General features: G+C 39.5%; 14 protein-coding genes and 3 long non-coding RNA genes across 20 annotated transcripts; 6 read left to right on the forward strand and 11 right to left on the reverse strand.

Annotated features, from left to right (window-relative positions):
• Positions 1–6,363: 6,363 nt before the first annotated feature.
• On the reverse strand, positions 6,364–26,100 carry LOC105391693 (peptide transporter family 1). Of its 2 annotated transcripts, none has more exons than XM_048632650.1 (13): positions 25,936–26,100; positions 16,127–16,205; positions 13,915–14,056; positions 13,462–13,548; positions 12,962–13,236; positions 12,593–12,675; positions 11,328–11,492; positions 10,848–10,973; positions 10,244–10,366; positions 9,109–9,437; positions 8,754–8,976; positions 8,072–8,308; positions 6,364–7,744 (listed from the first exon to the last, which is right to left on the reverse strand). In XM_048632650.1, the coding sequence occupies exons 1-13, from the start codon at positions 25,969–25,971 to the stop codon at positions 7,595–7,597; spliced, it is 2,055 nt and encodes a 684-aa protein (XP_048488607.1). In that variant the 5' UTR covers positions 25,972–26,100; the 3' UTR covers positions 6,364–7,594. The 2 variants fall into 2 exon arrangements, with proteins under 2 accessions (XP_048488607.1, XP_011561518.3); XM_011563216.3 differs by lacking the exon at positions 25,936–26,100 and adding an exon at positions 18,275–18,442.
• Positions 26,101–28,919: 2,819 nt separating this feature from the next.
• Positions 28,920–30,278, reverse strand: LOC125491234. Its single transcript, XR_007268199.1, has 2 exons — positions 29,889–30,278; positions 28,920–29,318 (listed from the first exon to the last, which is right to left on the reverse strand). It is a non-coding gene; the product is annotated as an uncharacterized LOC125491234 (long non-coding RNA).
• A 2,048-nt stretch (positions 30,279–32,326) lies between these two features.
• Positions 32,327–36,639, reverse strand: LOC125491262. Its single transcript, XR_007268208.1, has 3 exons — positions 36,508–36,639; positions 33,313–33,521; positions 32,327–32,816 (listed from the first exon to the last, which is right to left on the reverse strand). It is a non-coding gene; the product is annotated as an uncharacterized LOC125491262 (long non-coding RNA).
• Positions 36,640–42,319: 5,680 nt separating this feature from the next.
• On the reverse strand, positions 42,320–48,593 carry LOC125491313. Its single transcript, XM_048632942.1, has 4 exons — positions 48,497–48,593; positions 47,682–47,834; positions 45,248–46,424; positions 42,320–42,436 (listed from the first exon to the last, which is right to left on the reverse strand). Exons 3-4 carry the CDS (start codon positions 46,361–46,363, stop codon positions 42,320–42,322), a joined length of 1,233 nt encoding a protein of 410 aa, XP_048488899.1. The 5' UTR covers positions 46,364–46,424; positions 47,682–47,834; positions 48,497–48,593.
• Positions 48,594–52,262: 3,669 nt separating this feature from the next.
• Positions 52,263–53,548, reverse strand: LOC125491320. Of its 2 annotated transcripts, none has more exons than XR_007268224.1 (2): positions 52,964–53,548; positions 52,263–52,751 (listed from the first exon to the last, which is right to left on the reverse strand). It is a non-coding gene; the product is annotated as an uncharacterized LOC125491320 (long non-coding RNA). The 2 variants fall into 2 exon arrangements; XR_007268225.1 differs by having other exon boundaries at positions 52,898–53,548.
• A 1,094-nt stretch (positions 53,549–54,642) lies between these two features.
• On the reverse strand, positions 54,643–62,729 carry LOC105391689. Its single transcript, XM_048632727.1, has 11 exons — positions 62,589–62,729; positions 62,270–62,356; positions 60,865–60,949; positions 59,998–60,230; positions 59,421–59,547; positions 58,788–58,977; positions 58,240–58,369; positions 57,532–57,616; positions 56,860–56,990; positions 56,280–56,364; positions 54,643–55,598 (listed from the first exon to the last, which is right to left on the reverse strand). The coding sequence occupies exons 1-11, from the start codon at positions 62,658–62,660 to the stop codon at positions 55,513–55,515; spliced, it is 1,311 nt and encodes a 436-aa protein (XP_048488684.1). The 5' UTR covers positions 62,661–62,729; the 3' UTR covers positions 54,643–55,512.
• Positions 62,730–62,878: 149 nt separating this feature from the next.
• Positions 62,879–77,559, reverse strand: LOC105391688. Its single transcript, XM_048632726.1, has 12 exons — positions 77,226–77,559; positions 75,573–75,684; positions 75,398–75,496; positions 75,015–75,123; positions 74,611–74,729; positions 73,838–73,965; positions 73,275–73,410; positions 72,519–72,652; positions 66,682–66,814; positions 66,086–66,217; positions 63,901–64,013; positions 62,879–63,079 (listed from the first exon to the last, which is right to left on the reverse strand). Exons 1-12 carry the CDS (start codon positions 77,352–77,354, stop codon positions 63,011–63,013), a joined length of 1,413 nt encoding a protein of 470 aa, XP_048488683.1. The 5' UTR covers positions 77,355–77,559; the 3' UTR covers positions 62,879–63,010.
• Positions 77,560–77,714: 155 nt separating this feature from the next.
• Positions 77,715–78,693, forward strand: LOC125491209. Its single transcript, XM_048632648.1, has one exon. It carries the CDS (start codon positions 77,851–77,853, stop codon positions 78,361–78,363), a length of 513 nt encoding a protein of 170 aa, XP_048488605.1. The 5' UTR covers positions 77,715–77,850; the 3' UTR covers positions 78,364–78,693.
• Positions 78,694–80,543: 1,850 nt separating this feature from the next.
• On the forward strand, positions 80,544–137,705 carry LOC125491254 (F-actin-monooxygenase MICAL3). The gene is made up of 29 exons (XM_048632772.1): positions 80,544–80,677; positions 89,462–89,641; positions 102,046–102,222; positions 102,682–102,849; positions 103,412–103,496; positions 104,211–104,398; positions 104,995–105,165; positions 105,604–105,801; positions 106,513–106,717; positions 107,041–107,217; positions 107,561–107,728; positions 108,282–108,421; positions 108,747–108,816; positions 108,887–110,208; positions 111,692–111,817; positions 112,582–112,719; positions 118,478–118,606; positions 120,778–120,867; positions 121,317–121,471; positions 121,998–122,216; positions 122,867–123,021; positions 124,179–124,285; positions 125,617–127,503; positions 127,911–128,192; positions 128,901–128,930; positions 130,363–130,486; positions 132,069–132,209; positions 133,599–133,683; positions 133,985–137,705. Exons 2-29 carry the CDS (start codon positions 89,468–89,470, stop codon positions 134,019–134,021), a joined length of 6,948 nt encoding a protein of 2,315 aa, XP_048488729.1. The 5' UTR covers positions 80,544–80,677; positions 89,462–89,467; the 3' UTR covers positions 134,022–137,705.
• Positions 137,706–139,155: 1,450 nt separating this feature from the next.
• On the reverse strand, positions 139,156–173,515 carry LOC125491255. Its single transcript, XM_048632773.1, has 11 exons — positions 173,298–173,515; positions 163,971–164,159; positions 155,807–156,019; positions 153,966–154,398; positions 152,169–152,377; positions 151,612–151,788; positions 151,139–151,318; positions 149,631–149,810; positions 149,001–149,311; positions 147,363–147,553; positions 139,156–139,611 (listed from the first exon to the last, which is right to left on the reverse strand). The coding sequence occupies exons 1-11, from the start codon at positions 173,341–173,343 to the stop codon at positions 139,275–139,277; spliced, it is 2,466 nt and encodes an 821-aa protein (XP_048488730.1). The 5' UTR covers positions 173,344–173,515; the 3' UTR covers positions 139,156–139,274.
• On the forward strand, positions 146,045–202,074 carry LOC125491253. 2 transcript variants are annotated; one of them, XM_048632771.1, is made up of 5 exons: positions 146,045–146,416; positions 197,938–198,196; positions 199,954–200,076; positions 201,299–201,430; positions 201,736–202,074. In XM_048632771.1, exons 2-5 carry the CDS (start codon positions 197,939–197,941, stop codon positions 201,817–201,819), a joined length of 597 nt encoding a protein of 198 aa, XP_048488728.1. In that variant the 5' UTR covers positions 146,045–146,416; position 197,938; the 3' UTR covers positions 201,820–202,074. The 2 variants fall into 2 exon arrangements, with proteins under 2 accessions (XP_048488728.1, XP_048488727.1); XM_048632770.1 differs by lacking the exon at positions 146,045–146,416 and adding an exon at positions 196,478–196,605.
• On the forward strand, positions 178,389–180,175 carry LOC125491250 (KIF-binding protein-like). Its single transcript, XM_048632767.1, has one exon. The coding sequence runs from the start codon at positions 178,527–178,529 to the stop codon at positions 180,150–180,152; it is 1,626 nt and encodes a 541-aa protein (XP_048488724.1). The 5' UTR covers positions 178,389–178,526; the 3' UTR covers positions 180,153–180,175.
• On the reverse strand, positions 183,482–192,710 carry LOC125491251 (Y+L amino acid transporter 2). The gene is made up of 11 exons (XM_048632768.1): positions 192,637–192,710; positions 192,187–192,521; positions 189,455–189,557; positions 188,872–188,987; positions 188,322–188,447; positions 187,645–187,744; positions 186,931–187,099; positions 185,706–185,906; positions 185,067–185,216; positions 184,536–184,707; positions 183,482–183,674 (listed from the first exon to the last, which is right to left on the reverse strand). The coding sequence occupies exons 2-11, from the start codon at positions 192,389–192,391 to the stop codon at positions 183,613–183,615; spliced, it is 1,404 nt and encodes a 467-aa protein (XP_048488725.1). The 5' UTR covers positions 192,392–192,521; positions 192,637–192,710; the 3' UTR covers positions 183,482–183,612.
• LOC125491252 (cytochrome b-c1 complex subunit Rieske, mitochondrial-like) lies at positions 193,020–193,952 on the reverse strand. The gene has a single exon (XM_048632769.1). The coding sequence runs from the start codon at positions 193,869–193,871 to the stop codon at positions 193,059–193,061; it is 813 nt and encodes a 270-aa protein (XP_048488726.1). The 5' UTR covers positions 193,872–193,952; the 3' UTR covers positions 193,020–193,058.
• A 2,035-nt stretch (positions 202,075–204,109) lies between the features above and the next one.
• LOC125491285 lies at positions 204,110–208,181 on the forward strand. Its single transcript, XM_048632858.1, has 3 exons — positions 204,110–204,495; positions 206,734–206,867; positions 207,162–208,181. The coding sequence occupies exons 1-3, from the start codon at positions 204,291–204,293 to the stop codon at positions 207,252–207,254; spliced, it is 432 nt and encodes a 143-aa protein (XP_048488815.1). The 5' UTR covers positions 204,110–204,290; the 3' UTR covers positions 207,255–208,181.
• A 9,986-nt stretch (positions 208,182–218,167) lies between these two features.
• On the forward strand, positions 218,168–221,492 carry LOC125491329 (forkhead box protein C2-like). The gene is made up of 2 exons (XM_048632976.1): positions 218,168–219,095; positions 220,840–221,492. Exon 1 carries the CDS (start codon positions 218,221–218,223, stop codon positions 219,079–219,081), a length of 861 nt encoding a protein of 286 aa, XP_048488933.1. The 5' UTR covers positions 218,168–218,220; the 3' UTR covers positions 219,082–219,095; positions 220,840–221,492.
• A 12,651-nt stretch (positions 221,493–234,143) lies between these two features.
• LOC125491314 (juvenile hormone esterase-like) lies at positions 234,144–235,844 on the reverse strand. Its single transcript, XM_048632943.1, has one exon. It carries the CDS (start codon positions 235,842–235,844, stop codon positions 234,144–234,146), a length of 1,701 nt encoding a protein of 566 aa, XP_048488900.1.
• Between the last annotated feature and the right edge of the window lie 19,838 nt (positions 235,845–255,682).

Genomic DNA, 255,682 nt, shown 5'->3' on the forward strand with positions numbered 1-255,682 from the left:
ATCAAATTAATAGGATAACATGAATACCAAAATCTTCATAAAATAACATGTCCAAGTAAGTATCCCAATGTATAATGTCCATATCGATAGACTTGAAAAAGTACAAAGAAAGTTTATGAGGCATCTCAACTTTCGCAACTTTAGCATCGTAAGTGATTATGCAGAGTCTTGTAGGATGCACCATTTACTCCCCCTGTCTGAGCGTCGAACTGTATCAGATGTTGTTTACCTAATCAAGATTGCGAGAGGCGAGGTTGACTGTCCTGAACTGCTAAGTAGGCTCTTATTCCGCTGTAGTAACCTTAAACATAGAAATAAACTTTTTATTTTGCGTCTTGCGTGACAAACTGTGTTTTACGGCTTGTTTTTGTGTAAGTTCGAACCTGATCTCTCACGATACAGGTGTTACCTAGTGTGAGGATCACAGTGTGTTGTGATTTAAGTTAAACTTTTAAATTTTAATAAAGATTTTTGCATTTTCATTTTCAAACATACTTTTCATACCGCAGCGGTATCTACTAACTATAGAGCCAACTCATTGATCGTGCGGTCCTGCAGGACATTTAATAGACTGGAGCGTGAAGTTGATCTGGATCTATTTACAACAAGTATTGCAAAGGTGAGGCGAGCTATTAGTTCATTATTTTTCAGTATAGGTGATAACCCTTAGTATAAGTTTATTTATAAGTTGATTGATATTTTTGTATGTATACATAGTTAGTTTTTAGTTGGTGTACCTATCTTGTTTTTTGTAAGAGCTTACAATTAGTATTTCTTTTATTAAAATAAAATAAAATAAATAAAATAAGTATTTAGTCCGCAAATCAAATAATACAGACATCACCCGTACACACCGAAATCCGTAACACAACCGAGCTGTGTTATTCGAAAACTTTTCGGCAGTTAGAAAAATCGTATTTTCACATCTCTATTTCCTGCAGAATCAATAAAGGTTCTGCCAACGGCAGGCCTGCGGGGGACTACAGGGGGTGTCAAAGGCAGCGGGGGGAGAGGGGAGGGGATGGTCGTGTTTCTGACAGCCTCCAATAAAACGCACGCCACTGTACCATAAAGAACCTTCCAAGTGTATAATCAAATGTTAATGGACTTGAATGAAACTGTATTCGTGAAAGCCTTTCTTTTATGAAAGTGAAAACTATATACCTTATAAGATGAAGGAAAACTAGTTAAGTACTTACTTACTTATAATAAAACACATAAATAACTATAAGTGGGTAACTAGGTAGTAAGTAAGGAAATAAAAGCTATTTTACAATAAAAATTACATCAATAAATTGAACAGCAAATTTTATACATGTATGTTACCTATGTATTTTATACATGTATTACTGCGTCGCGTCGGAAGATCCCAAGTACTTACCTTGACCATAACACATAAGAAGACAAGTTATCTATTATAGAACATCTATTGTGCTTAAACACGATCGATACCGACTTCTTCAGGTCATTGTAATGGGCAAGGTTGAAGGGAAAAGATGTCGTGGAAGATCGTCGCCGCGGAAGGAAGTCGTGGCTCCGTAATATAAGAGAATGGACGGGTGGCCAGCGTAGAACAGCTGATGCGCTTGGCGAAGAATAGAGAGGAGTATGAGAACTGACCGCCAACCTGCAGTAGTGAAGAGGCACAAAAAGAAGAAGAAGAAATTTTATAGTGTTACATTTTACTGCGTTGCTTTCTACATCTTCTGAAAATTATGAAACAGAGCGTTTCATATCAATTAGGTATGTTACTTGGTACTATATGGAATGGACCTACCTACATAATATTTTAATAGTGATATGGTACTTAATTAGTAAATAATAATAGTCATCGCATAACCGTAAAAACAGTGTTTTTATTCTGTAATATATAGCTTTAGAAGAAATAAACTTGTGATACTTACTTCACTACTTGCTGTAGTACCTACTCATGGGTTTTGTAAGTCAAAAGGGAATATGCCCCACCCTCTTCCTTATATCGAATACGCTTTTTCAAGAAAATACCTATTGACAAAAAATATATTAAAAATTAAATCAATCTACATTTCTTATGCTCTTTTAATCAATATGCTGCTCTTTAAAAGTACTTACTTAAAACTGTAGGTACCTAAGTTTAGAGACTGAAATGTTATTATTATACTGTTCTATATACTACCTCCACTTCTTCCCTCAAATTCATACACCATATTAAAAAAATACAACAAGGTTAAAATTGACTTTGAAGTATCTAAAAGCTCGGGGGTTTGTGTCTATACTATTTATTTATTTATTTATTAGTATTAGGGAAACAGACAGTATCATAATACAATAAATTAAAGTTCTTATTTAATACATAGACCAGTAAAGTTTCCACTATTAGATAGAACTTAAACTAAGGCAATAAGTTAATTATTAAAAAAAAAATATTAACAAAGTTGTAAATACAAGTACTTTTTACCAAAACAGAAACTAAATTACATCTAAAATTAATTTCTTAAATTTAGTATAATTTGTTTTTTGTAAATATTAAAACTGAAATGAAGTGGATCTAAATGGTTAAACTTATTATTATAATTCTTACAAGCTCTATATAAAAATGAATTTGCAGCGTAATTAGTTTTGACTGCGGGCAAACTAAAGAAGAGTTTACTTCTAGAATTAACGCGAGGGCAACGGTAACATATATTATTTAAAAGATATGATGAATCAATTTCATTATTAAGTAATTTATAAAGAAACAACTGATCTCTCATATTGCGTCTATCGGACAGGCTATCAATTTTATTTGTATTAATATTATTAAACCTAAAATTAATATGCTTCAAAAATTTATTTTGAATTCTTTCCAAAGTGTTTATATAAATATCGTATTGTGGATTCCATACAGTGGACCCATATTCAAGAACCGAGCGGACAAAGGAGTTGTATAGTTTTATCAAAGTAGAGGATTGTTTAAAGTCTCTACCAACTCTCAAGATGAAACCAAGCATTCTATAAGCTTTACCTGATACTGTCTCAATGTGTTTATTAAAAACAAGTTTATGATCTAAATAAACACCCAGATCTTTGACCTCCGTCACTCTAACCAAAGGTTCATCTTGCAATTTGTAGTTGAATAATATAGGTTTTTTTTTTCTAGTAAAAGATATAATATTACATTTTTTAGCATTCAATTTCAAAAGATTATTACTACAATAGGAACATAATGCATTAAGATCATCCTGAAATTTTTTGCAATCGATTTCACTATCAATAATTTTAAATATTTTGTTATCATCGGCATATAGCAGAAAGTTCGAATGTTGGAAAATTTTAAATATGTCATTAATAAACACATTAAACAAAAGAGGGCCAAGATGCGAACCCTGTGGGACGCCAGAAGTTACTGGTACAAACGAGGAACAATAACCTTTAATAGTGACAGCCTGGCTTCTATCACTTAAATAAGACCGAACCCATCTAAGAAAGACCTATCCCTATCTTCGTTCTTCATCCACCTTCAAACATAAACTAGACCAACCAACTCTTAAGACTAAAGCTATCTTCTGCCCCCACTCCAGCAATGGCGGTGTCCCCCCATCAGCCGGGGCCAATCAGGGGGGCACTGGAGCGTGCCCCCGGCCTCACACAAACACTGCTAGTTCACAGGCACTAGAAGGTACAGTGATATGCAGTGGAGACGAGTGAGTGGGACTATAGTGGTGATAATAAATAGAGCGACCGGGTTATGCCACTCTAGGGTGAATGAAATACGGCTTTATAAGTAGTTATTATGTGATGTGTGAGTTAAATGATTCTGAAACAATGAATATTTTAACGTTCCTTTTCTCAGTCTTATCAATATTAACGAATTTCCAAATCTCCATGTTGTTCAGACTGACCCCTTGAGGTATCCCCTTTCAGCTAGACTGTCTTATTTTTTATAGCAATCTCTAACTGACAACCTTTGGATGGAAGCAAGTGAGTCTACATATAACCGATTTGAGTGTCACCCTGTATAGTAACTACTGCGACAGCGGGCGCTGTGCCGGGGGCGGGTCCCCGCCGCCGCCGCCGCCGCCGCCGCCGCCGTCGCCACGCGCGGCCCCACATTACCCACGAAGCTGCTCCGAATCACCAGCGGCTTGTAATTTCATTGTGCTAATTTATAACTGTGCTCAATTGCCGTGCTGAATTACATGGGAATGGAGAACGTTATGCTAACCTTCGGAGACTTGGATTTGGAGCATAATGTAGGTATCTACTTACTAGGTAGGTATCTACGCCGCCTATTTTGTTATGTTTATGGTTTATACCTACATAGCTATACTTAAATAAATACTTAATAAGTTTATAACTTTTCAATAGTTTAACAATAATCTTAAGTAAAACATTTTCAACAGAGTTGGTAAAAGGTTTGTAGGTCGTTGTAATATTAAATCACTGACCCAAAGATTGTAAATTCTTGTATGTGATGTTTTTTCGGTTCACTTATAGGTAAATGTTCTACAAACTTTTTGTAAGCTCTATTACCTAATAGGTACTTACCTACCTACGGGGAGTTACAGTTTTCGATATCCTAATAAAAATAGAGAAAAGGATACTTGTAAATCTTTAATAAGTTTAGTATTTCCTCGAGTTTGAAATCAAATTGGAAATAAAATTCAATCAGCATTTTTATCGGTACCAAAACAAATCCCATTTAAATCTACAAATCCAATTCGCCGCCCGTGCCCGAAACCGACAAACAAACTTTAAAACCGACGAGCATCGGCTCAGCACACACTAGAGCAATCGGTGAGAACTTTAAATGGTTTGCGAACACGTGGTCTAAACTGTACCTCACTTACCCTACGATTTTAAACCCACATAGCGTCTAAAATATGGGTGGTTTTAGGGTGCGCTGGGTGAAGTTTGGCCGCGTGTCGCCGCGTGCGTGACGCGTGCGTGGCGCGTGTGTGGCGTGCGTGCGTCCAAGTGTTCGGAACATGTTGACGCCTAGGCGCGCCGTTTTTCTGACGGCACTTAATTAATCCATGTCGCGACCTACTTGTAAATATTATTATTAAAGTCGACCGGAACGGGCGGGGGTGGTAAGTCAAGTTTTCGCGAATTGATTTCGTAGGCATATGCTGGCCAATTATAGACTGCAGATCCGTTGTTTGAAGGTTGGCACGTTTAGATTCGGTTCTGAGGAAGAAGGGGTCTGTTACGTAGTGTTATAAAGTTACTTATAAATAACTGAATACTTATTGGTTGCGAAATAAACCATAAATACAGTTTCGGAAAGAAAGATTACTTACATTTTATTCTAAACATGTATGAAATCACTCATCTACCTATCACAAATTCTGTAACTGAAAAACTCCATACCTTTTACAATTATTGCAGGGCCCGCCGCCCTAAAGCTCCTTTACAGTTGTTTTATGGGAATAAAATCTCATGGGTATATTTAGTTTAATGTCAGTAAGTCTTAAAACAATTTGCCATGGTTAATTTGTGGTAGTTCCCAAAGGTCGGTATTTGCGAGGGGTCAAAAGACCCCAATCCACTTTTGTTAAGTAGGGTGTTTATATTTGGTAGGGTTCTCAAACTGTTTCCAAAATCTGTAAAAAATCAATAGGTACGCGAATTTCAATTTAAAATTTTACTTATAAGTAAATAGCTGATGAAGAATATTTACTGGGAATTGATGTGATGGATGTATATTTAAACAATAGTTAAGTAAATAGTTTCATACTTTCTATACTTTTTACTGATGTAAATGGGTCATTCTGTATTTGATTCTAAACTAATAACTTTGCTACATCTTGCTCAATTAGTTAAATTTAATGTCACTGAAACCCGGAATGGTGTAAGCGCGTAGTAGTCTAATATAATTTGACTTTATAAATATTGGTTTAAAAACGTCAGTTTTAGAGCCGCTGGTCGCTGACAATGGGAGCGTGCATCCGACTTGTCAATAATTGCGTATAATAAATGCTTAAACACAACAAACAGACCATCGGGGCCACGTTCACAAAGGGGTGCGGAATCACCCCAAAAAACTAGCGGAAATATGCACAAAATACGTAATTATTTTATTTGTCATTGGCCTGGTGAGTGTAATTTCGTTGTGAGTTGCCATCGTTCTCATGAATGTTAATTTGTACTTAAATAAGAACCCTAAATAATTGTGTGAAAAAAATATTAAAACTTACTCACTTAAGTAGGTACTTAAGTACCTACCTATTTTATCCTACGTGAATTTTTCTATGGGAAATTAGCTATAGAGTAAAAAATATATTATATTGACTTCGTCGATGATCGAAGATTGACTTACATAAACCGTATTTTTAACCCTAAATTGTAAATACTTACCCTACAGTAAGTATTAGTACTTAGTAGTAGTAGTAAAACATAGAATCGTCTTCATAGACCAGCGGCCTTTATTGATTAAATTATTATTTACATACATTTATATTTTCAGTAGCATAACAAATTCTATAAGTAACAATAAAATTAAGTCTGTGATTTATATTAAACAAGGTATTACTATGTATTATGACCAGACTTTAACAGAACTTTACCTATGAAAGTGTACAAAACCTACCTAAATGATGAAATATGAATTATTTGTCGAAACTCTTTAGTTCATTGCCGTTATTAGTCTTTAGGTAAGTTATCTACAAGTTCGTATAAAATACATATTTACTTAGCTTTAAAAAAACGTTTGCTTTGCATGAAAAACCCAAATAAGTAAGTACTTACTATGAACACTTAACATTACAATAACATTAACAATTATACTTATTCACAACAGTTTAAAGCTAATGATTGTCGGCCTTGGTCTTCGTACAAGGCGGAATGTATCATACTTAAGTATACCTTAGAAAATAGAATGAACAATCCCAGGACAGTAGGTACGGTCAGGTGCAGAGAGACCTGACCCCCCTCTCATAGTAACAATGTTTCTGAGAGGGGTAAGGTCATTCTGCCCTTAGCTGTACCTGTACTTACTGCTAAAAATTGTTTCAGCTATATGAGGTACTTGTACAAAGAATGAAGGTATCTTTATTATTATGATTATCAAGTCTTTCAGTGTGATCGTCCTAAAATTTATTAAAAAATACTGTCAAATCTACTACTGTTAAAGTCCGGTCAATGCACAGGGACAAATTTATTACCTAAAACCGGTAGGTTTAACGCGAACCAATAAAGAATCGATATGAAAAAGGCGGTGATAACATAAATCTATTTCCATATCGCTTCTGTATCTTCTCGTCTTATACTACAAACCTACATAACTATAATACAGTTAATTTTGAAGGCACAAATAGAGAAAACTCAGTAAAAATCATAATTCATTAACAAAAATACAATAAACAGTAATTTTCGTTCGTTTCTTTAAACAGGAAGTGAACATTAATTTTATTTATGTTGCATACATTTGATGCCAGGTGACAAGGGACCTTTACTTTACAACAACTTTAATTAAAATTAATTTAATACATATAAAGGCAAGCAGTTTACTTAAATCGGTACTTTTACCCTTTGCGCTATTTGATGCAGTAAGAGATCTATTGAAACGCACAAAAGTCCCTAACTTTAACCGCATGTGCGTTGAACAAATAGTCCTAAATAAATAATTGTCACTTTAGCTCGTTTTCTCCATTTTGATGTCTTCGGTGGGCGCCAAGTCCTCCGTACTGGACTTGGTCTCGACGTACTTGTACTTGAGGGCCATCCACGTGAATATCATCATGTCCAACAACATGAGACCGGCGAATAGGAAGAACTCCTTCCACTGAAACAATAGACAATTAAAGATGAGTTACTAAGTATAAGCAAATCTAAATCGGAGAAGATTTTAAAACTTATAACACATGTAGAGATTGCTGATTGCATTTATCCAAACATTATTGGTCATCACAGGCATCCATTGAGTATGGAGGGTACATCCGAGTCCGCGTTGTTCTATGGTTGCACGGCATTTCGTGCCGCATCGTTCGGTTACAGACAAGACAAGAATGCTTTTGAGCCTTATATTTTCCAGCCAGTCTTCGTCGTGTTTTTTACCGAATTCAAAAATATCAGAAAAATAAATAAACCATTCACCAAAAACGTTACCAACCTGTGCATCCAAGAAGTTTCCTTCCACCACCAGCACCACAATAAGATTCCCGAAGGCCACGGTCAGTAGCCAGACGGATTGGAGCACAGACTTCATGGAGGCGGGAGCCTGGGTGAAGGAGAACTCTAGACCGGTGACGGAGAACATGACCTCGCCCATCGTCATCACGACGTACTGGGGGACCAGCCACAGGATGTGGACCGAGTTGGGCGGAGTGATGGTCACGGGGTTCGCTGACTGGGGAGAAAAGGTGACATTTTTATTACATGGAATTAATACTAATTTAGCGAGATCTAGTAGTATGCTTAAAATTTACGTTATTTAAAAAATTATACGTAACTAAGTATACGATCATTTACTTTGTCTAACTTTGCTAAGCGCTAGTTATGAGTCCTTTATATACAAATAGACGATGGTACAGATTAATAAGTTCGAATTCCATCTAAGAATTCGTTATGAGTAAAGACAGGGTTCTGGTGGGGATTATCGGAAGCGCAGTATGATACTATGTAATTGCTTGTGTGGAGCTTCACATAAGATGATGCACCTCATATCACATCATGCCCCGCGTGCTTTAACAACCTGTCATGACCGCTACCGGTTGGTTTTAAAATTCTAGATTCGAATGATTTAGTAACTCAGTCATTTAAATGTGACCCAAAATCAAGACGATAGCACTTACAAATCTCCCACTAGCGTCTTCATACAGGTTGATGGTGTAGACAGCACCAGTCTCTAGCTTCAACTCTGTAAGCACGGTGTCTCCTGATACTATGACGTCATAAGTTCCTTTCTCCAGGATTTTCTGCGCAGTGTCTGTGCTCTGGACGACCATACGGGTCTTGTTCTTCTTGGATACTGGCTCGAAGGTTATTTCTACTGGGCTTCTCACGTTGGATAGGATTCTGGGAGATATAATCCACTATTAGACATTTTGTTACTATGACACAATAATGGTAGCTAAGTGTTATCAAGATTTTAGACCTATTACAGCTAAATAACAACGTATTACGAAGAGAAAAACGGTATGCACTAACCTGACACCAACGCTATCAATGGCCTTTTCATTGTCATCCACAAACTCGAACAATCCCTCTCTTCTGACAAACACGGAGTTTGCTGTCTTTTCTTTCAACTGGAACTGACCGCTGTAGGCAATGTCAGCACAGGCAGGGTTGGAGCTGTCTCCAGTGAGACTGTAGGAGAAGGAGGTGGACCCTACGGCTTCTATGTCCAGTCTCTCATAGACCCCGAGTGGGCCAATGTTTGAGGAGATGTTGGCTCCAACCATGGTCAAACTGCAGTCGAAGCCGTTGTATACTCGCAGTTGAGCCAGACCGGACGCGACTGGGGTTCCGTAGGTTGGCTGCGAAATTAGTTATTGTGAGATGGATTCCTAAATTATTATAATGGAAATTGTATATATGTAATATTGCGAAACGCTAAGCACTACGTGTTTGGTATATTTTAAACATTTTCCTCCTCGGTAACTATACCTAATTAGCATGACTTTCAGTAGGTATCTTTGTAGATAATATACAATTATACATCCCGTAGGTACTATGTATCAGTCGAGTGTTAAGCATGTGCTATGTGTCTGCTAACTGCTATTGTTTTTCAGTTTAGGTAACAATAACTAATCATTTTATCAAACACGAGGCAACTCTTTATCGGTTAATGTCATTGACTTACATTATAAAAGTACCTGAGTTAAGTGTTGGCATCAGTATACGAACAAATATTAGTAAATTATGCAGTCAAGTGCAAAACAACATTGTGCATACACGCAATGACTTTGATAATACAAATATCTGGAGATAAAAAATATCTAAAAGTTTTAAATCCATAGCGCTATTGAGTAGATGATTTTTTTTCTTGAGATAACAGCAGCAGTGGCAACTACTGGCGAAAATTCGATCAAGGTCGGGGTCACCAATTTGCCTACTATGATTTAGGCAAGAGTAAACGACACAACTCGATGAGTAAATGATCTTATTGCTAAGGATGAGACCCCATTGAAGCGTTGTGTCGCTTTCTCACAAATCAACGGTTTTAAAAAATATAATGGCAGTGACGACGCTGTTACGACGTAACGCACCAATGGACATAGGACTCCGTTGGCCTTGCAATACTATGAAGAAGAAGACTATCTTGAAGAGTTCCCCAACTCACCACCAGGTTGAGTTCGACGACTCCGGAGATGCAGAAGGCGGCGGCGGCCAGCACGCCCCCCCAGATCATCTTGTGCAGCGGCTTGCGCACCAGGCGGCACCACGACAGGAACGGGTAGATCGCCTGGAAGATAACAATATAAGTTATTAAAATTAGATCGGAAAAAAGTTGTTGGAATACATAGTTCGGATCTCATACAATACATGGAATATCTTACCACTCAAAATCTAGAAGTCTAGAAAGCAAGAGAATTTATGATTGATAGTGTTAAGTGGCAAATTAATATGCGCCTATAGGTGCAGGATAGAAGCCTGCCTGGATGGCGTATCAACTATTCTTTGTGATACTATGCCGACTCGCTAATCCTTTCACCATTGCACTGAGTCTATAACAAACCCTAGACCCCTGCCCAGAACTGAATTTAAAACCTAGATATGTTAACTCACCATCACGCAGTAGCCCAGCGTGGCGCGAATTGGTCCAAGCAATAATAGGAAGGCAGTTTGAATCTTGGGGATATGCTTAAAGGTTCCATTTGAGAGAGCCAGGTGCTTACATCCCCATAGATAATATAAGAGAATAGAATAGAATAGTAGGTACTTACGACTTCAAACAGCGGTATAAAGATGAGGATGAGCAGCGGGTTGAGCACCTGCATCTGGTCGGCTTTGAGCTGCCAGCCGCCGATGTCCTGCCGCATGCGGTCCGCCTGGAACGTCCATCTGGAGCCCTGGAGACAGGGAGATGGGGTTAGGGATGATGGAACTCATGGGATAATGGTTACGGACGAGTGAGCTGGGTGTAATGCAAGAACCCCTATAAAAATACACGATTTGAGATTTATTCCATTCTGCTGTAAGCAAGTATTTTGATATTTGATAGCAAGATGCAAGATATTTTGCACCAAGCTGTCTATGGACCATGATCGGAAAAAGTGGCAGATTTTCATGAGACTCTTCATGCGCCGATTCGGGTTGCAAAGCAACGTTATCGACGTCGATAAAGTGGTATACACGATATTTCTATCAACGTTCATAACGGTACCTTATTGACGCGATAATAGTTCAGTTAAGTATAAATTTACCTGCTGATCAAACAGAGCCCAGAATACGGGCAGCGGTATGAACAGCACCAGCACCCGCAGCACGGCCTTCACGTCCTCGATGAGGGCGCGGTCGAAGCGGTCGTCGGCGTGGTCCAGCCAGTGGGCGCGCTTCTCCTTGCTCTTTATTGAACGGACTACTCCATGCTGGGGGTACAGAAAATGGGTTAGTAGTTTGTGTTGTTGTCGATGAGCTTATCGCTTCGGGCCTGTTCAACAATATCTGGCTACCGGCGGGATAACAGGCATGCTTTCTTGGACGATGAAAGCATGTCTTTTATCCCACAGGTAAGTATTATCCAGACCTTGGGAATCAGGCCTTAGGTAGTAGGTAGCCTGTAGTAGACAAATAAGGAGGTGGTGCGGACTTCTAGTGGTTTTTGTCTAGCAGAGGATGTTTAGTGGCTGATGATGATATTGAGCTGAAAGACAGGAAATAATAATATGGGGGATTGCTGTCGTGTCTTCGGAATACCTAAGTAATAAGTACCTACAGTAATGAATCATATCTTAGACATCGTAGTGCATGTTGTCGGATAATTAGTCTTGAATACTTATGTTTTTTTTCTAAAGTATTTACCACTCATATCTGGATATCTGGTAGGTATAGGCAGGATGTTGCATGAGAACTGTCGTAATCTAGATAGGGGTGATAAGAACTATTGTCCGTTGAGTTCACGTGACTTTGGTTCCTTATAATACAATTAGTTATAACGTTAAATCCAAGTGCATTATACGGTATAACGTATTTACCTATTGATAAATACCTACGTAAGCAATGTATGTAAACAATAGACAATAATATTTATCATTCAGCGGCTGTTTCAACGTAAACCTATTTATTGGAATTCGCCACATTTAACGGATGACTAACGACCTATAGGTACAATTATAAGATAATCGTACAACTATTCCAGTAGTGGCAAATACGTATGTATGATCATAGAATAACGAGTACTAGTATAGTACTACTATGCTTGTTATTCTATGGTTTGATAAATTGATGATGAAATGGCAAAGGAAAGTGTGCAGTTGCTGCTATCCCAATGTTATTTGTGCTGGGAACAGCACCAATAACATTGGGATAGCAGCTGTTACACAGTTACACGCTTGTTGTAGAGGGGGTTGCAAAAGGGGTATACTAAGCCGAAAACTACCCTAAAATGAAATCAAAATGTCAAAACTCTAACGTTGAAATGTCAAACTTTGTTGCTCACGTGTATTTTTACTATTGAGTGGATACTTACACCGACGCAGCTGGCGACTTGACCGATCACGTTTCCTGAAGGGTTCTTTATCACGTACAGAGGCTTGCCGATGTAGAAGAACACTGAAAATAATTAACTTAGTATTAATGTTTAAAATTAAGTATTTTCACGTGTAAACTTCGTGTAAAGCAAGTTTTGCATTGGCCAAATTACAAATATCGACTTTTGCAAGTAAATATTGTTGAAATTTAGGCTTTGGGCTTATATTATTAAGGAAGTATGATCATGAAAAATGCAGTAGTATAGCTGTTTAAACCAGAGCCAAAAGTCGATTTATATTGTTGTTGAACCCCCTCTATAAAACCCTTCTTTCTCGGTCTAGGGTTGAAAAAACAACACAATACTCACCAATAGAGACGAGCATCAAAATACCAGGAACGCCGAAAGCCAAGGAGTAACAGCTGTTGTCACCGAAGCATTTGATATCCGCTCTTAAGATCGGAGTCAGGAAGGTGGAGATAAGACTGCCGGCGTTGATGGCGAAGTAGAAGAGAGAGAAAAAGTATCCGAGGTACTTCTCCTGCTCTGGTATCTTGAACTGGTCGCCTCCGAAGGCGGAGACGCATGGCTTGATGCCTCCGGTGCCGAATGCTATCAGCAGCAGAGCCAGGATTGTGAACTCCCTGCAAAGTAATCTTGATTGTAGTTTATGGTTTATGTGCTAATATACCAGGGATTTGAGATAAAATAGCTTTAATTTTCTTTTGATTCAAGATCCTGATTTGGTCAAAGTTCAGACTTTCAAATCAAGTGCACCTCAAACAAGCGCATTCAATTTCCATCAGTTTCTAAAAGGCTCAGACACATACGCGCGCGTAACATATGATGCCATTTGTCGGTATACTTACATTTGCGGGAATGGCACTGCTGGTATGGCGGTGACTGATATGAGCACGCTGCCTAGTGCGTACACCAGCGATAGGTACAATATTGTCCTGAAAACATAAAACAACGGTAAAATTAAATAAGTGCAGATGACTGATAAGTGATAAGCTAACAATTCACATTATGGTCTCGGGATATAGCATCGTGCAGCCTGCTAAATGCCTACCTTAGACAGGTAGCCGGTGGTGGCTGGAACAGGAGGGAGTAGAACAGAGTGTTGCGCCGCTTCAAAGAAAGATCTCAGCACAAGCTTGCTTGTGTTCGGGTCCACCAACCAGCACTACGCCAGCGTGGTGAATTGGAAGCAGACCCATGCACCAGCCCCAGTGGGGATGTGATGATGGGTTGTGATTAAAAGAAAGATCTACCTATATCCAGCAGCAGTCGCTTACACCCAGATCATGAAGTATAGGTACCTGAACCGCCCCAAGCAGGCGTCGGCGATGATGGCGCCGATGACGGGGAAGAAGTAGGCGAACATCGTGAACACGTGGTAGATGACCGTGGCGCCGTCGTCCGAGTAGCCCAGCTTGTCGCGCAGGTACAGGGACAGGATCGCTGGAATATACGACACCATGTATAGTTACCGTACCACCAGCAGTTAGCTATTAACAATCCATAAGCATAAGGCGACACGTCGCCTGTCAAAAATCTGTCTGATCCATAAAAGTTACGTAAGATTTGGCAAGGGTGGTGGTAACCCAAGAGTTGGGAAGATTTGACAAGCCAGTCCGTTGTGGTAACCCAAAAGTAAGGGGATAAACATTTACAGGGTGTCAAAAAGAGGGAGATTAAGGGGATGACTTAGAGGATAATTATGATTAACTTTCGTTCTAAGAATTTTGTAAATTCGTGTACATAGAGTTAGAGTTACTGATCACCCCCAAATGATCTTATCTACTCTTTACTTTGAGTTTAATTTTTATATTTAAATGTATACTGAATACAATTATCAATTAATTCGGTTATTTTCATTTGTTATCCTCGTCCTTAGTTAACCTTCTATGCGATAGCTACTGCTTCAGAATATTAAATTTGTCGATGTACTGCATTGGTGCCTAGTTGATAGTAACTTAGGAAACCAGAGCATATCGCCAGCAGTAAGCAAATAAGACATCCAAAATAATGGGCAAATTACATAATACAGAGCCGGGCAATGAAAAAGTTCCACTCACAAAATGCCGACACCAAGCGACCCCAATTTTTTCAATGATTTAATTTAAAATTAGGACGATTTTTAGAAGAAGATTTTTAGTTGTTAATATCCTGGTGCTCTGTTAAATGTACTTCATTGCTGCAGAAGACGTCTTTAAGCTAGTCTTTTCCGTTCAGAAGTAATTTGGTGATTTTCTCAGTGGAACCTTTCTTTTCATTGCCCGTGAGTGTAATAATAAATTATTTAATAAGTACTTCAAAATATCTATTACGTATGAGTGTCTAAGAATTCCCGCGACCATTGAGCAGCCTGAAAAGCTTTTCCGAGGAGAAATTCATCACGATACGAAGGCATGTCAATGTACTCGACCGAATTGGAAAGTTTAAAATGATTACAATTTTTATACGTAGGTACGGTGGCCTGCGCCTAAAAGTATACAGGCGGAGTTTTTAAAATAGCGATTCCTGATGATGAAGGGACCAGCTACATTTGTTATAAATACGGGGACGTGTTGTGTGTGATGTGTGTAGCAGTGCTGTTTATGTGGATGTGCTTGAGCAGCATGTGAGCTTGAGATTGCTATTTTAAAAACTCTGCCTGTATACTTTTAGGCGCAGGCCACCGTACCTACGTATAAAAATTGTAATCATTTTAAACTTTCCAATTTGGTCGAGTACATTGACATGCCTTCGTATCGTGATGCATAATGTAATCCTATCCTCACATTACCATGTAGATAAATGTCAAGTGGCTATACCTAGGCATAGTAGCCTTGACACAAGCCTTCAAGCGTGACGACACTTGATAGCATCTTCCTTGAGGAAGCAACATTAGAATATAATGGACTAGGCAGTAGATAATGTACATGTAGATTGTTCTATTAATAAACGCAGGATATTATGTGTAAACAAACTATGCATCTACGATGTTGTAATTAATATTTATGTGGTCCACCAACCCGCACTAGGCCAGCGTGGTGGACTAAGCCTAAAACCTTCCTTCACTGGAAGGAGTCCCGTGCCCCAGCAGTGGGGACGTGATGAGACGAGATGACTCATAACAACGTAAGCATATGTACCTATACTTAGTTATTTATTTGGTAATGGGTTCTTAATTTTAGGGCCAATTACACAATGTCTAGTTAATGACTACCTGTGGGATGAAATATATGCTATCACTCTCTGTAATTATGTTTTAGACAGTGACGACATGTGATTTATTATCCCACATTTAGAGATATTCATTTATTCATTGCAACTATGCTGGTGTTACACTGTTCTTAAATCTATGCACAGATAAGTATCCTTAACATAGCCCCCTTGCAGGGCATAGCAACTTTTTCTTTAAACTAAATATTACATTATCCTGACATTGTGAAACAGGCCCTTAAAGTAGTAAAGTACTAACCCCCATTTCTTGCTCAAACGCATTCGTCTTAACACCTTGTACATCAAAATAAACATAGCACTTACTTCGCATGCCATAGTAGGAAAATCGCTCGCAGAACTCATTTGTGACGATGAACAGCACTGACTTTGGGTACGGCAGCTTCTGGAAACAACAAGAAAAACAAGTTCATTTAAATATTCAAAATTTATGTTTTCAAGACACTAAAAATAAAGTTTGCCCGCGAATTCATTAAAAAAAATAAAAAATATGATTGAATTAGTGCACAATTTACACACAAATTGATAAGCGAAGTCTTTGGCGACAAAAAGTCAAAATTAGAACACCAAGATGTGGCTAGCAAGCCTCTTCTAAATAGACAGGTCGTGCTATGAATTATGGGGGGTGTGTCTTCAGAATCTACTTATACCATTTTTTTTGCCTAACTGCCTTCCTTAAGACTTAAGGCGGCAGAGGTGGAGGCTGATAACATAGGTAGTAATAACCTAATTATAATTAAGGCTATGTCCAGCGTGAGCCAGTGGGTACTTAGTACTTTTTTAAGACATGTAGTACTACAACAAGGTCGTTTCTAACAAAGCGTTAAATAGATCGCTCGTTTAGATTTAACCTAAATAGATACAGCCGTTTCAACCATTACAGATAACGTTCAACAAGTTAGACGAGCCAATAATAATTAGCAGTTTACGAGTCAATTACTGCATTTCGAAATATAAATCGATCGATTCATGGGAACTTGGTGAACCGTTCGAACCACATAAAATAAATACTTACTTAATTGACGAATAAAAACCGACATTAGATTTTATATAAGTACTGAAAGGTTTTAAGAAACGAAACTTTAAAAGTACCTAATATTTAAATAAGTGTACCTACTCGCAATCACATACTTATCCAAACATGTGTAAAATGTCCTTCGCTCATAATCATTAAAACCTATATTATGTAGTATTCCTGCCGAAATTATACAACGGGAAAAACTGGTTTTCCCACCATGGGATGGCGATACACAGAAAATACACCATATATTTAACAAAACTACACAGTATTCAGATGTGTAATTCATGTTTTACGTTTGCAAATTATAGAGGGAGAATGAGACCACGAATGCACTCATTCCCAGGACTAAAAACACACGCGAGTCCTCATACCCACAAAGTAGTCAAAGTTAGGTCATCACATATTTGTAAAGACATGTCATAAATGACATACATAACTTACTTAAATCATTATCAATGACCCTTTCAGAGTATGTATGTACTTACAGGTGTTGCAAAGGTTTCGGCTTAGTATACCCTTTTTGCATCACCCTGTATATCACTATAGCTGCGCTCGAAGATACGCGGTAGGTTACCTATACATACATACAATGATCAGTGACAAAATCCAAAGGCACTTCTTAAAAATAGCCACTTGAAAGTAAAATACTTTTATCAGAATTTCGCAAGCAAGGCAGATGCAAGATTACTTAGTAAGACCTCTTTTTGATGTCAAGAACCTTTGCAATCTATTGACAACCATTCAAGATACTAAATAAGTACAATCATATCGTTGACAAGTTATGTTATGTTGTTAATATTATCTTTTAGTAGGTACTTTGGCACAGTGGTTGCCTTATTGCAGTTTGAAATAATTTCATAAATTTTCTCCCGAAGAATTTACGATTACTACTCAATAATTAAGAAAGGTAAAACCACCATTACTCACTGTAGCAAATTAGGCAAATTAATGTGCTCGATAATAATTATGTCAGACAGAATTCGATCTAAGCAATGCGTAGGGTCTAATTTAAGTATTTTATTTACTAGTCGGTGAAAGAAAACAAATGAAACGTTCGCTTGCAGATTAAATACATTTGAAGAACAATCGCTATGCAAAGACCTCTAACTACCATTTATCTCGATTCTACCTAATTGAAATACCCAATGGTACCTATTAGAAATGACGTAGCCATTAAGAATTTCACAGTTTACCAGCTTTAAGTGCCTCCTATAATCATTATTTGCATAAAATATCAAAACTCATACAACGCTGTTGTCTCCCAAGATATATCGATAAATATGATAAATGTTTTACCACCACACAGAGAAATTCTCTGAAAATAACTAACTTATCCATTGCTGGCAAAATTATTGGATTATAGCAGCCTCTTATCTGACAGGCACAAGTGGTAGTTAAACACATACGAAAAGCTTAGTGCAGAGATAACTCACTGGCTTGTCGAACTCATCTCGTTTCTTCACAAGTGGCGTGTCACTGCCGTCACAAATTTTCACTTTATCCGGTTGCATAGTTCTGCTATCACTCGACGTTTCGTACTGTTAAATAATACTTTATGCCGCGCCAGGTGACAGGTAGTTATCAGATTGTTATGTAAAACGTTTGATATCTCAAATGGGACTGAATCACTTGTGTGCTTCATGGCTGCCGACCTCGCGATCAAATGTTTGTTGTCAGCATTAGTTATATGTTTACTATTTGGGATGACTTGCATGACTTGTTAATTATTTTATTTGATGACCGCACTGTGGTGTGAAACTGAGGTCCAAAAAAATCATCAATTGGTACGTCGTTAACGATTGGACTTAGAAGGACTACTACTTCATCTGATTATTTTCGAAAAGTGGTGTACGAGTACTACGAGTAATGTGACCCATTTAGAGAATGCTCTTCTTAGGCACTTACGTCTCAGTTAGATTACTGGTAGCTGTCATGCAAATTATTCTAAGGACCTGTAACATCATTGCCTGCGGAACCGCTGGCGCCTAGAACTCTCATGAACTCTGTTGATCGATTATATTGTTGATTATGTTTCCGCCGCACATGGTTGACCCCGCAGACACAGGCGGCGGCGGCGGCAACCTCCTTTTCTTTGCCCAATGATTGACCCGAATTGCTTGAGCTCGTTCCCAATAGCAAACGGTTTGCTGGTGCTATGCCATCCGCGAGCACAATAGTCACTGGATACAATAAAGCGAAGATGTCGGATCATCGTTACTAAGCAAGGTCTTAGCTCCAATAGTAGGAAAGTAAAAGCATAAAAGTAAGAGTGATATAATTGTTGTAAGTATCTATTTTACTATCGCCTTATTTGGCAAAAAATATATATTATTATTATGTAGTTCTACATCTTCTTAATCAAGTCCTAAATTCTGTTGAGTTATAGTTGTGACTGCTATCGCTAATATAGTTTAATAGGTATTAGGTACCAGTAATTTGTTTTACTTATCGCCACAAAACCATGAAAAATCGTTAAAATTTGCGATAATGCAAAATGGTGCTGTCTATGTTTTGCATAGTTAAGTGACTACTTATACTGTATATGATAAATATAATAATATGAATGTATTACTTAAATGTTATTTCGTATAGAATGAAAACAGTCTTGAAAAAAGTCTTGAAGATAAGGTAAAAGTACCTACTTATATGTATTTTAAACTCAGGTAGACTAGAACATACTATAGCTGTTCTAGACTTCTAGTTATTAGATAATTAACTTTTTCAGGTTCAGTTGTTCCCAACTACATAAACTAGCGAACTGAAAATGTGTGTACAAAATTACAACAACAAACTAAGTAACCATTTAATAAAATTACACTGACCGAAAAAATATTCCTAAAAACGGAAACTGGTAGATAATAATAGCTTTAAATTATACTGGTTAAATAATAAAACTTTGTTCATTTCGTAGGTACTAGTATTACATGAACACTATTACTGTCTTCTACGTGGTAAGTACCTATATCTACGAGTGACAAATAAAATAATGATTATGTTTATTACAGGTAGCTACTGCTGCGGAAAGACTTTGGGGAACAAAAAATTGAAGATTATACCCTGCTATACTCGGGACAGGAAGAGAAACACGAATACGGTGTTGGTATCCTGCTCACCAGAAATGCCCGAAACAGTCTGCTTGGCTGGAAACCGGTGTCGGACAGAATAATCACAGCACGCTTCAAGTCCAAAGTGAGAAATATCACAGTAGTACAATGTTACGCGCCTACTAACGCAGCGAAACTGGACAAGAAGGAAGCGTTCTATGATCAACTCTCGCAAGCATTGCGAACTATTCCGAAAGGCGATATCGTGATTTGCATGGGCGACTATAACGCGCAGATTGGGGACGACAATCACAACATAGAGTCGTGGGTAGGGAAGCATGCGTTAGGAACACGAACGGAAAATGGCAACATGCTCGTAGACTTCTGCTGTGAATTTGATTTGGTGATTGGAGGATCGATATTTCCACATAAAGACTGCCATAAGGTATCCTGGGTCTCTCCTGATAGACGTACTGAAAATCAAATAGATCACGTCATGATAAGTAGGAAATGGCGACACTCTTTATTAGATGTCCGCAACCGAAGAGGAGCAGACGTAAACAGTGACCACCATCTCATAGTGGCAAAAATCCGCCTGAAGATAGCAAAGGTGCAGAGTAAGACAACCACAATATCTCGGCGTTTCGATGTTTCCAAACTAGAGAATCCTGACAGGAAGCATGAATTTAGTGTGGAATTACACAACCAGTACCACACGCAGAGGGTTGAAGAAGCTTCAGTGGAGGAACAGTGGAGCGCTGTTAAAGGTGTACTGCTCAATTGCTGCGAAATGTTCTTAGGCCACAGTAACCCGCAGAAGAAGGAATGGATATCCGCTGAAACATGGAATAAAATATTACACCGAAAATCCATCAAAGAGAAACTTAATGCGGAAAACGACCAGAACATCAAAGAGATCCTTGCCTATGAATATTTTGTATGTGAAAGCGACATAAAGCGCAGTGCTAAGAGGGACAAACGAGTGAGAGCTGCATCGATAGCCCGAAGAGCGGAACTGGCGGCGCACGCAGGACACACCAGAGAGCTGTACCGTGCCGGAAGAGAGCTTTGCAATAAACCACCGACAACGCGGCCAGTAGTAGACAAAGCAGGAAAGGTGCTCACTACGCTGGAAGAACAATTGCGCAGATGGCATGAGCACTTCAACGAGGTCTTCCACACTCTGGACAATGAAGCCGCAGCAGAGGCTGACAGCGATGTCGACCTAGAATGTGATGTTCTAGACATCAAAGTTGATCCTCCGGACAAGGCTGAAATTGCACGTGCCATCAATGGCCTAAAGTGTGGTAAAGCTCCTGGAAATGATGGCATCCCAGTGGAAGCATTAAAGGCAAACGCGGACGTAACAGCTGATATACTGTTGCCCCTGATGACAGCGGTCTGGGAAACGGGCCAAATACCTGACAGCTGGAAGGAGGGCATTATAATTAAGCTACCGAAGAAAGGTGACCTGTCCCAATGCTCCAACTGGCGAGGAATCAACCTGTTGCCGGTGTGCTCCAAGATTCTGAGCAAAGTCCTGCTAGACAGAATGAGAAGCGCAGTTGACTACACGCTGAGGGACGAACAGAGTGGATTCAGAGCGGGGCGATCTTGCACCGACCAGATCAACGTACTGCGAGTGATTCTGGAGCAGTGCAATGAAATGCGGAAAGAACTCTATACTCTGTTCGTAGACTTCGAAAAAGCTTTCGATCGGGTGAAATGGTCTAGCATTTGGCGAATCCTTAGGCGAAGAGGTATACCGGCCAAGGTTATACAAATAATCAAATGCCTTTATGAGGGTTCCTCTTGCCGAGTGATGCACAAAGGCCAACTAACAGAACCGATAACAGTCACTGCCGGAGTCAAACAGGGCTGTTTGCTGTCCCCCCTTCTCTTTCTTGTAGTCTTGGATGACGTGATGCGCAGAGTGAGTAGTAAAGAAGAGAGGGGACTACAATGGTTGCAGGATAAGACCCTCGAAGACATAGACTTCGCCGACGATCTCTGCTTACTCGCGACGTCTCGTGACGATCTTCAGTCCAAGACCGATGACCTCGCAAACGTTGCTGCTGAGGAAGGCCTGCGCATCAACTGTAGCAAGACCAAAGATATGCGCCTAAATACCTCCGATTCAGCCCCCATACGTGTGAACGGCGACGTTGTCGAACAAGTGCAGCGTTTTACCTACCTGGGGAGCGTCGTGGACCCACTGGGCGGAGCGGAGGCGGATGTAGAAGCACGCATCAACAAAGCCCGAGCTGCATATGCGCAACTGAAGCCTGTTTGGACGTCTCGCATCATCACTCGGCGTACCAAGATCAGAGTTTTTAACTCCAATGTCAAGTCAGTCCTCCTGTACGGGTGCGAGACATGGCTCGTTAAGAATGAAGTAACCAGTAGACTTCAGGTGTTCGTGAACAAATGTCTGAGGCGCATACTGGGGATCTACTGGCCACGAACCATATCTAACGCAAGACTGTGGGAGATGACTGACCAGACACCCATTGACAAGGAGATCCTACTCAGGAAATGGCGCTGGATTGGGCATGTGCTGCGGAGACCAGACAATCACCTGTCCAAACAAGGGTTGAAATGGCAAACGAAGGGGAAGAGAAGGCCGGGCCGCCCTCGTACCACCTGGAGGCGGTCAGTTGAAAAGGAGGCTGCATCAACTGGTCTCGGCTGGGACGACCTGGAAGCGGCCGCGCAGGATCGGGAGAAGTGGAAATCCTTTCTTCGAGCCCTATGTCCCTGATGAGGGATAAGAGGATTTCATCATCATCATCATCATCACTGCTACTGGCATCTATTGTTTTAAGAAACAGTAGCAGAATATAATAAAGTTTAGTACTTACTTAAGTATTCTTTGTTTAAAACAACTGCCGAATTGCTGCACTAATCTTTACAGATTTTTACTGATAACAGGAAGGTTACTCTATATGACAAAAAACGACGTTTCGGAGCGGTTGCTGCGCGGCCATGACTCTTATCTCGCCGATTGCACGACAGCTCTCGTTCGTTCGTTATTCGTCAGTATAGAGTAACCCACAGAGTCAACATTTTTTTCTTATGATTGCTAACAAACTTTTGGAGTTCGTTTATTTGGGTAATCTTTCAGTAAACTCTTTCTACAACTATAACATACTACATAACCTGTCCAATTTTATAATACTATCGGGAAGGCGTGTAGATATCTAATGGAAATTTAAACCTTTTCAGCCTGCGGAAAAAAATACTTTCTACTTTACTTTTACGATAAAGTACTTATACAACAACTACTAAGAACGCCTATTTTGTCGCATCGACGGACGTACACCCAAGTTATCCTATAAAAAGGTTCCGTAGTTAACTGTTGAGACAAAAAAACTACAATGATAAATCCGATGCGATGTGATGTCCAACAAATGAATGTAAGTACACGTTTAACGTTCCTAAGTACTATGATCTGATGATTTCAATTAATGACGAGTACAATGAGATTGAATAGTTCCGTAAGTACCTACATTAATTTAATGGGATTCCCCATTAGCGAATGTGGCGCTGTCAATTTGCTCAATATCTATGGGGTTTTATTTAATAGAGTAAACCATGATTATCCTCTATCATACTCAAACTTCCAGTCGCAACTATACCTACCTACTATTATAGCTATCGTAGTCAAAACTATAATTTAGATTTTTTCATAGTGTCCAAACATGGAATTTTTTTACATAGGTTCTATTTGATCTTTTCCACAATCTAGTATGTCACAAAGAATTAAGTACAAGTACTATGATTTCGTCATAGTTATAATCATAAGTTTAATTTACTTATATGAACTTATGTTAATGTTAATACCTCGAGGTACCCTACTTAGGTACCCCAGATTTGCGAATACTTGGCACGTACTTGACCGGATTTCGTTACATAACTTGGACAGTCATACATATATAGTACCTATGTATATTGGTAGGTATACATAAACAATAAACAACACAGATTTGATTGCGTATTCTTGGCGTGATATAATCTGGTCCACGTTTTATGCAATGAAATGACTGTCTTTAGCTTGTCTTGCATTTTTATTATGTGCTATACTTACTTATATCAAGCCGTGGTAACAAGTGAGAGATATTAAAAAAAAAAAAAAAATTCCATAGTAAATGTCACGTGACCAACAAAGTTTCTATGGAAAATGTTTTTTTTTTTTCACGTATTTTCAAATTCTGATTTCAGATTCGGGCTTAGATATAACATGCTACACATGTAGGTTTCGGCTTAGTATACCCTTTTTGCAACACCCTGTATAATGGTACTTATACAGGTTGATGCAAAAGTGGTAAGTACACTAACTATTACTAAGCCGAAAGGGGTTGACTCAGGGAGTCATTCTGATTTTTTTTAGAGAACAAAAGTTTTTCAGAATGAAAAACTGAACCCTCATTCCGCTTATTACTTAAGTATACCACTTTGGGTTGACACACTCATCATTCTAAACACCTTTTATTTGACATTAACAAACTGATTCATAGAAATGAAGATATATTTCTCAGCTTATGAGAAGGCCGTCAAAGTTAATCATCGATTAAGAATTAAATGTTTATTATCAAAATAATAATAGCGGCGCGTGCCGCGATAATAGATTGTTTGTAAACTTCGCGAGTCAGAAGTTGGCGCCAAAACCAGGCCAAGTACAACCTGTCTGTCCGTTGCCGGTCCATCAGTTTATGTAGATTTTTGCATTCAGGTATAAGGCTAATTGAGTAATAAAAAGAATACTTTATTTTGTCAACAAAGTCTGGAAAAATTTGGTTTGTTACAATAAAATGTCATCGGTGTGGACAAAAACAGGAATTACTGGATTATATTTTTATAAGTATTTAAAGGTTACAAAGTTATGTATCCTCACACAGTGTTTTAGCTTAGCGAAAAATATGGCACGATACCGAACCAATGTCGCTAAAAACATTAGATATTGCACTTGATTTAATTCTTTTAACACTCTCATATAAATCAAAGACATTTGGAAACAAGCATACCTCCTCATGCATTTAGGGAAAAATCTAAAAACTTGCTAATTAAGTAGGTACTAAGTACTTAAATCTTTTTAGTAATTAACTGTAGTCTGTACTGTAAACAATCCGCACATTTAACTTTTCCAGCTATACCTACTAAAGATGATCAGAGTAAAAGTTCAATGAATTTTCGTGTCTGTTCGATTATACTCATAAATAACTAAATAACTCAAAGATTGATCAGTCAACGCTTGCGCTTCAACAAATGAAGTATTTATTGTCGCATTAGGAATGCCGAGTTGTCCTGAATGCCGCATCTCAACTGCGGCTGCGTTGGGTAAAAACATGCACCTTCATGCAGTCTTGACCATGACCATGGGCTGGGCTGGTCTATGTAACTTACTTACTACTAGTTCACAACTTTACTAGGTATCTAATTACTTATACATTATTTAGATATTTAACCAGAATCCAGTACAAACTTATGTACAATCTCATACATATCTTCATGTTTATTTATATTAATTAGCGGTGTTAAAGTCAATATACAAACAGAGGTAATGTTCAAAAAACAGATGTTGTCTTGGTCGGTAAACGTTTCTTTGATTTAAAATAAAGTTTAGTTGTAGCTTAGTATCTTATCATAACTCAATAAAAACTATATGAGTTCCTATGTATACGTCGATCTTATTCGTCGAGCACATTTTATTATGTACGTAAGAAATAAGTAGGTGCATTTATTCTAGGATCAGCGATAATCTAATTTGATACGTTTACCTATTAGACATTAGTGTGGATCTGTGGATACAATCACGATCTCTCCCTCACAGACAGCTGAATATAAGATGATGTTTTAAGATTGCATTTTAAACCCATTATTTACCTTCACACCGACATAACAATAAAAGCCGCATTTAAAGTACGTTTTAAACGTTTCTTACGCGCAAAAACTTATCATTAATTCGCACATAAAACAAAACCCACTCAGTGAGTACATTCGCAATTAAAGCGTCGGTAATGTCGTTACGCATTAAAGAGAAACAAGCATACCTGGATGGCCCCCTCCACAGTGTTCAAGACGACCATTTTCACGGGTATTTTTACACTTTGTTTATTTGGAGAGATCGCGTGGTGGCGTGTCGTGTAGCATGCCGCGCGGTGTGCGCGCCGGCGGTCTGGCCCACTGTGCGCGGCCGCTGGTGCCTCTGTCTGTGTCTCTGATGCTCTGACGCAATCACGACGGTCGCGGTATCGCGCGGGCGCCTCTCGTCTGATGCTGTTGAGGTAGCCGGTAAATGTTGTGGTACGAGTATGTTGGGAATTCTGTTCTGGATACGTTCTTCTTTATGTGCTTAGAATTTTCAAGAACAGACGTTTATTATACGTTTTGGAATGGTTGATCTACCTTCAGAGCTTCAGAGAGACCACCATCCTGTCCAGTGGCCACATTCCTTTGCTCTATGGAAAGCGTTTTGGCGGAACTTCCAACTTGGTAAAGGCCTATGTCCAACAGGTGATGAAAGTCCTAGGTCGATGATGAGTATCGGTATGCTACACTGCTCAAAATGTATGTGAAGTGAACGGATGATTACAAGATCAGTGAGGAACAGCCCGTTGTCAGCGGGCACTTCTCTCTTAATTACTTTAATCTTTGTCCGTCCCATTGAGTTACGAGAGTGATGGAACAGAGAGTGCTCTTGTGTACTGAGCTGACATTTCACCAGGCACGTAATACTGTTGGGCAGTTATCGTTATCAATAAGACTGGCCACCGTGGAAGTATGCTACGTAGGAGGTAATTAATTAATGATGGGCCCTAAGTCATATTATTTCTTACGTGACCTACCGAAGACGGTAACAAGTATATAGTATTATAAAATTAAACTTAAATGACTATAAAGATTTATTTCACCTAAGATTGGGATATAATAAACCATGATTCCTGATTCCTGTTGGACGTGTCCACGTGTCCATGAAAGAGGACACGCTGGACTATGCTTGGAGTCTCTCTGAAAGATCGCATCCGGAACGAAGTAATCCGACAGAGAACTAAAGTCACCGACATCGACATAGCTCACCGAGTTAGTAAGCTTAAGTGGCAGTGGGCTGGTCACATCTGTCGAAGAACCGATGACCGATGAGGTAAACAAACGTGCTCTAGAGTGGAGGCCGCGACTAGGCAAACTAGTGTGGGACGCCCTCCGGCTAGATGGGGTGACGACTTGCGAAAGGTGGCTGGTTATGATTGGATGCGGAAAGAGGAAGAGGAAGAGGCCTACATCCAGCTGTGGACTACTATAGGCTGATGATAATGATGATGATGATGTGTCCATGTGCCTGAAACTAGGTACCTAGGTAGGACCTACACCTAGTTATTTTTGCATTAAGTACTTATTTTTTGAAGTCATTTTGATTTATGTTTTATACTTATATGTAGATGTTTGTGAGTAGTTAACTATTTTAATAATCTTTACCACTTACAGATCGCCGAACACTCATTGTTCTTCACTGTCAGCTCAGTACACAAGAGCACTCTCTGTTCCAAAAATACGATTTATATCATCACCTTATATTTTTTGTCATTTTTTAAATAATTTATTTAAATCATTGTTATACTGATTAGTATGTTTTTTAAATAATGAAACATAGTTATATGTATACGTCACAAGCGCAGCCATCCTGAGTAGGTGTACTTACAAAAAGCTTACGAATTAGGCTGGGGATACTACGTTCCCAGTAGGATAACTGTTTGCCCGTCACACCAGTACTATTATACCTACATGTGTAAAAACCAACGTTAGCATAGCGTACGCCATTAAATCCAGAGGGCATGGTGACTTTGTGCAATTCATAGCAATAAGTTAAAAGTTATCCTTTATTATTTTTAACTCAAACTATAGCACATGCATATGTCGTCACATCAACCTATCGATCTATATCGCAATACCTATTTGATGTTGATTTATAAAATCAGACACTTGATATCACCTAATTGAGACCAGATACCTATTACTGATAACAAGCTAATATAGATTATATCACAAAGCAAGCTTATATTTACTAAGTTCTTACTGATATAAATATTTGTCAATCTCGAAAATGTTAAATTATAATGAGAGGTAGAAACTTACTCGGTTAGTTTAGAGCCTGTATGCAGTACTTATGTATTTATCTACTTATGAATCGTCATGTAAAATATAATAAGGCATAAATAACATGCTCCCGAAATCCAATCACTGTCAGCTCATATCACGATTCGTGATCAATAGCATTAGATCTCTCATACAAAGGTAAAAAAAGATTTTATTTGAGTATGTTGTTTATCTACAGGGTCGTCATCATCAGCCTATAGCAGTCCACTGCTGGAAAAAGGCCTCTCCCAAAGCACGCCACTGGATGGCATCTTTAGCTTTCCGCATCCAATCATAACCAGCCACCTTTCGCAAGTCGTTACCCCATCTAGCGGGAGGGCGTCCCACAATACGTTTGACAGGGTATATCATGTTAATAGGTACCTATTTTTTAGGACCATCATATTTAGACCATTACTATGATTATTTGCATAAGTGAGGTCTACATAATGTCCAACAGTAATATTTATCTGATTACGATTATTAAATTATGAACCTCCTGCGTTGAAAAAATCATATCTTTAACTCGTTGCTAGTTCGATAAAATCTTATCTTCAAGGAATCTGTCACTGATGACCACTAGCTATATAAAATATATGTACTTAGCTACCGTGCTACGTTTAATTTAAACATGATCCCAATCTTTAAAACGTGTAATTCGAATATTGATTAAATCATTATCGATTAATTACATAGATTAACCTGATGTTTACCTGCTTAAAAGGTACTTATGTAATTGGCAGATATTATACCTTATTAAATATGTATCTATTACATAGTAATAGTTTAGGTAAGTACATATCTATCAAGTGTGTACTAGGTGGTAAAGATGGATATTGGTCCATTGATATTTATAAAATACTTAAACACAAAGTAAGCTCTAGTAAATAAATATGAAATTAAGTATGCTTCAATTAATTTTATTAATCGTTGGTAGATTTAATATAAAGAAAATAGTAAGTATATTTTTGAATCGGAAACCATCGAAGACTAAGGAAACCGTTGACTACCTAGTACCCGACCTCCTGACGCCCTCACACTTGCACTTATTCAGCCCGCAATACATCTCACACTTCTCCACCTCATTTATCAGATAGACCGGGAAGTAGATGGCTAAAACTCTGTACACGTGTCGCGTATAGAGGTAGAGGTTCCTTGGAGCTCTTGCGCGGAGGCACAGTTTGAGGCAGATTCCTCCTCCGGAGTAGATCTTGAAGAACTGGCCTGCGAGAGGGAACAGCCAGGCGGGGAGGATCATGGAGTGTGGGCGGGTCTTCACCAAGGCGGTGGCTGGCATAGTTGGCTGGAAGAGTGGGTTTTTATGAAGTTTTAAGATCCTTTACAGCTGGTAAAATGGTAGGTATGCAGGTGAGTATAATGGTAGCCTCGTATCAGTATGGAGGAGATGCTATCGCATCTATTCTAGTGAATCCAATTCAATATGTGTTGTTCCAAATTTCGAATGCCTATGCCTAATCAGTTGTCCGTTCATCTAGTAAGCCAGGTGAGGTCAACGGTCCAGATCAGACTAGCCGTGACATCGGTCACGCGACGTGATCAGCAAGTGGCCATGGTATCACTATTACATCCAACCGTCTGTACTTATACCTAGTGGAAGTAGTATTTTCGAACCTTTATCACATACAAATTGGTATTTACATAGTATTTATGTTTACACCTAATAGCTATGTGATGCTGAATAATAAATAACTATGACATGAAGGTTCCTTCTACAACTTTATACTTCTGTACTTGTAACAAAGCGCCTAACAAATTTTCATGAGCAATCCTAAGCTATGTGAAAGCGTGGTCGACGGCAGACATATCATCTAGCTAACGAACTAGAGAAACACACAAAACTGCATCTGCCTACCATAAAGCCCCTACGAGCAATAGAAGCAGCAGGCCTTCCTAGGCGCGGCTGGCACCAGGGTGCTGGGATAAGTCTGCGTGGACACAGTCTTCTTCACGAAGGGGTTGTAAAGGAGGGCCTCCGGGACAGCAGTGCTCTTGAGCTCCATGTTGATGCGGGCGAACGCGTCCCCTTTCTCCTCCTCCTTACGTATTAGGATGTAGTACGGTCGGAATTCGTTGGATGCTTTCAACATTTTGCCCTTTTTTTGTGTAAAGTAAGGTTTGTAACTAAAGTAGTTTTTTATATTTTCTCACTGAAGAATTTTGTAGATTTTTGGGACTTTAGAAATTGCTTGATGTACTTATTCTCAGAATAATAACATTAATCACATGACTTAGTGTTTTTTTTCCTCAGTGCACATGACAACAACCATTGATAACCATAGTGGAAGTAATGGAAGTAGCCTAGTCTATGAATTCCTCTATAGTTTATTATTCTGACTTTCCCAAGACTTTCCTTCTTCATACAACCTCCATATACAACATACAACAAACATGTATTACTTCTTCTGAATACACTATAGACCAGCCTTTCTATAAGCTAATGTGGCCGGGGGGGCTGACTGTACCGTTCAAGGTCCAAGTACCGTCCAAGGTATATCTGAGCCCGAAACTGAAATGAGAATTTCAAAATTCGCGAAAAAAAAGAGTCATTCTCCATAGTACGTACGTTCATTCACGTAACCAACATAGTTTCTATGTTTTTTTCTCGCAAATTTTTAAATTCTGATTTCAGTTTCGGGCTTAGATATACCATGCTGCACATGTAGGTTTCGGCTTAGCATTCCCTTTCTGAAACATCCTGTATAAACATGGAAGTAGTACGTATGGATGGATGAATGTTTAAAGATTATCTCTTTGATATTTAGGTATGTAAGTATAAATAAGTACGAAGCTGAAAAAGGAAAAAATAAGAAGAAATAAGACCCCTCTAATGGGGACAATCGGACTCCCCGAAGCACATTACCTCTGCAACTGCATTACCATTACCCCGAAGCTCTTAAGGCCCACATTCAGTACCAATCCGGCGGATATGTCGCTGTGGCGACAAGTCTGCGGACTAATCAACGTGTGAATGGGTAGGTGGGTAGGTGGCGCGGCGCTCGTCGACTACCCAGCGAGCGCCGCGTGACAAATAGGTTATGTGCCTTGTGCAAGGTTCAATAAAGTTGACAATCGACTGGACTGCAACTCGGGACTCGTGTAGTGTGTGGGCGATGACGGATTTGTCCACGGAACGGTACGGCTCGGGGCTCGGGTGCGGTGCGTCAAGTGAAGGCGCTGCTTTAAAATCTGCTAGCTGAAGTGGCTGTGGGCCGGGCATAGGTACTATATGCCAAACCGATAACCGGTTAGGCGGTAAGTGGAGACCACGAACAGGGCAGCGCAGCGTTGGACGCCCTCCGTCCCGCTGGATCCAAGACCTACCTGGTCTACTCCTACTCTCACAGAGTACCTGGGTTAGCCAGGCCATAGAGGCCAGATGAGGATTATGAGAAAGGTCGAGGATGGAGTCACTCCTAGGGGAGGCGACTATTTCCATCAGTAGTGGACGATTACGCGTTGATGATGATGATGAATTGATGATGATGAGCAGTTAATGAAGACTTATTATGTATACCTATGGTTAAATGGTTATAAAGAGCTCTATGAACAACAACAATACCAATTAGTGTATTAGTTGGGTATTGTAATTCGTAGACTGAGATAAAAAAATAGAAGTACCTATGTTTTAAAATGCTGAATATTTTAACTAGCCTTTTTAATTAGTGTTTGCAGGATTTATTTATTTTATAGGCTGTTAATAATCGATTAACGAAGCAAAAGTGAATAGGCAGACTAAATAAACAACAAAAATATTGAATAAACATTTATTTATTCCCAAGGTGATATTTTATTATTTTATTTTTAAACATTGTGTAACATAGTTAGGTTTTTAAATTAACGTGCCATTAAACCTGAAGGGTTTGTCTTGACAAGTATTATGGTGACTAGATTTAACAAAAATAGATTTCCTTTAGATATTTTGCTAAATATAAATAGGTATACAAAATTTATACAATTACTTTGTAAAATATACCATGAGCCCTATGACAACTGTCAAAATTCGTATAGTGCCACAAACTTATCTGTTCCGGTGAGAGCGAACTAAATTGGTCCATATAATCTATGTCAATATGAAATTCATTAGTACAGTAAGTAATGAGGTATGGACCAATTTAGTTCGCTCTCACCGGAACAGATAAGTTTGTGGCACTATACATATTATTTGTCATTTGTTCGTTGTCTGTCAATCAAATGTCATAGGAGTCTTATTTTTATTATTATAAATAATTTATTGCACATAAAAACATTGTACAAAGGCGAACTCAATGCTAGTAGCATTCACTACCAGTTAACCTTTGGTGATGTCGAGAAAGTGGTTGGTAGTGCGATAGGCTGAGAGGAGAGAAGTTTAGTGTACATAATCGAATGCCGAATTTGCCTATGAAATGCTTATTTCACAAATATAGCCAATAGAAGTTTTGGCAGATACGAATAGCCAAGTGGGGCGATAGCATAAGATCATGTAATTGAATACTGCGTAAATTGACTGATGTTTCCGGTCTAATGCCCCGCAAACTTTTGCCTAAGTACCTATTTGTTAAAAATGAATTTTTATTTTTTTTATTTTTAAAAGAAAATTTGTTAAATACAAAAATACAAACTGAAATCGTTTTATAAGTCTTTCTATTTCCATTCTGAGGTTTCTATAGTAACTTAACTTAACACTAACTTACTAACAACTTAACACTAACTTACTTAACACTAAGTCTGTGACGGGCTTTATAGACACTGTGTTTAGCTTCCCAGTTCATACTTGGAATAAATTTTCTTGGAAACTAAGCTGAAAAGAATAAAAAACATATATTTAGATTATGTTCACTGGAATGAAATAGTAGGGTATGCGAGAGGATGCCCAAATTTAAAGAAGAGAAAGTGTAAGAAGTCGCGGTTTCATAGCGGAACAGATATTGGCTCTCATTCGTGAAGTTGTCTGTTCAAATCCTGCCATTTAAGTAGGTATAGGTACCTATGTCCTACGAATGAATTCTTTTGAAATAAATATTTAACTAGATTCTATTTATACCACATACCGTTTTCCTTCACCGTAAGAGGTGAAGGAAAACACCGTGATGAAACCTGCACATTGTGCTCATTCAAAATCGCCGATACGGTTCGCGACGTATCACGTAACAGTAGGTATACAAATGAATAGGGCATAGGGTAAAGCGGGTGGCTCGCTTGCAGTTACATGACTCCCCCTTCGGGGATTACAGTCGTGAGTCGTGAGCATTATGTACTTATGTAGAAAGTATACATATAAGAATGGCGGTACGAACCTTTCAGTGTTCAATATAGGGTGTGATCGTAGGCGGAAGAGTCCGAAGTATGCGGAAGAGTAGCTACAGCAGTCAGCGGTGGCTACAGCAGTCAGCGGTGGCTACAGCAGTCAGTGGAGCAACAGCGGTCAATGGAGCGGCGGGGCGGTTTCGTATGCGGGCGGCGGGGCGGGCGGTGGCGACTTAGGCGGCTTCCATAGCGGAAATAACTGCAAAAATAAGTAGGCGTTTTAAAATTGCAATTTGTTCATAAATACAATAAGATACGCTTCGAAATATTAAGGATACGAAAAACAATTAAATATTCTAATATGTTTTCAATAACAATACAGTTTAACAAATCTATGCATCTACGTACTTCGTGAGTAGGTATATACAGGGTGGCCCAAAGAGTGACGTCCAAAGGAAAATGTTTGATTCCTTAGGACAAGGGGTAGCCAAATCACCCCCATGTATGTTCAGCAATTTTTAGTAGTTTAGGAGTTATGATTTTTTTAACTAATTTTCTACGAAAATCGACCTCAGTGGATCAATTATGTTTTATTATTTTTTTGGATAACTTTTTTAAATTATTTTTTATTTTTGTGTCATCCTCTTAAGTTGTTCTTTTAACCATAAAAGTTTCAGCTTCCTAGCTGTAATGTAAGTTAGTTATTTTTATGTCGAAAGTTCAAATTATATCATCGAGCTAGACTGCTCTGAATTTTCAACTTGAAATTAAAAATTGAACGAGATATTCTCATGGTCCCTTATTAATTTTAAAAACTCCGCAAGGTTCCAAAATTACATTAAAATAAAAATAAACTATTGCTTAATGGGGTATTATTTGCAGAAAACCGCCTTCAAAGGTACTTGGGTGGAAATTACCTCATTAGTCAATTGTTTCAGAAAGTTAAAGATTCCTGTTATGTCATTACTAAGGACTAATTCAGTTAGAAAATGTATAAAATTAAAGGGAAAATAAAATTATTTACTATTATTTTTTATTAAAGTTACATTTTTGAATGTGAATTCTTAGTAAAATGTTTATGTCTGAGTTGTAAGATTTATGAGATAATTGTATTATTAATAATAAATAAATAAACTCAAATAATTCTTTTACAAATTTACTCACAATAAACTTTCAAAATGGCGACCTCCCACAGCAATACACTACCTACATCTACGCAAGAAATTTTCTTTAAGTCAAAAAAGTGACAAATGTAAAAAATATGACATCTGTCAAAAAGTTAAACATGTCAAAAAAGTAACTTTTCTCAAAAATGTGACATCTGTCAAAAAGTGACATCTGAATGAAACAGAGAAGCGTATAGGCGACTTAAAGAAAATTTCTTGCGTAGATGTAGGTTGTGTATTGCTGTGGGAGGTCGCCATTTTGAAAATTTATTGTGAGTAAATGTGTAAAATAATTATTTGAGTTTATTTACTTAGTATTAATAATACAATTATCTCATAAATCTTACAACTCAGACTTAAACATTTTACTAAGAATTTACATTCAAAAATGTAACTTAAATAAAAAAAATAGTAAATATTTTTTTTTTCTAACTGAATTAGTCCTTAGTAATGACATAACAAGAATCTTTCAACTTTCTGAAACAATTTACTAATTAGGTAATTTCCACCCAAGTACCTTTGAAGGCTGTTTTCTGCAAATAATACCCCATTAAGCAATAAATTATTTTTATTTTTATTTTATTTTGGAACCTTGCGGAGTTTTTAAAATTAATAAGGGGCCATGAGAATATCTATTTCAATTTTTAATTTCAAGTAGAAAATTCAGAGCAGTCTAGCTCGATGATATAATTTGAACTTTCGACATAAAAATAACTAACTTACATTACAGCTAGGAAGCTGAAACTTTTATGGTTAAAAGAACAACTTAAGAGGATGACACAAAAATAAAAAATAATTTAAAAAAAATATCCAAAAAAATAATAAAACATAATTGATCCACTGAGGTCGATTTTCGTAGAAAATTAGTTAAAAAAATCATAACTCCTGAACTACTAAAAATTGCTGAACATACATGGGGGTGATTTGGCTACCCCTTGACCTAAGGAATCAAACATTTTCCTCTGGACGTCACTCTTTGGGCAACCCTGTATATCTATGTTCCCGCGCGCTTCGCTTCGCCTTAAAAAGGTTTTTCCCGTGGGAATTCCGGGATAAAAAGTAGACTATGTTCTTCCCCAGGGTCTAGACCGTATGTATACCAAATTTCATTCAAATCCGTTCTGTAGGTTTGGCGTGAAAGAGTAACAGACAGACAGACAGACACAGTTACTTTCGCATTTATAATATTAGTTAGGATTCTACTTTCATTTCATTCGCGAGCAAAGTTCCAGTGAGAAACCTCTTAATCACTCCTAAACGGGAAAGACTAGCTTAATGACGCCGATGATAATGTCTGCAATATTGATGTACTACATACCCTATAACGGTTAACTGCGCATCAGAATACACTCACGGGCAATGAAATAGTTCCATTGAGAAAAGCACCAAATTACTCATAAACGGAAATGGGTAGCTTAACGACGCCTTCTGCAACATTGAAGTACATTTAACAGAGCATCAGGATATTACCAACTAATAACGTTAGTATTTTGTTCAAATTTTATATTAAATGTTTGAAAAAATTGAAGTTGTTTGGTGTCGGCCTTTTGTGAGTGATAATTTTTCATTGCCTGTGAGTGTATTTATTTATATGCAATATGCAAGGCCAACCAAAAACGTAAATATTGTGTTTAAAGTATTATTAAATGTACCTACTTACTAAAAATGTAAGCCATTTAGTGGCGAAAATTTTGTAAATCTAACTATTTCATTGCTCGCTAGTGTATTACGACAATTTGAGGGTAGTCAGAAAGGTACCTGCCTACATTACAGTACCGCATAGCGTTACGTTAGGCAAACGGCAATCCTACATAAATTATGGCTTGCATTATAATTTTAATGCAACCTTTAATACGTAAGTATACATCTAGGAAAAAAATTGGTAAAGTCAGTCATTTCATTTATAAGCAACAAATAATAAAATTGAGGGTAAGTATGAAATAATTACTCGGTATCGATCTGCGAATATAAAACACAAGTGCCTACTGTATTGGGTAAATAGGTTCGTTGGAATGACATGAATTATTGTAACAATTGTTAATAAACTACCTAATAATTAAGAAAAGTTTCAATTCTTACCTGTTGCTTCCAGCGCGCCTAGATGACGTTGATATAATATAAGTAGGTATGTGATGTTTCTGTATCTTTTTGATTAGTGCATTTATTATATAACAATTAATTAAATTACCTTTCCCTAGTAGGTATCCCAAGTGAAAGCCGCGCCGCCGCCGCAGCCGCTGCGCCGCCCGCCCGCCGCCGCGGTCAACCAGGGAAAGGGTGCTTTTCCACCAGAGATGTGCTATGCTACGATGCTATGGATGCGTTTGATATCCACCAATCATAATTATTGGTGCACATAGCTTAGCACTGGTGGAAACGGATTCAACTAAGATATGTTTTTTGTATGGAATGATGCGTGCTATGGATGTGTGCTATGGATGCGTGCTATGGATATGTGCTATGGACCATCGCGAGTGGTGTAGCTATGGCGCCGCCGCCCCCGTCGTTTCCCTACTATCGATACATAGCATAGCTCGAGATGCGCATCTTTCTCGCACAGCTACTTTGCGGCGGCGCATCTTCGTAGCGCATCTTCCTCGCACAGCTACCTAGCGTAGTATTGGTGGAAACGGCCACATATTTTCGTAGCGTAGATATCACATCTTCGCAGCATAGCTGCATAGCACATCTCTGGTGGAAAAGCACCCTAAGAAGGAAACGTGGCCAGCCTTGCCGGACGATGCCAAGCCACCCATCCCCACTTCAATAGTGATGGGACCATGGGACTGATGGTGGCACGCGGAAAGAGTTTTTAAGTCCATCTATAGTCATGAAAATAAAGATTTCGATTTTGCAGTCTATTTACCATTGTAAGTTATTTACTTAATTACTTAAAGATAAAAAATTTGGATACTTATTTGTAATGTCAATGAAGGTAGGTATTTACCTAATTTCTTTCGAACAGATTTGTGCTTAAGTACCTAAAGGTCTATAATCGACCAAACACAAGATAATTAGTTGGGATTAGAATCCATTTCCGATTTCATGACTTTATAGATGGACTGTAAGCTGTAAGGTGTTTCAAACCTGTTGATACAATAAAAAGTTTACATTGGAGGCTATTTCAGGCATTCGCAAATTTATTACAGAAACGACATTATGAAAAAAAAATCTCATCTCATCTGGCTGACGGGAATAGTAACGCAAAAAACAACAGTAGGTAGGTAGGTATCCAGCTACCAAGAATGCCTATATTCAGGGATATGTTCCGACATGTTCTATTGTTGAATAAATGGAGTCGTCCCGACAAATCCAACGGTCAACGGATATTAAAATAAGTATAAATAAAGGGTACTTAACAAATATTTTATTATATCTGGAACGTGACTGATAAAATGACTAGAACATTTTGTGCTTCGGACGGTACGTAAAACTGTTAAACCATAACAATATACGAATAACCATAACGGTTGCTGTTTTGGCACCATACCCAAGGGAACTGCCAACACGTCGCTATAACAAAAAATAACACACACAGACCAATTGAAAACCTCCTGCTTTTTTCAAAGTCAGTTAATAAAGATAAAAATCAAGTAAGTAACTACAGTCGTTTGCAATAGAAACCAACAATCATGTAAACAAATATGGCGGACTGACATTGACAGCGTATTGTTTATGCCCATAGTGATGTCATAGTGTTCTAATTAGATTAAGCCCCTGTTCCACAATGTCTGGTTAGTCGCTACCTGTCGGATAAAATACATGCTGTCACTGTCTAAAAAATAATAACAGAAAGTGACAGCATGTATTTTATCCGTCAGGTAGCCACTAACCAGACATTGTGGAACAGACCCTAAATATATAAGCCATAGACTATAAAATAAAACTGATTATATATAAAAAAAAGTGTTTATTAAAACAAATTTAAATCTTCGTCTTCGTCATCATCACTATCAGTACCCGTATCATGAAAATTCGAGCTAACGAATAGAATCGAATGCGAGTGCGACTACTGTCAACTTGACAGCACTTTCGAACACTTTTTACCTTTCGAATGAGTTTCGAAAAGAATGACCACAGAGTACATAATATTATTCTGACAATGACCTATGGAATGATAGCTGTCAAACTTTCGCAAATCTATACACCGCCATTTTGTTGTTGACAGGTTGACAGCACTTGCGAATAGACTATCGAATAGAATATGCTGCGGTTTTTCGTGATACGGGTACATAAGTGTCGCCGGTGACCGTAATTATAAATGGAACCACTATGTCATCGCTTGCCATGTCTAAAATGCCGTCGAGCTTTTTCATTTCTTCCTCTTCCTTTTTTCGTTTTGGTTAATTATATTAAGCTCTTGAATTTTTTTAAAATTGTATTCAAATAATATTAAATTAAAATAATTTATTAAATTAAAAATAAAAGATAACTTCAGATTACGAACAACACTAACTTTTCAATGACTTATAGAGTTCGATGAGTAAAAAACTAAGATGACAGCTTGTCAAATACTTCGAAATTTTTACGTTGCAAATGTTTTAACAAATTTAACTTATAAATACAAGTTAAATCGTGTTGAAGATAATGTGAAAACAATGGTGTGTTCGTTGTAATCAGACTATGTTCATAAATTGATCGAAAATGTATGTGATTACGGAGTAATCGTGACAATTTGGTTTGTTTACATGATTGCTGGTTTCCATTGCAAACCACTATAGGTAAGTACTTAATTATTTGAGGCTCGTGCGGACAACAACAAGCACTTATTAAACTATTGATGCAGGTTGCCCCATCACTAATTTCCTACACTGATGACGCTGCCTTTACCTACCCTCGTTCTTTACACATTGAACTTATTATTCATCGACACGACGGTAAAAAGAAAAATAATACTAACTTTTCTATAGAAAACAAAGTCCCTAAATAAAAATAGATTTAAAAAAAATAATTTCTTTGACAGATTTCCGAATAATGAAGATCAGAATAAAATATGGCTAGATGTTGTCCCGGTGACACAAAACATAACAAAAAATTCCATTGTAGGTATGTGGCCTTCACTACAAAACAGAAGACTTCTATACAGCAAACTCCCGACAGTTATTGAAAGCCGGCGCAATATCGATTCTGTCACTCCTGTCGACATCATAGTCACTCGCATCTCGCATCGCATAGAACAACGCGGACTCGGGTGTACCCTCGGGAAGCGTCATAGCGTCATAGCGATCTTTCTTGATACAAAAAAGTCTGCCAATTTTTGCGGGGGGAAATTATACGTTTACCTTGATTATGTCTCATGGGACATGTCATTATGAGTTTTAATTCCTAGCAATAAGGGATATGCGAAGAGACATTTAATTATGAACACAGTGTCGTCATTCTTTCTTGCCATGGATGTAACAATTATCGATAAGTGTGATCGATGAATTCGAGAACATGGGTTGGAAATACTTATTTGAAATTATGAATTAAACGTAGCATTTAATTATATAACAGAATATAACTTAACTATAACTAAAAACCAATAGATAAGTAACAAATAAATAACACACATAATATAGGATGTAGATGACATGCTTCCAAAAAAGGTAACCATATTTTGTGATTTACTGGTCAAACTAATCAACTTTTGCTCTACGACTAAAATGTTTTTGCTGCTCCATAGAACCTTGGTACGTTACGTGTTTTTTTTCTATGGGGAGTACAAATATCTCGACTTTCCTGAAGTCGATGAACAAAATGTCTCATGAGTCAACCTTTAAGGCTAACCTCACCACTTTAGCAATATTTTGTATAAATTCAAACAAACCTAAATAAATAAATAAATTGTAAGATCCTTTAACTATGACCTTTTTTGTCGATCAATACATATCTACTTACCGGTACATTACTATTGTATTTTTTTGACATTGGTTGCTAGGCAACGGCTAATAACAATAAACCATGACCAAATCTGTGATCAAATCCGGGATCCGGATATTCTATGAATTCAAGCTGTCATTGTAGTATGTAAACAAATCATTTTCTATGAAACGAACGCTTTGCCAACTAGATTGAGTCTAGGAGTCTAGTGAAAATTGAGACTGCAACTAGTTTTTATAAATCGGTGGGCCTTTCTGGCCTACCACCCCGGCAGAGAGGAACGTCTGCGTATTTCGTCTCCAGACCATTCATACTCAATGGTCACTAGTGTCTATTGAATAAAACAAAAAATACATAACTATTCTTTTCCTAAAGCCGCGTACACACCGGGCCAACGAACGCCAACGAACGTTTTGCGTTGGCCTTCGTTTCAGCAATCTGCCCTGTATTTATGTTAATATCCATCGTTGGGATAACCGTTGGCGTTCGTTGGGCGTTCGTTGGCCCGGTGTGTACGCAGCTTAAACCACTGCCGTGTAATTCCTGTTTTTTATATGTATATAAAGTTGTATGTAAATATGTATAAAAGTTGATTACGTTTTTTATTATTATTTTATTCCGTACGGTAGAATTACCGAATAATAAAAACTAATTCAATAAATAAATGTCTTTTATTTGAATTTGTCATGATCATGATCTACTATATAAACTATCGCCGTCCTTGACAATCGCAAAATAATTTACATTTGCTATCTAAGCACCCCGCTTCTATGCAACTCCGAAGTGTGACGAGATTTTGACGACGTACGGTAGCGATTGTTTAGTAGAATTATCCATAAATTACCTTACCGACCTTAGGCGGGTGGCGGGTAGTGGTTGGATGAAGAAGGTCGAGGACCGAGTGTTGTGGCGCTCCTTGGGAGAGGCCTATGTCCAGCAGTGGATGATTATTGGCTGATGATGATGATGATGATCCATAAATTATCTAGGTACCTACCTGTCCTACCTATATAGCAATTTTTTTTTTGGTCCCAATTTTTGATCACAATAATATATTATTAGTTACAACAAGTCCCCAAAGTCCCACGTAACACAAATTTTTTGGTCACCTTATTAGAAAGGGACAAACGGCCTCTTTACTACACCTCCTGCTCGGCTCGCTTTTGGGTTCCGAGTACTCAGTCCTGCTATATATACAAAGTCCTTGGTACCGTCTCACCCATAGACTTTGGTAGTTGGGTAGTATATAGTATATACTAAGTCTATGGTCTCACCCATATTAATAGGTTTTAGCTTAAGTTTAGGATAGATCATTTTTCATTTTCATCAGATGTTGCTTACAAGCACAAATAAAATAATACATTGATCACACATATATTCCATTTAATAATAAAATTTGGATAAGTAGTTCATAATTTCATATGTTGTACGGCTAACTACGATTTCAGACTGCAATTGGGACATCTCTTTCTTGCTTCCGAACTAGATTTAAACAATTCCTGCATTTGCCTCAAGAAAGCCTTCTTGTTCACTTCATCTTTGAGCTCCTCTTTGTCTTGGAGTTGCTTCAGCACATCATATACTTTAGAAGACACAACAAGTGGCTTTCGAATGGCAGGATCCTCGTTTGGAATGGCAGATCTACGGTTCCAACTGGTTTTTTGCTCCTGTTTTCATGAGACAGATAATAATAATATTAAGTACCTCTTTATCTTTATTGGCACATAATGTCAGGTGGTAGAGGTGACATGCACAGACCCTGGGGGTGGTATTCGCAGGCAAGGGTAGTGGAAAGATATTAATGGCAGTTTATAATTGGTACTCAGTATATTATCGTAGATTAGATTGGAATAAGAAAGAGCTGGAATAGACGAACCCAAATAACGGTGATTCGTCCACTAAGTATTACCTATTAGATATTTTGTATAAGAATGAATAGATGCCTAGACAAATATACTAAGGAATTAAGTTACAGATAAATATCTGTAGTGATAGAGTAGAAAGTAATCGTATTGCGCAATCGTCAGGTCTAGTGGTACCCCCCATTATTGGTACCGTTAATAAGTTTGTACATAACCCTCTTGTTAGGACCGGGTACTTTCATGAACGGTTTCATGGGTCCCATTGGGGCGCGACAGTTGGAACACTGGAACAAAGGAAAATTACGTGGAAACAAATGAAATCCGAAAAGTGTTGTAAATAGGGATTTTTTCCGTGCGGTTTTCTTCAAATCATATTGTTAATTTTGCTAACTGTGCTAGATGATATCTCCCTTTTTAGATTAAAGACTAGTAGTTATATAACTTTCGTTAACTTAAACATAAAAATAAATAATAAAATATAACTTACCATGAATATGATATCTTATTCCTTCAGTTGACCGCCTATAACCTACCCTAATCATCCTCATAGCCTAAACTAACTCTATATAAGTATCTACTAGGGTTTCTGCTCGAGAAGATTCGAGAAATTTGGCTTGGTTCGAGACGAGATTTTTTTTCTAATACTATTTTCTTTGTTATTAACTTGACAAAGTAAAAAAAATGAGATTTTGTGTTTTTTTTTTAAATTAAGGTATTTTTCTAAAGGTCTTCTTGGAAAGGCTCGAGAATCGAGAAGACTCGAGAATTTGGGCTCGAGAATTCTCGAAGCTCGAGAACGAAAACAGGTCGAGAAATCAGAAACCCTAGTACCTACCTACTTGTATGTAATTAAATGGATCTTCTTATGTAGGTAGGCTATAATTATGTGTCCTAAACGTTGTTATGGGTGTAGTGTAGAAGTAAGGTGTTTTTTTTATCGTGTATATCTGGCAGCGGCTCTGGGTTTGTACCTGGCCGAGGTAGGAATTCAGGCTTTCCCCATAGAACCCTAGGTAGGGTGCAAAAATATATAGTTAATTACCTCATGAAATCGAGGGTATATTCAACAGTGACTGTAACAACCTAACGGATTTTATGTAGGTACTTAGTTCTATTCTAATATTATGCACCTATCACATTAAAAAGTTGAGTGAAGTAGGGGTGTTTTTTTTATTATAATACCGGATTGAGTCTACCGCGGATTAACCGTTCCAGCATACTGCAGGGGGCCTTTAAACAAATAAAACATAACAAATGTAGTATTTCAGTAATATCTGAACCTTATAAGTAACAACTAAGTACTTGTGCCGCGTCATACTTCATAATGCCTACCGTAAGTACAGTAAATTGATAATGTTTGTGGGAGCGAGAGTAACGTCAGAATGTAGAATTTGAGATATTAACAAGTAGGTGACCTAAGTATACCTACCTACAGTAAAATGTTTATGGTAGCGGGATTAATGCTAAAATTAAAATGTTGCATTTGCATTCCGCACGAAATTAGTAATGTAGTAATAATAGTACAATAGTGATTAAAATATACTTACAGCGTTAACGACGTAAAATGTGACGAATAAAATCGTCAAAATAAATAAAAAGTTTCGAAATGGTGTCATTTTGAAAAACAAATCGATGGATTCTGGCCAACTTTATAGGATAAAAGCAATAAAGACTTTATAGGGGCTTTTATTATTTTCGATAAGAAACTTTTATGTTGTGGTGTGGCAATAGTAATACTGAACAAGTTTATTATTGTGATACTGATGTTAGTAACGTACAGCTTGGGTCAAAGAAACCCAACCCCTTTCAGTGTGACATGAGACCTAATGTACCCTGTGTTGCGAAGCGGGACTGTATACGCTTGAATTATACGCTGATTATGTATTTTACTGCACTTTTATTAATTATTAGATGATTAACAATGCACACACGTAGGTAGGTGGGTAGAGAGAGAGAGAAAGTATTGCCAGACGACAAAATAACAATATTAAAAATATACACTGTGTTGGTGTTGCCAACATGCTGCCGCCTACAATAATTTACTAACAAATAGTTAACGAAATACAATTTTAAAAATCTGTACCTACTACTTACAGTTAGGTTACACTTAAGTTACAATAGAGACATTGACTTATTGGTATGTACGGTCTATACATAAGACACTAAACACATTAAATTATTACACATAAGGAAAACACACATTAAGTACATAGTAAAAATAACAATTATACATCTAAAGGAAGAGCACACACTTTTAATATGGATCGAGTATGGGTTTTTCCATTAGCAGTTCTTACTTCTACGGCCCTAACGTGGCCGTCATGACCAGGGTATGTGTTTACCACTCTAGCCATTGGCCAGAACATGGAGGGAACATTATCCTCCTTTAAAATTACCAATGTACCTATCTTAATATTAGGAGCAACATTTAACCACTTAGGTCTATTTTGTAACACATTGAGATATTGTTTGTGCCACATTTTCCAGAATGATTGCTTTATTTGCGTACATAACTGCCAAAATTTTAACCTGTTTTGTGGAACATCTGTTACATCATTTTCTGGGTACATTGTGAGGGCATTTCCTATCAAAAAATGACCTGGGGTCAGATAACTATAGTCATTTACATCACTTGAAGACATTGGTAGCAAAGGTCTAGAATTAAGTACACATTCTATCTCTACTAACACAGTATTCAACTGTTCATAGGTTAGTTGGTGACTCTGTACTACTCTTCGCAAATGGTATTTAGTACTCTTTACAGCACCCTCCCAAAGACCTCCGAACGTCGGTGAGCGACTGGGAATAAAATGAAAGTCAATCCCTTTTTCAGCTGTAAATTGCATAACTTTACTTTGGTGGTCTTTGGAAGAGAACAACTTATAAAGTTCAACCAACTGGTTCCTTGCCCCCTTGAAAGTGCTAGCATTGTCAGAGTAGATTTCTTTCGGCAGGCCTCTTCTTGATATTAGTCTACGTAGGCACGCGAGATAGGTATCGGTTGTGAGATCTGAGGCTAGCTCTAGATGTATTGCCTTAGTGGCAAAACAAACAAACACACAAATGTAGCCTTTACCTATGACTGATCGTCTCACGCGCGAGAGCTTTACATTTATAGGTCCTGCGAAATCTACTCCAACTTTCTCGAAGGGACGGCTCAAAGCAGTCACCCTGCCGGCCGGCAAGGAACCCATCAGCTGCTTGGAAGCTGTGGCCTTCTGCCTGAAACATTTAATACATTTATTTGTAATTTTCTTAACATACAATAAGCCGTTAGTAATCCAGTATTTCTGGTTTATATTTGACAATAACAGCCTAGGTCCGGCGTGTAGTAAGCGTTCGTGTTCTGATCTTACCAAACACTCTGTGACGTACGATTCTCTAGGTAATATAGCCTGATGTTTTTGTGCGTACGGTATACTAGCGTGGTGTAACCTGCCGCCTACACGCAGAATACCTAGGTTGTCTAGAAACGGATGCAAACTTAATAACGAGCCTTTGACGCATTCATTTTTCTTTAAACTTTCAATTTCATCCTTAAAATATAACTCTTGTTCATACTTAATGAGCAACATTAGCGCAGAGTTTAATTCTGTACTCGACAAAAAATTATGCGAGACCCTACTGCCTTTTAAATTATTAATAAATCTTAACACATAGGCTAAGACACGTACCATTTTTTGGATGCTGGAATATTTGTGTATACCTTGCAATATGTCGGTCACTGGACGAGCCGCAGACCCTACGTTGGAGGAGATCGCTGCGCTGGCTCTGCTCTCAGGTAATTCTGCAGGTAACTCTATATTTTCATCAAACTTGTACTTACTGTCATGCATAAATCGAGGCCCATGCCACCACATATCGCAGCCACTAAGCTCGTGTGGACTGACGCCCCTGCTTATATAATCGGCGGGGTTCTCCTTGGTGTTGACATACAGCCATTGACAGTCAGCAGTATTGTTAGTTATAGCTTTCACTCTGTTCGCCACATAAGCCGTCAACTTCATCACTTCAGTCCGTAACCAAGCCAACACGATTTGGGAATCAGTAAACAAGTAAATTCTACTTATCTTTAGTTTCAATTTAAGCGTGTTTGTAACCTTAGCAATCAACACAGACAAGAGTAGCGCAGCGTTTAATTCTAAGCGTGGCACGGTTAGGTTTTTATTCTGGAGAGGATTTATGCGGGATTTCGAGCAGAGTAAATGCATATGTACTTTACCTTCATTGTCGGTGACGCGCAGATACACACAGCAGCCGTATGCAGTCGAACTGGATGCATCAGAGAAGCCTATGAGTTCAACTGTATCTGAATCAGAGAACTGTACATTTCTATTTATATAAATCGGATCCATTTTAGCAAGACTAGATAAAAATTCTGTCCACTCTGATTTAATGTTATCGTCAGGCGTGGAATCCCAGTCTGATTTGCTGGACCATAATTTCTGCATTATAGACTTAGCCTGTACAACTATAGGTCCTACAAAACCCATCGGGTCATAGAATTTTCCTATGTACGCCAATATTTCACGTTTCGTAATATTATCTGCATCGCATGATTCTGGACTTACTATCTTAAACTTGTCCTGATGCACAATCAACTGTAAACCTAAGGTTTTTATACTACAGTTGTCATTCTGAAATTCTAACTCGTCAAAATGCCGTTCAGTTGAGGGAATATCTTCTAATATTCTACTGTCATTTGCTGACCATTTATGTAACTTGAAACTGCCTTTTTTCAGTAACTGCTGAAGCTGTGATTTTGCTTCTACTATCAAGTCTAAATCACTATTTGAGAACAGTACATCATCTACATACGTGCAGTTGTTTAAAATGAACGAAGCCAAGGGCAGTTCGCGCTCATTATGCATAGCAAGCTCTTTTAAACACCGCGTGGCTAGATAACTAGAACTCTTCAGCCCGTAGCTTACTCGATCCAGCCTAATGCACTTGATGGTCTCGTCGGGTATAGTTACCGAAACGGAACAAGAGCAGTATGTCGAAAAGATCTCTCTGTACGGTCGGTCCGTTTAGCAGTAAATCGTTAAGCGATACCTTCTTATTTGTTTTCATTGAGGCGTCGAAAACAGTACGCAACTTAGTGGTCTTACTGTCAGGCTTGAGTACCGCATGATGCGGCAGAAAGTACACTGCGTCCTTACTAAGCTGGTAGCTCTCAATGTCTACGAAGTGCCCGTGATTTAAGTTTATGTAATCGTGTATAAACTTCTGATACTCTATGAAAAGGTTGGGATCTTTATGCAATTTCTTTTCGAGGTTTAAAAACCTTTTTAACGCGAAATGAAATGAATCTCCGAGAGCATCGTTTACATCTTCTAATGGCAGTTTCAAGGGCAAAGCAACCTCAAAACAATCATCCTTCAACTGAACAGTCTTTTGAAATACATACTCGCAGAGCTCTTGCTCTGAAGACTTTTCATTATAAATTTCTGGAACGGACTCACTCTTCCAAAAATTCGTTAAATTTTCATTAATATCTGACTCACATGTGCATTTAAAAACTGCTACCTTATTGCAGACTTGTGTAGGCAGGCTTCCCCCGATTACATAGCCGAACTGCGTGTTGATGAGCTGTGGATGCCGGGCACCTGGCGCCGAGGGCTGCGCTCCCCTAGGCGGCGCTGCAGACTCGTAGATCGTCGACTCCGGTGGCAGCATAGCCTGGAAAAAACAGTCCGCTCCCATGAGTAAATCGATTTGACTGGGGATATTAAAGTCTTTATCTGCCAGCCTCACATATGGTGGTATCACAAAGTCTGAGATATCAAATTTTCTCTGTGGCAGCTCACATGTGATCCTTTCGACTACATGACAAGTAGTCGATAATTTAAATGGATTGACTAAGGAGTGTATATCGACTGGCACACAGCGCTTCACGCTGGCTTGAGTGTTGACAATCCCTACTATATTAATATTACTCTGCAGGGGCTTTAAATCTAGCAGCTGAACGGCTCTTTCAGAAATGAAAGAGAGCTGCGAGCCACTGTCTAGTAGGGCTTTGAAAGACATCTCTGTGCCATCTCGAGCGAGAAGCTTTACTTGTGCTGTGGGCAAAAGTACACTATTAGTGGTCATTTTTTTATTTGCCGCCAATGAGGCGGGTGACGCAGCGGCCTGCGGTCCCTCCACTTTATCATTATCGCAGTGTAGCAGAGTGTGATGTTTCTGTTTGCACTCTGCACACCTAAAGTGGAACCTGCATTTTCCTGAATGCGTACCTAAACATACATTGCATATTCCCTTTTCCTCTGCAAACTGTACCCTTTTAGTGGCAGGCATTAACTGGAAGCTCTTACATAGATATAACTTATGGTTTGACTTACATAGTAAGCATGATGCCTCCTGCGCTGCAGTGTACGCTACCGGTTTGCCCGTGGATGCTGGACGCTGCTCCTTGTGCTGCCGATGGCTGGTGTGTCGTGGTGGTTGTGACTGGCCACAAGCCGGCCCCACATTTTCCAATGCCAGTGCTTGCTTGTCAATAAACTTGAGCAGGTCCTCCACGGTAGGGTCCATGGTGGTGTCTCTCTCCATTTGGTAGGCTCTCGATGTTAGGAGATCTAATTTGCGGCAAAGTATAAGAAAGAAAGAAAGAAAGAAAGAATTTATATATTTATAGCATCCCAATATTTAATGTTAGGATCTAAATTTGTTAGAGCAGCAATCTCCTGCCTAACATTTGAACTAAACTCCCTGAGACCTGTCTCTGTCGACTTTGTTAGAGGCCTCAGATCCAACAGTGTGCTAATGTGCTCATTAATTATCCTAAATCTATTGTTATATCTATCATCTAACAATTCTAGTGCTTTTTTATAACTTTCGTGCGTCAAAGGTAAGTTTTTGATTAGTTGCAGGGGCTCATCCCTGAGATATGCACGCAAATAATACAATTTTTGTACATAGTCTATTGACTCATTGTCATTTATCACTGAGTTGAACAAGTTAATGAATGGTATATACTCAGTAAACTTACCACTAAATATAGGTACATTGATAGGTGGTAGTTTTAATTTGGAAATTGGAGCAGATGGAGCTGAAGGCTTTGGTTCCTGGCTATTGCGTTTGTTACATTCTGCATCAAGTGTGGCTAAGATGTGGAAAAACCTTTCCTCCACGACTGAAACGTCTTCATCGTCCTTCTCGTCAAGTTGTAAAATATCGACATTGCACTTTTCATAGCTCGAAAACGATTCCAAAGCACGGTTCTTTTTGACGAGTAGAGCTTCGGTTGTGGAGTTTGCCACATCTTCGTCACTGCTAACAAAGTTATAAAGCCTAATCTCTTATCTTTAATCTCACGGAATTCTGACAGTTATCAATTTTTGACATGTCAGAGATCACAAACCTTTTTTGGCTGGGTACTTTTTTCAATACGAGTTCAATACGATCAGTTGTATCCGGACAATTTTCTATATTATATTTTTAAATATTTAGAATGATGGTCTTTACGTTAGGCGCAAAAGAACCACGACGACGCTTCTTTCTGGGAGAGAGAAAGTCTGACTCTTGTGCTCTGTCAGATGAGGCGGCTTCCTGGGAAGGGCCAGGTTGTGGCTCCATAACGTTTATAAAAATCAACAAACTATCACAACGCGAAAGGTCAACGATAAGAAACCGGCCAAGTGCCAGTTGGACTCGCGCACTGAGGGTTCCGTACAAGTCTACTTACCTGAAATATTTTTCCTTTTAATTTCATCATTATGTACATCTATATGAAATATTAGCTTGTTACCTTTAACCGTTTCTGAGAAAAAGGGTGGTGACAGACAGACGGACAAAAATAAGGGTTCCTTTTTTCCTTTTCAGGTACGAAACTCTAATACATAGGTACCTAATACCTATATACCGAACATATTATGTACTTACCGAATTGAGAATCTTTTATTTGAAATCGATTAAAAAGGTTTGTTATCCCTGAATTTAGTAGCAAGTGATGCCATGCTAAAGAATAAAATTAAGTAATTAAAATTAATTCGATACAATGGTCGTGAGTCGTGATTTTACTTAATATTATAAATGCGAAAGTTTGTGAGTATGTGTGTACCTTTGTAACTTCTTCACGTCAAAACAACTGAACCGATTTTTATGAAATTTCAATGCAGTTAGCTGACACCCTGGATTAACACATAAGCTATTATAATAGCTTATGTGTTAATCCAGGGAATTCCGCGATAAAAAGTAGCCTTTTTTTCGCGCAATTCCCACGGGAACCCTAATTAAGGTGAAGCGAAGCTCGTGGCAACAGCTAGTATTGAAATATTTGTTATTTTTGTATTACCTACTTCACTTGAGCAAGTAAATATTTGGATTTATGTTTTTCTATGAAAACATTAAAAAAAATATTGCCCTTAAATGGATCCAAATTTTACCTTTTTTCGGTGAAGATGTTTTTTAGTGGTATCACTAATGAAATGTCAGAATTCCGCGGAATTAAAAATTAGAGTATAGTTATGTTACCTTTTGTGTAACGCCTTCTTGACACAAGCTCTTGTAACTTCTCCATTTTTACTTATTTACAAACAACAGAACACAGTTAAATCTTTGGTTATAACACAAATACTTAAGTTCTTAACAAATTTACACAATATAAGTTACTTTTTCAATGATTTAAATCGCAAAAACTAATAAATTAACTTCGACGCAAAGTTGTTGAATCCAACGAGAAAATTTTTTGACAAGTGAAAAAAGTAAACCGTCAGAATGGCCGCCGATGTTCGCCGCTTGGCCGCCACGCGTAGTTCCAAGGCTCGCCGCTGGCGCTAGTTGTCGAACTTGCTGTCCCTAGCGCTCAGAATATTCACCCTGCTTGCTTGACGTGTCGCGTTCACAGACTATGAACCTCGTAACTTGGCCGACACCACTAGCCGACACGAAATAGCGCGTTCTCGCCGATTCACCGTCGTAATGGCGGGAACCTGATGATGAGCGCGAAGTCGTCGCGTCGTCAAATCTGCCAGATTTGATGTCTTTGTATGATCGTAACGGCAATGTAACGGCACTAACGCACTGCACTGTCTAGTTTTTTATGCACTGGCTTGCTGGACCGACACGAAATCGCGCACTCGCCGAACCGAAGACCCGTAGAAATAGTGGCGGGAAATAGTTGGTGAGCGCGTCGCGCCGTATTTGTTCTGCCAACAGCTCGTGATTTGTGTATCCCCCGTTGGATCCTTTAAAGCCGAAGGACCATGTTGCGAAGCGGGACTGTATACGCTTGAATTATACGCTGATTATGTATTTTACTGCACTTTTATTAATTATTAGATGATTAACAATGCACACACGTAGGTAGGTGGGTAGAGAGAGAGAGAAAGTATTGCCAGACGACAAAATAACAATATTAAAAATATACACTGTGTTGGTGTTGCCAACACCCTGCAAGGGTTATGGTCTTGCTGCTACCACAATTTTTCAATCCAAACCAATTATGAGCCCTATTGTCATCCATGAACATGACACTGCCCAGTTTTTCAAAAGTAAATCTACCATATGGCATTAACGACAAACAAATCAATCACAGCGCTGCTGGTCATCCTGAATTCCTGTTTTGCGTGGCGTTTTAAGTAGTGAAACCGAAATTAAGGGCGGCTTGCAAGAACGTCTTAAAACTCGATTTTGTTCAACTTAAGCTCAGTTTAAGCGTAAATCAGCAAAATCCTCTTGCACGATCTCGATTTAGTGTCAAATCTCGATTTAGGGAAACGTCAAAATTAAACTGGCAATATCTCGGTTTTACGCGTAAATCGAGATTTAACTTCTTTGTCAAATGTCAAAAGCAATCTTTGAAGTATTATTTTTGGTTGTTTTGTTGTTAGTAATTAGAATTTCTAGTTAACTTACTCGGTAATATCAAAAATGTTTGAGGCGATGGGATATGCTCCCAGCCAATGCCAGCACTCTATGCAGTTGCGGAAGCCTCCAGACTACGTCACACCTTATAGAGTGCCCTAATGCCCCAAAGTGCAGTCAAGGAGACCTGATGAAGGCCAATGACCTCGCAATAAGAGTAGCAAAACACTGGAGGAAGTTAGCTTAGTGCATTTACACGATAGAATAAGAAGAAGATCAAAAATGTATTACTCAGACGACGATAAAGAAATGATTGAATATTTGAATACCCCTTACTTTTATAGGAGGGTTAACTACTAAAATAACAGATTTGTTTCGTGCTTATCGAGATGATGAATTTATTAAAAGCTTTCGTCTTACAAAGAATACCACAACAATGTATATAGACCAACCTTCTCGTGCCTTACAGTCTGGGAACAATGCAAGAACTTCGCTGATCAATAACTATTTTGCAAGGTTATAGCGTCACCAGTACCAAACACCAGTTGATTTAAAAACATGTTTATTATTATTAATTACCACTGTATATTATATACCTAAATCTTAAAATATGGCTTGTTGTTTTATTTTGCTTGATGATTGTTTCGCTTCTTTACTTAAAATATTGAATGTTGTTTGGCATTCTTCTGGGGGGAGATTAACATCAGCCGACACCGTTTCCCAGTCTTGTCCATGGAGCTCCACTGTCTGAACTACAGACGCGTGTAAAACTTTGCTATCTAGGTATATCTGCAAACATAAAAATCCAGTCATAAAAATTAGAGTAAATCACAGTACTCTAGCTACCTACATACTTTATTACCTACTATTATACAATTTATTGCCAATTTTATTTTGTAAGTAGCCATATGGCTAGATATAATAATAGAACTTACTTGATATCTGCATTTTTTCACTAGAGTGCTGTTTTTTCGTCTTTGTTTTCAGGTTTTTGTACCTACCAGTAAATTCTCAGTAGTTCTGGGTATATAAGTGGTGTTGGCGTTATATTATTCTTTCCTCGGCATCTTCCAAGCCTTCTGTTTTTCGGCTACGGTCTAACCATCAGTTTTTTTTTATTTTCAATTATGAAATTATATTTGTCTACGAGGTTACATAAAAGCATACTTTCGTCACATGTAAAATTGGGTGCCCGTTGGTGTTTTTTACCTTCCATTTTTATAATTTATCAATTAGGTATTTATATTTCGGTAACTGCACATGGTTGTTTGTTTATCAAGTGACAGTAACAGTCGGTGACTGGACTGACATGTGACGACAAGTATATTTCATTTCACCCAAAATATTAGCCTACTTCATTGGAAACTATCAAATTTTAAATCAAATAGTGTATAACGAATTGTATAGACCGAATGAGAAATTGAATGATATCATAAACTAGGTTTTGTTAAATCGTTTTAGAAAAACCATGGCGCAAGACAGTTTTAAATCGTTTTAAATAAAAATCAGTTTAGTGTTAAGAAACGATTAGTAAAGCTATGCTTAGGGGTTCTTTTCTGCAAGCCGCCCTAAGTGCCACTTGCACAAACATTCAAGGGCCACTTGCACCAACATGTTAAATCTCGATTTAGTGTCAAATTTGATATGGACTGACGTTTCTTAAATCGAGATTTGACACTAAATCTAGATTTAATATGTTGGTACAAGTGGTCCTAAATCTAGATTTAGGGCGGCTTGCAGAAAAGAACCCCTAAGCATAGCTTTACTAAACGTTTCTTAAGACTAAACTGATTTTTATTTAAAACGATTTAAAACTGTCTTGCGCCATGGTTTTTCTAAAACGATTTAACAAAACCTAGTTTATGATATCATTCAATTTCTCATTCGGTCTATATACGATTCGTTATACACTATTTGATTTAAAATTTGATAGTTTCCAATGAAGTGGGCTAATGTTTTGGGTGAAATGAAATATACTTGTCGTCACATGTCAGTCCAGTCACCGAGTGTTACTGTCACTTTATAAACAAACAACCGTGTGCTAGAAATATAAATACCTAATTGATAAATTATAAAAATGGAAGGTAAAAACCACCAACGGGCACCCAATTTTACATGTGACGAAAGTATGCTTTTATGTAACCTCGTAGACAAATATAATTTCATAATTGAAAATAAAAAAACTGATGGTTAGACCGTAGCCGAAAAACAGAAGGCTTGGAAGATGCTGAGTAAAGAATAATATAACGCCAACACCACTTATGTACCCAGAACTACTGAGAATTTACAAGCAGGGAACAAAAACCTGAAATGAAAAAAGTGTCAAGTGAAAAAATGCAGATCCCAAGTAAGTTCTATTATTATATCTAGCCATATGGCTACTTGCAAAATAAAATTGGCAATAAATTGTATAATAGTAGGTAATAAAGTATGTAGGTAGCTAGAGTATTGTGATTTACTCTACGGGCTAACGGATTTTTATTTAGATTTTTATGTTTGCAGATATACTTAGATAGCCAAGTTTTAGACGAGTCTGTAGTTCAGACAGTGGAGCTCCATGGATAAGACTGGGAAATGGTGTCGGCTGATGTTAATTTTCCCCCAGAGGAATGCCAAACAACATTCAATATTTTAAGTAAAGAAGCGAAACAATCATCAAGCAAAATAAAACAACAAGCCATATTTTAAGATTTAGGTATATAATATACAGTGGTAATTAATAATAATAAACATGTTTTTAAATCAACTGGTGTTTGGTACTGGTGACGCTATAACCTTGCAAAATAGTTATTGATCAGCGAAGTTCTTGCATTGTTCCCAGACTGTAAGGCACGAGAAGGTTGGTCTATATACATTGTTGTGGTATTCTTTGTAAGACGAAAGCTTTTAATAAATTCATCATCTCGATAAGCACGAAACAAATCTGTTATTTTAGAAGTTAACCCTCCTAGAAAAGTAAGGGGTATTCAAGTATTCAATCATTTCTTTATCGTCTGAGTAATACATTTTTGATCTCCTTCTTCTTCTACCGTGTAAATGCACTAAGCTAACTTCCTCCAGTGTTTTGCTACTCTTATTGCGAGGTAATTGGCCTTCATCAGGTCTCCTTGACTGCACTTTGGGGCGTAAGGGCACTCTATAAGGTGTGACGTAGTCTGGAGGCTTCCGCAACTGCCTAGAGTGCTGGCATTGGCTGGGAGCATATCCCATCGCCTCAAACATTTTTGATATTACCGAGTAAGTTAACTAGAAATTCTAATTACTAACAACAAAACAACCAAAAAGAATACTTCAAAGATTGCTTTTGACATTTGACAAAGAAGTTAAATCTCGATTTACGCGTAAAACCGAGATATTGCCGGTTTAATTTTGACGTTTCTCTAAATCGAGATTTGACACTAAATCGAGATCGTGCAAGAGGATTTTGCTGATTTACGCTTAAACTGAGCTTAAGTTGAACAAAATCGAGTTTTAAGACGTTCTTGCAAGCCGCCCTAAATCTTTCATGAAATGAAACAATAAATACTAGTAATATGCGTGTATTCCCGCTTCAGCTCATGTTTTGACCCTGCTGGAAGTTTCCTTGCGCTTGTGCGTCGCGCCCAAACTGGTATGGACCGAGATTCGGCTGTCCATCTGGAAACAAACAAAAAAAATATATAAATAACTAGCTGTTCCCGCGAGCTTCGCTTCGCCTTAAAAACTTTTCCCGTGGGAATTCCGGGATAAAAAGTAGCCTATGTTCTTTCCCAGGGTCTAGAGCGTATGTATACCAAATTTCATTCAAATCCGTTCATTAGTTTTGGCGTGAAAGAGTAACAGAGTTAGACACAGTTACTTTCACATTTATAATATTAGTTAGGATTAGGATTATATTATTATGATGAACAAATTGTCAGTAATAGTAATGATTAAAAATCCTCGCTTTCTCGAAAAAAATACATTCGAGTCTGACAATTCGAGATCAAAAATAGATACAAAACAACTTATAACACCACTCAATTCTCGTGTGGCTCTGACTGAGTCGCCTCCGACTACCGCTTCGGGGATTACGGTTGTGTGCATAATCCAACACTGTTGAGTCCAAGCTGAGAGCTGCTGCTTCCCCTATGCCCTGTGTTTATAGATTGTTAGCTAGATGATGGTATATCATTTATTTATTTATACATACATACACATCATAACAGGTACACAAAAATACCCAAATTTTAACATACCTACCGGCACTCACTTTCATACTTCTCTCTAACATTCCCTTACATACATTCATCAGAGTATCATCAAAGAACTGTTTATGCAATAGGTGTTGGTACTGACCAGGCCCGTCGGCTCCCAGCCTGGTGGCGTGTATGCCCTCGTTGGCAGGGTCTCGGACATTGGTGCGGAAGTTGGCTGGGTGTATCTGGGAATTACATTACGTTACATAACATAACAATGTAGAATGAATAACGTTAAGCTATAGATCGCATCCAGTGGCGTACTTTGGGAGAGGCCTACGTCCAGCAGTGAACTGCTAAAAGCTGATGATGAGAATTAATAACGATAGAGAACTTATTTTTCTTTTCTATCATCTTGTAAATCTTGACAATGCGTTACAGGCGCGAGATGGTGCTTTGCAATACGTTACGACAACATTTACGGCGCATTACAATGCAGAGGTTAAAATAATTCAAAAATAACACTACCTAAGAAGAAGTATGTTGTTAGCTATACATACAACTATAGCTATGTAATATTAGTGACTATAAGTACCTATGTGGTCCACCAACCCGCACTAGGCCAGCGTGGTGGACTAGGCCTAAAACTCTTCCTTCATTGGAAAGAGACCCGTGCCCTAGCAGTGGGGACGTGATGGGTCGTCATGATAATGATGATGATGATGATGATGATAGGGTACCTCTCCGTCGTTGCGCATGAGGTCGGGCACGGCGGCGGCGGCGGGGTAGCGGTTGTAGATCCCGTTCAGGTTGTAGTGCAGGTTCATGTCCGGCCCGATGTTCGCCTTCAGCAGCTGCTCCCATATGCCGCCTGATGGAGGTGAATAAAGTTAGGTATAGTAGTAATGGATAATGTTTGGATTTCGTGTTGGGTTAAAATTAAAAATTAGCGACGAAATACGAAGTCTCAATATACTATTATTAGCTAGCTTTCCTGTCGTCCTCTTGCTAATTTTCTTCAAAATAACCTCTAATCATATCACTCAAGCGTCTGAGATGAACCTAATACCAGCCCAGAACCATGCAGGGGAGACACTTTTAGCACTTCATAAACTCAATACGCAGCCGTGCAAGATGGCCGCCATTTAATCAAGAAAACTTATTTCTAACTAGCTGTCCCGCGCGCTTCACTTCGCCTTAAAAAGTTTTCCCGTGGGAATTCCGGGATAAAAAGTAGCCTATGTTCTTTCCCAGGGTCTAGACCGTATGTATACCAAATTTCATTCAAATCCGTTCAGTAGTTTTGGCGTGAAAGAGTAATAACAGACAGACAGACAGACAGACAGACACAGTTACTTTCGCATTTATAATATTAGTTAGGATGTACCCACTATGGTTGTGGCTTTGCTTACCCTTTTTATTGTTCGTAGTGACTGGCCTGTGCGACTGCCACGGATACTCCGCGTGAGCTTGGAAGTAAATGGAGTACGTTGACAACTGAAAACAAAAGCGTTGTCAAAAACAGACAATCAAAGAGGAGCGATATGGATAATATGGATAATGAGGACGTCGGAGGACATACTTTGTTTTTGACGAAGAAAGTGGCACCTCAGCGAAAGCTATAGTGAATCATTTTGCCGTGAAAATTTTATGAATAAAGAAAATTTACTTTTTTATTTAAGGAAATGGACAAACCTATGGAAACAGAAACTACAAGCTATGAAAGGGCTCAGTGGAATCGTTATAGCTATGCCAAAGTACCGTGTTTTATGTGAAGGCTTCGTTATGAACATCGTTTAGATAGATAGATAGATAGAATATTCTTTATTTGTACACACACACATAAAAGAAACTTACATAACTTAAATACTATAAACTATGTACAAAAATGGCGGTCTTATCGCTTAAGCGATTTTTTCAAGACAACCTTAGGGTGGAAGGATATTTTGATTAAAGAGGGGTCAAGTGTACTAAATAATAATAAAGGAAAAATTAAAATAATGATTTAGCTTAGTGTAATGATAACATGAGGCATCTCATCCATTTCTTTTACTACTGGACAGTGGACATGGCTTTCCAGTGACTGTGAACACATAATATATCTCTTTTGCCACCCATACCGGTGTATAATAAAGCGAGAGCCAGTACTTCCCTCCTTGGCCCACGAAGGCGGTGTCATTGCCTTGCAGAAGCCTCGGTGGTATCTCCTGATTAGGAGATTCAGGGGAGATGCGCAGGTTGCAGCCGTACCTGGGAGATTGTTTGTTGCAAATTTTTAGGGTGAACGTAAAACAGATGGGTTATGGTCATAATAAAACTCTGTACTCGCTTTTTCTCAGGATGCAGAAGGTTTGGAGGTATGCTCCGAAATGTTTCCTTGTGGAGGTATCCTGGTTAACGAAATCCGTTTTTATGGGTTTTGTACACAGCATTTTTAACTTGTAGGTTGCTTTTCTATCAACTTTTATAAGATACAGATTTAAGCCATTATAGTACGCACGGACCAACTGACTGTTCGAATGCTATTTTTCGTAATGTGTAGAACTCTCGGAAAACGTCAGCCAATCAACGAAATCGGATCATGTTCATACAAGCATTATACTAGCTCTGAGAACCAAATGTACTCTTATCGTATAAACATTCCTTTAACGAAGCCAAATGAACTTACCAATCAGGACAAGCCTTCAGTATATCATACGGTCCTCTGTAGTACTCGGCCCTACGGACCACGGGTGTCTTTATGTTGTTCCGCTCGTTAGGGTCGGTAAGGTTGACCCTCTTGATCTTCACGTCTCGGCGTTCGCATATATAGTCGTAATGGAACTTTGGGATTGATTCTCCGCGTCCGCAGTATGCGGCTAGAGCAGAAAATTATATTATTAATGGACACGATATAAAAGTCATGTGAAATAGTTCATTTAAGTGTATGAGGTTTGCTGCAAATAGCGATCTCTAATAGGCAATATTACGGTAAGCTCCAATAGTAAAATAATTAGCTCGAAGTTGTATATCTTGAAAATGTTGTGTATCTTCCAAAATGGCGGCCATCTACGCCGTGCCACCCTTTCCCCTTTTCCCCTCGCACCACACCCCTCACCTCCAAGGCGAGCTAAAAGGTGTAATCTACACATTGTCTAAGATACATCTTGTAGTGTAACTGATATTATAATGCAAAGGAGTATGTTTGCGAAGTTTTTAGTCATTGGTCTACCTCTGGTTCTTTCATAAGACGGGAGACCCGTGCCCCAGCAGTGGGTACTTGGGTTGTGATGATACTTGTTACTTGTGAGTAGGTACTTACTCTTATAAGTCCCGTCTAAGGAGTGAACGGAGGCGTACTTGTCTATGCAGTAACGATACCCTAACGGCGTCGGGTATCTCAGGTACGGAACTCGGCAAGAGAACCGATTCTCTTGGTACAGCGCACCCTGGGTTCAAACATAGGAGGGTATGTTATAGATAGGGTATAAATTGTTTGCTCCCGAGGTTTAGAAACTGAGGTGCTGTTAAAAACAATTGAACCGCTGGTAATAGAAAAAAAAACATTTACAAGAGCATGTTTCCTCTACGTTTCTTGAAAAAAGTCGTTGAGACATCACCAGGGATTTCTCAACATCACATATTTTCAAGAGCATCTTGGAAACAACTGGCCATAGGTCTCTCTGACTATGTATTAGCGATTCGGTGAATAACATAAAACTTCGGTGAATAAACAAATAGGGTATGATAGCACGGTTAAGCACTGTCATTGGCTTCAGGGTTGTAAATGGTAGAAGCTCTCCAATTATTTCGAATATCATCCAAGTAAACACGGCATTTCCTTCTGGACCAAACACACTGTCCAACAATACCGTCAAAATAAACAAACTAAACGTTACCTTGCAAATAACACTGCGTCTGCCGGGCGGCCTAGAAACCCCTCCAAAGCAGTAACTTCTAGTTCCATTGATCATGATCTCAGTTACTCCTATATGCGATATGAGCGTGATGCCATTGATACCGGCTAGAGCAAAGCGCTGGAGGCCGGCTCGCTTGCGAACTTCAACGTTATTCTTCATACTCATAGTGTTCACTATCGCTTGCCAGCCGTAGACGAATTCGTGCATTGGACCTGGGAAGAGGGTATTGTCAGTAGCATTATTTAAGAATTCATCACTTTTAAACTTTTTGATTTTAAGCTAATTATTGTAACTACTTAATTTATGGGACTATAGGTCTAAAATATACTACCTAGTTATATTTACAGATAAATTATGTATGCCTGTATGTCTCTAAGTAAGTAAATTATAATGTGCGGTAATAAAGAAACGGTTTTCTAATGGCTATTTAGAATTTAGACCGTCTTGCAATGAAGAGTGAGCGCTATAGGATAGCAGTAAGAGGGAATATATTATTTATGCCTTTTTAGATTCGTTTGCTTATTAGCACGACTTATGCAGATCGGTCTCTACATTTGAATCGAGACAATCAATCCATTAACAAAACTGGTCAATTTATGAAGTGTGACCGGGACAGATATGCATTTATAATTAATATTTATATGGTCCAGCAGGATTACCACTTACAAATCTTACAATACAATACACTTTATTTGCACCAAGAACAAAAATGTCAAAAACAAAACTTAAAAGTAAAAATATGCGGCCTTATTGCTTAAAGCAATCTCTACCAGACAACCTTTGATTATTATTACTGGCTGGTGATGGTCCCATTTGCAGACCCAATTTCCCTTCCAAATCACTCACCAATTCCGAAACTGTCTCCGTCCAGAAAGTTGAACATCTCTCCGAAAGAGTCGGGCATCATGCCCGCGATCACCGGCGAGGACTCCTGCCAACAATGTCCTCATTACATGGAGGTCTCGACCTAAGGGTGCTTACATAGAGAATCGGGTTCCCCCTGTATCTACCTGTACCGGTAACCTGACTATGCGAAAGCGCTCATGACATTTAAAAATCCGGGAAATGCTCCGTGTGTGAGCGCTATCGCATTGTCAGTGAAGCGAGCACCGGATTCGATACTATTTTCGAATCCACACGAAGGGTCACTTTTACCAAACGCTAAACGTATTTATTGCGTAGTACGTACCATGAGGTACCTAGTGACATTAGGTACCTTCGGCACTCAATGGGTTAAATCAAATTTTAAATAAATTTTGTACTAACTGACAGACGTATGACAGGCTACTAAATACGTTTAGCGTTTGGTGAAATTCCACCTAACATATGGAAAAAACAAATGTCACTTTTGGAACTAACTTTGCCTTACATTTTGACAGTGACAGTTGACGATACGCAACGTTAACGGAGGTTCGAAACTTGTGTTCGCGACTCTGGTTACCGGTACAGGTAGATACAGGGAACCCGATTCTCTATGTAAGCACCCTAAGCCGCGCTACGCTTTGTGTTAGAAGTAACGGTATACATTTGACATACACACAATGATCACGACTGTAATCCCCGAAGTGATAGTCAGAGGTGACTCTTTTTCACTGTATATTTGTTTTCACATGATAGGTCGTACAATACACTAGGGTACACATCTAACAAGATATGCAGGTATTCTTATAAGGGCTGATTTTTTTAATGGTCAAATAAATGTTATCTGAGGAGTAAAATTGTTGCTGCCACTGTCTAACACAAACATTCAGTCACTACAGCATCAGAATAGCTCCTCAGATAACTTTTATCTGACTATTGAAAAAACAGCCCTAAATCAATAAAAAGTATTTTTTAAATGCAAATGAATCATCGCATTTGAAATTGACGGTCAAATGGTGTAGTGGTTAGTGGCCCTTACTGCTATGCCGATGTCCCGGGTTCGAATCCCGGCTGAGGCAGATATTTGTTTAAAGACAAATATTTGTGCTCGGGTCTTGGGTGTTGATATTTATATTTAACTAATATGTATCTATTTATATATTTGTGTAGATATAAGATATATCAGCTGTCCGATACCCATAACACAGGCTCTGCCTAGCTTGGGGTCGGATAGCCGTGTGTGAGATGTCCCCACATATTATATTATATTATTATCGAAACCACAGAAAATATGTAATCATGTGGGGTAACTTCAATATTAGTTAGCCCTGAGTATTATAGAAATAAGGTTTATTTCTAGTCTTTAAAACTGTAAGTAAGTGTAACATACCGCGCTGGTTTCATCGACCAAATTCGAAGGTAGTATCGGATTCCTGGGACTGGTGAAGTCGTGCATTCCATCGATACTTTTCTGGGTCTGAAAATAGAGTTGATATTGTAGTTGTAGTCTTTGGTTGAGTTATCTACTAGTTTTCTGATAAACAATAACAGTGTTTAAATCAAATAAGATCCCGAATATCCCCTAAACCTGTAATCTAACAGATTTTTACAATTTCAATCTAATGCAGTGGAATTTTAGTAGTTGACAAACTCATCTTTTATATTTTTTAAATGTAAAAAAATGATATCTAGAATGAAAGGTAACTTACTTTTGCTTTGTGTGAGTGGGCCACAGCCACACATATTGCTAGAACTAGCACAATCCGCAACCATAGGGGCATTCTGAGGATCTAAATTATATTGCAAATAAAAATATGTTTAGGACAAAGCTTATCGTTACTAATTGAGATCGTAAAGTTATACTAAATTGCTAACAGTCAATTACTTTAATTGGTATAGGAATTTTATACTTCAAGTAATAGGTAGTTATAGTCTGTAACTTACTATAGATTTATATGTGAAGTTATCAGAGGTGTAAGTACATAAAGCAAACAAAAAGTTAATATGAAAACATGTTCCTATTTTATTTTTCTAACCAAATTAAAACTAGTCATTTGACATGGTAATTAATATGCTATATCTATAATCTAGTAAACATAACGTAAATTCGGATTTCTGCAGTTTCAGCAATTCACATGAAAGTTCCGATATTGTGTTCCGAGCGAAGATGCTTGGTCAGCCATTCGATGTTTTCAAACACCTGCAGACAAAATGTAACTTTAGAATAAGTAGCGCTACATAAATGTATGCATTCTGTCTGTATTGGATATACGCCCTTATAGCACTGTACCTATCTGAGTGGCATGGCAAGCGATTTATCACGATTCTATATGACACATGTACATACAGCTGAATAGATATTTAGGCTACCCGAAAACATTTTAATTTCATGATCCGTTGATGGATGATACGAAAAATATCCTTACCTACCTACCTACAGGGATTATTATATACACTGTATGTATCGATAAAATATTACTAATTTCATCTATCGTCCACCCATGAGTCTTATGACCAAACGTTTGGGCACGTGAATTCATATGTGCCCTCTGCGGATTGTCCATACTAACTCTTATGCCTCTTATGCTGAGTGTACTTAGGCTCCCTACGCACAGGCCGGAGGTTTGCTTAGCGCCTATAGCGCCTAGCGAGTCACCAAGCGAGTAGCTCAGTAAAACGAACGTTCCTGAATCTTCGTGAAAGGCCGCATTGATACACGCTAAGCGACTGGCTAGGCACCAAGCAAAGCTTCTGCCTGTGCGGGCGTAGCCTAAAGGTCTTCGCACATTATAACAATTCACCGGCGACTCGACTCTATGCTAGACATTGATATTTAAGCCCTGTGTCATATGTTCAAGGTTTAATTTCAAAAAATATTATAAAGTAGTAACAACGAGTGGCCTACGCATCGTATGATCGTACACTAAATGTCTTAAAAAACTAAAGTAGTGTGAGTAGAGTTGCTGTCGCGTTGGCGTGGAGTTGTTATAATGTGCGAAGACCTTTAGGGTGACAACTCACGCTGTCGCAGTAGATGCAGGGCAGCAGCCGGCAGCTGTGCGCGTCGCAGTGCGTCGCGAACTGCCGCGCGCTGTCGCACGACTCGCCGCACGTGTCGCAGAGCCATTCGCGCTCTGGAGATGAGAGATAAAATATTTTATTAGTTTACTGCACGAGGACTAAGGTTACCGACTAAGGGCCAGTTTTTTGATCCCTAGTTAAAAAAAAAAAAAAATTCAAATTTGAACTGTTTATTTCATAAAAAAGGTTAATTGGATAAATTAGTAATTCCCGGGTTTAATCTTTACATATTTGAGATTTTTATCCCTGGGAAGGTTGCCCTCATTTACATAACTATGTGGTTATAATTAAGTGCCTTATCAATACAAACATAGTACAATTATCATTCTGGTTAATTGTACTATGCTATCTATCAGTTAACTCAACCATTGGTGAAAAATGGCTACCATTGGTTAAAAACCAAAGCAATTCGTATGCAGATGTCATGCTTGACACGTGATTTGACTAATGGTTAAAGTGGCCTAAGTGCCACATTGCTGCGTTGCGTCACGTCGCCCCAAAGGAACGATCGTCCAAGCATCCCAAAAATTGTATGGCAGCGACGTCACTGCGACGACGCAATGCACTAATGTGGCCGCACTAGTGTGCTGAAGTGGCAATGGGCTGGTCATGTCTGCGGAAGAACCGATAACCGTTGGGGTAGAAGAGTTCTCGAGTGGAGACCACGAACCTTCTGCCCACTGGACTGACGACCTTAGGCGGGTAGCCGGTAATGGCTAGATGAGGACGGCCGAGGACCGAATGTTTGGCGCTAGCCTATGCCCAGCAGTGGATGATTATTGGCTGATGATGATTTATGCACGCATACTGCATTTTCCATATTAACATAAAAAATAAAGCATGCCTAGAGAATAAAGTTAATTTTCCCTTGAAAACCAACGTATGATGGATAAAATGTATGGATTTGACAGGTGTGTAAAGTATAAAGGCTATAACACCATACCGCTATCATCCAGGTCTTGATCCAAGTCGTCAGGGTCGTAGGTGGCCGACCCCGGGCTGAGCCCAGCGCAGCGGTCGAGGCTCGACTCCGACTTGGACTTGCGAGATTCATGCGGCTTAATAAAGGCACAGCTCATATAAACGTAACGTAAACGGATCGCCTTCATTTTTTTCTGACAACCAAGCGTTCGCGAGCTTGCGACATAAGAAAAGAAAGGCGATCCGTCTACCTTACGTTTATATGAGCTGTGACCTTTAGCTCCAATTTTTCCATAGTCGGTTAGATCGTAACCAGGGATTAGTTAATCAATGGACAACATTTCAAAAAACTAAAGCTGCTATAAATCGAAAACCATTTCGAGATTTAGCTCTAAAGGCCACAAAAAAAATGTTTTTGTATTTTTTCGATGTATCATTTTCGAGAAAATCATAAAATAGTAAAAAAGTGCTGATGACGTCATGCATCAGGTGCGATGCATTTTGATGATCAAAGCCTATAGATTTAAAAACCAAGTAACTGTCACTTTCATTTTTGATTGACGTTGACGTTTTATCGTGACGTTGTTGTTTATTTGGGTCATTTTCATTAATTCTGTTCTGACACTTTCTGACTATTTTTTTTATTTATTATTAAGAGATGACCTCTATATAATATGTCCCAGAGCATGCCACCGCCTACACAGCTGAAAAAATGCTTCTGCTTATTTTTTACATGATAAGTACCTACTTTCCATCATCAGAAATATCAAGGTCATTTGAAAATGACCCATTTGTTGGTTGGCATGTAAACAAAGTTTAAATGTCACTTGTCAGTGTCATTTATGTTTTTTTGCGAGACTCAGGCAATAGACAAAAATAAAAATTTTGCCTAATATGTGACGTCACTTCCGGTTTTAAAATAATTAACTTTAAAGTTAAAAATAACATGCAAAAATTTATGTATATACAAAATAAAAAAATACGGGTCCCCTAATTTTCTATAAACTTTCCGAATAACTAATAAAAATATAGGGTAAAAAAAATGAAATGTTGTCCATTATACGTCATCTCCATATTGAATTCTTGACAGATGTGTGAAAAGCCAAGCAATAATCCCTGGTTATGCTCTAAACCACTATGGAGAAATTGGCACTTATGCTGCTTTTTCCTATATTTTACAAGTATAAAGGCTATAACTCCATACCGCTATCATCTAGGTCCTGATCCAAGTCGTCAGGGTCGTAGGTGGCCGATCCCGGGCTGAGCCCCGGGCAGCGGTCGAGGCTCGACTCCGACTTGGATTTGCGAGATTCACGCGGCTCGTAGTAGGGGCACGCTGGAAAATGTGTGTGGAGTTAGAATTCTGGTGAAATCAAGTGTGATAATGTTTTATTTGGACAGTAAAATCACGTTACTGAAATATTAGACAAAAATGCGTCAACGGATGCCATTTTAAAAAGTAATGAGTTACCCAATGTAACACTGATTCGCTATTTTGGTTAATTCAACCCCCACCCCGTTTGTTCCACCTGCAATCTGTAACATTTACTCCACGCCAACCAGGTGACTTTTTATATTTACGATACTGATATGCAAAAGGGCGTTTAGTAAGCTGAAAATGGGTGACGATGGTGGTTACCATCGTCACCCATTTTCAGCTTACTAAACGCATTTTAGCAACCTGCTTGCCTAGCACAGGGCGCAAGACGCGCACGTCAAGACTTTACAAAAGTGCTCGCTCGCACGTCGCGCATATCATGCTTGTCTTACGCCCCGTGCCTCCCTCTATAAAGACACTACCTCCGTGGCCCACGTGTGTGGAGTGGAACACGACGCGCACGCCGCCCACGCTCTCCGTCACCACGATGTGGGCGGGGCACGCCTTGCCCGTCTTGTAGATCTGCCGCTCGGGCGCCGGCCGGATGCCTTTACCCTGTAATGAGGATATCATAATGTCACATATTATACAGGTTGTGGCAAAAAGGGTGATGCAAAGGGTGTTGCAAATACTAACCCGAAAGGGGATGACTCAGCGGGTCATTCTGAACAACTTATGTTCTACGAGTTTTGAACAGTAGAACAAACATTGCTCAGAGTGACCCCCTCAGTCAACCCCTTTTGGCTTAGTATACCCTTTTTGCAACACCCTGTATAGGGTACTTAGACGAGTTCTCGAGTGGAGACCACGAACAGGCAAACGCAGCGTGGGACGCCTTCCTGCCCGCTTCCGGACCGACGACCTTAGACGGGTAGTCGGTAGTGGTTGATGAGGAAGGCCGAGGACCGAGTGTTGTGGCGCTCTTTGAAATGAAATGAAATGAAATGAAATAGGTTTATTTGCACGAAAAGTGGTACAGTATAGGTGTTTAAAGAGTTTACATTACAATAATATAGGTTCCTCACAATTCACCTGTTAAGGCATGCAAAAAATTGTCACAAAGCTATACACTATAATTCATGTTAATTTTAATGTTAGGTATCTTAAACTAACATTATTTACATAATTAAAACTTAAGTAGGTGTATTAGAATTTACAGTTATTTACGATATTATAAATGTAAGTTAGTTTTATTAGTTATTCGATACAAATATGATTAAAGTTAAGGTACTCTTCGATGGAATAGAAACATTGATTCACAAGCCATTTATGCAATTTCTTTTTTAATATGATAAGGGGATGACTCTTCAATGGCGCTGGTAATTTATTATATATTTTAATTAACATTCTGTAACAGCTGCGCTGGCAAAATGTTGTTCTACATGGGGGGTACACTATTTTGTTTGGATGACGAGAATTCTTTTTTATGTCATCATACCATGTGAACAAGGTTCTATGTTTGTGAGCAAAACACGCCATTTCGTAAATGTAGAGACTCGGCAATGACAAAATATTCAAGTTTTGGAACAATGGTTTGCAAGTGTCTCTAGGGGCTGCACTGCAAATGGCCCTTATACACCGTTTTTGTACAATAAAAACTCTATTGATGTCTCTGGCGTTTCCCCACAGTATGAGTCCATACCGCAGAACTGATGCTACATAGCCGTGATATGCTGTAAGTGCTGTAGACTTATCAGCGGTATTTTTTAGCCTGTGTAGGGCGTAGACAAAGCGGTCTAATTTGTTACAGACTTTTACTATATGCGGAAGCCATGTACATAACTCATCCATGATTATGCCCAAAAATGTTGTAGAAGTTGTATTTTCAATAATTTTATCGTTACATTTTAGTGTCATATTTAGTTTTGTCATTTTGTTGTTTCTGAATTGTAGATATTTTGTTTGGTTTTCATTAACTTTTAGATTGTTTGCACTTAACCAGTTTGTCACCTTATTAATAGTAGTATTTATATGATTTTCAAAATTAACAATGTCATTATTTTTTATAACTATGGAAATGTCGTCTGCGAATAATATACACTTATCATTTGTGATTTCAGGTAAGTCATTGATATATATTAGGAATAGTAAAGGCGATAAAATCCCTCCCTGTGGAACACCATAGTTATTTGTTTCGGGTGTAGAGCTGTGAACTACCAGCTCTCTGTTTTGCGATAGTGTTGTTATTTGCACTATTTGTTTACGATCCGATAAGTAGCTGTTTAGCCAATCGCGTGCTATACCTCTAATCCCATATTTCTCGCATTTTTCTAGGAGCACTTTGTGGGATACAAAATCGAACGCCTTAGACATATCGAAAAATACAACAGCTACTGGCTTTCCTTTATCGATATGCTCTACCACTTCAGTAATGAGTTGGAATCCAGCTAGGCTCGTAGATTTATTTTTTTGGAACCCATTTTGCTCTATTCTTATAGTGTTATGTTTTAACAAAAAATTTGTTACACGTCCTTCCATTGCTTTTTCGTATATTTTAGACAATATGCTTATAAGTGCAATGGGACGATAGTTGTTAATGTCAGCTTCGTCATCTTTTTTATGGAGTGGCTTAACAACAGTAAATTTCAAAGCAGTCGGGAATTTGCCCGTAGATAGAGAACAATTTATTAAATAAGAGAGTCAACTAAGTAGAGTGCACATGACTTAATAATTTTTGTGTTAATTTGGTCAAGACCTACTGAGTTGGTCACGTTAAGAGATTTTATAATGGTCATAACTTCTTTGCTGTCGCAGGGTTTTAAGTATATAGAATCATGAATAGATGTTTTCTGTTTTATTTTCAAATTGGTGTTTTTTGATTTAGTTTCGCTATCGATAAATGTTTTATTGAACTCTGTAGCTATGTCAAGTGGGTGGGTCAATGTTTTATTATTTAAATTAATTTTTTCTATATTGTTTTTTTGTTGATTTTGTCTGTTTTCTTTTATCAATGTCCAAACTGCCTTACATTTATTTTTTGAGTTGTTAATAAGTTTTTTACTGGCCATTACTTGTGCTTTGTTAATACATTTTTTTAATGTTTTTGAATATGTTAAATATTTACATTTATTTTCTTTTGTTTTACTTTCATAATACTTATGACGTAGATATCGACTTTTTTTGCATGCTAGTTTTATACCTGGTGTGACCCATTTTAAGCCGTTGCGGTGTGTATTTATTTTAACTTTCAAAATAGGAAAGCAGAGGTGGTAAAACAGTAGGAACATTTCTTTGAACTCTACAAATGCTTCGTCAGCGTCTTTAATTTTGTATACGTGTGACCAAGAAAGTGAGCTTATACAATTTATGAATTTGTCAATGTTATCTTGGCTGTAGTCTCTTTTTTTAATATAGTAATGATGGTTACTTGCTTGTAGGCATGTTTCGGTAGGAAATGTCATCAATTGGCATGTGTTGTGGTCAGACAAACCGCTTTGTACAGTTTGCGATGATTTTATGTTAGAGATGTTACTGGCAATGTTGTCGATACAAGTTTTTTGTCGAGTAGGTTCCTTTATGTGTAATTCAATATTATGGTTTATTAATAAAGCGATTAGTTCTTTCGTCTCTTTGGTATTTTTTAAGATGTCAATGTTTAAATCCCCGCATAAAACAATATTTTTTGTGCGTTTGGTGTTTAATTTATGTAAAAGACTTTCCAGTTGGGTGAAGAATGTGTTTAAATTTGATGAAGGCGTACGGTATATACAGATTACAATACATTTAATTTGTGGAATCTCTATTCCACAACATTCAAAACATCTCTCGATAGAGAAGTCTTTCAGAATTGGAATTTGTTTTGTTTTAATCTCGTTTTTAACGAAAATACAAACTCCGCCCCGTTTTTGAGTTTTGCGTGAGTATGATGACGCCATTTTATAGCCAGAGAGATGAGCATTGCTTTCGCTGCCCTGCTTGATAAATGTTTCACTTAGGCAGATTATGTCAGTATGTATGTCTTTTTTGTCGAGATCGCTAAGAAATATCTGTACTAGTTCACGTTTACCTAAGAAACCTGCGATATTTTGATGGAAGCATGTAACATAATTTTCTTTACACTGAGGAGGGACGAAAAAAAATGTTTTTGTTTTGATTAGTCGGAGTGTTTATAAGTTTGTTTGTTACCATTTTCGTGATTGGAGTTGGGCTTGGCAATTTGCTATTTTGTGTGATATTATTTTTATGAAATAATGATTTGATGTTTTTTATAAAACTATTATCGTAGTCTCTACAGTCAATAGAAAAGTTTATGGCTTTAGCAGTTTGTGCAAGGTAAGCTTTCCTGCTTAAGAAGTCAGGATTAGAGTCCAGAAATTCGCAATTGGGGAAGCTTCCGCATACTGTTTTAAAAGTGCTGTTTATCATGTTTTCATTAAGGTGAGAGCTTTTGAAGACTCCTAGTACAATAACTGAGCAGTTTTGACATAATTTCAAGGCAAAGCAAAGTTCTGCGGTTAGTCTCGTAGGATTTGTGTCGTTTTCTCCCAAACATAGCACCACTAAGTCTTCATGCTTAAAATTGATAGCTCTCATAGATCGCACAATTTCATCGGATTTTGCATTCGGTTTAATAAATGAGAATATCTGGTAGTCTTTGTATGGTGAGTCTTCTCTATCTATTGATATTGCTTTCGCTAGTCCTCTACATTGTTGAGAACCGAAAAAGTATATCTTGCTTTTCGAGTCCGGTTGTGTCATCTTTGATTTATTTAAGGTTTCAGAAACTGCGCTATTTGACTCTTGACGTCCATCAACCAAATCTTGTATCTTTGCGCTGGTAGAGTTTGTAGAGTTGTCCGATATTAGACTCGTATTTTTAGATTGGTCCTCCACGTCGATGGTAAAATCTAGTTTCCTCTTATTTATACGTTTCTTACGGGATTTTTTTCCTGATTTTTTTGTTGTGCTTATCTTGTCATTGCAGATTTTCTTTAAAGTGTTTATTTTAGATTCATTACCTTTAGTCTTGTTTCGTAGTTCGGTGTTTTCTAGAGTTAACCTGTCAACCTCTGCGTTTGCGCTTTTTAATTGCGTTTGTAAATCGATTATTTGCTGTCTTAGTTCCTGAACTTCTGATGGGCCACCATCAGTAGATAAATCGGGCAGACTTGTAGTTTCGAAGTCTGACTCACAAGTGGCGCAGCTTGTCTCGCTATCACTCGGTGTCAGAACCTTTCTATTATTATTTTTATAGGTTGCATAGTCGTCACGTCGGCCATGTGAGTTACTGGAAGCTCCTTGGGAAAGACATGCGATGCATATGTATTTTTCTTTGTGTTCTTTTGTCATAAGACAATACCGTTTGTCGGATACATTCTGGCAGTCTAGGCAATATGACTGTTTGCAGCTTTTACATAAAAGTGACTCGTTTTTCTTTAGTAGCATTTTGCTGCATCTGTGGCATGATGTGTTTGCATAATTTTTTTGCCGTTTATCCATGTCCTTTTATTATTAAAATAAAATTTATGTTTGCGTGCCCTCTAGTGGCGGTTTTGATGCCAATCACCTGTATATTCAATTTAGTGCCCTCTAGTGGTGAGTAGCAAGATTACTTAATCACCTATTGATTATATGCCAGGTTCACTAATTACAACCTTAGTAAAGCAGCTAGTTTAGTAGTTCTGCGTTCTTCTACTAGATGTCACTGAGTTGTGTTATTTATAAAAATTTGAATATTAGGATTCGTTAAGTCCAAAGGTCATTTGTATTGTACACAGGTTTTTGTAAAAATTCTTGGTGTTTATATGCGAAATTGATCACTTTGAGTATTTAACTGAATTTACCTTGTGAGTTATAATATTGTCACTTTACACTATTGTTGATATTATGTGTTTATAATTTGGATAATCGAAAAGTTATCAGTATATCCTTTTATAGCACTTTTTAACACTTTTATAAGTATATACACTGAGATAACACTATCACTTATTATTTGGTCTATCCTGAGTATTTCAATATAATTTTTTATTGATTCTATTAACTTTTACTTTGTAAACATTTAAATTTACGTGGAGTTAATGTTACTCGTGACACTAGCGCCCTCTCTCTCCTTTGGGAGAGGCCTATGTCCAGCTGTGGATGATATTTGGCTGACGATGATGATGACATATAATATCATCCATCAGTATCAGTGTCAGTAAAATCATCCAGTAAACTCGGCAGGAGTCGTTAATTTTTACTAGCGCTAGACTACACAGCATTATTCATTCTTAGGTGTCAAACGTGGCTTCTCCTCTAAACATGGTAAAACCAGTTATACCTGATACACATAGACCCCTGACTGCGAGCACATGTAGTGAGAGCGGAGGCCCTCGATGGTGTGTTTGCTGGCCGTGGTCTTGCGGAAGCGGCACCGGGTCTGTTCTTGTACCTGGCTCTTGTACATTATGAAGTCTGTAAGGGTATTATGTAAAAAGCTTTAGAAAGTTGATTGAAATGGGGAATCAACAGAAACGGGAAATTCGTAAGACAACATCGACTTAGCTCTCAAGATTTTTAGAGCTATGTCAATGGTAGTAGGTCGGCCATAATTTATGTCGGGGAGAGGGGGGAACAAAACAATAAGGTAAATAAAACTACCTTAGACAAGAGGGTCGGTACTTTCGGTAGTGTTTGAGTGCAATAGCCGGGTTTCCACTAGACGGATCGAATCACGTTGAATCGTCTGGTGGAGATCCGTGGTGCAGCTGTTTTGTTGTTGTGTGCATTAGCGCGAAAACGATTGAGAGTGTGATTCCATTCCCTTTCTCGCCCGTGAAATCCCTTTGTCACGGGCTAAAAGACCGACACTGATCGGAGCGAGAGAACGAGAAACCCATCACACTCGGGTGTTCTCGGGTCTTCTTGGCGTGAGTCTTGATAAGGCATAACGTGGTCTGTCTGTCTCGCTCGCTCACCGTCCATGGAGGGGAACTGGAGGGTCTCCACGTGCTGCTTCAGCCGGGGCTGGTCTGTCTGTCTCTCTCACTCAGTCTGTCTGTCTCTCTCACTCAGTCTGTCTGTCTCGCTCACTCACCGTCCATGGAGGGGAACTGGAGGGTCTCCACGTGCTGCTTGAGTCGATGCTCCGTCAGCAGGTGCTGGTCGAAGTGGTGGCCGTAGCTGACGCGAGACTCGCACAGCGGACACTGGAACGCCTTGCGTTTCTCCACCTACCGATAGTAAAACATAATATTTATTAACCAAATAAAGAGGTGGTGGTGGTAAGGTCTCGGCTCACATTCGTGGCCGTGGGTTTGAATCATTCATAATGTATTTATACCACGTATCACTCGGTGAAAGAAAACATCGCGAGGAAACCATCCGTCATTGGTTGGTTTTCAAGAGAAACCAATTTTAGTTACCAAGCATAAGGATCTGTCAATCAAACGACATTGGCATCTTACTATATTTTACAAAGTATAACTATTACCATAACTGTTACTAAAATATTGGTAAAGTGAACACTAAATCCTAAACTTGTCAAACCTGCATTTCAGAATTCAGTCCTGTTCAGTCAGGTTTTTATATGAACTGTATGAGTGAAATCAAATGAATTCATTATAAAAACATGAAAGGCAAACGAAAGTTTGTCATCACCTCGTATCCATGAGCCTTCCACAGATGCTTGTTGAGTATCTGCTGCTGGCTGAAGTCCTTATTGCACACGTGGCACTGCTTACGCTGTCTCGGGGTGAACTTCGGGGCTTGCTCCGTGCTCAGCTTCACTGGAATATAGGAGATGGTGTTAGGGTTGCTGGTTGTGGTGATGTGCCACTAGATCTATGCTGTGTTAGGGTGTGTCCAGAAAAGCGTAATTTTGTGAATTGTGAGTTGCGTATTCTGATGCGCGGGGCGAGGGGGCGGAGAAGTTACACGCTCCCCTCGTCCCCTCGTCCCCGCGCCCATGTTTCTGCCGGAATACGCGAATCACAACTCACAAAATTACGCTCGTTCAGCCTCACCCTTAGGGTGCTTACATAGAAAATCGGGCTCCCTGTATCTGCCTTTACCGGTAGCCTGATTATGCGCTCATGACATTTAAACATCCGGGATATGCTCCGTGAGTGAGCGCTTTCACAAAATCAGGTTACCGGTACAGGTAGATACAGGGAACCCGATTCTCTATGTAAGCACCCTTAGGGTTACTTTGACTTTGCGGGCGGAATGAGTTAAGAGTAAGCACCATTGGTGCGTTTTATGCCGCTCGGCTTCTAATCGTCTATACACTGAAAGCAAGCTTACAGCTCTTTTAACATTTATTTGTTCTTGTATAAAATGGCCTTCATTATGATTAATGTCCCTGTCTCGTAAATTGAACAGTAAAGTTTATAAAAATACAAACTACTCAGCCTATCTCAAAGAAAACTCACATCCATGTTTCATCCTCAAATGCGTGTAGCAAGCCTTGCGCCCGCTATAAACGTTCTCACAAAAATGGCACGGATACTGCTTCGATTCGCCCCCAATAGTACCGTGGATACCATGACTTCTGCAGGGAAGGAAGGGAGAGAGAGTAAAGGATTGAGGGTAGAAGGGAGTAAAGGAGTGAGGTAAGGAGGGTATGTTAATGGTATATAGGGTAAGGGTAGAGGGTAGCTTTCCTCAAGAGTGATAAAGCTCTTGAGGAAAGATGATTTGATGGATGTATAATGTAAGGTAAGAAACAGTTACAGCATATCACAGTCTTTTTCATTACCCTGCCAAGCTGGAGAGTGACCTATGCTTACAACAATTTGTAGTTTTTTGTGGGTTATCAGGTTACTCCTCTTACTACCTTTCCTTATGCTCTTTCAGGGTTCTGGCGGAGGCGAATACGGCTGCACACATGTCGCAGGGATGCCTGTTGTCCATGTGACTGCACAGGCCCACACGTATACCACTGGCTGAAACCAAAACCAAGTTTATCTTTCTGAAACTATATAATAGCTAGTTTATCATGTGACTTTTTCATTGTTTTTGCAGCACCAAATGTAATACAGACTGTATCTACAGTGCTCATTAATATGTGTTTATGTATAATGAAATGAATTATCATGAATTATGGTTTGATTAGAACTGTCAGCTAAAAGGAGCAATATAGGGTCTGCAAGTAGGTGACAATTAATGGTGCCATTTTTCTGCTGCAATGATAGTAAAAGTTTAAAAAAATAGTTATACCCTTGGTTGAGTCATCATCAGGATCATCATCTCCTATTTCTGGTTTTACTTCAGTTTTGTCATCGGCTTCTAATAATTCTTCATCAAGATATTCTTCATCTAAAAAAATAAGAAGTAAAATATGTATGGATTTTTAACATATGGTATTATTATAAATAAAGCTAATGTTGCTTACCTTTAATAACTTGCACCATGTTAATAGTTTTTAAAGTTAGTTCTCTAAATGTACATGCGTTTTGTAATTTATGAGCACATGTGGAGCAAATAAACTTCAGCTCATCAGCTATCTGAAAATGAAAGCCAAAGTGATGTTCAAAAGGAAGGATTTACCATCTAACCATTTTGCTTAAAGATAATGATAATTTGCACTTGCCCTTATATGTCGGAGTAAGATAATACATCTCATAAAGGCCATTTACAAGAATTACTCCTGTAAAGTGACACATAATGGCCTAATCTCGGAGGATATCGCCGTGCACGCTGGGGTCCGTCAGGGCTGTCTTTTGTCGCCCTTGCTCTTCCTAATAGCGCTAGACGGAATCATGCAGAGAGTAAGCAGCAACAGTCGACGTGGAATTGAATGGGGAACCTTCAGTGTATTGGAGGATTTAGACTACGCCGACGACCTCTGCCTGCTAAGCCACACACATGCACACATGCAAGCCAAGCTCGATGCTCTCAGCCAAGAGGCGGCGAAAATAGGCCTGAAAATTAACATCCGGAAGACCCAAGAGATGCGAACAGGTGTGCAGAATATGACCCCGCTGCAGATCGATGGTGAGGCAGTGGAACGCGTTCACAAATTTACCTACCTCGGCAGCGTTGTCTCAGAAACAGGAGGCACAGAAGAGGACGTCATTTCGCGGATTGCCAAAGCCCGAGCTACTTTCGCGCAGTTGCGACCAATATGGCAATCACAAAAGTTAACCAGAAGAGTCAAACTGAAAATATTCAGGTCAAACGTTAAGTCCGTGTTGCTATATGGTTGCGAAACGTGGAAGGTAACCAAACCCATCTCGCACCAGCTTCAAGTCTTCGTGAACCGATGCCTTCGACGCATACTCCGAATATACTGGCCCAATAAAATCTCCAACGACCAACTGAGAGAACGGTGCCACGATACCCTGATCGACCAGCAGATCAAGCGACGCAAGTGGAACTGGTTTGGCCACACCCTCCGAAGAAATTCTGACCACATACCCAAACAGGCGATGGATTGGAATCCGCAAGGAAAGAGAAAGCGTGGCCGTCCCAAGCAGACCTGGCGACGCACGGTAGTGGACGAAGCGAAAAAGATCGGGAAGTCTTGGAGTGAAATCAAAGGCGAAGCTCAAGACAGGTTGCGATGGAGAGTCACTGTGGACGCCCTCTGCCCCATCCAGGGGACATAGGATACTAAGTCAAGTAAGTCAAGTTATATGTCGGATATTAGGACCAGCGCAAGGCTTGAGGGGGTCATTTTGTTGAGCGGTTTTGTTTTAAATCAAAATCAGAATCCCACTTGGTATCGCAAAAATAAATGTTACATTGAAACAGAGGTACCTACAGCTAAAATTGTAAGTGGGTATATTATACATACTGACAAGTGTTTTTTCTAAAATAAAGTTTTGATTATAATTAGGGGATTTAGGGGTCAAACGATAGGTTGCCTTTTGAATTACTTACACACTGTAGGTAACTAATTGTTTATTATTATTTTTAGTTTAAATAGTTTAGAACAAATTTACCAAGTTTTCTTTTAATAAAGATATAAGATTAATCTTATGAACAATTTTAGTTTTTTGTCTTGTGAAGTCCTTCAAAAAACTATTTAAAGTTTTATACGCACCTTAACATTGAAACAAGTTTCAAACATTTTCGCGTAGGTTTGAGCATTTTCTCCATAAACAGTAAATAGGTCACATAAATCTTTAGTTTTCATGCAGCTGATACAACCTTCAAACTCTTCCACCTCCATATTCCTTGCTAAACCTATTTGGAATTGGATATGCAACTCAACAAGGAGACTAGACTTGCATCAATATTATTATTTTTCAAATGAGTTCTTGTTTCTAGATCTTGCTTATATTGACATTTTTTTGTTTTTCTGTTGATGATTGTTTAGTCAAAAACAAAATAAAATCGAACAAAACAAAACAATACGAGAAAATTAAACATAAACGGTACGATTATTTTTTTCACAGAATCTCAGAATAAGGAGTAGGTTCTGCCGTTTCATTCATTCTTTTACCATGTTCACAGAGTACTTTGTTAATAGCGTTGTTCTATGCTCTTTTGCTCTTATAAAACTGCTGTCATATGTCAATTCTATTTCTATGTCAACTTGACAGTTTTGTAAATTCATTTCATTTTAGTTTTTGTTTTATTTTTACTAATCTATCTATCTAAATAAATTGTTTCTAAACAAAACGGGATACCACTAGAAAGATCTCTAGTAGAGGTTAATAGGTACCATGTCTTTTACTCGACGGTTTTGTTGTGACGACGAAACAGGCGAAACAGTGACTTACGCTATCAATAACGAAACGGGAGAACCCTTGATTAACAAAATTCCAGAGCTTGTCTACATGCCACCAGCTTCAGAATCAGAGCCAGAACCCAGGAACATTCGCGTAAATTTCCGGAGAGGTTACAGCACAAATACGAAAAAGTTTCGTAATTTACAAGCAAATATCTTGGCCGGATCAAACACTATAAGTTACAGGTTACTACTGATACCAACCATGTTGTTTTTCCCTGCATTATTGTGTGCTATGTTGATGATACTGGAGATATACCTCCATGTGAGGTGTCATAAGAAGAATAAGTGTTTAAAGGAAGGGAATATGTACTACCGCAGTCCATTCCATGCAGTGACCAGCACATTCTGTGGTGCGTGCCGGGAGTCGGAGAGCGCCTGCAAAGTGGGCCAGATGCAAGACAAGCGTCGCCACAGATATGACTATTTTAGGGGTTTGGCCATGTGAAGAGTTGGTCTATAGTTAATTGTAGGTGTAAGTGTTTTTTTGGGGTTGGAATAAAAATATACTTCTTTCTATATAATAAGTCTGAAAAACCTATTAGACTAAACTTTGGGCTGGTTTGCAAAGTATGTAATGTATTTTTAAGCTTTATCTTTATTCTCATTAATTTGAATCTCATTTTAAAGGTCACAAATCACATTTTATCCTGTTTTATTGAATAAACTTTTAAAGGTTGTCTCACTCTCTAAGTTCTCAGTAAATATTGTTTTTAATTTGAGAAATAGATTTTTATATCAAAATATAAGTGTATTCACTGTCAAAAGTTTAATGTAATGAAATGAATATGAAATAGGTATTTATATAATTATAAAGAAAGTACATACATCAATCAATCAAGATGAGGCACCTGTTGTGAATTTTTACAAGTGTAAGTTTTACTGTTAAGTATTTTGTACAATAAAGTATATTTTATTACATAAGTATATATTTTCTTTCCTGCCATTTTCCCAAGAACACAGTACACACATAGGTGCGGACTACAAGCACATCTAACTACCTAATGGAATTTACAAGATATGAAATCACCATATTTCCAGGACGTTGTTCGGCACATCATGAACTGACTATAGGCAATAGAGGTCATGGGAAGTATTTTCCTATATCCAGACCTAGATATCCAAATTTTTAAGAAGGAGATTATACAGTCATATAAACAAAGGAAACCATACAATAAATTAAATTGTAGGTCTGACTATTCAACTACGCAGTAGTAACTTGTTAGACCTAAGTTAGTTTTAGTTTTTTTATTATTATATTTACAAGATATTTACTTAGATAAGTTTTCTTAAAAAAAAAATTAACAAGGTACAACTGCAAGGCAAGGCGCATCTAAGGGGGATGCATTCGGGAAGTTATAAAACAATTAAGCTACCTATTTATTTTATTGTGGTTTTGTTTCATTATTATTTTTTTTTTTTTTTTTTTTTTTATGCAGCCTGTGTCGTGTCCCACTGCTGGGCAAAGGCCTCCTTATAAACTGACCACCGTTCCCGATCATGTGCTTCCTTCGGCCATTGAGGCAAAAACCTGTCGAGGTCGTCCCGCCATCTCCGCCTGGGTCTTCCGCGTCGCCGACGTCCATCACTGGGCACCCACTCGGTGACAATTCTGGCCCACCGGTCCGGGTGCATGCGACAGACGTGGCCTGCCCAGGCCCACTTCAGCTTCGCAGTCTGTGCGCCCACATCAGTGATACGAGTCGAGGAGCGTAGCGTGGTGTTCCGGATTCGGTCTATCCTTCGTACACCAAGTATAGTACGCTCCATCGCTCTTTGGCAAACCTTGAGTTTGGACTTCTGATGTTCGGTCAGAGACCAAGTCTGTGCGCCGTAGGTTAGGACAGGCAGTATACACATGTCGATGAGTCGGCGTTTGAGTGTGAGAGGGAGAGTGCCCTTCATTAGATCTTTCATGGACCAGAAGCTCTTCCAGGCGTTGTTAATGCGTCTTTCGACTTCTTTGTCTTGCCTGTTCTCGAAGGATGCTATCTGGCCCAAGTAGATATACTCATCGACATATCCTATTTCCTGCCCGTCTACCACGACCCTACTTTTGGCGCTATTGGTCATGACTTGAGTCTTAGACCTATTCATCTTCAGTCCCACCTCAAGGCTCGCCGTGCTAAGGTCTTGAAGCATTTGTGTCAATTCTGATGCGGACGAAGCAAACAAGACTATATCGTCGGCGAAGCGTAGGTTTGTTAGCATTCTGCCACCAACGTCTATACCCTTCATTATAATAAAATAAATTTAATTATCTATTCAAGTAGGTATATCCTTGATAAAGCTATCGAGATTAATCAGAAATACTATTAATAATAACTTTAGCCTTATAATAAGTTTTGTTTTATTACTTATACACAAATTCATTTTCTTTCGATTTCATCAGTTTTATGCATGGAAGTAATAGAAATGGTTTTATCTGAGGGTTTTATGTATAAAACTAACATTATTTATTTTTTCTCTATGTATAAAACTTGATAAAACTAAACAAGACAAATCCTCTACCGCCACAGATTACAACTGATTTACTTATTCCGAGGAACGTACGTACAGGAGACCATAGAGAAACTTTTGCATTCATTCATTCATTTGTCGTATTTAGTTTCTCTATGGTCACACTTTGTCTTTGGCCGGTCACTCACTGTCAATCCCAGTCTCGGTCCTTTTCTATTCAAAATTCGTTTTCGTTCATTGAATATTGAGTAATGGTTGTGAGCGCAGCAAGTGTTTTTTATTTATTTAGTGGATAATTGCAGGTAAGTTTTTCAAAACAAACTTTTACAACTCTATATTGAATAATATCTACAGTAACTGTAAGAATTATGATTAATTCATCTCGTGTAACTCTCACTTTGCAGAATAAATGCAATGCAATTATATTTACTTTGTGTCTGGTTAATCAGCCCAGCATGTTATTCAAGGAATATGACGATCTCTAGTGTTTCTGTTTTGCTGAATACATATTTTTGTTAAGTATCATTTCAGTTATATGTATAGCTCTGCAGTTAATTATGAGATAGCAAGTTGGTTGTTGATTGTCTGGTGTGTTTTTTTTTGCAATTACAGTGATTCATCAACCATCCAGATAAAATTTTGTGTATCACCTTGCACTGCATTGTTAAAAGTGAGAGATTTCATACAAGAATAACCTAACAAGGATATATGTATATAAAGCATTCTACAAAATCTTCTTGTTTTAACATAGTTATCAATTTGAAAACAAGGCAATTTAAGGGCATGAAAACTAGTTTTAAAGTTCAATGAAGCTACACCATATACATCTCTTCAGATATTTTGTGGTACACTAATAATCTGTATTTGAGGTGAGGAAAGTGTCAAGATTGACTAACAAAATAATAAAGTCCTGAGGGATTTAGAGGAAGTCATGAGTCTTATAAACAAAATTCAAGTCTTTTTACAAAAGATCCAAAATTCTGAAGAACTCGAGTTCTGAGTCTTAGTTAAAAGATTAAAGTCCTGAAAAAAACCTGGTTAAGAGCATGTCGGACACACACATGAATGGGTTTGATGGCTTGAAACCATTCACTTAGGGCAACTGCACATCATAAGTTATATAGGTCGAGCTATATAAAAATAACGAAGTATAATACGGAGTCCGATATAGTTTTTGTTGAAAGTACAACAGTAACTTGGGTATATGAATATTTCAAAAGTTAAAGGGGGCGGGGACACTCAAATTTTAACTTTACTGGGAGGCAATTTTTGTTGTATTTAAAGACTGCTTTGTAAATTTTTGAACTATACCCCATACAGTGGGGTATGTTTAAACTTTTTTTTCAAACTTACTTTTCACTGTATGGGAGAGGAGGGTAAAAATTAATTATTTTTCAATAGATTTAAAAACCAATTTTGATTATCAGTAAGTATACATAATATCTCCACCTATTTTCGTGAAAATTGGTGCAGAAATGGCGGAGAAAGAGCCAGGACAGACGGACAGACATGATGAAACTATAAGGGTTCCTAGTAGACTTATAGAACCCTAAAAAGGACTGAAGTATCAAAATAAATTGGTACTAAAAGACTAGAGTCTTTCACCAACACTTTGTATCGACCCACAAAACTTTTCACATGCCATTTTTATGGCCTTTTCGGTGTGTCGCCGTTTCTCCATATTTTATGTTGTTGTAGTCCCATGGCACCCCAGAACAGAGGTTCAGACGGTCTCCACTAACTTCCGTCACTTCCGACTATCTTCAGCTGTAATTTTGGCCTAGCTCCAGCTTTGTCCAGCGGCAGATAATGCAATTTGCTATTATTCTACCCTATTCTATTCTCTGTGAGGGTGTAAGTACCTGCACCAGGTTCTCTCTTTGCGCTGATATATAATTTCTTCTTGTTAGTAAGAAAGAAAAGAAAGAAAGACTTTTCGCTTTAATTCGCTTTATTTGTAATATTTGTACAATAAAGAGTTAAATAAATAAATAAATATATCTTATATGAATCCTAACTTCCTAACTAATATATAATATAATTGCGAAAGTAACTGTGTCTGTCTGTCTGTCTGTTACTCTTTCACGCCAAAACTACTGGACGGATTTGAATGTAATTTGGTACACATATGGTCTAGACTAGAGATGCCACGAATATTCGGCAACTATTCGGTATTCGGCCTATTCGGCCAGTTTTTTCAGTATTCGGTATTCGGCCGAATAGTGCGTACTATTCGGGCCGAATACCGAATAGTAAATCATGTAAAAAATGACTTGTTATTTTAATCAAAATTGTGTACTAATTTCCAAATCACAACATTTTAGTACTTAAAATTAATCAGTATTAAGTTGTGCTGGATAAAAACGAGCATTTCAGCATTTGGTAGCCCACGATTGCGCTTTTCATTGTAACCATCCTCAGAAAATAACCTCTCACTATAGACGCTATTTCCAGGTGAAGAAAGATAAGTTATTGCAAATTTCAAAAGGTTCGAGTATTGTTTTTTGTTTGCTGACCACCACTTGTAAGGATCGGACATCCGATCTAGGCGAACTATTATCAAATAATTCCGCTCGTTTGCCACAGCATTCTGCCTCCTAATAATAAGAATTTCTCATATAATCTGCATATAATCTGTAGCGACTTCTTGCATGCAGTTCCAGGAACAAAAAAAACAGGTTGTAGCGCCGAATATTCGGCGGCCGAATATTCGGCGCTTCGGCCGGCAGCGTTGCCGAATATTCGGTATTCGGTATTCGGCCAATTCACTATTCGTGGCAACACTAGTCTAGACCCTGAGAAAGAACATAGGCTACTTTTTATTTCGGAATTACCACGGGAAAACTTATTAAGGCTAAGCGAAGCTTGCGGGAACAGCTAGTATCTTATATTCTTCAAAATTCAGCTATTGTCCCATAAAATTTTCCGCAACTAGTTGACTAAACCTGCACATGTATGTGTGTACGTACAACCCGCTGCGAACCAGCATGGTGGGCAATGGCACAAGCTCAGGTTGGCTAAACAAGGTTCCAATCGAGTGACTCCGCTGTAGGGACAACATAATAGAATGGAACGTAAAATGACCTACATTAGCGGCTCTCGCAGCTAAACTTTTCTCTCGGCTCACATTTTCCCGCATCTTGCTCGCAGCATAGTTGCCGAATTTATTCGTTAGGAATCCGGTAAATGTTAGTGTCTACAAAGCAGCTCTTGCCTACACCGCCGCGCTCTTTACCGCTTTGTGTTGAACACATTCCTTTGTACACGTTTCGGCACTATAATTATCATGTTAGGAACCGCACGAACTCTCTAGTCTTCATATAACTTGTCAAATACCTTGGTAATCTTTACGTCCTCTCCTAATTTCAAGAATCATAAAAACTTGGATGTGTCTTGCACACTCGGTACCGCGTCGTGCCAACTCAGCCAGCGAACGTTACCAACACGAAAACTAATCCGTAGCAGGTACATCGACAGTCCAACATCAGTACTGAGAAGACAAGCCAGTTCACCAGCAGCGATGTATTGTCAATTCAATATCGTTTTGGTAAAGCCGAGATGGCGTGAATACGGCACCTGCCCACATGCTTTCTGCGCACGAGGCGTCATTACAGTCATTAACCATTTAGGAGGTGTTCACGAGATGGTCACTGTCAAAAGGAAACCCACATTAAATTAGCGAAATACGAGGCATTACAGACTGCATACATACATGCACATCGTCACAGCTATATGCTTTTCTACCACACTTTCACTCAATATTTACATAATACGTTCCTTATTTTATTCATTGAGAGACACCTCTGTTTTCAAGTCCTATAATGTATGCGTGTTATATTATTATAATAATGTTACCCTCTGAGATGAAATTAATTTGACGAGACGCGTCTTGTATGCGTGGGCTTGTCTGAAGGGTTAGAAAATAATTGAAATCGATTTTGTTCACATAATTTACTTCGCGGAAAATTTGCGACGTTATCAGCAATGTTTTAACGAGCGAAGATTTAATTTCTATTTTGCCTGAACCTGCTCAACGAGAAATTAAGTTTCATAGGTTTAGAAAATAATTACATACAGTCGATTTTGTTTTACATGTTTTCTTTCGCAATTTTCGTAATAACATTGCGACATTTATTATTGTTATATTATAATTGTCGTCGTATCATAAATTTGGTTTCTACCCTAAGGTAGGTTTTTAGGGTTCCGTAGCCAAAATGGCAAAAACGGAACCCTTATAGTTTCGTCATGTCCGTCTGTCCGTCTGTCCGTCTGTCCGTCTGTCACAGCCGATTTACTCGGAAACTATAAGTACTACAGTGATGAAATTTGATGGGAATATGTGTTGTATGAACCGCTACAAAAATATGACACTAAATAGTAAAAAAAAGAATTGGGGGTGGGGCCCATGGGGATACATGTAACTGAGGGATGAAATTTTTTTTTTCGATGTACATACCCGTGTGGGGTATCAATGGAAAGGTCTTTTAAAATGATATAAAGTTTTCTAAAAAACATTTTTCTTAAAGTGAACGGTTTTTGAGATATCAGCTCTCAAAGTCGTAAAAAGTATGTCCCCCCCCCTCTATTTTTATAACTACGGGGTATACAATTCTAAAAAAAATAGAGGTGATGCATGCTAATTAACTCTTTCAACGATTTTTGGTTTGATCAAAGTATCTCTTATAGTTTTTGAGATAGGTTGATTTAACTGTAATTTTGCTGCTACGGAACCCTTTGTGCGCGAGCCCGACTCGCACTTGGCCGGTTTTTGTTTTAGAATTCTTAATTCCACCTTAAATAGATCGATAGGTACATCATATTTACTTAACAATAACAGAACCTGAATTTTATTCCATGATAATATGAATTATAGCAGATCTTACGAAATAAATTTCTATGTACTTAATTAACAATTAACTTTTCCTATTAGACCAGTTATTCTTTATACGACTGCTCTGTAATTTGCAATGCGTAACCGACTTGTTACTAAATTTTTCTTATTACGTGGTATGGACTTCCTTATTTGACGAAATAAAAGTGCTTTACCGTTTTTACTTTTTAATTCTAAAAAATATTCTACCGGCGAAGCGCAGATAAAATTTGAACACATGAAAATAGGATGTGTGTTCTATTTACTGCAGATGTTATTATTAGTAGTGTGCCGGTGTCCTGCATGTAAGAGTGCTTTGTGTCGTTTTCCTGGTTCTTTGTTCAGTTTGTAATTGCACTATTCACGCTGCAGCCTTGCGCCGCACTTGAAAGCGTTTCCGAACGCGTCGATTAAACACACTAAGGGCTCCCGCACACGGGCCACCGGCCACAGCCACAAACGCCGCCACGAGAAGCGTTTGTATGGAAACGATTTGAAGCGTGTGGCTGCCACCGGCGTCAACCGTGTGCGGCGAGTCCATATAAAATGTACGAAAATAACAGAAAATATGCCAGTGGCGGCGTTTTGTGGCTGTGGCCGGTGGCCCGTGTGTGGTAGCCCTAACGCGTCACCATGACCGGAGCATCTCCCGAACGGTCGTGGGTTTCGATTCTCGAACACCGGAGTGGCTCTGGCTCGGTACTGTCTAGTGTTAGTTTAGATTAACGATATGCGAACAAGATGGAATGTCAGTGCAAAAGAAACGTCTCGTGACAAATAACACCCCACTTCTACCACTGAGTTCTTACTTTAAATGCGTTCGGTTTGAATACTTGTGACTTTTTTCATTGGTACTATAGTTGTCATTAGGTTGAACTTAAAACGGTTTAACAGTAACCCAAATGCGGTCACATTTTTCGTTTGTTTTTGTTAGTGACACCATCTTGTTCGCATATTGTTAATCTAAGAGCGTCAGCGATTAGCGGCCGGACCGGAGTCGATATGTTGCGCTTTACCGCCACCTTGCCAACCCGTGGGAGGGTATTCTAATTTAAAAGATTAGTTAGCGGCTGTAGGCGCGGACCGCACTCGCGCCGCCGCCGCTATCGCTTACGTCACCGCTGCACTGATCCACTGCTCCCATTTTGCTGGATGAGTAAATAGCTGCGGTCTCATGCGTTCATTTTATTCCACCGGCCACTTCGGTCGGAGTCAACGACCACTTTAAGAAGTTGATTCATAAACAGCACCGCCTTTGCATTGTGTACTGTTTAGGAGCTATTTTGCATTTTAATTTGCTTTCTGTCATGTTGTGAAACACGTATCCCAGAAGGCTAGACGCGAGGGTTGACATGCATGATTGGACACGTGGCTACTTTCGTTTCTACGTAGATTGCGCAAATGTGGTTCTTAAAGTCGAGTGGTTAACGTTGGTATTTTTAGTTGTAGCGTCATGAACCTGTTGAAACCTTTTGGACGCTCCACTAAAGAGTTGGCAGACTCTCGGGCTTAGTGTCGACGCCGATATTGCTGTGTAGGTTCGCTATTGTCTTCAGCTGTGTCACTTGTTTCATTGTCATGGGATTCCAGCTACCCTGTGTCCGCTTTCACTCGCTATACTTACCTAAAATGTGTATAACTTTGGCCGCCGCTGGCTTGCTTCTGTATTACAACAACAACTATAAACACTTCCCAGACTAGCGATAAACTGTACTCGTAAACTTGTGCTGGAAACTTCCTAGTCAGTCGAGGATGTCCGCCCCGACTTTGGCCGAGAACTTGAGAAGCTATTTTCAGTGTGCTGCAGTCTCGTGATGGAAATGGGTAGTTCGATTACTTGCTCGAACTTTGATGGATGAGATGCAATAATAGACTTGCTAACTGCGATGCGATGGCAATCAATTCAACAGTACGTCAAGAGGTATTAGGTCAAAACTTCCGTTTTGGACCTAGGTCTACTGAGGGTTTCTTTTCTTAGGTATTCATACTTATGCGGTATAATTAATTAATGTAGTTATCGACATAACAAAAATGATAAAACATTAATTATACCGTGATTAATTTAATACCCCGACTCTGAATAAGAAGTGTCAAAATTCCAATGTGCACTAAATTAGTTTAATTACTAGTAAACATGTGGGTGTTGTCTAATTATAACGATTCTTGAGGAGAGTAAATAAACATGAATCATGTAATCTGTATAATATAACATACTATAAGTTCTTATCCCGTCGATTCAGAGTTGCAGTTCGGACATAATTACATTCTTGAGTCTCTTGAATGATGATGTTGATTGATACATCACCGATGCATCATTTTGTCACTAATCAGTGATGTGATGACACAATCGCTGCGCAATCCCCATACATAAATATTGTACATATCACTGTATTGTATATTATATGAGTAATATCATCTGTATATCAATATAACACAGGTGGTGTAATAAGATGGAATAATGGACAGTATGGACATGTTATTACGTCCGCATTCCCGCTGGCCGCCTCTTACCCTTTGCCTTTGGCACTTAAAAACTCAATTGCTCATTAACTTTTATGTATCACATTGCATAATAATATGAATGCGGTAACAATAGAAATTAAACGTAATAATACGTATAGAGTATACCGTTGGCTATTTCAAGCTTCAGTAAAAATAATTTAATTATTTAGATTCCTACCCTATATTGTTTTATCCGTCGCTCGCATGAAAATCGATCATGAGCCGATTCCGATAATAGACTCTCGTTGTCCGACAGCTCTCGTAGCCCTTGACGAGTAGTACTTACCTAATACCCGAATAATTGCTCGTACGAGCAGTAGAGAATACTCTCTCCTGTATTATTGCCCTGCTTAAGCAAGCGTGCCTTAAAATCCACTATTTATGGCGATGATCTTTGGCCATTTCGTGCCTTACCCCAGCAGTATCTTGTCAGGTCGGGTGAGTGTGCTGGTTCAACAACTTTCCTTAAAAAGCATTGCGACTGCCCACAAAGCCAATATTAAAATTAAGGACACAAATTATATTCAATTCGTGAATACATTAACTTTGCATTCCGAATATTAAACGCCCAATCCGAGTTTGTAACTTGAACTTCATTTCAAAACTAATCTGACTGGCTAATCCCTTTACCGCTGTAACTAATCCTAATAGTCCAGCTCTAGTGTTGGTCATCAACACGCTAAGAAATAGAACAAGTATGGGCCCTGGATGAGATCGAACCTCATGCACTGGGTACTTTCGGTAGTATCACCATTGACAGACCGGTTGCACGGTTCCGTTGTTACAACTGACATCATCATCAGCCATCAACCAACAACTTTCCACTGTTGGACATTCAACACTGTCAGTTTACCTGATCTAAACACTACTGGCTACCTGTCTAAGGTCGTCGCCGTTCCAAGCAAATGACTGGATCACGCCCACGCAACGATTTGTCGTGTTCAATCATAAAATATTTCCTTTGCCTATGATAATAAGTTATTATATAATGTTACTACTTAGTAACTTAGTAACATTATACATATGTATTAACCAAAAAATATAATAACTTGACAAACTAAACTCTTTTAGGTGCGAAAAGCGGCGCAAGGCGCAAGTGAAGTAAAATTTTAGTAGTCGGACTACTACTGTAATATCTTTACTCCTTCGTTGATTGCTTATGTGTAGATAGACGTAGGTGAGAGCACAGGAGCTAGTGTACCAACATTCTTCTTAGCGTGTTGGTGACAAACACGAGTGCTGATCTTTTGTTTAACAGCGTGGTGAAAAGAGATTAGCTGGACGGACAAAAGTTTTCCGTAGCTCTCGAAGCCGCTCTATATGAGTTAGTGCGACGCAAAACTTTGGTAGCGGCGACTAAACCACGTGCCTGTGCCACGCCGCTTGAGTAGACTTAAAAACGTGCCGCTTACCTACATTTTGTATTGAAACGTTTTGAAGCGGCAAGATGCCTGCGCAGCGCCTTCGCCTTATGCCTTTTCTGTGTAATTCGCGCCTTTGATCTTCTGGTGTACCAACAGTTTACCCCTTCATTTACAACAACCCCTTCGTCCGCCCATCAGGTCGCCATGCAACTTTGGTCACGTCTTGGCGTGCGCGTCTTTTGCGTGCTAGGTCTTCTGGTGTACCAACAGTTTACCCCTCCATTTACAACAAACCCTTCTTCCCCCAGTTTACCTCTCAATTTATGCTTAACCCTTTTCCCCTCCATCAGGTCGCCATGCACCGCTTGCGCGCGGAGCCGCCGGCGCCGGCGAACGCGCTGGCCGCGGAGATGTTCGACCACCTCTGCGCCGCCGGCACCATGAAGCAGATCCTGGCGCTGCACCGCGAGATCTGCAACACGCTCAACCTCAAGCCGAATAGGCTGCCCGACTTCTATCCGATATTGAAGGTGAGTTCTTTTGAGTCCGCACCACCTAACGAGTACAGTGGTGAGACAGTATCTGATCCTCGACCAATGAACGGCTAGCAAGTGACCGAGTGCGCGGCCGAGGACGCTGACTCGCCACTGTACTCGTTAGGTGTAATCGACCCATAACAAACTTGTATCCGATACTCAAGGTTTAGTGGTAGTCGTCCATTGGCGATGATGGTATACTGACGAGCAATGTAAAAGTTCCACCTGCCATTGCCGTTCCATATGTCACTGGAAGTTTTTCATTGCTCTTGAAAGTCTTGAGTGCACCTGCCTTAGTTAGTCTCTATTTATGTTGGTTCTAATGTAGTGGGATTCAACGGGTTTTGTTATTTTATTAGACTACAAAAGCTGCAATAAGCCGAAAAGACATTTTCTCAAGAGTACTTGCTGTGCGGTGCGGTAGCGATAATGTTATCAACAACCTAGTATATAAAGTAAATAAAATACGTGAATTTTCACTATGATACGTGATACAGTGGCTTAGTAATGACGAATGAAAGTGCCAAGAAGTCTCCTCAACTCTCCTCAACTGAGTAATGTCTCTGACGGCTATTACACAATTTACACATCCTCATGAGCAAAGTACACTTACGAGTAATGAATAAGTTCCAGTAGCACCAAAACGGAAAAGGATAGCTTAAAAACGCAGCCGTCGCGTCGTGCGGAATATTGAAGAAATTTAACAGGACATCAAAATATCACCGAAAACTTAAAAGTGGGCCCTCTTCGGTGTTATTTTATGGGAGGAACATTTTCATTCCTCGCCAGTGTACACCAGATAATAAATAGTAGAAAATCCACTATTATTTAATTAAATCCATTTCAATTTCCGACGGTGTCGGGCATGTCATATTCCCTGAGTCCTTTTGAAATGGATTAAAAGCATTGAAGATCCGCCCGCCCCCGCTGCCGCCCCCGCCCTCCGTCGCATCGGAAAAACGTCAAACTTTTCCAAACAGAATAAAACTAGAGTGCTCGCTCTGTGGCACGATCGATTGATTTACAATTTTATTCAATTTATCTTTCTTCTTTTGCTCTGCGCTGGTTTCTAGGTAATGGATTTTATTAAAGCGACTTGGTGGTGGTGGTATATAACCCTGGTAGTTTTTCCGAATGACCTAGGCGATCGCGTATTCTACGTACCTACTTTGGATCTAATACTAAACACCGCCCCATAGACTTTGCACCAACGCATCTCTGCCTACCTTGTCAGGTGTTACAGTACCGTACAGCCATTATTTCTCGTAAACTTTTACGTAACAAACAATGTTTGGTTCTTATTTCTGTTTCTACTTTTTATTATTTAACTCCATTATTAAGGTCACAGTTGAAACCCATTCGTGGGCAACAATGTTTCTGTCCATTAAAACTTTGGACGGACTAAGCTCTTGTTTCCAGTTTGAGTACTATGTACAGTAGGGGACTCCATAAACGTCATACTTTAGTCTCTGTTCGTTCTTACTTGGTCAGTAGTCAGAGTTATTGGACAGCATATTGAACATGTTATGTGGCTTCCACAGTACCAATGGCTGTTAGGTGTAATTTATAATTTAAAATCTATCGAGCAGCACGGACGGCTAAGCCGTGTTTGCAAAGTGCTGGCACTAATGGCCGGAGTGTACAATGCATTTCGAATGTTGTTAGCGTTATGGATTATTAATGAGATTTTGTAGTTCCGAGTTCCGACTTTGTATTTTCGAACCATCAGAAATGCTCTCTCGAATATTGAAATTCGCAAAATCAATGCGTATTTTGTAGGTGCACATCGTTGAATCAAAGAATACTATATGGTATTCCACATCCTTGAAAGATACGCATCATAAATCCCATTATTTTCTTCTTCATAAACGGCATCGGCATTAGCAAAACACCTACAAAGGTACCCTCCTACGTTATATCTACAAAGTATCTACCTACCAAAGCTCAAAATAAAATAGTACTTATGCTTATTATTATAATTGGTTGATGTTTAAGTTTAAGCATCCAGCCGAATCGTTCACTCCGATCTTTCGGAGTGTATTGGGAATATGTTATAGGCAGATTTCCATTTCGCATCGCAGGCTGTTCGTGGGTGTAAATTCAGAGTGTAGCCTCAGGGCAGACCTGAAACTGCACTTCCGGTTTAATAATATTATATCTTCATATAGGTATAGGTAGGTACTATATCGAATGCAAACTCGGGTAGGTAAACATGAAACGATTATTCCATACTTTTTTACACCGGTCGTTTTTGTAAATGTTGTATCAATTTGCTTTCTACCTAAGTTTTCCTGCATTACCTTGACACCTATAGTAATGGGGTGACGAAATTGTATTATTAAATATACCATCACTCATCTGAAACCGATCGATAATCGACCTCCTACGTTTTATTCCAATATAACCCAAGCCCGCAGGAAAGTCTAGTTCTTTCCCGACCCTTATTTATTTGCTTTCTTTTCTGTTGACTAAACCTATAGTGTATCGTTGATAAACGTCGATAGCCTGAGTGCTGTACCCTCGTGTGTGCTAATGGCATTACGGGCTCGTTAGATATTCTCCGCTGTTCATATTTGTTTTCGATTAAATTTACACGTTGTTCGAGAGCTTTCGATTACTAGGTCAGGGTAGATAGGAAATTGTTTTCGACGTACGCGAACAACAACTAAGTGGGTTTGCGCTCACGGGTAAGAGAAACATTATACACAGGTTCGTTATCGACGTTGATAAAACCCCGTATTTATGGCAAAGCGCGATATAGTGACGTTCATCTTCGACCATAGCGAACCCGTGTAGCGACAACTGAATGTGTCTGCTTATTGCACCTGTCCTCAAGATTTTCGCAAAACGTAGGTACCATTAATTTTATTGGACTCGTTAGATTGTCATGGTCGTTTCCAAAAGACATAACTTTGCAATGCGCAAGAGCAATTCGAAACGAATAATATCAACCAATGAACAATGCCGCAGCGCAAATTTTGACGAATCAGGTGGGTATGATAAACATTCTCACGCCGTGTAATTTCGTCCAACATTATGCCGTATGGATAACACTATAAGGTCGAGTTTGCATCGTACAGTAGCCGTGTAGCGTGCGTGCTCTCATCAATCATACAACCGCTCCTCAAATAAACCTCAAGTGTCGGGAAACGCTGCGTTTTGTTAATACGTTCGCGAATTAGGATTCTTGCATAAATATATAGCACGTTGTGGAGACGGAAAACAATCTATGGTCCTATGGATTTTATTTTTTCTTATTACTGACACCTGTTTTCATCTTTGGTTATAAATACAACATATAGATTGAAAAACTATGGTTTAAAGTTTATGTAAAAAATGTTTACAATGTAGTCATAGCTCACTATCAAGATTGATTACCAGTGCGGCTTCTGTTTTCAGTTGAAACTTGGTAGGTAGTTGGCATTATTCTTTTGTTTCTCAGCCGTTGTCGTTGGACGCTGTGCTACATTCTGTGTGTGGTTGCGTCAAAGTTTAGGGCGCAGCCTCACTAGCGGCAGACTTTCGTTCAATGTGGCCACGCCCTTATGTTTGGAATGGTAAACAAGATGTACCTGTGCTACCAGTGTCATATTATGCTTTATGTGTTTGTGGCTATAGTATGTTGTAATCGATGTTGTTTACAATAACATGGCTGGTATCTTTATTTTACATAAGTTGCGGGTATTTTACAATAAAATTACAATACAAACTAATAATTACCCTTTATTCCCGGAACTCCCACATTTTTAAGAAAGAGTAGACCGCTAGAAAAGAAATGGGCTACTTCTAATCCCGGAATTCCCACGGGAAACACTATAGGTAAATGACGAACAAACACTCCAACCGTACCTAAAATACAGTCTGCTAAATGTAACGTGTCACTTCCCACTACGCAAGCCGAATCATGGCCTCATTTCTCCAAACGAAAAAAAAAGCGGCCGGCTAGTTTTTAACACAGTTGAATCATGCAGATTGGGCGTTCCAGTGGTTTTGTGGAATTCGCGGCGACTCTGGCCCGCGGCCAAGTGTTTGGAGTGGAGAACCTGGGGGGTCACTCTACGAACGGACGTGAGCTGTGGTGCAATCGGCACGTTTTTGATACATATTATAGAGCCGTGGCTTAGTTTTTCGTGATATAGAGTGACCTCCGTGGTCTACCGGCCGGTGAAACTCGGTTGTAAGGGCATAAAGATTATAATTTTATTATTTGTTGTGATATTACCAATTATGTATAACAATACCTAAAACATAAAAAAGTATTTTGTTTAGTATAAGAGACTCCGATCCCACAGGCAAATTGTATACAAACAGTTTTGTGGGACTCATTGTAAAACTACAACTAATATGTAAGCTTAATAAATAAATAAATAATAATAATAAATGGATGGGTGTTTGTTGAATTGCAAGCATCACAGTTTTCATATTTTTTATTTATAAACACTTTATTGTATACTGAATACACATTTACAAAAATTTACTTAAAAAGTAGTGTATAATAAGGAGGGCTAATTGCCAAGAAGCCATTTCTTCCAACCAACCTTTGTTTGGTGCAGTTTTTTTTACTATTACTGATGCCTACACTAATATAGGCATTAGGCATGCATTAATGAAAGGCATCAATATGAAGTATTTGATTGTAGTTCTATACGAATTTTATGAATAAACGTTTGGGAGCAACTAGGGGAGCGCCTAGTGTTCGTTGTTGGAACTAATTAAGTAATTCGTGTAAAGTTTGTTTGAATGGAAATGTCTTCAACACAATCTCAATTAAACTGCCATCGAGGCATTCTGGCCCCATAGAACACTCGGGTGTAATAGTCAATGCATTGGCCCGGATAACATTTAGGTATGTGACTATTGAAAATATTTACAACCATATGAATGGAATAAGTACCTACTATTTTTTACATCAACAAAAAACATGAAAGACGTAAAATTGTTACTTTATTCTGCCAGTTATGTCTTAAAGAATTTGAGCCGAAGTATTATATTACGTAGCGCTGTTATTCAAACAAAATGAAAATGTGTAACAGACCACACAGAAAGCTATATAATTCGGACTTAAGTTTTTATTTCGCGGATAATGCGGTTGGCATAGTTATTATGTACTTATTAGGTACTCAATGTATTGCATAATCAGCTGTGGTTTACTGCAGGTAAATAAATTTAGACACGTAATTATTCGCATCATCATCAAACTGCCAGCGGCCTATCATTTCACACAATACCTGCTCTCATGGCCCGTACTAGACCATGATCGGTAGTTATAAGTTATGTTTGTATGAGTTATTTGTGAACTTCGCCTCACCGTTTTAAGGGTTTCCTATGACCGTGTAAATTCCGGGATAAAAAGTAGCCTATAGTTGTCCGGGAGTATATACCTACCTAGCATGAATTAACATAGAAACCGGTGCAGTAGTTTTCCTACTCAATATAAACAAACAACATTCATATTCTTTCTTTTTATTACTATGTAGGTACATACCCATTATAGTTTATTAATACATAAGTAATTTAACTTGTCTTGGAATAGAATGCTGAAAGCATCGAAATAGATGAAAGGCGTGATATGCTTTGTAAACAAGTTGAACATTCCGTTTTTGACGGTAGAATGAAGTTATTTTGTAGTAAGTACTTGTACCTGCGTCTAACGTGGTCAACAACAGATAAGATATAATAATATGTAGATTGTAGGTATATGAAATCGCTGACATGCCATCAATACCTCTATTGGAATGCCTTACCTGAGGGTTGTGGTTACCACAGCAATCCTGAAGCCACAGTTCACATAGACCTGTGGGGTTACCAATGTTACATATTTTTCCATTATCACAACATTAAGCTGCGTACAGACCGGCCCAACGAACGCCCAACTATGGATATTTATCATACATAATACAGGGCAGATTGCAGCAACGAAGGTCAACGAAACCCGTTCGTTGGCGTTCGTTTGGCTGGTCTGTACGCAGCTTTAGGTGATTCCAGCCAAATATACTTGAAACTCTTGCAATACACCCAAGTCCCCGTTGTGAAAGCTCTTTGTTTTCCAGTGTGTACATACCCATTAATTATATCATTTTAATTTAATTAAAATGGCCAACTGAAACATTGTTAAGTATTAACTACACCTTTTACTTGGATGGAATAAAAAATCGTCCGGGGCGTGACGGCCGCACCTGAAAAGAGTTTATAGGTACGAGTCTACTATCCTTGATGACCTCGCGAGACGTATTATGTTATGGAAATTTAGTTAAACTAAACAATATACAAGGTATTCGTCTCTTAGACAAGCTTTTTTGGTTGATACAGAGTTCTATGTAACTTTTTCCATAGATTTTTGTAAGTTGTTAAATCTAAATGAAAGTTTTCAGTCCATTTGCTGGACATCCTGTAGGCATATAACCTACAATGAGCCTGCCACCACTGTAGCTATTTGTACAGTCGTATGTTCACATCCTTACTATCCTTACTTCCTTACTAATATTATAAATGCGAAAGTAACTGTGTCTGTCTGTCTTTCTGTCTGTCTGTCTGTCTGTCTGTCTGTCTGTTACTCTTTCACGCCAAAACTACTGAACGGATTTGAATGAAATTTGGTATGCATACGGTCTAGACCCTGGGAAAAAACATAGGCTACTTTTTATCCCGGAATTCCCACGGGAAAATTATTTAGGGCGAAGCGAAGCGCGCGGGAACAGCTAGTAAATCATAATTATTATCTGCTAATCCGTCCAGTGCTAGAAAAATCTTAGAGATATCCTCATGCAACCACTAGTTACCTACACCTAGTAGGCACTACCACCGTGCAATGCGTTACCCCACCCCTTCTAAATTCTCTTGTAAACCGCAACACCCTGACTAACATTCTCCCTCATTATCATTACATTATTACAATTAATTGGTCCAATTTAATCACTTTTGAACATTTCATCTTTTTCAGCCTCACATTTATCGTTAACATTGCTACGCGAAAAGACATAATTAATGAAATTGTTCATTAAGTAACTATGTGATTAATGAATTGCCTGCGCCTGCGCTGGTATGATATGGTCTGGGGTCACTCTAGCTTACGAAAAACTACACTCGCGTGCAATGAAAAAGTTGAAGTGACATAGCACCAAATTAGTCCTAAACGGAAAAAAGTAGTTTAATTTTCGACATGTGTTACTAATTCATTATGGATGTTATATCTGAAAATAAATGTTTAATAATAATAATAATAAGCCTTCCGCTATATTGCAGTATACATTTCTACAGCGCATCAGTATAATCCGGTATATTACCAACTTAAAAATGAAATATTCTCTTCACATTTTAAAAACTTGCGCCATTTCCTGTCGGCATTTTATTGTAAGTGTAACTTTTTCTTTGCTTCCGAGTGTAGGTGTCTGATTTGACCACAACAAGATTCAGTTGTATTAAACGCACCGATTGCTTTACAGCTCTTGTTCTTGTTTTTTTTATCTAGACTAGAGTAACCCCACCTGTGCCCGTGTGTGACTGTCTGATTGCTGTGCATGATAACGTGACTTTGCGAAATGAATGTGTGTCGAATGCACCTAATTTATTGGTGCTAATATGCCTTCCTGCCCGTAACACCTCCGCCATTCTATGTATAAGCATAGGTACCCGGGAGACGGGATATTGAAAGACTGAAATGGGATGGGTTAGGTAGTTATATGTTTGTATAGATACTTTGTGACTGAAATAGGAAGGATTATAGCGAAGGCGTTTTTCGTTTGTCAGTGTCCAGTGTCCTTTTACACTCACGTGCAAAATGCAGACTCCAAATAGTCCAAATTTTTTTAAACATTTAAAATGAAATTTGTACAACATATTTACGTTTTTAGTTGCTAATATTCCGGTGCACCGTAAAATGTATTTTTATATTGCAGAAGGCATCACTAAGTATTTTTTTTCCGTTTAGAAGTAATTTGGTGATTTTCTCAATGTAACTTTTTCATAGCCCGTGAGTGTATTTCTACAAACGATGGTCTACATACCATGGTTACCTCACATCGTGCCCTCTGTACACATGCATACACCTGCTCCGCAGTATCGGGTGAGCAAATCCGGGAACTTATTACATTATACACTCAGCGATTTTGTTCGTTTGTCATCGACATGATTAAAAAAGAGGAAAAAAAAACCGAACTCCGAAACGGGTGCAGTTGTGGCTGTGGCTACCATTGCTTATAAATAGTTTTCAGTCCATGCAAAATATGTTTTAATAGTGCTATTTTTATTGTAACTCATTTTTCGATTACACAATCCAGTACAGAGCAATTTTAAATTGAATTTCTTTTCTGCAGCGAACAGAGTACTGAAAAGAATGATATTAAATACCGTAAAAGACATTTTTATACGAATATCTTTCAGTCTTCATTATAATGTAATGTTTGAACGTCTCATTCCTCGGTCGCAGATAGCATTCCATTGAGCTCGTTTTATTAAACCTTATATACCGCTTATATACCGTACCTGCACAAGGTATATGAAATAGTTAGGTACCAACGGAATGCGGTGCACGTTCTAATTAGTGTGGAAAGAATGCAGAGCGGCGAACAATTAATTGCGTTATATACTGCCACTTTTATATAACTAACTTTCATGTAATGCTCCGTAACGTTTTCGGTTATCAAATTATCACCGAAATTTAATGTTTTTTTTTTGTAAAACTTGATGACCATAACATGTTATATGCTTGTTATGGTATTTTATTGTGTTTAAAATTATAAATATTTTTTCCCGTAGAATGTACATATAAAATGTTACGTACGACCGACGTAAATAAGATTAGCCAGTCGAACATAAGATGAACCAAGAGGAGTGATTAATTTTAGGTTTTACAAGTCACACATACACCTCTAACACATACTTTATTTGCATCTAGTCCTTATAGATCATTTAATAAGTAACTACAGCTGTTCCCGCGAGCTTCGCTTCGCCTAAAAAAAATCCCGTGGGCATTCCTGGATAAAAAGTAGCCTTTGTTTTTTCTCAAGGTCTAGACTCTAGTCTAGACCATATCTGTACCAAATTTCATTCAAATCCGTTCAGTAGTTTTGGCGTGAAAGAGTAACAGACAGACACAGTTTCGCATTTATAATATTAAGTTAGGATTAGTGTCAAAAAGTCCGCGATGGGGGGCCAGGGTATGGCATTGCGGGTAGAAATCCTACTAGCTTCACAAGTGTCATCGATACAAAGCAGAGCAGTTTATTCATTATAGCATCAGCCCACTGCCGACTGTCGCTCCGTAATGAAAACAGACATTAACAGTAAAAGAGCTAGCGGAAATAATATCCGTCGCTCTGTCGTTAGTTCGCTTTGACTTTCAAACAATGTCTACAGCGCTGGGAGTGCTATTCAGACTCTTACAACGGGCCCAACGCGATGGTAAAAGGTTTCCAATAATATACTTTTTAAGTCTTTGAGCTATTGTGGTGCAGGAAAGGAGTATCCTAAAGGACTAGACCTAAACTCTTTCTTCATTGGAAGGTTTCTCTTGCCACAGCAGTGGGGACGTGATGGGTCGTGATGATGATGAAAGAAGTCTCGAGTGACATGTCACCTGTTCCTAATTGGGAGTGACAGTGACAGTGTCATACGCTAATCTGACTGGCCAATTTTACCAACCCATCCCGAGTCCGTCTTGTTCTATGTATCAACCTGACAAACCCTCGGATATAACGGGGACAACGTGACAAGCTTTACCTAAGATGAAATTGAGAAAATTATTTAAGTTTTTCGGCTATGGTCTTAGTAGTTGTAAGGTTGTAACCGATATAATATAAGGCTATAAAATAAGTTCAGAAATTTCGTTATATTCTTCTCAGTGTATTCGCGGGCTACCCAGGGTACCCTTGAGGGATACATAACTTACAATGCATACTTTGTTGCTCTAGTTTAAATCAAATTTCAAGCAGGAATGTTAGAATTCAGTTAAGTTTTCTTTGAAGTCAAAGAAATGTCTGAACAGAATGTTCTCAAAGATTTCACTGGCAAAACTTACTAAAGATTTTACTGGCAAAGCTTACAAAAGGCTTTTGATTCACTTGTACCTATAATATCTATGTCAGTAGTTACAGTTAAAGATGTATAGTGCAATTTTATCAGTGATATTTCCCGTTGCGACGCCGACGTATGGATATACGAGTATGAATAGTAACGTTGCAACATGCCTGCTGAAACCTCATATCTTCTGACGCCAATTTGCACCTTAACACGTCGTTCTAGTGTGGTCCCGTATGTTTGTTTGATCATTAACATAGATTAAGGCCCTGTTCCACAATGTCTGGTTTGTGGCTACCTGTGAGATAAAATACGTGCTGTCACTTTCTGTTATTATTTTTTTGACAGTGACAGCATGTATTTTATCTCACATGTAGCCACTTACCAGACATTGTGAAACAGGGGCTAAGAATACTTGTACAAATGGTGTGTCACATACAAAAACAAAGCGAAAAGTTATTTTGTTTACTGTCAAACCGTTTCAAGTTCAATCGACCTAATTCTGAACCAACCATTCTACCAATGAATAAAGTCACAAATCTTTCTAGCCGAAGTAATAAAAGCTCATAATAAGAATATTTAAAATAAGAGCTCAGTGGTAGAATTGTTGGTATTACTTGTCGATACGTTTCACTCCATCTTGTCCGTATATTGTTAATCTAAGATAATTAAGATCACAGAATCTGGCACTGGACTACTAGGTATGCTGTAACTGCTCCATTTTCGATCTACTGATTGAGAAATGCTGCGACAGTTTATCTAAGAATAGATATGTGATGTGATGGTGATAAGGATAACACTGATCGAAAATTGCTCTGATTTTACGATGATTGTGAAAAGACCGGTGGAAAACTTAGCGTTGTTTCCACCAGTGGATAAATTGTGGACTGATGATGACGATGGATGATCTATTGAATGTCATGTTGCCTCTGTTGATGTAGGGCACATGTATGTAACCATAAAGTTACTCAAGTAGTTTATTACATCTAAGGGTACAAAACTATATTCTTATGTTTAGTGAAAGTATTGCTTTTTGACCATAAGTGTTAGTATAATACTTCTTACATCGTGCTGGCGTAAAACATACGTGGGTATGCTTACTTATATTTAATCTTCCTAAGGTAAGCGTCCATCTATCGGTATTGTTTGCAACGGATGCATCGTATTCGGTATTCTTTTGTATAGAAATTCACACAAGTACGTCCACTTCATCGGCATTGCCGACACCGTTCCACCAGGCATCACATTTTAAATTTGATGAGTGTACGTCGTGGTTCATGTCGAATGATTGCACCAACAACGGGCCAATATTGTAAACTTGTGAAGTAACAATTCAAATATTTTATAATGATGATTATGTTATGACTACTACTACTCGGTACTGGATTAGAATTTTCCATTAAATTCTACTTGGTTGGAAATCTCTTTTTTTTTTGTAGGTATGGCTGATTCATTAATTTCTTATTATCTGTTATCAGGCCAATGCACAATCAATGCGATTTTCATTAATGTTATCAATGTTCAATCTGTATGTGTTATAAAATGCAATTAGGTGCTTACATGATATTTTATTTAGTAATGAAATTAGACGGCAGCGAATGCGAACGAATATTATTATAGTTTTGCAACTTTGCGAATTTAATGCAGCAAAAAGTATGTTTATTTTTTACATTGTGATAAATGTTTACAAAATAATGTAATCGAACGAACCGGAACCAATTTAGTATGTTACGAAAAAGTAACAATTCTGCAGCTGTGCGCCATAGAACTATTGACCTTAAACATGTAAAATTGTTTCAAACAGAACATAGAAAATAAAACCTTGTCTATATGGTGTTTCACAATATTAGTCTATGTTTTTAACTTATTAAACAGAAGCATTAAAAAAATTCATTTAAATTCTACTATAGGTATCTAGTAACTACAGGCAATACCTAGCAGTCTTAAAGAAGCTAAATTGCCCTATTCCGGGACTGTATTATTTGGCGAGTTTGTACCTAAGTAGATAAGCCATTTTTCATCAAAGTTGCAAACCTAAGCGCGAATTCTTACGACACTATATTTATGTAGCTTTTCCGTGCGCCTTTGATCCTAAAGCCCGTCACAGACTTAGCTATACTATAATTTTCTATACATTTTCGCAGTGACGGCACACTCAGCTATAATATATATTTCTGTAACATCACCAAGCGATACCGTAATATACATGCGAACACTAGGGCGACCATCAATTAATGAAGGCAAAATATATATTTCATAGTGTGTGGTACCTTGCTATAATATATATTATAGTACGGTATATTAATATATATTATAGCTAAGTCTGTGACGGGCTTAATCATCTTTGATCATCTATTCACTCTCTTCCTCTATCCCCGTTCCAGGCGAAGCTGTCCTGCTCTTGGAAGGCGCAGGCGCTGTTCAAGAAGTTCGACGCCCGCGCCAACCACAAGGTGTATGCCAAGGGGCGGGCCTGCGCCGGCACTCGCGTGCTGATCATCGGTGCCGGCCCGTGCGGGCTGCGAGCTGCTATTGAGTGCCAGCTGCTCGGGGCCAAAGTCGTGAGTATCATCCGGGGTCTTTCCGGGAAGTCATAAGCAATATAGGTCGTCTACTGGCGTGAGCTTGGGTGGCTTAATAGCTAGGTATTTCACGCATAATGGCCCACCTAAGAGGCTAAATATGGAAAATCAGCTTGCCATGATAGGTAGATTGATAGATAGTGAGTATCATCCACCCATTACGTCCCCACTGCTGGGGCACGAGTCTACTACGGCCGAGGGTACTGTCTAGGAAATTCTACTCGGTGGTTGTAATCAGCATAAATGTCCAGAAAAAAAAGGAAGACACAGCCATCGATGGCTATTATGGTGGGGAAGAGAATGGACCGGCCTGCGAATAGAGTGAGATGAAGTGAGTCTGCATTAGTCATTCCGCAATTTTCACATTGTGTTTTCATCAACTAGCGTAAACATCTTCATCACCCCTCACACTGACCTCTACCCATCTCTCTCCCACAGGTGGTGGTAGAGAAGCGCGACCGCATGTCTCGCAACAACGTCCTGCATCTGTGGCCGTTCGTCATCCAGGACCTCCGGGCTCTCGGGGCCAAGAAGTTCCTCGGCAAGTTCTGTGCCGGCTCCATCGACCACATCAGCATTAGGCAGCTGCAGTGCATCTTGATGAAGGTATTTACTTGATTACGGAGACTTGCTCCAAACAATTAAACTAAATTAAATGTATTGCTGTCCGGCTCATTCAGTTATTATTGTCAAACTAAGAGAGCAAAAAAGGAAATTGGGCATTTTTTATACAAAACGCTTAATGTCCTTTAATTTCGTTTAAATTTTTGGTGTAACCCATATTGTAAAATACAGACAGCATCTTTAGTGTAGTTGTAGAAGCTCTGCTTCAATTCGCAAAATATCCTGTGTTTTAAACCCGGTAAGACCATCAGTTTGTGTTTCTAAATTGTGTGCCCAAGTATGATTAGGGTAGATAAAACGATTCCTACTGTCGGATGGGCATGTAAAGTAGTCGGTCCTGCGTCTAGCTCTGTCTAACCGTGTTGGTCATCCGTCCATTGGTCTATGAGCAGTATGGTACAGATAGTGTTCCTGTGTGCTGCTTACACACTTGGACATTTTAATCTAATCCCGCGGCACCTCCCATTATCTCGTCTGTATAAATTAAAATATTCTTCAAAATATGTAATATACTTACTTAATCTAAAATGTACAAATCTTCCAGGTGTCTCTGCTGCTGGGCGTGGAAATACACGAGGGAGTCAGCTTCGAGGAGCTGCTCGAGCCCACTGTCACAGAAAATAATGAAAGTGAGTTGAAAACTATAGAGAAACCTCTAAACAATGTGTCCTAGTCCACAGTCTAAGGGTCATATCATACGTACCACAACCACACCACAGCCACAAGCACACCACAACCACGCCGAGTGGTCGGGCGTATATTTTGTATTGAAAATGAATAATCCAATTCACACGTGCCACATTTTGCCGTTGTTATCGACCACTTGTGTAATACGACCACATCGCAACCACATCGCGTCGGCAACGCCGCCACGCGGCGGCGGCACCGCGGCTACCTCCTCTCCCTATTAACTGCATACGACCACATGGTTACCACATCGCAACGACAGCGACAACACAACCACATCGACATTTTATCGCTGCCACACAATTCACACGTAACCACAGCTTGACCACATTATGTCGTTGCGACGTGGTGTGGCTGTGGTACTCGCCATCGAAGGCAGATATTGCTGTAATGGTGAAAAAAAAGCATGTGTGTTTCTCTTTTGCCTGGATATAATTTATCAAAGTACATACTTATATGAAGAACATTATTATGTATTTCTGCAGATTCATATGGTATCAGATCGATCATCGATCAGCTGTCCGACCCCAGTTCTGCCCAGTTGTTCTCATAACCATAGAGGCCTTTGCCTAGTAGTGAGACACTACAAAGGCTACATAAACAAATAAAATAAAAAATATATAATATAATACCAACCACCCTCCTCTCCCCCGCAGCGCTCGGCTGGCGAGCCCGCGTCCTACCCGCCGACCACCCGGTGAGCCAGTACCAGTTCGACACGCTGGTGGGGGCGGACGGGCGCCGCAACACACTCGCCGGCTTCAAGCGGAAGGAGTTCAGAGGGAAACTCGCCATGGCCATCACCGCCAACTTCATCAATAGGCACAGCGAGCAGGAGGCCTCGGTGAGTTGTGGTTTAAGTCAGTAAACATATTTTCCTAATAGAAAATGGGGGAGTAAAATTTCGTCCAGTAGGTATAACGAGTAGGTACTTAAATACATCGTCAGGCGCAACCTGGGCAGTCAGCGACGGTAACTTAATCACAACTAGGCATATAACACAGAACAGAATACAATTACATTGTGCGTGTCGGCAAAGATACTATCTTGTTAATTCGACAATTTCAGTAATTAAGGTCGCTTATTAAACTGTACGTATGTGTCCGTTTACGAGAGTAGGTCATTCCTGTAGGTATTCATGACAGAGCGCAGAGGTGACTGACTAACATTCCTTTTACTCATAACAATAGTTATATAAAACTAACCACTTATTTTTGAGTAGTAGATATAGCGTATACATTTATGCTCAAAACTGTAATCCCAGTTTTCGAATGAGTACAATGCACTTTGGGTACAGTTTCCTCACGTTGTTTTTCATAATGTATTTTGGTATATGGCAGGATTCGTCGAACCCACGGTCTTGCAAAGTATCCACTACGCCACCACGACTCCATTTCGCGTATAGAAATCATGACTAAAAACACATAATATTTCCAACAGGTGCCAGAGATCAGCGGCGTAGCGTTCATATTCAACCAGAAGTTCTTCAAGGACCTGTACGAGGAGACCGGCATAGACCTGGAGAACATCGTCTACTATAAGGACGACACACATTACTTCGTCATGACGGCCAAGAAACACAGTCTGCTGGATAAGGGTGTGCTTCTGAAGGTTAGTTTGTCCTCATGACATGACATGGACCGATAGGCAAAAGCTCTTTAAAGGTAAGCGTCCACCTATCGGCATCGGACGGATCGGAAGCATCGCATTCAGTATTCTTTGTAGAGAAATTCACACAAGTCCACTTTATCGGCATTTCATAATTTTATGAAAATCCGTTTGCTGTGATATGTACGATACGCATACGATAGGTTGTCATAGAGTGGACGCTTACCTTTAATAGAATATTTCTTTGTCAATATTGTTGTATGGATTTTTTTTTATTACTGTACTTACCTACCGTCCCCATCGCCAATGTAGTAAGGCAAACAAGTACTAGTTCCGAATTGCTAACATTATTGTTACAAATCGACCCTGTAGACAGGTCATACGCTTCACTTTCCATTCGTATAATATCAAATTCAGTGTCATAATTCCTTCTTTCCCCAGGACTTCTCCGACGTGTCCCGTCTCCTAGACGTGGACAATGTGGACCGAGCAGCCCTCATGCGCTACGCTCAAGAGGCGGCACGATTCTCCACGGACGGCAGACTGCCGCTCAAGGACTTTGCACTCAATCATTACGGCGAGCCTGATGTCGCGCTGTTTGACTTCACGTCCATGTATGCGGCGGAGAACGCTAGCTTGGTGAGTTTTTAGTTCGTAGTCTACTAGCAGTGGAATATTATTGGCTGATGATGATGATGAGTCTACTAGGACCTACGGCAGACTGCCACTCAAAGACTTCGCGCTCAACCACTATGGCGAGCCTGACGTGGCGCTGTTTGACTTTACGTCCATGTATGCGGCGGAGAACGCTAGCTTGGTGAGTTTTTAGTTCGTAGTCTACTAGCAGTGGAATATTATTGGCTGATGATGATGATGAGTCTACTAGGACCTACGGCAGACTGCCACTCAAAGACTTCGCGCTCAACCACTATGGCGAGCCTGACGTGGCGCTGTTTGACTTTACGTCCATGTATGCGGCTGAGAACGCTAGTTTGGTGAGTGTTTTGTGGGATTATTATTTTGTATAAATAGGTAATTAAATAGTCGAAGGGTTAGCCAGAGGTGACCACGCTCAAGGACTTCGCTAAACCACTATGGGGAACCTTACGCTGTACATTTGTACTCACGATAGGTTTGAAGAAGTGCAAGTTTCCTGTCTATGTTTCCATTACTTAAATTCCTTATTTCTAAAGAATTCATTGGTACATGGCTGGATTCGAATTCGAACTAACGCGTGGAATATGCACGCGAGACGTGGGAAAATGGCATGCAATCCCGTGTGCGTGATGAAATTAGCATGCTGTTAAAAAATTGCTAAAGTTATAAAGTTAACCGACCTGTTCTCCACAGGTGATCGAGCGCCACAACCACCGCATTCTCTGCCAGTTAGTCGGCGACAGTCTCCTCGAGCCCTTCTGGCCGACCGGCTCGGGCTGTGCTCGAGGGTTCCTGTCAGCCCTGGACGCGGCGTGGGCTGTACGGGCGTGGGGGCAGTCGCCGCAGCCGCATCCACTGCACGTCATAGCCGAGAGAGAGTCCATCTACAGGCTGCTGGGTGAGTCAATGTAGTGATGGCGTGCTTGTAGCAATGAGATTTTTCCTGTGCTATACATCCGTCGTCGATAGGACAATGTTGGACTATAGTTTTCCAAATAAATATTATTCTTATTCTTATAATGTGACCAGCATACTGAGCAACTTTTATTGGTGAAATAACTCAGAAATCACGATAGGTAGTGCGTATATAACTTTTTTGTAAAGGTAGGATTAGTTATTCTGTTATTTGCAGCACATCGGCCTCAAGACAAATACTTATATTCATTCGATGTTGACACCTTGAGACGAAGATATGTAATTAAATATATCTCCTGTCCACAGCACAAACCACGCCAGAAAACTTGAACCGCGATTTCGGAGGCTACACACTCGAGCCGGGCACCCGCTACCGCAACCTGAACCGGGGCGCCGTGACGCCGCACCGCGTCGCCGGCTTCTACGACAGCGACGAGCCGCAGCCTCTCGACGCACCCGACAAGCCCAGGAAGCGACGCCGAGGTGAGACCACACTAGCGACGATATGGCATTCAATTCAACCGGTTAAAACCCGCAGCCACATGTAGCTATACCAAAGATACGATTAGGTAAGAGTACTGAATTTACGCTAATCCGTCGTCATTTCATCCTCTTTTGAACGTAGATCTCGTGACGCAACCGCGTCATTGCCTCGCTACTTTTGTTCATGTGATTTCTTTTCATTCATTCAAATCAAAATCATAGCACCATATATCACCCAGTATCTCTACCCACAGAAGCAGCGCATGTTGCTTGGGATCGTGTCCTTGCTTGATCAGCGTAATTTAATTCCTTCATAATTTCACTTCCTTTCGTTCACCCACAGAAGCCGAAGTCCCCGACGAAGTCCTGCTAACCTGGGTGGGCGCTCCGTCGCTGCGACAGGCGGCGGCTTCGGGCGCGCTGTCGGCGCTGCTGCGGCGCTACCGGCCAGACCTGCTGCCGCCCGGCAGCCAGCAGCCGCACGTGTACCACGCGCTGCAACACAACTTCGGTGAGACTAGTACTGTGTCAGCCAGCGAGGTGGACTAGGCCTACACCCTTCCTTCATTGGAAGGAGACCCATGCCCCAGCAGAGGGGACGTCATGGGTCAACAGTCGATTGTCTCGCCAATCGTTACTTAATCGCGGGACAATCGACAGTTGAAGAACTGTTCAGAATCTGTCAATTTAGTATCTGAGTTAAAAAAACAGACGCTACACTATTCTACGTATATGTCACATCCGCCTTTGCTTGATTATGACCTTGGAGGCGGCGTGTGGAATGTGGGCTATATGTATTTTTACGTAACTGCGGGACTGAAGAATCAAGAAGCTTACCCTCCACGAATGCATAGAACAGTCTGTGTCTATCAGAGACTTGCAAAGCATCAACGTTAGAAACTTATTTTGAGTTTTTACTGTGTAACTACGAAGTTTTCATAATTAATAACAATAATAACCCCTTTGTTTTATGAAGGTCAGTCTTTAAACTATAGTCACAAAATAAGATTCCCAATCATGATTCCGAACCACCAAGTTTAACCCCTCACCCGTCACCCCCGCAGGCATAGCCCCTCTCTCTTCGACGGGCTCGCTCCGGGAACCTTCAGAGGCGAAGGTGCGCGCGTACCTCACTCGCATCTACCACGCGCTGAAGGGGGAGGTGCCGCACGTGCACCACGAGACCGAGCATGTGTTCGATCAGGTATGTGGATGTTGCGACATCTATAATGAATATGCGCAAGCTTAGAGTCGAGATTTTGAAGACGACCGACAGATGGCACGGAAGCGAGACGAGGAAGCAATTTCTCACTCTTCATCATTTGTAAGGAGGGCGGAATCCTAGCTAGATATTTACGTGTCGTGCCGTTTTGGTTGGCTCGGTCGGTATACGCTAATATCACGAAAGTAGCCTATTTGAGCCTTAGAGAGTATCTTATATTACAGTAATCATTAGGTTAAATATTTCTAGGCAAAGGTAGTGTAATAACAAACAATTCCGATGTATAATCGGCTCGTTTACTTCCCAGATGAAGCAGAACATTCAGAAGGAGAAGCACGCCCGGACCGCACCGGACCAGTCTCTCTACATGTATGCAAGTAAGTATCTCAAACCAATATGCAATTTAACGTCTTAAGATACGGTACTAAAGTCTCATTTTATTCGCAGCTGCCGTGGAGTCGGACAAATCCCACTCGAGCTACAGGAAGAAGCGCCGCGGACAGAGGGCGCCACAAGTAAGTAACGAGACCGAGGAGTATATACGTAAAAAGATCGGCAAACTACACCTTGATGAGATTTCACAGCTCGCCCGCCTCATAGACGGCCATGACGCCGTCGTAGACCTTCACGCTCACAAAGAGAAACAGAAAACATTACAGAACGAAATATTAGCCTTGCTCGATGAAGATGAAGCGCCGAGTCCCAAAATGATCAGGGAAACTCTAGCTCAGCTCTTGAACGAGCCAACGACTCCGAAAATCACACAACCGAAAGCAAAAATTAGCCAACCAGAGCCAAAACCGCGGACCAAACGGCACGTCGAAGAACCCAAGCCACAAGATTTACAGAAATTCTTCGCCGAAACCAGCTCCGAACAGAAGCCGGTGAAACAGCAGCGCAAGCTGAAAGGCCTCGACTTGAGTTCTATGAACTTCCCAGATTTATCCGACATTTTAGACGACATCGACGTCGAGCCGGCCGTGAAGCCCCAGAGGAAACTGAAGGGACTGGACTTTGACTCGATGCGATTCCCTGATCTCTCCAACCTCTTGGACGATGTGGATTTAGACACGGCTGTAGTGCCTTCTCCTGATATTTCCAAGAAGAAGGAGTTTAATCGATCCGTCTCTACGGACTGCCGGATAGCCCCGCCAGTAATGAAAGTACCTTTTGGTCGATCAAACTCCATCGGTGCTCCCGAGTCAGTCGCGGGCGCCAGACGCGTCGCGGAAATATACGAGTCGAGCAAACGGAGACACTCGCAGAGCCCTAAACCTAAATCCGTTCTCGGAGCCAGCACCTTCGAAAGGGCTCTAAAATGGCAAGGAATGTCCGAAGTGCAGGGCAGGACGCGTATACCCGTGCCTCGAATGAAGAGGGATTCCTTTGGGAATCTTGACATGGGTGTGCGCAGACAGAAGGTCTCTGAGCTCATTCAGGGAGCTAAACCACAACGCAGCACCAGCCCTGACTACGTGCCTCGACGACGGAACTCAGGAGAAGTGGCTTTCAAAGTGCAGCGGCATTCGGACATGATGCAGAAACATAAGACGAACGACAAGAAGAAGTCTGGAGGCAGAAGGAAAGCGGCTCGAGAGATCATGAAGCAACGCTTCGACAAGAGTCTCCAGATGTTAGCGGCTGAGCCCCGTCTAGACTTCGCGTCGTCAGCTGATCTGGAGAACGACTACGGGTTGCAACAGTACCGCGCCAGCGCCCCACACTTCGATGAAAGAGTCAAGAAGCTGGAGAAACAACTGCAGCACTATGTGAGGATACTGGGTGTTGAGTTGTGTTGTTGCATGGTTGTTTCTTCTTAACCAGTGTGAAGAAATACGGTCCGGGTGGTTTCGGACTTGGATCTAACGGCCTGAGCGACTGGCCGCTCCGATTGTTTGATAGCAGTTCGCTTGCTCGTTCTATCTAATTATTTATAGTGTGAGCACGAAAACTAAACATCTAATACGTCACCCCAAGTGTTTATTTCACAGTGTTCAACTAACGTACTTATAACAGAGTTTCTCTAACATCAATAATTATTGTTGTTTTACATCGTTTATTGTTTATTGTTATGTCTTCCTTGAGAGTTTATGAACGAAGTTACCAATCTCCAATCCAATATTTCTTAAGTGATACACCATTGTGAGATATCAATCACATTAATATATAGTCGTTTGCAATAGAATCCAACAATCATGTAAACAAATATGGCGGACTGACATTGACAGCGTATTGTTTATGCCCATAGTGATGTCATAGTGTTCTAATTAGATTAAATATATAAGCCATAGACTATAAAATAAAACTGATTATATATAAAAAAGTGTTTATTAAATCAAATTTAAATCTTCGTCTTCGTTATCATCACTATCAGAAGTGTCGCCGGTGACCGTAATTATAAATGGAACCACTGTGTCATCGCTTGCCGTGTCTAAAATGCCGTCGAGCTTTTTCATTTCCTCCTCTTCCTTTTTTCGTTATGGTTAATTATATTAAGCTCTTGAAAAAATATATTATTGTATTCAAATAATATTAAATTAAAATAATTTATTAAATTAAAAATAAAAGATAACTTCAGATTACGAACAACACTAACTTTTCAATGACTTATAGAGTTCGATGAAAAACTAAGATGACAGCTTGTCAAATACTTCGAAATTTTTACGTTGCAAATGTTTTAACAAATTTAACTTATAAATACAAGTTAAATCGTGTTGAAGATAATGTGAAAACAATGGTGCGTTCGTTGAAATCAGACTATGTTCATAATTGATCGTCAAATGTATGTGATTACGGAGTAATCGTAACAATTTGGTTTGTTTACATGATTGTTGGATTCTATTGCAAACTACTATACGTAACTTTGCGTACCAGGCTCATAAAACTTTGATCAGTATAAAAATTAAAAAAATATATGATTGTTTGCTCTTAAAATTGGTATTGTTGGTGTGCGTTCTTAAACTTTTTCTCTCAATTAAAACAGTTTCACAGCCTTACGCAGAAAGGAACTTTAAGCTAAAGTCGACCTTAACTATATTGATGCCTTCCTTTGACAGTATACGGACGGAAAGAGACGGAAATAGATTTAATGTCGACATTATAGTATGGCCGTTGAGACAATGCATTTTTTTCTTTCGAAATCCCATACATAAACCAACGTCAAAAGGGCATTCTCTAAACTGCCGATCATTCCTTAAAGTTCCTTTGCATTAGTAACTTAGACCCCCAACTAACCTATACCCACCCTGACAGGAGGAGGGCCGCATAGTGGCGGGCGGCGGGCGGAGCGCGGGCGGCGGCGGCGCGAGGGTGGCGCGGCTCGCCGCCGAACTGGCTGGCACCACGCAGCCTAGCCAGGCCAAGTCTACTAAGCCTAAGGTGAGTTGTAACCCTAAAGGTACAGGCCAGGATTTCCACCAAAGCGGAGAGGAGAGATGTGTTTTCGTTATTTCCACATTTGAGAGGGATGTGGAAATATCGAAATGCGATTGGTTATCAAAACACAACTCCTCTTCTCTTCGCTTTGGTGAAAACTGTGCCGTACAGTCTACCAAGCCCATCCTAACTAATATTATAAATGCGAAAGTAACTGCGGATTCGAAAGAAATTTGGTATACATATGGTCTAGACCCTGGGAAAGAACATAGGCTACTTTTTATCCCGGAATTCCCACGGGAAAGCTTTTTAAGGCGAAGCGAAGCGCGCGGGAACAGCTAGTATGTCATAAACGCATTAAGTATCTGCATTTATACAGGGCGTCCCGTAAATTGTGGACCAAGAGAAATGGGGTGATTCAGGGGCTCTATTCTAGACTCAGGGGCTCAATCTTGACAACTTTTGTTCAATGACTTGGATATCCGTGAAAAAATATTTGCGCCCTGTTTTCTGGGTTGTTTTTATTGCTGATCGTTTTATTTCACGCCTTCTTATATTGTTTTATAACTAAAAGAACAGAAGAGATCATAATTCATTTACCATCTGTAACATTAAGCATTAAGTCCACCTAATTGTACATAACTACTTTTGTATATTGTGCAATGAAGAATAAGTAAATAAAAATAAATAACATCTATTGTCATTCCAATGTTTCATATCAATCTAATAACATAAAATCAACGAATATCTCTTTTTTTCTTCCCAAGGACCTGCTCCGCTCGGTCGGCAAGATAGAGCGAGAGGACTGGAACGTAAAGGAGATCGAGCGCAAGATCCTCGAGAACCGGCTCGGCCGGCCCGAGCCCAAGAACGCGGAGAAAGTGCCCAAGTGGGATCGCGAGCAGGTATACTATTATGGAGATGCTGGAGGTGGTAGAGCATCCCCATGCAAAGGGAGGATCCTCCGACTTCCGAAACTTCGAATGCGCGATGTCCTCCATCGGACATTTGGAGTCCATAGTAATTTGCGTAGTTCCCATACATCTTCACTGTATTGAGTTCCGAGCGCCATCTGTTGATGATCATCTGAACTAGTGGCTAGGAGTCCGCCACACTATATTATATAATTAGGGATAGCCTAACTTTTAAAATAAAAAAAAATAAACACATGTTACCTACAACCTTTAATCAATTAATATTTACAAACTTATTTACTTAATCATTTATGAACAATAATTTACACAGCTAAATTACCAAACTAAACCACGCTAAACACAACTATAACCTACCACTAAATAACCTAGCTACACTAGATACGAGCTGAACAGTGCTAACGCTTCGACGGCTGGATCGGGAAAGAGGGCGGCGCAACCTCTCACTCCGCTTTTATAGGCGCGCGGCTAGTGATGCTCTCGGGGTGGCGGACACCGCTAACACGGCCTCTCCTGACACGTGTTCGTCCTCGAACACTTCCTTGATGTGTGTCACGTATGTTCAGACGTCATGGCAGCTGGCTGGACTCTCCGGGATGACTTCCACTGGTACGGCTTCTGTTGGCTGGTTGGCGTTTTCCCTGGATGGACCCTGTTGCTCACATCGCTGAGCTTCACTGTCTGCAATGTCTTCTTCCATTGCTGTAACAAAATAAAAATATATGACTTGGGCTTTAAACAAACACTCAAGCTAGCATAAGCAAGCAGTCAACAGTCAGTAAATAAGTCATTTTATTATGTTTTTGTCAGTCTTGTCACATTTCAGAATATTAATATGGGCAGCGTACGAGTTAGCATACCCCGAACAGAGGCACCATGTTTGCATGTTCACTGACGGAGAACATCTCAACGCCATACGTCTTATCACTGGCGGAGCCACGCTCAACACCAAAATACATATGGATAGAGGCACCATGTTTGCATATCCCGAACAGAGGCACCATGTTAGCATGTTCACTGGCGGAGAACATCTCAACGCCATACGTCTTATCACTGGTGGAGCCACGCTCAACACCAAAACACATATGGATAGAGGCACCATGTTTGCATATCCCGAACAGAGGCACCATGTTAGCATGTTCACTGGCGGAGAACATCTCAACGCCATACGTCTTATCACTGGCGGAGCCACGCTCAACACCAAAACACATATGGATAGAGGCACCATGTTTGCATATCCCGAACAGAGGCACCATGTTAGCATGTTCACTGGCGGAGAACATCTCAACGCCATACGTCTTATCACTGGCGGAGCCACGCTCAACACCAAAACACATATGGATAGAGGCACCATGTTTGCATATCCCGAACAGAGGCACCATGTTAGCATGTTCAACATTCCCTCCACTTACGTAAAATTCTTACATACATCACCTAGTCCTAATTACACATTTATTTCACTCGTACACATTTATCTCATACGGGTACCCATCTCATACAACACACATCTATCCACATATAATTATCATGAACATGTATTCACACATCGTACATACATACATACATACATCTCTAGCATACGCATACTGGGAATACACACAATGAGACACCACCACTTGATGTCAGTCGAATCTCAACTTCAATAAGTTAAAGATTACTTACAATTGAAAAAAGTTGCACAGGACTCAGGTCCACTCTCCTCGCCAAATAACCATGTGCTCAGCAGCAGCCTGAGTTATCTTGCCGTATGAACCACTAAGCAGTTGCAGTTCGTAACAGCCATGGGGCAAAACCTTGTTTACACGATAAGGCCCTCGCATCCCTGAGTCCAGCTTGCCAGACATCTGTGAACACTTTGTGACAAAGACCATACCGTTAAGTTTAAAGAGGCGTGCTGGTTTGCGATTTTTATTTACATATGCACCCTGCCTCTCTCTATTCATCTCCAGCAGTTCAGATGCACGCTGCCTCTGCAACGATTTGGCCATGTGTTATCCAGCGCCACGTCACGTATGAGTGACCTTATCACCGGTGTAGCCGCTTCAATGCCAATTAGGAGATGTAAGGGTGACGTTTGCGTTGTCTTTTGTTTAGTACAGTTGAGAGTTAGCTGCAAACGCCCGAGTGAGTCCGACCACGGTGTGTCAGTGTTTGTGGCCTCAATCCTTAACATAGTGCGACAGTAGCGTTCCAGTTTTGTCCATTCTCGTTGTGTATTTCAGGCGTTATAAAGTGTAGTTGGCTACCTAGCTCAGAAGCGTAAGACTTAAAACTAGCGCTCTCAAACATACGGCCTCTATCACATACCAATAACTTAGGATATCCAACAAAGAAATTGCATACAACAGACAATATTTTGAGTATGCATCAATTATTATCAAAACATATTTACATTCGTTTACAGTAGGTAAGGGGCCTAATACATCGAGATGAATTGTTTCGAATGGAGAAATTGGTTGGTGAGGGGCTCTTGGAATTCTTTTTGACGAGAGACAGACAAGGCAATGACTGGTATACTTTTTGACAAACGCCCGTAAGCCAAGAAACCAAAAATGACAAAGAATTAAGTCAATCGTTTTGTCCGCTCCGATATGACTGTGCTGGTCGTGAAAAATGCGCAGAAGACTTAATCTATGACCTTAAGGTATTACGTTTGTATGTATAGGTGAATCAATTAATGCTTTTATTTTTCGTTCGCTCGGTCTAACCTGACCTTGTGATATTATCCGACCTAAGTACTCTACTTCCGTAGCCAAAAACGTACTCTTCTTAATGTTTATAGAAAACCCGGCGGATGTTTATACTTGCAGCGTCTCGCGTAAGTTATCTAGTTAGTCGCTGTTTATTATTTACACGTATGTAGGCAACTCCCTCGCGATTTAACTCATTAGTACCTATCAACAAAGGTACGTTCATACAGGATTTACTGACAACATACAAATCAACTTCTAAATCAATATCTTGAAACTCGAGTACCAAAGTAACGTAACTGTTACACTTAATAGTTTGGCTCCCTATGCCCTTAAGTACTTGATTCGTAGGTAAACAGGCGCATTTCAAATGTTTTAGAACAGATTCAGAAATTAACGACACGCGAGACCCGCTATCTATCAGTACATCGATATACCTTCCACGACCGCAGTGGTGACGTCACTGTCGCTTTGTGAACCATTCAATTTGTTACAAAAATTTACATTATTTACATTTCGACTTTCAGGTCGTTGTTTTGCAAAGCACACAGTGACGTCATGACCCGGCTTCTTACAAAATGAACACACACGATTGTTCGAATTGCTAGGCCTATTCACGGATGTTTTTGTTGCACTCATATATCAGTCGGTTTGTCAGTTATTAAACGCTTAGGACATAAACGTTGCACATGGCCAACGCTACCGCATGTATAACATTTTATTTCGCGGGTAGGTGTACTATGAACATTACTGCGCTTGCGGAAATTTGGTTCACTGAATTTACTTCGAGATGGGCGCGCAGACTCTTGTGGGGTAGTGACCGTAGGTTTAGTATAGATCGATAGAAAATCTACAAGGTCTTTCGGTAGCAACATGGCATTAGAAGCAGCGGCACGAATTTGAACATCCGTTATGCCACGAATGATGATAGCAACGATTAGATCATCGCTTAAGCCCTTTACTATGTTCAATCGTAATAACGATCGCCTCGCATACTCAGCATACGTGGCATAGCGGTCAGAATTGGAACACATCACATCAAACAAAATATTCGCGACATCGATTCTCCGTGAGCACAGTGGTTTGAATTCTAGTTTAAAGTTGGTCCAGGTACGGTCATTAGTGACCCATTCATTTAACCAACAACGAGCGTCTCCCTTCAGACAGTTGGCTATCCTTGCGAGGCACTCGTTGTCGTCCCAGTTATTTACAATGCGAGCTCTTTCAACTTCCTCACACCACGAATCGATGTCGTTTAAGCTTGGATCAAAATTTGAAATGTAATAATGGGTAGATCTTACTCGTGTTAGGGCGCTCAGTGCGCCTATGAGTCGCTCAGTGGCGTCTGGCGCGGCGACACCCCCAGTAGTAGCAGCGGCGGCGGCAGGTACAGCCACGGCGGCAGGGGTCGGCGTCGGCCCGGGGCTGCCCGCACTGGTGGAGGCGCCGAGGCACGCGCCCGGCGCTAGGATAGCGCGCGCGCCGCTCTCGCTGCACGGCTCGCTGGGCTGCGCGGACCCGGCGCGGGGGACGGCCAGCGCACTACCCTCTAGCGCGTTTAATCGCGACAAGATAGCGCCAAGCTGGTTATGTACTGCATCTTCACCGTCTGAATGCAGTTCCTGCCTAATCCTACCCCTACTTCTAGCACTACGTCGTTCAGCCATTATTTACATAAGCAGTAAGCAATAAGCAATCTAAGCTATCAGAATGTCCACTAAAGCCAGCGTCAGATAGGCTATGGAGCCTATCCCACTTCTGAAATTAGGGATAGCCTAACTTTTAAAATAAAAAAAAATAAACACATGTTACCTACAACCTTTAATCAATTAATATTTACAAACTTATTTACTTAATCATTTATGAACAATAATTTACACAGCTAAATTACCAAACTAAACCACGCTAAACACAACTATAACCTACCACTAAATAACCTAGCTACACTAGATACGAGCTGAACAGTGCTAACGCTTCGACGGCTGGATCGGGAAAGAGGGCGGCGCAACCTCTCACTCCGCTTTTATAGGCGCGCGGCTAGTGATGCTCTCGGGGTGGCGGACACCGCTAACAATATATATAATATAGTGTGGCGGACACAACGTTACGTTAACGTCACAGTAATCATTTTAGCTGAATATATATATATATATATATATATATATATTAGATTGAGATAGAGATTACTCTTTTAGAGTTATTTCATATTGAAATTACTTCGGACTATCCAAATATTTTTTTATTTATGTTAGGTAAGTATGCTATAGATGTAGTAGAAGTCTAGAACTTTCCCGTGCAGTAATGTAGGAAAGTATCTTGTTTGCGGTCAAAGTAGACCTGTGGTCTAGTGGTAGAAACCCTGCTTTAACCTTCATAGGCCCGGGTTCGATCCTCGGGTGTATTCTATTCTATTCTATTCTATTCTCTGTGGGGGTGTAAGTACCTGCACCTGGCTCTCTCGAATGGAACCTTTGTGCATATCCCCAAGGTCTAAACTGCCTTCCTAAGCTTGGACAATTTCCACACCACGCTGGTCCACTGCGGGTTGGTGGGTTCACATATCTAGATGTGCTAGATCTAGATATGCAGGTTTCCTCACGATGTTTTCCTTCACCGTAAGAGCGATGGTATACATTGTACTTAAGTTAAAAGAACTCATTGGTACATGTCAGCGCCGGGATCGAACCCGCATCTCTGGCGTGAGAAGCTGGCGCTTACCCGACTGAGCTACCACCGCTCTATTTGGGTGCTCGGGTGTAAATATCAATTTGTAATATCGGTTTCTAAATTACTGTTAGTACACAAGAGCCTGGCTCTTACAAAAGCTGTAGCTCTATCAAATTTGGGACCGGTACTAACATATATCCATACTATAATGTCTTACATTCAACATCATCTGTAATTTATGCACGGCAGAAAGAGCAGGGTTTAGGGACCCTGGTAACTAATTGTAAAAAACGTTTGTTATCGAATAAAGATATTTCAATGTGAACACTCTATATTTATGTTTGTTATGTTATATGGTCATTATCTTTCGTCAGTTCCTCGGTCGCCAGCGTCGTCTGAAGGAGGGCGACAACCAAGAGAAGTGGGGGCAGATCGACGAGACGCTGCACAAGCTCGACCAGAAGCTCAGGGACTCGGGACGACCAGACCACGGCACTAAGAAGGTATGCTATAGTATATTAACTTACTACTATGGTAAAATACCGTCAAACAGAGCGCCAGTGCTAGCAGTACACAACGCAACGTCAAAAAGAGCTCCAGCGCTAGCAGTACGCAAGGCAACGCTAGCGCTGGCGCTCTGTTTGACTGTATTTTACCTTAGCGTCATAGCGCAGCGACAAGTTAGCGCTCTGACGCGTTCGGTTTGATAAAGCCTTAAGAAGTCCCCTGAAAGAACCCTGAGGCGTCGTCATAACAAGCGAATGGCGATCATCGTTCGTCTAAACGATGCGAAGATCTCCTAATTAAATAATTATTTTTGCGTTACGAGGGCGATACCGAAATGATCGGGAATAGAAAAAAGTACAAAGATATCATAATATTATTTACTTTTATTGTTTTTCAAAGTAGTCTCCGTGACATTCAATGCACTTTTTCATTCGATTAAACCAATCATTGAAACAGTAATTCCAGTCTGAAGTGGATACTGTCTCTTCTGGGCCGCTAAACCGTTGACCACGTAGCATATCTTTAATTCTTGGGAATGTAAAATAATCATTGGGGCTCAGATCAGGGCTATACGGAGGATGGTCCATCAACTCCACGTTTTCCATATTTAAAAACGTTCTTGTTTTGCGAGCGGTATGAGAGCTTGCATTATCGTGGTGAAGGATTATACGACGATTCGGGTTAGTTTTACGAAGTTCTCTTACGACTTCCGGCAAACAAACTGTTGTGTACCAATCAGCAGTAACCGTCCTTTGTTCTTGTAATGGAATCGTGGCCAGTTTTCGATACAAACGAAGCGACCATTTTTTTCGACACGCTGCGTGAGCGAATAACTTTTGTTGGCTTGACCTCACCTTCGAAGACCCAAACTGCCGATTGATGTTTTCTTTCGGGCTCATATGAATAAATCCACGATTCATCACCAGAGACGATATTGTAGACAGCATTTGAACTGCCTCCATTGAACCGTTGCAGAGCAGATCGACACCAATTAACACGAGCCGACTTTTGTTCCTCGGTCAAACGGTGGGGCACCCAGCGCGAAACTAACTTCTTGACACCCAGTTCTTCATGTAAAATGGTTTGAATGGCTGTCATACCAATGCTGAGAGAAGCCCGAATCTGCTCGTATGTCACATGTCTATCTTCTTTTATTAACTGGCGTACAGCATCGATGTTATCTTGTGTTACCGCTGTTTTTGGCCGACCAGTAGAAGGGACTGTGGTAAGAGAGGAACTTCCACGGCGAAACTCAGAATACCAACGATATATAGTCGTTTTACTTGGTGCTTCAAGTTTATAAATAGAAACAAGCTCGGCGAGACATTGTTCTTGAGATAAACCTCGACGAAAGTTGTGAAAAATTATTGCACGGAAATGTTCCCGCGTAAGCTCCATTTTTTACACCGACTTGTCAAATTCAAATGGTCAATACTCTTTTATTTTTTACTTTTTTTAAAATTCGAAAATGGAATTATGTTTGAAAAAACCGGCCAAGTGCGAGTCGGGCTCGCGCACAAAGGGTTCCGTAGCAGCAAATATAATATTACAGTTAAATCAACCTATCTCAAAAACTATAAGAGATACTTTGATCAAACCAAAAATCGTTGAAAGAGTTAATTAGCATGCATCACCTCTATTTTTTTTAGAATTTTATACCCCGTAGTTATAAAAATAGAGGGGGGGGGACATACTTTTTACGACTTTGAGAGCTGATATCTCAAAAACCGTTCACTTTAAGAAAAATGTTTTTTAGAAAACTTTATATCATTTTAAAAGACCTTTCCATTGATACCCTACACGGGTATGTACATCGAAAAAAAAAATTTCATCCCTCAGTTACATGTATGGGGGGCCCCACCCCCAATTCTTTTTTTTACTATTTAGTGTCATATTTTTGTAGCGGTTCATACAACACATATTCCCATCAAATTTCATCACTGTAGTACTTATAGTTTCCGAGTAAATCGGCTGTGACAGACGGACAGACGGACAGACGGACATGACGAAACTATAAGGGTTCCGTTTTTGCCATTTTGGCTACGGAACCCTAAAAAACACTACATTTGATACACCAAAAAGGTTTCACTCTAATTTATTCTTAAGTATTCTATTCCCGATCTTTTCGGTGTAGCCCTCGTAAATAATATGGATTATGATTCCACAGGTGGCAAACTTAGCTAATAAGTTCGTGAAGCAAGTCGAAGAACCAGCCAAAGAAAAGAAAGAGAAGGAGAAAGAAAAAGAACGAGAAGAGGTTAGTTTATCATAATAACAACTCGTACAGCCTATGCTTTTTTCTAATCCTTGCATATTAAACTTAGCACGTTACACGTGCGTACGTACTCACAGTATAGTGTGCTTAATCAAAATATGACTGGTTGGATTACAAACAATTATTCTTTCCATTTTCTGAATTACATAATATAATATGCCGAATTACATAGGTATAATATGCCCTCAATCAACAGACTCAGTAAACCCAGCTTGTCCAGGTAACGTTCACGCTTCATCTAGTTACATACACTTTTCGCCTAATTTTAGCGAATCCATATGATTCAAATCACTTCTGAAACATGACAGCTGCATACGAATTTTGTTGGTTTTTAACTAATGGTAGGCATTTTTGACCAATGGTTGAGTTAACTATGGATCAAAAACTGGCCCTAAATGTTTCCTTAGGCTAATATTATCCTCCATCATCAGACCAAGAAAACCTGGCACGGCAACGCGGCCTCAGGCCCGGCGTGCGCTGCCTGCGGCGCCCGAGTGTTCGCGGCCGAGGGCGTGACGGCGGACGGACGCCGCCTGCACCGCGCGTGCTTCCGCTGCGCGCTGTGCGCCGCCGCGCTGCGCCCCGGGTGAGTGTGCGCACTGTGCGCGCTGTGGGCGTGCGCACTGTGCGCCAGGAGGCCCAGCAGAAGCATTGAGAGTTTACAGGGCACAAGCGATGGCGCAACACAAGCTTGCAAGATGCGTGACGTCACGTCATTTCCAATGAATCTCCCGTAAATAGTGGACCATCGGAAAGGGGTTGACTCAAACCCCCAGCAATCTGAACAACTGTTCTATAACTTCTAGAATTTCGTGAAAAACAACGTTCGTCCACTATTCACTCATATACCCACAAAAACTAATAAAGGTCTTCGCACATTATAACAACTCCACGCTAACGCGGCAGCAACTCTACTCACACTCCTTTAGTTTATCTAGACATTTACTGTACGATGCGTAGGCCACTCGTTGTACACTACTTTATAATCATTTTTTGAAATTAAACCATGAACATATGACACAGGGCTTAAATATCAATGTCTAGCATAGAGTCGAGTCGCCGGTGAGTTTTTATAATGTGCGAAGACCTTAAACCCCAACCCAACCCCACAGAAACTACACAATGGAGCGCAACGGCACCCGCCTAGTCTGCTTACGACACAGTGGGGCGAACATCCCAGACTCTGGGCCACCGAAGACCGGCGCGGCTGCCATGACGCCCGAACGCATCAGTCTGGAGGCTTCGGACCACTGTGCGAGGGAAATAGACGAGGACGAGTGGACTGTGAGCAACTTTCTGGCGTCCGAGACTTCTGGCGCTGGCGGGCTTAGGTAAGTGGTTATATTAATGATAGGTTATGTGGTGGGATAAGTACCTATCATACTCCTGTAATGGGTGGGATAAGGCTAGCATAATAAGGTGATTAATTTTATTTCACGGCCGAATGGCGTAGTGGTTAGTGACCCTGACTACTGAGCCGATGGTCCCGGGTTCGATTCCCGGCCGGGCAGATATTTGTTTAAACACAGATATTTCTTCTCGGGTCTTGGATGTGCCCGTAAAATAGCAATAGGCCCGCCCCCTATTACATTGGGACTAACATAACACTCTGGCGAAAAGTGGGTGCAGCAATGCACCTCTGCCTACCCCGCAAGGCAGTACATTAGTACAAGGCGTGAGTGAGTGCGTGCGTGTGTGTTAATTTTATTTCATAGTAAAAACTAACCTCACATGAGTTATTTTCACGGTAATGATTTGACGTAAAAGCAAAGAAAACCCCATTTTATCGAAGATCTAAGTAAAAATGAATCAGCAAGTAACTTTAGCGCATAAGGGCCTTTTTAATCAATATGCGGAAATCATGATATTATGACTAACCTACCTATTATTTTGTTATGTATTCCGAAGGAGAATATTTATTTGTGTATTCTGCAGTGGAATACATTATTTCCGTATTAACTTAACCTCGTTCTCTCCCCAGTGACGAAGACGAATCAAGTTCCGACGAGTACACGGACGTGGAAGAGAGCTCGGCGGAAGCGGAAGCGGAGGCGGAGGCGGGGCCGGGCGCGCCGCGGCTGTCGCCCGTGTACCTGTCCGACGACTCGTTCGGCTACGACGACTACTCTGACGACGGTGAGTGTGTGTGTGTGTGTGTGTGTGAGAGAGAGGAGGCGGAAGCGGAAGCGGAGGCGGGGCCGGGCGCGCCGCGGCTGTCGCCCGTGTACCTGTCCGACGACTCGTTCGGCTACGACGACTACTCTGACGACGGTGAGTGTGTGTGAGAGAGAGGAGGCGGAAGCGGAAGCGGAGGCGGAGGCGGGGCCGGGCGCACCGCGGCTGTCGCCCGTGTACCTGTCCGACGACTCGTTCGGCTACGACGACTACTCTGACGACGGTGAGTGTGTGTGAGAGAGAGGAGGCGGAAGCGGAAGCGGAGGCGGAGGCGGGGCCGGGCGCGCCGCGGCTGTCGCCCGTGTACCTGTCCGACGACTCGTTCGGCTACGACGACTACTCTGACGACGGTGAGTGTGTGTGAGAGAGAGGAGGCGGAAGCGGAAGCGGAGGCGGAGGCGGGGCCGGGCGCGCCGCGGCTGTCGCCCGTGTACCTGTCCGACGACTCGTTCGGCTACGACGACTACTCTGACGACGGTGAGTGTGTGTCGGACGTGGGAGAGAGGAGGCGGAGGCGGAGACTACTTACCTTAACGACGGTAATGATTTACACTGTTTATACTGAGGCCAGTGTGTGGGGTGCGAGTTTTTTCGCCGTTTGAGTAGTGAGTAAACGTGAAATTATGTGGCGCGGGAAAGTCACCGCCATGCGGTAAACGCGCTGTACTAGCTCCGCACTATAATAATCTGCGTCTATTTTCAATGCTCGTTTAAGAAAAATCTACACTAGGCCATTAGGTGATTCTGGAAACGAAACGATCCTTAGAAACCTTTTTTACCGGCATCAAAAAAGATAGTATTGTTTATTTGATCCGTACGTATGCATGTATGTTTGCGCACGATTATCTGCCGTTTGGCTGAAACGGCACGGTTTGAAAGGAAAAACTCACCAAGGCTGATTTCTCAATAGCCAGATAAAAGCCATCTGGGGAATAATTTTGATGCTGTCGCGTCTGAGTGTTTGTATTAGACAGTGGCAGCAACAATTTTATTCGTCAGATAACATTCATCTGACTATTGAAAAACCATCCCTAGTGAGTGTTTCTTGTCAAGCGATGGTGTATTTTATTCACCAAGTGGCTCATCAAACAAGCTTTAACGAGCCTTTCCTTCCCCAGGCGGCTCCTCCTCCGGCGCAGAATCCTGCTCCCGTCTCCGCGACGCTCTCGAAGCCAGACGGCGGGAGGTGCCAGCCGAGCCCCGAGCCCCGACCGACAGCAGCGAGGTACCGCGCTGCCGGCTCGCTTAGGGTAGGGAGGTACACGTGCCGGGCGGCAGCAGTGTTAAATTGTGGAAGCATTAGATCATGGTTGATGAAAGGGTGGCGTGGGTTTCTTGACGTTTTCTTGGAAGATTTATACGTTAAAGGATTGTCAGAGATGCAAATATTTATAATGACTTACAAGATAAAAATATAATGTAGTAAGGTCTCCTTATAAAAGTCGGCAGTGACAGTAAGTTGTAGTAGTTCGCAAAGCGAAGTCTCTGTAAATATAAAGTAAACTGTCACTACACCACCATACATATATGCTAGTGTCAGCGACTAAACGAGTTTTATATGATTTATCAATATCTTTTGTATATATACTCGTAGCTCGAAGAAGTACGTTAGAAGTAGAATGGACGTTATTTATCGTCTGTTAGCATTTTACACTGTCGCTTTTTATTTACTAGTCATGGGATTTCAGTCTAGTAAAAGTATATTATTCATATGTTACTGCATGTAGAACATACACAAACAACTCGATATTCTTCAAAAACCAAGATCTTTCATAAAGAAACCCAGCCAGTCCGTTCGTTAAATCCTCTTCAAACGAAAGCATGGACATCCTACCTTCATGTTCATCTCATAGAACTAACCACGGCCCGCCCGGCCACTTCGAGTTACAGTGTGGCCACACTAACTGAGCCTGTCCGAACTTACCTTTTTATGAATATATATTTACTATATTTATGTCTATTTTTGATATATAATAAATGAAGTTTTACTGATTGTAAGATACAATAGTAAATAAATATATATCGAAGTAAAAATATAAGTTTAAATTTGATGGCGCTTTTTGTATTGTACCTACGCGTTTTTGTATTTGTTTATAAAGCTTTGTTTTATGTATATATAACTTACCTGAATTGGCTTATCCGTTGACAGCACTATTGTATTTATATGTATATATACCTGGTTGTTGCTTAGTAGTGTATGTATTTATGTGTATATTTTGTATAGTTTGCCTATATCCGTGCCATCTCAAGGTGTTTGACGGTAAGTTAGTGTGGTACCTTCACCTCCCTGCCCTTTTCTATTTTCTTTTTACAATGGTGATACATTTCATCCACTCATAAATAAACACCCTTATTAATATAAAAGTTACAGAACTTTTAGCTAATGAACTGTTTTGTCACTCTCTGTCAGAGAGGGGTGTTTATACATAAAACAAAAACATAAATAGAGTCACCATTGTAAAAAGAGACAGCTGTGCATTTTAAATAAGCTTGCAGTCTCTTGCACACAAACCTTCTCTACTCTCGCACATAAGACTACATCAGCCACATCTTCAGGTGGAGTCAGACGACGACAGTTCATCGAGCAGCAGCGAGGAGGACGTATCATCAGGCACGGGGGTGTCCACCGATAGCGAGTTCGCTTGCGAGGAACCAGCTGATAGCGCCCCCGCCCCCGCTATCACCGTCACTGAAGCACCCCCAGTCCCCGCCCCCGGCCACGCCACGCCCCCAATCCCCGCCCCCGCCACGCCCCCACCCCTTTGCCGAGCAAGATCTGCCGGCGGGTTAGCAACCAAACGAGCGCTCGAACTCAAAAGAAAATACCTCCTCGGAGAAGCGTCGCCGCCTGTGGTACGCCGCTCCGATTCCACCTCGCAACTTGATACGAAGTTGGAGACGTTCAGGTCCAATATATCGGAGTTCCAGAAGATGCTCAATCCGGCCCCGCCCGCGCCTCAACCACGACCTGTTATAGCCTTCACTCTAGCCGACCGCCCGCCCATGCCCGATATCATCAGCAATCTCTGTGAGGATGCACCAGTAGACTTGTTGACCAAGATATCTGATGTGAACCACGAGCAAGAGCCACAAGAAACGGAGGATGAGGATGCGCAGTCGAGCTCGGCAGTGAAGGGCGGAGACAGTGATTCATCGTCTGACTCGCCCGCGCCGCCGTCCGTGCCCCGTCTTGAAGTGCACGACGAGGGCGGGGACCTCATACAGCTGGACAGCCTCGTCATACTCAGCCAACAACCCGAACAACCAGCGGTAGCTGAACCCCAGCCCGAGTCACCGGTTAATGCGGCGCCAGAGTCGGAATGGTCGGAGTCTTGTCGGGATGTGTCGACGCTAGCACTAACAGAGACAGACCTGTCGGACTGGGCGGCCGAAAGCGCTATGCTAGAAGACTGCGCGACTTACGACGGTAAAAAGGCAAAGTCAAGAAGCGCACCCAAAACGGTTCACGACGCGAAAAACATATCAGCTATTACGTCCCACGTGTGTGGACGCACGTCCCCTCCGAAGCAACTAGTCGACTACGCGAATGCGCTAGAACATTTTCAGTTCGCGGACGAAGAAGATCAAGACCCGTCGATAGCGACGCCGCCGACGCCCAAGAACGAGGGCTATATGGAGCTGGTGGATGATGATGAGCATCCGTATTCACCGGTCAACGACCGATCCATGAACTTTATAGAAAGAAGCTTCTCCGAGACCATCATCGCCCCCCACGCCGACACCGCCCGCTTCAGACCCCACGATGAAATGGCGAATAGCACCGATAGTGAATCTACGATCACGAGGCTCGAGCGACCCACTGAGTTGAAATCTCCGCAGCTTTTAGTCACAATAGAAAGTTCTGGCAGCGAGAAATCCATAGATAACAGTACAGTGAATAATGTTAACGAGAATAATAGTACAAGTAAGATTGAGGAGGGTAAAGAGGTAGTTTCTCAGGCGAGTTCGTCTTTGAAGGAAGCGCAGACGCCAAGCGCAAGCGAACAGAAAAGCGAACAGACGAGCGAACCGGTGGCTGACGCGACGACCGCTGAACCTGTTCGCTCGGCAAGCGATCACAGCGAGCGCTCCGAGCAATCGCCGCCAGCCGACCGCAGCGTCCGCTCAAGCGAGCAATGCAGTCGATCAACAAGCGACGAGTTCGTCCGTTCGACCAGCGAACCACACACCCGATCACCACTCAAACACACGTGCAAACTTTCCCAATCAAGCTCGGCATCGCCTCCTCTAGCTGCCACGCCGGATAAGTCGCCGCTGCCGATGCCCATAGTGTTCTCTACCCTGAAGTTATACACGCCGATATGTCGCTCGGCGTCTGAGACGTTCAGCCGCAGCCCGAGCCACAGTCTGGAGCTGTCCGTGTCGCTGAATCTGAGCTCCGGATCCGTCTCGCCCGAGTGTGCACGTGCCACTACACATAAGGTAATCATTCTAATATATTACAATCCCTCGACCATTCTTCTTAAGCTTACCGGCCCAACGAACGCCCAACGATGGATATTTATCATACATAATACAGGGCAGATTGCAGCAACGAATGTCAATGAAACCCATTCGTTGGCGTTTGTTGGGCCGGTCTGTACGCAGCTTTACACATACTAATCTTTTTTTTTAAATGTGCAAATTTATGCAAACTGACTTAAAATATCATAATATGAATCACGCTTGACTTGGGTCCATGTGATTCCTTATACCAGTTATTTCTATAGTTGAAACATCATAATAATAATACATAAGGATATCTCACACACGGCCATCCGACCGCTGTCTTTAAACAAAAACAAAACTGCAGTCAAGGTCACTAACCTCTCCACCATCCAATCACAAAGGTGCAAGAGATCAAGCGCGAGCGCGAAGAGCAGACAGAAGTGGTGCGACTATTAGTGCTGGAGCGGTTGGGCGGGCGCGGGCGTCGGGGCGGGCGGCCGGCCCGGCAGCGCGCGCCCCCGCTGCCGCCGCCGCCGGTGCCGCCGCCGCCCGCGCTGCCGCCGCCGCCGCTGCCCGTCACGCCCTCCTTCTCAGACCCTGAGCTGGCCAGAGAAACTCGCAAAAAGAACATTATAAGAAGCCTCTCCAATTACCTGAACCGCCGTCTTGGACCCCGGACCAAGGTATGTTTATGATATTGTGAATGAATTAAAAATTATAACCCCCTTATTCATAGAAAAGTTTTAGGACGTTTTAGCAATTGATAAGTTTTGTCCCTCTCTGACTCAAAACAAATTGTTCTTTGACAGAGAAGGATAAAACAGGTCAATAGCTAAAAAGTCCTATAACTTTTCTATGAATAAGGGGGCAAGTTCATAAGTAACATAGAAATAACTTCTAGGCCTAAAACCCTTCCTTCATTGGAAGGAGTCCCGTGCCCCAGCAGTGGGGAAGCGATGGGTCATGATGATGAAAGTGAATAGATTTCATACTATATTTCTATCTAAATAAATCTACTTTCCGTACATTTTCTGTAAGAGGCATTTTGCACTCGATTGCACCAAATCATGATCATTTTAGATTTTTTAACGTACACTAATGCATTTTAAATTAATCAGTGACACCCATCTGAGTGCAACACACAAAAACATGGTAATATTCGACCTATTTTGTTATTGTCATTCTATGTTCACAAACATTGGTTGACTGATAATATGTATTGATGATATTTTATAGTCATGTCACTTTGAATGATATACGTAGAACTTGCACACTGGCCGAGGGAGCAAGGAAATTGGTGTAAAAACAGCTCTGCTGCTCTGTAAATAAGATTGAATTTTTCAAAATTGTGTGGGGAATCGATCGTTTGATTAACACTAGTTCATTTTCAGTGGGTTTCCGAGCCAGACCTGTCACAAAACGTAAGCAAAATTATAGCACAGTGATGTGATTCGCATGCTTTCTCACTTAGCAATGCTATTGGGTGTTCTTTTTTCAAACAATTATTTTCGACCAATCACATTTTTATAGCTATGTTTGGTTCTGCAATGATTGTTTCATTATCATTCGTTCATTGCACGTTGTTCGTTCATTCATTCACACACCTTGTTTTAAAGTGTTGTATTTCTGAAAGCTTTGATGTTATTAATGTCTATTCTTCGCGCTTCTATGTGTTTTTGTGTCGCACACCGCGAATAATGTATGTTTTTCGATATATTTTTTGCTCTTTATATCAGTGTTATTTTGTTATTATATAGAAACATGTAAGTAACATTTTTGATACCTACTTTTCACAGCCTCGATTTTTATATTTGGTTATTTGTTAATTTTGGTTCTCTTTGGACATTAAAACTTTTATTCACAAGCTACTATTATCAAATATGCATGCACCATGCTCATCTCTATGATTCTATGCAAAAGGACAGGCTTATACCTACGAGTAAAGCGGAAAGGTTATATTTACAGGATTTATTTACCTTGGCATATAATATCAAACTTGGAAACTATATTTTTTATATTTTTGTTATAAAAAACGTATGTTTTATAAAAACGATGCTTGCTGGGATCAATTGGCTAAGATTGTTCTGTGTATTGAAGCTATTTTTATTTGAGCATGTAGCGTCCAGCTTATCAAAATCCAAAATGTTGAATTACCTTTAATGTTTTACCCATTCTTCTCCGCCAATTCAAAGGACTTTTCTAACCAGACGGTTTAGGTTGTGAGTTAAAGCAATTGCGAAAACCAGAAGTAAAGTAACTATTCTTTGATCAACTGATTGCCAGTTTCAATAACTATCTACCGTTAAGGACCTGTTTCACAATGTCTGGTTAGTGGCTACCTGACGGATAAAATACATGCTGTAGCTCTCTGTAATTATTTTTTAGACAGTGACAGCATGTATTTTATCCGACAGGTAGCGACTAACTATTATAATGTTAATTTATGCGATTTGCCATATAGATAGGTGTGAGCCGCATTCGCTACTACTGAACTTGCACACCGAATTGACTGGTTCGAAAAGCGCCCTAAACCCCTTCCCCTTATTAAAAAATTAAGACTAAAGATAGTTCTAGTTTAAAACCGGCTTTATGCTACTGATTTATATAAAATCTCTGGACTGTAACCGGTTCTGAACCAGAGCTATCTTTAGTCTAATCTCCAATTTTACAATAGTCGGTTATATCGTAACCAGGGATTGGTTCATCAATTATACGTCATCTCCTTATTAAATTCTTGACAGATGTGTGATGTGAAAAGTCAACCAATAATGGTTATGCTCTAACCCACTATGGCGAAATTGGCACTAAGTTTTATAACAATAGGCCTAGATGCTAAAGTGTTCACGTCAACAGCAGGAGCCCCGCCCCGCCTCGTCCAGACCCCCGACGGCGCACAAGTCCTGCGGAGGGCTGGAGCAGGCGCCGCCCGTGCCCCCGCCCCCCGCCAGCTACTACCCCCCGGAGCCGTTGAGGGAACGTAAGTGTTTAGAGAGTGAATGATTAAGAGGTGAATGAATGATTGGATTGTTGAAGGTTGATTGAATGATTGAGGGTGAATGGATGATTGAAGACAAATGAATTATTGAAAGAATGAATGACTGAATTAAGGAGGATATCAATTAATGATTGAACGAATGTTTATACTGTTTATGGTCATCTAGTTTGGTTATCAAACTGTTGGTAGTGGGTACTCTTACAATCATGTTGTAAGGGTTTAAGATCAGACGGCAGAAACTTAAAAATGAATATGGATTGCGCTTCAGTAATCAATAATCATTGATAGATTTCATTATTAAATTAAGTACTTGTAATTAATATTGAAACTGGATTTCATGAATCGTAATAAAACTATAACTGTAATAATTAGCATGTTTGTCGTAAATAAATATCACAACTAGCTGCTATCCCAGCCTCTGCCAGTTATGACCGCAAAGGCTTTTGATCTTATGTTGAAACAACCAATATAGTTGTAACTGTTACTCCTGCATTATGTCATTTATATTGATTGTTTTAACATTCCCCCGTTCATGAAAATGACAATGAGTAAAAATGTACTAAATAATTCTGGTTTTATGTTACACAAGTGTTTTTTACACATTGTCAATTGCTTACTGTGGCTTGCGATTCCCTCGTATCCGACTAGTGCTGACTGTATTCTGAATATTCGATCGATGTGATATTGTGAGGTGCTCACATTGAGTGAAAATTCATGACAGTCAGCGCCTTTAGAGTCAATGTTTGTTCACATTTGTACCCATAGTGAAAAAATTGCATAAAAAGTGGCATATTAAATTGATTCTAATATTATATTATTTTGTAATTTTACTGAACGTTACAATAAAAATTATAATAAATATTTATTTCAACGTTCCGTAAATTTGATAATTTAAAACCTGTTTAGTATTTGTGTAAGTTTTCATGTAGGTATATGTTAGAAATAATAGCCTCATTTTGCGAAAGGTTAAAATTGGTTCTCACTTTAGAAAGAACTCTGATCATAAAATACTTTCATTCAAATATACACACATATAATAATAAATTCCCAATAAAATTATCACAATTTACCACACCTACTCATTCACTACCGCATCATCGCCTTATGGAATAGGCAAAGGTGCTTTGCTGCATCCAAATAAATCATGTTCTGCTTTTTAATCATGTTTATAAATATTCACACACACATCTCCATACACACATAAAACATCAACTAAGCATTTACATACACCGATGATACATCGAACCATACGCTAACCAAAGCTACCAGCAAATCAGAGCTCTATCTAACACGGGACCATCCATCCGCTAATTACGTCACACGTACGGATAAGCTAAGGGGTCGAAGGACCATTTTTTGGCGAGGCATATGTTTTACTACTAAAGATGTAATTATGCCAAACATTGCCAGACTTTACAGACAGGTCTTACAAATGTGACAACACGCCACACTTTACACGGGATCTCCCAAATGTGAGCAACTAAATAGGGTTGTCCAAAAAACCCAACGACCAAAAAGTGTGACATAATTAGCGTATACCCCTCACAACAACAACTGACACTAGCGCCGCCGCGGCCGTCGGACGCCGTCGAACGAGACGCCATGCAGCTGTGGTTCGAGGCTCGCTGGGCGCGCCTCATGTCGCAGCGGCAGGATGACCGCCGGCTGGCGCGGCTGGAACGCAGGCTGCGGCGACCGCTGTCAGGTATGAAGCCGTGGGGAGAGAAAGCTGGAGACTTGTAAAGGCTTACTTTTCCATACTTTGCCTAACCACAGGGGTGATATATGACGAAAAACGAAGTTTAAAAGAGATGTTGCGCGAGCCATGACTCTATTTTGTTGTACTAGTCGTGCCGATTGCACGACAGCTCTCGTTCGCTCGTTTTAGTCAGTATAGAGTAACTCTTAAGCGATAATAAGCGCAGGCAAAATATCCATAGTAAAGTAAGCGTTTATAAGTTTCCAGCTTTCTTTCTGTGTACGGCTATACGATAATGACTGTAGTTCATGCCAAATAGCATAAGGGAAAAGGTCAAGCTGAGGTGTTATGTTAAATGCAGTGCGTATAGTGGTTCACAAGCCTTAATTTGACCTTTTGTTGTGCTATTTGGAATGAAGAATATTTAAACTTGAGAGAAGATATGGAGTAATTGTTAATAAATATTTTGGTCCGGGTTAAAAACATCAATAAAATATGACTGTCTGTACCATATCTTTGTCGAATGGTTTATCTAATAAACTTATAATAATAGACACAGCCACTTCTGTCTTTCACTTCTAAAAATATAGTAAGTACGTATACATATTAGTGTAATAGAGTAATAGATCACACGACACAGGCTCTCAAAATCACCGTGTCTGCACTACAGTACCAAGTGGGTTATTCACAATACTATAGTTAATGTACCTAATCGTAATTAAACTTGCACATCTATCACCCATTCGTAACTTCATCACAGATTCACTTCATTTCATAATATGGATGCAACCTGCAGCTAGCCTTCCCTGCTTTTTGCACCACTCCTAGTAATCTTTTTTTGCCAAATCTTCATAATTATCTGATAATAATATATAATAGCTTCTTCTTCAATACCGTAGTATTATTAAGGTAATAACTGGACTGTGTAGGTGTGTAGTGTGGTGAAGATGAATAACGATACTTGTGTTAGATTGCAATGTACATGTCGATACAACCTGGAGATCTACGTTCGATCTATCCATCAAGCAAGGAGCCAAGATGCATCACAACACTATCCTGACCTGAACTATCCTCTCTCTGCCTCATGATATAATGATGCTATTGATAGCCATGATGTTTTTAATGATAATTGCGTGTCGGTGACAAACACTATAGCTGAACTAGGGTTTGTTACCTTGGTCAAATGAGTACCCAATCTGTTACGTTTCACCATGTATATGACTGGCTGCCTTCTGATGATGATGACGATGATGACTAGGCTTTGTTATCTTGGTAAAATGAGTACCTAGTTGGATTACGTTCTGTCATGTGTATGACTGGCTGCCCAGCCCACTGATGATAATGATTATGATGATATCAATGGTGATGATAATGATGATGATGATGCTATTTCAGCGGAGCAGCAGGCGGCGGCGGTGGCGGAGCTGGTGCAGGTCTCGGCACAAAGGGAGGCGCACGAGGCACTCATGTCCGCTGACAGGTAGGCAAAACAAACTCCGAGGGAATAAGAGGGGTGGTTATGAGTTTGTGCCTCATGTCCGCAGGTATGTCGGCAATACAAATGTTTTTTAAACTCCGGCGGGAAAAGAGGTGGTTATAAGTTAACCTGTGTCTTGTGTATGTGTGTATCTGTGTGTAGTAAGCGTGTAGCTCTAGAAACGTTGAACCGATTTTTGTTTTCTTTTTTAACTTGATCCAAGGACACTTACTTGTATTCCCCCTGAATATTAGACCTACTTATCTCACTAAGAATCTAATTTATTTATCTTTTCCCCTTTCAGGAGGCGATGTATGACGAGCGGCAGTGCCTGCGAGTAGGCCGCGTCCCGGTCTCAACCCTGTATGGAAATGCTTCAGAAACTACCAAACACCACGCCAGAGCTTTCGTAAGTGCCCTTCGGAAATCCGGAACCAATTTTACTTTCGCCAAAACACAGTCATCGAGGCAACAGGAATTGATTGATATAAATAATTGTTAACTGGTGATTTAAACTTAATATTGCTGCTAATAATATATCATCTAGTCCTTTGGATTGTAGAGTTGTAAAGGTTGAGATGATATTAGGGTAGGCAGGTTTGTTGTTAAACATTTTCAAGTAGGCAGTTGTTATGATGTTACATTCCTCAATATTAAAAAGGAATAATGTTTAAAATTAATAAAACATTCATTGAACTTATCCTCTGTTAGCTGCTCCTCTGTACAGAAATCTAAACGGATTTATTTAGGGAAATTGTTTAAGATTTTTCGCTGTCGTTTTCAAGTTACAAACGAATTGTCAGGTGGATTTGCTTCAATCCACTCGCGATGCGATAGACTGTGTGGTCCCGTGTAGTTAAAAAGGCAAGGTTACATTGTCACAAATTATTTTTAAGTAATTGCTCCCAGTGCGATCTGGAATGTTTTTAATTTACAACATAGCGAATTTTCCGCAATATTCTCGGTGTAGGTGCGACTGTCTCATCTATAATAAGCTAATGAGCGACATAAACACACTATTCTGGTTTCAGTGCTGAGTGAGCATGATTTAGTGTCTCGTTGGGAACATTCCAGACTGCGCTCGGACTACAACGGTGTGCTAGTAATGCCAAATGTATTAGTATATTGTATTTAGACGGGCTCCTCCTGCCCAATGACTTATTTCGTAGGCTAAAAATATACTTAACAAATCTAAGTTTAAATGTTTAAATATACCTATTATGTCTTTTCGCTACTTCATGTACTCAAGTGCGGGTCAAACTTGCACATAAGCTTCTTATGTAAGGTTTACTGACATTTATATTACTATAAAACATATAGTGAACATTGACTTCTACTGGGTATCATTTAGGGTAAGACAAGTATTAGCCTAAAATCATTATTTTTGTATGCGATGAGGAAAGAGGGTTGTAAAGATTAAATGAATTTAAAAGTGATTGCGGTCTAGCTTTCTGCTATTTAGTTTTTATATACTATGCGAGTAAATAGTCTTCTAAAGATTTCTTACCGAGAGTTGAGGTGAACACTAGATTTATCACGCATTCTGAGGGTAGATTGTTACGCGTTGACTCTAGTCGTACATATATTTATGCTACACTTGTAATATTTCTTCCCGTACAAACATGCTAAATCTAGTAGTTGTTAATAATCATCTTAGTTTGTACAGTAAGTAGGCTATCGTTCAAATATCCGGACACTCTTCTGGTTGCAACTTACAACGATGATTCGATCTGTCGGAGATACCTTACAGTATATTTCAAGGAGTGTTCGCCTGTAAAGACCTGTGAAATGCCGTCCCAAATGAAATATGTACGACTCATATTTAAATCCCAGTATTCATATATCTGATGATTATCTGATATTATCTGACATAGCAGGCCCAGTATTCATGAGTAAGTAGACTGTTCCATCAGTCTCACAGCCCAGTGAGACAAGAGTGGGGTTCTTATGAAGAAAGTTTGTTAAGCAAACACCTTAAAGGACACCCTCTGGGAAAGCCGAATGCAAAAAATATTGTGTTTTTCTCTGGCTACTAAAGCAATAAATTTTGTATCAAATATATTTTTATATCAAAATTAAACGGGTCCTATTAGGTTTAGCAAATATGTATGTAGCAATAATAAGCTGCCGAGGCCAGCCCGCGCTTACCACAGTAGTGACTGAAGAATCTTCCAAGTTTAGTGGTTAAAGATAAATAATATATATTTTGTGTTGCTATGTTTACACGCCCCCCCAAAATTACACTAAAATGTATATATAACATGTAGCTGTAGTATAGCGTAGCGATAAATTGTTGACACATCTCTTGACCTGCAAAAGTTAATTCTATTTCAATAGACGAAGAGTTATAGCCACAGTTTATACGCTTATGAATAGATGTTGTACAAATCGTTTATTAGGTACATTATGTACAGTAGGTAGTTGACAGAAGTGCACTTTAATATCTGGAATAATGTTCCTGAAATTATTTTTGTAAGAAACTTTTTGTGAGTAAATAATGTTTGCCTCAACTCTCGCTAATATATATAAGTTAGACAACTTTTATATTATATATTCTAATCAGGTGAGGAACCAGACATCAAAATATGGGATGAGCAAGGATAATTAAACTAAAACTAAAGACCAAGTTGGATTTCGAACTAGCTTATGAGTCCCGACTCATTGTGCATTTCTACAAAGCCTATTGAACTCCAACTTGCACTTGGCCGATTTTGAAGTGATTAGACTTGCTCATCACCTATTTTGAGGTCTGGATCCACTCCTAAAGCCGATTCAATGGCACATGATAGACAAAAAGAGTATGTATGAATTATGACTTATTTACTTGCTTCTATATTCTATACCATTATAATATAAAATTTGTGTTATTGGTATATATTTTCTCTTCGGAGAGACTAGGAAAGTGGTTCTATGGCGATTTCGAAAACCCCAAGTTTATTTCAATACTTTTTACATAGAATCATATTTTTGCATGCACAAGACTATCATTTAGATAAAATATACTTACTTCTTAGTTAAAACTTAAGCTATGAAATATTATAGAAACCGATCGGTTGTTCAGTATTTTTGTTTTGTAATACTCAATATTTTTTATACTTACACGTAATCATGTTGATTTGTAAGCTCTTTACTATTTTTTTGTTTAAAGGTGTGTTTTTTCTAAATTACTCTAAGCATTAACTTAAGTAAGAATGTATTAAGACGAGTTCTATTATTTTTGTAAAAGGATAACAATTTATAAAATCTGTTATATCGCCTACTTGGCTTCCGGCTAACTAACTTGCATTAAAGTAAATATACTAGTACCTGAGTTAAAAGCAGATATCTAGTGAACTAGCCGTGCCATGATGCCGCCACGGCACTCATAGTACAATACAACAGTCAGTCTGCTCTCAAATATAATAACATTAACTATAGCGTAAACGAAGTCGAGGTATAGCGGCGAGTGAGAATGCTATGTTTTAAATACCTACCTGAAATATTTACTTATATAACACTAACCAAGTAATATGGCACAAGACTTCGTACGAGTTCTTACATGAACAGTTTGAATGATGCTATCGAAAAGATTTTTACTTTCAAGAAAATCCGCAGTAGTAGCCCATCTTATATAAATGCAGCTGTTACAATTTGTCTAGTAGTATTTTGTTATCTTTATCATAATGAAACATATTATATCGACTTTATAGTTATAAAAATAAAAGTTAACATTGTAAGTAGACTGTAGTGTGTCTTAAATTACACCTCTAGTTTGCGTCGCCACCGTCGCGGCAAACTGCGTCAACAAATTATTGTTTAAAGGTTTTTTTATTATTTTGTTTTGATTCTAACAAGTTTATGTTATTGAAAGTGTAAACAGCAGTTATATTTACGCTGTATATTATTTCGGGATTAAGTGGTTTTTTTAAGTTTATAGTTAACATTTGAGATTATATTTAGATGCAATGTGTTACACAAAGCTATGTACCTCTTTTTGTATGCGTAATTCAACCTAGAAGAACTAATATAATAAATCATAAATTGAAGTTCTTTTTTTCTTACAAATAACCTGTCGACAGAAATAAAACTCGGTTTTTTGGTATTATCACAAATTTTATTTTATGTTTTCTTAATTCTATACAGAGATGATTTACTTACATAGAGAAGATTTGTCATAGGTTTCAATTTAAAAGAAGGAAAAACTCGATCGATTCAATATGGAATCACCGTTAGCCATTTAAAATCATCCCTGCGATATAATTCTCTTCACCAGTTTCTGAAACGCTAGGTTACTTTACATGTGTGTTGTTTAAAAGTATTTCATGCATGTCCTTAACCACTGATTAATTCATACTTACAGTTCGGTAATAATACCTTAGGTATGTCTATAATTAATGTTGTAATAAACCAAAAATCGTCAGACACATGCACGTTTTCGGATTACTTAACCAAAGATTCAGAAACTGGATACAAACATGTCAATGTTATTTACATAAACTAACGTAAAGTAAATCCTAAATAATAAATAAAATAACTGCGAATTTTCAGCTTGCCCCTTGAATGGCACATGTTTATAAAATTCTGCTTATTTATATTCCCAAGTGAAGTACCGCTCGCGGTGGCCTGCACTTGTACGTAAATTCGACACTTCACATTTGTATACTATTTTGTACCATAACAACATTTTCATTAACAAAAAAGTTAAACAATCGACAGAACCTGTTGGGTCGGTGAAGTAAGTTGCAGAAACGATACGTTAATTTTTAATAAAATATCTAAAATTATAGTTACATAGGACAGTGTTGTCCACTCGTTACAATTAATAAGAAAGAAGTCTTCTGGTTTGTATTCAAATTCGGATAGAAACAAGACAGTTAAATTGCAAGAAGAAAACAATGATTATCGTCAATCTAATCTTATCATTTATATATCTATCTACTATATATACATATTGCTATAGTTTTCTTAAGACTACCTAACGACATATAAGATTCGTACAACTTCAACTGAAAATTTAAATATAATATGAATTAAATACACCCCTAAGAAAAGATCAAGGTAATCATAGTTTTGAAAGCGAACGAAAATATCTTACGTGAAGTTAGTAAATGATTGGAAGTTTTATAGTTAATTTCAATAAAAACAAGAGTAAATTACTTTCCAAATAACACATACTTACAGATTACCTTATTTGTTTATATTATATTTAAATACATAACAAAAAGTAGCATTTTCTAAGTATTTGGTACCGGTAGGTATAAAGTGCTTCACAAGTTTTACTAACAGTTGATACAACTGAACAAGTGAGTAAGTATATAAAATATATTATATTATTATGTCTTATTATCTTTATTATATTCGATGAAGTTATTCGTATAAATGTTACTAACTAATAACTCGTTGTTTTTTTACAGTACGTAGTGAACCTAGGTGAGGACGGGGATCCTGACAAAGAATCCCATGCTGAAGGCATTATTATACCATGATGGCCTAAAGCGTCGTCTACCCGGTAAATTCGCAACAAACATCAATGAATCAAAAACCAACTAAAACTTAAACACTAAACTAAAAACCAAAATGGCGTAACGCCATCTTGCAACAAACTTCTAAACTACCTAATACCTAGGTTTGTGGTTGTGGTGGGTTCGGTGCGGCCAGTCCGGGTGGCGCGGCTCGCGGTGGTGGTGATGATGATGGTGGCGGCGCTTGTCTCTCGCGTGGGGCGCAGGATACACATCAGATACCACTAGCTCAGACCCGTCTTTCGGCGCCTCTCGCTCGTGTCGCCGGTGCCCCTGTCGCGCCCCAGTGGCCTCGTGGAGTTCCTCCCACGCCTGCCGGTAGTAGCGGTTCAGCCCGCTGCGAGACTCCGAACTTGAGGAGTCAAGGGAAGCCACGGTGTTGCAGTCTGGAGACACGTGGTGCCGGTAACGTTTGCCGTCGTGCTGTTTTCTGCAATACAAACGTCAGTAATTAGACGGTTTCTTTAGCATATTTGTGGCATCGCTGTGGGGTTCACTATTACGGCACTAACACACGCGTTCGTTGTATAATAATATCGGGATGGTCTAGGTGCAATGCGACCGCTCCGCTCGGCGGCTAGGTGACGAATGCCCCCACCCGCCGTTACGTCGGGTCGCCTGCATAGTCCATACCAACTTACTCATTAGTGGTAAACACCACATCTCTTTCTTGTCAATAAGAAATAGATACACAATGTACATATTAATTAATTATTTATTTAATAATTTACATTATGATAATTTTAGTAAAGGACGATCTTAATCACTTATTGTTGCTTATTACGTAAGAAGCAATCCAAGCGATCTGTCTCGTGAGCTCTATGATTATAATAACCCAAATGCTGTACAAATCATTTCGAGGCCAAATGTACCTGCTATGATTTAGAATATTTTACACAATTGATTCTAGAATTAATTTTAATATCTCATAATGTTTCCATCGTGTTAATCAACAATCATTTAATTTACATTATCATTTATATTGTTATTTTATTAATTAGGCAAATAATGAACTAATCACTAAATGAATTTTAATTAACATCCTTTAAATCATCTTAATCTATATATTTCATATTCTAATTATGTAAATCCTTTCCTCATCATTTTTATTTAAATTTTAATCCATCTTATCTTCACCTTCTTCTATTTCTCCATTCATGTCACTATTTTCCTCACCTTTGTCACAAACCTTCCATTCTCCCTCAACTTTCTTTAAATGAATTATATTTCTGCGAAATTCTTGCCCAGTTTCATCGTTTCTAACATTTATTTCAGATCCTTTTGTACCCACTACAGTGTGGGGAACAGGATTAAAATTGGGAGTCAATTTGTTATCTTTTACTAAATTTTTTACGTACACTTTTTGGCCAAGTTCAAGCTCATTTTCCTTAGCTTTTCTTTTCCTGTCCTGAACCTCCTTTCCAATAGTTTTCATTTCCCTATCTTTGTCTCTAACATCTGAATCTATCTGCGAATTTTCGAAATCTATAAGAGATGGAATTTTGTCCCTAAATTGTCTTTTAAAGAAAAGTTCTGATGGTGTTTTGCCTGTAGTAGAGTGGGGCGTACTGTTGTACATAGACAAATATTTAAGAAGGTCATCTTTCCAATCGGTCTTTTGAAGCTGACTGATTTTCAGACGCTTCAAAATGTCTCTATTTTGGCGCTCCACTTCACCGTTCTGCTGTGGCCAATAGGGAATGGTGTTGTACATGCGGATCCCATATTCTGAGCAAAAGGTTTTAAACTCAGCGCATGCAAATTGTTTCCCATTGTCCGCAGTTAAGGTTACTGGGTTACCTAGTCTGGAGAAAATTTCTTTAAGTATTTTTATTGTTTCCGTCGCTGTTATGGATGTCATTACCTTTATTTCTTTGTAACGGCTGTAGTAGTCGATAATCACGAACAAGTAGTGTCCACTGGGTAAAGGACCAAGAAAATCGACTGCCACATCGATCCAGGCTTGGACTGGTAGTTCACGGCGCTTCATGGGGTTTGGTGGATTTGGTGCAGATACTAGGGTACATCCTCTACAGGCTTTAACTAAAAGTTCCGCATCCCTGTCGATCTTAGGCCACCAAACCTTAGTGCGCAACCTAGATTTCATGGCCACAATGCCGGGATGGCCCTCATGAGCTGCCTCTAAAACTCGGTGTCTGAGCTTAGTTGGAATTACAATTTTGCTACCCCTCAGTAACAAGTTTTCGTGCATGCTGAGCTCATTTTCGAAGACTTTATACCCATTGACTTTAGCATCCCAGTTTCCGCTCAATAGTCCCTCTTTAACCAACTTAAAGTCGTCGTCTTCTGATGAAGCTAACTCAATGTCGCTGAGTGGGAGAGCAACCGGACGGGAGTATTCAACTACTTTCTGAATATAATTTACATCTTCCTCAAAGGGTACGCTTGTGCTTTTTTGACAAAGCCTTGAAAGAGGATCAGCAATATTGCTTTTCCCAGTACAATAAACAATTCTGTACTTATAGGACTGTAGTCTTAGTACCCAACGTTCTATTCTCGGGCACGGCTTTGAATGTGGGCCAAAAATTACTTCGAGGGGCTTATGATCAGTGATGAGGTCAAAAGTCTCCTTTCCGTATAGATACATATAAAAATGCTCTACTGCCCAAACCAGAGCCAAAGCTTCCTTCTCTGTTTGGCAGTAACGTTTCTCAGTATCAGTTAAACTTTTATTGCCATATGCTATTATTCTGGGCCCGCGTGAATCATGCTGTATGAGGACAGCTCCTAGTCCAACCGGACTAGCGTCGGCCATAACTTGCGTTTTGTCCCGTGGATCATAAAACCCGAGAGTGCTTATGTTGTTTAGATACGCTTTTATTTTTTGAAAGGCTCTATCTTGTTCAGATTTCCAGTACGGGGCTATGTTTGAGTTTTTTCCTAATTTGAGCCGCAAAAGTTTCCTTATTGGGTCGGTTATAGTTGCTAAGTTAGGAATCCATTTTCCGACAAAATTTACAAGCCCTAACAAACTTTGGATCTCTTCTATGGTGTCTGGACGCCTAAACGATTCGATAACCTTTACGTACTTATCCAACGGTTTTACCCCGTCGGCAGACAGTTGGTGCCCTAGAAATGTTACGTTTTTTATCCCAAAAATGCATTTCTTATCATTTAGTCTGACATTATTATGTTTCAGTACTTCCAATACCTGTTTTAATCTACCATTGTGATCAGACTCATTGGCACCAAAGACCACTATGTCGTCAATAAAATTGACAACGCCATCACATGGTAATAAAATCCGTTCGAGAATCTTTTGGAAATGTTCGGGTGCGCACGATATGCCGAACATTAGGCGTTTATATCTATATAAGCCTTTGCTTGCAATAAATGTAGTAATATGTCTACTAGATTCGCTGATTTCAATTTGATGAAAAGCACTCAAAATATCTAATTTTGAAAATATGGTTGACTTCCGGAAATTAGATATTAATTGGTCTATAGTGGGAAGGGGATGATTCTCCCTAATTATGGCCTTATTAGCGCAGCGCATATCTACGCAAACTCTTATATCTCCATCGCCCTTGATCACTGGCACTAAAGGAGAAACCCAAGCTGATGGTTCATTAACCGGTTCAACTATGCCAAGAGCTACTAGTTCATTGATTTTGTTATTTATTTTTTCTTCTAGAGGAATGGGTACTCTACGATATGGTTGACTTATTGGCTTTACGGAATTGTCAATTGCTATTTCTAAAGTCACATCCTTAAATTTTGGAAATTCATCCTTTTTATCGTTAACAGAATTAATGCCGAGTCCTATTTTTAATATCCCTAGTAAAACTGCGGTTTCTTTGCCTAACAAGTCTCGTTCACCATCTTTGATAACGTAAAACACTGCTTGTTTCGAGTTAACTCCTACTTTGATACAAGCCTCAAAAGAGCCTAGAACTGTCAATGGTGTCTGTGACCCATATGCCATAAATGTTTTATTTGGATTTTTTACCTGATTTTTTATTTTTACATTACAATCTTTTAATTGTGTCCATGTTTTACTACTTATTATATTGCATTTACTGCCAGAATCTATAATCATATCAATCATGACTCCACCTAGCTCACAGTTTACAACATCATCATCATCAATATGGAATATATAATCGATTTTCTCTTTTTGGGTTCCATTTTCAGGTTTTTTATAATATTTGGGTTTCTTAACATTCTTGTTTCTATCAAAATCTAGTTTTCTTTTATCAGCTCTAGTTCTACATTGACTTTGAAAATGTCCTATATATTTGCATTTATTACATTGTTTACTTCTAGCCGGGCAAGTGCTACTGTCGCTGTTGTGTCTGTTGCTACCGCACCTTGTGCATTGTGAACCTTTATTATTATTTGTTCCGATTTTATTAACGAATTGATCAGAATTATCTCGCGGATTAAAATTGTTTAATTGTCTGTCCACAGCTTCAATAGCATTTGCCTCTGTTATAATTTTATCTAAAGTAGCTGCGTCACCTATAGTCAAGATTTTTTTTCTCAGCTCTGTGGAACTACATTTTTCCGTGATTTGGTCAATCAAATTGTCTTCTTCCTTAGCGAAGTTACATTTTTTACTTTGGTGTCGTAGCCTTATCAGAAATTTTTCGAATTTCTCTCCTTGCTCTTGTTTTAATAGTCGAAACAAATGACGTTCATAAACATTACTCTGCTTAGGAGAGAAATATTCGTCTAACTTCTGTATGGCTACTTTAAATACATCTATGGACGAATTTTCGTCAGAGCATTCCACATGAGCACCAGGTAGGTTAAAATAAACCTCTTGTAGGGTCAAACCCCCGCTATGTAAGAGTGTTGCTCTTTTCTTCTCCGCGTTATCAACATTGGATGCAGTTGAAAATAGTTCAAACGCTCTTTTCCATTTTTCCCATCGTTGGCCAACCGACGCGGGATCACCTTCGCAATCGAACGGCTCCAGTGTGGGTAGCTGGGCCATTGTTTATCTCTGCAACAATTATTATAATCAGGCAACTTGGCTCATAGCCATACTGTAGTCTGATAACAACAACTGAGCTAGATAGTTAGTTTTTCAACATTGACAGTACATAACCTGCCTCTTATTATTTTAGGTAGTTCTAATCAATAAGGAGTTCCCCAGCATTTGTTGTTGAAAAGTAGGCAATACATTTTCAGCATAGATATTTATTAAATTTAATTATAATTTATAATTAATTTGTAATTTATGCATGTTTAAAATTCATCTTATATTAATTTGTAAAAAGGGTTTCTAAATTTTGTATTTTTATTATTATTATTATTTTTAATTACATTTCGTATTAACTATGTGGATGTTATTTAATATATAGAACAATACTACTACTTGGAACTATACTGGTAATAAATATGCAACGTAATCTAGACCAGTAGGTATGTGTTGATCACAGCGAGTACCAATCTATTTATAATTTTATCATAAATCATTTAAATTATAATCTATATTTAATAAACAAAACAGTCCGTCCATCCACGGCATAGTTTTTTGTAACTCATTGTTCTATGACAACATTGCCATTAGGTTAAGTAAAGAAACTACAGTAACAACATGCTGGCAACTGCTTTTTCGATACATTACATATTTCTACCTATTAGCAATTCTCAACTTGCCTCATAATGAGTTCGACTCATTTAGACAATACCGGCCTTGTCTTATTTAATCTGATTTTAATAATATTTTGAATATTGACAATTCTCAACTTGCCTTTATCAGTAGGTACCTAATAAATCTTATACTAACATACTCCATACAATCACAACTTGACAATTCACAACTTGTCTCAGGATACATAATCAAATTGTAATCCCAACATCATCCGTGTCGATGATACTTTATCCGTTTATCAGTAGGTACCACCAATCAAGCAAGCAATATCAATAGCAATTTAGCAATAGGCAGTGTGAAAAGGTCAAACTCTGGTATTCAAACATTGCAAATCGATTTAACACGTATTTACTGTTGTCAACTTGTTATCGAGTCATTAATTAACCGGTAGGTAGGCAGGTAAACAATGCAAATAAATAGTATGTACATAAAAGGTATGCAGTTATGTATGATACAGTAAGTTTGGGTTCTCAGTATTGTTTACTTTGTATTTTAACAAAATAACATTTAACTAAGTAGCTATTATGTAACCTTAGTGTGCTTATTATGTAAGTACTATAGGGCCTATGAGTACTAATGTACCTAATAGGTGCTATTATTTTTCATTAGTTAATTCTAAATGACCCATGGCTTATATTCTTAACATGTAAGTAAATACGTTTAGTGATATTGATCTAAAAAAGATCTGTACTTATTTATTATGCAAGAAATTCCTTGGCAGTATCATTTTATTTACAACAAAGGTATTTGTAACGTTTGAACACCATTCCGATAGCAATATTTTATCGCTTTTGTGATTTTCTCAGCAAGTAAACAAGCATGGTGGTACCTTTTTAGAAACCGGATTTTTTTGTTTGGAGTATAAATTGATAAGGTACTCACGATTACCCTTCGTCGCCAGTTTGTGGGGTTCACTATTACGGCACTAACACACGCGTTCGTTGTATAATAATATCGGGATGGTCTAGGTGCAATGCGACCGCTCCGCTCGGCGGCTAGGTGACGAATGCCCCCACCCGCCGTTACGTCGGGTCGCCTGCATAGTCCATACCAACTTACTCATTAGTGGTAAACACCACAATCGCCATGTTTTTTTAGCAGTCTGAATGGACTACTAGTTAGTTATGATGTGGTGAGCGCTGTCGCCGTAGCTCCATGATACGTGACAGAGAAATATGATCGAAGATTCAAGGCAGTGCGGAACCAGACGCAGTTTTCAGAAGCAGCGGTAGGTAGCCTGTATTGATGGGTGGTGTGGTGGGAAGGTGGATTGTTTATGGCGGTGTCGATGCGTGTGACGGCAGTACAGATCTAATGTTGTGAACTTTTGTTACTGGTCTCTTTGCATAGAGCAGTAACTAGTATAAGATCCGTGCTTCTGGTTCTTCTGAGTTGATCTGAAAATAGTGTGACAATGCGGTGGACTGTGACTGTGTCTAGCGTGAGTGTGCTGGTTCTAGATTGTGTTTCTATGAGTCCGACTCGACTGTGAATCCAAGATGGCGGCTTGCTACCGAAGACTGCGTGCGAACAATGTGCCGGATGGATGACACAGTGGCTGATGCTGACTACTCGCTCGTCCTTACCTGCGTCTACTTCTACAAGCTATTGCGTAAGTACTACAAGCTTCATTACATAGATTAGTATTCTCTGTTACGGAGCTACGACCAGCTCTGGTTATCGACACCAACACCAATTCCTTATCCTAACAATCTCAATCACGACATCTATTCCAACGCTAAATCCGCTACCTATTCGGGAGACGATCGAATCAGCCACCATGTCACCAGTTCCAAATACAAACTGGTACCTCGGAAGAAGGACTAGAGCGGGTTGGAGAAGTGTCCGGCGCGGTGGGCGTGGCGGTGCGCGCGCGCGAACTCGCGCCGGCCCACCTGCTGGTCCGGGAAGGGCAGCGCGAGCAGCGTGTACCAGCGCGACGGCAGCTCGCGCACCGGCGGCGGGCTGCGCTTGCTGCTGCCGCTGCATAGCAACACACTTTACACGAACTGGACCGCAAACGGTGCAAGGAGTTTGAGCCTCCCCACTTCAGAGTTTGGTTCTGGATTTATGACTTCCGCAGCGCAGAGTTTGAGCACTCTCGAGTCTGGCTTCAACAGCGACCGATAGGCGTCTTGCCTGGTCAATGCAAGAGCATTCGCAATCAGCCGAAAGCCGACAGATATCGGTCATCATGCAGAACCCTTGATTTGAGTTAGCCTTTGGTACCTACTTGGTGTTGACAAACTTGGTCCTCATATTGGAGGGAGAATTACTGTAAAACGCCTGATGGTTCTCCTTCTGACATTGGGTTTATGACTTGGATCATTGGAGACATGGTAGGTGCCTATCTTTACTTTGAGTTTATGTACCTAATGAACCCTGAGTTTCATGAATCAGAACACCTTCAGGTAGATGAGTACTAAACCGTACCCTATACAACCCCAATAAATTGAATATTTATTTGGCAACTTTTGGCGCACATCCCAATCTCCACGTTAATCATTAGTAGCTTTAGTTCATTAGTGGGCACCCCAATACCATTATCCATGCCTCACCTTTTGACCAGTATGACGATGGTTGTGAGTATCGCGGCGAGGAACACCATGGCTCCGAAGGCTCCCAGGGCCACGACTGCCCCGATGCTGAGGCGAGCCCCCGCTGGCTCTCGACGCTCGCCGTCCACTGAGAGCGGCACGTTCACTCGAGGCGTCTGCTCGGCGCGGATGTTGTTGCCGCTGCCCAGGATCTGTGGGGAGACGAGGGGGGAATTATTAAATGAAAAACACTTTCGGAGAGGGTACTTTGAAATAGGGACTAGAAATTCCATCTTCATAAATATAAGGCGACAGCCTGATTGGCAACACTCAGCTTGGTTTTTTTGGGGTACACTACATAAATCCGAATTACTTTTTTACGAATATGAAAATAACGATTTTTAAAATTACGAATTTCATAATTCCGAATAATTCACAATCCCGAATTTTAAGTTTCCGAATAACGATAATCACGAATAGTTAATAAACGAAATTTCAAACAACATATTTATTAAAATGACGAAAGTCAATTTTCCGAATATTATTATTTCGATGTTTTAAAAGTACGACTTTTTATTATATCGAATTGTTAAAATTACGAATCCCGAAGTTTTAATATTCCGAAAATACAAATTCCCGAATGTATCTTAGTTAACAAGAAATAGTTATTAAGAATAGTGTGTTTATTAACAGCATAATCCGTATACAATTTAACAATATTTTTTAAGCTATATTATTTGAGACGCTCCGCTCCGCTTCGCTGCGCTCCGCTTTGTTTTCGATATCTATGTGCACCTAACACGCTCCTCCTCGCTTTGCTCGTCGTCGCACCTATCTGATTTAGGTCCTAAGGTTTTTTAAGGTTAAACACCGTAAAAATCCGAGCAATTTTATTGCTTTGTTGTGTTACTTAACAGTAAATACTACAAATAGTTTTCTACTTACAATATTTTAACTCTATATTTGAAACGCTCCGCTCCGCTTCGCTGCGCTCCGCTCCGCTTCGCTGCGCTCCGCTTTGTTTTTCAATATCTATGTGCACCTAACACGCTCCTCCTCGCTTTGCTCGTCGTCGCACCTACCTTTAGGTTTAGGTCCTAAGGTTTTTAAGGTTAAACACCATAAAATTCCGAGCAATTGTTTTGCTCTATATTTGAAACGCTCCGCTTTGTTTTTCAATATCTATGTGCACCTAACACGCTCCTCCTCGCTTTGCTCGTCGTCGCACCTATCTTTAGGTTTTGGGTCTAAGGTTTTTAAGACGTTTATGTTTTTTTGTCAAAATCACGAATTATCACATTTTCGATCGGGATTTGAATTTTTCGTGATTATAATAAATCGGTATTTTATTTTTCGTAAGCTTAAGTAATCGTATTTTTTGACGTTCGTGTATTTGACAATCGTAATAACAAATCTTCGTGATTATAATATTCGAAATTATAATTTACGTGATTTTTAGAATTCGGCATTTAAAAAAATCGGTATTGCAATATTTCGTAAATTACATATTCGGTGTTTTCAAATTCGGAAAAAAGTTTTTCGGAATATTTGGGTGTTCCCGTTTTTATGGCATCAGGAGCGTTAGGACATTTTAAGAACAGATGTATGTACAAGGAAAGTTGTAGTTAGCGCTAGAGCTGCATGGTGTATTCGTCGTACCTGATTCTCTCTCGGATGCGACGCCACAATAATATGCGGGACATGGCTGGCGGGCGACTCCTTCGAATCAGTGACTTTCCGTTCAGGAGGCCGCTCGTATCTCGTGGACACTTCGGGTCTTTCCGTCGTGGGCTTCGGGCGGTTCCGCTTGGAGTCGGCGGTGGAGAATGGGGTTGGTGATGAGGGGCGCGGGCGAGGGCGGGTGGGAAGCACGAGGCGAGGGGTGGTGGGCGGCGGGGTGGTTGGAGGGGCCAGGGTTGTTGTTGTAGTGGAGGTTGTGGTAGATGTTGACGTCACTGGGCGCTCTTCCGCTGTGGAGTTAGAACCAGGTTGTTAGCAAAGGGAATATTGAACGAGATCGGTAATAATGCAGCTATACAGCGAATTTAGAAATCGAAGGTACTGAAGCTGATATTTCCGCCCGGAATCAAAGCCATATCAAGACAAGAAAAGAGATGGCGGTAAGGGGGCAATAGGTAGAAAACATCACTCTTATAATTTTTTCTTCCCAACTGGACTGGATGTCAGGTTCTGCATAAGCGTCTGAACCAAACCATCTCTGCCATCTCTTAGACGCTATCTAATAGGGACTTGTCTCATCATCTGCAAAGCAACCAAGTCTCAACTCACGCAAGCATCTCGCAATGGGCTTGTCCCAGTGTCCGCTAGCGAGGCAGGCCACCCTCCGAGGCCCCACCAGCCGGTAGCCACGGGCGCAGGACACCTCGACCACTGAGCCGAACACACTGGTGTTGTGGCTGAGCGTCACCCGCCCGTTGGAGACCTCGCCCGGCGGCTCGCATTGGATTACTGAGGGGGGAGAAACATTATGCTGAGCAAAGGATACATTCGATAGGTAGGAAGTAAGGAACAGTCTAGGATATAGAAACGTGACTTAGCATTGTTACTTTGAGAGGGATCCGGTTATTTTCCCAGACTTGAGTTCAACAATATGTCTTATAAAAATATGGGGTAGGTTGCTCTTATCTACCCCACCTACTGTGATTTTATCACCTCTATCTCAGTAACGAAACGAACGATTCAAATCGATAGCGATCGATCGATCACGCGATTAACTAACTATATTCGAGCAGCGATTGTTGGTAGGTATAGTACCATATAGTACCGTATAGTTGCAACATGGCAAGTACATAACACATCCTATGTACTTAAGTATGTCGTGTTTTAAACAATGCGGAATTACCAGGATTTGTCATGAATCATCCTAAAATGGCATTATTCGTGTCGGACCTCGCTAATGTTTGTATGAATATTTCAACAGACAGTGGACAGAAACGCACGGCGCGTGAGTGACCAAAGATGGACGTCGTAGGCTTGTCTCAACTTTCACAACTACTACGAGTATAGAGGTAGATAGGGTATTTGAACTTGTACAATATACAATATACGAACTAAGGATTCTGTAGACTTTCTTTGCATTTAGGGTGTGCAAATATTTTAAGACGTTAACGTTCGGGTTGTTAAATTTTCAATAGACATAAATAATTATAAAGGTAAGTACATAGATCGTAGTTACTGGATCGACAATGAGATCAAATATTCCAGTTCGAAGTCCAACGTAGGTACCTACTTATTAATTTGAACGTCTATATTTTCATCATTGATAAAACGCAGTCAAAGCCTCCGATGGTCGACATACTTTCGCCAATCGTACTGTGTTACGCCTCTACCGTGTTTTATTATGTTTGGGATTGGTGCGGGATCAGCATGACCCGACATTTTTCATTTGAAACCCACTCGTACCTATATTTTTTTTATTTGTTAATCGGCTAGCGGATGATACGAGTAGGTTATATTATTATGTATATGCTGAGAACCCACTAAATATTTCCAATGACGAGTTCTCGAGTGGTAGGCCACTAGGTGTTGGACGTACCTACAGGTAGCGTGGTACGCACTTGACCACTATTATACCTACCGATGATCGCGGCAACGAACTCGCGAGCCTAAGGTCTAAACCGCCAATGGAGCACTTAAAAGTCAGCGGACTGGCAACCGGTGGATTTGCTCGCTGATTATAGATCTTCTTCAGATAGGTATTCAAGGCTCACTGCCACCTCAGCTTGCAGACATTAGTAGTTAATACGACAGGAGCTACAACATCTAGGTATACTCACTCTCGCAGCGCGGCGGGGGTCCGTTCCATCGCTCATCTATATCGCAGACTAGCCTCGCGCGGCCCGCCATCTCGTACCCGGGTTCACACGAGTACTGCACGTGGGACAGGTAGCTCACCGACCCGTTCAGGAGCACGTACGAGCCGTGCGGCACCTCCGCCGGGTACCCGCATTCTATGCCTGTTGGGTGGAAGGATTGAGTCAGAAGCTAGGAGAAGTAAAAGAGATGAAGCGGTGTTTAGACGATTCGAAGAGCATAATCGGTTTTAGAGCGCTTATATTGATCTCATATAAAATACAACCAATACACACAATTAACTAGGCTAATTGGCTGTCGTTTTTACACATAGTAAGAGAATCTGAACAGTAGGTACGATTTAAGTACTTCTTCTTAGTGAGCGAACGACAAACTAACAGAAGTAGCTAAATAATCAATATGGAAGAGGGGTAACCAGGTAAGATGCAATACTAACGTTTGCAAACCGGCGGGAACTCATCATAGAACCCTGTGTCGAGGCAGGTCCGCACGGTGGGCCCGACCAGCAGGTGACCTTCGTCGCAAGAGTACTCCACGCTGGTGCCCACCTCGAACGACTCTGAAGTCATGGTCGAGTTGGGCGGCTGCTCCGGACGACCGCACGCCTTGGGCTCTGGAGGAGAAGTGGCGGGTTAGGCGGGAAGTGGATGGGGTTGCGCTCAGCTTTGTTGGCTCAGGGTTGTGGTAAGATTTGTCTTTGGTACGCCATTGAATCTTGCTTCACCATTAGTTTTTTTTCATTGAGATTGAGAGATGATTTTAAGGATATTTATTACATCCCACTCTTCATTGGTCCAAAGGTTCCTGGGCGTGGAAATTTTGGAATTCAAAGTTTACTGGCTGTAAATAATGAACTTAGATCCCTCACCCTACTGAACATGTTACATACAAAAATGAAAGCATAACTTCGCGCACCACAATCCAAACACAAATTTCGCTCGCAACGCACTTCGCAAAGCTAAAGACATGTAAAAAAACTTCAAATCAACTTACGGTGCTGACAGATGTAGTTGAGCCTGGCGTTGCAGTCGGTATCGGCCCACAGCCAGCCCTTGCTGCCGTCGAACCGGGCGCAGCCCTCGCCGCCGCCGGGGGCGCTCCAGAAGGACACCGTGATGTCGTTGCCGTTCACCCACTTCCAGTTGTTGGAGTCTTGCGTGTCGCGGACTGCGCCCATCCAGTACTGACTGCTGCTGTCGCTTCTGCAGACGAGAGGTATGGTCAGATAGGGGAAGATTTATGGGGCATAGAGGAAAGAGTAACAGGGCCATCGTTTATACAGGTTGCATTTCAACCTACCGTTGACAAGCTATAAATAGCAGTTATTATATGTACTCTTATGAATATCACAGCGCAGGTTTGAGCAGTAGATTGATGGTGGTATGGGATCTGATTAAAATGATTATAAAATGCACAGTTGTGGTGGATGAGGTGAATATTATGATTGTGTCTGTTGACTTGCTGAGAGGTACATGCTCAATGTAAGGGCCTATGTAGGTATAGTACATATATGTCCATAAATTCAATTGTGTGTGTATCTATAGTAAATGCATTGCAAAAGTATAATTTCTGAATGTATGGTAGTATTAAATTTCGCAGACGGAGAACTAGGCAGTAAACAGCGCAGCATTTTAGTCGTTCACATTACAGGACAAATAGGTAAGTACTCGTATGTATCTAACAATCGCCAAATGCCATTTATCAATCATTGGTGTTAACTTCGCAAGCCATTGCCGCATACCATGCAACGGATGATTACCTACAGCACCTAGAGTATAGGTGCGTACAATCCAAACATCGCAATGCGGTGACAATCACGTTGCAACACTTCGGAATAATTCGCTAGCAACCCTGAAAGTATACTTACATTCGTCGATGATAGTGTTAAGAGTAGGTATGATGTTTGTAAAATATATAAGTCTAAGTATACTTGGACTTGGTGTCTACTCATATTTAGTCAGGTCAAAGAAACCATAGTGAAGCAACGTTTACGTTAAAACGTAACATCCTAGGAAAAACGCTTCAACAATGTTACCAGGATGTTTCGTAAAGGTTTGCGAGGTTTGATTGGCGCCCGCATCAGCGGCCATCAGCGATCAATGCGCGTACGCAAGAGAGGGCCTACCCCGGAGACTCGACTGAGGAAACACTACCGCTAGAAGCAGCCGTGGATTGGCAGCTAGGTAAAACGTGGCGTTCGTAAAGCCAGAGTGCTCGCCCTGTCCCGTTGTGCGACATCGGTCATTCTGCAAGTATAACGGAGTGTCTCGGCGTACGGGACTCACACGCGTCGTCATCCATCCATCATGCCGCGGAGGCCTGGCCCGGACACCCAGCGAGTGTATGCAAACCCGCTGTAGTGATCGCCGCGCCCCACGCAAACACCGTACGCGATGGAGCGCGCGGAATGAGTGCGATAACGGACGCGCAACATTCTCACTATTACTTGCATTGTACTGTAAATTGGAACTCATAAACACCTGTGCCCATTCCAATTTCAATATGCAATATGATATCTATAATTACAAACAGATCGTTCGTCTTACGAATCTACGTAACAAAACGAAAAGAAGCGCGGGGGACCGCTATCCAAAATAGTCGGCCCACTTTCACCCACGCGATAAAACCATCAATTTGACGCGCACATTTCAAACTATAATATTATACACAAATGACGAGACACAGGTAAATGCATTCGCCGTGAGAGTTTTACTTCCTTATGTAGCTATTCGCTTCGCAGATGAGACAAGGTAGATTAGGTACTTAAAGAGATTATGAAGGTTTATATACCTGTGTCGCCTCCACAGCTCCCAGGAGATGAATCCCTGCAGCGCGGGGTTGCTCTCGTCCACCAAGGTTCCCCCTCGCGAGCGGCAGAAGGCGAGTGAATCTCTGAAGTCGGCCGGCTGCCGGTCATAGAAGATGTAGCACTTCCCGTTGTATGTAGCCGTGCTGCCGGGGGGCTGGTCACGGAACTGGGGACAGCGCTCGATAGGAAGAGCCTGGTCGGTGTACACGAAGGCTTCGCAGATGGAGAGTTGGCTCGGAGTCGAAGCTTCTAGGTGCACGCTGACGAAGGCGCCGGGCATGGGCGGGTTGCACGGCAGGAACAGCGGCTGCCCCTCCTCGATGAAGCCGGTGAAGCGGTTGCAGACCGGGTTGGTGCCCAGGTCCGGGCGGTTGTTCCCCACGCGCACCACGATCACCGCCGGCTTGTTCGCTCCTGCAGACAGACGAGGGGTTAAAGTGAGGTAACAGAGACACTTCCGGACAGAGGTGCGAGATTGAATAAGTCGCGTAGTAATGTAGTGTTTTCTATCCGCGTGATTATGCGGTTTTAGCATTCAATCAATTTGAATATCATTAAGATTTTACATAAAACTGCGAGATTTATTCTCTTGTAACCGACATCTGCATTTATTCAATCTCGCCGCATCCGTTATTATTCGATCGCGTCTTGCGCGTGCGCGTGCAACCGGTAATTCTTTTGATATTCGCACAATAGGCTGTGCGACATAACAAATTATGTCTTTTAATTTAATAAAGAGTCGTGTGGCATCTTTCTATTGTGGGGAACTTTCGTGGCGGCTGTCGAGACGCGGGGAACTTTCACTGACAAGTTGCGATTTGGGGGCGCTCAAGCTTATCCACAATCGGTGGATAATTCCGAGGGTTTGACGGAGGCGCTCTCTCCGCGCGGTATCCAGGACAGACAAACCTGTTGCTCGCTTGTTGACATCGCCGGCTTTTAGAAATTCTGCTGTCTGTTCTTACTTCCGAGATAGCTATTAACGCTGATTTATTTGTAGTCAGGTCTAGCTGATTATCTAATCAATGCGAACACTTTTTGCCAACTTCAACCTAACACACGAATGTCAAAACCCACCTTCGATGCGCAAAGCGCTCTTATCGCACGAATGCCGGTTACCGTTAATAGAAAATAAAAACCCGTGGTTACACCACGTCACGGAGTAGTGGAGAGCTATTAATTATTGTAACATTTAGCACCTGAGGGCGCGCGTCACGCCTGGGGGGCAACTGGAGCGCCATCTTGATGCCGAGAACAGGAACTTTCTTAGTAATTGGCACTCGCGAGCATGTGGGAACCGCCGAGTGTCGCGACAGTTGACGGTTTATTTGCGAAGTGGGCAATGTGTAAAGTATACTCCTTGAGTGGAGATATTCAATTTCTTCACCTACTTGACTGTGTGTGTATATCTATCTAGGTACTTGACATGCTTGATGGTTGAGTAGAGCTTGCTAATTAGACCTCTACGCAACTTTATAGCCAGAGCTTTGGTAGCTACATCTCTACTCTATGTATAATGTAATGTAGCTACCTAAGTCAGGGATCTAAATCTTAAGGCTAGGAATATGTATTACAAATGGCTTTTTCGAGTATCATGTAGGTACCTACACAAGCAGCATTCATTCTGAGATTTCTGAGTCTAGAATCTTTTTCAGCGTTTTGGTAAATAAACAACAGATAGGTAGTTACGCTTGCACATACGAATATAGTAGAGCATCTCGATGTGCAATGTGTTTAATCATTATTTTGATTTCGGGCCACCTGTATCCTGATAATTTTCAGTACATCTACTATTACTACAGTAACTTCTTCATCAACTCACCACAACAAGGCTTCCCGAAGTCCAGCCTCACCAGCTGCACCATATAAGGCTCGAGCAGGTTGACGTACCACCAGGGCACCCTCTCTGGCGCGGTCAGGGTGCAGGTGTCGGCGCTGAAGACAGCCGAGGTGGACCCGTCCAGCGCCCGCTGTGGGACGCCCCCCGCCTCGGTGGAGGCTTGCATCGGGGCCTTGCCCGCTGCCACGTTTAGCACTGTTGTGGTGGAAGGTAAACAGGAATTAAGTAGGTATATATTATTCTTCAATGTTCTATTATTTATTTATTTATTTTAACACTTTATTCTACACAAAAACATAATAACATAACACAGTAAAAGACAAACACAGTAACAGCCAACCTTTGTTGGTGGATAAAAGAGTTACTTACGAGCTATTAAGATTATTATTATTATTATTTCTATGATTATCATTGGTTACTTTGGACTTAGTTTAGTTATTTCATATGTAGTTACCTCGTAAATGTAACAGTCGTATAGATTTTCTGTGTCTAAATGATATATACATCTTGAGTTGGTTTTAGTTGTAGGTCTAGTTGAGGGTAAACAGGGATTGTTTGTATAGTGTCTCGGATGTTTCTTAATATTGGTAGATTTAGATCGATACAAGTCTTTATGTTTCAGCATAAGTAGTATCTAAATGTAAATTCAGCTGTATTAGAAGGTATCTTATTTCTATAATGTACTTATCATTAATTCATTTCATCAGGTATTCCACACGATATTACATTCCTATGTTTAAACTCTGCATCTGTGACGGTAGCAATACCGATCTGTAAATATATCAGTTGTACAACTCCATCGCACAAGAATATGATTCGGCCGTATGTGTAGTTGTGTCAAACTTAAACTTTCATGAAACCCATACTTTACCTACTCATTAATGCATAGATTTTTTTTTGTTGTTTTAATATTTTAAGATTGCCGTTAACTAGGTATTATCTTATATGTAAACATTTACTAACGAACAAACCCGAATCGCATTCTTTGAGCTATCGGAGTGTAACTGCAAGATTATGCAAGTAAGTAGAAGTTAATGATCCATAACATTTGTTTGCACTTATTATAACACAGAACACGTTTGTTATTATGACGATCGCTCATGCTAGGAATTGTAAACTGTATTTTTATGAGCGGTCTAACTGAACTTTACAGATGTAGGGTAAATTTAACTACAGATACTTAAACTGAAACGATACTTTATGTAAGTACTATATCATCGGTCAGCTTATTGGGTTATCAGCATATTATTATATTATTAATTTCAGTTGTACCTATACCTACTAACGACTGCGGGAAAGTATCGTTGCATTTAAAATTTTGTGTTGATCAATAACTTGGTCCCTGCGTATTTTTTAGGGCATGCAAGTAGGTCTGAAGACCTATTTAGGTATATCATTGCAATTAATGTAGATTAAGGGCATCTCAGCTCAGAGAAGTAAAATTCCTCGACTAGAATCGAATATCAAGCCTTCGGTTTTAGGGCTTTAATCAGACTATTACTGTTCAGTTGGCCAGCTATTTGACTTTAACTGGATTTATTATTGGGCGAGGTGTCTGCACACAACGGACTGGCCCCCCGGAGGCTTGTCATTCGCTATTCACTGCTCCACTTGTCGCTGATAACTACGTGCCATTGCGTACGCTACGTAGAGAGTACGGACAGCAACAATAAACGCATAAGTAAAGATAAAAGATAAAAGATAAAATACTCTTTATTGCACACAAAAAGAAACAGTATTACTAACATGAACAGAAAATAAATAGCACAATCGGCGGCCTTATCACTAAAAGTAATCTCTTCCAGACAACCAAATTGAAAGGACATAGAAATAATGAAAAAGGGTAGCGTGTGAAAATAAGAGATATTTATAAACTACATTAATATAAAGTATAAACGATATGTAAATACCTACATATAATAATATATAAAACCTACATAGTTAATAATAAATAAGTTCTACGGTCACGAGCAATGAAATATAGTTCCCCTCACTAAATGCCAACCGATATCAAACGACCCCAATTTTTTCAAATATTGAATTTAAATTTATAAACAAAATATTAACATTTTAGTTGGTAGTATTCTGATGCGCTATTAAATTCAATATTGCAGACGGATGATTTTCTGACTGGAACTTTTTCATCGCCCGTGAGTGTACTTCAAGTGTAGTGTGTGAGGACCGGAAGAGATGGCGTGATAGGGAAGAGGCTTATACCCAGCAGTGGGCAGATACGGGCTGATAATGATGATGATGAGTGTACTTCAGTTTATGTTGCCTTTTCATAAATTTACAAGCGTCGATCGCTAAACTCAAGAGAGAAGGCGGGTCTTTTGACTTGGATGGCGAGGAGATCACAGTATGGTGGCCAAGAGACGAGTTATTTCATAGAGTTGCGGAAAATCTATGGATAAGAGCGGCATAAAACCGTAAAAGTTCACGTATCTACCAAATGCTACTCTACACAAAAGAAGACCGATTGTAGTCCAGGAAATTATAAAAGTAGCTGCACCAAACGACCCCAATTTTTTCAATTAAAAGTGCAAATTTTTTATTAATAAGTTTTAACTTCTTAAATATTATTGTTTGTAGTTCGTAATATCCTGATGCTCTAATAAATGTACTTTAATGTTGCAGAAGGCGTCATTAAGCTAGCCTTTTCCGATTACGAATAATTTGGTGCTTTTCTCAGAGTAACCTTTTCATTGCCCTGTGAGTGTAACTAATATACCTTGTATCTGTGCTTTTCACACCTGTATTGAATATCTTCATGCTGTCTGTACCTAGGTGTTCACAGTAATCTAAGTCGAGACCTGTAATACTAGGCATCAGTGTCATGAATTGATATTATGTATATAGGTACCTACTTTGCATTCCGTTATTGCCTTTAGATGGGGACACAGCAGCTGGACTAGGTCAAATTCATTCTATTTCTAGATATGTAAAGTAATTACCTACATTCTTAGCATTAAAGTAAAATTGTAGTACAGCTTTTAGGTGTGTGTACCTGAATAACGGTGTTAATAACTTATATACCTACCGGATAGGTACCTCTACATGAAATAGAAAATACTTATACATAAGTGTTTTGCAACATTTTATGCCATTAAATATACTTATTTTTATATAATTACTAGTAATTTATTACAACGTAATTACAACTATTCGAAACTTCTTTTTCACTATAATATTAAATCAAATATAATAATAGTTAAGTGCCTACTTAATAATTTAGTAGCGTGATGCAGGTGAGGTTGTCTGGGGTCAGTGCGGGTAGAAAACGTTCACTTTCCATCCTGAGAATTCCCGCCCATTACAGGTAGGTGTGTTTGTGTGGAACTTTAAATTTATTCCTTCATTCCATCTTTCGTTTACTTAGATAGTTTGTATTATTTTTAACCCTTGACGGAAAGGAGAGGTTTTATAAATTTTGCGTATCTCTGAGTAAAGTTTCTGTGTCTAGCGTAACTCCCAAACGAATGAAATGATTTTCGTTTTGTTTCTTTAGGGTGATAGGTATTTGTTACCCTGAGCCACCTTCTTAGCCATGTTTCGTGAAAATCGGTTTAGGTTCTAGTTCTAGTTATTTTGTGACTGACTGTGTTGAATGTCGGGTGGGTTATTTTAAGGCTCATGAAACGGACAAATCAGTATTTCCAAGACCACCTCTACCAATCCTCCTCAATCATTCATTAACTCCCTACAACTCAGTTTCACTGTCTCACAGGTGCTCTCATCACCATGTTTACACTTGCTTGCTACAGGTGGAGGGGGGAGGGGGGGTACCGGTGTGGAAGTGTGCCGGTAACGGTCCCGGCGACCTCGGGGCCTGTGACGTCACGCCACGTGCGCGGACGCCGGTTTGTGGCACTAGTGGTAGACTTGTCTCTGGTACACGAGATTGAAGTTGCGTGTTGTTGGCATATGTTCGTATCAAAACTCAAACTCAAACTCAAATTTTTTTATTCATCGTACAAATATAAAATTTTCTGATGAACGTCAATTTTTACAAATTACTCTCCGTTCGGATAAGGGGGGGCTCTTTCTGTCTAAGGAGAAGAACGGAGGCAAGAAACTCCTGAGCCATCTTTTCAAAAAAAGACTTAAAACTAGTTGGTATACAATACAATAGGAGTAAGAAGTGGGATGAATTTTGATTTTTGACACTCAACAGAATTGCGTACGTTTAAAATTTGAGCGCTGGTTGAGAACTGGTGGTTGGTCAAATTGATAAGAAACCGTTGAGTTTATAATTAAGCATTATGTACACCCGAGTCCGCGTTGTTCTATGCATTATGTATTTGATGTTCATTTGTTTCTTACTTATACTTATAAGTACTTAGTATATCATCTCACTTATCAATAGCTTAGCTTAGCAGAGCACCGTAAGGAATATAGAATAACGGTGCCTTACGTAACTTGGTACGAGAGCGTTATTAACTTATTATTCTGAGAGTAAGTTAGAAAAATACCCCTCTGTTATGTTAGCGTTATAGCAAACGCAACGTTGTGGCAGGTAATGGCTACATCCGTTATACTGCTTTGTTCATGTTTGTTTAAAAGATAACGATAAGTTAGCTATTAAACTATGAAGATTTAATATCAAACGTATGCCTGTCTACACTACAGTAGGTACTAAATAATAATGTTATTAAAGTGTGGTAATGTTTAATTGGATACTTGTATCCGGCCATAGTATTGTTCACTTGGCAAATATTAACTTTCAGAGATTACAATCAATCGAGGCCCGTCGACTGAAAAAGGCACGATAGATTAATTTGCAACAATTTATACACTTTTGTAATAATTTAGGAATTTTATGTAACACACATTGATTTATTTTTAGCATTTTGGACAATACAGAAACAAAATAGAATTGCGATATAATTTTGCTGAAAAAAGTGAATTTCTTTGCAAAAAGTGTGATTTTATAGGACAGTAGCTTTACGAGTATAGACCAGTTGATAACCGGAATCGAACTGGTGGAACTAGAATAGATAATTGAGCCCACCTGCCCAGGCTCTGTCTGCGCAGGGTTGCCACACACTGATGAGCTGACCACTGAAGATACTGTACAATATATCTATACATAGATAAGAGATACAGATAGCTAAGGGGTGGAATTTCATCAGCCCGTATTCCGTCCATTGCCGGATATCGCGATATCGCCACCAAATTCTGTCCTAGGCCTTTCAGCTACTATCGGTCGGTCCAGAGACCATACCGCGTTTTTATAGTGTCTGTGGCATTTATTTTTCTAAATTCCAATGAAGAGTATTTTAGAACAGCCATAGTAGTAACTTAGGTATTTATATTTTTCTGTAAAATAATGTATCTTTCACTTCCTGTCACCACCTAATCTAATCCAACCGACTGCAACTACGAATACACCTCACCAACCAAATCATCACGATCGTGATCGCGATAGCTATAGCACTCAAAATCGGTTCATCCGTCGACAGCCCTGCGCGTCGTTGGATCGGAACGCGCGCCCGACATCGCCGGACCGTTAGCGAATTAATCACCACCCGTACAGGTGCCCACTCGGCATGTGCGGCAGGTCATTGTGTTGCTGACTGTACTCGTAACTCGCACAGCGTCATGTGTGGGGTCATTGTGTTGCGGACTGTATTCGTAACTCGTGAAGATGCGTTGCGTTGGTGGTTTTTGGTGGTCGGTTGTTTTAGATATACTTAGCGATTTTTTAATATGAAATCTTTGAATATGAGGGATGCCTATGTTCAACAGTGGACGTCCTATGGCTGAGATGATGATGATGATTGATTAAGTAATAAGTAATCAATGAACGGTGGTGGTCTCGAGATCATGAACAGGATAGTTTATTTTACGGAGTTAGGGTAGAGGGTGGATTAAGAAGGCTGGCTATATTCAGCAGTGGAATATTACGTATGGATGAGGAAGTTGGTATTAATATAAGTTTAATTATAATTGAATTCTCCGAAAGAAGTCTTGTTAGTCAAGACTTTATAAATCATGATATAATATAACCTTTGCAATACCCTGCATAAACCAGACTTAGCCGGTGCAATCACAAAGCCTATCCCTGTTGAAGATTAATTAATTAAGTACTTACCTAATTACCTAGATTCCATAATTTTATGGATACAGCAATAAAATGACAGCACTTAAGTTCCCAGTGCAATTAGTTATACTAAAACATCATATTATACTTAAAGCGAAAGCCTCAACAGGATCATCAAATAACTTCAACCATCTCTTTAGTTCACCTTTTAAGGCACAGGTGCCCTAGAACTAGGGTCGTAGAGGTCTGAGAATACTCTACACAAGACCTTCTGATAATCATCTGGACTCTAGGTGAAAGTAAACATTAGTAAACAATGAACTTAACACTAAGTTGGAAAATAGTGACGTTATAAGATAATTTTAGGTAAGTCATTATATTATGTAGTTAATAATAGTTAATTGAAATAATTATAAAATACCTCTATCATTAATCAAGTATCACGAAAGAAGGAAATAAAGAAAATGATCCTTGCTGGTCGTAATTATTTATGTTTAACAGACGGACATACCTAGTTCCTGGGTTTTGGATTGATGGAATCTAAACCAGTCAAAAGTAATGGGATACTTTGAGATTAAACCTTCCATTATTTAGTCTAGGTGCTCCAGAAGTGAACTTTTTCAGGCTCAGTCTGTGTTAAAACACTTTAAACCAGAACTGTTACTATTTTGACATTACAATTACTAGGTACTTATTGAATTGCAGAAGCTGTAAGCTGTAACTGGCGTCACCGCCATACGGCACCGCCAGGGCGCAGTCACCAGCTTTCTGCAGAGAGAGTCGTGGGAGCTCAGCACAATCATTCTTCCGCTTTTTCGTAGCCATTCAGCTGCTCATGTGAAGTGATTTCACGACGAAGAAAGTAAAAGTGGGTCATGCTTGGAAACCGCGATTCAATGCCACCGGTTATCTTCGCTCATCTGTTTGACGGCATTGGCGTTGTTTTTTTTTATTTCGATTCGTCTATCGGCTGTGAAATTTGTTCGATGTTGATTAGGTATTGTTGTTTATTAACTTTTAAGCACTAAGTAGGTGTTAAAAGATGGCGAGTATTGTATTCCGATAGAGGGTGAATGAAAATAATTATTTATAGATCTATATTTAACCTACCTCTTTTAAGATATGACTATTTAGATACTCTTTTAAGAATCTGACCCAAAACAAAGCACTAATCAACTGAACCATTAAGCTAAACTTACATAAAACTATTCAGAACTAGGTTTATCTACCTGTACCTACATAGATCAATTGCTTTACCGCTAGGTGCCTGCTATAGCTTGTGCAAGCTCGATATGCACTGATATCTTGATATCAATACCCGTTATAACCATTTCTGCAGAACATGTCCCGATTACTGGAATGACATATGTAATTTGAGACGAGTCATCGCATTAATACCGACTTGTTTCAAGGAAAACGTTATTTTATAACGAGGCAAATAGGTAGAGTCACTGAGGCACGTGATATATGGTTTTCTATTAACGTAACGTAAGGTAGAGTAACTTAAATACAGAGTAATAATGATGCGCGCACGCACCGCGTAGCCTGTAGCGGTCGCTGTTGGATAAGTGTAACTTCTAAGATAAATAGCTGGAAATCAAACTTGGGGATTCGGGCCCACAAGGTGGGTAGTTTGGTTTGCATGCTGTAATCAGTACATACAATACGAGTGTGTTATCTCGATTGACTATTTGACACCTGCCTTCATACGTTTGTAAATTAACAATGAAGATTAGGTACCTTTAGAAGTAGCTTTTTAAATTGCAGTAGCCTTTGAAGTTTATCACAAAAAACTTCAAACTGACCATATATTATGTTTCATTTACGAAACGCATACTCTTACTTTGATTTAGTAAACACTTGAAAATTTCAGAAAATAAACACTGAAACTGACTGACAGGCTGGCAGAATCTGATAAACTATTTATTTACAGAGACCTAAGAAAACCACATCGCTCAGCATTATACACGTATACCTACCCAGCTGGTGTCTTAGAGCTTTTTCCGAATTGAAAGTTGGTTTAATTTTCGTTTACAATGTTTTAACTTTACAACAAATAAAATATTTCCCATTCATTTTCAACACTTAGCTTACGCAACTCACCACAAAAGGGTATTCCATCGGGAACCCAGTGTCCATTAGGCCCGCACACGCGGCGGGCTGGTCCCAGCAGCTCGAACCCTCGCTCGCAGGAGTAGCTGGCCTCCGTGCCCTCGGTCAGGGCTTCATCAGAGAAGGAGACGCGGGAGTGCGCGGGCGCGCCCGGGAAATGACATGTCTCGCTGGCAGCCACTGTAACGGAGAAGGAATTGTTATAAATTAATTTATAATGTATTACAGATACATTGTTACTAACACTTAAAATGGACTATGTGGTCTGAAAATAAATATTTATTATTATTATTATTAATTATAAGTTCTTAAGGTGATGGTGATGATAATGAATGAGTTTTCTTTATTATCTGTTTTATAGTTTACATATTTTCTTACAACATTATTCAGTTACAAACTAGTGACCAGAGCCTCACTTGTAAGTTAAAACCTGTCCCAGTGAGGCCCCGCTCTTCCCTTTTGTATAAGTTAAAATTATGACGGAGATAGTATAGGCGTTGTAGGAGATTGAAAAGTGGGTCTGTTTCGCCATTTATTGGTAGTTACCAGCAAACCCTTGTGAAATGGTGGCTGGCTGATGTTTTGACCATCGACGAAAGTTATATATATAATCTCCCATAGACTGGTATTCTTATAATAATGATGTAGGTACTTCTCGGTAACCTCTCATTGGATTTCACATGAAAAATAAATAAGTACCTAATTACACCTCATGTATACCTAGAAGTGCAAATGACAGTAATGAACATAAAAAACAAACAAGACGGTGGTTACAGTGTCGTATGTACAATACTTTAATGAATAGTGTCTTGCTTTTTAATAACTGCTCTTTTATCAAGTTTCTGAAGCGTGTAATGTCTACCGCCGCATGAGGTGGAACACAAGTGTGAAACGTGATGCCACAAAATAGAGGGTAGTCGGAAACTGAAAAACTAAAAACCAAAATTCAGTCAAATCAAAGTTATTATTAAAGTGAAATTAAATTTTAATGAAGCCTATTGCTTTGTTGGCGAATATTATCATGAATGAACTCAGGCACCCGACTAGCTTCATCGTTCTTATAACGTTAAAGAGTTACATTACAATTACAAACTCTACATACAGAAATAGAATAGAACTACGAACTAATCGCTCACACCTAAACCTTCGCTCACAACAAAGACAAAATGACTGTGGCCGGATAGTAAAATATCTGTTTCATTTAAAAAGCTATGATCTATGATCTACGGCGCATTTACGGAGAAAGCGAGCACATAATCAATACGACCAAGAGCGACGGACCGGCAACGAGTCAACAACAGTGAAATTACAAATTATTCCTTTCGAGTTATGCCCGTTTGTTTACCGGAAAAGTTATGGTTCACCATCCGTATTCGCCCACCTGGGTATATCCCCTCAGCATCAGCTAATGCCTATTATGTAGCTTCTGCTGCATACATGACATCATAGTAGCAGCTGTAGATGTGGACCTTGGCCTTCCTCATCCTACTGAGCCGGTAAGGGTAAGGGTGTCGGTTTACTGCGGGCCTGATGGAGACAAGCAGTTGTCGCACCTAAGTAATATATGCTACCTATTTCATTATGATGTTGTGATTGTCCAGATGTCCAGTAGTAAGTACCTAAGTATTATTAATTCTCAAAATCACTGAAGTCACTGAAAATAAATATAGGTAAGTAATTACGTATTCGTCAATAATGTTAGACTTGTTAAACTTTCTATTGTACCTAAAACGACCATAAGCATCAAAACTACTTAAAGATTAGCTCAGAACCTTTTCAAAAGTTTCCGTCTTTTAGTTAGCAGCAGTTATAAGATATTGAACGAGAGGAGTCTGGCTATTAGGTAGTGAAAGAAAGCGTGGTGACCCCGCGCGGGCGAGCGGGGGGCGGGGCGGTGCGCGGGGGGACGCATTCTGTCACACCACAGGGCTGTCAGATTAAGAGAAAACTCGAAAAAATAAATGCATGTTTCGCGAAATAAGTAGCTATGATTAAACCTAACGCGCCAGGTAAGTGTGCGGGGAAATAATTGCGACGACTTTGCACAGTGAAATTGGTTAGTAATCCTAGAATTTACACAGCTCTGTAGCCATGAAAAGATGTCGGATTAAGAGCAGCAGTACTTAGGAAGAAATTTCTCACCAATTCCTAAATTAACTCACGTCCATAATTTATATGATGTAGATTAATCTAAACACATAAAATTATAACTTTAAATATTTAAAGAAAAATATTGTATGCCTATTATTTAACAGTCAAAAATTTCTAGAGCCTCATTTTTAATATTTGATATTCATAAAATGTATTAAGACATAAGAGTCAGCCCTAGCTTAAATTGATCAATAGGCGTCATTTTACAACCATTCAAGAGTAATCGAGAGTAAATAGAACCTACTATTGTAATAATAATAGTGTTTTGATTACTGCCAATTACCAATAAGTCTTTCTCGGCAAATCATTTGAAAGCGTCTCAGATATAATTTCTCTACTTCGCTTCATAAATGGGGTTAAAAGATTTCGCTACGCTTTTGCTAAATAACTGATCCCAGAACTATACAAGAAGTTAAGAGTAGGTAGAGGTATGATGCTAGAATATTTTTAATTCTAGATATAGTACATATACCTATACGTATATAGATTATTTTTTAATTACAATGAAATTATGAGGTATAAGACAAATATGAACACTAGCTAGTGAATTTTATTTAAGTATTTTCATTTAGAGTGCCAGGGTTAGATACATACCATAACATACCTACTACCTAAGTATATTTTATATGAAATGTACTAAGTAACTCATAAGTAGGTACATAATTTACTCGCAATGCTGATACTTGGCGTAAAAAGTAGCCCGTTTGGTTTACAAGCGGAATACCATGGTGTACTTAGATAGAATTGTAGTGGTATTGTTGTCGATGACAAAGCGTTCAGATAGCGATATTGAAACGGGACGCACTTTACTCTTGTTTTGCGACTGTCAGAAGAAAATAGTTACTTTAATGGCTATAGTATAGTATAGTATTATCATAAAATATAAGTAGTTAACAGAAATTGAAAACACCCAGAAAAAGATTTTGGCAAATATTTCTTCTATAGATAAGCTTTTACATAATTTACCGGCAAATTTAATAAAGTGCTTTAGTAGAGAGCTTGACCAATAAATAAAGCTTAAGTTCTGCATAGATAAACAACCGACCAACAGAAGAAATTACATTTATCAGTCACATGGTATGATAGCAAGTTCATTATAAAAGCTCGCTAAACCAGATTTTAATGGGACAAACCACTTGTTTCCATAATGGAACGCCTTTGACACCGCGTCGGCGGTCAACTGGCGACCCACTTGCGACTGAAATCTAAGATCAATTGAATCTGCATCTCGTTTACCTAGAATAACATAGGACCTAGGGCTGTCCTAACTCCACACTCTTTCATTAGATCAATGATTTTATGGAAACCTATCCAACTATTATACATACTTATGAATAACGGTATATTGGATTCGAAATTTTACAACATTAAGTATTTTACAGCATTGTCAGCTCAAACTTTGAAATTGGTAGCTTTATTTATTTATTTATTTGATACTTTATTGCACAAATATGAAATATAAGTGTACAAAAGGGACTTAATGCTAAAAGCATTTTCTACCAGCCAACCTACAGGAGGTACAGAAAAACTAGTAGAAAGGTGCAACAAAAAAAAAAGTAGTTACTAAATTGAAAAAGCAAAAACAAAATAAAGTCACTTGATAATTAACTTTATAACTACTCGATACGAAAACTAAGTTTTAAGGTTAAACCATTAGGTAAGCTTAATCTAGAATTTACATGTGTCTTGTTGATCAGCAGATAGATAGGCAATTATTGGAAAAGTTGAAAGCATGACCCTATCTGCAATGAGTCACAGGACCCACTTTTACTGGCCAAGTCATCGGATGCCATGTAAATGAGGTGGGCATATTATATTATTCATCAAGGCTTGGCCACTTGCCCGTTGCAGTGAGGTTTCTAGCACAAACCTGTAACGAGGTTTTGAAGCCTTAAGGGGCCTACTGCTGGCTTGTTGCCCAGAGTATGCGTTCATTGTGTACATAATAATATTATTAGAATATTTGATGATGTGTGTTAATCCTTAATTGGGGAAAATGAATATGTAAGTACCTCACGTACGCCTTCTTTAAGATTTAACCTTTGATTTTAGATACATATGAGTCAATTTCTGGACATTGGCTTCACACAAGCCTGCCGGCACTGCCAGTCTAAGGTCGTCGGTCTGGCGCGCGAACCAATATCTTTAAATTACTATCATTACGGATTAATTGTTCCGTGCTCCGGAAGGCACGTTAAACCGTGGGTCCCGGTTGCTGCTTCGGCAGTAGTCGTTAAGCCTAGTCAGAGGCCTTCGGGCGGCTTGAAAACATCTGACAGTCGGGTTGCCCACTTACCCGACAACTCTCTCAGCACAAGCTTGCTTGTGTTGGGGTCCACCAACCCGCACTTGGCCAGCGTGGTGGACTAGGCCTAAAACCCTTCCTTAATTGGAAGGAGACCCGTGCCCCAGCAGTGGGGACGTAATGGGTCGTGATGATACAAACATTTTGTACCTATGAGTATAAAATATTAAGTATTAATATGCATAATAAATATGCATATCCTGATGTCCGAACAAAATTAATAATAAGCACTTGTAATAAATTCAATAAATTGGCACGCATAGTGAAAGCTGACCCACTAGGTAATATGAATATTGCAAGCGTGTAATGTCATATGATCTATTTGTATTAGTGCTCTCAGTAAGGTAGAATATATCTAACCCTATATATCTAACTATATTTAGTATTATTAACTTAATAACAAAATAATCAGTTCCTATCTTAGGTTCCTAATAAGAACTCTAATAGCATAGAATAGTGCCAGATTTGGTACCTGCCATAAAATACACTCACAATGCACACTCCGTAACCAACAAAACCACATGAATTAATCTTTACATTCATTTTATTTAGCCAAATCGGCTATTGTATTTAAAATTAAATTAAAATATACATGTAAATGACCCCTATTCTATTCATCAGTGGTATAGATAGAGAGCTCGGGTTGGTCAAACATACCTCAGTATCTCACGTCACCCGCAAATCTGACCGCCACCTCTAACCTCAAACGGTGTTAATACGTTAATGTATTGATTAAAACGTTTGGAATCGGCGCACCAGGCGAGCGGCATTCCGCGGACCGTTACCCGCGAACCCCGTTCTGTTACCATTGCCGCCTATTGACTAGCGACCGAGCTCGAGAATTGCCCTCTTTTGAACACCATGAGACTTAGAAGTTCCCTAAATGATGATTGAAGGAACAACTAGAAGTTTATCCGATGGCCCGATGACATTAGGAGAGTGCAGCCCGTTATGTCCAGCAGAATTTGATGAGGAATTTACAAGCACTGCTATTTACACTATAATTTAAGGTGACTATTGAAATTAAGAGTTTCGCGTACCTACTTATGATGACGATTACGGGTTGAAGATGAAGCAGTGGTACATTTAAGGCATGCAGTGTGGATTGTGTTATTATCCTCACGAACTAAGAAATAGAGTGTTATAAATTTGCACTAATCGACCTCAGGATCTCTGTTTCATAACCAGTGGTCTTTTTTCATCAATCTATCATTCGATTAGCATCAGATAATCGATATTGTGTAACGTGGCGACGCGATCGCGTAAACAAGACATCTACACTTCCGCTATTTAGCTATTTAACTTTCTTTATCAAATTTGTTATAACCACTCTTGAATTAGCTCTCAAACTTTACATTGAACATACTTAAAAAGGTTTTGAACATTACCGATATATTTGTATGATTATTATACTACGATTAAACTAGATACATACGTACATATATCTCAAAAGAAAAAAAAGATTCATGGCGTGAACTCCCTAACTTTAGTCTTTAGTAAGTACCTAGATGTGCAATATGTCTGCAATACGGTGTCAGCTTATGATTTGTGTCACAGGTGTATTATCATACCGCGCTAACTGCCACCTGGATAAAGCTCTAATTTCCAGTTCAAACATAACGGTTTTCTAGCAGCCTCTAATATGGCGGCTACTTTGTATAAACAAATACTTTGCTCCATATGGCTTTTACAAAACCGGTATTTCCCTCATTATAAATTTCAAGCCGTATTGTAATAAATTATGGTGTTATACGTGCTTTCTTGGTTTTTCCATGTCTTTCTAAATTATTCATTCCAGACTAGATAAATAAATACTTTGCAAAAAAATAATTTGTTTTTGATACTTAATTATGTTGCATCGGATTTAGCTTTTCAGTTTTGATGTAGTTACATCCAAAAGATTAGCATAGTGTGTGTGTTTGTGATCTTAATAATGTTAAAATAAGCGTTCCATAAAATTTTTAATTTTTAAATTTAACCTAACCTAACCTAACCACATTAATATATATCAAATCATGTTATGTAGTAATCAAGGATTGGCTAAAGATGGCACAAAAAAAATCTCTGCAACAACTCCAGTCCAAAACATACTTTTAAAGAGCCTCACTTCTTCTTCTTCTTGAAAAGGGGCCCGAGGAACCTTCGCGTCTCGTCATACTGTATATTCACGTGCCCGCATAAGATAATGAAAGGAAAGTGTAGGCTCGCAGAGTACACAAACAGTGAGTAGATATTACAAAACTCATATAACTTGCTTAATTAGTGCAACACCTCGAATTTACATCGAGTACTTTCTCCGCAGTTTACGTCCATTGTGTTGTGGTGTAGAAAACGCGAGCGTTCTCACGGGCATCAAGTTTGTGCGATCTTTTTGGAAATGCCCGAGCGCAATAATTAGTTAGGCATAAAATTTGAAAATGCGATGCTTTGGCTAGTGGCTCTGTAATGTTAATACTTAGATACTTTACTTACTTTAACTTAGAAACAAAAGAGCACATTTGAATATTTTTAGGATTGTTGAATTGAAGAGGTTACTTGCACTATTGTTATTTAAAAAAACCATGGATAGTAATAATAATGGTAAGGATAGTGCAATCCAGATTGTCTGAGAATTTATAATCGTATAAGTACGCAAAAATTCGAGTTGAACTTTGTCTCGTTTATGTCGGTATCCAACAAAGCCATTGAGCGATAAGAAATATTTATCTTTATTTTTTTGTAACGAGTGTGTACGTGTAGTACCTATATGCAGGTTTCAGAGTACATAAACTGAACACATAATTGATACTCCGTCGTCTTAAGGCTGAGCCGTTGCAACGTCCTGCCTCATGAAACGCCGGTCGTGCACTTGAAATATCCTAATTGGAGGAAACGGTGTTGTCGGTTACATATGTATATAGGTATATAGGACGAGCATTCATACTTATATACTGAAGCAAGCAACCTTAGCAGCTTCGTAGTAATACGATAATTTAATAAGAATAAACGGAGTTGATTGATTGATTGAAATAGTGAAACAAATAACGCTATTTACAGTCTTTCAGGCACGAGATGCTTGAGATCTGTAGCCTAGGTCTCAGTTAAATATAAGGATATCATTATCACAGTATACTATCGGTTTTTGGACTTCAATAGGTACGTATGGATATCATGGGAGCCTCTATTGGTGACAAAACTGTGATTATGACCAAGCAAAGCATTGTATTTTGGCCGCGCCTAATAGTATTTCCATATGTAGATAGGTGCCTTTTGTAGCAACAAAGTTTGGACTGTTCTTTTGACGTATCAGTAAGTAGTTTCCTAAAGAATTTAAAACGAAAAGATAACACATTATACATGGTTACAGGACACATTAACGTTTTTACATCCATCAGCCCAGTGTATGCCGTAAGTGCAACATAATCTTTACGTATATACAAAAAACGCATTCCAATATCGGACGGACAGTCGGGCGCGGGTAGAGATAATCGATTTTTTTACTTCCCTATCCTCCCTTTTACGTTAATGGTGTAGTTTTTTTGTTGAATTCCTGCTGTTACATTTAAAGCTTAAGTTATGGTATTGGGAGAATGAAAGATTTAGGATGTGCTTAGTTTGTTTTTATAGTTTACTGGCGAGGGTTATTTATTAGAAGTTAACCTCCGTTAATACTAGTAATAAGACAAAATGTAGTGTATAGTGTTAGATTACACTTTTATTTATGTCAAATTGAAGATGATCCTATATAATACCTTGTAAAATTTGCAGGTTAAATTAGTCAACACCTCCACATTTTGTAATTGTCGTAATGTTATAATTTCATAAGCAATATCTTTCTATGCTCATATTTTCTCCGAATTTCAACAGGTGACGGTAAATGATGGTATCTGTTATATTTTTATGGATTCGCAAACAGCCCCTTGTCCCGGCAGCCGGAAGCGCTTCGTCACCGCACTTCCGGTTTTATTTGACTGCACCACGCACCAAGCCATAGCCGTTACTTGTTGCAAGAAACTGACTAAATTTTGGAAAAGTGTAGTGATTGATTCGGGGTTGTGAGCCCCGTAAACCTTTTAATATGCGACATTGCGACATACTCTTATTAATATATGATAAATGACAAGTTAGTTATAGGATATTCATTAAAATCGAAAGATTTTGGCTACAAATTAAATCCAAAAACTAAACTTTTCTTGAGCTTAAAAACGGAGTGGAAGCGAGTGTTGTGATACTAACTTGTATCAATCTCAATAATGAATCCTAAATGGACGATTATTACCTATACCTAAGTAGTGTGTATTAGCGATTTGTTTCATAATCGGGATGCGTACATAATGCAAATCGATGAGTGCGGTTATCTCGGGCGGTGAAGTGTGAAGTGGTTCTGTCGCACTATTAGTCATGTAACGGACACACGCGCCCGTCATCTTTACCCGCCGACTCCAAAATTATCCAAGCCGCATGTACCTACTTTCACTTTTCCATTAAGACATGCTTTTGGTGGGAAAAAATATTTAAGAGCCTTTTTAAAAGCTTTATTACACTTTTATTTTTTAGTGTAAGCATTTTCTTTACTGCGTCTGAGAAGAAATGTTGAGACAAATGTGTGTCAAAGCATGAGACGGCGGAGAAACGGCGCAGGCGCAGCCGACACGCATCGCCGACGGAAATTGACTCTACGTGTTCCATATTATTGTATTACTTACAAACAGAAATATTCAACTACAAGTATTCTTCTACGTATATTTAATCAACAATTGGTGTAAACAAAAAAGTTTAAGTCAAGAAATAGCGTCCGAAGAAGATTTAGAAAGCGTTTGCTTTTTCGCGTTTAATATTTATAAAGTTCCGCTGGCATCCTGTCCTGGACACACGGGACCCACCTGCGAGGTAAAGCAGCAGCACACAGGAGGCAAACTTCACATCCATGGCGGGTAGCGGGATCACAGTGGGTTGACACTCGCGGGGCTGAGGCAGAGCGCTCGGTCGCGGCGCATGGCTCGTGCGCTGGCGGCGGTCGGCAGGCGACTGGCGGGCGGCCGCAGGTGCCTCCGAGCCCCCCCTTTCACCACCCAGCGCGGAGCTTTCGCGCGCTGATTAGACAATTTCTCGACAAGTGATCCGCCGCCGCCGCCGCCGCACGTCGCAGGCGCGTATTTGGACAAGTGTATGCGCGCTATTCAGGTTGGTATAGTATGAGAATGATAAACAGTATTAATGCGGTGTCGCGTGTTAATCGCTTCCTTGTGAGGAGAGGAGAAATTTTAGTGATAAGATTGTATGGTGGAGGTATGCGCTCGGTTGATAACAGTTGTTTCTTTATCAACGTTGCGGTGTGTTGCAACAGGAGGCAGTATTGCAGATCGTTTCACTATGTATGTTACTGTAAACGCTTAGATATTGATAAAGTTTTCCATACCGCGACTGATCTCTGTTCATATTATTATCACACATGACTCCGCGTCCTAATGAAGTAAGAAAGTTCAGCTCCGCGTTGAACTCTTTCGTATGAGAATTCTGAACGAGGCGCGTAGCACGGATATCTGTAAATGAAAATTAATGTGTCATGTTTTCTTGTAATGTTTATTATTGGACTACATCATACAGATTAAAGTATATGAAAATATCGTCTGGGTAATTTATCTTACTTTTTATGCATAGGTAAATTATCCTAACATAATATTATAATTATAATGTTACTAGCTGTTGCCCGCGAGCTTCGCTTCGCCTTAAAATTATTTTGCCGTGGACGACTCCCGAACTACCTACCCAATAACATGCCATGGTGGTATTAAATTAGATGAAAGTTGACAAATAAGTACGAAGATACTTGACTAAAAATTATTTTCATGACTTCATTGCGCAAAGACTTGTATAGCAATGGCAGAATAGTAATTTATAAATGTTTAATTTCAAGCATCTAACTTATGCAGTTTTGGTTTTTTTCATACTACTTATTTTTTTTCACTTTAACTCCCATTCTTCAAAACAAAACCATAACTTTACTAAGGTGTGCAGACATGTTAGATTGATAACATCTAGGTATCTTGCAATATCCTATTGTAACTAAGCTTTACGGCTGTTTTAACAGCATGCAGATTTCATCACGCACGTGGGATAGCACGCCATTTTCCCGCATCTCGTGTGCATATTCTACGCGTTACAATGAATACTTGTATGAACGCGTGCGGGGAAATCCCGCGTGCGTGATCAAATCCGCATGCTTTTAAAAACAGCCTAAGTTAATGCCGAATTTCAACCGCTAACTCCGGTTTTTGTGGGAAAATACGGTACCTAAGCTACGTCCCTTCCAAATTTCAAGTGCCTACGCTACGTTTAGCCTGTGCGTGTCAGTCATGGGAATTCCGTATAGAAAATCTCTGTACATTTTTCCTAAAACACCTACGTAATAAGTTTCATGGTTTTATCTTCAAAAATGACGCATAAGAACCAAATGACAATGAATTAAACGTATTGAAAAGTACAGTCGTTTATTGGGTTGTTTTCGAGGACCTTAAAATCTTAATGCAAATACATACAAACTATAAGTACATTAGCTAAAATCAAACCATACCGCGATCTATATCCGATCCGACAACGCCATCTAGGAGCGGACATAGCTACTATATAAATTTAACTTCTAAAACTCAACACCCATAAAACCTTCAACCCCTATATTACACCCCCACACTGGGTTTTTTTTTAAATGCTAATTATTATTTTTTTGTGATTATGTAGTGCCTAAATACAAAATATAATGTTATTATCTTCAAAAATGACGAACTTCATACAAAATATGAAACCCTATTTCATCCACTCACACATCGAAGTTTCAAAAACGCTAGAACAAAATGTTTAATTATTGCTCATCAAGTGCTAAAATAAAAAGTTTATTTAAAAAAAGATCTACCCCGGCCGGGAATTGAACCCGGGACCTTCGGCATAGCAGTCAGGGTCACTAACCACTACGCTAGATTTTTATCTTTTAAAATTAAGTATTCGCATACAACTTTTAACCCCCCCTTTTAACCCCTTACAACCTCCGTTTCGCAATAAAAAGTAGCCTATGTTCTTTCTCAGGGTCTAGACCATATGTATACCAAATTTCATTCAAATCCGTTCAGTAGTTTTGGCGTGAAAGAGTAACAGACAGACAGACAGACAGTTCCGGATATAACCAACAGATGGCACTAAAAGCGCAATACAGAGAGCTTGTATGGAACCGAGGCCATTTAATATGAAGATCCTACATCGCGGTATTAAAGTTTTTCAGTTGTCTGAAATAAATACAAATTCTAATACGTTAAATCTATTCTATAGTAGGAGAGTCAGACAGTAACTTTCGCATTTATAATATTAGTTAGGATTAGGATGTTTTAGCAACATGAGAAATGAGAAGAGTTATAATTAGAATTAAACTCGTACATAGTTGGTAATAATGGATATCCTACTAATACACTGCCGGGCAATGAAAAAGTTCCACTTACAAAATGCCGACAAAAAAATACCCCAATTTTTTCTAAGATTTAATTTGATATTGGAACAAAATATTACCGATTTTAGTTGGTAATATCCTGGTGCTCCGTTAAATGTACTTCAACGTTACAGAAGACGGCATTAAGCTAGCCTTTTCCGTTTAAAAATAATTTCGTGCTTTTCTCAGTGGAACCTTTTCATTGCCCGCGAGTGTATTATAAACTTGAAGTTTGTGAGTATGTGTGTACCTATGTATGTATATGTGTATGTTTGTTACCTCTTCACGTCAAACCGGCTGAAGCGATTTTATGAAATTTGGTATGGAGCTAGCTGACACCCTGGATTAACACATAGGTTACTTTTATCCCGGAATTCCCACGGAAAAACTTTTAAAGGCGAAGCAAAGCTCACGGGAACAGCTAGTAGTCGCTATAAGTGGTAGATGTAGGTACATCAGCCATTACCTACCTAGATCAGAAGCTGGAGATAGGAATATTTATGCAAAAGGGGTTAAGTACGCGACTTCACTGTGCACATAATAGTAAAATAAGGAATGTAAATAGGATTTGACCCACAACATGAATCATAAATGTTATTTAGAATGCGGATGCTGAATGAGTAAGAGAATTTATCTAAAATAAATGTACAAGGTGACCATAGCAGGCAAATAAATGTGTATCCTTAAATATGACGCATCAGTAAAATTTACTTTAACCATCATCATCAAATTTTACGCTAGGCTTTCAAATTATCGTCTAAAAATAAAGGCTATTAGATTTTTAAAAACTGACAGAACTATCGTGTAGTCTCTAGCCCAGTCTAATGTTTATCTGTTGGGTAAACTATCCAGCACTTTATTCAAACATTGTCAAACAGGCAAATATGATTAAATAATGAAATGTTAAAGTACAACACTTTGAGTTCAGAGACGTCTAGATTCGTCATGTAAAACGACTCAATATTTATCAAACTCTGTAGTAAATACAAATACATAGGAAAACAAGGAAAATCAACTAAATCTAACCAGACAATTCACTTATTTAATGCCTTCAAGACCTAATCGGTTCAAGTAACAACTCGATACAAGATGCGCTTTCGTGAAATAATCGATTGACCGTGTGACGACATCATTTAAATCGATCAATTTATGTAATCCTAGAATAGCTTCTACCCAATCGGTAAAATAAAATTTACCAAGACTGTTAGTTTTTGATGTTCAGAATTTAAAGGAACTACATGTAGGTACATACCCATATATCTATGTATTTATATGAAGGTGACCACCATACCTTAACAACTATTGATAAATTTATTTTTTCTACCATTTAAAGGGTTAACCTCAGTCTATATTATGCGCCGTTAGCCGAGTATGATAATTATATTATAAATATGTATGTACCTACCTAAGTATGTGTAGGTACAGTATGATCACATACTGTAGCCATATGAAGTGGTTATGCAAATAAATGAAATTAATGTGACAATTACGCTAAATTGAAATCGTCAATTTCACATTCCCAGGATTAAGTGGCAAAAATTGTCACTCAGTTGTTATTAGAAAGTTATTCAATTCAGACATTACAATCTATTGTCTATTTAGTTCACAGACAGATTTTCAGTGTCCCATACTGACTAGTAACTGGATAATTATAATTATCGCAGTTTTCTTCTACAAAAGTGTACAGTAAGCAATCGGTAGAGATACCAAATTCTCTGTCTCTCTCAGTAGGTAAAAGTGTATACCTAGCTAAATAAATATTTGTAAGTACCTACCTGAGGTACTCCTCCTCCATTATACTATAGTTACCTATATCAAATAGGCACGATTTACCTATCACCATCCTTCCTAGCACTCTCTATAAATTAATATTAATAAAATATAAGGGCATGGTGTGTCAATCGGTGGGTACTTTCTACGTAGTCCTTCAATGGGTAAACATAACTGTCAATTATAACAGTTATTGGCCCACAGGACCATTAAAGTCAAAGAAGGATAGTGAAAGCAAGTTTCACTGAGTCGATTTACTTCCTCTGTATGGGCGATAAGTTTTATAAACTACCTATTACCTGCCTAGATAGCAGATAAGAGGGTTTGGGAAGGATGAGGAAGGATAAGGTCAGACAGAGTGGTTTGGTGCTCAAGCAAGCTTGTGCTGGGAGAGTTTTGTCGGGTAAGTGGGCAGTCCCGATTGTCAGATGTTTTCAAGCTGCCCGAAGGCCTCTGATGACTGCTGCCGAAGCAGCAACCGGGACTCACGGTTTAACGGGACGTCCGAAGCACGGAATCGTCCAAAAAAGAACCACTTGAAATCGGTCACCCATCCAATGGGTGACCGTGCCATGTGTTGCTTAACCTCAGTGATCAGTTACGATCACTGAAGCTCGCTCGACTACGGACGCTTCATCATAGATAGCTTGTCAGAATAATGGCATGGCAGAAAAATCAAGTTTTCAGTGTCTATGAGTCCTCACTCCTCAGAAGTAGTATTATTTTCTCTATGCCTCAGAAATAATGTCATAGCATACCCGACAGATTTCCCTAAACAAAATTTCGTTCTGGCTCACGTTAAACACGTTAAATGTTTGGGATATTCATTTCAAAATTAAATACAAAAATCCCGTGACACAGCCTTAAAATGGACGCCTTGGTGCGTATCAACCAGATGTTCGAGAGCTTCCGGAGCGCGATCCGGGACAAGCGGAGCGTGGAGCGCGGGCGGGCGGCGCCGCTGCTGCACGCGTTGGGCGGGGAGCTGGCGGCGCTGGGCCGGCGCGACCGCCCCGCCCTGCGCCGCGCCGCCGCCATGCAGGCCTGCCTGTCCCTCCTCGCCGCCAAGAACCTCCCGCTGTCCCTCCTCGAGAAGCGAAACATGCTCCAAGCAGCCTTCGACAAACTCAAACCGCACTACCTTAAAAAAGAGTGCCTCTTCATCTTCCTCAGAGTTCAAAACCTCCTGTGCTACTACCTCATCCAGCTAGACCAGCTGTCGCTCGCCCAAACCATCCTCGAAAACATGGAAACTTTGTACGATAACATCAATAAGACTCAACCTTTCGAGTACGTGGACGCGGAGGATCTGTTCACGCCGGCGCCCTTGGAAGACCTGCCGACGCTGGATCCTGGCAAGATCGACCAGCTCATGACCAACAACATCGAGATGCAGGCGTTCCTGTACAACAAGCTGGGGTTACAACACAAGTATGTGCTGTACAGCCACACGGCGCTGCGGCGACGGCTGGAGACCCGGGATTGCGACCCAGTGGCGTGGGCCGTGCGCGCCGCCCGCCTGGCCCGACACTTCCTGTCGCTTCAGCAACTTGCCCCCGCGCGCCACCATCTCTGCGCCGCCTACAAGTTGCTGCGCTCCTGTCGCGACCAGTCCAAGCTGCTCACCGACCAGCTCTCAACACAGCCCGACTTCGACGCCAACTTCCTCGAACTCTGCCACTACTGGATCAAGTACGGACTCACCATATTCCAGCTATCCAAGAAGAAGATTCTGAACAAGCACTTCGGGGACAACCCGTCGCAGATGGACTGGTGGAAGGCAGTGGAGCTGGACGAGAAGTTGCGGGGCGCGCCGTCTCTAGACCAGGTGAAGGAGACCACGGGCGAGGGCGATGCCACCGCCGCTGACGAAAGCCTATACCAGTTCAAAAGCCTGGAGCTTGAGGAGTGGGAGCGACCGGTCCCGCTGGCTCTAGTCACCAACATGGACGAGGCTAAAAGACTCTTCGCCTTCACTCACAAGTGGGTGACTCGCGCGCGCCGCTACTGCGACCTGGACCAGAGCCCCTCACAGCACGTGTCCTGCAGCTTACAACTAGCTGAGCTATACGAGCACCTGGCCTTCTTCGAGCGCGACGTGGACCGGCAGTACGGCATCCAGAAGTGCCGCGCGGAGGTGCTGGAGTCTCTCCACTCCGTGCTGAAGACCTGTGACTCCACGGCTGCTCAGGTGGAGGTGATCCGGGAGCTGTCGCAAGTGCAGCTGGAGCTCATGGCTCTGAATCTGCAGAAGCTGTGGAGGGAAGAGTCTCGGACGCAGTTGAACAGTGAGGTTGAGTCTGTGGTGCCGTCGATGAGGTCGGGGGGTAGCGGGGCGGCGGGCGGGGTGCGGGGCGCGGGGGTGCGGCTGCGCGCGGCGGCGGCGCTCACGGCGCGGCTGAACAGACTCAGCGGACAGCTGGCCGACCCGCCGCGACCGCTCAGCCTCCACTCGACCAGGTCTAAGAGTGCAGACTCGTCCGTTTTGAACTAAATTGTGAAAATATATTGTATCACCGACAGTCACAGATATTGATAGCCCACTGAATACCTACTGGAAATAATAGTATACTTACCGTGCCAATGTTATAAATACCCCTGCTTTCTCTAATAGGTAAATATGCTGCAAATATTTCTCGGAGATTACTTTAAAAATAAAATGATTACAGCTTTTTTGAGCTTTTGCGACTTTTTTATTTATTCCACAATTTCCACCATATACCTACTTACTCCAATAAGTTGTATTCCCGGGCAGCGCGTTTATTAAGCCTCGAATTCACTAGGGCACAAGTTCTGAGACTGTTACAGAACATCTACGGTGACACAAAACACGGAACCTGTTCTGCGACACGTAGATGTCGCTATATAGTCGCGTGCGACGTTGCAGAACAGAGCGCGACGTCGCGGCGACACGTAGACGACATGTGCCTAGACAGGTTCTGCGACAATTTGTCGCCTAGTGAATACGAGGCTTTAAAGCCTCGAATTCACTAGGGCACAAGTTCTGAGACTGTTACAGAACATCTACGGTGCGTGTTCTCAGAACATTTTGGTAACATGTCGTGATACAGAAGTCGCGCACGCGTCCATACTCTGCAACAGCGGTCGCTAGACCTAGTAAAAAAAATATACTCTATGCGCTAGACTGATGTCGCAGGAAGTTCTGTCTCGCGAGCCAAAACACGGAACATGTTCTGCGACACGTAGATGTCGCTGTATAGTCGCGTGCGACGTCGCAGAACAGAGCGCGACGTCGCGGCGACACGTAGACGACATGTGCCTAGACAGGTTCTGCGACAATTTGTCGCCTAGTGAATACGAGGCTTTAAGCCTCGAATTCACTAGGGCACAAGTTCTGAGACTGTTACAGAACATCTACGGTGCGTGTTCTCAGAACATTTTGGTAACATGTCGTGATACATGTTGCTTGTCCACACCAGCAGTCTCCGCCGACATGTCGCCCGAGGAAGTCGTGGCAGTTAGTGCTGCGTGCTAGAAGTCGCGCACGCGTCCACACTCTGCAACAGCGGTCGCTAGACAGATGTCGCAGGAAGTTCTGTCTCGCGAGCCAAAACACGGAACCTGTTCTGCGACACGTAGATGTCGCTGTATAGTCGCGTGCGACGTCGCAGAACAGAGCGCGACGTCGCGGCGACACGTAGACGACATGTGCCTAGACAGGTTCTGTGACAATTTGTCGCCTAGTGAATACGAGGCTTTACATTACAACTGACATCATCATCTTACAACTAGTGAACAAAATAAAACCAAGATATTTTTTTTTAAGATTTTATTTTAACTATGTTTACAAATGTATAAAAAACACTTAACTAATAATAGCAATCTAATAGCGACTTTTACTATTCGTGGGAGACGATTTAAATTATCAAACGGTACAGATATATTCCAAAATACCAAACCTTCAGTATGAAACTCACTTACAAAAAAAACTGAACTTAAATGTTTCTAATTATTGTAAGGTGTTAAGAAGGAAGGCGTAAAAGAAATCATTACTAAGATTGTATTCACAGTTAGCCTCATAAGCTTATTCTAATCAAAATTAATCAGAAGCCACACTTGAGCACCGAAGTTGGGGCCTTCCGGAGAAGTAGGAATTTACAGTATGAGGTAGTGGTGACATCCATTGAGGTATTTAGTGGTATACAACCATTACAACTTGTAATTAAGTATGAAGCCTAATAATATGTAGAGGTCTTGGAAAACTTCCTGGTAAAAATCGTTAAACTTGCACACGTTAACTAATTTGAGTGTTTTTGAGGCACAGATTTGGGAGGGGAAGCAAGTTTTTAGTCTATATCTATGCATATCGTTTAAGTACATTGTGCAAAATACAAAAAAATGGTCATTAGGATAGGTTACTTATGTATTTTATCTATTGTTCTGCACATGTTCTACACATAACAAAATCAAATTGAATTGGTATTGAATTTAAAAGAAATAAATAAATATGGGCTAAAATTATACAATACTTTGTAATAAGTCTTTATGGCGTTCGAATCTGATATAGACGCACGATTATCTACAATAAGTTAATTATGTAAAACACAACACTCAAACTAAAACAGTATAATTTAAAACACACAGCAAATTAATGTATTATGTACATACATAGGTATAATAATACTACGATTAATACAAAATTGTGATGAGTACGTAGGTTGTAGGAGATCATAACAAAATTGTTGTGTACCTATGTAAAAAACATTGATTTACAGATCTATACAAGGTAATAGGTATTTATATATTTTAGCCGTACTTCGATTCGACATATTATAATTATGTAACATAATATGCTCGTGCATAAAATGATGATGATAGGGAAGCGTCTACCTATCGGTATCGTACATATCGGACCAAACGGATTTCATAAATATATGGAGAAACGGCGTCAGCAATGCCGATGAATGCCGGTGTACGTACTTGTGTGAATTACTATATACAAAGAATACTGAATGCGATGCGTCCGTATCGTACAATGCCGAAAAGTGGATGCTTACCTTAAATTAATGTTGTATGGCCGCCGAATATAAGTTATCAAATACTGGTCAATACTTCGTACAGTAAAATTATAAATACATTCTAATACAGAAGGCAAAAGGGCCATTTTAAATAGGACTCGCTTAAAACATCGGCTAATGCACACATTATACTTCAAAGCTACATCGAAATATTAGAGAATTATGTACTTAAATATACAAAGTTTATTTATGACATCACAAAGGCAAGGCATCATCTTACAATATTATTATTTGTAGATAGTAAAACCACGTAAAGCAAATCTACAATAGCTCAAGTTACATACCAAATAAACTGGGTAAGTAAATACATACTTTTATAAAATACTTAAACTACTTATTAAGTTATTATTGCGCAGCACACTGAATTATATATCGGTTTTTAAGCAAGTCCATTACATTATAAACAAAGATTTCGTCGAATTTTGCAAATTTATATGCCGTTTTTTGTTACTATTTAGGTATTCCAGTTTTTGATTCGACCTTAGGTTATGAAACATTACTACTATAGGTATATTACTTAAAAAAACTGTAAAACTTAGTGCAAGTGAAAGACGAATTGTAAAATTACTAAATAACAAAATCATTAACAACAACAAAAAAAAACAATTAATAATTTATGTTATTGTGACTTGAATTCCACATAAACCTCATCTTTGGAGAGGTATGAAACGCATCTCGTTAAAACATCTAGAATATTCTATAAGTATATCGTAACCCTTCCTTCATTGGAAGGAGACCCGTGCCCCAGCAGTGGGGACGTAATGGGTGGTGATGATAATATCGTGTTGCGTTCGTTTACACTACTGTACCAACCTTTTAACCTATGTAAAAACATTACCTTATGAAAGCTTATGCGAATCAGATCTTTTTGGAGTTTCTTTGTCAGTCAATTGGCCTATTATTTGGTAATGGTGATCAGTCGTCCTTGTCTTCCACCGCTGATAAAAATAGTTTTTGGCACACGTGCGTAAATTTAGCTGAAAAAGGAGAAAGCACATTATTAAAACATACATTATCAAAATGGCTACGACATTTGTTGTATTATAGGGATTAAAAATACAAATAGCCAATTTTGAATGCACCAATATGTTATCATTGCAGATTTCTAAGGGCGCCTTCAAATTAGTCGCTAAGTGTCGCGCGGCTGCAGCGCTGCTGCAGCGCTGCAGCCGCGCTGCTGTCAAAATCCATATAAATTTTGTAATTTAAAAGATGCGCGACTGAAGCGCTGCTGCAGCGCTGCAGTCGCGCGTTAATAATTTATATGGAATTTAGACTGCAGCGCGACTGCAGCGCTGCAGCCGCGCTGCAGCCGCGCGACACTTAGCGACTAATTTGAAGGCGCCCTAAGAACATTAACAATAATAATATATTAAACGAAAACATTGTTAGTGAAAGTCTACTAAACGAGGACCATTTCAAAGTACAGGAAAGTTTGGTTGCTTGGCGCCCGAAACACATCACAAACCATATAGCTCTCAAAGTAATACAAGGGCATAAGAAAAAATCGCAGGGAGATTCTAAGATCAACGGGCTCAAAATAATCATCATTTCCATCCCATTTTTTGACTGTCTTCTAAGGTGGGTACTGACCAACTTAACGAGGTGTAATGTAACATGTTACACAGCGAGCATTCGCGCAGTCAGCATGTAGTGTTACGGGTAAACCAGCGAGCAACGAGCCGATTTTAGAACACAGCGTTGCGTAACATGCTTGCTGGGAATATTACATTACAGTCCGTAACGTTGGTTAGTACCCACCTTTAGCGTGCCAGTGGCAATCGCTGTTCCAGCTCTAATTCGTCGCCGTAATCTCATCTATGACCACAGATACTCACTAGCCACACTCCTCACGGCCTTCACATCACTAGCTACAAGCGCGTAGTACACCGGCACCCCGGCCAGGGTCATCAGCACCCCGGCTAGCACCGCCCAGCCCTGGGCTAGCACCGGCACCACGAGCAGCACCCCGGAGACCAGCACGAATGTCACGGGGATCCAGGTGCTCACCTGTGGACGGGTGGAGAGGTTATGATAGATATTTATAAATAAATGTTAATGGGGAGAAAAACTAAAAGCTTACGTCGGTGAAAACCTGTTTCACTAGGTTTTCACCGACGTAAGATCGGTCTGCGCTCAGCCATCTATAAACCCGACCGTGCCACACTAAAACCAGCTAAGGTCGGAACGGACAGTTCCGCAGCTGTGCGAATTATGCAACTGTATGAAATAATACTTGCTGAAATATGGTTTTTAACACTGTCTACAGCATATCACCGCTTAAAGAAATATGCAAAAAGGTTCCATTCAAGCCAGGTACAGGTACTAACACACACAAGGATTATAAGCGATGTATTGTAATCCCTCACCCGGATAGGCCTCGGTATGTGGGGCCGCTTGTACCGCAGCCACAGGACAGCGCTGCAGCTCAGCGTGGTGAAGAACGACTCCACCACCGTGCAGTACGTGATGAGCGAGGTCAGGTTGTCCGGGATGAGCATCAGCAGGGAGATCAGCATCTGAGGGTAGAGCGTGGGTGGTGTTGAAATGATGAAGCATGTTATTTGGTGTGGGAGCATCTGAGGGTAGGAAGTAGTAGTGTGGAAAACTGTATTAATGTGTCATTCGTTGTGAAATTTTATTAAACTTCAGGAATTCGTACATATAATGAGATGAACCAGTTTCACTACCGCTGCTGTTCAGTATGCACCTAACAAGATTGACTTGACTTCAGGTCACTGGTAAAATACAATACAAGAATTCTATTGCATGGGTATGGGTATTGATTTTTATGGAGAAAAGAATATTTTAAGTATAAGTCAAACCCAATATTTCAACGAGAACAGCATCGTTACGAGTACATTACTTCCCGTGGATTATATGATTCCCGAGAAATAATGTCAAATCTCAACCGAAACAGCTTATATTAGGCAATTTTCACTCAGTTTTTCAAATCCAGTCGATGCGATGCCACAGCCGTGTTGTTACCTAGCTTCCCTAATACTCACAAGGAACACAAGTGAAGGCAGCGGCGAGTAGCACTTCACATTGATATGCGCCAACAACTCGGGCATGTGCCCATTGCGGGCGCCGGCGAAGCACATTCGTGATGACGTCATGATGTGCACGGACAGACCGCCCACGATGGCAATGGCGACGGCAACTGGCATGATGTAGCGGAGGAAGCCCAGCGCTGCGATCGCGAAGTCCTGCGGAGGAGAATGTGGAGGTTGAATGGCTTGGCATAGGATTGGTATGTGTATTGTGTACAAAATATTATATCATATCATCAATGTACAAATTGTACAATTATTATATACTCGCAAGCAAAAGTTCCACTTACAAAATACCGATATCAAAGAAACCCATTTTTTCACACAGTTTATAAAAAAAAACAAAATACTTTCATTTTTAGTTGGAAATATTCTGATGCGCTTTTAAATGAACTCCAATGTTGCCGAAGGTGTCATTTAGACGGTTTTTTTTCATTTAAGAGTATTTTGGTGCTATGTCACTGGAGCTTTTTCATTGCTCATCAATGTAATTATAGGTACCATTGTCGGAGAAACCCATAGTGAAATACGTCCTGCTAGGGTGTGTTCTTAATGAAAACGCCAACAAGCTTCAAGCTGCATCAAAGTATTCTCCCCGTAAAATCCCTCACAGTTAATTAAAACGTTGTATGAACGTATATTTATTGTACCAGTGTGAATTACATTCAAATTGTCGACTCAAGCAATTATTTATCTACAGCTAAGATTTCGCCATTATTGTACAAACACACATTCATTAGCACTATACAGTATACAGTCGCAAACAATATATTTCAAGGTTATAAATTAAATAGTATCTGCACGCAAGCTTCGCTTTGTCATAATACGCTTGAAATTACATAAAGCTGTAAAGTTTTTTTTTATACAAACACACAAACTAACAATCAAATCTCTTCTCTTTATAATTTTAGTGTAAGTAAAAGCAGACAAGTATCTATGTATAATCGCAAGCCAACAACCTAAACAAAACAAAAAAAAACATCACAAATACGTCATCATCATCATCTCAGCCATAAGACGTCCACTGCTGAACATAGGCCTCATTTGCCAGCTTGTCCGATCGGAGGCGGCTCGCATCCAGCGCTTCCCTCCGGACTTGACTAGCTCCATCTCGTGGGGGGCCGCCCAACGCGCTTGCCTGTACATGAAGATAATTAAAAAAATGTCTCTAAATACTGACCACAGCGATAGCCTCAGTGGCCCTGACTCCCACGGGCCCCAGCACGGCCAGGTACGCGCCGTTGGCCAGCAGGTAGATCGCGGTGACCATCGGCAGGGACACGTAGATCGCGCGCGGGAGGTTCACGAACGGGTCCTTCAGCTCTTCCGTCATGAAGTTCAGGTAGTTCCTGGGGATGGGGTGTTAAGGTTAATGACTGTGTTATAATCTAGTAGTAGAAGATTCACTTCAGTACAGATGTCTAGTTTTAATTCGAGGGACCATCAATTTGCATTACTAAACTGTGGTTAGTTTGAGATGATGGATAGAAAGCTGGATATGGTATCTGTAAACTTTCCAGACACCATTCATTGTAAAGTGAATTGATGATCCACTGTTCCAACACTGTTCATTGTATTGTTCATTGAACAGTGTTGGAACAGTGACTCTTTATTATCCATGCAGTGCATATTTGCTGCAATTTACATGCTACACGGAAATAGTTAGATGATCATTTACAATTTTAGATATAAAGCCCTATGAACACTTGGTCCGACTGCTTAGTCTGACTGATCGGAGCAAGTGATCTTTTTTTCCTATTGGTTCGATTAAGGAATCGGACTATCATTACTTCTTTGTAATTAGAATAGAATGTATGGTCCGCCTGATCGGACCAAGTAGTCGGAGTCGGACAGGATAATTTTATGGTCCTATCAAATAGTTAATTATTCTCACCATCCAGAGTAAGAGAAGATGCCCGAGTAGAACGCGATGGACCAATCACTGACCGAAGTCTTGGTGCCGGCCCAGCCATCCTCGAAGTTCTCAACGCCGCCTGAAATACAAGAGACACAAAATAAATAAACATGTTAATACAAATTTGAAAATATTTGTAAAATAATAGTCCATGCAATTACACTTCAAATGTAAAAGTAAATACTATATGGAAGTTTTTTTTTTTTTGTAGTCACTGTAACGTGCAATCGGCCTTGAGTGACCATAAGCAGTTGTTTGGAGTGTTTTTATGGCGTTTTAGGCACTCCCTCCCATCTTTGGGTTGCCTTCTTATTCAATTGGTCCTAGACCGTCCCAAATGTGCTTTCTTTTCAACCTTCTTATTGGAATACAACTGGTGAGGTCAGTAGCCAGCTTGTTGGGGTGATCAGCAATCCTATCTCTGTAGGCTCTTGTGAGGTTTTACACTTCCGCTTTTACCGTAGGCATTTGTAAGTACTCATGGACCTCATCAATTTACTATACCGAAGTAAAAAGAAAATATGAGCCGGATTGCCACTGTGAACTCGCGAAAGGTGCCCAAAACCCAGGTTAATTCAAATTGAAACTTAGGAACTGGAAAGCTAGCATAGTACAGTTACTATATACACTATAATACTAATTAAGTATGTACAAACCTCTGGCCATCCAGACAATCCCTCCAATGATGATCACCACTAAAGCCTTGATTTTTGTAAACATGAACACATTCTGCACTTTGGTTGTGAACCTCACATCGTAGGCGTTGATGAAAGTGAGGAGACCTGAAAATATAATAAAAAACTTGTTAATTAACTATTTCTTGGTCTGATTAAGCTTACATTGCACATCAGAGCATTATTATTATTTTCTTTGCTTACACAGCACTGCTTCTTTTGCGTATTTCTATCTAACTATTGTGGGGACCAAATTTTCCGTGTTTAGCCACGGGGGCCACAATGCATGAAAAATCTAATGGGTTTAGGCAAACATGAACATACCAGAAAGCCCTCAGTTCTGCATTTATAAAATGAACTATTGTATGTCTATCACTGAATTGCACAAGGAATATTAAGGTAAGGCCAACCTTAAATGTATTATTATTACCTTGCTTTCACAGTATACACTCATAAAGAATCTGACATAGATTTTTGCCAACATTAGCTTAATAGCTTACATTAATTTCAGTAACATTCTGTGTGTACTCACATATGGTGGCAGCGGCTACCAGTTTCCTGCAGAGAGGATCTATGACGCAGTTGGGGAACAGTGGGCCCAGAATGTTGTTGGCAAACGTCAGGGACATTATGGCGTTTGTACTTGGACTGAAAAGTGATTTGACATAAAATTACATACAGTTTGATTAGCTGGATTCAAAAGCAACAGTTTAAACTAGGGACACAACAGTTTCAGTTTTCTCTGCTTGGCTCCACAGAAATTCACCTCAGTTTAAAAACAAGGTAGTACAAAAGTATGTACATGGTTTGAGTGTTATGATTTGTATACAGATGAGTAATATGATTAGCTTATGACATAGATTACTTTTTAAGATCAACCTTGGCATGAGATCCATCTGTATGGTTTTGTTAAGAGCCACACTTTGTATTACTTACATAATTTAAAGCTTAAATACCTATCCATTGATGGGCAACACAATGCTATGAGCTGAGCACAACAATACAAACATATTGTTCATGCCATAACAATGAATATTATAATACCAAATTTCATAATATTTGCACTAATATTCCAGTCATTTAGTTAAATGATACTATAAAAGGTAGGTACTTACACAAAAACTAAGTTGGCATCCCATAGATAAAGGAAAGCTGGCAGTGGTCCATATGCCTCATTTATGTAATGGTAGTCGCCTCCACTCTGCGCCAGTGTTGTTCCTGAAAGAATCATCAATCATTAATACATAGTTAGGCACCTATGTAAAGAGACTGATAGGCAAACCAAAGTATGTGAAAATTTGGTATCTATCACAAAACTGCAAAATGGCTTTTTTTTTTTTTTTTTTTTTTTTTTTAATTAGCCTATTTTGTTTCCCACTGCTGGGCAAAGGCCTCCCCTTTTTCCTTCCACACCCTTCGATCCTGTGCACTCTCAGCCCAGTTATTATCAAACTTATCCAGGTCGTCCCGCCATCTCCGTCTCGGCCTGCCTCTCCGCCGGCGCCCGTCGCCTGGCACCCACTCGGTCGCTATCTTGGCCCACCGGTCCGGGTGCATGCGGCAGACGTGGCCGGCCCAGTTCCACTTGAGCTTCGCGGTCTCGACACCAACATCGACTATGCGAGTTTGGGAGCGTAGTATGGTGTTTCTGACACGGTCCGTCAATTTGACACCTAGAAGACTACGCTCCATCGCTCTTTGGCAAACCTTCAGTCTGGTCTTTTGATGTTCGGTCAGTGACCATGTCTGTGCGCCGTAGGTTAGGACGGGCAAGATACACATGTCAACGAGTTTGCGCTTGAGTGACAGTGGAAGGTTACCCTTCATCAGCTGCTTCATAGACCAGTAGCTCTTCCAGGCGTTTTCGATACGTCTATCGATTTCTTTATCTTGCCTGTTTTCGAATGAGACTAGCTGGCCTAAGTAAATGTACTCGTTGACATATTGTATATCCTGACCGTCAACCGTGACCTTACGTGTCGCGCTATTGGACATGATCTTGGTTTTGGACCGATTCATCGACAATCCGACTTGAAGGCTTGCCGTGCTGAGATCTTGCAGCATGTGTTCGAGTGTTGATGCCGACGGGGCAAAGAGTACGATGTCGTCGGCGAAGCGAAGATTCGTTAATCTTCTGCCGCCGACCTCGATACCTTTGTCTTCCCATGGGACCACGAGCTTTCTGAAAACTTCTTCGAGAGTACAAGTAAATAGTTTTGGAGATAGCGGGTCGCCCTGTTTGACACCTTTCTCTATATTAAACAAGGGTCCTGCTGATTGTAATTTGATATTTGCGGTGCTATTTTGGTAGATGGTTTTTATTAGTTCTATGTATGTTTCGGGGACATTTTGGTCTATAAGTGATTGGAATATTGCAGGATGTGAAAGACTGTCAAATGCTTTGGCGTAGTCCACAAAAGCCAAGTAGAGTGGCTTATTATATTCGGTAGACTTTTCGATGATCTGGTTGAGGGTGTGGAGGTGATCTGAGGTGGAGAAACTTGGACGGAATCCAGCTTGTTCGGGTGGTTGGTTGGAATCAAGTATGCCAGAAATCCGGTTCTCTATGACTTTGATGAAAATTTTGTACACATGAGAAATTAAACTAATGGGTCTGTAATTGCCTATATCTGATTTATCACCTTTTTTATGGAGTAAAACTATATTTGAATGACACAGTTTGCTAGGGATTTTTCCTGAAATTAGTATAGTGTTACAAAGGTTTGCTATGTGAGGGGCGAGAACGGGTTTTCCAATTTTTAATATATCTGAGGTGATGCCGTCATCGCCCGGACTTTTATCACTTTTTAAACTCGAGATGGCGCGGTGGACCTCAAGACCTGTGATTAGTGGTATGGAGTCCGGACGACAATATGTATCGTGATTATTGAAATTAGTTTTTGTTGTATCTCTATATAATGCCTTGTAAAATTTTGTGCATATTTCCATAATTTTATCTCTTCCTGCTTGCTGGTTACCGTCCTCGTCTGTTAGCTTAGTAATCCATGTTTTTCCTTTACTTATACCATTTTTGGCTGCTCTTAAAGACTTGTTATTTTCTAATGCCACTTTTATTATTTCAGTGTTAAAAGTTCTAATGTCTCTCCGTATGCTACGTTTAACTTGTTTGTCTATGGTGTTATACTCTTTAGAGCATTTGGGGTGTGTTTCTCTCTCTTTTATTAATAATAATGTGTCTGGCGTTAATTTGTTCTTGTTCTTGCGGCTTGAGTTTTGCTTGACCTTTTTCTTAGCGGTATGTATGGCTTTTTGGATGTTCACATATTGTTGCTCTGCATCATCTGTGTCGGTTTTAAGCCCATTAAAACTGTTACTCAATTCCAAATTAAAAGTATCTGCATGAACTAATAAGTTTTCTTTGCTGATTAAACTGTTTTTGGAATATAATTGTTTCCGAGTATCTTTAACATTTAATGATATCTTTGCTCGAATTGGTCGGTGATCAGAACTGTAATTAAATCGGTTTATAACACTAATATCTTTAACTATATTTTTATTCGATGATAATACAAAGTCTATTTCGTTTTTTGTTTTGCCGTCTGGTGAAATCCAAGTCCAGCGGCGTTGGAGTTTTTTGTAATAGAAACTATTGCTGATGTTCAGGTTTTGCCCAAATGCGAAGTGTAACAGACGCGTGCCTCGATCATTTCGGCTACCTAGACCATAGGGACCAAGTATTTGGTCATTGTCGGTATCCTGTCTGCTACCAATTTTCGCATTGAAATCACAAAATGGCTTATATGTATAGATTTGAAGGAACCTAATAGGTACTTAAATATTACTTAAGATAATATACTGAAATTCTGAAAAAGTTGTTATAACTCACCCAGTTCCGCATAGCAGAGAGCTCCGAGGGTGGCCAGCACCCCGCAGGCGGCCCACACCGTCAGCGCCCCCCACACTGACCCAGTGCTCTCCAACACCTCTTTAGGCGATATGAAAATACCAGATCCAAATATAATGCCCAAGATTATAGCTACTCCTTCTAGAAGACCCAACTGCTTCTTCATTTTCACTGCTTCTTCCGCCATATTTAAGCTGTCTTACTCTATAATTGACCAGAAATTATAAAAGCTACTACTTTCGACTCAGAAGTTCTGGCCAAGTCTGGCGCGATTGCTCTTCAAACACTGTGTGTATTATCCATCGTTGCCACTTAACCTAAAAGATCAAGAAAAATTATAAGATTGACCTTTTAATTACTTGTAACGTTTAGCAATAGCCTTGAATCTATTGAGATAATTAATGGATAGAAACAGACGGATATATTACACACCGAACTGAACAGTAGAATCAGCTAACTCTCTCTATTGTCCTAAATAAATAATTTAGATAAAATTCATTAATTCAATTTCACCCCCTCCGCACTCCTTGCACTTTTTTGAGAATGACAGTTGAGTGAATTGACACTGACAGCGGTCCGTTCACTTTTATACTTTGTCAGATGCACTTAGAATAAGGGAGAAGGAATGGCAGGTGAGTGGCACTGGAAGCCCTCATTAAGCTCGTAAAGAGACAGGTGTTTCATATTTTAGTATAGGTACCCCTTGAGATAAAACTTTGGTATAACCCATAGTTGCCCAGGTATGTAGTTACTGTACTTCAAATCTGCTATACCTATACTTAGTGAACACTGTAAACTCATAATGAATACTATAGTTAAATTATACTATTTATTCACACTCAAATAACAACACCTCATCCAACTTTAAGTAGAGTGTCTGATAGAAACTCGTAACTCGGCACTTCCAGATTAATAGGTGCAGGTCCCTTCCTGACGCGGCCGACGTTGTCGTAGTGGCTGCCGTGGCAGGGGCAGTAGAAGCCGCCGGGGAAGTCCCCACTGTTGGGGATAGGGACACAGCCGAGGTGCGTGCAGATGCCGATGACCACCAGCCACTCGGGCCGCTTCAGCATGGCCTCAGGAGGCACCGGGTCCTTCAGCGCGCTCATTGGCGTGCTCGCTTCTATTTCTATCTCGGACGGCAGCCGGTTCTTGATGAACACGGGCTTGCCGCGCCACTTGTAGGACAGGCAGCCGCCGGCCGCGATCTTGGAGATGTCGATCTCGACAGTAGCGAGCGCCAGCACGTCGGCCGCCGCGCCCATGAAGGTCACGTAGTGGATCACCAGTGCCTTCGTTCCGTACAGCGCACCCATCAGGCCGAAGCACGTGAGCGCGTACGAAGAGCCTTTCTTCTCGTCTCCTTGCCCGAATTCACTCCTGTTGACGTCCTTGAACTGGTTCTTCCTGTAGTTGTTGAAGTTTGGGTGCGGAATGTCGCGGTGCAGCGGGCTGGGCCGGGGATCGGAGCAGCGCCGCACCTGCGTCCACAGTGGTGGACCGGAGCCCCGGTGAGGGTTGCTCTGGCTCCACTTCTTTAGCTTCCTATTATCATCGCGGTGCGTACCGTCAGAAATAGCCGTTAACTTTAAAACATCTCTGGTGGAAGTACCCCAGAATTGAATAACTCTACAGTTTGGTAAACATCCACGGCTTAGAAAATTCATTTGTAGTAATTGTTGTTTAGCATAATATTTTTTGTTAATAAGAAATAAAATAAGCTTTCGAGTTGATGTTGTTTATGTTTACCAGTCTGGCGAAAGACAGTCTGGAAAAAAATTAGTATGGAACGCGTACGAAAAATAATGGCGAGCACCGCTCACAGAGTACTTTTTACGCTATCATAGACATCTTTGGCTTTTGTCATGTGTCAGTGTCAGTCAGTCAATCGTTTAGTTTGAAAAATAATTTTAAATCATAAATAAATTAAGATTTAACAGTTATTTATATATTATTATTACTGTGGATAAGTGCAGTGTTTGTGTGGAGGTACCTAACTATTAGTGTTGCTTGATATTATTGATAATAATTATGTTTTATAAAACTTGTGAAATATGTGGTTTAAGAGCCGCTAGCCGGTCGTATAGATGGCCAAAAGAGAATTTTCATGGCCAAATTTCCACTGAATGAGGAAAGGTAAGCTACATTTAAAGGCTAAAGCATAGGATTTAGATTATTTATATGTATAAAAAAGTTAAAGTCTAATAAAATAACTGGAGGGTCAGCACAACCAACAATAGTGCATGAATGTTTTTTTTTATCGATATCGATATTTTTATTTATCATTAGTACGCACAGCTCATCAATCAGAACAACTTTTGTCTACTAGTTTTGGAAATTAGCGAAAATCTAATTCGGATCTCCATACAAAAATTACCAGTGACTTTTATTATACCTACTTAAATAATATTTAATTGTTTAATGATAATTATAAAAATGTTGTTTGCAGATGTAAACAGTGGGTTAAGATGACCGGTAAGGAGGATCTGGTTTATGTGCCTATTGAAAAGCTACATCAACTTAAACGAATTTGTGGCAATCATTTTCTACCACAACATTTTAAGAACACAATTGAAAAAAAAAACAATTCCATGTGTGGGACTTAAGGCAGACACTTTATTTTATAATAAATAAATATAATTATATTTTTCCACTTTTATTTTATTTCAACATTATATCATAGCACTTACGTCAACGGAAAATCTCGAGTTTATTTTATGGATTATATTTTTGTGTTCAAATAGGAACATAACATAACGTTGAACCGAGATTTAACGTTGGTGTCATTGTGTAACACTGAAATCCTATTGTGTAAAACTGAAATTAAAGTAATACATACACTCGCATTTTTTTTTTTACTAGTTATCGATAAAAAATATCCATAAGAAGCACATCACTATTTCAGCGGGGCTATGTTGGCAGTTTTGTACGTCATATTTTTTGTTTTGTTGGTACCCTCTGTTAGTACGCGTTAATAAAAAAAAATAATACAAATATTTTTTTCTTTTTTTTCCCTTGTACTCCCATCTCTTAAAACGTAGTGTTCTTTTCTCTATGATGTTTACTAGTCAAAAGTATCAAGTACGTGTCAAGCAAAAAGGTTTTACTTTTACTGTTTTGTCTCTGCTCATGTTTTGCCATTGGCAAAGGTTAGGCAAGGCCTTCAGGCCAGGACCATAGACTAGAATATTATGCCAGGATACACACAACGGGGAATATGGGAATCGTTACCGAAAAATTTGGAGGGGATGCGATCAATGCGATGTCCATTGCTTCCTACTGTAACGAAAGGGTCAATCCATAAGATAATTTCATATATCAAGGAGAAATATCTCAAAATATTTAACTACCTGTAACCGCGTAGGCACCTTCTGGAAAAATCAACCATCATGCTACCAATAAGTACTAAGTACCTGTAATAACAATAAGAAAGGCGCCAATGTCTGTAATTAAAAGATTTAATAGCTTTGTCTCCACAACAATGAGGCAGACGAGTGTAGGCCGCGTGTGTTCCCACATCGCGGTTCACGGCCGGTGAAGACCTACCACATATTTTATTAGCTGGGTATAGTAGATATGCAGTTGCAGATTCTATAGGTACATAGTACTTAGTTATAGGTAAGTACGAGTACTTAATGTATGTTATGGTATCCTACCTACCTAGGTACTGTTAAGCAAACATCTACTAAGTAGGTACCTACTATAAAAAAATATTCTCATATCATCAGCCAATAATCATCCACTACTGGACATAGGCCTCTCCCAAGGGGCGCCACAACACTAGGTCCTCGGCCTTCCTCATCCAATCACTACCGGCTACCCGCCTAAGTCAGTCCAGCGGGCTGGAGGGCGTCCAACGCTGAGTTTGCCTGTTCGTGGTCTCCACTCGAGAACTCCTGTAACCCAACGGTTTTCGTTATCGGCAAAAAAATATTCTATTGATAAATAAAGTTCAGGGGTTGACACGGAAATTATGGGGTAGGTAGGTTTCATCTCCATCATCCATGGCACAGTAATGGTGTCTTCTAACTAGTCAGAATGCTTCTTTCTAAGGAATTTCACAAGCCTTAAATAACATAAATCTCGTACTTATGTCCTCATCGCTCATTAAGCGTATTAGATACAAAACTGTATACTGTATACTACACCAACGATAAGTGTCGGTACTACCTACGGATTTCCCAGCCTCTTCCAAAGAGTTTTCTTCAGGGCCAGCGTTACCCCACCCTTCCAAAACTGACCTTGAATACGTAATGATTAGTGACGATCAGCATTATTATCATTAACATACATCGAGTGGCCACCACCTATTAGTGGCCAAGGCGAATATGATGTAACTTGTGAAAGTTGGCGGTCCACAGACGCACATAGGCCACAGAGAAGGAAAGAAGTCAGCTGCATGTAAGTTAACCCTTCAATTTTATTCGCGCGCGCATTTGGATTTTTAAAATTTTACGTTGCGAGTTTTTTTCTTCGATGTTTGTATCCGGCCAGTACTTTATTGTGTTAATGTTAAAAGTATTGGATTCATTTAGTAATACTTACCTAGTTTTATTGGCGAAGTGTTACGGCATTGTGTTAGATAATAAGAATTTATGTATTCGGTCGGCGTATCTTAAGGATTCTTAGGACATCTAGCACTTTAAATACAGTGAGTGTATCATTTAACGTGTATTAATGATGCTATTTGAGTTCTTCATTTCTACATTGAAGCTCACCCACCATTCATTCTATAAAGAGTTTACAGAGTGACTTAAAAAGACACGGTAAAGAGGTCTCCTTCGTTAATTACCATTCGCCTCGATCACTAATAAAATTCCACCCTGTATTTGGAAAAATAAAATAACTAAATATTCCTCCCCATTCCACAAAATTTTATAGTAACTCTTTTACTATACAGGCGATCACTTTATGGAATGATCTCCCATTAGACATCCGTAAAGCACCATCACTGGCCTCATTTAAAAGAATGCTGAAGGAACACTATCTTAGTATTTAACTGCACATGTTGTCTTGTTTTCGGAGCTCTTATTACCTATATTATTTCAGACTTACATATAGATATCCTATTAAATCTGATTATTATATTTATGTAGGTCTATGTAGTCTATAATAAAATATATATCATTATTTTAGGTATATAAGTATAAATACATGTAAGTTTATAGACTTAGGGACTTATACATATAATAACTAAATAATTATTTTAATTTTTCCTTTATTATTCTTTAGTACACTTGACCCCTCTTTAATCAAAATATCCTTCCACCCTAAGGTTGTCTTGAAAAAATCGCTTTAAGCGATAAGACCGCCATGTTTGTACATAGTTTATAGTATTTAAGTTATGTAAGTTTCTTTTATGTGTGTGTGTACAAATAAAGAATATTCTATCTATCTCTATCTAAACGCATATCCTATCAAGTGAAAAATAATAAATAAACACCATCTTGATTATGAAAAAGATGTGAACAAACCATAATGAGTATAAGTATATACAATATGCAATTTCATTTTCAAGTTCAGGCACCCCGTTGATGTCTAATGTATGGACAAACTTATGGAGACTTTCAGTTTTATACCTACCCACCATTTACTAAATGGTCACTAAAAGGACCGTACTGATTAAAACCGCAACCTCAAGTGACCGCCTGGATAGCATAGCGAAATAAAACAAGCTTGTTCTATGGCTTGCTGCTTCTTCCCGATCCTACATTAAACATCTAACCCTTGCAGCATGCAATACATCTACGCGTCCACACTATGGCTGCTACTGGCCTGCATCATGGCAGCACCAGTCGACGAGCCAATCAAGATCGACCTGCCAGTCTACGACCAACCAGCGGCCGGCTCGGGCCTGAACTCACAGGCTTTAAACCCTGAGCACAAGAGTGAAGACCGCATGGATCCCTCTCTGGTGGCTGGGCTGATATCTCATAAGCTTCATGCCGCCACCGCCGCTTTCGACCATAGACTCGCCGTGAACCATGTCAAGGTCAGTACAAAGGTGTAAAATTTTATATTAGATATTTAAATATGAATACCTACTTATTATTAGCTACCCGATGCAGTATTACTCAATTTTCCTTGAAATTCTCTATCTATGGTGCTGAATTTATTGTTTATAGGTAGGTATGGATGGATAATGTAGATAGGGAGGTACTTACTGATTTTGTGGTAATGTTAGGTTTAAGTAATTATTTGATAAGCAATCGTGTACCGTGTACCCAAGAGACTCGTTCCAATCTATGCTCGTTATTAAATAGCGCAGCATTCCAGCATTGCAATCAAGAGGTCATGGGTTCAATTGTCTTATTATGACTAAACAAATAGTAGCTACCTACCGGGGTTACTGTTACTGTTACCGGGGTTATTTTTATTAAAAACTAACGAACTAGTGGGGTCCTTCGACAATTCGAAATGATTTAGAGCCGTGTCTAGCGCGGTAGGAATACTCAACTTTTCTTCTTGTAACCTAGAGTAAGCCCAGTGGCTATAGCTTCCTAAATGCCGAATTAGTTGATAGGTCTAAGGTAGTTAGGTACACTTAGTTAATTGCTATTAGGTAGATGATTAGAATATCGTGATTACTGATTAACATGCCAACCAATCAGTGGTTGCTGATACTTATCTACTGAACCTACGTGCTTTCCCGTTTCCTGAAGGCATAGGATGTTCCGCCCTACTTTTGAGTTTAATAGATCTATTAAATTAGCTAGATGTAGGCTACGATGTTATAAAATAATAGCCGTCTAACTTAGACATTGTTCTTAGCTAAGTCTAAGTAGGTAGATCTTCCCGTCTAGTACAGGTTTGATAGTTTAGCGAAAACTATAAAAGTTTTCGTTTTCTCGCATACCAAATGGCGCCTCTAGCGGAAACTATCATGAAACTTTTGAGAGACAATGTATGCAGATGACAAAAGGTAAACTAAACTTTTTTCGTTTTAAAAAAATGCAAAACACGTACTAGACGGTCTGATCTGTAAATCGCCAGTAGGTTTTTAAATAATTACTTCATTTGCCGACATATACTTTGAAACTTACCTACCCGTGCAAAGGGCTATGTTATGTATGGTTGAGGTAGAGATGTTGGGTTTGAACGGCCCTTGTACCCCTCTGTCTGTACCCCTACTTACTGAAGTTACTTAAAATTTATCAAATTTAGCTGTGAAATATAGCAAGAACCCTTTGATATCTGCTATTCAATGTCGAAGCCATACATTTTATCAGACATCTGTTGGTTACAGGAGTCCGCGTTATTCTATGGTTACAGGTACCGATTAAATAATTTCACAGGCATAAGCATCATTCAATCAATCGTCATAGGAGTCACTTGTGTAGCATTGTATGGTCTGATGAGTATACCTACTCGACAAAATTATAGACTACAACATTGCTATTTGGAAAATACAGCCAATAGAAGTTTTGGCAAATACTTAGTTAACTACGCATTTTAAATTCGAATAGCCAAGTAGGGTAGCATGATTACAAGCATAGAACAACGCGGACTCGGAATACAAAGTAACTAACTACTGTAATTTGTCACTTTGTTTCCGTAATATTACAATAAGGTTGCCTGTAACTTGTAAGAGATCGCTCTCAGCGATAAGGCCGCCTATTGTACATTAAGTAGTTATATTCTATAGTCTAGTTTATAGTATGTTTTTTGTATGTCTGATTTATATGAGGTTCAATAAAGCAATATTCTTTTCTATTCTATTCTACTTTATAGCAACATTATCTGTTCTAGTCAGGGATCTTCGGCCCCCCGGTGACAGCCCTGGAGGGAGCGCTACTGGAGCACGAGGACTTCGGCAGCAAGAAGCTGTCTGTGAAGGAGAACCTGCAGCACATCGTGGCCGGGATATTCCAGGTGCGTGGATTGTTAGCGAGTAGTGTCGTCCGCAGTGGACCAGCGTGGTGGGAAATGGTCCAAGCTTAGGAAGGAAGCTTGGGGTGCCAGACGCGCTTAACAAGGATTTATTATTATAACAAAAACTCTTCAAACTCAAACTCAACTCAAACTCAAATTTTTTTATTCATCGTAAAAATATAAAATTTTCTGATGAACGTCAATTTTTACAAACTACTCTCCGTTCGGATAAGGGGGGCTCTGTCTGTCTAAGGAGAAGAACGGAGGCAAGAAACTCCTGAGCCATCTTTTCAAAAAAAGACTTAATACTAGTTAGTATACAATACTTATAAGCTTAATAATAATAATTATAATAATATGAGCAGAGCTAACTATTTATCACAGCCATGCATTAACGTCCTCTAAGTAATCATCAATTTTATAATAAGCTTTTTTAAAGAGTTTCTCTTTAATGTAACACTTAAACTTATTCTCTGGCATTTGAGTAACTTCTGTTGGAAGCTTATTATAAAATCTAATACAGTATCCTAAAAACGATTTAATTTTATTCAAGGAGTGCCATAGGCCATAACTACTCGTCTAAGGCCACAATTTTCTGTCTCTGGCCTTTCATATTAAGTAGGTAACTACCGGCTAACTGTAACTGCGAACTAAATTCAAAGGTTGTCGACCAAGTACGATGCGCATAACAAGATAAAGACAAATACACTTACAAGGAGCGTCCACAACTCTCTGTCCCTTCCATATTAACCTTTTTCGTCCCGAAGCTACGATATCGCGTCAGACGACAATAGATTTCAATCGTGTCCGGGATTCAAGCGGTTAAGCTAGTTACTACCGCCGGCGAACTCCAGACTAAGTTTAACGGTTCAGCGGACGGGTGGCTTGATGCTACGTTTGGCTGTCCATGGTCCCCATTTAAGAAGTTGTCAACGGTGATAGCTTGCAGATTTTTTTTATTTATATAATGGCTATTTCCCTAGTGAATCACTGATCGTGATAAATATAATTAGTCTGTAGAATACGATCCTTCAGAGAGAGCTTGTCCAGCCTGTAACAGATTCGTATGCATTCCAACATCAACTTTTGGTGGTAATGTAAATTTAAGTAAGCTTTTTTAGGTCTACCAGTGTCCATACGTTCGTGTCTCGTTCTGGGCACTGTACCATTTCTTCCCATGCAGGATTTTCTCAAATCTTCAATCGCATCTTCTGAATTTCAGCCGAAACCCATAGTGGACACCATCCACGAGGAGGAGAAGTATGGCAACCACGGGGACAAGTTCTACGCGGCGGGGAAGGCCATCGTGGGGGGCGCGGAGGGGGTCTCCAACATCGTCAACACAGTGCTTGAGGTAAATACAGGATGTTCCTATTGGTAGTGTTGTTATAGCAAGCCGTAGAGGGTCATTCATAAACTTTGTTTTACGAATTTTGAAGATCTACGAAAGTACTGGGTACTAGCCTACCTGCGTACCGATTATCTATTTAAATAATTACATTACAAATCAAAGCTAGACTTATTATTCTTTCTGTGTATTGTTCGGACAAATGGAATAGTTATACGTAACTACGTAACTATACATAACTTACTTTTAAAAAAATTTAAGGAATAAGTAGCTATTATACATAGTTGCAATAAGTTGTTTTATCGTTTCAGGTACCCGGGAACATTTTTAAGAAGATAACTCGTTTAGCTACAGAGAAGCTAAATAATTTGGGAGGAAAACTCATCGGCTTATAAACACTAACATAACGTTAGAATAATAATTGTATGTTAGTTTGTAACTGGGTAAATTACCTAAAACAGTGATTTTAAATCTATCATATATGTACCTAATTACCTAATACTTAAGGACCCTGAACTTTTCATGGTCTCTTTATGTATAGTATACCTAGGTACTTAAATTAATAAGTAGTAAGTACTTATTTAAGTTTTAATACGATGACTTATTTTTTAAAAGTAGGTTATACACAATAAACTTAATTTTTTGGTTTATTTTAATAGTTTCATTTAAGTTATTAAAAAATATGTATAAAATTTCGAAACAACGAATAAATTCTAGATGTACCTTAGTAGAGTTTAAAATGCTGATTCATTTTAATACACCGCTTACAAAGGTAATAATAATAAGAATAATATGTGGGGACATCTCAGACACGGCCATCCGCACCAAGCTAGGCATTACTAAGGTAAGGTATTCTATTCTATCCCCTCTGTGGGTAGGTTCTTAACCCCTAATATACCTTAACCAGTCTTCATTTTCAGCTGGACTCTCAGATTGCTAAAACAGGTGTAAGTAATTAGGTATTTATATAGAACTAGTTAGTATCCTTAGCTTAAGAGCGGTAGTAGCTCAGTCGGGTAAGCGCCCGCTTTTCACGCCAGAGATGCGGGTTCGAATCCCAGCGCTGACATGTGCCAATGAATTCTTTGAATTTAAGTACCTACAATGTATACCTTCGCTCTTACGGTGAAGGAAAACATCGTGAGGAAACCTGCAATACCTGCATATCTAGATTTAGCACATCTTTTTTTTTTTTTTTTTATATTTGTACTGTTATTTTTATTATACCAATCATTTGCACTTAATTTAGGTAATTATTAAGATAAAGTAACATTATGTTATAATGGTGCAATGGATTCTAATAAAGTAGTCGCTCTGACACCTAAGGTAAGATAAAATCTTGAGATTTAGGTGTCAGTGCCCTCCAGTATTTGACAAATTTGTGGATAATAGGTAGACATAACAAGCTCAAAATAATTTACAAAATTCATTAATTAAATTTTTCTTCCTGAAATTATACATTTAAATAATTTGAGTAAAAAATAAAATTACAATAGTTGATGTTACATTACAATTACAATTTTAAAATTACAATTATTTCATCCTTAATAAAATAAAATTACTGTATTTATTCATTTATACATATTATAGTTAATAAGTAACTTAAGTTCTAGTTATCTAACATGCATAATGTTAGTTAAAGAAGGGAGGAGGAGGTGGGGGGGGGGGGATTAAATAATGAATAAGTAGGTATATGCGTAAATTGGATTATGTGTTTTTATTTATTTTTGGACAGCAAGTATGTTTTCCGTATCTGCATAGTTTTTTTCTAGCAACCATTTATTCAGAGTTAATTTACAGTTTATTTTGTTAAGTGGGTAAATAACTACGTGTTTACTTATTCTGTTATAAAGAAGTGAACTAACCGCTGCAAAGCTTCGTCTAGCAAGTGCTGTATTGCTGGTAGGTAAATCGCAAATAAGGTCTTTTCTACGTTTTTTGGCCACTAAGTTGTTAAACGAGAGAGACGAATGCTTACGGAGGATAGTTTGCAAAATAAATAGCTGCCTGACTGTGGGAACTTTGCATTCTGCATATAATAGACTGGTGGGATGGTGGATGGGTTTGCGAGTCATAACCTTCAGGACTGCTCTCTGGGCACGTTCCAAACGTAACATGGCCGACTTATCGGCACCACCCCAAGCAGGGATACAATAGCTCAAGATCGATTGTGCAAGGGAAAGGTACACAGTCTTAAGTATATCTGGGTTTGCAACCTCTCTGAGTCTCCTAAAGATATATATGAGCTTACGCACACGTGAAACCAAAGAGGAGATGTGCTGATGCCAATTGAGTGAGCTGTCCAGTATGACACCAAGGTACTTAGTGAATGGGACTCGGACCAAGTGAGGGACATCTACATAATATGTGAACCCACCAACCCGCAGTGGACCAGCGTGGTGGGAAATGGTCCTAACTTAGGAATGCCGTTTAGACCTTGGGGATATGCACAAAGGTTCCACTCGAGAGAGCCAGGTGCAGGTACTTTCACCCCCACAGAGAATAGTAATAATAATATAATAAATAATAATATATAATAATACCTTACCAATACGGTCCTTTGTAGTTTCCAGACATAATCAAGCTCATAATAATGACGAACATGTAATATTGCACGTGAACGGATCTCCGATCTTTCGTGAACTCCGGTGACACGTCAATGGATCAATAAACGGTGACACTGACATTAATATGACAGCACAACAAACAACAACAACTTCACGCTATGCGCTATCAAAGATATTCGCAGATCTCATCAAAATAGTCACTTAAATTCGGAAATCCGACGGGGTAACTGTGTAAAAAGCTGAAGTGCTTCAATCACAAGTATTGATTTTGTCTCTGGGGTTACATAACTGGTGTGAAAATGGATTTACCTATCTATCGACCTCAACATTTGAACATTCTGCGGCGTATCAGGGAGCGCCGCATTACCCTGGTGGTTTTAACTATATTGTGCAGTATTGCGTTCACGGTTTGTCGTTTTGCACACCATGAGATAGCGGACGAGTACCGGCGCCGCGGGGACCGCTGCGTGGCCGAGATGAACACCATCCAACAACAACTGCAGAGTGAGTACCTTATTTATGTTGCCGCTCCTGACAGGTGGAAGCTCACATTAATGGATGATGGTCTGATAGGTACTTATTAATTAATCCAAGTTGTGAGTACTTTCAATTGATCTTCCCTAACAATGGAAGCAGGATTAGCTTCGCTCCGAAATAAAAATATAGGATTGCACCACCTGTTGATTGCTGGTTCATAATTTCACCAAGTTTTAAGGACAAAGGATGGTGTTGCATAACTCACTTAGGAGTACATTACTCATGCATCTCGCTGACTTGGTTCACATCCTGAGCTTCCACCTTCTTTTACTTAAGTACTCACTTCCTACTGATCTCGGCTTGTGAACAAAGTGCCAAAGTGAAACCTCGCTTTTGTTCATTACTTTGTCCATCGAGCAGTTTCTCTTGCAGTCTGCAGCGTCTTCATCTGATATGTACCCTTACCCTTGTGCCATTTATAAATATCTAGTTGATACTACAGTACCATGCATTGTCATCAAGCTGTAGTTGTCTACTGCTGGACATAGCATCATGAATACCACACTGAAATTTCAAATCAAGTATAAAAATTATTTGAATATATAATCTTCAAGCAACAAAACAACCTGTTGGCCACAGTCCTTCTCGAGCATCATAAACTCGGGTGCTGAATTTCTTTGTTCAGCCACTTGCCGCCCATATATAGGCCAACATCCATTAAAAGGACTAGGGGCCAATGTTGCCAATCTGAATACTGCTTCACTAAAAAATTAGGTTAGTATAAAGATTTCCTGTAAATAAAGCAAACTAATACTATTTATTAATAATTTTTATATACATTATGTAGCTTGTATAAAATAGGCTTGCAATCTGAGAGCCTGCGAGATCAAAGATCATATAACCATAACAGTAGTTTAATCATGCATTGGAGACTCAAACTGAAAAAACATATTAAGACAAACATTGGACTGTTGTACCAAGACATGTAGTTCAAGTTGAATGAGTAGCACAATAGATGCTTATTGGCTCATGATGACGATGATATTTTTCAAAGTCCTTTAGAAAACAGTGCTCATATTTTTCCCTAATTGAGGCTTAGAAGCCAATCAACTTTTAAGCTTTTGGCAGTCAAAGTCTTCACCTTGGGCGATAGGATTTTGCTTTTTTTCATATCAATTTATATTTTTTCGCATCTCTCGAAAGTCTTTGTTAGAGAGAGTGGGTCGCGCAGGCGTCATACGCGAATTATTATTGATTGCCCTGAAACGCACTCTATAAATAAATGCAGTAACGATTGGAAGCGCATCGGGGCTAGCGGGGCGAAGGACGCAGGGGCAGGACGCGGGGTGAGGGGGGAAGGCGCGCGCATGCAACGCATCCTTGCAGCCTCCCTGACAACTGCCCTATTGATCTACATGCAACGATTTTATTACATAAGCCTTTGGCTATCTCCGGGCAGAGATGCGAGCCCGGATTGACCTGCTGGCGCCATCTGTGTTGCGCGCCACATCCTTTATCCGGTGCGATACAAAGAAAATGTATTGGAGATATTAAGTTTAGACTTTGCGCCTACCTATAGGATTGAATTCGTTTAAATAATCCAAATTCTTCAATCTACTAAATCTGAAATGATAATACGTAACACTTAATAGCACACTTAAAGCGTCAAGGTTCGATTCCCGACCACGTTAGATATTTTTTCTCGGGTCAACGATGCTCCCGAAGCTTAGCAATCGCCCCTCAGAAATCGCAGCAAATGTCTAGAGAAATGCACCTTTACGATAATTATATTTCAAGGTTTAAGCGAATGTATGGATTGCTATAGATAGGTATGTTATTGTTATTGCGAATGATATTAGACACTTTCCGTGTGTAAACAAGTGTCAATCTAAAATGCTGATACCTTCATATTTGATACTTAACTTACTTATTTCTATGTACCTATATTGCGAAAGTTCACCATCATGTACCTACTTATAGCGAGTGTGATCTTTATCTCTGGAACTGAGCATGACTTCTTTATTTATGCTTTGTAAAGAACTCATGCTTACTTTGAAGCTCTCATATCACCCTCGTATTCCTTCATAGATTTCAGCTATACTCTGTCCATTATATTATTGGTTTTTAGACATTCGAAATCCCATACATATTTGACGACTGCAAAGGAAAACCGACTTTACTTACCAGACATAAGGAAACGTCAAAAATACAATAACATAGTGGAAGCTCGAGTACAACTAAAATGCGATGTTTCTTTGTTCACAGTCATAACGGAGTATAAGATGAAAAATGATAAATTGTTGAATGAGTGTAACTCTATACGCAACGATCAAGATGCGAAGTATAAAGAAACTATGGATAGCTGCGCCGCCATTAAACAAGCTGTCGCTATGTGCCAGGTAATACACACTTAACACACTGCATTACCTATACTAGATATTTAGCTTTACCTGGGCTTGTCGAGAAATACGGCTTGTATTAACAAGTTCAATTGCTGGGTATCGGCCTCTTCTAAGGAGCGCCACTCTATCATCTACCGCATTCAAGCAAGACCAACTATCTATGGTGGTCGGTTCAGTAGGCTGAAGGGCGTCAAACACTACGTAACAACATATCAGCTGTAAAATTTTCTTTAGAATGTTTTATACTTATTTGTACCCTACATTATTATAAAAGTTCCCTTTCCATTCCAGCATCAGTTCGAGGACCTGACGGGCCAGTGCAAGAAGCTGAAGATCAACCTGGACAATCTGCAGCGTGAGCTGGACAAGTCTAACAACACCTGAAAGATAAAGTTCATCCTCTTTGTCGAGTTCACCTGCCTAGTGCTGGAGTACTTGTTCATTCTGATGGTGGCCTCTGTGCTGTTGAGCATGGGCAAGGTCCGCGCCCGCCCGGCCCGCCCTGCCCGCCCACGGCAGCACCGCCATCGGGCCTAGAATGTACTCCTCATTAGGTGAACTCGCAAAGACGATGAACCCATGATTAACCAACCGTTCATGGCTCGCGCTTCTGTTGTTTCTTCCCCTGTCTGTTTGCAAATGCCGGACGTTAGTGTAGCTGTTTCGCGCGAGACCATGAAATGTAAAAGCTATGTTTAATGGTAACTGAGGGAGGGCAATACATATTGCCCCGGATATGGCCTAGTTACCATCCGGGATCTGTGTTGGGAAATGTATAAGGAATGTCTGCAATGGTGCTAGGTCGGAAAGTTAGCTTTAAGTGACAATATCTTACACACGTGTAAGCGTAGTTTACGTAGTTTTAGATTTGAATCAATTTATTTATTGATTCATCTGTTCCAGGGTAAAAACCCAACCATTTAGGAGGGGTGATTTTTAAAGCACCTTCCAAAAAAAAAGCAAAACTTGAAAAAAAGAAAAAAAAGTAGTTGAATAGTACATTGGAGATGAGAACCAAGTACTGTGTAGGTTAAGAAGAATTTTAAACCATATCTATGTGTTAGTGATTACTTATTAAAGTTTGTGTAAGCGGCAGTAAAATCAGCAAGGTAACAACGAATTTAGTAACTTTCGATCAAACATTTACAAAATTATCAATTTGGGAAATAAGTTTTTTTTACATCTACCTATACCTAAACGCATTTAATTTTATACCTACAGATTTATTGGTAACAGTTTTACTGCGCGGTTATACCACTAGGATAAGTTAGTTCTTATATTCCAGTTCTTTAATAAATGTTGCGCAATGCATCTAGTAGATTTATTTCCCTTTACCCATACTAACTAAAGCTGCGTACAGACCGGGCCAACGAACGCCCAACGAACGCCAACGGTTATCCCAACGATGGATATTTATCATACATAATACAGGGCAGATTGCAGCAACGAAGGTCAACGAAAAACGTTCGTTGGCGTTCGTTGGGCCGGTCTGTACGCGGCTTAAGAAGAATATTATGTGTCAGAATATCGCGAGTCGGTGATTACCAAGGGTGCGCCGAACGTAAGTATAAGTAAGTACCTAAGTATATAAAATATGTCCAAAGGTTATTATCATTTACAACTTACAACATAGGACTCAGGTAGGCGAAAAAAATTACTAAACACGAAATACCTACTTAGGTACGCCCATTTTATTAAAGGTATTTTAATACCTAATACATGAATATTATAAAGTAGGTAGCAAATTTTATTCAGTTAGGTACCTGCCTAGATACTTACAACTTACTTACAAGTATAGTTCGAGACCATGTTTTTTTTTCTCTGGGTTCAAACCACCTCTCTATACTCATTGAACAACATGGACTAGGGCCTCTGTACTCTAGGTACGTATCATCACATTAAAGCACGCATACGTATCTCTATCTACAGCAAACACACCTCAATCCAAATCTTACTAAACATATCACTAAATCTACTTTTTTTTTAAGACGGATGTCCGTTAATCTCTAACACATTTTATTACTTGAGAGTAGATGCGACGGCGTTCTATCATCTCTTTTTGTTTATTGAATAAACAAATATATATGTTTGAGACTAGGTAGCGATGTGTGACTGTGTCAACAGTGGACTTGGCGAGCGATTAGTATGATAAATGGGCCGAAGACTAAACGGGGATTTAAATAGTTTTTTTTGTATAACTTTGACGAAGTAGGAAGTCAGTTTTTTGCCTCGCTTTGGTCGGTTTTAGTAAATTTTCAAGGTGGTTCCGATATAGATCTGGAGAGCGAGGCAAAACATATGTCCCGATGCGATGATAGGATACAAGATAGCTTTAAGTATTGCCTAGGCCTAGTACCTAGCTATTGGAAGTCGGTGACACTGTATGGTTTAGAAACGTGGTAACTATGAGACGATAGGATATTGTTGTAGAATTTTAGGAAACTAGGTATAGGTACTAGGAATTCTTGCTAGTTAATACCCTATTGTCTACATCTATGCATTAAAGCTAGTAATGCTATAAGTGCTGCCCTCTAGTGATGGGAAGTGTAAATAAGATTCACAAGTGTGCCATGATCGTAACAAAACTCCTGTAGGGAAATCCAACTAAGGTTGTGCTTAGTTCAAGTTGAAGCTTCTCATCACTAGAGGGCAGTACTTGTAATATTTATAGCATAATAAATGATTTCCTAATAGTTTCCTGAAACTCTACAACAATCCTATCGTCTCATACTCATAGTGTTCACATTTCTGACCCATACGGTATCACCGACAGGACGAACTGATTGAATAACTTTTTAAAATTGAACAAGCAGAATAGGTGCCTACCTAATAACATTGGTTTTGTTATTCTATGCTAATAATGAAGTATGTTGATGACGTAGCTTCTCCAACGTAGCCGTCGTACAATCCAGTTGGATTCGCATTGCAGCCCCCTTGTCAAAGTTACTTCGGCTGTCTGCCCGAGGGTGAGATATTGCTGGATAACTTCGATTGTTTCATTTTCAAATAAGTAAATTATTATGTTACAGTAACTAGTTACCGGTAAAGCCCCAGTAAGTAGGTACTCTATTCTTGTTGGTGGCCCAAAGAACATGACTGTTGTCTTTTGTGAGGGCATGTCAAACAAGAAGTACCTACCAGCCTATGTATAGGCCTATGGCCTATGTCGAACAGGGGACAATTGGTAGCCTGATGTAGAGTCCGACTACGGTAACTTTCAAACAGGTAAAAATCAGATTATTATTTTCTTTGACTGATAGCTCTAAATAAATTATGAACAGTAAGTGGTCGCAATTTCCACAGGCGGGGAAATTGCGATACTATCGTCGTGCCATGCATTTCTTTTACTCTCATAAAAGGAGTATCCCCAATCCCCAGGGCGATATAAAAGGAGTGGAAACGAGTATCATCGCTGCGAGCTCAACGAGTCTGGGTTGTCATTGTTAATGTTACGATTCCTATGCGAGTCGCGACGATACGCTGCCGGAATAGCCGCTCGTCCGTGGAGAGTATAAAATATCAGACTCGTCTCGATTCCCTCGCCTGTGGAGACGATCCCTTAACCATACGACGACGACATCTGCATCAGAGCCGCGAGCACAGGATTTGATATCGGTATCGTCAACTGTCACTATTTTCGAATCTACACAAACATATGGAAAAAACAAATGCCACTTTTGGAACTAACAAATTTGCCTTATATTTTGACAGTGACATTTGACGATACGCAACGTAAACGGAGGTTTCGAATCCTGTGCTCGTGGCTCAGGAATGACAAAGAACAATAATTATTGTATAATTTGCATAGTAATATACTTAACTAAATTTTAGGATGATTTTTAACGGCGCAGCGGAAATTTGGCTTGTGACTCACGTGAGTACAAACGTGGGTGTCTCGCTTGCAAGTCAACTCTGCCTACCCCTCAAAGTATCATATTGTTAGCATTAAGACTTAGGAATACTAAAATATTATTTTTAGTGTACACCAAGAGACAACGTGTCTTTGTTTCTGATTATATTATACCTATCGACAATTTTGTAACTAAGGATTCAATTTCACAGTTTTCTATCTAACTAACTAAGAAAATATTATATATATTTTATACACACGCAGTTATAAGTAGACTAAAAGTTAATTTTAAAAATAATAGCTAGATTTTATGTACCTAGGTGTTAGGTATCTCGCTAGTGCACCGTATCCCGAACGAAGAAATTCGACGCAGGACAAAGGTTGAAGACGTTGGGAGACGGATCACGAAGCTGAAGTGGAGATGGGCAGGGCATCTGGCAAGACGGGAAGACGGCAGATGGACCAAGGCAGTGTCGCCAAGGGAGGGACGGCGATGCTCTGTGGCGCTAAAGTGTAAACAATGCTATTGTGTACCTCAGCTACCAATAAATAGAAATTATTATATTTTATCCAGAATTAAGTTGTGAAACGATTACATAAACATTCAACCAACCTGTGCGAGTGAGTTCCAGATATTCATATCACTATATAACGGTGAGACCGCCTTTATTATGTTAATCATTTCGCCCTGAATCCATAATAACGGTTAAATTTTGGAAATTCATACTTGTTTTCAAAAATAAGAGCCAATAAGCAAGCAAAATCCTGCGCAAGCGCAAAGAACAACAACACTGACGTTTGATTGACGTTGACAGGCAAGGAAAGTCACAGACAAGTCCATACCAGTGTTACCATATCAAATAAATACTTTTGGTTACGTTCCATTGCACCAAAAAATATATACTCGTAATAATAATTGGCGTATCCGTTCAAGTATAATAAAATTATTGAACCTGTGTAAATAATAATAAATTGACTGGACAATAAATTAAACAACATGAGTTTTTTTGGAAATATTACTTTTAGACGGAAAAATAGAACCCAATCAGAATCACATGAAACAGATGACGAAAGTAATAACTCAAAAAATAATACCTATACATCAATGAACAGTATGCCGGAACTTTCTGATGACGAAAAGGAGGAAATTAAAAACCTCAGAAATGAATTAATAAAATTGAAAAATGAACTGAAAGTGGCCCATAACGAGATTGCTAATCTTAATTTAGAAATAGAAGAAATGAAAATTGAAATGAACGAAATAAACAGAAAGAACACTATTTGTAGAAAGGTGACGGAAAGCCTCAAGAATGATTGTGTTACTCCAAAAAAGAATAAAGGAAAAGGAAAAAAGTCTCACCCGAAGACTACTCCTAACTTCAATAAGTGTTCTAATGAGATATCATTCGAAAATGATTTAGAAAAATCTACTCATCGGATACTGCAGCAAGACAAAGAAAATATAAATAGTACTGAAAGTAAAGTACAGGAACCCCGTATAGTATTTCCCAAACAATATAAAAAATATTCCAAGCTATGTATTCTGAGCTGTAACAAGAGAAATGCGGTGCTAGATATCGCCGAGAGCATTTTTAATGGAGCTGAATATAAGATTATGCACTATCTAACACCAAATGCTGGAATAAAAGAGCAACTAAACAATTTAAATGAGAAACTCTCAGATTTCACACTCAAGGATTACTGTATCCTTATGATTGGTGAGGAGGATTACAAAAAAACAAATAACTATCACGACTTAATTAAATATATAAGAACGACGCTACAAAATATCACTCATACAAATGTTGTTATATGCACTCCTACATATAATTGTGCAAAACATCAGACCATGTACAATTGGAGGGTGGAAATATTTAATAACCTCCTTTACTCGGATGTGGAGAGTCACGGTTATGCATATTTCTTTGACTCAAATGCTACTTTAACCTATGATCACTACATGTTCTCTAGGCAACACGGATTTTTGAATAATAGGGGCATGAGAAATATTTTGACAATGCTTTATGAAGAACTTGAATCACTAAAGAAATACTTCATAATAGAGAGCAATGACAACATCGATAGAACAACAAATGTACATAATAACAAGAATGGAAACCAAGGAACTGCTGAAACTGAAAACAAAAAATATGACTTTTTTCGTGTATAACCACATTAATATTTTGCATCAAAATATAAATGGTCTAATATCAAAGTCAGACATCCTTACGGCTCACGTAGACGAATTGTTAGACAATCATATAAAAACAGATTTGCTATGTATAACTGAACACAACATGACTAACTGTAACTTGACATCATTAAATATACCAAACTTTACATTAGGTGCATGTTTCTCAAGAGAAAAATGTCACGGTGGATCTTGTATTTTAGTATCAAACTTGCATAAATATACAGAAATAATGGAAGTGTATAAATTCAACATTCCGAATATATTTGAATGCTGTGCAGTCAACCTTACTGAACATAATATCAATATAATATGCCTGTATAGGCCACCTAAATATGACTTAAATACTCTTGACATTTTTTTTAATACACTAGACAATCTTTTGACTTCGCTTTCCTACAAAATCCCGAATAAGACAATTATATGTGGTGACTTTAATATTGATCGCCTTAATAAAACAAGAATGAGCATATACTTTGAACACATTTTATCAAGTCACAATTTAAAACTGATTATAAACGAACCAACCCGGTTGAGAAGTGGCACGTGTCTAGATAACTTTGCCCACAACATACGAGGCTGCAAAGCTGAAGTGTTAGAACTTGCATTGTCAGACCATACCGCTCAACTAGTGAAATGCCCAGTTAAAAAAACTTGTACTTTAAAACATTGGTTTATAGAAAGAAGACAGTATACCGTTGAAAATCTTGAAAAATTTAAATACTACATTTCTCAATTAAGCTTTGATGAGACCTATAATCTAAATGAGCCAAACGCAGCGTTTGAATCGTTTCACAGTATTTTTAAATTATTTTATGAGCTCTGTTTTCCTCTGACGAGAGTGAAAATATCAGCAACAAAACGTCCTAAGTGGATAACAAAGGGCATAAAAATGTGTGCTAAAAGAAAACGCGAAATGCTTTGGAAATATAGAAGACATAAAAATGATGCTAACAAAATAGTATTTAAGACCTATGCTAAAAGACTGAACCTTATAATTAAACAAACACAAAGATCACAAAATGAGTACAATATTAAAATGTCCCATAACAAATCTAAAGAAACATGGAAAATCATAAACAACAATAAAGCGCAATATCCTAATGAATATATAAATCAAATCAAAGTAGCAAATAAAATTATCCAAAATCCTCAAAAAATTGCTGAAGCTTTTAATAACTTTTTTATTGATCAGGTTCAACCACTTCATAAACAATTTAGTAAGGATAAAACTAGCACTCTCCCAAATCAAGAAAAATCTGTGTTCTTAGGCCTTACGACGCCTGAGGATATATTTAAAGTGACAATGTCTTTAAAAAATACGAACAGTACTGGCTATGACAATATCTGTACCAAAGTGTTAAAGAATGTAGCTCATATCATAAGTCCTGTTGTTAGCCATATAGTGAACCTATGTATTATATATGGAATATTCCCCGATATCTTAAAAATATCCATTGTAAAGCCGATGTTTAAAAAAGAGGACCGAGAAAACATGGGATATTATAGGCCAGTAGCGCTAATCCCTATTTTCTCAAAAATTTTAGAAAAGGTTATTTATAATAACATATATAAGTATTTTGAAAAATATACACTGTTTACTGAGGCACAAGCTGGCTTCCGAAAAAATAAAAATGTAAATGTTACTATTTATAATTTCCTATTGCAAGTAACAAAAAGTTTAGATAAAAGGCAACTAGTCACTGCCTTATACATGGACTTAACAAAAGCATTTGACCTAGTAGATCATGATATTCTGACCAAAAAGCTTTACTCATACGGAGTTAGAGGTAATGTTCTCGACTTACTAAAATCTTACCTCCAGAACAGGAAGCAAATAACTGAAATAGCTAAAATTAATCTTACAGATAAAGTTATTACTAATTACCGATCACAACAAAGGACGGTTACATGTGGCGTTCCACAGGGAAGCGTACTAGGACCATTACTGTTCTTAATTTACATTAACGATTTCCCTACGGCTGTAGATTGTCCTATGTATCTATTTGCTGATGATAGCACGGCCGTTTTTACAGGCAATGACAATAATACAATTAGTAACGACATAAATACAAATTTAAATAATATAATAGACTGGCTGAAATTAAATAATTTAATTTTAAATATTGACAAAACCAAAATAATGACATTCAGAAACAATTATAACAACATAGATTCAAGTGATTTAAACATAGCATGGGAAGGTAAACCTATCGCTTCTACCGATAGTGCTAAATTTCTAGGAGTACAAATTGACTGCCATCTTAACTGGAAGGAACAAATTGACATAATTTGTACTAAGTTATATAAATTTTCATACGCACTATACATGCTGTCAAAAGTAGTAAACCAGAATACAGTTTTAACGGCATATCATGCTTATGTGGTATCAACTCTCCGCTATGGAATTATATTTTGGGGTAACTCAACGGACAGAGACAGGGCATTTAAAGCACAAAAAAGATGTGTTCGGGCCATATGCCGACTGAAACAAAGAGATAGCTGCAAACTATACTTCAAAAAACTTTCTATTTTAACCCTGACATCTCTGTACATATTTGAGGTTGCAATATTTGTAAAATGTAACATGAGCCTATTTAGCTCATTTAGAAGTGAACGACTTCAAAATAAAATGTGTGCCATACCTAGGAAAACAGCACTCCTTGACAAAAGTATATTCGGAATGGCAACAAAAATATATAACCATCTTCCAAAAATACTAAAAGAAACCGCTGACATTAAAATATTTAAACATAGACTGAAAGATTTATTATTATCAAAATCATATTATCATATAAATGAATTTTTTGATGACTTTAATGATTGAATGTGCCTATTTATTTACTTATAATTTAATTTAGCTTGATACTTTTAATTTTATATTGTTTTCTATTGACATTATTATTTTTTTTTTTTAAGCATGACATTTTTTATTTCTTTATTAATATTGTTTGAATCAAGTTTGATCTACTGACACTATTTCTTTTTTTAAATGTATTATTAATGTGCATGCAGTGTAAAATCATATTTGTACACCCTTCAAGGGTAGAATATAGCAGAATTAAAATTGTAATAACATCTTTGTACCTACCTATATTCAAGCAAATAAATGAACTATTCTATTCTATTCTATTCTATTCTATACTATTCGATCAGTCGGTAGACCGCCGACCCGTTGGTCCGATGACATTAGGAGAGTGACTGGACCAAACTGGATGAGAATATCACAGGACCGTGGGACTTGGCATAACATGGAGGAGGCCTATACCCTGCAGTGATTTGACATAGGCTGATGATGATGATGATGAGGTGTTAGGATTAGATGGTAGGTTCTAAAAGTTTTGGATAAATGCTAATAAGCAGAGGATTTAACTTTTCTTCAATAGGAGGAGCTTTGCGTTAGCCCTAGCACAGATTACATAAATATAAGTTGAGTACTTAGCCCTTGTTGTCGTTCTAAGGTACCCCAGTGGTACAGAGGGCCTTCACGTCCTGTCCTCAGCAACCGCTCAGGCCTCCGTCCAGCTCAGGCCTTGCGCTCGCAGCTCGCCGTCCACTGTGCGCCGCCATGTGTGCACAGGGCGACCGCGTCTCCGATGGCCTCGGAGACTTCGCCCATTGTATACCTATAACGTAAAGGTTTTTTAATTAGAATTTTAGGAATCTCACTCTTTAGGCTTTGTTATGACTTAGGTAGGTATATACTAAGATATACCTGCTTGAGGCTAGGATTTGATATCATTAGAGACGGATAATGGATTAAAATCAAAAAGTGTGGAAAAATTTTTAGAAAAATATATACCTATATAGATTGTGGCTTATTCGAAAATACTTACTTAATTAAGTAGGTAAAGATAAATCATAAACAAAATGCTATTGCGCAAAGAAACAATAAGGTACCTACTACAGACTACACTCACGGCAATGAAAAAGATCCAGTGAGAAAAGCATCAATAAATTACTCCTAAACGGAAAAAACAGCAATTCAGAATATAAACGACCGAATGGCGTAATGGTTAGTGACCCTGACTACTGAGCCGATGGTCCCGGGTTCGATTCCTAGCTTGGGCAGATATTTGTTTAAACACAGATATTTGTTCTCGGGTCTTGGATGTGCCCGCAAAATGGCAATAGGCCCGCCCCCTATTACATTGGGACTAACATAACACTCTGGCGAAAAGTGGGTGCAGCAATGCACCTCTGCCTAGTGCATACCCCGCAAGGGAGTACATTAGTACAAGGTGTGAGTGCGTGTTGTTTTATTTCAGAATATAAACAACTAAAAACCTAAATATTTTGTTGATATTTTAATTCTATGAAATGTTTAAAAAAGGGGGCACATTTGTTGCTCTTTGCTCGTGAGTGTACCTAACATATTACTAGGAGAACGGAGGACCTGTGTACCATATAGGTATACCTACACTCGCACGGCCAATGAAAAAGTTCCAGTGAGAAAGCACAAAATTATTTTTAAATGGAAAAATTCTGCAACATTGAAGTACATTTAAAAGAGCATCAGTATATTACCAAGTAAATTTTGTTAAATTTTTTTATGAAAGGTTTGAAAACATTTGGGTCGTTTGGTGTCGGTAATTTGTGAGTGAAACTTTTTCATTGCCCGTGAGTGTATCTATTATTATGTCCTCCTCTTCCTCCGTAACTCTTATTAAAGTCACGATCATTATAATTATGATAGCCCATAGAAACACATAAATCATGGTCTATCATCATAATCATGTTTTCAAATCGATATACCTACTTAGGTTCTATATTCTTCAGGGTAGGTATGTAGGTAGAGAGGTTACCTAATATTAATTTATAAAAAAAATCGCAAAGCAGTAGATCACAAAAATAATAAAAAGGTGGGAAAATATTAATATATCGGTAAGGTACAGGTCATTAACTAGGTATTAGTAGACGCAGGCAAGACAGATACTAGCGACAGAGGGGTCTGTACCGGCACCACCACTCAGCACGCCACAATGCCCATCAAGCGACCACCTACCTATATGACACTCACTTCGCAGATAAAATAAATCGACAGCTCGTGCGAGACAATGGATATAGGGTGAATGTGGCTCCGGCCGGGGCTGGAGGACCCGCCTCCCGGCAGTAAGTCCGCCCGGCGCGACGGCACGAGGCGCGCCCGCGGGAGCGAGCGGGACGGCGCTGGGGGGCGGGGCCTGCGCCGGCGCGCCCCCGCCGAGCGCCCGCTCATTCGCCTCCACCGCTATGTAAACGGCCCTTGTTGTGAATCCAAACAAAATGAGTCAGTCACGGTTTTGTTGGCTCGGCGGCAGGTGGTCGCCATGCACGCGCTGTTCGGAGAGCAGGGCCGCTACTACGGCGGCGGCGCCTACGCGGCGGGCGGCGCGGCCTACTACGAGCAGTACCGGTACGGCTACGGCGCGCCCTACCTGCACCCGCACCAGCAGCACGCGCCCAAGGACATGGTCAAGCCGCCCTACTCCTACATCGCGCTCATCGCCATGGCCATCCAGAACGCGCCCGACCGCCGCATCACGCTCAACGGCATCTACCAGTTCATCATGGAGCGCTTCCCCTACTACCGCGAGAACAAGCAGGGCTGGCAGAACTCCATCCGCCACAACCTCAGCCTCAACGAGTGCTTCGTGAAGGTGGCGCGCGACGACAAGAAGCCGGGCAAGGGCTCGTACTGGACGCTGGACCCGGACTCGTACAACATGTTCGACAACGGCTCCTACCTGCGGCGGCGGCGGCGCTTCAAGAAGAAGGACGCGCTGAAGGAGAAGGAGGAGGCGCTGAAGCGGCAGCAGCAGCTGGCGGCGGCGCAGGAGGCGCTGGAGCTGGCGCGCGACGTGAAGCCGCGCCTGGCGGACTGCCGGCCCAAGCGCGAGCCCGACGCGCGCTACGAGCGGGACCCCGCCGACCCCGAGGAGCCCGTCTACTGCGCGCCGCAGTACGCGCTGCCCGACGACTTCCGCGCGCCGCAGGGCTGGTACGCGCCCGAGCCGCCCGCCGACCACCTGCCCGCGCCCTTCCGCGACCTGTTCGACCCGCCCTCGTGCCAGCTGGCCGACTTCCGCGCGGCACACTCGCCGCCGCCACACTACCGCGCGCCCGCGCCCGCCTACTACCACCAGCCCTGCGTGGCCGCCGCGCCCGCGCCGCACCACAAGTCCTACTGAGACCAGCTCACCAGGTAACTGCCTCTTGTGTGTCGATGCGAGCCTTGCGAACTGCTGGCGCCTGCTGCGCGCGGCCCCGGCCGGGGTGCTCGTAACGTGATGTGCTTGCAGGTCTAGTCCCCGGCGCGGCTGCCGGCGGGAGCGCCGCGGGTACGACCGGCGCCGGCCCCGCTCTCTGCGTGCGTCGCTCACTCTGCCCTCGGTACGTACCTGCTCTCTGATCATCATCACCTCCATCACTCGTAGCGTGCTCTGGCTCCGGGCGGCCTCCGCCGGTTGTTTTGGTTAGCGGGACATACATTATCCGAGGAGCGCGTTGTTGAATCAAACCAGCTTCCCGCTCGGTTATTTATGTCCAATGTGTGAGAACGATTTGTATTGCCTTGCATTTGTGTTTTATAATAAATTCTCCAATTGTTTTGGTTAGTATGTTAAATTTGGATCAGAGTAAAAATTGCAAACTTTCCTGTCTGCCTAGAAACATTTACCAACATTGCATGCTAGCGAGAGTGCGGTTGCGTGGCGTCGCCTCGGTGTCTCTACATTTTGTGTAAAAAATGCGTTGTCCGTCGCCGCATTGTGTCGTCACGTCTTGTCCATCTGGTGACCACTTGATTCCACCCAGCGCTCAACATTGTCTAAACAATTCCGTTTTGTTTGAAATAGCTGAATATATTTTAAAACACGTACAACACATGTGTAGCAATCCGATATTTTGTTTTGAGTAGTATAGTTAGAGTTACCACGGTTCGTAAAGGTTGGGTTGCACCAAAAAAATGTCAGGGTAGTCGTAAATACGGATTCACATTTCTAAAGAATAATTATGTTATAAGGTCATAGATCTACTCGTGCACATGAATGCTGGAGAGGAAATACCTAATTCAAAAATAATTAATTAATATATCTTAAATAACTACCTTAATGTTTAATTTTACTAACATTAAGTACCTACATAAATAAAATAAATTAATGATTCATTCAGGAAATATACTTACAGGGTGGACTTGGTATTCAATATTTATATTTTAAATAAAACTAAAAAATAAAAAGTCATCTAAAAAACTAAAATACTTATACAAAATGAGTTTAAAAAGACTAAAATACTTATAAAAATGAAAATATGAAAGTAGGGATCGATTTTTTTCTGTACCTACCTCGTGTTTAGGTGATTTAAATGAAACTCTACGTAAATGCGTTAAAGTTTAAGGGCATATTTTTATGTTTTATTTTCGAGCATATTTAAATAAATAAACTAATATTTTTATACCTTATATCTAACCGGTTCTACGGAGTTCTGTCATTAATGATCACTTTGTGTCTACATTTAACGTTTACGTATCAAATAGGTACAATTTTCTGTATGAAATGATGGATAAACAATTAAACATATAAGCTCCTTTTTATCCCAGAATTTACGGGCTCTATCTAATACATATAATTTGCCTTAAAACTCTACGTATAGACTAACCCCCTTATTCATGGAAAAGTTACAAGACGTTTTAACTAATAAACTGTTTTGTCCCTCTCTTTCAAATAACAAATTGTTCTTTGTCGGAGAGGGACAAAACAGTTTATTAGTTAAAACGTTCTGTAACTTCTCTATGAATAAGGGGGTAAGGCGAGTGTATGATTGTGGAATCAAATGACGCAACACTTTCGCAGCAATTAGGATCTTACTCTTATTTTAGAATAATACTTAATTAAGTATTCTTATTCTATGCTTATCAGCCTTATTAATAATATTTTCTCTTGTCGTAGGTTTGCGGCAGAGTGGGAGAGAGCGGGAGACAGTAACGCAGTGGACGCTAAGTGTATAGCAAAGTGTTCAGAACTTAACGGATGAAGTGTTATTATAAGTGTATATGTATAGCCAAGTTAAATATTATAATGTAGTGCAACCTACTAATATCCGATCAGAAAGTGATCTGTTCCGTACTCACTAGATTATTAAAATGATTTAAGTATCTCTAAATAACGTTTGTGTATACCTTTACGAAAAGTGTTTATAGAGTCTTGCAAAATGGTTTAGAGATTGTGTGTGTGAGACCGACTTTTGGCTTAACCTTTTTGCGACACCCTGTATATAAACTTACCCAGGTTCTGTTAAAGTGTTATCGAATGCACAGTAACACCTCCTCTCAGTATAAATGTACCGTACCACGCACACCTATCACGAATTTAAACTTAATATTAAGTGTTTATAGTAACAATTAATTTAAGCGAATGTAGAATGTAAAAAGAGTCTGATAAAACTACGCAACTCATGTGAAACGGTTTTAATTAGGTAGTTATAATTATAATTACTGTACAGGTGTAAACAAGGCGGACTGCCTTTTATGCCCTTAATTTTTTAGAATACAGCATTTTGCACACTGATAAAATGATACCTAATAGGTACCTACATAAAATACAACTTAGGGTAACGTAACGTACCTAGGGACATTTTCGACTACCCCAACTTTGAATGAAGCTATCGCAGCGTACAACTAAGATATTAATGTGAAATTTTCTTTACTCGGTAGGATATATAATCTATTATCACTAGTATTTGTGCTTAAGCTTTAGTGTGGCCAGATTTTATTAAATTAAGATAAAAGTAAAAATGCTTGTTTTGACCCAAGGTACGTTACACGTTTGTACCTTGGGACACTGTTTCCTATAGCTTTGTACTATGGAAAATGCAAACTTCTAAATAACGCCTTATATCTCTGTTCTTATTTATTTACTGCATCTCTCTTCTGTCTAGTTTCACTCTGGCACTAATAAGAACAGAGATATAAGGCGTTATTTAGATGTTTTCATTTTCCATAGTACAAAGCCATAGGAAACAGTGTCCCAAGGTACAAATTTAATCGTGTCCCAAGGTACAAAAAAGCAATATTTAACCAAAATTTAAATATCTTAATTTTTAATGAATAGGAATCTTTCAGATAATTGCCATGTCATAAAATTAAATAACTGAAAAGTTATACGTGACATCCATATATTTATTTTGAGCATGCCTCAATGAGATAAAGCAACACAAAAAACTATACAAAAGCTACTTTTGACTCCAAAAAACTTCATACTGTCTTCACCACACACTAGATGCTGGTATGATCACGAGACTCACTAGTTTTGCCAAGCGAGTAAAATACTATGCCTAGGGTAGAATTTTAATGTGTTTATTTAGCCGGTTTTTAAAATACAATCAATGTCCCGAGGTACAAGCGTCCCAAGGTACGTTACGTTACCCTACCTACTTACTTAATAAATTTAGGTTCGTAGTTCGTACCAAAATGTGTTAAACCTTAAGTTTTAGGTTAACCTTTTATTAACCTTTTTTTGTTTGGTGATACCTACAACACATTAAATATTACAACAATATTCTGTTGCCATTTAAGATTAGTTATATTGTAAAAAATAAATAAATATTGCGTACTAGCGGAAATTCATGGTGTTTTTCCGTGTACTAGCTTAAGTATAATTATTTTAAACAGGTATGCTGCCACTAATTTTATTCTAGTCTTATATTTTCTGGTAATAATATTGATTTGATATTCTTTTGAAGTTTTGATATGATTAGTTTAGTCCATCTTGTGACCAGCATAATAATTACATAACTTTACTAAAATTCACTTTAATTTTAACTTTATTCTAATTCCTTAGTTGTATTCCAATATGTTGTGAAGAAAATACTTACTGTTACTGGATGTTGTTACTGCAAAACTACTTTGTTTCCATTCCATGATTTGAACAAAATAACTAACTTTACTTACTTATACATTATAATCACAGGAATTTAAAAAAATATGTGTCGAACGAATCGTGTTCGTTGTTCTACGCTTAAGTAAATCAATCTTATTATTGAGCAACGAAATGTTCAAGTACCTAAGTAACTACTTGTTAAGTATTCCATTTTAATTATGTTTGTTTCATCCGATATAACCATTGAATAGTAAGTTATTCGGTATTATTTTTATTTATAGTGATTATTGCAAAGTCAGTGGCACTAATGTGGTAGCAATCCTAAATTTACTTTTAATACATGAAATATAATTAGGCATATAATTTATAAAACGGGAAATATAGGTACAATGATCAGATATACAAATTATGTTGAAGGCACATTATTTAATTTTAAACAAAACTTTCTACCTGAAAAAACGGGCTACACATGTAACGATAATTACACCCCCGGGCAATGAAAAGGTTCCACTGAGAAAAGCACCAAATTACTCCTAAACGGAAAAGGCTATCTTAATGACGGTTTCTGCAACATTGAAGTACATTTAACAAAGCATCACGATATTACAAACTCAAAACGATAATATTTTGATCAATTTTTATATTAATTGTTTGAAAAAATCGGGGTTGTTTCGTGTCGACATTTTGTGAGTTTAACTTTTTCATTGCCCGTGAGTGTACATTTTAACTGCGATGAATTTATTTTTTTTGCCTAATTAGCTACAATGCTACCTATCTACCCAGGATTTTATCCAGAAAACGAGAGCATTTTTTTTAAATTTATCATTGGAACATTACATACGGTAAGCGTCTCCAACTATCGGTATCCTACGTTTCGCAAAAAACGGATTGCCATAAATGTAATGGAAAAACGGCGTCGGCAACGCCGATGAAGTGAACGCTCTTGTGTGAATTTATTTACAAAGAATACTGAATTCGATGCGTCCTTTGCGTATATACGATGCCGATAGATGGACGCTTCCCTTTAAACATTTAGTTGATTAGCCTTATTCTGAGAGCGGGAAAGATGTTACCCACGGCTCTCCCAAGTTCCAACAATGTGTAAATAAACACAGTTGTGTAAATATTACATAAAAAACGCAAAAACACTCGGTTTTCTGCTATGTAGAAAATAAATGAATTGGTGATATTTGGAGTTACATATTGTTACTTAAGTATGTATGCGTTTATAATGACTGCAATATTTGGTAGTCAATTTTAGTTATTTATTTATTATATTAAAGTATCATTTAAACGGTTGTGTCGCTTTTAACTAACTTGGGCCACCATGTCCACCGCGTGGCTTAATATAATATGTATTAAACACTGTGTAAAGTAAGATATTGTGCTATAGTCAGTAATATATGATAATCTGTAATAAAAATGATACTCGTATTGAAGTAAATAGATAAATACATAAGATACGTATGATGAGTTTTTATTCACATGACCCTTTAATAATATAAACCATTTTATACATCACACTATAGTGTCAACTCAGCTATAGGGTAGAATTTTTTGGTTCAGATAAAATATATAATAATATAATTATATCCATTACGTGATAAATAAGTACTACGAGTAACTCGATGATTACATTAGATAAATAAACTTCAGCAATGCCTGATATTCGCCATACAACTACACTCACGGGCAATGAAAAGGTTCCACTGAGGAAAACACCAAATTACTTCTAAACGAAAACGCCTTCTGCAACATTGAAGTACATTTCACAGAGCATCAGAATATTACCAACTGAAATTAATAATATTTTGTTCAAATTATTAATGAAATGTTTGAAAAAATTGGGATCATTTGGTATCGGCATTCTGTGAGTGGTTCTTTGTCATTGCCTGTGAGTGTATATCTTTATTTGACTAATTTAAGTACAAATCATCGGCAATCTCAGGCAAGCGTTATGTTATTGAGATTGCAAACTTTATGACTAATTTGGTGGCGGTTGATTCATTTTGGCGGATATTTTGATTTTAATAGCGGTAGTATTAGTTATTAATGTGCTGCGAAAAGTGGGTGGCTTGTGAGCCATCTCTGACTACCCCTTCGGGGATTACAGTCGTGAGTGCTTAATATATAAATAGTATTAGTAAATTTTTGGTAGGCGTTTAAATACAAGCCTTATCAAGCAATGCAATGCTAGGCTAGTGGCCTACATATCAACATCAGCAACACCGGCTCTACAAAAGCTAGAATAGCTTTTAAGCCTGTCCGCGTATTCACTACAAACAAGAACGCTCGCACGATGAGTTGCACAAGGGATAATTAGGACCTGTTTCACAATATCTGGATAATGGCTACCTGTGGGGTAAAGACAGCTGTCACTGTCTAAAACGAAATTACAGAGAGTGAAAGCATGTCTTTTATGCCATAGGTAGTCATTGATGTTGATTCTGAAGGCAGAAATTCTAATTTTAACGCTGTCAAACTAAAAAAATTGCTAGCATAAAATGACATTTACGGAAACAATCATAGAGTCGAATTTTAAACAAAGAAATTAAGGTTTTGACGTCTCTAAATTTAAAATTTCCGCCTTCAGAATCGATATCACTATCTAGACGTTACGAAACAGGCACTTATGATTTTGAAAGAACTAGCATAATTTCTCAGGAACCTCATGTAACCAATACCAATTCCTGGTAAAGTCCTGTGACATTCCGTCAAGTCAGCAATTAACAAGAAGAGTTTAATATTCAATGGATTCAATAAAACGGTCGCGGCGAAGCACTTGTAGTCCACAAGTCAGTGTCGTCTGGTTTCCCCGAGTCATCTCTTAATCAGAAAAGCACACATCTTAGCTCTCTTGATGGCATCAAAAGGTTTTTTTTTACACGGATGGTGACAAGTCGTTCGTAGTCTTCGTAGACGAGGTATACGTGGGTAGGCACGGTCGCTTACGCATAAAGTTGGGGAGTTATTGGTTGTTACATGACATGCTGACAGTGGTAAATTACACAGTAATATCATAGGTTTCAGAGCCTTGCTAGTTGGATTCAAGATAAAAGTATAGTAGTGTGATAAACACCAGAGTGTGAATATAACGACTATTTTTACTATATAGGTAGTCTGCTAATTATTGATTCAGAGTAGGTAGAGAATAACCGCAAAGTCTAATTATATTGTCAATAATAACGACCTACTTACGAATGGTTAACCTATTATTAAAAAAAACTGTGGTAGTAGTGGAACCCCATCAAAGGAAAAAGTAAAATAAAGCGCCAAAAGTGTCACAAAATTCGATCGGTGATAGCTGTGTTGTTAAGGTCGCGTCGCTACATAACGCATTTTCGTTAGTACTCCGAAAGTCCTCCACAGGTCAGTGCATAGCAGTGGTCAAATAAGTTGGTTTCACTATAGCATTGAATGAGGTCTCTTAAAGTAGGCAAGACGACTGACATTTTGTAGCACCCTCGAATATTTATTCGACGTGTCACGCACGCCCGAACCACCCAAGTTGGTGATAGATTGGCGTCCCACGAGTGCCCACTTCAGAACGCATAACTTACGAGTCTTACGATTACGACCAATGAAAAAGTGTGGGATTCAATCAAAAGGTATAGCTATAGGTATAATAGATAAATATAGATATAGGTAAGCTATTCCTGCGTAGTACTTAATCAGTGTTTCCAAGCCGTGGTGAATTTACAGATCAACCTATTGCGCGAACATAGCTTTTCAGACTTTTTCAGGGGCTTTGGTTTGAATTATAACCATCAGATTTGAGCGAAACACTCGTCTATCTTCGGCTAAAAATAATTAATAAGTACTATAGGTACTAGGTAGGTAATTTACTGTCTGTTTCGATGACTCGAAGAGCTATGTATGCGCGTTCGAATGCCGTAGTTCGTCCGTCGTCGACATGTACCAATGGGTTATTTGGAATTAACCCGCTCTTACGTGAAGAAAAACATCGTGAGGAAACTAATCTAGATTTAGCACATCTAGATATGTGATTCCACCAACCCGCAGTGGTCCAGCGTAGTGGAAACGGGCCAAGCTTATGAAGGCAGTTTAGACCTTGGGGATAACAGACAGACTGACAATACGAAGCGACTGAAAGTGAAAGATGGTGCATTTTTCCTCTAGATGTAACGATTATACATTGTAAGTAAGTACCTTTGTTCCATTTATCTTTCACAAACCGACATATGGGTATAAGTATAACCAGCACCTTCAGTACCGGCGTTAGGGTAGGGCGCGGTTGGGCGACCGCCCAGGGGCGCCGGGCTTTAAGGGGCGCAAGGTTAAGTCTCGGATAATACATTATAGGGTTCAATCGACTGGAAATGCCTTCCTCTATCACCTCCTGAAAGGATCAGGTCTACTTACCAATAACCATTACAATTCCCATCTCTGTAAGCGAAAAAAAAAACGATGTGTTGGCAACACTAGAATGGAACGCAGTGCTCAACTGCTCAATCCGTTCGGTCGGGGCACTACATACATACAGTTCATTTTAATGGGAATCCCCGACCACAGAGAAACACATTATCTATCTCTTTTTAACATTTTAGATCAAAAGAGTTATTTTTGATGGAGACGAACACAGCTCATTCTTATTCATTCAATACGCACTTAAAAACAGTTATCGCAATTACATATTTTAAAACAAACAGACGCAGTATTCAGGCGGTCCACGCTAAGTTACAAAGTGCATGTTTTTTTAAAAATAAATGTTTATTTCTTTTAATAAATGGTTAAGTATTTAATTATTATCCTTAGCCTTTTTTCGTATGGGTTTGAATTGCAGTTAGGGGGCGCTGTAGAAATCTCGCCCAGGGCGCTGGTAGTACTAAAACCGGCACTGAGCACCTTCCTATATACAGATACACTCACGGGCAGTGAAATAGTTCCACTCACAAAATGCCGACACCAAATGACCCCAATTTTTTCAAACATTTAAATTAAAAATTGTACAAAATATTACCGTATTTTGTTGGTAATATCCTGATGCTCTGTTAAATGTACTTCAATGTTGCAGAAGGCATCACTAAGCTAGCCTTTTTCGTTAAAGAGTAATTTGGTGTTTTTCTCAGTGGAACCTTTTCATTGCCCGTGAGTGTAGGTACTTCATTTATGTTCATATAATTTGTATATATGCAAGTATCCCAAACGATTTATTACACGTTCACAAAGTATTAGTATTTCATTGTTGACAGCGAGCATGATTATTTTGGCAGCACTATGTTCAACAAACTCGAGCGGACACTGAACTCTATGTTTATTGTTTTAAGTATTCTTGTGGATTGTATAACATTGTTTTAGGTGGTTTTAGCGAAACTATACCACACTCACGGCAATGAAAAGGTTCCACTGAGAAAAGCACCAAATTACTCCCTAGCGGAAAAATCTAGCTTAATGACGCCTTCTGTAACATTGAAGTACATTTAACAGAGCATTAGGATATTACCAACTAAACACGGTAATATATTTTGTTAAAATTTTAAATTCAATGTATGAAAATTTTTGGATCGTTTTGTGTCGGCCTTTTGTGAGTGAGTGAGTGTACCTATAAAACCTTACTACACACACACACATTAGGTGTGTTGTGTACACGTTAATTATAATATAATGAAGTAACGAAAAAAAATTGCATGGAGTTTCGATATGACCTGACCAACTCTTAACACCGACCATAAATAAGTATAAGTAGGTACATAGGTACTTATTTAAATAAATAAATAAAAAATGTTTTAGGTATTGTACTTTGGCCTACCTATGTACAAGATCCGAGTGGATATGTATAATTCTCTTTGGATCTGCACAAGTCAACTGATATTCATCACGACCCATTAGGTCCCCACTGCTGGGGCACAGGTCTCCTTCCAATGAATGAAGGGTTTAGGCCTAGTCCACCACGCTGGCCTAGTGCGGGTAGGTGAGGCTAAGCTTGTGCTGAGAGAGTTGTCGGGTAAAAAAAGGCTCAGAAATAGTACACAGGTGAAGATGAAAAAGTTCCACTCAGAAAATAATAAACAACCCAGATTTTTAAGATACCTATTTAATTTAAAATATTAACCACATACCTATTTACTTACATTTTTGGTTGGTAAAGGTGAGTATGTATACATAACATAGACTACATCATTTACTTGTAACAGAACCACGAGCCGCTCATATGCCACCGATATGTTCTAGTGTAATTAGTGTATCAACTTTTTACGTTTTTTTTTAATTTTGCGTGTACTGTACCATACCGTAAGAACGTTTCTCGACAAAATGTTGTCTATAACTATACTCACCCAAATATCTGTCAAATGTTAGTCAGTATTGCAAAAACGGTATCATTTACCTAGCCTTTTCCGTTTAGTAATAATTTGGTGATTCCATTGCTCCTGACTGTCTATCATCAAAGCTGTTGTCAAACGGCGCCGCTCCTCCCAATGAGTCAAGAGAGCAACATTGAAGGCCAACAACGAACTAATCCACCAGCTTACGAGCCTAACCGATATCCTAACCCAATGTTTACACGAGTCCATTTATAGGCTTGCCACGAAACGGGCCGCATGTGAAAGCAGTAATGTATCATGAAGTGCGTAATCCCCAAGAGTTATTGCTAGCGCCGATTTACCAGGGATTAGTACTTGAATTTGGCTTTTTTTGGACGTCCTGGAGGTAGCTGGCGACCGAATGGTGGAGTGAGTTCCTGTATCAGAATCACAGTCACATCATTACAATTCCGTTCAAACAACTTTAGTTATTTTTTTTTATATAATATGTGGGGACATTTAAATACGGCTATCCGGCCCCAAACTAGGCAGAGCCTGTAATATGGGTATCGGACAGCTGATATATCTACACAAATACATAGATAGATACATATTAAATATAAATATCAACACCCAAGACTCGAGTAAAAAATATCTATCTTTAAAAAATATCTGGCCCAGCCGGGAATCGAACCCGGGACCTTCATTATAAGTGGGCTGCAATTACATTGTGCATTTTTTGTCAAACTAACCAACTGTATAGGTTATTCATTGATACCTAATCAGTAATCTAATGCATATTATTTATTGCCTATCACCAATACTTATATATATATTTTTTATCATTATTAGATTTATATACTTATATATATTTAGATTGATTAGATTAAGTACCTATATTTATATTTCATTCCATCTTTCTTTGTAAATTAATATTGCTGTCTAAGCCAAATAAAGTTTTTCTTTCTTTCTTTCTTTCTAATGAAGCATCGGTTAACAAATTCACGTCACATTAAATTTCGACCTGGGTAAGCCGTTTCGGTTAATCCAGGAAGGAAATATTCGGATAACCTAATACTACATTATAAAATTATTGGTTTATTTTACGATTCGGATCAAACCTTGTGGTCCGGACGGCCGTAAACCACTTGTACGGTTCATGAAAGTCCGAATCGACGTGATATACGGGCCAAATACCGTTTACACTGTTTATGTGGCTTGTAATAATGCGGGCTTTATTTTTGACGTGAAAAATTTGTTGTTATCTCTACATTAATTTGTTGATCTAAAATATTTTTTATAAGTATTTTATAGTTTGATCTTAACTTTTTTGCTGTTGGTACAAGGAAAAGCCGCAGAAGTATTCAAGTAATTTCTATGAAATGATGTCTTCTTGGCTATTCTGTTTGATCCTTTTGGTGCCTACATTCCAACCTCCCTAGTATCTATAAGGGCCTAGCCTACAATAACCGAATATGCAACGCGACAACGCAACGCCAACTACGAGCCTAGAGACAACCCCAAATACCAACCATGACGCTCTGAAGAATCTAAACGTATTTTAGCACGATCGCCTTTTGTTTTTGTAACAGGAGAGAAAAAATACGAACATGATTCCAATTTCAAAACGATGTCAATTAACGCGGCGTGCGTTCGGGATCTAATCGGCGGTCGCGGCGGCGGCGGCGGCATGCCGTATCCCACCGCTCTGTATTGAAACGTTCACGTAAATATTTGTGTTAGCTTCTAATTTGGCGAGACTACCCACCGCTCGCCCGCCGCCGCCGTGTTTCCGAACGATAAGCTGTTTGTGAATGAACCTGTGCTTATTGTTTTTTCTTTTCTTCTTCGGTACTTAGTTACTTATGTAGGAAAAAAAGTGAAGTTGATATAATTATTAGGTTGTTAGTTAGGCTCAACGTAGTCTTCTTGGTTTGTGACGGTCACGAGGCTTTTTTTGTTCATAATTTAGGCAGGTCATTCGTTTTTACCGTAGATTTGTAAAATAAACCCTAGTAGTTCCTGAAAACTATCCATCTGAAATGTAGGAAAGGAAAATCGTGATGGAACATTTTGCCGTATGATAAGCGTATTGATCAAGACATACCGGGAGTTAATAGAAGGAAGGAGACCACTTAACAATAAATAAGGTACAGAAAAAAAGAACTGTTATTTCTATTTGTAACTGAATGAAAGTAGTTTACTACGATACCATCATCTCGACCCGCTTTGATTTTGTTCACACACCGACACCGACAGTTCAATTCCCTGTGTTGGCTATTATTTTCCAAATCCTACGGACTTTAAAAACTTAACATACCGCCCTAATAGCTGTGCTCGCATAACACTTAGCGCATATTTGTTAAAGGCGGTCGGTATTTAAAGTCCAATTAGTTGGTTCCACTTGGACAAACATTTGCCGAGTTACCCCAACGGGGGAGGTTTGTTTGTTCGCCCAGTTTGTCCCCTAAACTAGCTTGTGTAGGAGATGCTGAAACAGCCCTTGTGACGTCGTGACACAGGAGTTAATATAGTAAAGTATGGATGGTAAGGTTGGCGGGGTATTATAGGTAAACTGTACATACATAGATAGGTAAGTTGGTATACAGCCTACGGGTATAACAGCTACGGTTAAACGCACGCATGAAGGTATATAGTAGTACCTAGTAAGACCTATGTACTTTAGCTTTATGTACTGCTGGCACTTTCAGGTAAGCACCTAGGTAATTATAATGATGTATGCAGCTCACATTTAATATAATTATGAATATGCATTAGGTGTGCATCGGTGTTATATCTAGCGAGCAAATTTCAATAGTTTCTTACAGAGGCGTAAGAATAAGAAGAAGACGTATTTCAGGTTAAACAAGCTTCTGGTCCAATAAGCTTTTACTTTTACATCATTCATAATGAGTATTCTCACCAATAGTAAGAAATCAAGTAAAAATAAGCTACAGATCTATTTAAGAAACGAAACACATATACTCGCATTACTGTCTAATATTAGTGTTATTCTTTACTTAAACACAACAGAAGTTCGGAAAGCAACGTAACAAGAAACGTAAAGGTGCGGCTACACCACAAAAATTTACCCGAAATTTCATTTCTAACATAATAATCTCTAAAGGTACATAATATGCGAAATAGGAATTTTAATGCATACTTAATATGTACAAATTGTCCCTCCTAACCACTCCTAACCGTATGATGTTTTATTAAATATGGCATACTTAGTAAACAATTGAACATCATGCTTAAGTGGTATCCTCTTCATAGTCATATTTTTTTGGTTTTTTTTTTGAAGATGATAAGATAGAGGACCAAAATATAAGGTTATGTTCACAAAGATGCACTCTCCTTAGCCGCTGCTTTAGGGCGAGTTCAGAAATAGACGCGGTGACGTATCCCGCCGCAGTGATGGACGTTGGCCCTAATAGGAAGGAACGCTATTTGTCACGGATAATAACGAATATCTCGGGAATTTTGAGGTCGACAATGATATATTGTGGAGACAAGGTGGATAGCTATGAACAAAACTGGATAGAAGCGTCATTCACTGCTTCTTTGTAGAACTAAACATGTATGTATTGGTCTAAATCTAACTACATCAACTATTGCAATATCCATTCGAAATGAATGCAACTGAAAATAGCTTACAATTACAACGAACCGATACTGATTCATAGCGTCAGCAATTCAGCATGACTGCAAGAGTAAACCCATTGAGGAGCATCGCCGGACCCGGATTACCTTCTCGTGGCGAGAGCCATTAGCAAGTTCCTCGAAGCCCTGCAGACCCTCGACTGCTCCACAACCGCTCAGTCATCGTACACGACCAGCCGTCTCGCTCGCACCCACGGTGGTAAGACTGGGACAAAACATGCGAGTGAGACTGTGGATTTCGGTCTGGAATCAGCGCCGCCGTATGGATGCTGTCAACCAAAATAGTTGAAGTACGAAAGGGTAGACGCGCTCCATATGGACTGGAGGCGGCGGCGGCGACGGCGGCGGCGGCGGGGACTGCCATGGTGGGTTTTTAAACGACAACGGGTGTTTTTCTGTAAACATGTTCGTTGCGCCACTCTTTTGGGCAGTGTGCAGTTGATAGCTATTTGATTTTGTGCTTTGTTTTGTTAAAATAAAAACACACTTGTATTTACAGGATTCAGCTTCATGTTTTTTAAAAGTTCGTTATGTTGTACCCACTGTAAAGAATATGCAACAATTTTATCTAAAATGTAGAGTTCTCAAGTCGACGCTCGGAGCTCGAAGTGTAAACTTTTCATAACTCAAGTGTTTGTGTTGAGTTCAGACTAACTTGTGTGTAGGTACATTATTAAAGAGTAAGTAGGTGCAGTAACTAACCAAGTCGTTACTTTAACTTCCAATACAAGCATAAGTTAGGTCTGCATCTCAACAATAACTAATTAAGTAGCTACCTAGGTAATAAGACTTTGTGAAATCGAGGTCCATGCATAATTTTCCAACTGAAAACATTAGTATACCTAAGTACTAAAATATTTTTATAATGCAAAAGAGTCTAACTAACAAAGCGGTAACCGCGTGTGGTCCGATAAACTTAGCAATTACACACCTTGCTCCTAATAAAAGTGAAGCCATTTTCAGTTTTCCATTTTACGGCAATAAAAAGGGATCTAGCATTAAAAGAAACGGGATCATATGGCGCCCGCCCCGGAGTCTCGCGGGCGGGCGGCAAATGCGTATCTTACAGTCTGTATGTTCGTTTGTACGCAGTTAAATGTTAAATGTAGTACATCATCGGCCCACTGTTTGTATATCACTACTGGACGTGTTTTTACGCAATCTGGAAGTCGTAAAGACGGTGGAATTATCTCGTTTACCAGAGAGCGTGCGCTTACTTACGTACATTACTTTGGTGCAGGTTCGTCAGTGCAATTGGTATTTATACTTAGTATTTATTGGATAAGGGTAAGTATGGTGAGTACGTAAAGAAAGAACTGGGTGTAATGGTTTTATTTTGAACGTTTTTAGTGTGACTTCAGAACTTGAAGTAAGTACTTATAAATCCAACTTTTCAGTCTGGTCGGTAAAGCCTAACATGATTATTTACGTAGGACTTCCAAAAGTGAATCAAAGTTCATCTTTGTCCTGTCTGTTGCACTTCTCTTCACAATAATAATCAGCGTACAAATCATTCCAGAACTTCAACATCACTAGTTCTCTCCGCAGCTCCACCAGGCGACTGGTCTTGCTTATAAACATGACGTGGTCCATGGCGGGAGTGACGGGCGGCCACGCGGGCCCCGGGTGCCGCGCTGGCGTGGGGTCCCCTGCCTTCACGAAGTTACTCCACATTGAGGCCATCTCCCTCATGATACGAGCATCTGTCTCATTGCCCTGGAGCTTCGGGTAGTACTCCGACATCGGCTCGCATCGGAACAGGTAACACAGCTCGTCCCCGCTCGCCGCCCCTCTTACCTTCAACTTGATGTCCCCAAGAGAGTTCTTCTTCACAGCATTAAAAAACCCGTTGTAGTTAAACTTGTAAACGAACATCGTACTGGTGGACAGAAGATGAGCTTTAATAAACTTCAACACGGGGTACTTGAGTAAGTCAGAAGTGTACCTCATGAAATTATAGATTGATTTCTCATTTAAGCCGTCCTTGAAATAGTGGTTTAGAATCTTATTCGCTATTTCCTTGTATCGTGGATGCGTATGTTTGTACCGGCATCCATCGTCGAATGGCACCATGAATTTGAAATCGCTGGTGAAGGTGCCAAGAAGGTTTGGCTTTCGTAAAAATGGAATGACTTCAGATAAACTTTCCTGTGTGTTGTAGCCGATCAGGATGGGCGTCGTGATGGGTTTGTGCAGGCCGCGTCGGTAGAAGTCAGATGGAGTCCTCGTCACCAGCGACTTGTTGGAACCACGTTCCAGGTGAAGAGTGAAAGGAACTAGCGGCCTCTGCACGTCGACTGTATCCTTGTGTTTGTAAATATTCTGAGACGATCTTATGATGTCCTTAGTTAAAGTTTTTATCTCAAAATTTCCCAGTAATTTGCGGAGATTCTGTTTGAAAAGTTCAGTCTCGGCCAGGCGGTCTCCGAGGAACAATGATGGAGCAAACATTGAGCCGCTGTGGAGTATCATTTTGGAGAACAGTGTCCTAGCCCTGGTGGTGAGCAGTACCGACAGCAGCGCAGCCGCAGAACCTGTCCCCATCACAGTGACCTTCGCTTCATCACCACCAAACCTTGCAATATTACTTTTGATCCATTTGAGGGACATGACCATATCTTTAAGACCCATATTGGCATGGGTGTCGCTGGCATTAAGTTTACTGAAGCCGAACACGCCGACTCTGAAGTTGACTGTGACGTGGACGATGCCGTTGTCTATGAGGAAGTCTGGCCCGTAGATATGGCTGAAGCTTGAAGTGAAGGCATACCCGTGGTAGAAGACCAGTACAGGAAGTTTGGGTTGACGGGCGTCAGGTCGAACTGGGGTGTACACATTAAGATACAAGCAGTCCTCACCTCCGGACACCCTGGTTGGGTACACTATGTGCGGCTGTGCGCAGGGACTGTAGAAGTCCGTGTCTCCTTCGTAGGGAATCTTGAAGATCTTCAGAGGCCTCGGGTCCTTAAACCGCAATCGACCGATGGGCGCGCGGGCGAAAGGAATCTCGTAAAACGCGTAGTACAGTCGCTTATCAAACACAGTTTCTTTCCGAATGCCCAACACTGTGCCTTGACTTATTTTAACTTTTACGGCGCAAGTTGATAAATGTAGATGTAAAGTGGTAAGCAAAATCAAAGTAAGGATCATAGTGCATTCTTACTGACTGAATTGTAGAGGTAGACTGAAACACAGGTAAGGTAAGTACGCCTAGTTCTTTATAACATCCACCTAGTTCCGATGTTTTGATTCAGTCGAACGAGAACCTATGTGTAAGCATGAAGATTGCAACTATTGCAAGGCTACGTGTTCTATCGTAAATTTATAATTGTTTTTACGGGGTTTTATTGCGAACCTCACCTGTGTTTTCAGGCTCATCTATCCTAATCTGATTCAGTCGTGAATTTCTGTAATTAATTTGAAATATTCCTCTTTGTTCATAACTTATTTATAAAATATATCAAAAGTTTGAAATAGGTAAATCAATCCCGTAAAAGAGGCAAATTGGTTATTTTTTAAAGTGATCAGATAAATTCTACAAAAGGCTAAGCCGACTCGCGCTTCCCTGCGGCGATCCACAGTGGAGCGATCGCTTAATCTCACTACCACAGTTATCTAAACTATTCTACACCATCTAATAATACACATCGACAGTAGCCCTTACCCACTGGCATTACGACTTACCACCTTCAAAAAGGTACACAAATGTCTGAAAAGAAAAATAAAGGGCGGTAAAAAAACTGCGCATTGTTGTATTGCAACATTTCTGTGCACCCAATTTAATTCGATTTACTAAACAATTGCAAAGTTTGTTGCGCGTCTTTTTACTAGTGATCCTGTTTTTTAGGTTTGTTTTTTTTATGTTTTTGCGGAATTTGACTGTCAGCTTAGGTTTCTTTGTGAGCTTTGAGAATATAATAAAAAGCAATCGTTCGTGTTTCAGATTGTTTGAGCAAAAAGTTGCGATGAACACCGCACCGCAAATATTACAGGTAGGTGTAGTTATTGATATTAAAATATGTAACATCAGTTTTTCCTTGAATCTCTCTCGTTCATCAGTAGCTAGACTTCACTATAAAAAAAATACGATCGAAATAGCTGTTAAAGATAAATTATAGAACTTTCAGAATAACAGTCAATTCTACTATAGGTAGGTAGGTACTAATATTTATAAATTATGTTCAAGAAACAAACAAAACACTCTCTACATCGTTACGATACATGAGAAACAAAACGAGTAAGTAGACGTGAGTTTTTGCTGAAACTTGTAAATGTAATAATTGATTCTGCGCGCCCCGGGCCAGTCCCGACAGATGTTGGGTCCCGGGCACGTCCCCCTACCCTCGTCCTAGGCTGGTAGGGACCATCGGGGAAATACATACCGCTGGCCTAGCATGGGGCGCCAAGCGCATGCCAAGATATGACAGTAGTAAAGTTCCCCGTTCTCGGGGCCGCGTGATGTGAGTGAGCGATGCAATACTTTTGTCACGGCTTGATGTACGCTTGCGCCCCGTGCTAGCCCTTCTGGCCCGGTTTCGAAACAATAATTATTAACTCTACGTCATGCCGCATGCGAGCGTGATGTAGTAAACACGTGGTTAAAGGTTTTGCTTAAGCTTTTAGTAGAAAAGGTCAAATTCCTTGATAGTACCTACTTAAAGGATGGCTGTACATAGTATATCGAGGATAGCATTAAATAAGAATATACATATATGTATAGATACTTACATACACACGTATGCTCACATGACTGTAGGTATTCCCCGAATGGCTACAAGTAACTCGCATGACATAAGAAATTAGTTTGGCGGTCACCGTCTGTGAAGCACTATTTCCAGCCATATGAAAATTGTAGATAATCGTTGGGTACTCCGGCCGGGATGGGTAGTCAATCTCAAATTATTTAATATTTATAGATAGATAGATAATTCTTTATTTCACACAAACACAGAAATTACAAGAGGAAATACACAACATAGATTGGAAATTTATACATAATTTACAATTAATTTTGTACCTATTTCGATTTACTTTACAGTATTTAAATTTAAATACAGTACGCTTTATTCAATACCTACTAAATAAGATTAAATTTAGCTCGTCCGGTGTATCCTTAAACTTACCATGTTTTTTTCTGAAATGTTCAGCGCGTCGGTAATCTGCTAATCCCCAATAATTTCGTTAACAGCTTATAATCTCCGTCAATGTTTCAAACACAATTAGAGAAAAAAAAACATCCGCCTTTTTTGCTGTACTAAATACTATCGGAAGATTAAACAAAAAAGGACTGAAATGCCAATAAGGCATGTCATCTTGACACTGCCATCCTGTCCGCCGGGATGGGTAAGCCATATTTTTTTTGCACATAAACTTTTTGGCCATCTTCTTGGGTCCATCCTGAATATTAGCAACTTCTAAATGTGTCGATCAAAAATCATTCTTAAGAATCTCCCGGCCGTCGTAGAAACAGCTCGTTTTAGACTCTACGAACAATAACACTTTTAGCTCGTAGCGTTTCGTAGTTTTTGTATTTATTAATGAAATGTTAACGTACGGCCGTGTTCATTCATGTCATTTTTAAAATAAACAAAGATCTGTGCGGTGGCTATGTGTGCTATGATTATTATTAGTTTTGTTGTTTTAGTTTAATGGCGCGTGTGTTTTATTGATTCTACTCTCGTTCTGAGTTTGTTGTGATAGGGGCTAATCGGATGTGATCACTGTTTGTTCAATAAATGAGACATACTCCTTTGGAATGGATCTGTTTACTATAACTTTTTCTTAAGCCGTCTATTAAAAGATTGATTCACTTCCGATGAAACACAGAAAAAACCTCATAGAAATCTCTCTCTTATATTAAATTTATACGCGTAAGTTTGAATTTCAGCTACGAGCTAGGACATTAAATTTTACTAAGTTATTTTTTTAATCAAAATTTATGCTAAATACCACTATCTATCCGTATGCTGCCAGTCCACGGTCATTAAAAAACAAAACAACTCGGCACGCGTCATAGACAATGACGATTGTTTGACAGGGAAAAGCGCGGAAGAGGATTTTCCCCGCTCAAAAATTTTAGGTTATGTTTTTATACCGCTCACCTATTCAACGGAGTTATTCAGTTGGACGGAGCGCTGGCTTTTGAGGTCTCAGTCGTTATCAGCGGCCACCACACCCTCCCGGCTCGACCCCTTTCTTTTAGTTGTGCGATTTTATAGGGGCGGGTAAGTGATTCGTTAGGATCATCGATTTGGACCTAAGATTTAAAATAGTTACCCACCTAGTACTTGGTACGTTGTGTGAGCTGCGTGGCAATGACGATGACGGTAAGTACCATAATTACTTATTAAGTTTTTTTTATCTTATCTTAAAATACATTACTTGTGTGATAGTGCCACTATTTTTATTTTATTAGGATAGATTAGGATATTCTGTGTAATCTTGTCAGTATATAGGTACTTGCTTTAAATAATAATTTACATGAATTCCCCTTGTTTAAAAGTACTTATAGCCGTAATCTTATCCAGTTAACTAAAACAATTTAGGTCATCAATCTAAATAACAACTAAACTCCTTACAATGTTTGTGATTACATATTAAATTTAAATAAAGATTAGAATTTAAACTAACATAAGTTTACAAATAAGTACCAACTTACTGAGCTATGAGAAGGTTAATACTAATAATGAACCTTTGGCCTGGTATCTCGAACAAAGTACTTATTTGAAGGGACAACTGTTTTGTGTATAATTATAAATTCAGTTTAGGTTCCTAAGTATGTAGATATAGCATACCTGAAAATTATTTACATTTACCAACAGCAAAAAGCCCCGAAACAAACACCCCTTTCCAAACATCCCTCACCAGGCCCAACCCGGAGAGCCCAGGGCGTTTCGATCCAGTTCTTTTCATTCCAAATTCGAAACTGTCGACGGATCAGCATATTTTAACGTCTTTGTTGGCGTGTTAAATTGAGAGCTGTATCAGTAAATGAGTTGAGGATGATCTGCTAGTGCAATATTGGAGCGGAATATTTGATGAGGATCAATTGGTTGGCTGGCAGCCCTTTTGTCGCACCTCGGTGCCGCGGGCGTAGAGCGCTTTAGTGCTTTTGCAATTCTGCTCTGTTGGTGTTGCCATGCGCTTAGCGAGTGACAAATGACGGGAGATGGTGAATTCATTAATATATTAGCACATATTAAGTTTAATTACTTAACGTTATCGTAGGTTTTGGTCAGTGTGTAACGTTGTCTAGGTTTAAAAAGTTTTGTTTAAGTATTAACGAATTATTAAGTTCTATGTCATTAAGCACATTGCTCATTTTAAAGATAATTAGTTCCTTTATCATGGAGATATTTATTAACCTGGAGCTTTGGCCAGTTACTTTGTCCCTGGCACGCTTGATGTCCATATCCATAACCCGCCATACAACTACAAATTTTTGTGAAAGATGGACAAACAAGCAGCTTATAAATGCGTCTATGTGTAATAATAATAGGCATTTATATATGAAGTTAGCTACTGAAAAATCTTCAAAGCACATCGAGCGTTAACTGTTTCACTTTCAAAATATAAAAGTGCTATTAAAGAACCCATTAAAATACCGGATTTCCCCCGAAAATTTCGCAACTGATTCGTCCGTCCGATACTTCTTAATATATTCACACCGGACGGAGATTTCCAGCTAAAACAGCGATCATAGCCAAAATAAATTAATACTTAATTCAACGGCGGAAGTTGTCGATTCTGTGAGATCGTCTGTCTGTCATCGGCGAGCTCGTCAAAGAATTGGCGACGGCGAGCAGTCTGCGGGGCACACACCTGGTTCAACAGAGTTATAGCATCAAGAGAATCGGGGCTTAGCTTCTGATGGCTATTAGAATGGTTTGGTATGTTAGATAGTTTAGATACACTAGAGGTGTAGCGCTATTAGGTTAACCTATATTATTTTATTTTAAATAATAATTAAGTTATTAAGTACCTATATTGACTTATGATTTAGGTATAGGTATGTTAAGTAATTCCCTATTTATTTATTTTTACCTATTGACTTACCTCATAGGTAAGTACTGATATTGATGTCGATTCTGAAGGCAGAAATTGTAATTTTAACTCTGTCAAACTAAAAAATTTGGTAGCATAAAATGACATTTACGGAAACCATCATAGAGTCGAATTTTAAACAAAGAAATTAAGGTTTTGACAGCTCTAAATTTAGAATTTCTGCCTTCAGAATCAACATCATTATGTTGTTTAGGGTCTTACCTAGAACCTAAGTAAGTGTACTTACTAATGTATAACTGTAAACGTCGTACCTACTATAATGCACAAAATAAAAATATATATACCTATTGTACATAGTTTCATTCATATGTCTGTATATACTTACTAACTATATCTTGAAGTTCCAAGTGGCTTAATGTAATTTTAAGTTACATTTATTTTGATGTTCATGTCAGAAGTATGTATAGGTAAATAGAAACCCAACCCTGCCTTCTCGGAAGCTTACATCGAGTCGGCACCTTAACGCCAAACCGTTATAAAACACATCAAAGGCAGAATTAATTGAGCCATCGACAGAGGAGGAAAAAAAAACAAAAAACGTCAAAGTAATGTCACAAACGTCAAAGTGAAGTTGGTCGCGAGCGATTAGTGACCGTTTCGCATCGTTTGCACCTACACTTGCCGTATTACTCTATTTTTGAAACTGTTTGTTTTAAATACGAGTTTAGGTTCTTGACTTAGCAGTCTTTCTTTACCTACAGGTTACAGATTTGTTTCGGCTTAATTTTAGTCCTAATGTTGAATTAGTCCGTCAAGCACATTGTGCACGAAACGTGATAAAAATTATATACATTTTATAAAGTTCAGCTATTTAGGGAAAGAATAACAAACATCGACCCATGCATTTATCATTACCAATAGGTACATGACCGTACAATCGACATCATCATGTAGATGTAGGTACTTTCATACTATCAACATAACTTAAACTAGGTTTAATTCGTATGTCTGACGTCAAACTTTCATTATTACTATTTGTTTATTTCCAAGCCACATGCTGAGATACATTGCTATCTTAGCAACAACCGCCTACTTATCCCAATTTCCCGCGCTACTCATAAACAAAACAATTAATTAACCGACAAAATTCCACACTAAAGAGGGCTCTATTAATCACCAAGACCATAGACAACACGTCCCTAAACAAATTGTGTGAAGGCAAAATAATGCACGAAGTTTTACGTAGGGAATTGTACTTTAGAAACAACTGGTTAAAGTGAAATTTCGTTTCGGAAGGGGCTGAAATCCATTGTTTTTGTTAGGGCTGCGTGTTTACAAAAGGGATATCGGTGAGTGTGTGTGCATTAAATGTTAAAATAAGTCGACCTACCAATTTGGGCGAAAAGGCTAAGCCCAGTGCAGCTGTTTTGTTTCGGAACCCCGATTCAGTGGTTTCCGATTTCGATGACGATGCGACGTTGAAAATGTTCGTCTTATAGGTATCATAAATGCACTTTACTTCGTTTAACCCGAGTCCGCGTTGTTCTATGTATGCGTTTAGGAATAGGTTGTGACAATATATACCTACTTAGGTATTGAATAAAAGTTGTCTATGCTAGCAAAAATATTATTTGTTAATTTACTCACACCCATATAAATAAACGACCCCCGAGGAAAACGTGTGATGGACGGATACGATTACAGATTACAAAATAAATACAAAAACATACCGTTTGCATCGCAGTATAGGAGAATTATGAAAACAAATTTTCATGAGGATAAATTCGATAGTTTCGGCTTTGCGTTGCTTCTAAGTGAGTCACTCTGACCGAAGGATTTTGCAAATATAAATCCGTTTATGACTGCATAATTATCTTGTCTTTAGTGTGATAATGAAATCGATTCGATATCGCTTCAGGAGCACTGAATCAGGGAGGACCAAACACAGGCGCTTTCGGAGATAACCGCAGGACGAAAATTCTTTACATTACAAAGTTAAAAGTTTCATTGTAATTCTTTTATTCCCCATTTCTGTACCTCTGCGAAAAATAGGGGAGTTACACAGGGTTTTCACAGTGTGTCGGGCTGCGACCTGCGTCAAATCAGGTAAGTATAGTGCGAGTCTCACATTTTAGGGAGTTGCCTACTTGTAGTCTGGACCTAAGAGAATTAGTACTACGTATTATTAGAATTAAAGGCCCATTTCATTCCAATACTTATCAAAATTCCAACTTCCAATTTTCTCTGCACAAAAAAAAGAATCTTAGCCGTTAAAATTCCAGCCAGGAGCAGTGGCTAAGACAGTATTATTAATCTTAAACAAGTTAATATCGGCTACGTTTTCCGGCGCCCTGGCTATGTACCCGGGGGCGGACTTAGTGCGATCACTACGGATTATCGACCGGGATCCCGAGTCCCGACCTAAGGAGAACTTGCACTAATCCTCTATTGCAATTTCTTACACTTCTGCCGCCGCCGGCTGGTGAAGGCCTGAAATATGTAAGTACTTATACATTCACGATCACGAACAATGAAAATGTTCCACTAGCAAAATGTCGACAGCCGTTTTAATTTAATTTTTATTTATTTATTTTAAGTACTTCAATATCGCAGACGGCAGCGGCGTGATTAAGAGAGACTTTTCCGTTTAGGAGTAATTACTTAGGTCTGTGCTATTGTCACTGAAACTTTTGCATTGCTCGCATGTGTGTATTTTTGATTTTGTGCTATATTTTGTATAATGTATACGAGTATACCGACCACGCTAACTTTATAACGGGTGAAACAGTTGTAGACCTAAAACTCCTAAATGAATGGAAGAGTAAGACGCGTCTTACGCGTACCACGTCAGTGTCCAAAAAGACAATATGTACCTACCTTATTATTAAAAATAATGTAGCACTGGATTAACATAATAACTACCTATCCGGATTTCAGACGTGCTTACAAACTTCTTAAACAGCTACTCAGAACTAGATCTGAAAAACATCGCTACAATTCTTGATTTTTATGTGTGTTCATGAATGATGAGCATGTCCATGGTTGCCTTTTAAAATAAGTAATTTCAGAAACTCAGTTTTATTAAAACCGATCCTATATTTGTAATTGGTTGTAAAAATTGTTACAGGAACAAACATTGGATGTCAATAATTACCTTCCTTTCTGTGATCGGTCCCGGGTTCGAAGCAAACGTCTCGGTGGTACCCGATAGATCAACACAAACATTCAAATCATCAGCCATATTTGTTTAAAGACATGCTTAGCCCAGTTTGTTGGTATAGGAAGATGTCGATTTTGTGAACCTGTTTGGCATTGGCTATATTTAGAGCGGTTTAGTCAAAGAAAAGTGTTGGAGATTTTTACCTAAATATAATCAAAAATATGATTTCCATCCGCTATGATGTTAAATTGATTAATTGTAAGTTATAAGATCCCATGTCCCTCCTCAAAATTCAAAAATTACTGATTCCGATTTATGTTAGCTCAAGTTGAAAATTACTTTTCCGTCAACCGTCGGAAGGCAGGTAAGTAAAGCTTTTCAATATAACTTAGACCCCAATACCTCAACTTCCATTAACTTAGGGGAGGGCTTTGAGCATTGCCACCCCAGCTTTGCTGCTTCGGCCGGTTTATGTTGGACTACCCACCCCTTGTTGCTGCATAGAAAGCTTATTAGACAGGGGGTTTGACTGGTGTGAGTAAGAGGTCTGGTTAGTCTGGCTAAGGGTCGCTAGGCCCCGCCCTGGTGGTAACAAGGGAATTCAATTTGGAGTGTTGACATAGCGCCGCGGCGCGCACCCACCGCTAGCTGAGAGAGTATCGACCCAGGCTCGCCTTTGTTGGCCAAGGGAAATGGAGGAATGGGAATTGATAGGATATATAATAAAAAGGTCGGAAAATCATGCTGCTTTGGCTGAAATATATATAAAACTTATCCCATTAGCAGTAGAGACAACAGGAGTGTGCGGAGGCTATGATATTTAATAGGAATTGATATTAGTTGCGTTTGAGAATATTGCACGGGTTCGTAGTAGGTAGTCCATTTATGTATAATTATAATATTATTATTTAGGTACCTACAGAAATAATAAAGAATCTATATTATCTTTTTTGGCTCTGTAATGGTTTCATAAATAAGTTAATCTACAGCTTACCACCCAACCCAACACATAAATAACAATGTAAAAGCCAAACACACATCAAACTTTTATTATAATCCATCTAAGAGATCTGCAAACATGCTGCCAATTTCCAACTGAATATTCTGTTTGAACATGCGACCGCGCCCTAACAGCTAGGGCGACAAATTGATGCTATAGCAAACATAGGGCTGGATCCACAGTGGTGCGAAGCAAACGCGGTAAGGCCTCAGGCACATTGATGTTTGCTTTAGCGGTGACGACTGATGGTTTAGCAGGGGTGGCTTTATACCTAACCGTTAGCTAAATTGAGCGAGAATATATCTACCTATCGCACTTTAGCTAGGTGTAGTCTAGGTCTAGCTAGGTCTGTAATAGTTAATTGAGTTAGGTCTGAGTGTGTGTTATCTCTAGAACTAAGTTAATTATCAGAACATAACATAGGGTACTTACAGCACCTGGAGAATGTTTATTCTAAGTACTATTATTGTATTTTATTATATTTTACTAGTATTGCATAATAATTTTGTTACCAATTTGAAAAATACTTTAACTTTAACAAACACTGTTAGAACGCGTCAAGGGTTGTCACCGAGGTTTTAAAATTATCTGTCTTAAAATATCTTAAAATGAAAAATAAAAAAAACAATACCAGTTCGCGACATCACGCCCACAGAATAAAAAAAACCGATTAAAAATCAATTTTCGCCTTGTTTATTTAATCTAATTGGACAGTGAGACAGGAAGTTAAGACTCAGGTGAGAAAACAGTTCCCACACAAGAGTGATTTGAACAAATAATGCCTAATCCGCATTGTGAAGTCGCAATGACAGAGATTTGGAGCCTACAACGAGGTAGAAGTGTGGCCATTGTGGCAATTTGACGTGCTCTGTGACAGGATTGGCCGGTTCCTACTGGACCACTGCATTGGGCCCTGCTGAATTTTGAAAGCCCATGGTTGTTTATAGGGTATTATAAATAATTAGCATTGTAAACTAAAGTCACTTGCCCTGATTACTCTCTGTACACTAAACGGTTTCATAAGGTCCGGAATAGTCCGGATTCATAGCGGAGAGCGGGAGTTCAAAAATGCTGCAGATAAAAATCTCGATTATTTTGAAACGAAATTCATCTAGTTACAGTAAGTAGGTTACCAGACATTTAATTAGACTTGGTTTTACATTAAATGTGTAAAAACTATTAGCACTGCGGTCAAACGCGCTCAAACCCAAGACGCAGGGCGTTAATAAAAACATGGAGACTGTCAAAACTGACCACAGATTGAGTGACGATTGACAGCCTTTGTGGAGGCTGCATTCAAACCTGTGTGGCCTCCATGCTAAGCCGGCCGCGGAAGCCTGTGGCACGCCCCTATAGGACACTTCCATTCACTACTTTGACTCTTTACGTCAGATTTACTTGACCAAGTTGACTTGACTCGACCATTCATGTGGTTTTTTTTTGTGGGAAACGCAATAATTGAAGATAATTTGTTACGTGTTCGTCGACTGGCGCATGTATTTAGACGATGGGGATAGAGTTGTATCGTAGGTAGAGATGGTATGGTTTGTATTTAAAAGCAAACCATTTCATGGCTACTTGGTTTAAAGCAAAATAAAAATCTTGGATTTACTATAGTCCAAAACTAGGAAACTCACTGTAACCCACGTAGGTACTCATAGAGTTTGCTCTTTCGCGCGGATCTGTCCCAGAAACCTACACTGGAATCCCACCCATGCCAGATATTGTTGAGTATCTTGTAAATGCTTGATACTAAACTTAAGATTAAAGAAAAACCCTTGGCATAACAGTCAGAGGTTAAAGTTACTAACATACTTACATATACTTACCTACCTATAATCTAGGTCGATACATCATCATATCATCACGAGAACAGTGTAACAATTAACCAAAGAAGACGTGTTTACACAACAGCCCACGACAGTGACTCGGCAAAAAATCCATGACAGTTTCGACTCAACTAAACGGCTAATAAATACCCTATTGTGAGGCAGTATGAACCGGGAAAAAACGTCGAGAAGGTGGCATACAAACCTTTGTCCGGGATGACCCAAAAATCTCGCCCCCTCAACAATTCAGACCCCCCAGTGTTCAAATTGGATTAAATAAAAAATAATCCCCATTGCTGCAGGTAAGTAGCCGTTTTTTTCTCCATTAAAACGTAAGCGTAACCATTTTAACAAAGAGAAGCAAGGAGAAATAATGGCAGTATTTTACAGACGTTCAATTTAATTTAGGTTTATGTTTTTTATCAAAACGCGCAGGCGTACAAAAAAAAACTTGATAACTTTTTATTATTAAGAAAAGAATAAGTAGTGTATGTTGTACTGTTTTTACCCAAGTCGCGTTGTTCTATGATTTAGCAACAATTTGTAATAAATTTAAGGTATTCTATTGTTACAAAAATACCTATATATTTTATTTCAATCTGCGATGATTACTGAAATCGTAATGAAACAACTACAAAACAACTTTTAATTTGATAATTTTCGTAAAAGTTCGTTCCGTCTTTTAGTGCATTGGTTGGTTAAAATACTGTAGATATTCAATACATTGTGACTAAACAGATAGGTACAAATTTTACTGAAGAACAACCCATTTCTAAAACTTATACCTACAGCTTTCAGTAGATGGAAACCTGGAAATTGCCCTACTGGGCTATTTTATGGTTTTTGTCACGTGAATCTAGGAATAGACGATTTGCTGATCCAGTATTAATGATAACTAGCTCTCTATCGCGAACTTGTATTGACAACGATATTCTGATTCATCGTTTTGACTTCGTGATAGGGCCCCTGCCAATGAAACGTTATCTTAATTTGTAATTTTATTTTTATTAATAATAATTTTATTTTTATTAATAATTATTTATATTTTTTTAAATAATATTTTTATCGTCATAGATATAAAAACTAAAGCATACGACGCCGACGCCTGGCACCGCGCATGCGTGCCTTGTCATGGTGTCGTATTGAACGTGTGCTGAAACCTGAAACGATAGGCGACCGTCTCCGAGCAAGACAACCTGACGGTGGCTTGTTAATCTTGTTATACACTTACGAGCACTGAAAAAGTTCCACTAACAAAATATCGATGCCATAAAAAACATTCTACCTACGGTAAAAGTCAGCACTTAGTTTATTAAAAATAACTGAATAGCAGTTATTTTGAATAAACTAAGTATTATTTTGTTGTTAGTTGGTACTTAAGTCTTACTTACTTACTCTGATGCGCTCTGTTAACCTAGCCTTTTCTGTTTAAAGGAGTAATCTCGTGCTTTTGTCACTGGAACCTTTTCATTGCTCGTGAGTGTACATAACTACATATTGCTGGGTACCGATTGTACTGATAATAAGGACCTACCTACATAGCTGCAAGTATTTATTAAGAACCCTAAATTTATTTTTCGATTCATTATTATTGGACACCCGATTGGCTATAGAAAATTTTCGTCATTTTCGACATGTGGGCCTCTGCATTTAATGTTGAATAAACACTTGACACTGTCATTGTATTCCGTCCTTGTGCCTAAAGATGTAAAGATGGTTAGCCTTTATTTTTATCACTGTAGAGTTGCGTTTAGGTTAGCATTTTCATCTTTATATTGAATGTGTCTGGCTAGCTATGAATTTTTGTGATATCATCTTCGCGTCGGTTGGAAGTGTTTATTCTACGGCGTACAGGTTGAAAGGGGGTTCTGTTGAATGAGGGCGATAATGCAGATGGTCCTTTAACGTGTACTTACTTGCATATATTTATATTTAATTAAAGTACTTATAGTGAGTAACTAAAATACATCATACCTATGTAGGTATTTCACGTTTAAAGTCACCTAGCCAACAAGAAGCAATTAGGTTTTTCAAACAGTCGAAACTCTATATAGTGTTGCAAAATTTCGTAAACCTCCTCTTAACTTAAAATACGGGTAAGTTTATAATATAGTACTATATGTATACTTACTTTTGACGTAAATAGCTAGGTAGAGACCTGCATACTACATACTGTTGCTCAGATTACATAGCATATAACCTAGATTATAGAGATAGAGCCATAAAGCGGAATATTAATCAACAGCATCAATCAATACCTATGTAGGTGGGTGCCCTTAATTGGATTTCGGAAGTTTAGCCGAACTTTACATAAATTACAAGGAGAAGTGATAAAAAGCGTTAGTCATCTTATGATCTACCGAAGAACCGAAGTACTTAATTGAGTATTGAAACCGTGACGCTTTTAAATACGAAGCTAAGATAACCAGTGCTAACCAGCGATTAATATATTTGACCCATTAGGCGCCGAAAATGAGCAAACGTTCTTAGGTTTATCCTATTTCCATACATATTCAGTTTTTCGTTCACATAAAACTTGTACTAAACAATATTACACTATGCTATGCTATAGTGTGACTGCTCACATTAGGCGGCTTACAGTCGGGTTGGTTTGAACACGGCCTTATAATAATTTTATTATGAGGGTCTACTACTTACTTCAATCTATGACTTACTTATAAATAATTGACACATACCTACCTACATTTCTTTCTATGAAATAATTTTCATATTTCAGTGTGGTGTCAGTGTGTCAGTGTGTTGTGTGTCGTTTTTAGTTGATAATATCCTGATGCTCTGTTAAATGTACTTCAATGTTTCAGAAGACGTACCTAATTAAGCTAGCCGTTTAGAAGTAATTTGGTGCTTTTCTCAGTGGAAACTTTTCATTGCCCGGGAATGTATTTCACTTCCACTTTATAGCAATGCCTTCAGCGTTCAGCGTTCAGCCTACGCTACGGCTCTCTCGAAACTTTGTGTTGAATATTAATATCAGTTATTTAAATAAAATCTGCCCTCCAGCGATACGGTAGATTACACAGGTTCAAATCGGGACTTTCTGGGGAGATAATATCTACGAGTACTTATTAGATTAGTTGTAGGTTGTAGGCAGAGAACATATTATAATAACATTTATAAGCACTTCTATAAGTTGTAGGTACTAGCCATGTTACTTTAGTTGTAGAGTATACCTTACCAACAGAATTTTATGGTTGTATATTTCTTGATATTTTAAATCATCACAGTATCATCACGACCCATCACGTCCCCACTGCTGGGGCACGGATCTCCTTCCAATGAAGGAAGGGTTTTAGGCCTAGTAGACCACGCTGGCCAAGTGCGGGTTGGTGGACCCCAACACAAGCAAGCTTGTGCTGAGTGAGTTGTCGGGTAAGTGAGCAACCCGACTGTCAGAAGTTTTTAAGCTGCCTGAAGGCCTCTGACTAGGCTTAAAACGACTGCTGCCGAAGCAGCAACCGGGACGACAAGCACGGAAGCGTCTAGAAAAGAACCACTTGAAATCGGTCACCCATCCAATGGATGACCGTGCCATGTGTTGCTTAACCTCAGTGATCAGTTACGATTACTGAAGCCAGCACGACTACGGCGGCTTCATATATTTTAGATACAGAGTTTTTTTTCGACATTCTGTGTATAATATAATGTGACCCCGTAACAAAACCTGATCTGTAACTTGCTGGATCAAGAAAACACAGTTTGAAAAATGGTCCCTTCATAATCGATCTAACTTTACCGTCTCAATAAAAGCAAAAAGAAGTAGACCATAATATGGTATTTAGGGCCACTTGCAGAAACATATTAAATCTAGATTTACTGTCAAATCTCGATTTAAGAAACGTCAGTCCATATAAAATTTGACACTAAATCGTGATTTAACACTAAGTAAAAACTTGTTAAACATATAATTAATATACTTAGTTTTAGTTGTAGCTTATACTTAGAAGTCACTAAATATTTTTATATTAAAAAAAACAATAATTCGTAAATAAATAAAATACCTACACCCTAGTCCAGGCAGAACGAAGTACAGCGTGCAATGGCGTGCACTGCGACTAAAGTTGTCCCAGATGTGCGCAGGCGCACAGGCCGACAGTAAACACTTCCTACGCGGGAAAAAAAACCAAGCTCGCATATGGCTTATAATAACATCATCGCAGTTCGTAAACTAAAGTAAACTTTGGTCTGTGAAACGATATCTCGTCATATTGTGTGGTAACAATAATTATTGGCGACTTTAAAATTTACTGAAAAGTCCCTTTGGAAAAAGTAGGGTTTGCTTGTTGTTTGGGTTTCTTAACATCACAACCGTTCTGAAGCTGGGGCACGGGTCTCCTTCCAATGAAGGAAGGATTTTTAAGGCCTAGTCCACCACGCGGGTCCAGTGGGGGACCCCAACACAAGTTATTTGGGTTTACTGGGACCTATATCAACGTAGCCCAACTCCCTGATTATAATACATTTATGACTATTTTAGAGTATAAAAATTGCTACTACACTCACGTGCAAAGAAACAGTTCCACTTACTAAATTGGACACCAAATGGCCCCAATTTTTTAAATATTTTATTGTAAGTTTGAACAAATTACTTATATCCGATTATAGTTGGTAATATTCTCATGCGTCGCTTAATGTAGTTAAATATTGCAAACTGCGTCATTAACTTAATTTAATCCGCTTATAGGAATAATTTGGTGATTTTCTGAATGAAACGTTTTCATTGCCCTTTACTTACACTCACGTATAATATTATTCAAATAAAAATATGGAAAAAAACCGAAGTATCCTATCCTATATATTATAATTGATAGAAACGTGAAACATGTTAATATAACCCTCACAGAAGGTACAAAAGAGGGTACTTCCTGCGGGTCCCACTCAGGGGTGGGAAAAGCGGGGCGGATCCCGACACGCCCCTTTTGACAGCTCCTGGAGCCGTAGCACGGGGCTGGGGGCCACTCTATATGACGTAAAACTAAGTTTCTGAGCGCCGCTGGGCGAGCCATAATGACTCTACCTGGAGCGGTGGTAGCTCAGTCGGGTAAGCGCCCGCTTCTCACGCAAGAGATGCGGGTTCGAATCCCGGCGCTGACATGTACCAATGAGTTCTTTTAACTTAAGTACAATGTATACCATCGCTCTTACGGTGAAGGAAAACATCGTGAGGAAACCTGCATATCTAGATTTAGCACATTTAGATATGCGAACCCACCAACCCGCAGTGGACCAGCGTGGTGGGAAATGGTCCAAGCTTAGGAAGGCAGTTTAGACCTTGGGGATATGCACAAAGGTTCCACTCGAGAGAGCCAGGTGCAGGTACTAACACCCCCACAGAGAATAGAATAGAATAGACTCTACCTCGTTGTAGGTATTAAACGTGCCGATTGCAAGACAGCTCTCGTTAGTTAGTTTTTCATCAGTATAGAGATAGAGTAACCCTCATGAGTGACTGTGACGATAAGTACCCGCAATACAAGGTGTAGCCATGACAAAAACATTGATCCGTTCTACCTATATGTACCGTACGTCTCTTTTAAGCTTTTAGACGAGAAACAAACTCTCACAGTCATCACCCTCAAAATGCGGTTAGAGCTTGATGCTTAGCCAATCAATAATCAGAATCACCAACTGTAAAGATAAGTGTTACTGTCCATGGGACTCATGAGTAAATACTCATCACTATTACAATGTCAAATAATGCCAATACAAATTATTAGTATTGATGTAAGTACTTATTATGTTTGTAGATAAAATAAAATAATTAAGTAAATACAAAATTTTATGCGTCTTCTTTCAATGAAGAAAGAGTTTAGGCCTATAGTCCACCAGGAGGCCTAGTGCGGGTTGGTGGACCCCAACACAAGCAAGCTGCCAACCGGGTGGGCAACCCGACTGTCAGATGTTTTCAAGCTGCCCGAAGGCCTCTGACTCTGACTAGGCAATGACTGCTGCCGAAACTTTCGTATCTTGTAAGGTATCACCTGAGTCCTCGTAGTTCTCTTGAGCCGGCGAAGTAAGTCAATTTCCAAAGGCTTCTTTCAATCATAAATCTAGTTAACCCAGCAGTATAATACCTTTGATAAACAAGTATACCCCTGTAACATGAGAAACATCCAACACCGATTTCTCAGAAGTGATACGTTAATTGTAAGAAATCACTACGAAATCCTAGAGACGTCCACTAAATTAATCGTTCGGAAGTGAGTTTTTGTGTTGTTTTTTTAAACAGTGGAGAGCTGCAGACAGCCTGTCGCCTCCACCGGATGTTTTCGGCCGGCCATTTTGAGTGGGACTACATTTTTTACTATCTCGCTTCGTTGGCGGCATTTTAATTTTATTTTTTACGACTTTTCCTTATGTTGATGTTGTATTCTTTCTATCATCTAACGTTTAGCTGCACCTAACTACCTAGTATAGAAGAGCATGAAGATAGAGGCCACTATGGAACATGAGGTGAGACCCAAAGTTTGGTTTAATGGAAGAGTAACTAATAAGTTCAGATAATAGAAAACCAGCCTATTGCAAATCGGACTTGCTACGTTACGGGAAAGTTTCGTCCATAGAACTTAAGTAAACTTACCCAGCCACTACAGGACCCCTGTAGATATATTGGTGCGGTGTTGCTAAGGGTACCTAGGTATAAATTGAACAGTATTTATGTATGCACTGGGGTATTTTATCTAGTCATTCTTTACAGCTTTTATGCCACATCTAAGACTCCAGTCTAAAGGTAGGAGATACGTTACTGGTATTATACCTACCTCCACACTTGATAGGCGAGTTGGAGATATCATACGATACAAACATTCAGCACAGAAATTAATATTAATAATATATACCTAATTACTATCTCCTGAATATCTACTTCAGCCAGAGATATCACAGCAGCAGTCAGATTCACTGCATTGTACGAGCTAAAGATGTCGGCCATTGTAAGTGGGAGTAAAGACGTTATCTAATAGACGTTCGAGTAAGTACTTAAGTACCTACGCCCTATATAGACGCCGTGGTTGAGGCTGTACGGCGACTGTACCGTTTCTGTATCTGCTTGAGTTATGGACATGGATGCACAGGATCACAACATGCATGAACTTTGGAGTCTGAAACGATTCACCCACATTTGATTGAGCTATGAACTCTATTACTATTAGCCCACTGAATGTTCCAGCAACGAACGTTTCGTTCTCAAACTAGGAAGGTAGGTCCAACATACAAAATGAGCGAAACGTACTTTTGACGAAAAAATCTGTGGAGTGACCGCGTAACATCCCTATATTCCCCATGCACTTGTGCTTCTGCCTGCCGCCTGCCCTACAAGGCCAAAGCCGACAGAGATTCGTCGGCAGACAACTAGTAGAGTAATACGAGGGCGATACCGAAATGATCGGGAATAGAAAAAAGTACAAAGATATCATAATATTATTTACTTTTATTGTTTTTCAAAGTAGTCTCCGTGACATTCAATGCACTTTTTCATTCGATTAAACCAATCATTGAAACAGTAATTCCAGTCTGAAGTGGATACTGTCAAAACAGCTGATTTGTAAGCTTCGACCGCCTCTTCTGGGCCGCTAAACCGTTGACCACGTAGCATATCTTCAATTCTTGGGAATGTAAAATAATCATTGGGGCTCAGATCAGGGCTATACGGAGGATGGTCCATCAACTCCACGTTTTCCATATTTAAAAACGTTCTTGTTTTGCGAGCGGTATGAGAGCTTGCATTATCGTGGTGAAGGATTATACGACGATTCGGGTTAGTTTTACGAAGTTCTCTTACGACTTCCGGCAAACAAACTGTTGTGTACCAATCAGCAGTAACCGTCCTTTGTTCTTGTAATGGAATCGTAGCCACATGGCCAGTTTTCGATACAAACGAAGCGACCATTTTTTTCGACACGCTGCGTGAGCGAATAACTTTTGTTGGCTTGACCTCAACTTCGAAGACCCAAACTGCCGATTGATGTTTTCTTTCGGGCTCATATGAATAAATCCACGATTCATCACCAGAGACGATATTGTAGACAGCATTTGAACTGCCTCCATTGAACCGTTGCAGAGCAGATCGACACCAATTAACACGAGCCGACTTTTGTTCCTCGGTCAAACGGTGGGGCACCCAGCGCGAAACTAACTTCTTGATACCCAGTTCTTCATGTAAAATGGTTTGAATGGCTGTCATACCAATGCTGAGAGAAGCCCGAATCTGCTCGTATGTCACATGTCTATCTTCTTTTATTAACCCACTGACGGACACTGACTGCATTTGACGTCCACCACACTTTTAGAAAAAAATCACAACGTCGAATGCAGTCCCCGCTCTTTTTCTAATTATTTCAACAACGGTCAATGCAGTCCTGTTTTACCTAGAGTTTGTATGAAGACCATCTTGTTGTGCTTTATTTGGAAGGATTTCAAAGTTATATGTGCACCCAGAGTACCTTTTTTTCACACAGCAATAAGTTTTCATAGAGAAAAAAGTGTGAACTCACACGCACACAACGGTCATTGACGTCGTGTTTTCTTTACTGCGCCTAGGCAGTGTGCCGGCATGTGCACCAGCAAATCAACACTCAACTCCCATACAAAAATGTTGTGCGTTTTTATGAATTTCACCGTTAATCTAGTGTCCATCAATGTGTTAACTGGCGTACAGCATCGATGTTATCTTGTGTTACCGCTGTTTTTGGCCGACCAGTAGAAGGGACTGTGGTAAGAGAGGAACGTCCACGGCGAAACTCAGAATACCAACGATATATAGTCGTTTTACTTGGTGCTTCAAGTTTATAAATAGAAACAAGCTCGGCGAGACATTGTTCTTGAGATAAACCTCGACGAAAGTTGTGAAAAATTATTGCACGGAAATGTTCCCGCGTAAGCTCCATTTTTTACACCGACTTGTCAAATTCAAATGGTCAATACTCTTTTATTTTTTACTTTTTTTAAAATTCGAAAATGGAATTATGTTTGAAAAAAC

Source organism: Plutella xylostella, chromosome Z (genome assembly GCF_932276165.1).
Source record: "Plutella xylostella chromosome Z, ilPluXylo3.1, whole genome shotgun sequence".
Lineage (NCBI taxonomy): Eukaryota > Metazoa > Arthropoda > Insecta > Lepidoptera > Plutellidae > Plutella > Plutella xylostella.

What these genes read in the sequence shown, in the direction of transcription:
- LOC125491253 (XM_048632771.1), top strand. Translation starts at nt 197,939, where the DNA reads ATGCAATACATCTACGCGTCCACACTATGGCTGCTACTGGCCTGCATC. An exon ending in TCGCCGTGAACCATGTCAAG is followed by an intron (nt 198,197 to 199,953) that starts GTCAGTACAAAG and finishes TATCTGTTCTAG; the next exon opens with TCAGGGATCTTCGGCCCCCC. An exon ending in TCGTGGCCGGGATATTCCAG is followed by an intron (nt 200,077 to 201,298) that starts GTGCGTGGATTG and finishes TCTGAATTTCAG; the next exon opens with CCGAAACCCATAGTGGACAC.
- LOC125491255 (XM_048632773.1), bottom strand. Translation starts at nt 173,343, where the DNA reads ATGGATGTGAAGTTTGCCTCCTGTGTGCTGCTGCTTTACCTCGCAG. An exon ending in CGATGGAATACCCTTTTGTG is followed by an intron (nt 156,020 to 163,970) that starts GTGAGTTGCGTA and finishes CCACCACAACAG; the next exon opens with TGCTAAACGTGGCAGCGGGC. An exon ending in ACCCCCGCCGCGCTGCGAGA is followed by an intron (nt 149,811 to 151,138) that starts GTGAGTATACCT and finishes CTCCCCCCTCAG; the next exon opens with TAATCCAATGCGAGCCGCCG.
- LOC125491209 (XM_048632648.1), top strand. Translation starts at nt 77,851, where the DNA reads ATGTCTTTTACTCGACGGTTTTGTTGTGACGACGAAACAGGCGAAACA.
- LOC125491252 (XM_048632769.1), bottom strand. Translation starts at nt 193,871, where the DNA reads ATGAATTTTCTAAGCCGTGGATGTTTACCAAACTGTAGAGTTATTCAA.
- LOC125491329 (XM_048632976.1), top strand. Translation starts at nt 218,221, where the DNA reads ATGCACGCGCTGTTCGGAGAGCAGGGCCGCTACTACGGCGGCGGCGCC.
- LOC125491285 (XM_048632858.1), top strand. Translation starts at nt 204,291, where the DNA reads ATGGATTTACCTATCTATCGACCTCAACATTTGAACATTCTGCGGCGT. An exon ending in CATCCAACAACAACTGCAGA is followed by an intron (nt 204,496 to 206,733) that starts GTGAGTACCTTA and finishes CTTTGTTCACAG; the next exon opens with TCATAACGGAGTATAAGATG. An exon ending in AAGCTGTCGCTATGTGCCAG is followed by an intron (nt 206,868 to 207,161) that starts GTAATACACACT and finishes TTTCCATTCCAG; the next exon opens with CATCAGTTCGAGGACCTGAC.
- LOC125491250 (XM_048632767.1), top strand. Translation starts at nt 178,527, where the DNA reads ATGGACGCCTTGGTGCGTATCAACCAGATGTTCGAGAGCTTCCGGAGC.
- LOC105391689 (XM_048632727.1), bottom strand. Translation starts at nt 62,660, where the DNA reads ATGCCCCTATGGTTGCGGATTGTGCTAGTTCTAGCAATATGTGTGGCT. An exon ending in TCTCGCTTTATTATACACCG is followed by an intron (nt 57,617 to 58,239) that starts GTATGGGTGGCA and finishes TTTTGTTTTCAG; the next exon opens with TTGTCAACGTACTCCATTTA. An exon ending in TCATGCGCAACGACGGAGAG is followed by an intron (nt 56,365 to 56,859) that starts GTACCCTATCAT and finishes TGTAATTCCCAG; the next exon opens with ATACACCCAGCCAACTTCCG.
- LOC125491251 (XM_048632768.1), bottom strand. Translation starts at nt 192,391, where the DNA reads ATGGCGGAAGAAGCAGTGAAAATGAAGAAGCAGTTGGGTCTTCTAGAA. An exon ending in GGTAGCCGCTGCCACCATAT is followed by an intron (nt 188,448 to 188,871) that starts GTGAGTACACAC and finishes TTATATTTTCAG; the next exon opens with GTCTCCTCACTTTCATCAAC. An exon ending in ACATACCGAGGCCTATCCGG is followed by an intron (nt 184,708 to 185,066) that starts GTGAGGGATTAC and finishes ACCCGTCCACAG; the next exon opens with GTGAGCACCTGGATCCCCGT.
- LOC125491314 (XM_048632943.1), bottom strand. Translation starts at nt 235,844, where the DNA reads ATGATCCTTACTTTGATTTTGCTTACCACTTTACATCTACATTTATCA.
- LOC105391693 (XM_011563216.3), bottom strand. Translation starts at nt 18,352, where the DNA reads ATGCAACCGGATAAAGTGAAAATTTGTGACGGCAGTGACACGCCACTT. An exon ending in AAGTCGCCAGCTGCGTCGGT is followed by an intron (nt 11,493 to 12,592) that starts GTAAGTATCCAC and finishes CTGTACCCCCAG; the next exon opens with CATGGAGTAGTCCGTTCAAT. An exon ending in ATTGATAGCGTTGGTGTCAG is followed by an intron (nt 8,977 to 9,108) that starts GTTAGTGCATAC and finishes TATATCTCCCAG; the next exon opens with AATCCTATCCAACGTGAGAA.
- LOC125491254 (XM_048632772.1), top strand. Translation starts at nt 89,468, where the DNA reads ATGCACCGCTTGCGCGCGGAGCCGCCGGCGCCGGCGAACGCGCTGGCC. An exon ending in GCCGCCGCGCTGCGCCCCGG is followed by an intron (nt 121,472 to 121,997) that starts GTGAGTGTGCGC and finishes CCAACCCCACAG; the next exon opens with AAACTACACAATGGAGCGCA. An exon ending in AGCCAGACCTGTCACAAAAC is followed by an intron (nt 128,931 to 130,362) that starts GTAAGCAAAATT and finishes TCACGTCAACAG; the next exon opens with CAGGAGCCCCGCCCCGCCTC.
- LOC105391688 (XM_048632726.1), bottom strand. Translation starts at nt 77,354, where the DNA reads ATGGAGGTGGAAGAGTTTGAAGGTTGTATCAGCTGCATGAAAACTAAA. An exon ending in CTGAAAGAGCATAAGGAAAG is followed by an intron (nt 74,730 to 75,014) that starts GTAGTAAGAGGA and finishes CCTTCCCTGCAG; the next exon opens with AAGTCATGGTATCCACGGTA. An exon ending in TTTGAGGATGAAACATGGAT is followed by an intron (nt 73,966 to 74,610) that starts GTGAGTTTTCTT and finishes CCTATATTCCAG; the next exon opens with TGAAGCTGAGCACGGAGCAA.
- LOC125491313 (XM_048632942.1), bottom strand. Translation starts at nt 46,363, where the DNA reads ATGCATTTACTCTGCTCGAAATCCCGCATAAATCCTCTCCAGAATAAA. An exon ending in TAAATGTAAAGCTCTCGCGC is followed by an intron (nt 42,437 to 45,247) that starts GTGAGACGATCA and finishes CCTTTGTTCCAG; the next exon opens with TGTTCCAACTGTCGCGCCCC.